Source organism: Bos taurus, chromosome 26, assembly GCF_002263795.3.
Source record: "Bos taurus isolate L1 Dominette 01449 registration number 42190680 breed Hereford chromosome 26, ARS-UCD2.0, whole genome shotgun sequence".
Lineage (NCBI taxonomy): Eukaryota > Metazoa > Chordata > Mammalia > Artiodactyla > Bovidae > Bos > Bos taurus.
The window spans coordinates 30,484,378-30,714,207 of NC_037353.1; the positions used below are offsets into that span (position 1 = coordinate 30,484,378).

General features: G+C 39.6%; 1 protein-coding gene and 1 pseudogene across 18 annotated transcripts; one reads left to right on the forward strand and one right to left on the reverse strand.

Annotated features, from left to right (window-relative positions):
- Positions 1 to 49,903: 49,903 nt before the first annotated feature.
- On the reverse strand, positions 49,904 to 50,573 carry LOC786157 (protein BEX2-like; annotated as a pseudogene).
- Positions 50,574 to 95,261: 44,688 nt separating this feature from the next.
- Positions 95,262 to 227,562, forward strand: ADD3 (adducin 3). Of its 18 annotated transcripts, XM_059881791.1 has the most exons (17): positions 97,272 to 97,580; positions 97,882 to 97,997; positions 180,081 to 180,128; positions 196,650 to 196,873; positions 210,180 to 210,318; positions 212,313 to 212,464; positions 213,450 to 213,530; positions 214,365 to 214,514; positions 214,982 to 215,125; positions 215,238 to 215,336; positions 216,458 to 216,640; positions 217,198 to 217,455; positions 218,782 to 218,901; positions 219,340 to 219,426; positions 222,763 to 222,886; positions 224,561 to 224,656; positions 225,281 to 227,562. In XM_059881791.1, the coding sequence occupies exons 4-17, from the start codon at positions 196,679 to 196,681 to the stop codon at positions 225,571 to 225,573; spliced, it is 2,121 nt and encodes a 706-aa protein (XP_059737774.1). In that variant the 5' UTR covers positions 97,272 to 97,580; positions 97,882 to 97,997; positions 180,081 to 180,128; positions 196,650 to 196,678; the 3' UTR covers positions 225,574 to 227,562. The 18 variants fall into 18 exon arrangements, with proteins under 18 accessions (XP_010818325.1, XP_010818328.1, XP_024841291.1 ...); XM_010820023.3 differs by lacking the exons at positions 97,272 to 97,580; positions 97,882 to 97,997 and adding an exon at positions 95,262 to 95,409; XM_059881789.1 differs by lacking the exon at positions 180,081 to 180,128 and having other exon boundaries at positions 97,880 to 97,997.
- Positions 227,563 to 229,830: the final 2,268 nt, after the last annotated feature.

Sequence of the window (229,830 nt, forward strand, 5' to 3'; positions counted from 1 at the left end):
AAGACTGTCATCCTCATCTTACTGTTGAGGAGACAGATTTGCAGAGGTTAAGTCACTTGCCCAAAGTCCACAAGCTGGTAAGTGGTTGGACTGAGATGTACATTCAGGCGACAGGATGGATTCCTCGCCCTCAGACGCTGAATCATCACTAGGTTATATGGAAGGAACCCTAGAGGTCACCTCATACAATCTCATAGTCCTCATACAATCTCTTAGTCTCACATCATGTATGGATGTGAGAGTTGGACCAGAAAGAAAGCTGAACGCCAAAGAATTGATGCTTTTGAACTGTGGTGTTGGAGAAGACTTCTGAAAGTCCCTTGGACTGCAAGGAGATCAAACCAGTCAATCCTAAAGGAAATAAGTCCTGAATATTCATCGGAAGGACTGATGCTGAAGCTGAAGCTCCAATACTTTGGTCACATGTTGTGAAGAACTGACTCATTAGAAAAGACCTTGATGCAGGAGGAGAAGGGAAATGATTGAAGGCAGGAGGAGAAGGGGACGACACAGGATGAGATGGTTGAATGGCATCACCAACTCGATGGACACGAGTCTGAGCAAGCTCCAAGAGTTGGTGATGGACAGGGAAGCCTGGTGTGCTGCCGTCCATGGGGTCACAAAGAGTTGGACACAAGTAAATGACTGAACTAACTGACTAGGGTTCACCTCATACAGTCTTTTAGTCCATACAGTGGAAAGCAGGAAGCAACTGGATTCATCATTCCAACTCAGACTGGATGGATTTTAAATGTAACCAGAAACATTGTAGTCGCTCAGTTGTGTCCAGTCCTTTTCGACCTTATGGACTATAGTACACCAGACTCCTCTGTCCATGAAATTCTCCAGGCAAGAATACTGAAGTGGGTTGCCATTCCATCAGGGGATCTTTCTGACCCAGGGACTGAGACTGAGTCTCCTGCATTGCAGGCAGATTCTTTACTATCTAAGCCACCAAAGAAAGACCCTGATGCTGGGAGAGATCTAAGGCAAAAGGAGAAGAGGGCAGTAGAGTATGAGTTGGTTAGATAGCATCACTGCATCAGTGGAAGTGAATTTGAGCAAAGTCTGGGAGACAGTGAAGGACAGGGAAGCCTAGCATTCTGCAGTCCTTGAGGTTGCAAAGAGTCTGACACGACTTAATGACCAAACAACAACAACAAAGAAACATTTTATGGATATATGTTATGGCTTGAATTGTGTCCTACCAAAATTCATATGTTGAAGCCTCAACCCCAAAACCTCAAAAGGTGACATTATTTGGAAGTAGAGCAGTGTAGATATAGTTAGTTAGAATGAGATTGTACTCAGGTAGAGTGGATCCCTAATCAAAATTACTGATGTCCTTATAAGAGAGAATTTGAACACAGAGAAAATGCCATGTGAAGATGAGAACAGAAATCAGAGCAATGCCTCTATAAGTCAAAGAACTCCAAAGACTGCCAGCAAGCCACCAGAAGCTAGGAGAGAGGCTTGGAACAGATTTTCCATCATGGTTCTCAGAAGGAACCAATACTGAGTGCGCCTTGGTCTTGGACTTCCAGCCTCCAGAGCTATGAGTTAATAAATTTCTGTTTGAGCCACCCGGTCTGTGGTATTTTGTTACGAAAGCCCTAGGAAACAATACAAAGTGAGTTCTAAACGTTTCAAGTATATGAACTGTGGAACTGTTATTTTGGCCACACAGCACTCACCCATTATCTTTCTGGTAACCGTTCTTGCATTTCCCCCTGAGGATCCATCTTTGCTTCCATCCTTCCCTCTCTTACTCTCAGTCCAAGTTATTTGGTGAAACACTTGGATTCCAGGACAAGCCACAGGGACAGGCTCAGAAACAGGACCAATGCAACAAAATTTCCGAGGCAATTGCTGGAAGAGAGCCTTGTTCTCCTTTGCCAGGCAAGAACCCAAAAGCACCTACTCTGGAGCTGCTGGCTCTCCATGCAACATGTGAATGGCACTAAAGCAGCAGAAGGCAGAGCACAGAGAGAGAAAGAGAAGCAGAAACCTCATAATATCATTTGTGCCCTGTATCCTGAAAGCCTGAAACCAGATCTCCCTCTGGACTTTTTAGATCTCAGCCAGAAAGTTTCCTTTTGTGTTTAGGTCAGTTTGACATGAATTATCTGTCACTTGCAATCAAAGAGCCCTCACTGAATCACTTAAGTAAGTTATGTTCCTTCTGTACAACTGGATTTTATGTATGAAATGGGTATAATTGTATTAATATTGACAATTGTGAATTAAGATATTGGGCTTCCGAGGTGACACTAACAATTAAAAAAAAAAAAAAAGCCTACCAATGCAGGAGACATAAGAGATGCAGGTTCAATCCCTGGGTCGGAAGGGGTCCCATGCCCCTAGAGGAGGACATGGCAGCCCACTCCAGTATTCTTGCCTGGAGAATCCCATGGATAGAGGCGCCTGCTGGGCTACAGTCCATAGGGTCACACAAAGAGTCGGACATGACTCAAGTGACTTAGCATGCACACCTATTTAATACTGATATAGATTTATTTTTTACAATAAAAAGTAATCGGGGACTTCCCTGATGGTTCAATGGTTGGTACTCATGCTTCCACTGCCAGGGGTTAAGGGTTCGGTCCCTGGTCAGGGACCTAGCATCCCACATGCTGTGCAGTATGGCCAAAATTTTTTTAAATAAATAAATAATCAAGAATAAAAAGAAAGCAATTCACAGAATATTAATAATGCTTACCTCAAAGTGGCAGAATTTGTGATGATCTTAATTTTTCTTTGCTTCTTTGGTTCTTCTGAGATTTTTTTAATCTAAAAGAAATTCGAAGTATCAATACTGATCAATTCTCTGATCCTTTCACCTTTGAAGAGAGAAGGTAAAAGAAGGGAAGTTGTTCCATCCCTCAAATATGAGCATCACAAGTTATAGTAGTCCTTCAATGTTCAACTTGATAACTGGTTGATGGCCTGACCATTGATTGGGGAGGTGGGACATCCCTGTTGGTAAACCCCCAAATGAGAGGACTGAAAAGATAGAGATTCCTGTAGGCTATTAAACAAAATTACAACTTCAGTGGATGATTTTAACCTTTTCAAACATTTCAATTTGTTCTAATAAAATTGATAGTTATAGGAACAGTGATGAGTGAGGCTCTCATAAATTGTTTTAATATGGTCTTATTTTCTGTAAAGTTAACTAAAAGATAGGCCTGTGGTTACACCCTAGAAAGGAATCAGAGAAGAAAAGCCAACTTTCAGGATCGTAGAGCCTGCCAAAACAATGTACTGTAAATTAAGGGTGGGAGAATGCATTTGGCTCAGATCAGAATCCACTCACCCTTTGTATTCAATGAAAACTGAACTCAGACCTTTGATATCTGAGTTCCATTTACTCTTGGCAAAGCTCTGTTTTCTGGTTTAAAAAAAAAAAACCTCAAGAGGCCCAGAAGATTTCTTGGACATCAAAAGTTTCTTGCACAAACAACATATTGATGAGCTAAGTGTAAATGAATCAGAAACATACTGAGTAAGTGACTCTAAAATACACACACCCTCCCATGCTATACAAAAAAAAAGAGACTCGGGGAAGTGCAATGTTTGTCTCTTCCCTTAAGGAGGATTCCTTTTAACCGTATTTTATCCCTTTCTCAAGAAGTCTTGGGGGGACCTTTGTAAGATGCAACAAAAGAAAGAGTATATTTCGCTGCTCCTGACATTGACTTCTCACATTCCCTTCCTGGCTGTGCCTTGCAAGAGGGGCTCTGGATAGAAGGGCTTCCCTGGTAGCTCAGCTAGTAAAGAATCCACCTGCCCTGCAGTAGGCCCCAGTTCGATTCTGAGTCAGGAAGATCCCCTGGAGAAGGGAAAGGCTACCCACTCCAGTATTCTTGGACTTCCCTGGTGGCTCAGTCGGTAAAGAATCCTCCTGCAATGTGGGAGACCTAGGTTCTATCCCTGGGTTGGGAAGGTCCCCTGGAGAAGGGAAAGGCTACCCACTCCAGTATTCTGGACTGGAGAATTCCATGGACTATATAGTCCATGGGGTCACAAAGACAGGACACGACTGAGCGACTTGCACCTTCACTTTCACTTTTAGCATGGCCTAATGGTCAAAAATCAAAAGACAAACTCCGGTCCTGGCTCTGCCTCTAAAAAGGCACATGACTTTAGAACTGGTAGAGCAACTTCTTCCTTGGTTTCCTAAAAATTAGATGGGACCAGCCCCTTCCAGACCTGTTGTTCATTTGATCAAGTCCTAGTAAGAGAACCTGAAGTTGGCAGCCTTGCAGATATGTTTTATTGTGGCCCTCACTGTATTCTTTTTTAGTACAGCTTTATGGGTGTATAATCCACATACCATACAATTCACCTATTTAAAATATGCAATCCAGAGGCATTTTAGTATATTCACAGAGCTGTGCAGCCATCACCACTATCAATTTTAGAACATTTTCATCACACCGACAAGAAATCTACACCCTTTAGCATCACTCCCCAATTCCCTTCATCCTCCCCATTCTAGGCAACCACTAAGCCACTTTCTGTCTCTATAGTTTTGCCTCTTCTGGACATGTATGAATGGGATCATAATATATGTGTTTTTTTTGTCATTGGCCTCTTTAGCTTAGCATAATGTTTTTAGGGTTTATCTATGGTGTCATATGTATCAGTACTTGATTCCTTTTTATTGCCAAATAATATTCCCTATAATGTTTACCTATATTTTAACTGATGAACATGTGGGTTGTTTCCACTTTGGGGATATGGTAAATAATACTTCTATGAACTTCTAGGATAAATATGACTTCTATGAAGTCATGTTTAAGTTTTTGTGTGAACATGTGTTTTCATTTCTCATGATTATACACCTATGTGTGGAAACATTGAGTCATATTATCACTCTGTGTTTAACCATTTGGGGAACTGCAGAAATACTTTCCAAAGTGGCTACACATTCTGCATTCCCAACATCAGTGTATGAGGAATTCAGTTTCTCCATATCCCCACCAATATGCGTTATTATTTTTCTTATTGATTCTGGCCATCTAACTGGATGCGAAATCGTACCTCACTGTTTTGACTTGCATTTCCCCGGTAGCTGATGATGTTGAGCTTATTTTCATGTGCTTTTTGGTCATTTGTATTTTTTCATTGGAGAAATATCTGTTCAGATGTTTTGCCCATTTTTAAATTGGATTATTTCTTTCATTATTGAGTTGTAAGCATTTTTTATATTTCTAGATGTAATTCCAGCATCAGATATATGACTTAGAAATATCAATTTTTTTCTCCCATTCTGTGGGTCATTGCATCCTTTATTCTAGTTAGATAGCAACATTTCAAAAGGAGACATTCTCTCTTTAAACACACACACACACACATACACACACACATCTTGGAAATTCCCCGGTGATTCAGTGGTTAGGACTCCAAGCTTTCACTGCCAGGGGCCTGGGACCAGAGATCTAAGATCCCACAGGTCACATGGCATAGCCAAAAGAGAAAAAAAAGGGTTGGAAGAAAAGATGTGAGTTCATTAAATAAACAAATAAAAATGTAAAAGTTACGTCTTCATCTTCTTTTTGAAGATCAGAAGCTTGGTTTGGCAATACTCGTCCTTTCTCCTATGTAGCCGCAACCAGCCAGAGAAGGGGCTACTCCCTTGGGATAGGGTGACGTGATCTTGTCTATTTCACCTGCTAGGCCCCTGTATACATCTTAGTTTGTAATTCCTTCTCTTAGAGAATTTGACAAAGCATGAGCTGAATTTACACTCCACTGAAATAACCCTTGCAATTAATCAAGCACTTCCTGCTAGGCGTCCCTGGTGGCTCAGAATGGTGAAGAGTTATTTACCAACGCAGGAGACCCAGGCTCGATCCCTGGGTTGGGAAGAGCCCCTGGAGAAGAGAATGGCTACCCAAGCCAGTATTCTTGCCTGGAGAATTCCATGGACAGAGGAGCCTGGCGAGCTACAGTCTATGGGGTCGCAGAGAATCAGACACAACTGAGTGACTAACACACATACTTCTTGCTAGAATGTTTCTCACCTTTGGCACTTAAACACCAACTCCCCCAAACATAGCACAATTCAGCAAATTCCCCCACTCTTCCTGTTTTGTGATTTGGATTTTGTAAGGCGTGGGGCTTGGCGAGGGCTCCAGAGTTTTGGCAGCCCTATTGGTACTGATGTCATGAGTGTCCCTTGCCATAATGCATCCTCATCACTAACTCAAACCAGCCAAACTCAAACAAATGTAGTTGAAAAATAAAGTAACAGGCTGCCTGAGCTTCAAAACACTGCATAAAAATACCAGAAAAACAATTTTGTGCTTAAAACCATTGCCAAGAGTGGAAAATCACAATTTCTGATTGCTAACCATCCTTTTCCCTAATCATAATTTGCCTGTCAAAAAAAAAAAACAAAAAAACAGTCCTCTCTTAAAATAAAATGAAATCTCTAAAAAGATATATTAGTAATTTAACCTGGTCATAGAACATTCTTTTCCCCTGTTTCTCATTAATTTCTGTTCAACACTGTACTCATCCATTCCTTCATTTAAATATTTTTATTCTTACTCTTTTTTTTAAATTAATTTTTGTCTGTGCTGAGTCTTCATTGCTGCACATGGTCTTGCAGCGACCATGGGTATTCTCCAGTTGTGGTGCATGGGCTTCTCACTGGGGCTGGTTGCAGAGAATGGGCTCTCGAGCACAGAATCAGTGATTGTGGCACACAGGCTTAGGTGCTCCACAGCATGTAGGATCTTCCCAGACCAGGGACTGAACCCATGTCCCCTGCATTGGCAGGTGGATTCTTAACCACTGGACCACCAGAGAAGTCCTCTTACTCTACTTGTTTAAAAACAGCTTTATTGAGATATAATTCACATACCAAACAAATCACCCTTTAAAGTGGACAAGTAAGTAGTTTTCAGTATATTCACAGAGCTGTGCAACCATCAACACTGTCTAATTTCAGAACATTTTCATCACCCCAAAAAGAAAATTCTTACCTTTCATCATCACTCCTCATTTCTCCCATTTTTTCCTCTGCCTTCGGCAACCACTAATCTGTTTTCTGTCTCAGTAGAGTTGTCTTTTCTGAACACATCATATAAATGAGATCATACAATACGGCGTCTTTTGTGTCTGGCTTGTTTCATTTAGCCTAATGCTTTCAAGATTCACCCATGTTGTAGCATGTATTAGTGCCTCATTCCCTTTTATTGCAGAATAATATTTCATTGTATTCCCTGGTGGCTCAGATGGTAAAGTGTCTGCCTGCAATGTGGGAGACCCGGGTTCGATCCCTGGGTCTGGAAGATCCCCTGGAGGAGGAAATGGCAATCCACTCCCATACTCTTGCCTGGAAAATTCCATGGACAGAGGAGCCTGGTGGACTACAGTCCATGGGGTTGCAAAGAGTTGGACATGACTGAGTGACTTCACTTTCTTTCTTTCTTTCTTTATGGGTATTGGGAGATACAAGGAATTCATACAAACCAGTAGCAATAATAATAATAATCCAATTTAAAAATGGGCAAAGTACCTGAATAGAGATTTTCCCAAAGAAGACTTACAAATAGCCAACAGGTATATGAAAAAGTATTCAATATGACTAATCATCAGGAAAATACAAAACAAAACCACAAGGAACTATCATCTCACACCTCTTATGATGTCTATGATTTCAAAAAATTAAAAATATAACAAATGTTGGCAAGGATGTAGAGAAAAGGAAGCACTTCTACCCAGTTGGTAGGAATGTAAATTGGTACAGCCATTTGGAAAATAGTGTGGAGTTTCCTCTAAAAATTAAAAATAGAGTTACCATGTGATCCAGTGATCTCACTTCTGGGTATACTGCCAAAAATAAAATAAAATCACAATCTCAAAAGAAAAATCTGCACTCCCATGTTTATTATAGCATTGTGCACGATTGCCAAGATATGGAAAAAATCTAAGTGTCCATCAATGAATGAATGGATCAAGAAAATGTGGTATATATACAAAATGGAATATCATCCAGTCTTCAAATAAAGGAAAGACTCTCATTTGAGATATGGATGAGTCTAAAGGACATTATATGATGTGAAATAAACCAGACACAGGAAAAACTAATATCACACAATCTCACTAATGTATGAAATATTAAAGTCAATTTCTTAGTAACAGAGTAGAACAGTTATTACCAGGGGCTGATGGATAGGAAAAAGAGGATATATTGATCAAAGGGTTATCTTAGTTATAAGATAAATGAGTTCTAGAGGCCTAAGGTACAGCATGGTGAATAGAGCTAATAATAATGTAGTATACAGTTGAAATTCACTGAAAAGGTAGATCTCAAGTGTTTTTACCATCAAAAATATAGCCATGGGAGGTGATAGACCCATTAATTTGATTATTGTAATCATTTCACAATGTATACGTATATCAAAACATCACATTGTACATCTAAATATATATAATTTTTACTAGTCAAAAATTAATTAATTTGATTTTTAATCAATATTTGAGTTGTTTTCACTTTGGGACTATCATGAATAACGCTGCTATGAACATTCATGTATAAGTTGTTTTGAGTAGATACAAGTTTTCCTTTATCTTGGATATATACTTAGAACTAGACTGCTGGGTCAGCTGGGTCATATGGTAACTCTACGGTTAATATTTTGAGGCACTGTTTCTTAAAGTGGCTGCACCGTTTTATATGCCCACCAGTGATGAATACGGTTGCAATTCCTTCACATCCTTGTCTGTCCTTGAAGAAGGAATTCATAGGGCCTGGACTCCATCTTAGGCCTGTTCATGCTGATCATGCTCAGCCACCTTTCCAATGGACTCTGAACTCTGTGTTTAGTGCCTATGAAAACAAACAGAAGGATAAGACGCCCTCCAGACTGGGGAACCTTGAAGATCATATCTAGGTTACTCATCACCCAAGAGAAAACATACACTAATCACCTTTTCCTCCAGACATGCCATAAATTTTTCTGTATCTATCAGAGTATAACCTTGGGTTTATTGATTATTGGCTAATTGTTTGACTGTTTGAGCACATAGCACGTGAATGATGGGGTTATTGGGATTCCTTGGTTTATGTAAGTCTCAAGGAATTTGGAGTGGTGGGTTCAGACACGTACACATGGGGTATAAAAGATTTTCACAAATGCTGGTTGGGGTCCTTGGCTAAGAGGAGACTCTGCCTTGGGCCCGCCGGTGTAATAAACTGCACTCCACTATCTGCATTGTCCTTCTGAGTGAGTTTGTTTCCCGGGACGCGTGGCTACAACATCCTTACTATTCTTTCATATATGTATATATAAATACACATTAATGTTTATTTGGCTGCATCGGGTCCTAGTTGAGGCACGCGGGGCCTTCGTTGCAGCAGGCAGGCTTAGTAGTTGTGACATGCAGGCTCTCTAGTTGTGGCACATGGGCTTGGTTGCCCCACAACATACAGGATCTTAGTTCCCCAAATAGGGCTGGAATCCACATCCTGTCCATTGCAAGGCAGATTTTTAACCACTGGACCACCAGGGAAGTCCCTGTTCTTACTGTTCTTGATTGAAATGTTTGCCCTCCTTCTCCATTAACTCTCCCCAAATATCACTGAAATTCCAAATGGTTTTTGCCACTATGGAAGTGAAGAGGCACTTCATTTTAGAGAACCCAGTCACTTTAGCCTCTCTTTTCAGGGAAGTCATTGGAAAAATTATACTTCAAAGGTCCCCATTACTCTAGTAAATCAGATGTGTAGGTACCAGAGTCTGTAAGTACCTAGTCTAGATATTTTAGATACAAACAAAGGAAAGTAATTCAATTATGTAAATTAAAGCTATAGATTTATGAAATTTAGGAACTGGAAGGAACGCTAGCAGTCCCTCAACCAGCGATTTCATTTTTATCAATGAGAGTGCTCAACCCAGGAGATTCATGTGAGCAAGGCCACACAGCTGGTTTCTTGCAGAATAAGCCTGGATCCCAGCACTGCTGGTTCTCTACTGTCACTCACTGATCTGAGCAAACCCAGCTCAGCAAACATCAGGACAGTTATAATTTCAAGAGCAAGGACTGCATCCATACACACACCAAGCAAAGAGAAGAATGAGATGATTCTCTGGATAATTCCTACCACAAAACTGACTCAAGTCAAAACCTAAACCAAAGATTGTGAATTGGGTACCCGAGAACTGAGCCTAACTCATAGGTTTTTTTAGCTTAGGCCACGTGGTATTTGGGGCTCGCACAGAGTCGGACACGACTGAAGCGACTTAGCAGCAGTAGCAGCAGGTGGCACTGATGGTAAAGAACCCACTTGTCAATGCAGGAGACATAAGAGACATCGATTTGATTTCTGGGCCAGGAAGATCTCCTCCTGGAGAAGGGCATGGCAACCCACTCCAGTATTCTTGCCTGGAGAATCCCATGGACAGAGAAGCCTAGTGAGCTACAGTTCATGGGATCGCACACATTCAGACACAACTGAAGTAACTTAGCACACACACACATGGTATTTTAAGGTTTTTTAAAAATAGTTGCCAACTCATAAAAATGAGATTTCACCTCCCTGCCCCCCAAATCTATTAATATTGGGTCTGTGGTTCCTGCAACAAACAGGCTGGAGTTGAGCAGGACCACTCAGTGCCCATCCCAGTGGGCTCCATTCATCATGCAGCCTGCCTTGTTCCTGAAAGTACTTGAACTGAGGGCTCTTAGTCCAAGTAACTGAGACCTATGTGAGGCCTCGGTGCTTTTGCTGTCTGCAGGAGTTCTCCCACTCTGCATGGGACCCTGGTTAAAGAGAAAAGATGCACACCAGACAGCCAGCCAAATACTGGTGGGCAGCTGAGATCTTTGCAGGACTTTTCAGGGGAGCCGACAATCAAAACGGGAACACCAGAGTGCTGGGAGAAGCAGAGTCGGGGGTGGGGGGGCTTCGGGGCCTCCTTTTTGCCTCAGTTCATAAAATAAGCAGCAGATGCTGCAAGGCCGCCACAGATTTCAAAGAGAAATGGAGATGGTATGTAGCCTCAGAGCAAGAGAAACTCTTGGGAACAGCAGGCCATCTCGTGAGCTGGGGCCCTTCACCACCCCCCACCCCCTAGGTTTGAGGCGCTGGGCTTTGCTCATTTCCAGAAAGTGCCATCTAGTTTGCTCTGCAATGCAGCACTCTCCTCTCTTCTAATCAATTGCTAACTGGTGACCCAGGGAAAAGAATACGCAGGACCCTAAAGGCGATTCCGAAGACTAAACAAAAGAACGCTCTGGGCTCCAGACAAGCACTTTGCACTGTGTCTGGAGCCCGGAAAGAACACAAGCAGTGTTGGTACTGTTATTACTGGTGAACTCCCACAGTGCATTTTAAAAAACTGATATCGATACATCTTCGTAAAATCACAACTGCCAAAACCTGAGAAGACCATCCCTGCTTTACAGGGAAAGCAGTTTCCTCCTCCCTCAGAAGAGGCGGTGGCCCCGATTCGTGTGTGGTCCCTCAGTCTAGGGTTCCATCAATGCCCCTATTGTGTACAGCGAGGCGCACCTGTAGACTCCAGGGTCGACTTGCCCGCGGGGTGGGCCCCACTGTTATGCTAAAGACTCACCTTTCCTGGCAGTTTTGGCTCACCACTTAATAGTCAGAACTTAAGAGGCCCCTGGGTGAGGCTCAGAGACAAATGAGCCAGGAACACATGTGGGAGAGCATGATTTACATCCTTCCCCTCTTCACTGGGGTAGCCCAAGTGTGTGAGCAGTGGGATGGACAGCTCGGGTGGGAGTTCAGCACAGCTGTGAAAACAGCCCGTCCCCCTGGCGGCCCCCAGCTCTCTGGCACAAAGAAGCCATGGAGTGGCTTCAGGAAGTAGGAGCATAGGAGGAACTGCTCGTCAACAGAGAGAGGAAAACAAAGTATTCAATCATATGACCTCATCACCAACCAGGTCTTTCTTCCTTTCTTTGAAGTTAGGTGGAATTGGAATCATGTGGGTGTTAAGTAATAAAAAATAAATGTAATAGATTGAAACTGTCTAAAGATCTTGTTGTGCTGTTACCGAGTCCAAGCTCGCTCTGCTCACTGCACAACAGGCCAATGAATCGAGAAACAAGGTGTTGGGGCTAGGGAGAGACTTTAATTGGGGAGCCGGCAGACTGAGAAAGTGGCAGGCTAGTGCCTCAAAATAGCCATCTTCTTGGGGTCTGGATGCCAGGTTCTTTTATAGGTCAGAGAGAAAGAAGCAATGAGGAACTAAAGTCAAAAGGCAGAATAAAGAGGGAGATGCGGTGGGGAAGTAAAGCGAAAGAGTCTTGAGTCTTGCAAAACATCTCAAGGGAAAGGAAAGCCTTCAGAAGGGGTGTGCAATCTCTTTAATCTCTTCTATTCACAGGTGGCAGGGACAAACTATATCTCCATGAGCTGAACAAAGGCACTTTATTTACAGTTAAGCAGAGGGGCAGGGTCCTCCTGGCAAGCCATTGAGTATGATTATAATAATAAAAGCAAGTCAAACAGTTTCCAACTTGAAGTCAAAATTGGCTTCCTCCCTGCAACAGTGTGACATGATCACCTGTCTACTGCAAACAGGATTTGAAAGTCTAAAAACCTTAAGCTGCTGCTGTCCTGGGCAAGGCTCTGTCCAACGCTCCACCTCACTCTGGGCTCCAGCCTCCCCATCAAGTTCCTCAGTGGGACCTTCCCTTATGCCTCAGGACCTTTGCACATGGTGAATGCTCTAAAAGGCTGTAAGTTCCCTGGAGCAGCAGCTGTGTATGTGTGTGTGTGTGTGTGTGTTTGGGGGTAACAGAGGGTGGGGGACTGGCATGGCACTTAAGGAAAAGGAGATCCAACTGATTTCTCAGAGAAGCAGAGGAAGAACTGGAAGGAGAAAGTGTCTTTGGAGACCTGCTTCTGTCAATTGCTGAACTGTGTGACCTCAGCTCTATAATATGGAAGATCGGATGTCCTTCAAGCCCTGCCCTGCTCTAGCATTTGGTGACTCTAATATCAAGTGAAGAATGGCCAAGATATTCCTCTCCTAAGTCTGCACAGCCTACAGACAGACAGACATATGTTCACCAAGAGGCACATACAAATGCAGCACTGTTTATTGTAGCCCCAAATCAGGAACTGCCCGCATGTCCATAGACAGTAAAGTGGATAAATTGTGGTATATCCATACAAGCGATGGAATAAAGCCATGAGAAAGAGCAAACTACTGCTCATGCACAACATGGATGATTCTCACAAACAGGACCCAAATATCTAAAAGGTATTGTTTGAATCTGCCTTTATAAAGTTCGATAACAGAAAAAACTTTTTTGTAACATTAGAAGTCAGGTTAGTAGTTACCCTAGCAAGAGAGCAATGGGGACAAAATGTGGCTTCCAGGGAATGGATGATGTTATTTCTTGATCTAGATTTTTGTTCACGGATGTGTTGACTTTGTGAAAATTTACAGAGATGCACTATTACAACTCACACAATTGCCTATAAGCAAATTAGTGAAAATTTTACTTAAAGGCACTTTCAGAATAAAATCCAAAAGACTGTCTTTAAGATCTTAGGGTAAGGACAGTTTCTAAAATAAAACACAAAGAACACAAGTCTTTAAGGAAAAATGATTAATCAATTACACAAACATTATCTAAAGAGGGAAACAGAAACAACAGCAATGAACATGCGGACAGCTTCAGTCTAAGGAATAACATCATGAATGGGTAGCATTTATTTTGTCATAAACTATGCCACACCTTTTGCAAACATTATCCTTTGAATATCCATTATACATATAATTACCCTATGAGGTCACTGCTATTATCACCCCTATTTTGCAGATGCTTAAACTGAGGCTTGGGGCTTCCCTGATAGCTGGTAAAGAATCTGCCTGCAATGCAGGAGACTTGGGTTTCATTCCTGGGTTGGGAACACCTCCTGGAGAAGGGATAGGCTATCCACTACAGTATTCTTGGGCTTCCCTGGTGGCTCAGCTGATAAAGAATCTGCCTGCAATGCGGGAGACCTGGGTTCAATTCCTGGATTGGGAAGATGCCCTGGAGAAGGGAACAGCTACTCACTCCAGTATTCTGGCCTGGAGAATTCCATGGACTGTATAGTCCGTGGACTCGGAAAGAATTGGACACAACTGAGCCACTTTCACTTCAAACTGAGGCTTGGAACTAAATTATGTGGCTACTGAGCCAGTACTTGAATTCAGGTGGGCCTGACCTCTAGGCTTACCCCACTCCCTACTCTGCCAATGAGGTTTAGGGGTCAGCTCATCAGACATCCAGGTTGTAGAGAGAGGGAGGTCACAGGTCCAGATTCCCATCCTAGTCCATTCTCAGCAGTCGTTTTGAAAAGAGCAGATGACTAGAGTTATGATGCCAAGATGCCCCTCCCCTGAGATTAGCAGCTAGGGTCCAGTCAGAACCCTCTCCCCCTGAGGGGGTAGAGTGAGTGTGAAGGATGGCATCTGGGGCTGAGAACTGAGAGGAGGTGGATGGCCTTGTCCCTTCCATTCTCACACTGGGAATCTGTGCTGATGGCTTCTGCAGTTCCTCAAGAGGAATTCTGTGTTCCAGCTCATTCTCTCCCCCCAGGTGCCTTCCCAAACTCTCAGGTTCACTCCAACCTCTGAGCACAGTCTCACAGTTTCTCCCACTTGGAAGACCTTCCCCTTCTCTTCTACTTAATTCTGCTGTCTGTCCCAGCCCAGCCCAAGCCATACCTTTCGAGTGAAGTTGGTCTCTATTAATAAAGGCCAGCCTTACCAAATAGAACTTTCTGGAGAGGAAAAATATTCATTTTGCTCAGTCCAATATGATGGTCACTAGCCACATGTGGTTACGGAGTACCTAATCTAGCTCTTACAGAGTAGTACTTACCGAGTACCTACCCACTTAATGAGTAGTAACTCCAGAGAAGCAACCTGTATGTATTCCTAATACTTTGCTCACTTGCATTTGAGTTTAGAATAAGCCCCAAGTGAAACAGTGGACCAGATGGACGGGTCATAGTGGAGGGTTCTGACAAAACATGATCCACTAGAGAAGCGAATGGCCAACCTCTTCAGTATTCTTGCCTTGAGAACACCATGAATAGTACTCTGGCTGGTATGACTTAAAAACTGAGCTAATTTTATTTAGTTTTACTTTACATGTAAATAGCCACATGTGACTAGTGGCTGCCTTGACTTAGGGTTCCCCATGTAACTCAGCAGGTAAAGAATCTGCCTGCAATACAGGAGACCCCAGTTCAATTCCTGAGTTGGGAAGATCCCCTGGAGAAGGGAACAGCTACCCACTCCAGTATTCTGGCTTGGAGAATTCCATGGACTGTATAGTCGATGGGGTTGCAAAGAATCAGACATGACTGAACGACTCTCACTTTCACTTCTTTATTCCTCAAAGAACAGAATACAATGTTGATTGGTTCTCTGAAGATTTTATTTGCCTAAGTCTTGCCATTAGCATAAAGAGGGAATTAAAAGTAGAAAAAAAATCTACTTTAACTGCCCTACTATGCCATGCGGTTGCAAAGAGTCGGACACAACAGAGTGACTAACATTCATGCTCAAGCTAAGCAAGATCAGATTGGTCTCTTGCTAAAATAAGTTGTTGTCAGAACAGGCAGAGGCAGAATGCAAGGCCGGAGCACTTGGAACCCAGAGTAGCTGATGCTGCACTACAGGGGGAGGTGCAGGGTGGGGGCCATTCCAGGGAAGAAGCTAATAGCTCCCCTGACACAAGAGCAGCGCCCAGTGTCCAGATGAGGGCCGCTTTGGTGCCGGCCAAGGACTTCAACTCCTCTGAGGCCTCCTGCGTTTCCTGGAATCCGCTTCTTGCACCTCAGAAGTGGCTCGCGCTTCCAGGAACTGCCCAGGTCTGAGGCCAAGTGCAGAGATGATTGCAATGCAACGGGACGGCAGGCCCTTCGAAGAGCCTGGTAGCGGACTGTGTGCAGGAGCCCCTCTGGTTGCTAATTAAAGGTGTCAAGTATGGCATTCCGTGAACTCCCCTTCCTTTCTCCAAGTCTCAGAAACACCCTGGGGAAATTTTCTCTCTGACTCTCTGAAGTGCTGACTGACCAGCATGTCCCAGTCCCCGTAGCTTGAACTTAGGCTCTGCCCACCTGCCTAGGGTGTCTTCCTGGGGACAAGCAGGAAGGAAGGGGGTCACAGGGGCATCAATAGCAAGAGCTAGAAAGGAGAAGGGCCTGTGAGTCCCATGAGACTGGAGGATGGAAGACACAGGGGCTAATGCCTATTGAAGAGTATTTGTCAGGTGCTGTGTCCCGAGGCCCAGGTGCTCCCAAGCTCAAACAGGAACTTTGAAACAGGTGTAGGTTGAGTAGCAAGATGGAGCTAGAAATGAAAGGGAGAGGACTGGGGAAGCTTGGACATCCTGGCAAGTAGTTTCCACATCAATCTGGGAGGTCTTTGTATGGAGTTGGAGGAGCCTCAGGACTTCCTTTGGTGGCTTCCCTGGTGGCTCAGAGGGTAAAGAATCCACCTGTAATGCAGAAGATGTGGGGTCGATCCCTGGGTCGGGAAGACTCCCTGGGAAGGAAGTGGCAACCCACTCCAGTATTCTTGCCTGGAGGATCCCATGGACAGAGGAGTCTGGTGGGCTGCAGTCCACAGGGTTGCAAAGAGTCAGACAAGACTGAGCAACGAACACTTTCACTTTTACTTCAGTACTTCCTTTAAGTGGAGGTGGAGAGGAGTACAGATACCTTCTACCACCTAGGATGCCCAAGCTACCACTTGAAGATGCCCTTGGGCTGTTTCAGGTGGAGAGGAAGAGCAGGAAGTTACCTGGGTTCCTAGACGCATTAGAGATCACCCTGGGGCACCATCAGCCCTTACCTAGTCTAGGAGAAGGAAGGATTTGGGATCTGCCATCTGTAGAAGACCCCAGCCCCACCTCCTATGCCCACACATGCCCTCCTGTCCAGAGAGAGGAACATCAAAAGGTTAAACAGCCTGAGACAAAAAGCACTAACCTGTGTAAGACCCTGTCAGGAAAAAGGTAGTCTTCTCTGAGTTTTGCCCTCACTCCCTTTGACCTTCTGAGACAGGTTTACAGGGTGAGGAGCCCTGTCACTGCCTTGTCCCCTCACTTGCCCCTCTCTCCTCGCTGGCTCTCTTCCACCCTCTGCAGACCTCCCGGCTGCCAACCTGAACAGACACTGTGGAGGCCTCATCTAACTCGGCTTCTGAGATGATTCCTGCCTCCTTCATGCACTGCTCTCCTCCAGCCCTTCTTGAGACAGTGCTCTTCTCACTTTCTCCAGCCCCTTGGGTCCCCTTTCCTTTTCCCACTTCTATAGGTATCAGGGTTCCTTCTCACTCACCCTGTACCACCCTAGACGTTGGTGCTGAACCTGCTTGCCTCCATGGTCATGTCCTTAACCACCTTATCTAAATCTCTAGCCCAGACCTGATTTTCTGATTTTGTTATTATTTGGTTGCTAAGTTGTATCCGACTCTTTTGTGATCCCATGTACTGTAGCCAGCCAAGCTCCTCTGTCCATGGGATTTCCCAGGTAGGAATACTGGAGAGGATTGCCATTTCCTTCTCCAGAGGATCTTCCCAACCCAGAGATCGAACCTGCATCTCCTGCATTGCAGACTAATTCTTTACCACTGAGCAACCAGGGAAACTCCGATTTTGCGGGTACTGGGTCCTTATTAACTCTCTACTCGACAATATTGCCCAAATATTCTGCAGGTACTTAAAACTCATATGCTCCAGATTAAAATTATTCTCTCCTCTCTCCTTGAAAATTGATTCTCCTGTTGTGTTTACAAATGTTCAATACCTTTCTATTCATTAACAAAAAGCCAGCCCGTAATGAGATGCATTTTATTCCCCTTACTTCTGTTGACAGTACATGGAGTTCCATTCAGGCAAGAACCCTGCCCACGCTCACCCCCAACCCAGCCCATGTTATCTTTCCCAGTGTCTGGGGAAGAGCAAGTCAGGCATGGACCTTGCTTACCAGCATATCCCATCCTCCTGGTCACAGGGTTTGGTTTAGGAATAGGCAGTACATGTCCCAATTTGAAATAATGAAATATGAGGAGGTTCTCTGGGGAAAAAAAAAATGCCTCACCCTTACAAATTCCTTGGACGACTGGTTTTCTTCTGATAGAAGTAAATAAGGAAACATGTAGCTCTCAGAACATTCTGGCAGCTATCCTTAGGGTGAAGCAGACAGCCTGGAAGTCTGAGAAGAAACTGGGTCTTTGGTGAAGTTCTGAATCAAGCTTCACCTAAAGGCCACCTTAGCACTGAGCTTAACAATAATTTTTTAAGACTGTTGGAGCTGGATTTTCTTTTCCTTGCAACCAAAAGCACCCTAAGCAATACAGCTAGTAATAAGTCCTCAATAATGACCTGTTGAATTGAACTGATCCCTCACAGCATATTAATTATGCATTGGCCTCCAGGCAGTATAATGCCCTGATGCTGTTAAACTACACGCATCTCATTAAAAGAGCATTTCAATGACACCAAGTGCTTGTTTAGAGATTTCCAGAAATAGGAGGCCTTGAGAAGTACCTCAATCATAACTCTGGGCGTAGCTAGTCATGTTGCCTACACATAAACCTGGTTTTCTCTCTCTGTTTCAATTTCCTGGCCTCTAAAGTCAGGTGATAAAACGCACTTCCTTCTATGGCTCCTGGGTATGAAATAGTTGGGAAATCAGAGGCATTAAATTTTGTGAGATCTTCTTCCCACAGAAGTACAGGTGCTATCTATATACAGGAGACCTTAGCCATCTTCTCACCTTTGGAGGGACAATTTATTTCTTGGAAATGTGAGAAGAGCCTTTAGGTTGGCTCCTTATGTTGAGAAAACCTTTAATGAGGTGTCAAAATCACACGTAAAACTTCAACTCTTTATGCTTGAAACAAACTTGTTAAAATACAAGAAAATCTGGAAAATGAGAGGGTTGAACTAGATCAGAGGTTTTCAATCACACTATTCTAACACACTGGTAAATCGCAAACAATTCATATTGTATGTTGTAATTTCTTACAACATGATATCATGTTACCGTAGTGAACCTCTATTGGTTTTGCCCACCCAGTTCAGTTCTCATTTCTAACAACAGCCCCTCAATTTTCCTTTAGGAAATACCATACATCCACTCTTAGTCTACATGGTTCAGCAAGACTAACCCCACCTCCATCCCCCATCCTGCCACAGCAGAGAAAGAGGGAGGCAATATAGTCCCAGCCAATCAGCACATCCCACTGGCCAGAGCCCAGTGGGTGATTCAGGGGCAGCGGAAAGTGCTTCCAAGTCAACCCAAAGAGTCTTAATCCTAGGATTTGTGATAGGACTACAGAACTGAGAACATAAAGCTCTCTTTTCACAGAGGGTGCTAAGCTTTGAGAATACAAACCTAAGGCTGCCAGCAGCCATTTATCACTCATGAAGAGATTCTGTCTGAAAATGTCCATACAAACTAAAGTAGAACCTAGAGATGGATAAATAGTCTAAGCCCTGATTAAACCGCTGTGTCTCTGAATGCAGCAGAAGCCTCTGTGCCTGCTTATTCTTTTTCTTTTTTTTTTAATATCTGTTTATTTATTTGGCTGCTCTCGGTCTTAGTTGCAACATGCAGACTCTTTAGTTGCCGTATGTGGAATCTAGTTCCTGGACCAGGGATGGAACCCAGATCCTCTGCATTTGGGAACAGGGAGTCTTAGCCACTGGAATACCAGGGAAGTTCCCTTGCATATTCTTATATGATACAGGTCATTGCATTTGCTCTTTTGCTTAAGTCAGTTTGGGTTAGGGTTCTTTTACTTACAGCAATCACGAGTTTGCATCTATGGAAAAATAAATGGAAAAAAAATAAATTGAGTGAAATCAAGGTTACTCTCATAATAACATCTCTCTTGCTTACATTCTGATATGCTCTCCTGAATGAGAGAGAATGAGGTGGAGAAAGAGCCAACACAGACAAAGGCATTTGACCTATGATTTAGGTATCACTTGAAGTGAGAGAGCAAAAATCTGAATCTACAAAAGAAATGTGTCCTGTTCACGACCACCATTCATCTGTGGGTCTTCACAAGAGAAAGGTTGAAAAACCCTCATTGTTTTATTTCTAAAGTTCTTTCGAGTGTGTAAATGACTTTTATCATGACAGCATATTTCTGTCTGTAAGAGATATTTCAGATTTGGTTCTAGACCACGGCAATAAAGTGAATGTCACAATAAACAGAGTCACGGATTTTTTGGTTTCCTGAATAGAAATATTATAGTTGTAGTATATTATAGTTTGTTAAGTGTGCAATACCATTGTCTAAAAAATGCACATACCTTAATTTAAAACTATCCTACTGCTAAAAAAAAAAGTACTAACCATCATCTGACAACACAGGGGTCGCCACAAATCTTGTTTGTAAAAAAAACGCAGCATCTGTGAAGCATAATAAACTGAAGCACAAGAAAATGAGATAAACCTGCAGAGCTTTTAGGAGTTTTCCAAAGTACTTCCCCATTCAGATCATGGGCACATTTGCACTTATCCAACTACAAGAACCCAACAGCGATTATGGTACCACTTTACAGATGGGAAAACTGAACCTGAGAGAGGCAAAGTGACTTGCCTGGACCCAGAGCAGGAGAAACTAAGGTTTGCTGGTCCCAACCACCTCCTTTTCCTTTTCCTCCTCCTGTGAGGGCAAAATGAGGTCATAAATAGGAAAGCACTTGGAAAGAAGGAAACTCTATCGATGCCAGATGTATTATTATAAAGCCAAACCTAAGTACAGAATGACCTTGTTATCACCCCTACAGTGGGGATGCTTACAGATCAGGCCTGCTTAATCTCCTGGTACCCTGGGGAGAGCATCTGGGGCTTTCTCCAACAGGGTTAAGTCTTGCATGTTTCTGACATTATTTTCTGCAGTGGGAACCCATCAGGAAGAAAAGAGTGACATCCCCTTTGTTCCTTAAAAACGTCGTCTCCAAATTATGCCCAAGTCAGGCCAATCCAAACGTCAGAGGGTTATAACATCAGGATTCAAAATTTATAGACACTGTGGACATGCATGACGGTTTGTTTGGGGAAATGGATTCTTCATGTGCAAGATATATGGCACCAGATAAAACATCCTGACAAGATTACACACTTGGGGGAAGTGAAGGGTGCACGAGCATATGATTTTGCAAGTACATTGTTATGACATTTAAAAAATTCCAGAGTGAAGGCTGAGCAGATCCAGAGGTTAATGCAATGCGGGAACATGCAGCTGTGCGGGACCATGAAGAATCTTTCATTTTGAATCACAATGTGCATTTTTCATTTTCTTCTCTCTCAAATCATGGAGTTCGGTGTATTTTAAGCAAATTTGATTGGAGTATATTTAAAAGTGCACAATGTGAAAGTAACAATAAAGACTCATTTTTTGAAAATACCCTAAAATTTAAAATCTGTTCAAAATTGCAAAATTTTTAACTCAAGAGCCCGGTGAATTGGAAATTCTGCTTATTCTCTTGCCAGCTGGCCATCATGATGGCTACCATCCTCTGCCAGGAAGAGTCTTGCATCATGAGACTTGTTTTTCACTTACATGAGGTCTTAAAAAGTACAACCCGCATATAAAATGCAACTTCCTAATACTCAGATGCACTAAATGTTTTTAGAGAGCTTATTACGTATAGGCATTTAACACATCTGTTATTTTAAACTTCACAACAGCCTAAGAAGTAAATAATATCGCCTCACTTTACAGAGAAGAAAATGGAGGCTTAGAGGATTCTAGTAACTTGCCTAAGTTTACACCAACAGGAAGAGGCAAAGCCAGAACTCACAGGCAGGGCATCTAACTCCTCCTACCACAGTCACCTCAACCCAGAAGGGACACAGAACATTCATGTGTGCGTCCACTGAACTCTAGCCTTGCACCAGGCACTGGGCTAGGCGTTAGGTCAATGGATGCAGGGTGATGCCAGGACCAAGATTTCAGAGGGGCAGGCAGGGGTGCAAGATGTGGGGAGCAAAGTTCCAGGCTGAGTCCAGCAGGTTTCAGTATCTGGAGATTCACATGGCAGTAAGACCTGAGGGGTAGTGGTGGGAGGCTGTTCCTCCTACCAACTGACTCAACCTTCTCTTATTGAGTTCAAGAAGGTTTAGTCGTGAAGTCGTGTCTGACTCTTGTGACCCCGTGGACTGTAACCCACCAGCCTCCTCTGTCCATGGGATTTCCCAGGCAAGAATACTGAAGTGGGTTGCCATTTCCTTCTCCAGGGGATCTTCCTGACTCAGGTATTAAACTTGTATCTCCTGCATTGCAGGCAGATTCTTTACTGACTGAGCCACCAGGGAAGCCCTGAGAACTCAATAAGAGAGAACATCTGATTTGTTTACTTCATCACTGTCAATCCTCTTGTGCAAAACTTTTGTATTGATGCTTTTGAACTGTGGTGTTGGAGAAGACTCTTGAGAGTCCCTTGGACTGCAAGGAGATCCAACCAGTCCATTCTAAAGGAGATCAGCCCTGGGTGTTCTTTGGAAGGAATGATGCTGAAGCTGAAACTCCAGTACTTTGGCCACCTCATGTGAAGAGTTGGCTCATTGGAAAAGATTCTGATGCTGGGAGGGATTGGGGGCAGGAGGAGAAGGGGACAACAGAGGATGAGGTGGCTGGATGGCATCACCCACTCCATGGACATGAGTTTGAGTGAACTCCGGGAGTTGGTGATGGACAGGGAGGCCTGGCGTCCTGTGATTCATGGGGTCGAAAAGAGTCGGACACGACTGAGCGAATGAACTGAACTGAACCTTATAGACTGTGGGCTGGGAACCCTTCACTGACAAACGTAAGTTGGTGCCAATACATCAGAGTAGGAGGAAAACCACACTGCTTGGGGCAAAAGGAAAGATTTCTTGGTTTTTCTCCTAGAATGGAGGTAGTTGAGCAATGATGTCTTAGGAGCAAGCTGGTAGGCCCCTGTCTGGAATGCCAACCTAAAAACAGCAGTGAAACCTCATTATAAAATCGACCCTGCAAATATGAAAGGAAAGGGAAATTTGAGATTACCAAAACTTCTCTCAGATACAGAAAGGTAAGTTTATGACAGATACTCTGATAAGCCATGTGGGTTGGGAAGAGCCACCAGGAACATGATTGTATAAAAACAGAAAACTGGTTTTAAAACAACCTTTTAGGAGGATGGGTCAAGTTACACACAATATGTTTATTTTACTCAGTGAGCTATGCATCTTTGGGACCAGAGTGGAATTGATCAGGATGATGAGGCAGAGGCTGAGTGTGCTACTCCTCCTTTGCTCTGCCCTCTTGCACCCAGGCAAGTCATTGCCTCCCCTCCACATACCCATTTGAAAAGGCATCCAATTCTTTTTATTTTATTATTGGAGTCTAATTGCTTTACAATGTTGTGTTAGTTTCTGCTATACAATGAAGTGAATCAGCTATATGTATACACATATTCCCTCCCTCTAAAACCTGCCTCCAACCCTCCCATCCCACACTTCTAGGTCATCACAGAGCATCGAGTTAAGCTCCCTGTGCTACCCAGCAGCTTCTCACTAGCTATCTATTTTACACATGGTAGTGTATATATCAGAGAAGGCAATGGCACCCCACTCCAGTACACTTGCCTGGAAAATCCCATGGACGGAGGAGCCTGGTGGGCTGCAGTCCATGGGGTCGCGAAGAGTTGGACACGACTGAGCGACTTCACTTTCACTTTTCACTTTCATGCATTGGAGAAGGAAATGGCACCCCACTCCAGTGTTCTTGCCTGGAGAATCCCAGGGACGGGGGAGCCTGGTGGCTGCCGTCTATGGGGTTCACACAGATTCGGACACGACCAAAGCAACTTAGCAGCAGCAGTGTATACATGTCAATACTACTCTCCCAATTTGTCTCACCCTCCTCCTCCCACTCTGTGTCCACATGTCCATTTTCTACTTCTGCAAATTCCTGCCCTGCAAATAAGTTAATCTATATCATTTTTCTAGATTCCACATATATGTGTTAATATACAACATTTGTTTTTCTCTTTCTGACTTACTTCACTTTGTATGACAGACTCTAGGTCAATCCACACTACTACAAATGATCCCATTTTGTTCCTTTTTCATGGCTGAGTAATATTCCACTGTGTGTGTGTATGTACGTGTGTGTGTGTGTATATACATATATATATAGGGTATGTGTGTGTGTGTGTATACATCTTCATTATTCATTCATCTGTCTATGGATATTTAGGTTGCTTCATGTCCTGGCTATTGTTAACAGTGCTACAATGAACATTGGGGTGCATATGGAAAAGACATTCAATTATCAGTCTTCCCAGGGTGCCAAATTGTTAATCTGTCCATTGCATCCAAGAGCTTCTGTCTGGCTCTTGGTATAAAAAAGGGGAAAGAGAAAGAGGGAGGGGGAAGAGTGAAAACTAAAGAGGAAAGTTCAGGCTAGGTGAACTGAAGGGCTAGTGAGGCTCACCAGGGGTGGGTGGTTTAAGAATGGTGATACCTACTGTTTCATTGAAGGTTTACACTTTGTGGTTGTAAGCTCTTCCTCCATTTTTCCTCACCATTTTCTCTGTAAAGTTTCTCATGCTCATAAAGAATTTGTGTGAATGAGTGGTGTGTGTGATGTATATGTGTAAGTCAGAAAAGGGTTAAGTTTCATGTCTGATTACTGTGGAACAGAACAAAGACCATTTGAGCTGTGGAGCTTCACAAGGAAAGGAATCCATAAAAACAGCAGTTTCACTGGGAATTTAGAGCTATCTTGGGAAAGTCTTTGGATATTGATAGAACAAGAAACTGAGGGTCCATTCCAGTCTCACCTAGAACTCAAGGAGAAGAGAAGCTTCAGCTAATATCTGAGTTACATACAGAAGTGCAACGAAAGCCCATCTTCAGAGAGAAAAAGGGTTGAGCAGACACAGAGACCATTTTGCTTCTTGTATTAATTAAGTAAGCTAAGCTGGAGTGACAAATACACAACATTTTATGATTGCTCAAAAACAATAGGAATTTATTTTTTTGCTTACTCAACAGTCTGAAGACAGCTCGTTTCCATGTGATGATTAAGAAACCCAGGCTCTTTCTAGCTTGTGGTTTCACTATTCTCCAGGGTCTAGGAGCTCATCATTATCTATATCCAGGCAACAGTAAAGGAACGAAGCAAGGATGGGACATATGACCTTCTTGGCCTTGAAATGGCTTACATCACTTCCACTCCCTTTCTTTTGGCTGAACTCACTCATGTAACTGTTCTACTACATATGTAGCCCAGGAAGTATGGTTGAGCTGTGCATTCAAGAAGAAATGGATTTTTAGTAGATAGCTTCAATCTATCATGGTCCACCCTTCCAGACACTAACTATCCACTTGCACCCTTCTTTCCACATAAAGAGCCTGCACTTGTGCCCTCCTCAAGAAAGACAACCAAAGCTCCATGTAGTCACTACATTCACCTCAAAGTATGGGATTCCCAACGAGGCAATGTTTTCTCAATCATGTCTGTGGGTGGCTCCTCATATGCCCATGATATACTAACTATCAATAAAAGACAAGTTATCTGGCCTGTAACACACATCCACTATAACATGATGGAATAGGACTTGATAACCTTGGCAAGACCCCAGTTCAGAAAAAGGAACGCTAGGAAAAACAGAGTCCTTGGTTAACAGCATGATGGAACCCTGCTAGGTGGATGGTATGGAGACCCTTTGGTAAGAAGGAATAAATTTCCTGCTTAGTCCTTTAATCTGCTCTTTGGGATGAATTCACTCTCTATTTTTCTCTAGGGCCCCTTTCTCCATCCTCTCAATATCCTTCCTTGCTCACTATGCTTTTGGGCCACTTCTGAAGTGCCCTCTTTGAAGACTCCACAGCGTTCATAGTCCACTTTCTACTCATGCAAATTTAGGACAAAAGGGTAAGATTTGACCAATCAAAGATTATTTCATACAGGTTTGTGACTCTTTTAGTAATACAATCCCCTCAAAAATTTTAGTCAGTTTGTCATTAATTTGCTTCTAGTAAATTCCAAAGGCCCCAAGTTCTTTCCTGAATGTGGTTCTGAGTCTCTGTAGATTTCTCCCAACTTAGGGACAGATACAGTAAGGCCATCTGAAAACCTAACTCAAGTGGAAAGGCTTGAGTAGAAACCCTTAATCTGATCTTAACTGCAGAGACTGAACTGCTATATTTAACTGAGAATTCTTAATGGGCTTTTGTCCTTTTTCCAAGTCTGGGGTTTTAATTTTTTCTTCTAATCTTATTTCTTATTGTTTGAGATCCAGAATCAAGAGGCGTTTCAGACTTGGAGGCCTTCTTCGGTCCTTTCTATTTCTGCTTATAAACTAGTCAAGTATTGCCAGGGCTCATATTTTTCTAGTAGTAACTTGTTTTAAGTAGCAAGGAACTCAACTCTAACATACACTAACATTCTGTATCTTTCTAATGGCTTCCCCTAGAGATACAGGTTCATATTGATCTGTATTCCAAATGACTGCTGGCAACAGTTGAATATTCTGCCACTGCATTACATGGGTCATCATTTTTGCAGCTCACTCTATATTCTTGTATCTCACTGCACGACTGCTAAATGAGTGCCACATAATGTAAGTGTTTCTTACTTAGCAGTCCTTTTCGAACACCAGTTTCTGCATTACTTAAGGTAGGTAAGCTCTGTCTGCTAAGGTGCTTCAGTAGTATCCGACTCTTTGCGACCCTATGGACTGTAGCCTGCCAGGTTTCTCTGTCTATGGGATTCTCCAGGCAAGAATACTCGAGTGGTTGTCATTTTCTTCTCCAGGGGTTCTTCCCAAACCCCTGTCTCTTACATCTCCTGCATTGACAGGCAGGTTCTTTACCACTAGCGCCTCCTGGGAAGCCCAAAGGTAAAATGATTTGAGCAAAATTGAAATTGATTTCCCACTCGCCTAATAGTCTAAGGCAGGTGTTCGTGGCCATTGAATGTCTCCCCTCCACACAGTGATTCAGGAATCGGACTCCTTTATCTTGTGGTTCTGCCACTTCTGGAACTTTCTCGTCCTCTGTGTCCAATCCCAGAGTGAGACAGGCTGGGACTCCAATATCCTCTACCAGCGTGCTCTGCACCTGGACAAATGTTTCCTTGAGCAATAAGATATAAATAAACTTTAAGAGACTAAAAATAACTGCATGCATGTGCAGTTGGGGAAATCACGAGCAATAAAATATAAAAAGACCACCACAGGCAAACTTCCATTTTTGAGATGCTGGGAGCAAAAGCAGGGTGCTGTCCATGATTGCTACACACAGAGCCACCAAGAGGTGGACAGACCACCTAAGTCACTACCCTGCCCATCCCACAGATACACCCTGTTACCCCATTTAAGGACCCAAGTTTCTCCTCTTACGAAGCAGGCAAGGGGACCTGTTTCTTGGTTTTGCTCCCTTCAGCTGCAGCATGAACCCCAACAAAGCCTTGCCTGATCTCTATGACAGTGGGGGAGGGGTGGGGGTCCAATTGAGAGAGCAACATTAAAACATACACACTGCTTAGTCACTCAGTCGCTCAGTTGTGTCAGACCCCATGAACTGTAGCCCACCAGGCTCTTCTGTCCATGGGATTCTCCAGGCAAGAATAGTGGAGTAGGTTGCCATCTCCTTCTCCAGGGGATCTTCCCATCCCAGGAGTTGAACCTACATCTCTTGTGTCTCCTGCATTGTCAAGTGAATTCTTTACCACTTCGCCACCTGGGGAGCCCATGAAGGGGTATGCTGCTGCTACTAAGTCGCTTCAGTCATGTCAGACTCTGTGCGACTCCATAGACGACAGCCCACCAGGCTCCCCTGTCCCTGGGATTCTCCAGGCAAGAACACCGGAGTGGGTTGCCATTTCCTTCTTCAATGCATGAAAGTGAAAAGTGAAAGTGAAGTCGCTCAGTCGTGTCCAACTCTCAGCGACCCCATGGACTGCAGCCTACCAGGCTCCTCCGCCCATGGGATTTTCCAGGCAAGAGTACTGGAGTGGGTTGCCATTGCCTTCTCTGATGAAGGGTATACTTGCTTTTAAAAGTTTTGACCCAGAAGTGGTCCACATAACTTCCACTTGTGTTGCTTTGGCTAGAATTCAGTCATGTGGCCACACCCAATTATAAGGGAGGCTAAAAGGTCTTGTAGGTCTTCATAGAACCATTCAAGTTCAGCTTCTTCAGCGTTACTGGTTGGGGCATAGACTTGGATTACTGTGATATTGACTGGTTTGCCTTGGAAACGAACAGAGATCATTCTGTTATTTTTGAGATTGCATCCAAGTACTGCATTTCAGACTCTTTTGTTGACCATGATGGCTACTCCATTTCTTCTGAGGGATTCCTGCCCGCAGTAGTAGATATAATGGTCATCTGAGTTAATTCACCCATTCCAGTCCATTTCAGTTCTCTGATTCCTAGAATGTCGACATTCACTCTTGCCATCTCTTGTTTGACCACTTCCAATCTGCCTTGATTCATGGACCTGACATTCCAGGTTCCTATGCAATATTGCTCTTACAGCATCAGACTTTGCTTCTATCACCAGTCACATCCACAGCTGGGTATTGTTTTTGCTTTGGCTCCATCCCTTCATTCTTTCTGGAGTTATTTCTCCACTGATCTCCAGTAGCATATTGGGCACCTACTGACCTGGGGAGTTCCTCTTTCAGTATCCTATCATTTTGCCTTTTCATACTGTTCATGGGGTTCTCAAGGCAAGAATACTGAAGTGGTTTGCCATTCCTTTCTCCAGTGGACCACATTCTGTCAGATCTCTCCACCATGACCCGCCCATCTTGGGTTGCCCCACGGGCATGGCTTAGTTTCATTGAGTTAGACAAGGCTGTGGTCTTAGTGTGATTAGATTGACTAGTTTTCTGTGAGTATGGTTTCAGTGTGTTTGCCCTCTGATGCCCTCTTGCAACACCTACCATCTTACTTGGGTTTCTCTTACCTTGGGTTTGGGGTATCTCTTCACGGCTGCTCCAGCAAAGCGCAGCCATTGCTCCTTACCTTGGACAAGGAGTATCCCTTCCTGACCTTCAACGTGGGATAGTTCCTCTAGGCCCTTCTGCGCCCGCGCAGCCACGGCTCCTTGGACGTGGGGTTGGTCCTCTCGGCCGCTGCCCCTGGCCTTGGGCACGGCTTGCTTCTTCCGCCCGCCGCCCCTGGCCTCGGGCTTAGGGGCGTGACGTAGCTCCTTTCAGCCACCGCCCCTGACCTTGGATGCAGGGTAACACCTCTGGTCGCCGCCCCTGACCTCAGACGCGGGGTAGCTCCTCTCCGCCGTTCCTGCGCTGTCACAGTCTGGTACTCTCGGCCACTGCCCCTGACCTTGGACGTGGGGTAACTCCTCTTGGCCACCGCCCTTCGGGCAAGGGGTCCTCCCAGCTTCTGCTTGGATGTGGGGTGGCTCCTCTCGGCCTCATGCCGGTCGCAGCACAAGACCTTTTAGAACTAACACCCAAAAAAGATGTCCTTTTCATTATAGGGGACTGGAATGCAAAAGTAGGAAGTCAAGAAGTAACAGGCAAATTTGGCCTTGGAATACGGAATGAAGCAGGGCAAAGACTAATAGAGTTTTGCCAAGAAAATGCACTGGTCATAACAAACACCCTCTTCCAACAACACAAGAGAAGACTCTATACATGGACATCACCAGATGGTCAACACTGAAATCAGATTGATTATATTCTTTGCAGCCAAAGATGGAGAAGCTCTATATAGTCAGCAAAAACAAGACCAGGAGCTGACTGTGGCTCAGACCATGAACTCCTTATTGCCAAATTCAGACTTAAATTGAAGAAAGTAGGGAAAACCACTAGACCATTCAGGTATGACCTAAATCAAATCCCTTATGATTATACAGTGGAAGTGAGAAATAGATTTAAGGGCCTAGATCTGATAGATAGAGTGCCTGATGAACTATGAAATGAGGTTTGTGACATTGTACCAGAGACAGGGATCAAGACCATCCCCATGGAAAAGAAATGCAAAAAAGCAAAATGGCTGTCTAGGGAGGCCTTACAAATAGCTGTGAAAAGAAGAGAAGTGAAAAGCAAAGGAGAAAAGGAAAGATATAAACATCTGAATGCAGAGTTTCAAAGAATAGCAAGAAGAGATAAGAAAGCCTTCTTCAGCGAACAATGCAAAGAAATAGAGGAAAACAACAGAATGGGAAAGACTAGAGATCTCTTCAAGAAAATCAGAGATACCAAAGGAACATTTCATGCAAAGATGGGCTCGATAAAGGACAGAAATGATATGGACCTAACAGAAGCAGAAGATATTAAGAAGAGATGGCAAGAATACACAGAAGAACTGTACAAAAAAGATCTTCACGACCCAGATAATCATGATGGTGTGATCACTCACCTAGAGCCGGACATCCTGGAATGTGAAGTCAAGTGGGCCTTAGAAAGCATCAGTATGAACAAAGCTAGTGGAGGTGATAGAATTCCAGTTGAGCTATTCCAAATCCTGAAAGATGATGCTGTGAAAGTGCTGCACTCAATATGCCAGCAAATTTGGAAGACTCAGCAGTGGCCACAGGACTGGAAAAGGTCAGTTTTCATTCCAATCCCAAAGAAAGGCAATGCCAAAGAATGCTCAAACTACCACACAATTGCACTCATCTCACACGCTAGTAAAGTAATGCTCAAAATTCTCCAAGCCAGGCTTCAGCAATATGTGAACTGTGAACTTCCTGATGTTCAAGCTGGTTTTAGAAAAGGCAGAGGAACCAGAGATCAAATTGCCAACATACTCTGGATCATGGAAAAAGCAAGAGAGTTCCAGAAAAACATCTATTTCTGCTTTATTGACTATGCCAAAGCCTTTGACTGTGTGGATCACAATAAACTGTGGAAAATTCTGAAAGAGATGGGAATACCAAAACACCTGATCTGCCTCTTGAGAAATTTGTATGCAGGTCAGGAAACAACAGTTAGAACTGGACATGGAACAACACACTGGTTCCAAATAGGAAAAAGAGTATGTCAAGGCTGTATATTGTCACCCTGCTTATTTAACTTCTATGCAGAGTACATCATGAGAAACGCTGGACTGGAAGAAACACAAGCTGGAATCAAGATTGCCGGGAGAAATATCAATAACCTCAGATATGCAGATGACACCACCCTTATGGCAGAAAGTGAAGAGGAACTCAAAAGCCTCTTGATGAAAGTGAAAGTGGAGAGTGAAAAAGTTGGCTTAAAGCTCAACATTCAGAAAACGAAGATCATGGCATCTGGTCCCATCACTTCATGGGAAATAGATGGGGAAACAGTGGAAACAGTGTCAGACTTTATTTTTCTGGGCTCCAAAATCACTGCAGATGGTGACTGCAGCCATGAAATTAAAAGACACTCCTTGGAAGGAAAGTTATGAACAACCTAGATAGTATATTCAAAAGTAGAGACATTACTTTGCCAACAAAGGTTCGTCTAGTCAAGGCTATGGTTTTTCCTGTGGTCATGTATGGATGTAAGAGTTGGACTGTGAAGAAGGCTGAGTGCCGAAGAATTGATGGTTTTGAACTGTGGTGTTGGAGAAGATTCTTGAGAGTCCCTTGGACTGCAAGGAGATCCAACCAGTCCATTCTGAAGGAGATCAGCCCAGGGATTTCTTCGGAAGGAATGATGCTAAAGCTGAAACCCCAGTACTTTGGCCACCTCATGAGAAGAGTTGACTCATTGGAAAAGACTCTGATGCTGGGAGGGATTAGGGGCAGGAGGAGAAGGGGACGACAGGGGATGAGATGGCTGGATGGCATCACTGACTCGATGGACGTGAGTCTGGGTGAACTCCAGGAGTTGGTGATGGACAGGGAGGCCTGGCGTGCTGCAATTCATGGGGTTGCAAAGAGTCGGACATGACTGAGCGACTGATCTGATCTGATCTGAAGAGATTAGCCCCTGGCTGCGCAGCTATTTTTCCAGTACCAACTTTGCAGGTATCTGCAAACTATAGACCACAGACCAAATCCAGTTCACTGCATGTTTTTCAATAAAGTTTTATTGGAACACAGTTATACTCATCATTTACATATTATCTATTGCTGCTTTTACACTCTAAAAGAAGAATTGAATAGCTGCAACAAAAGCTGTGTGGCCCACAATGCCTAAAATATTTCCCATCTGTCACCTTTAAAGAAACGTCTTGCTGACCCCTGACCTAATACTAAAGAGGCTAGAACTATTGCAGCCACCTTGCCACCACAAGGGGGAGTCTGGAACTGCTGGGGCCCACCACCTGACCACTGAAAATGAAGCCAATCAAACAGAAGGCAGAACCTAGAGATGGAGAGAAACCAAGTCTTGCTGACCTCATTCAAGCCATGAAGCCAGCCACCCCAGAAGCCAAGCTAGCCTTGGGCTTTTTAGTTACTTGATCCAATTCATGTCCTGCTTCATTTAAACCAATTTGAACTGAGTTTCTATCTCAACAGAAAGGGCCCTATCTCATAAACTTTTCCACTCCAGAGTGGCAGTCCATGGGGAAGAGAGTGATCCTTCCCTTACAACTAAGAACAGTGATGAAACTTCAGTCTGACTTAGCACACCGATGGATCAGACTTGAACTGTGGGCAACAATTACATGTTATAACCACCAAGTGACACATCCCTAATTTAAACCCTGAAAACTGTTGAGACACCGGTTGCTGGAGCTTCCTTTGAATATTTCATGTCTCTGTCTGAGTTGATCAAATTTCTCAAAACAGGTGAAGTGAAAGTCAAGGGTTCAGTGAGGCAGTTGCTTAGTGATACCTCAGCCCTAGGAGACCTTGGATAAAACCTGGCCAAGAAACAAAGCAGAGATTTTTCTTAGTCCAGCCTGTCTTGTAAAGGCCCAGTGTCATCTACACAATGAAACATAATAAGCAGCCTCTCTTCCAGGCTGAGCCCTCAGAGCTCTCTGCAGGTGTACTGGCAGAGCATGGAGGGGTTGGCAAAGAGCAGGTGGCTTTGATCCCCCTGCTGCCTCCTCAGAAATTGTGCATTACAGAGTGAGATGGGGGTATTATATAACACTAACTTGGCCTAATTCCACCAGAGTCCAAAGGAATGCAAAATATATAATGTCTAAAGGACACAGCATACTGGGAGACCATATAGAGGGCCCTTCAGACTCCGACAGACAGGCAATGCATTGAAGTCAGAATCTGCCCTAGACTTCCTGCGAGGTGCCGCTTAAGAAGGCAAACACTTGTTGTATGATAAGAGTCTTCTAGAGCAGAGTCAACAACAGCAAAGCCTGTGTTTCTAGTAATTCTTGGCCTTGGCCAAGCAATCTCCCTTCATGGATCTCTAAGAGCTTTGCAAACATTTACTGTCAAATAACTTTACACACTTGCATGCAACTATGCTTACTTTTTAAAATCTCTCTTATGAGTAAACAAAAACTAATTGTACACACTCCCTTTTAATTAACAAATATGTCCTTCTAGAGCCACATATTTCCTATGAAATGAATAAGAAATACACCCCCCCAGGAGATGGAAATGAGTTGGGCTGCATTTTAACCCTTTGTTAAAGTATGGGGGCATTGTGGAAAGAATGCGGCTTCTGAGCTTCTGTATGTAGGTCAAGAACACCATAAGCCACTGAAGCACAATAAGGCAGAAGCCCTGGAGACTGTGAGCATCGGCACAATGGTGCATGTACCAAGCTGATTTCAGTCATACCTGTTCAGGTCTCTCGGGGTCAATCTTTGAGGTCTCAGAGTTGGAGGCAGATCAGAAGAAGTTTTATTGAAGGAAATAAACAGTAACTGTGCCAAAAGAAAGTTAAAATCTTGGTCATCTAGGAGAAAGACACAAGGATGGAACTAGAAATGTAGAGGTGAGAGGTGAAGCAAGTTCCTGTGTAGAAAAACAAGCTCAAAACTGAGACGGTCACATAGGAAGGTCAGGTGCAAGATGAGTCAGCACAAATGGTCCAGTAGGAAATAATTCATATCAAGAGAAAGAGGAGATAGAGAGGTTTATTTTCAGAAATTGATTCATGCATTTGTAGGGGCTGGCAACTCCAAAATCTATAGAGAGAGCCAGAAGGCTGGAAATTCAAGTAAGAGCCAGTGTTGCAGGCTTGAGTACTAAATATGTGTGGCTGGTCAATAAAGTTTCAATTCAGGCAAAATTTCTCTATCATAGTCTTGAGACAGAATTCCTTCTTATCCAAGAAACCTGAGTTTTTGCTCTTAAAGTCTTCAACTGATTAGATGAGACCCACCCATATTATAAAGGGTATTCGCTTATTTGCCATGCCCTCCCCCAGGGAATCTTCCCAACCCAGGGACTGAATCCGTGTTTCTTACATCTCCTACACTGGCAAATGGGTTCTTTACCACTAGCGCCACCTGGGAAGCCTTACTTAAAGCGAACTGATTGTAAATGTTAAACACATCTATCTTGACAGCAATATCTAGACTAGTGTTTGACCAAACAACTGGACAGCATAGCCTAGTCAGCTGATACATAAAATAAACTTCCATGTGTTGTTTAGAGGTACCCAGCAGAAGGATTTCCCTGGTGGCCCAGTGGCTAAGACTCCTCGCTCCTATGCAGGGGGCCTGGGTTCAATCCTTGGTCAGGGAGCTAGATCCCACGTGCTGCAACTAAGAGATCGCATGCCACAACTAAAAAGATCCTGTGTACCACAATTAAGACCCAGCACAGCCAAATAAACAAATAAAAATACTTCTAAAAAATAATAATTAAAAAATAAAGGCTTCCAGCAGAACCAAGTTCCTTACATCAAAAAGATTCAGGGGTAGGAGAGACACTATAGGTGAGAAATCTAAGAGCCAGAGAATGGTGAAGAGTGACCTTGGGCCCAAAATAGAGGCTTGGATTGATGTTCTTAAAGCCCAGTCATTGCTTTTTCTCAAACTCTGGAGCGAAGCATCCTAAGTGAGCCCCGGTGCCAACTCCCACACAGTTTCTTTTTTCTGATCAAACTCGGTTGGGTGTAAAAACAGACATGTGCCTTTAAATGAATGCCAGCTAGATCACATTCTAATCATCCAAGTATCTATTTCTTCAATAACTTCAGGAGGAAGTTAGGGATCGCAGAAGGCTAAGGACAACAACAAAATGCAAGAGTTTCCAAGAGTCTGGAAAACATATGTGGACTTGGAGTCTTGCCCTTATGGGTTTTAATTTTGAGTCAACTACATCTAAGCAGTATTTACTTTGGGAATTCTCATTTGCACTCATGTTCATCTATTTGCAAAAGTGAGTTTCTTCAACATGGGCCTGGCTTATCAAGATAGAGTTGTTCACTTTTCCATTTGTTAGGGCTAAAAGGGAAAAGTCAGCTTATTTCTGACTTTTGTGAATGAAATAACAGTGCTTGCTGTGTAGAGCCATCTGGCCCAGGCAGAGCATGGATTGTTTGCATCAAATCCTGCCTGGCAACCCTCAGAGGTCAGAACCCTCCTGTGACTGGGGTGCCTCCAGGAAGGGCTTAGAGCAACACAAATTTGGCAAAAAATAACCCACAAGAGCATCATGAATACAAAAACTCTCCCCACAACAGAACAATTACCAGACAAGCCAAGTACTTGTCTGTGGGAACCAGGGTGTACTGGAAGAAACAAAGACCAAGGCAGAGAGAAGTGATCTGTTACCATTCTCCTAATTTGGCCCGCTTCTATTTCTCTGAAATCACAGTCTGCAGTGTGTGGGCGTTACCATGCTGTTTTTTACCGTAGTAGAAATGACAACCATGAAAAACTGTCTACCCTGTGTTTGAGAAAATATCTATCAATTAGAGTGGTGTATATTGAGTGTGTGTGTGTGCATGCACACTCAATCTTTCAGCCGTATCTGACTCTTTGCGACCCCATGGACTGCAGGCCACCAGGCTCCTCTGTCCATGGAATTTCTCAGGCAAGAATACTGGAGTGAGTTGCCATTTCATACTCCAGGGGATCTTCCCAATCCAGGGATCGAACCCGCGACTCTTTCGTCTGCTACATTGGCAGGCGGATTCCTTACCACTGAGCCACCTGGGAAGCCTGTGTATCGAATATAATAATAGCTAATTCAGTGCTTCTTATGTACCAAGGAATGGTCTTAGCATTTTAAGTGAACCAGAATTTTAAGTGATTCAGCATTATCACTGAATCCTCACAACAATCCCACGAGGTAGGTACCATTATTATTTTTATCTTTTAAGTGGGAAGATGAAACAGAGAAAGGTTAAGTGAGAAAGATTAAATTTCCTAAACAAGTGCCACAGTTCATCAATTCAAAGACAAATTTTTGTCATATTTTAACATCACTGAAATTAAGGTATGCCCTACGATTGACGGCATATTAGCATTGTGTCATAATTTAGTTGGCAGCTCTTTTTCTTAGTGATGCTTAAAATAATGGTGTGCCCCCTGGAGAAGGGAAAAGCTACCCACTCCAATATTCTGGCCTGGAGAATTCCGTGGACTGTATAGTCCATGGGGTTGCAAAAAGTCAGACACGACTGAGTGACCTTCACTTTCACTTTTACAGTCAATGGCATCTTAAATGTAATAAGATGTGCAAGGTGAGAGAGCCAGCATATAGTCCAAGCAGTTTGGTTCTGACATCTGTGTTGTCAGGCCGTACAGTAAGAGATTCCTACTGCCCAGAGGGGGAGGGGGAAAATACGCTTTGATTTCAACTGGGAGTTCTGAAAGTGCTCTGAGAAGGATTTCTAAGAAGATCACATCATTTCCCTAGTTATTCAATTGGTCATTAAAAAGCTAAACCTTACTTAAATGGTTTTAAAATAGGGGGAAAAAAGCCAAAGTAGTCTAAGCCAATTTCTCAGTCTTTTTTATTTCGTTTAATCCTCAGCACTTTTTGATAAACGCAAACCTCATATCGGTTCCCTCCCTCTGACACCCCCTAGGAATTCTGATATGCTGACCCTGCCGTCACCCCACTCAGAGTAAGAGTCTGTGGCCTGAAGATTACCCCAAAATGTTCTTGCTCTGTGTACAATTATGCATGGGATTTGACCCACCTTTCTACTTCCCTGTCTTCTTGAGCAGAGTAATATTCACACAGGACTAAACTTAAATTTTTAAAGAGTGAGGCTGAGTCAAGGGTGTGAGGGAAAGTTAAGTTTATATGAGTTTGTGTGTGGGTTGTTTAAATTTTTTGTTTGCTTTTTGTTTTGTTTTATATTTTGGTGGTTGGGGAGGAAGTCCCTATTTTAAACAAAAGAAGAATATCTGCAACGTAAACCAATTTATTGTTCCCAGTTTTTCTATCAACAACACATTGATTTTGTTGCCCCGGAAACTAGAGGGAGTTTCTGGAGAATTAATTACCTCATTCCAAACCAAGGGCTCACTAAACACACTCTTTTCAGCTCTGTTTTCGTAGGAAACAAAGCCCATTCCTTGTAGCTCACCTGAGTCTCTCTTGAGTCTGAAACCTGAGCCTCTAACTCATTCCTGGGATTTTGCACTTCCTGCTGCAAACCATATGTTAGGTTATGACAGGAAAATGCTATACTTACAGTTTAGGGCCCGGCAGTGGAGGGGGAGGGGAAGAGAAAGGATGAGGTCACAAATCCCTGTAGGGAGGCAATCACAGCTCTAACCCAAAGCTCCTAGAAAAACATGTTCCAATAAATTAGATATATTGTTTTCATAGCCCTTCAACTTCAACATTCAGCTTTTTGTGGTTGGAAGTGTCTTTCCCTCTGCTCCTCATCACAAGTAGGATCTTTCTAGACATTTGTAAAACCTGGGGGTTAAAACCCACCCTGGCCTGTAATCAGCCTGGATTTTGGTCCTGCACCTGGAAAGTTATTTTAATTAGATGCATTTTTATTCCTCACCTTCCTTTGGTGGCGGCACCATATACTGAGGATCTGAGAGGAGGCGGGGTCTCTGGAGTCACTAAGCCAGATGGAGGCTTTTTAGGGGGCTTCCATGGTGCCAAGAACCCCCCTCAGATTCTAGAAAAAGATACCTAAGGGATCTGGATCACAGCGCCATGGAAGAATTTGCCCTCCCAAGCACACAAGGATAGGGGTGAAGACATACGGACATGCCGCATCATCAAAAGGAAGACTTGAATATCCGGGAGTAATCTAGTTACCAATCTGAGCCAAAGACATCATTCACTGGGAGTGAGAACATAGTCGTTGTCCTGGAAGTGAAGGGCGAGAGATGGCAGGTTTGTTTCCTTTAAAATGACTGGCAGAGAACTGACTCATATCCAGGTGGTAGAGGAGAGAGGGAACAGGACTGGAAATCTGGCAGACGTAAATCTGCAACCTGGCTCTGCCACTTGCTAGCTGGGTGACCTGGAGTAAGATACCTGAGCTCTCTGAACCTCTGTTTCTTCTTCCATAAAGTGAGGATTACAATAGAAAATAGCATTCCTATGAGAATTAAACTGTGCCTTGTATTCCACAGGCATGCCTGCTCAGTCGTGTCTGACTCTTTGCAACCCCATGGACTGTAGCCTGCCAGGCTCCTCTGTCCTTGGGATTTTCACAGTAAGAATCTGGAGTGGGTTGCCACTTTCTTCCTTCAGGGGATCTTACCAACTCAGGGATCAAAACTGCATCTCCTGTATTGCAAGCAGGTTCTTCACCCCTGAGCCAGTGGGTCGTATTCCACAGGCACTGACTAAATGCTCTGCCCTATGCAATGCATCATGGGATCTATATGCCAAGGTCCTCACTCTCTGCGGGAGGGAACTAAGCTGGCACCTTTGCTTGTGAGGGAGCATCTTTCCAAGATAGCAGTTATGCTCTCCCCACCCCTCCACCCTCCCCGCCCCCAGCAAAACTCAGATCGCTCCTGCTCTTCAGCACATCTCAACTTCTTTTCTCTGGGGCTTAGTGGGGCTCCAAGGTTAGACCTTGCTCATTCCACTTCTTCTACTAACAAGAGACCAGGAAGGTGGATACCTCTGGCCTCACAGAAACTCTTCTTTTTGAACCAGTCTGGATCAGTATCATGGACAGCTTCCCAAAACAACTTAAAAGGACCACTCCCTTTCTTTCAATTCTATTCTGTGAATTTATTTCCAGACAGAGGATGAGATGGTTGGATGGCATCACTGACTCAGTGGACATGAGTTTGAGCAAGCTCTGGGAGATGATAAAGACAGGGAAGCCTGGAGCGCTGCAGTTCATGGGGTCACAAAGAGTCGGACATGACTCAGCGACTGAACAACAAGAAAGGCACATTTTAGAAGCCACTTGGTCTATTGCTGCTTCCATTAATCCTTTCTTTGGCCTTTAAGTCTTTTAAAATGCCCGTCCTGCCTTATTTGGGAGCCCCACCTCCTCTGTGAAGCCCTCTCTGGTTGCCCAATACCGAATCTGCCCTCCTTTCTCAGGACTCCTGCAACACTACTAATCAGCACCATATGTCTGGGCAGGGAGCACGCCTCCTCCTCTGTAGTGCCGTGGTCATCTCTCTTGATTGCTGTTTCAGTCCCTCGACAAAGGCTGCCAGATAAAATACAGGATGCCCAGTTAAATTTGAATTTCAGAGAAGCAACAAATAGCTTCCCAGTATACGTGTGCTCCATGTATTGCATCTCATATTTTTATTTGCCCCATCTGGCAACAATAAGGTCAGTCTCTTATGCTTCCGCATCTACCACTGCACTCAGCATCATAGTAAGACTGTTCTGGGCTAGACAATACATAATTGCTGGTAACAAAAACAACAATCATAATATCCAACATTTATTGAGTAACCAGCCGCTGTATTGGCCAGACACTGCAGTAATTGATTTTACTTTGCCTATGTTAAGGAGAGGGCACATGGACACAAACATGTTGTTGACACACAAAGTAGAGTATGGTGTCTTTAAGGCAAAACAGCTTAAAGAGGAGGGGAGGTCCTCTGAGCCCTGTGACCCGGCCCTGTACTTACTGTCCCTGTGCCCTTGGCTGTTTACTCACTCTCTCATTATTCCCCTCATCTCTAAAGGGTGGGCTTTCTTTTTTTTTTTTCTTCCTTTCTGGAGTTGTCTAGTTGAGATAATACACTAAAAGTAAGTGCTATACTCTAAGGATGAAGCACAATGCCGGGCACATAGTAAGTTCTCAGAAACGGTCAAAGACACCCTGGGGGTGCAGATGGTGTCACTCTTGTTGGAGTTTAGAGAAGGAAGCTCTTTGGCCTGAGTGATCAATAGAACCCTCAAGGATAGGTAAATCTGACAAAATCCTGTGATTCTCAGGACAGCAGGAAAATGGGAGGCAATTTTAAGAAATGTCAAATAGACATGCGTCAGTTTGCATGGGATAGATTAGAATTTTTCTTTACTATCCAAAGTGCTCTGTTAAACCTGAAGTCCTTATAGCTAAAAATTCTGCTATCCTTGACTAGAGCAATTTATAGGCCTAAGGATGCAAGTTGGATATTCAGTTATATGAAGGATTTTTTTTAAAAGAAGAACCACTAGATAACGGTTCTACACTTGATTTCTAAGCTTATCACAATGTGATAATATTCACCAAGGCACTGAGATATTTATTAACTGTAAATCTATCAACTGGCAATAGAGTTGTAGTCTTTGGTAATGAAGCTTGAGAACACTCTCTAAAATGCCCTTTTGGCCCCCTCTTTTCTACAGGAAAACTAGGGTACCAAAACACAGGCCCAGCACTTGGGACCTTTGCAAGATCTGGGCTTCCGCTAAGGTTTCTACTCAGGACGGGGGCTGTGGGAATGAAACCAGAGAGGGTGCCAGATGGCAGAGTGTGGGAAGTCTCAGGCTGGAAAGGGATGGCCAAGATAAACAAGCGACTGGAGGTCTGAAAAATGAATGGATAAACATCCAGACCAAAGTCAACAGTGCTGGGGAATCCAACCCGGTCTCCGCAGCCAGCGGGGTTTGGACACATGAATTCAGCCTCAAGTCCTTGAAAGAACTTTTGTGCATCTGATTCTTAAGCATCCTTGCCTTGGGGTGTTGGGGGTGAGGGACAATTACACAGTTCCTGTAGCAGTGCGGGAATTGTTAGATTTTCATCAGCATGACCTTCTGTAATATTTCTGCTTAAAAATCAATAGATGAATGGATACTGGTTGATATTAAAGAGATAATGTTAATTTTGATACTATAATAATGACATTGTTTATGTTTTTAGAAGAAACTTTATCTTTTAGGACTACATACTGAACATTTACAGATGAATGATATGATGTGAATTTGCTTCAAAATAATCTGGGAGCAGAGGCTGGGGACTGGTCATAAACTTAGAGATCATTATAATAGTCTCTCTACCTTAAAATTTTCCATAATACAAAGGTTTAAATCAAAGTTATCACAGATACATTTATTTTATATTGCAAAAAAAATACAAACTAGGATCTAATAGAATATATGTTTTTTTTTTTTTTCTTAATCATAAAGGACATTGATCTCAGGTATACACAGAACAAAACGAAATGGCACACTGGCAAAATTAAGCCATTTAGAGCTACAGATTAAGCATCTTATATCTCATTATATTTCATGGCAGAATGCCTACGTTTTCCTGTAAATTCACAGATTAAATGTTTATATTACCGTTGGTTTTCTCACTTTCTGGGATAATTGGATGGTGCAGACCTAATTTGAGGGAACGAAAAATTCAAGGAGTAGGATTTATGGTGTGGACCTAAGAGATGCTTCCAACCAGCAGTTATTCCTTGGTCGACTGGTTGTCCTGCTTGCCATTCAGAGGGGTCTTGACAGAGACTAGGACAAAAGAGGAAACAACTGCATGAAAGTAAGAAGTCTAACACGCCGACCAAAAAGTCCCTGCTGGAATTCTTCTCTGACGCAACTCATTTCCTCCCAGCCTTCTGGTATGATGGGTTATTTTTTTGTGTGTTGTTTATTTGGTTTGTCTTTTCAATCTCTGATAAATTAGAATTATAGTCAGTCTATGATGTGTGTTATGGAAAAAAACAAAAAGGCAAACTGTTTAGAATCCTTGTTTAAAGTGGAATAGCAGATTCAACTTTGGAAAGTAATACACGATCATTTCCTGACCAGCAAAAGACCCCAAATCCTGTGTGACCAGAGTCAGTATTGATGCAACGGCAGTGTCTGTAGTTCATTTGCTGTCGTTGGGGGCTGAGTAGACGTGCTCTGCTGCTCCTCTAAAGTGTAATTGGCACAGTCATTGACTGTATAATCTTACTTAGTTTGTGAATGTTGTTAGGAAACCAGCACATGTCATATCGCATTGTTTTTAATGCGGTGAAGAGTCAGGTGATCCTGCACAGCTTGCACTGTGCGGGAAGGCCATGTGCAGGCCTGCCTGCTCTGCTCGCCGAGTCCAAATCAATTATGCTCTAATCAGGTCTGTTTCCGGAACTGGTCAGATGGAGGTTCAGAATGAAAAGGAAAAATTGCTATTTCTCTCCAGATCCTGTTTGCATCAATGGACTCCATCTGAGACACATCCTGTTTGACCTCTGGTATAGCAGGGGAGGGGAATTGTTCTGTTTGACGTTTGACTGTCACAGATAGCAGGGCCTCCACTTTTTTGGCTTTTTTCTTTTTTCCAGGAAAAGTTTGAATTGTACTAAAACTCAGTCATCATCCTGAGTTCAGTGTGGACACGTAGTCTGAACTATTCATGCTCCTCAAATAGCAATCCATCACAATCCCCAGGATGCTTGTTTAAAGTTCAGATGTCTAGACCTACTTCAAGACACAGTCTCTAAGAAGATGCTAGTCTAACAAACTACCCAGTTGATTCTGAAGTGTAGTCAAGTTCAAGAATTTGCAACAAGATGAGAACTGCTTAAATCCAGCTTCCTCATCTCAGACCACTGACTCCAGCAAGGCTCAATTTCCCTATTTTTGCTCTAACGTGGGGGAAATTGTTTTGAATTTGGGGTACCCAGAAGGGAACACCATAAGAGATGTCTTCACTTGTGGGTCAGTTCAGTTCAGTCCAGTCACTCAGTTGTGTCCAACTCTTTGTGACCCAATGGACTGTAGCACGCCAGGCTTCCCTGTCCAACTCCCAGAGCCTACTCAAACTCATGTCCATCATGTAGGTGATGCCATCCAACCATCTCATCCTCTGTCATCCCCTTCTCCTTCTCCTTGCCTTCAGTCTTTCCCAGCATCAGGGTCTTTTCTAGTGAGTCAGCTCTTGCACTAGGTGGCCAAAGTATTGCAGCTTCAGCTTCAACATCAGTCCTTCCAATGAATATTCAGGACTTATTTCCTTTAGGATTGACTGGTTGGATCTCCTTGCAGTCCAAGGGACTCTCAAGAGTCTTCTCCAACACCACAGTTCAAAAGTACCAATTCTTTGGCACTCAGCTTTCTTTATAGTCCAACTCTCACATCCATACATGACTACAAACCATAGCTTTGACTAGATGGACTTTTGTTGGCAAAGTAACGTCTCTGCTTTTTAATATGCTATCTAGGTTTTTCATAGCTTTTCTTCCAAGGAGCAAGCGTCTTTTAATTTCATGGCTGCACTCACCATCTGCAATGATTTTGGAGCCCCAAAAAATAAAGTCTGACACTATTTCCACTGTTTCCCCATCTATTTCCCGTGAAGTGATGGGACCAGATGCCATGATCTTCATTTTCTGAATGTTGAGTTTTAAGCCAACTTTTTCACTCTCCTTTTTCTTCATCAAGAGGCTCTTTAGTTCCTCTTAACTTTCTGCCATAAGGGTGGTGTCATCTGCATATCTGAGGTTATTGATATTTCTCCCAGCAATCTTGATTCCAGCTTGTGCTTCTTCCAGCCCAGCGTTTCTCATGATGTATTCTGCATAGAAGTTAAATAAGCAGGGTGACAATATACAGCCTTGACGTACTCGTTTCCCGATTTGGAACCAGTCTGTTGTTCCATGTCCAGTTCTAACTGTTGCTTCTTGACCTGCATACAGATTTCTCAGGAGGCAGGTCAGGTGGTCTGGTATTCCCATCTGTTTCAGAATTTTCCACAGTTTGTTGTGGTCCACATAGTCAAAGGATTTGGCGTAGTCAATAAATCAGAAGTAGGTATTTTTCAGGAAGATTTAAAGACAACAACTCCATACATGATGTGTACAGAGTGATCAGTGAGAAACAGAGTCAGTTAGAAGGCTACTGTCAGATCCCAACCAAGTTTTCCCCAAGACATATCAAAAAGAGAAAAATAGGGCTTCCCTGGTGTCTCAGTGGTAGAGGATCAGCCTGCCAATGCAGGAGGCACAGGTTCAGTCCCTGATCCAGGAAATCCCACATGCCAAGGAGCAACAAAGCTGGTGTTTTTGTTTTGTTGCAAAGCAGCAAGGCCATAACTATTGAGCCAGTGCTTTAGAGCCCAGGAGTTGCAACTACCGAGCCTGCGTGCTACATCTACTGAAGCCCAAGTGCTCTAGAGCCCACGTTCCACAAAAAGAGAGGCCACCCACCACAATGAGCAGCCTGGACACCGCAACTAGGGAAAATTCTGCACAGCCGCAAAGACCCAGCACAGCCAAAATTAAATAAATAAAATTAGTTTTTAAAACAGAGAAAAATAAGGATAAAGTTAAATTTATTCAAATTATTCTGTGATTGTGTTAGCCACATCTTTCTGAAGATGTTAAAATACCTGTCTTAGTCTATTTTGGGCTACTCTAACAAAATACTACAGACTGGGTAGCTTATAAACAACAGAAATGTATTGTTCACAGTTCTGGAGGCTGGCAAGTGTAAGATCAAGGTTGTAAGATCATGGTTGGTTTCTGCTGAGAGCTCCCTTCCTAATTCATAGTCTGCACCTTCTTGCTAAGTCCTTACATGGTGAAAGGAGCTAGGGAACCTCTTTTATAAAGCCCTGGTCTGGGAACTCCTTTGGTGATCCAGTGGCTAAGACTCCATGCTCCCAATGCAGGGGCCCTGGGCTCAATCCGAGGTTGGGGAACTAGTTGCTACACGATGCAACTAGAAGATTCCACATGTCACACCTAAAACCTGGTGCAGCCAAATAAATAAATATATAATTTTTAAAATAAAAAGCCTTAGTGCCATTCATGAGGGTTCTACTCTGATGACCTAAGCACCTCCCAAGGTCCTACTTCCTAATACCATCACCTTTAAGGGTTAAGATCTCAAAATACAAATTTTGGAGGGACACAAACATTCAGACCATAGAAATATATTTTCTTTTAGAGATTTATTTTGCATTTATTTACTTATTTTTGGAATAGTTAATGCGTGATGCCCCATGAACAAAATTCAAAATGTACAAAAACTTCTAATATTGATTATGTAGGCCATTTCCCTCCTACCCCAAAGTTCCAGTACCCAAACCCAGAAGCAGCCACCATTACTGATTTCTTATTCTTCAAGAAATGCTGTATGCATACACTAGCAGATACATTTATAGAAACTCACTTTTAATTAGCAGGCAGCATACTGCATCTTGCTTTTTTTTTCACTTAATAACATTGTAGAGATATATCCATAGCAGTACAGTTGACAAGATGTTTTTAAATTAAATGACAGTGATGATATATTGTGATTGAGTATTTCTTAAATGTCCTAAAGAGTACACACACATATACACACATGGCAGACCCAAAGAAGCTAAAAATTTTTTTCTAGGCCACAAAATCTGAAAGCTGAAACCATTAATTGGCATGATAATAAATATGTAATATATAGCACTCATATAATAATTATGGTATTATAATACTTTATAATAAAACATTTTATAGTAATGGTTTATTAAACTATTTACTAAATAATAATAATAAACATTTCAGAATCAAACAGTTCTAGGCGTAAGTCTTACTTCTGTCATTTTCTAGTTCTAAGAACTTAAATTACCAATGTCTCTGAGCCAGTTTCCTTATTTTAGCAAAACTGAGAGTGAGGTGGGAAATAAAACCTCCTTCCTGAATTAATTGTGAGGATTAAACAAATAATAAATAGAAAGTGTCTGCAACCTTGAACTGAGGATTCTTGATGTATGGGACACGGCTATCAAGAATCGGCAACAGACAAATATTACAGAGGTTACGTAAGTAAAAGCTGAAAATGTGCATTGACTTTGGCAGTTATTAAAATAAGATCAATGAAGATTCAGGCAGGGCTCAGCGGAGTGTTGAGGACCAGAAAACAGAGTTAGCGAGAGGGGAGCGGCAGCTGGTGGTGAGAGCAAGAGGTTGGCGGTGAGTGAGTGCGTTGTTGCTAAAGCTGGATGCTGTGTGGTTCAGGAGCAGGCAGGGTCCTGGTCAAAGAAACCCTGTCTGACAAATAAAAAGAAAATTCAACTCTCTTGGTCCTTTATCTGCACTTTATGGACACTTAGAAAGGAAAAATAGTATAGAGTGGTAGTTCTTTCCTTTTTCTCCCCCACCCAAATCATATTTGTAAATGGGAAGAAGTGGAAAGTGGGTCTCTTCTGCAACTCCCCTGGAAAGAGAAAAAAATTGGATGGGTGCTATTGAAATAAGTTTTAAGAAGTGACTTATATCATCTTGAAAAATGAGACACTGTAAGCTTTTTTTTCAAACAATAATGACAGGAGTGATACATCACGTTCTCCTGGGTTTTGTTGTTGTTGTTGTTTTGCTTTTTTGTTTGTTTGGATTTTTTTTTAAGGAGAATTTCCAACATATATTAAAGTAGAAAGGCAACATAATGAACCCTGTGATGATCTTCAACAATTATCAACTCTTGGAATTTCCCTAACATAGTCCTCTCACTCCTGCCCAGGAGTTTTATATTTTCTAAAAATTGAAAATTACCTCTGAAGGCTTGATGAGATTCAGGTTTGATTTTTTTTAAGATGATTTCATAGTGTTTGTTTTAATCAGAAGGGACTTAAAGTGTAGTTTTTTTTCTTTTTTTCTGCTGTTAGCAGCTATTGCTGTTCAATGTCAAGTCTCTTAATGTTTTTGGTTTTTCCATCTGTTCTGCTTACTGTCAATTTGGAAAGCTGTTTCTTCTGGGCCAGGTTGAGTCACAAGTTGAAGTCTCCCAGCTTTGGATCACTAACAATTTTCAGAGACCCATTACCTCAAAGTTACCTTTCCAGAATGATTTTTTTCTGGTTTTATCGAGATATAATTGACATACAGCATCGTGCGCATTTAAGATACAACTCAATTATTTGGTTTATGTATTATGAGGGCTTCCCTCATAGCTCAGTCGGTAAAGAATCCGCCTGCAATATAGGAGACCCCAGGTCGATTCCTGGGTTGGGAAGATCCTCTAGAGAAGGGAAAGGCTACCCACTCCAGTATTCTGGCCTGGAGAATTCCATGGACTGTATAGTCCATGGGGTCACAAAGAGTCGGACAAGACTGAACAACTTTCACTTTCACATATTATGAAATGATCACCACAATAAATGTAGTTAACACCCATCACCTAGCATAGTTATAGTTCTTTTTCTTGTGATGAGAATTTTTAAGATCTACTCTCTTAGCAATTTGCAAGAATCTAATACAATATTGTTAACTGCAATCGCCACGCTGTACATTACATTCCCAGAGCTTGTTTACCTTATAATTGGAGATTTGTACCTTTTGACCACATTCATTCATCTCCCCCACCAGCCCTCCCTGCCTCTGGTAACCACCAATCTGTTCTATTTTTTTCTGAGTTTAGTTTTCTTTATATTCTACATGTAAGTGGAATTACAGTATTTTGTCTTTCTTTCTTTGATTTATCTCACTGAGAATAATGCCCTAAGTGTCCATCCATGTTGTTCACGGATGACAGAATTTCCTTCTTTTTTATGACCAAATAATGTGTATATAGTAACATTACATATATGTTTTATATAGTACATACATATCTAAATTTCTATGTGTGTGATATATATATTACATATTTATATATCTCACATTTTCTTATTTGTTCATCAGCTGATGAACACAGGTTGTTTCTCTGTCTTGGCTACTGTAAATAATTCTGCAATGAACATGGGAGTGCAGATATCTTTTCTAGATAGTGATTTCTTTTCTGTCCGATATATACCCAGAAGTCAAATTACTGGGTCAAATGATAGTTCTGTTTTTAATTTTTTGAGGAACTTCCATACGGTTTTCCACAGTGGCTGTACCCACTTACCTTCCATCAACAGTGCACAAGGGTCCCCTTATCTCCACATTCTCACCAACATTTGTTGTCCCTTCCCTTTGAGGACAGCCATTCTGACAGATGTGAAGCGATAGCTCCTTGTGGTTTTGATTTGCATTTCCCTGATGATTTGTGATGTTGAGCAACTTTTCATGTACTTGTTGGACATTTGTGCATCTTCAGAAAAATATCTAGCTCCTCAGCCCATTTTTAAGTTAGGCTTTTTTTTTTTTTTGCTAGTGAGGTACTTTATATATTCTGTATACTAACCCCTTATCAGATATATTCTTTGCAAATGTTTTTCTCCCATTTTATAAGTTGTCTTTTCATTTTGTTGATGGTTTCCTTTATTGTGCAGAAGCTTTTTTAATTTAAAGTAGCTCCACTTGTTTATTTTTGCTTTTTCTTTTGGTGTCAAAAAAAAAAAAATTGCCAAAATCAATGTCAAGTAGCTTACCACCTATGTTTTCTTCTAAGAGTTTTATGGTTTCAGCTTATACCCAAGACTTTAATCCATTTAAGACTGGTCCTTAATTTGTATTTTTCTAAACACCAAGAATGGAAAAATAGTGTAGATGGTATTTCTTTAAGCCCCAGTTCTTTCTTAAGGGGCTTAAAGACTGTTACTGTGTTTCGTTCACTAAAACTGCCCCACTCTGCAGTCTTCTTCAAAAACCTTTTCTTGCTGGTTAATATGCCTCTTCCTACTCTTCCCCTTTCTTTCTGATTCTGTATCTAGAAAGACCAAAGAACCATTCATCTGGCAATGACAGCATCCTTCTCAATGATTCACAATTACACAATCCTCTGTGGCTGTCAAGATAGGGGAAAGGGTGGGAACTCTGCTGTGTAATAATTTTCGTTTCTTCATAAATGAATGAGTGATGGATGAAATTGGGCCAAACTCCAGCGGGGTGCACAGACCCATGAAATGTGTCAAGGGATGTACCTGAGCAAAATAGTGAGATGCTGTGAGAAGAATGTGTGCCGTGACAGCGTGCTGCATTTAACATGAATTAATTGATCACAGGCATCTTGCTGGAGCAGTGGGAGTGATACCTGGGGATAAAGACAATTCTATGGCTTCTCCAATAGCTGTGTTAAGCAAGCCAGTTCTTCCTGCTGCATACAGAGCTGGCATTCTTGACCCAGGACCATGTGTTATACTGTAGCAGGCTAACTTTTTCCATTTCTGAGTAAACCATCTATGTTCAAAGCCTGACTGAAAAGTGTGAGAAGAACTCTGGGCATCTGGCCCAGCATCTCAAGGTGAGCACATGATGGGCAAAGAAGAGAGGAACCAAGGAGAAAGGGCCTATTGCTTGGATCTGTGAGCAACCCAAGCTCCTTGAGATAGATGCCTCACTCAGCCTCTTCTCCCAGTCCCTCCTCTGGGAAAATCAGAGCCCAGTTTAACAAAGCAGAAAGGTGGACAACTTTACTGTGTGTTAAATTTGGTTACTTTCAAAATGATACTCTGGTTTGCTTAAAAGTGCAGTGCAAGTAATTGGGTTCGTTTCACCAACTCAAATAAAAGATAAGTGTCCATGTGAATAAGTGATAGCTTTCCTTTACACAGAGAAATTCAAACTAAGACAGGCAAAAAGGTGGAGTGGTGGAGCTGCTGAGAGCCTAGGCTTCAGGATTAGACAGAAGACAGAACTTGTTACATGCCGACTCCATCCTTTTTTTTTTTTTTTTTTTTTGCTTTTTTAAACTGTTTTATTAACTTCACAATATATAATGAACATTTCTCCATGCAACAGTTAAAACCTTCCTGCTGATAGAAACTTACAGATTGGGTCAAAAACACAACATTCAATTAGAAGCTGGTAATAGGAAATGGGCAAGAAACAAGCTTAACACCAAAACCTTTACAACAAAGGTAAGTCAAGAACATCTAAGTTTAGGAAGTAAGAGTCTCCTAACTTCAGGGAAAACATCAGGATTCAAGGCATAAGGCAAAAGTCATCATGATGCTCATGGTAAGCGGGGTCAGTGCTAACTGCCCGCAGACTATGACTCAACTGCTTTTCCCTCAGCTTTTCCATCAGCTGCCTCACCTCCTCCCCAATCCTTTCCATATTCTCTTCTCTCATCCTTGCCTGTGGCTCGCCAAGTCTCTGAGACACGTCCCATCTATAATGCAGGATGGGCTGCCTAACACGGAACCGCCTAGGATTTCCTCTAGGTACATAATATTCACTAGCACCCGAAAGGAGGGCCATAGGTTCTCTTTTATTAGCATCTTGATCCTTTCCATCTTTCTTTTTCATTCTTCTGGTTGGCATCTTCCATGTTTCGATGTTTTACTGCTTGTTCCTCTTTGGACGCCATTGCTCCTGGGCCTATCCTTGCTGTCTCCTGCTCCTCCCGATTGTTGCTGCACGTGTGCCGCTGCAACACTTCCGCTCGCAGACCTGCTCCCCTCGCGCCTGCCATTCTTGGGGGCCGCCCCGGCCCGCACTCCCCTCAGTGCCAGGCGGAGCAGGTACCAAGAAGCAAGCAGGTGACCGTCGGGTCTGACTCCATCCATTTTTGACACACACACTTTGTGTGTCTTTGGACAAGTTTCTAGAAAATTAAGATAACCGACCATACCTACTTCACAGCATTTTGTGAAAACATAGGAGGGGCACTTTGCAATATGCCAACTGTTATATGGGTTCAATAAACAGTTTCTCTTGTTGCTACTAGGAATTCTTGGGGAATCAGACTTCATGAATGTACAATATTTCTTTAAATGAACTTTAAAATCCTGTAATAATTTTATATTTATAGAAAAGTTACAAAGATAGTCTAGAGAATTCTAAAGCACACTTCACCCAGATTTTTCTGTGTTAACATTTTAATGTTGTATGTGTGCCAACACTGGCACATTACTATTTACTATTACTATTAGCATATTGGATGTGAGAGTTGGACTATAAAGAAAGCTGAGCACAGACGAATTGACGCTTTTGAACTGTAGCATTGGAGAAGACTCTTGAGAGTCCCTTGGACTGCAAGGAGATCCAACCAGTCCATCCTAAAGGAGATCAGTCCTGGGTGTTCATTGGAAGGACTGATGTTGAAGCTGAAACTCCAATACTTTGGCCACTTGATGCGAAGAGCTGACTCATTTGAAAAGACCCTGATGCTGGGAAAGATTGAGGGCAGGAGGAGAAGGGGACGACAGAGGATGAGATGGTTGGATGGCATCACTGACTCAATGGACATGGGTTTGGGTGGACTTTGGGAGTTGGTGATGGACAGGGAGGACTGGGATGCTGCGGTTCATGGGGTTGCAAAGAGCCGGACACGACCGAGCAACTGAACTGAACTGAACTGATCTATTACTATTAAACTAGACACTTTATTCAGATTTCACAGTTTTTCTATCCCAAGATATAATCTAGAATATCACATGGCATTTATAAGAATGTTTTTAATTGGCACAATAATCAACATAATTAATCAACTAGTGACTCCATGGTCAATACCTAAATGTGGTTTTCTAAAACACTTGAGAAGTTCAATAAGTGGTGCTAGGAAAAGTGGATAGCTATTTGTAAAAGAATGAAGTGAGAACAATTTCTCACACTATACCCAAAAATAAACTCAAAGTGGATTAAAGACCTAAATGTAAGTCTGAAAACCATGGAGCTCCTAGAAGAAAACATAGGCTGAATGCTCTTTGACACAAATCGTAGCAATACTTTTTCGGATTTGTCTTCTAAAGCAAAGGAAATAAAAGTAAAAATAAACAAATGTGGCCTAATCAGACTTAAAAGCTTTTGCACAGCAAAGGAAATCATTGACAAAACAAAAAGACAACCTATTGAATGAGAGAAAATATTTGCTAATGATATGGCAGATGAGAGGTTAAAATCCCAAAAAAATAAACAGTTCAACATCAAAAAAACAAACAAGACTTGATTAAAAAGTCTTGGAAATCATTTATTCTCTTCAGTAGCATTTTTGCAAACTTATTGACCTATTATTGACAAAGTAAATCCTTTCACATAGTAAAATAATCAAATGCAGGTTAGCATCTGCCCAAATTATTACAGTATCCAATTTATTCAAGTTTGAACTTAGTGAGATTTTACTGTGTACATAATCATGGCCAGCAAAGTGTCTGGCACTTAGTAGGTGCTCAAAAAGTGTCTGTTGTTAAGCTACATATAAAAAGGACCTCAGATCTCCTGACAGCTTGATTTGTTTATGGACAGTTAGGTGTATTTTGCCTTGAGCTGTGCCTTGTTTTGAATAATCTCTTAGAGCATGACCTTACCTCTGTGCATAGAACCTGTTTGTTCAAGACTGTACATGATCTGAGCAAACAAGAATTACTGTTCGGCAAACCATTAACTTCTTCAGCATCTCTCACTCAGCAAGAATTGTCCCTTGAGGGGATCAGTGCTGGTGTAGAAAGTATGTGTTTTACTTTTATCTGTGAAGAAAAAAGTATTCATGTGTGTGAATTCAATTTCTTGGAGGTTGGTTGTGGCAGTTGCTATTTTTTATAAACAGTATTAACCAGAGATGATGAGAATCAACAGGATGGCTCTGGCAAGGAGGACAAAGATAAAGATGTCCAGCCAGCTGTGAGCTTCCAGATGTGACCAGGTGGGTCTGCTGTAACCACACAGGGACCTCAGAGGTAAGTGATTAGAAGATAGGTGTGACGAGGGCATGGCTTCCTCCACCAGTGTCAACAGATGCAGCATTGCACCCAACTTGTTCATCTAATCATTCTTTTATTCAGCTTAAAATACCTATCAAATGACAACAATAACCAATTACTAGATTTCTGCTACTGAAAGTGTGGCCTCTGGAAGATCCATTTACTCAAGGACTTGTTAGAGATGCAGAATTTCAAGGTCCACCCCAGTTCTCTGAATAAGAATCTGCCTTTTAACAAGATCTGTGAGTGATTCCCATGTGAGAAGCACCGGACCAAATGACAGAATGAAGAGCCAGGATCTTGTCAAGAGACAAATGATGTATTTATTGGAAGGTCTATTAATAAAATCTCAGTCGGAAGACTTAAATAGATATTTCTCCAAAGAAGACATACAGATGGCCAGCAGACACAAGAAAAGATGCTCAATATTGCTAATTATCAGAGAGAAATGCAAATCCAAACTGCAATTAGCTATCACCTCACACAAGTCAGTATGGAGATCATGAAAAAGTCTGCAAATAAATGCTGGGGAGGGTGTGGAGAAAAAGGAACCCTCCTGCACTCTTAGTGGGAGTGTAAATTGGTGCTGCCACTATGCAGAACAATATGGAGTTTCCTTAAAGAAATTAAAATATAGTTACCATCTGATCCTGCAATCCCACTCCTGGGCATACATCTGGAGAAAACTGTAATTTGAAAAGACTCACACACCCAGATGTTCACTGAAACACTATTTGCAATACCCAAGACATGGAAGCAACCTAAGTGTTCATTGACAGATGAACGGCTAAAGAAGATGAGGTATATTTATTCATGGAATATTCAGTTCAGTTCAGTCGCTCAGTCGTGTCTGACTCTTTGCGACCCCATGAATTGCAGCATGCCGAGATGGCACCCCACTCCAGTACTCTTGCCTGGAAAATCCCATGGATGGAGGAGCCTGGTAGGCTGCAGTCCGTGGGGTCGCTAAGAGTCGGAAACTACTGAGCGACTTCACTTTCACTTCTCACTTTCATGCATTGGAGAAGGAAATGGCAACCCACTCCAGTGTTCTTGCCTGGAGAATCCCAGGGACGGGGGAGCCTGGTGGGCTGCCGTCTATGGGGTCGCACAGAGTTGGACACAACTGAGGAGATTTAGCAGCAGCAGCAGGCCTCCCTGTCCGTCACCAACTCCCAGAGTTCACTCAGACTCACGTCCCTCGAGTCAGTGATGCCATCCAGCCATCTCATCCTCTGTCGTCCCCTTCTCCTCCTGCCCCCAATCCCTCCCAGCATCAGAGTCTTTTCCAATGAGTCAACTCTTCGCATGAGGTGGCCAAAGTACTGGGGTTTCAGCTTTAGCATCATTCCTTCCAAAGAAATCCCAGGGCTGATCTCCTTTAGGATGGACTGGTTGGATCTCCTTGCAATCCATGGGACTCTCAAGAGCCTTCTCCAACACCACAATTCAAAAGCATCAATTCTTCGGCGCTCAGCCTTCTTCACAGTTCAACTCTCACATCCATACATGACCACTGGAAAAACCATAGCCTTGACTAGACAGACCTTTGTTGGCAAAGTAATGTCTCTGCTTTTGAATATGCTATCTAGGTTGTTCATAACTTTCCTTCTAAGGAGTAAACGTCTTTTAATTTCATGGCTGCAATCACCATCTGCAGTGATTTTGGAGCCCCCAAAAATAAAGTCTGACACTGTTTCCACTGTTTCCCCATCTATTTCCCATGAAGTGATGGGACCAGATGCCATGATCTTCGTTTTCTGAATGTTGAGCTCTAAGCCAACTTTTTCACTCTCCTCTTTCATTTTCATCAAGAGGCTTTTTAGTTCCTCTTCACTTTCTGCCATAAGGGTGGTGTCATCTGCATATCTGAGGTTATTGATATTTCTCCCGGCAATCTTGATTCCAGCTTGTGCTTCTTCCAGCCTAGCGTTTCTCATGATGTACTCTGCATAGAAGTTAAATAAGCAGGGTGACAATATACAGCCTTGACGTACTCCTTTTCCTATTTGGAACCAGTCTGTTGTTCCATGTCCAGCTCTAACTGTTTCTTCCTGACCTGCTGAGCCATAAAAAGAATGAAATAATGCCATTTGCAGCAACAAGGATAAACCTAGAGATTATCATGTTAAGTGAAGTAAATCAGACAGAGAAAGGCAGATATCATGTATCACTTATACATGGAATCTAAAAAGAATGATATAAATGAACTTCTTTACAAAACAAACTCAGACTCACAGACTTAGAAAACAAACTTATTGTTACCAGCAGGGAAGGGTGGAGGGAAGGGATAGTTAGGGAGTTTGGGACTGACATGTACACACTGCTATATATAAAATAAGTAAACAACAAGGACCTACTGTATAGCACAAGGAACTATACTCAATATCCTGTAATGACCTATAATGGAAAAGAATCTGAAAAGAATATATATACATATACATATGTGTATATATATGTGTACATATAACTGAATTACTTTGCTGTATACTTGAAACTAACACATCATTGTAAATGAACTATACCTCAATTTTAAAAACATTTTTTTTAAAAAGTCACATGCTCTGGGCAGAGAACACAGGAGGAAAAGGTAGAAAGTGTCTGGTGGGGCCAAGAAACACACCATATTTAATGTTAAACACACCGTGTTTTTCCAGTAGTCACGTATGGATGTGAGAGTTGTACTATAAAGAAAGCTGAGCGCAGAATTGATGCTTTTGAACTGTGGTGTTGGAGAAGACTCTTGAGAGTCCCTTGGACTGCAAGGAGATCCAACCAGTCCATCCTAAAGTAGTTCAGTCCTGAGTGTTCATTGGAAGGACTGATGTTGAAGCTGAAACTTCGATACTTTGGCCACCTGATGCAAAGAGCTGACTCATTTGAAAAGACTCTGATGCTGGGAAAGATTGAGGGCAGGAGGAGAAGGGGACTACAGAGGATGAGATGGTTGGATGGCATCACCGACTCAATGGACATGGGTTTGGGTGGACTCCAGGAGTTGGTGATGGACAGGAAGGCCTGGTGTGCTGCGGTCCATGGGGTCGCAAAGAGTCGGACACGACTAAGCGACTGAACTGAACTGAACATCATGTTTAAACACACCAACACACCATGAAATACAACTTCTGTTCTCAATGAGTTTGGTCTGTAGAATGCCTATGGGTTGGGGGTGATGATAGTCCCTATTGTTACAACTTAAAATTGTTTTCAAAGTGACCTTGAATTTTATATTCTGTTATAGGATTCTCCTATTAATAGATCAATCTTTACCAAGCTAACCATATTTCTGAGTAACTATTATGTACTGTGCGTGCTTAGTCACTCAGTCGTGTCTGACTCTTTATGACCTCATAGATTATAGCCCACCAGGCTCCCCTGTCCATGGGGATTTTCCAGGAAAGAATACTGGAGAGAGTTGCCATGCTCTCCTCCAAGGGATCTTCCCTACCCAAGGATCGAATCCAGGTCTCCCACATTGCAGGCAGATCCTTTACCATCTGAGCCACCAGGGAAGCCCAAAGGCACCCAGCTAGAAACTAAGAAAGACATAGAAGTGTTAGATTTGTTCTGCCTTCAAGGAGTTTGTGAGTTTAGATAATCGATGCTTCTTACATAAGATCTTGCAAAGGGGCTCAATCAGCCAGAATGCAATGAAGCAGTACACAAAGCTGAGACTCAAACCACAATGCCAGTTTTGAGCCTCAGTCCTGACACTTACAAGCCAGGGGGCTGTGGACACACTGCTTAAATTCTGTTTTTCCGCTCCTTATTCTGTGAGGTTGGGATGATAAAAATAGTTATCCGCCTAACAAGACTTTCTAAGGGGACAGCTTCCTACAAAGCTTTCTGGCTTAGAGGAAAATAAAATGTAAATATGAAAATAGGAGTACTTTTAAGAAACTGAAGTTGGTTCGTACTCAAAACTTATCGAAAGAGCTCTGAACACATATAGGGGTGCAGCTACTCTGGCTATTGAATGTTCTGTGCAGCTGTGCAGATGGAGTCCCTTACATACTAAGGGCAGAAGTCAGCTCTTGAGATTTTGTTTAGTTACCTCTTTGTCAAAATTTCCAAAACTGTAGTCTCCTTATGTTAGAGCCAGCACTGGTTTTTCTTTGCTTTTTGATGAACTTTTGACCTAAATTGCTTTTCCAATCTCCAGTCATTTAGTGGAAGACCAGTAGTGACTGGTTAAATACACAAGTACCCCCCTGCACACACACACACACACACTCATATATTACATTTCAGGCCAAATTGAATTACAGAAGGAACCAATTTGAAAAGTTATTGAATTAAAACCCTACAAGAGAGAGATGGATTTTATGTTAGTGGTTGGCATGACAACTTAATATGCTGGAGAGTAATATGTGCTGAGTTCACATCGTTGGAGACTCTGACAAGTTCAAGGCCAGGATTGTGCCTCTAAATCTTGTTGCCACGGTAATACAGCATACGGCCAGAGTCCACTGAAATGAATACCTCTGACAGCTCATGCCAGCAAGAGCTATCTGATTAAAAGGGATCTTTTCATTAAAAAAAAGAAAGAAAGAAAGAAAGAAAGAAACAGTATTTCAACAAGATCAGGAGCAAAATGCAAAGGCAGGACATTGAAATTTGGGCAACAGAAAATCTAAAAGGAAAGCAGCCGGTGGATGCCAAGAAGTAACTAATAAAGATCTGTTTTACTTACAAGGGGTTGGTGATGTGTGAAGGTCTGCATGCAGGGAGTCCAGCCTGCAGGGCCATTTTGTAAGTGAAATGATACTGCCCCAGTTTGATTCCCTGGCTCAAGCTCAGGAGAATGATTTCATTTGACTGGTGGTTACCCCTTTCCCATGGCAGATTTTAATTTGACAGATTTTCTTCTCTGATAATACATGGAAGAAAATGGTTTCTGAGCAACTTTATAGGTCACATATATGTCCCAAGATGAAAAGCCAGCCCATAAAAACCTCATCCCAGAGTTGAGGTCACCAAAATGCCACTGCCTTTAGCCACTAGAATCACCTTTCAGATATTCTCCTGATTCATGTCCCAGGGACTTGTTAACAGGATAACAGTTTTAGGATCATGATCTTAGAGGCTCCTCATTTCCTCATTTTACATGCCATTTATCTTGGATTAGTCCATGACGAAGCTGTGGTTCTTGGAGTTTCTTAAGCTCTTAGAGTGGAGAAGAAGAAAGAATCCTCAAGTTCATGATCATATTTCCCATAGGGATTTGACCCAGTCTCCGTGGGAGCCAGCTCTCTTTTACACTGTCCAGGGATGTAATGGGGATAATCAGTAAATGGGGACACACAGGTAAGAATGTAAAAGATACAATCTAATAGGAATTCAGAATCCTAGATCGTCAGTTCTAATTTAAAGATCAGGGTCTTCCCTGGTGGTCCGGGGGTTAAGACTTCACCTCGCAATGCAAAGAATAGGAGTTTAATCCCCGGTCAGAGACCTAAGAACCCACATGCCTTATGCCCAAAACACCAAAAAAGAAAACTGAAGCAATATTGTAACAAATTCAGTAAAGACTTTAAAAAATGGTCCACATCAAAACAATAATGAAGTCCAGATCAGAGAGTATCATTTCATAAGCAAATGAAAATTTACTATGTCTATTCCTCCCTGTGCAAATAGCCTCTACAGTATGAACTGTAGTGGAGAGAATATTGACCTTAAAATTACTGACCAAAATCCAACTCCTACCTCTGCAAATAATTTGCTGAGTAACCTTGGCAAAGTATTTAACTTTGGTCTGTTTCTTAAGACATAAAACAAGGTAGATTATCCCAGCCATCACCTGTAAGAGTAATTTGGAATGTATAGCCAAACTACAGAAAGAAGCTTTTAGAAATTCAGATTCCCTAGCCCCTCCCCCCAATCTCTACTGAGTCAAAATTTGTAGTTTTCAAGAGCTCTACACGTGAGTCTGATTTGCATCTATGTTTAAGAATCACCAAAGGGGGCTTCCCTGGTGGTTCAGTCGTAGAGAATCTGCTTACCCAGGAGACATGGGTTCGATCCTTGGTCTAGGAAGATCCCACACGCCACAGAGCAACTAAGTCCCTGCACCACACGACTGAGCCGGTGCTCTAGACTCTAGAGCTACAACTAGTAAGCCCACACTCTAGAGTCCGTGGTCCACAAGATGAGAAGCCACTGCAATGAGAAGCCCATGCGCCATAACTAGAGAGTAGCTAGCCCTCACTCACCACAAGTAGGGAAAAGCTTGTGCAGTAGTGAAGACCCAGCACAGCCATAAACAAATACATGAATAAAATTATTTCTAAAAAAATGAATCACCAAAATTATGTATAACTGGTAAATATGAACAAGCTAATATATTAGCTGTCTTAAGCTTCTTAATCAGTCAAAGAAAGGTACTGCTAATATTAGCTTTTTCTTTTTCCAGCTTACGTGTTTAATATTGAAAACAGAGTAAAGAAATCAGGAATGCTGGAAAGTTGGCAAGCATAAGGTGGTTATAGTTTCTCTACCATTTAAAATATTTGGAGATGTCCAAGCTTGAAATGAAAAGCTCTTTGAAGTAACTCTCTTTGTTCACAGTTTGCAATATTCCCCTCAGTCTTTATTGATCTGGACAGAATGATACTTGATGTTTATCTAATGCTTACTGGCACTGTTCTGAGTGCCTTCTAAGTGTTAGCTTGTTTGATCTTACCCCCTCTTACACACATGATGTGGAGAGATTAAGTAAGTTGTCTGAGACCTCATGGATAAAAATAGGTAGAGGTGGGCTTTGAACTCAGGAACCCTGCTCCAGAGCCCCATTCTTAATCACAGTGCTATTCAACCACTTTGTAGATTAAATATTTTCAAAGTAAAATGTTAAACTTTCTTAAGTAAAAGCAAAAGCCTAAAAATAAAAGTTTTCTAGGCTTTAGATCATCATTTCTTAACGTATGGTTCTTAGACTTCTTACATTTGAATCATCCGAGGTACTTTTTTAAAATGCAGTTTTTGAGCATGTGGAGTAAAGGGAAACCTAGTATGCTGTTGGTGGGAATGTAAATCGGGGCAGTCACTATGGAAAACAATAAGGAGGTTCTTCAAAAAACTAAAAATGGAATACCATATGATTCATCAATTCTGCTCCTGGGTGTATCTCTGAAGAAAACAAAAACACTAATTTGAGAAGATGAGTACACCTCAGTGCTCATCTAAGATAAGAGAGCAACCCAAGTGTCCATAGACAGATGAATAAATAAAGAAAATGTGAAACACACACACACACACACACACACACACACTGGAATATTACTGAACCATAAAAAAGAATGAAATTCTACCATTTGCAACAACATGGATGGACTTAAAGGGTATTATGCTTAGTGAAATAAATTCCACAGAAAAAGACAAATACTCTGAGCTATCACTTACATGTGGAATCTAAAAAATAAAACGAATGAATATAACAAAACAGAAACAGACTCACAGATACGGAGAACAAACTAGTTTTTACCAGTGGGAGGAGGACCAGGGTAGGTCTCCCTAATTGCTGCTGCTGCTACTAAGCTGCGTCAGTCGTGTCCGACTCTGTGCAACCCCATAGATGGCAGCCCACCAGGCTCCCCCGTCCCTGGGATTCTCCAGGCAAGAACACTGGAGTGGGTTGCCATTTCCTTCTCCAGTGCATGAAAGTGAAAAGTGAAAGTGAAGTCGCTCAGTCATATCTGATTCTTCGCGACCCCATGGACTGTAGCCCACCAGGCTCTTCCGTCCATGGGATTCTCCAAGCAAGAGTACTAGAGTGGGTTGCCATTGCCTTCTCTGTGTAGGGGGTTAAGAGATAAAAACTACTTTGTATAAAATAAATAAGCAGCAAGGATATATTGTACAGTACAGGGAAATATAGCCATTATTTCATAATAACTTTAAATGGAGTATAAGCTATAAAACTATTGAATCACTGTGTTGCACACCTGAAACTTATATTCAATTTTTAAAATGCATTTTCCAGGGACTACTCTGAGACCTACTGCACTGGAACCTCAGGTATGGGTAGGTGCTGGGAACTGTTTTTTGTTTTTTTTTTCATTCAGTCGCGTCTGACTCTTTGCGACCCTATAGACTGTATAGTCCATGGAATTCTCCAGGCCAGAATACTGGAGTGGGTAGCCTTTCCCTTCTCCAGGGGATCTTCCCAACCCAGGGATCCAACGGAGGTCTCCCTAATTGCAGGCGGATTCTTTACCAGCTGAGCCACAAGGGAAGCCCGGGAACTGTTATTTAGAAAATATCCTCCTTAGTCGATTATTACCTCTTTTTTTTTGAGCTTCATTGAAGTGTAATTGACAAGTAAAAAACTGGATATATTTAGGTTGTACAATGTGATTTTTAAGAAGTATACATCATGATGACTTAATGTAAATGTATACACTGTGAAATGATTACTATAATTGAACTAATTAACACATCCATCACCTCACATAGTTACTTTAATGTGTGGGTATGATGAGAACATACAAGAATTAGGTCTTAGCAAGGTAGGGGATAATTGAGCCAAGAAAAGTTTAAGAACAGTGGCCTGGATTAACATTTGTGGATCACCATTGTTGGGGATAAGGGTGGGTAGAACATTTGGGAGTCACTGAATCAAAGCTGTTTGCTTTAGAATCAGATGTTCGGCGCTGCCTGGGGTGGAACATTCTAGTCTTGTGACTAATGGATGGTCTGCACAAGGCACGGCTTCTGGCTGTTATCTGCCAAGGAGCGAAGCCAGCAAAATGACAGTGTGAATTTGCCTGCAGGGTCTAGATCTCCTTTCCCCTCAATGGGTTCCCACTTGTTGGTAACAGAGTTAGCACGGGCCTGGAACTTTGCAGTTTTCCTTTTCAATATCTAAATGCCAGGGAGGCTCTGTGTCACGGCACACTCCTTCTCAGGCACAATGGCAGAGTCAGGGAGCGGACTGCTTGGAATGCAGTCTGGCCCCACTGGGGCTTTGAAATGGATTGGAACTTGCAGACTCATAAGAGTTCATCCTGGTGTCTTTTACAGATGGGCAAAGAAAAGGAAGCCAAGAGTTTGTTAACCCAGAAGGGTTGAGGATTTGTAGATTGGAAGAAGTCCATGGTGATTCTTTTAGGAATTGAAAAATTTTTATGTGAGGCTTATTGAGGTATAGTTTATATTATATTGAGGCATAATTTAATTTATGCAGTAAAGTTCACCTTTTTTGAGTGTATGGTTTGATGAGTTCTGGAAGCTAAGCTCAGTGTCATACCACCAATGCCAGTTCTTAGTTTAGACTAACACAGTCAGGTGTGTGCTAAATTGCTTCAGTTGTGTCTGACTTTTTGTGACCCTATGGACTGTAGCCCACCAGGCTCCTCTGTCCATAAGATTTCCCAGGCAAGAATAGTGGAGTGGGTTGCCAGGCCCTCTAGGGGATCCTCCTGACGCAGGGATTGAACCCGAGTCCCATTGTCTCTTGCATTGCAGGTGGGCTCTTTACCACTAGTGCCACCTGGGAAGCCGGGAGTAGGTACTGACTGAACATGCTATATGCATGTTAGACCCTGAAAAATGAGGTAGTTTATGCTTACAGCCTCTGATAAAAAATAATCATCACACTGGAAGTTCCAACAACACCTAAAGAAGAAGGAGCTTCCTCTGTGGCCCTGGAAACCAATGGGAAGGAAGAGAACGTCATTCAACAGTGTTGGAGTGACTCAGAAGAGCATTTTTTTGCACCTTGAAAGCCCCAAAGTGATATTACCACACTGAGACACATGAGGGCGCTCTAACAAGCCAGCATTACAAACACTTTTTTTTTTTTCATTCTAACAAAGGTTGTTTGTTTTTTAATTTATTGGAATGCTTTGTTGAAAAACCCTGGTGAATTCCCACTCCCACCCTTGGTCTCGTTGGCCACTCTTGGATGAGAGAAAAGAATTTGGCATCAAGTGAATCTGTCTTTGACTAAGTCCTCCGCGGTTTATTGTACCCAACCACAGCTTCATGGTGAGGCTCCAGTCAGCTTCCCTATTTAAACTCACGTGGAGAGGCTTCCAAACAAACCCGAGATTAGAATACCTTGTAAATCACAAAGAGACCTGAGATTAGCCCTAAAATTCTTTTTTAAATTGTTGTTTTCAGGCCTTCCTGGAACAGAGCACACAAGTGTTAAAAAATAATTGCTGGGCCACATTTTACAAAGACTTGTGAGGCGTTTCTTTCATCTAGTCAACAATTTGGCTGGTTCCTTGTCAGCAGAACCATGGTGATCCATTTAGAGGAAAGTTCTCTTTACAGCAAAGCAGCAGGGAGACAGGACAGGGTTACTGGTTTTGGCGTCCAAGTGGCTGTTCAAAACAAAAACCAAAAAAAAAGGTTCTGGATACATTTAAAATTTTTTGAAAATCAATGACTCATTTGTTACAGAAGAACCAAGTACAAAATAAAAGACACTTCATAAAAATTGCATTAGAATGCTCTGATGGGACTCTAATGAATTTAATGCTAGGGTGCACGATTTCCTTGAAAGGTCTGGGAATTCTTAGGGATCACTCTCTTAGGGAAAGTGTTAGATTCTATCATTTGCAAAAATGTCTCTGCAAAGACTTTCTACAATTAACAGAATAAAACGCTGACTTGAAGAAAGAAGTCTTTTACTTAGTCAAACCTATCCAATAAAAAATATAATTGTTTCAAGCAGAAAGTTATCTCTGGCTGTTATGTCCAAATTATGTAATAGCATGGCCTTAAAACTAGGAAAAAGAAAAGAGAGGACTCTAAAGACAGGGTGTGGCCCTGGCCTGGATTCATGGATGCTTGGCACCAGTCAGGAGGACCACCCCAGGGTACTCTGTCTCCACACAGAAGTAAAATCCTGAACCACTCAGCCAGACCTGGACACCTTCACATAGTCCCACTGTAGACGTTCTCAATCACCTTGTTCAAAAGTCATTCTCTCATTCTATCTTCACCTTAAACCTTGGATCCGAAGTTCATCATCATCATCACCATCATCAATATTTGTAGTTTCTCCCCTCTCAATTATGATCTGAACCCTCCATCCTGCCATCTTCAGACAAATGTGGAAAGAATCTTCTTAATCAACCAAGCCCTTACCCTCTTCCTCCCCTGCAACTCTTCCAGGAATGTCCTTCCCTCTCACCAGGGCTCACAAACAAAATACAGCCAATGCCAATAATCTCTCTAGGCCCATCACCTATCAGAGTTGTGTTAAGAATGCCAGGAATGTCAAGTGGCCATCACATTAGCTAACCATCAATTTGGGATGGATTTATCTTCAAGGTGACGTACACTCCATTTTATTATAAATCCCTAGACTGTTCATTCTGGAGAAGGTAATGGCACCCTACTCCAGTACTCTTGCCTGGAAAATCCCATGGATGGAGGAGCCTGGTGGGCTGCGGTCCATGGGGTCGCGAAGAGTTGGACACGACTGAGCGACTTCACTTTCACTTTTCACTTTCATGCATTGGAGAAGGAAATGGCAACCCATTCCAGTGTTCTTGCCTGGAGAATCCCAGGGACGGGGAAGCCTGGTGGGCTGCCGTCTATGGGATCGCACAGAGTCGGACATGACTGAAGCGACATAGTAGCAGCAGCAGCAGCACACTGTTCATTCAGGGCAGAAATGTGAGTTCAAGAGCTATTCTGTATGTCAACAATCATCTTCTTACAAGTGAGATGCATGAAGAATACAATGTGAGAGGAAAGGTATTCTGTTTATGGAGAGGAAATGCTATCATTTAGCATTTCAGTTATGTCCCCAGCAAGCAATAGAGTTAAGGGCCAAGCTGACAATTATAACTCCAAGTTTCTCAAGAAATGGAATGGAGGAAAAGGAAATCCAAAGAGACAGTGACCTGAGTTGGTGACCAAGTTCTGCAAAAGATGAATGAAGACAAGCAAAGTGCCTCAAAACAGATCTGTTAACATTTTCTTTGAAGAATGGGAGGGGGAGTTTCCCACATGCAGTTCAAAATAACTTAGAGACAAGTTGTATTTTAAACAAGTTTTCTTGATTAAATGATGTAGTGTTTAGGGGTGTAGATTCTGGATCTGTCTAGCTGGGCTGAAATTCTTCCCTGCCCCTTAAACTCCAGAATCCTTGGTGTCCCCACATGTAAGATGGGGATAACACCATTGTCCATCCCGTAGCATGGCCATTAGAATTACATATTAATACAATAGTCTGTCTATACCACCAAACCCAGTGCTAGAAATGGGATATGAGATGAAGGAGAAGAAAATAGAGTGAGATTAAACAGAGAAGGGCCTTGTCCAGACTAACAATCGAAACACTAACGCTGTCCAGACTAACCATCAAAGACGAGTTGACCCTTGAGTATGGTCAGATCAACTCTGTGCACCTGAGGTCCCAGGAAAGCAATAAGGTGAAGGAGCTTTAGCTTTGATGTCGTGCTTGTCCATTCCTCACCTTTCGGCTTATTTCTTCATTTTCCACTGTATCTGATTAAGCGAATTTGCTTAATAGCCAAGTTCCAGAGAAAGTAAGTGGCAAACAAAAAGAAGCTGAAGCAATTATAAATATGCATAGAATTAAATCCACAAACTAAAGGGATTTTAGAGGCTCTTTAGGTCAACCCTCAAAGGCTGGAGAGGTTAAGTGGTCTGCTCAACTCACAGGGCTGTCAAGGTATAACCAAGTCAGTACTAGACGCTGAAGGCATCTCCCTAGCACATCAGACTGCAAGAGAGATGGAGATAATAATAATAATGTTACCTTATTTCATATCGTCTGTCCAACAAAAAAATGAAAGAGGAGCTTTTATACAGGCATCTTTTGAAGTTCAACCCACAATAGGCCTTACACTCTAAATGGGTCACTCCCCATCACCATGGTGATTCTTCCAAGTTTTCCTGGAATCATCAGCTGTTTTCTAATGAGAGCGCTCCCTAGAACTTGCAGCTCTACCAAACAGATAAATATTTCCCAGCAGAAAATACTTAGATCCTTAAGCAACTTAGTCAGCAATTGCTTTCCCTTCTCATCTCAGGGAAACAGTCTGGAGCATACTCTTACATTTGCTGTGGGATCAGAGATCTTTTAAAAAATCTTCTAGATTTTACTGATGGCAAGGCTACTTCCCTGGATGTTGTGTGGTTTATATGTTGAAAAACAGCCACCCTCTTGCCTTCTATATTTTGAATCAAGCAGTAAGTATAGAACAATTTAAAAGCCTTGTATAAGTATGGCTGCTCCTCAAAAAAGAATTACATGTGATTCAGCAATTTCATTTCTGGCTACATCTCCAAAAGAGTTGAAAGCAGAGTTTTGAAGAGATATTTGTAAACTCATATTTGTTCATGGTAGTATTTTTCACAATAGTCAAAAGCTGGAAGTAACCTAAATGTCTACCAATGGATGAATGGATAAATAAAATGTGATTTACATATATATGTATACGCACACACACACACACACACACACAATGGAATATTAGTCAGCCTTAAAAAAGAAGGAAATTCTGACACGGATTACAACATGGATAACTTTTAAAGATGCTATACTAAGTAAAATAAGCCAGGCACAAAATGACGAATATTGTATGAGTTCACTTACATGAGTATCTAGAGTAGTCAGATTCATAAAGACAAAAAGTAGCATGGTGGTTGCCAGGGCCTTGGGGAACTGGAAAATGGGAAGCTGTTGTTTAATGGAGAGTACAGAGTTTCAGTTTTGCAAGGTAAAAAAGTTCTGGAGGCTGGTTGCAAACAATGAGGGTACTGAACAGTGCTGAACTGTACACTTTAAAGTGATTAGGATGGCTATTGTTAGGTGTATTTTACATAGTTCATTTTTTAATTTGAAAAATTAAGAAAGAAGAGAGGAGACTGAGAGAGAGAGAGAGAAATGGTAAGTGTCTAAGTCCTTAACAAACTGTACACAGTTTGTTACAAGCAGACATACAGTTATTATAGTCTCGTTATCAGTCAGTCATTTCAGTTGTTCAGTCATGTCTGGCTCTTTGCCATCCCATGGACTGCAGCACGCCAGGCTTCCCTGTCCATCACCAACTCCTAGAGCTTGCTCAAACTCATGTCCATCGAGTCAGTGATGCCATCTAACCATCTCATCCTCTGTTGCCCCCTTCTCCTCCTGCCTTCAATCTTTCCCAGCATCAGGGTCTTTTCCAGTGAGTCAGTTCTTTGCATCAGGTGGCCAAAGTATTGGAGTTTTAACTTCCGCATCAGTCCTTCCAATGAACATTCAGGACTGATTTCCTTCAGGATTGACTGGTTTGATCTCCTTGCAGTCCAAGGGACTCTCAAAAGTCTTCTCTTACACCACAGTTCAAAATGTGAACACAGTTCAAAATGTGACCATAGTCTCATTATACTGCAGTGTAATTGTGAGGTTCACTGGTAAAATCTGAGAGCACTGAGGCAGGAAAAAGCATCGCTTTAAAACAGAGTTAGTCAACAACAAATGAAAGAAATCCAAGATCAAGTATTTACCTATTGTTCCTCTGAATTTCTCAAGCTTCCACTCAGCTCATAGTGATCTTCAATCAGCTATCGATAATTGTTTTTCCGGTTTTGTCAATATTCCCAGAGTTCCCTTGCATAAAATGTGATTTTGACCAAAACGTAAAAACTAGTATGTTGATTATTTCACAGGAAAAATTTGGTTTATCTCTAAAACAGAGAAATCCAAAATCTTAAAGTTCAAATCTTTGTACATGACACAGATCATAAAACGTTAATATCTGTGTGTGTCAGCTACAAACTGACACTTACCAAGAGCATCGCCAACGACTGAACAACAAAAGCATTTGCCATCTGCCTCTGCGGAGATTGAACCCCATGCTGCTATAGCTGTTGGCCTTCAACAACTTCTGAGGGAGTTCAGGGTAGAGTGAGGTACTCTGTGCTCCAGGGAATCTGGTGGGACAGGTCTTTAGATAGTTGGGTGTTCCTAGGAACAGATTTTATGATCTCAATCCTTGCATCTCCTCATATCTAGAGAAGCTCTAAATCCCTTTATGGTGACATCAGATCTTCCTGACTAACAAAAATCTTTTGTAAAATGAGTGCTTCATGGCATTGGACTCCCCCTTTACCAAAACCTTATATATTGACTTTCCCCCACTGCCACTTTAGAGCAGTCTCTCAGAGCTATCTGAGATGCTCCCCGCCGGGCTGTAGTCCTCATTTTGCTCCAAATAAAACTTAACGCACAACTCTCAAGTTGTATCTTTTTTTAGTCAACATCTGCTTTCATGGGTTGAATTGTGTTTCCTCCCTCCTGGCTGAAACATGTATCTGTTGAAGCCCTAACTAACTCCCAAGACCTCAGATGTGACCTTATTTAGGAATAGGGCCCTTACAGATGCAATTAGTTAAGCTGAGTTCACACTAGAGTAAGATGGGTCCCCAATTCAATATGGCTCGTGTTTCTATAAAAAGAGGAAATTTGGACACAGGCACACACCCGAAGAGAATATCGTGTGAACATGAAGGCAGAGATCTACCGGCCAAAGAATACCAAAGATTGCCAGAAGCTAGGGAAGAAGCATAGAATAGCCTCTTCCGCCAAGCCCCAAGAAGGAACTAACCCTACTGACACCTTGATTTTGGACTAGTAGTTCCCAGAACCATGACACACTAGATTTCTATTGATTGAGTCAATAAAATGTAAAACAACAAAAGCCTTGGCATGAGCTTCCCTAATGCTACCATTTCCCCTTTCCTTGATTCTTTTCTTTTTTTTTCTTGATTCTTTTGCCCTTTAGCTCCTTCTGCTTTTTTTCAACTCCCTTTCCAACAGCTTCCCTGTCCCTGAAACTTTTACTTATCCATGCGTCATGATATATTAAAAAGACTTTATTTTTATTTAATTTAGTAACTTGTTTTCTTTTATTATGAAAGTAATACACAGTCATGTCTTAAAATTTACTTTCACATAGTTTGTAAAGAAAATAAAGTGAAAAAAAAAAAAAGGAGAGACCTCTCTCTTCATTCCCACCTGAGCAGAATATCACAGAACCTCCTCAGAGGTAATCTCTGTTGAGGTAATCTCTGTTGGTGACTCTCTCCAGAATTTTTGGTGCCTATATACGCAAAAGGTGAAAGGTGAAGTCGCTCAGTCGTGTCTGACTCTTTGCAACCCCGTGGACTGTATGTAGCCTACCAGGCTTCTCCATCCATGGGATTCTCCAGGCAAGAATATTGGAGTGGGTTACCATTTCCTTCTCCAGGGGATCTTCCCGACCCAAGGATCAAACCTGGGTCTCCCGCATTGGAGGCAGACGCTTTAACCTCTGAGCCACCAAGGAAGCCCGCCTATATACGCAAGCATATATGATTTGTGCATTTGTTTTTTTTAAAAGGTAAAATGTAATCAAATAATATAGGCTGTTCTACACTTGCTTTTCTTTAACTACTGATATATCCTGGAAAGTTTTCCATAGCAGTATACACAGTTACGCTTCTTATGGTCCTTAAGTGATTCAACCAAATGACTAGTAAAGGATTGTTGGCTCAGAGGTTAAAGCATTTGCCTGCAATGCAGGAGACTTGGGTTCCAACCCTGGGTCAGGAAGATCCCCTGGAGAAAGAAATGGCAAACCAATCCAGTATTCTTGCCTGGAAAATCCCATGGACGGAGGAGCCTGGTGGGCTACAGTCCACGGGGTCGCAAAGAGTTGAACATGACTTCACTTTCACTTAGATAATTTTCAGTATAGTGTTATTGTAATCAACATTGAAATAAACATTCTTGTATTTTTATATTTAACCACTAATTTCAGAATATCTACAGGATTAAGAATTCTAAATCCAATTTACAATGTAGAGGAGGGCAGGTGTTCACCATACCACCAAGCAGTTCTTTGGCACTAATCAAGTTCCCTACAATTCGACTCAATTCTGATACCTTCTGCCTAGGCACAGCATCAAATTCTACAGGTTAAAGGGCTCAGTCCTCTACTTCAGACACCAGTCACAATTCCAAATGCTTCTGACCTATGCTTCTGACTGACCACTGTAGATTCAAAGTTACAATGACTCCCTCCTTGGGTTCAATTTATTTGCTAGAGCGGCCTCACAGAACTTAGAGAAACATTTTACTTACTAGAATGTGAAGTGAAAGTCAGTCAGTCGTGTCCGACTCTTTGCAACCCGAGGGACTATACAGTCTATGCAATTCTCCAGGCCAGGATACTGCAGTGGGTAGCCTTTCCCTTCTCCAGGGGATCTTCCCAACCCAGGAATCAAACCGAGGTCTCCTGCATTGCAGGTGGATTCTTTACCAACTGAGCTGTCAGGGAAGCCCACTTACTAGAATACTGGTTTATTATAAAAGGATACAGATCACTAACAGCCAGACTGAAGAGGTGCATAGGGCAAGGTCTGGGGAAAGAGCGCAGAGCTTCTATGCGCTCTGAAATCTCCAGATAGCTACATGTTCACCAGGCAGGAAGCCCTCTGAACCCCATCCTTCTTGAGCTTTTAGGGAGGCTTCTTTACAGAGGCATGAAGATCACTGTTGGCTAGTGATTAAGCCCAAGGCAGGGAGAGGAAAGGGGCTGTGACTCACAGGCCTCTGATCACATGGTCTGCTTCACTGGCACCCAGACTGCATTTGTAGGTGTGGTACAGGAGTCACCTCATTAACATAACAAGAGACATCTTTATTTCTCCCATCACTCAGACAATTCCAAGAGCTCCAGGAGCTATGTGCCAGAAATGGGATGTAGACCAAATATATGTTTCTTATTATACATCACAGTATCAGGAGGATAAATTCCTCTAGAAGTAGAATTACTGGGTCAAAGGGTATATGCGTTTTATACTTCCATAAATGTTCTCCATAGACTTTAGCATCAGACAAAGCTGGGATTGAATCTGTGCTCTGTCATAGCTGTATTACTTCAAACAAGTTACCCTATTCATTCTCAACCTCAATTTCCTTGGCTATAAAGTGGATATAATGTATAGTCTATCTCAGAGTAGTTCATAGGTGAAACAATATGTGTAATTCATAAAGTTAGCAGTTAGTTCACACATGCTTATCCCATTTTCTCTCTTTTATTGTCTCTCTCCTAATTCCTCCTCAGATTTTTGCAAAGATCCCATTTCATTTAACATCCACAAACAGAACATCTGATATATGCAAGATCTGACAAATGTTAAAGTTTGTTTGTTTGTTTTAAGGCACAGTCCTTTTTGGAGCTTATGATAGTATATAGGAGAAAAACATCTCTCAGCTCCTGGTGTGTGGTACGCTCTTACTTAATATTGTTGGAATGAATGAGTAAAGGAAGGAATGTTGTTGAATGAGTAGCAACACCCAGTCTGGAAAAGAGCTCAGTGGAGGTCCTAGCATCGTAGCATGGAGCTGGGAGTGAAGGAGATGAGGGTTTGTGGTTTTTTTTTTTTGCTGCTGAGATGAGACTTGTTAAAACTTCTCCTCTAAATTTCATGTACTGAATGGAAAGGGGAACACTGGGGTTGAATGTGAAAGCATTTTGGCTAAAAAATTATTTAAAGTCTGGTGTTTTATTTTGATACTTCACATAAAATTTATATTCTACTCCATAACATGTTGTTTACTTTTATATACGTGGCGTCCTTCTCCTCAACCCTGGGGACACTCCAGCAAGATGTACCATATTTATCAGGTGACTCAAGTTCCTCCTGACAAGTTGTCAGGGTTATGCATTCCTGAGTTTGAGAAGCATGACCAGTAAGACAGAGGCTCTCACTGCATGCTTTGCCAACTATCTCTCCATCTCTTCACCCTACACACCCATCTCACACCCTCAGCCGTCTCATTTCTGCCAACATTGTGCTGAAATTCTCCCCTATTTCTATTGTCTCTCCAATCTTGATTTTATTTTTCTAACTAATCTATATTTTATACTGAAGCTCCATGGCTCAACAGAAATTTAAGAAAAATAGCTCAACTGCAAAACTCCTCCAATATCATTTGAGGTCACTAACATCTCAAGGGACAGTCTTCATTTATCCACATTGTTTTGGCTTTTGGTCTGTCTCATTCCTGTCATCTATGACAATAGAGTCTTAGAGGGATGTAGCTTGTTTCATTTAAGTCTTGACAAGCACACAAACTAATGTCGTAGTCAATTAATGTTGATCTGATTCTGAGCACTCTCCTCTGTGTTTGAAGGACACTGTATGGAACATATGTTTTGAATTGCTTCTCCGGAGCCCAGGGTGACTATGATCTGTCTGCCTCTTGTCCTTTCCCACTGCCTGAGCTCTGGGTCAAGCCCTCATCATCTCTCACTTAGATTATTGCTCTAGATCCCTGCATGGGACTTGTCTCTTATCTTATCCACCCTCCTCCAAGTTGCTAAAGTGATTTTTCTAAAATAGAAGTCAGGTCAAGCCATTCCCCTGCTTAAACTTAGGTGGCAATGATCCATGACTACATACAATGATGTTACATTTCACTTACTAACATGAGTAAAAGAGCCAGACACAAACAGTACATATGTTAAATAAAGCACAAAACCCAGTGAAACCAATCTATGGTGTTAGAAGTCACACTGATGGCCAACAGGTATGTGAAAAGGTATTCAACATCACCAATCTTGAGAGAATGCAAATCAAAAGCACGAGATGTCACCTCATACCTGTTAGGATGGCTATTACAAAAAAAAAACAAAACCCCTAAGATAACAAGTGTTAGTGAGAATGTGGAGATAAGGGAACCTTAATACACTGTTGGTGGAAATGTAAATTGGTGCAGCCACTATGGAAAACGGTATGGCAATTCCTCACAAAGTTAAAAATAAAACTATTGCATGGTACTGCAATCTCACTTTGGGTATTTGTCCAAAAAAAAAAAAAATTTGAAATCAGGATTTCAAAGAGTTCCTGAGCTTCCATGTTCATTGTAGAATTATTCTCAATAACCAAGATAAGGAAATAGCCTGTTCACCTGTCAACAGATGAATGATAAAGAAACTGTGATATATACATATAATCAAACATTATCCAGCCTTAAAAAAAAAGTAAATGTTGCCTTTTGTGACAACATGAACAGACCTGGAGAACATTAGTTAAACAAAACAGGCCAGACACAGAAAGACAAATACTACACAACTTCACTTATATGTGGAAGCTAAAATAGTGAAGCTCATAGAAGCATAGAGTAGAATGGTGGTTGCCAAGGAAGGGTGAAATGAGGATATAATAATCAAAGGGCACAAAGTTTCAGTTCTGCAAAGTTAAATAAGTTCTACAGATCCACTATGGGGCTTCCCAGGTGGCTCAGTGGTAAAGAATCTGCCTACCAAGCAGGAGACACAAGAGATGCAGGTTTGATCCCTGGGTCAGGAAGATGCCCTGTAGAAGGAAATGGCAACCCACTCCAGTATTCTTGCCAGGAAAATCCCATGGACAGAGGAACTTGGTGGGCTATATAGTCCATGGAGTTGCAAAGAGTTGGACACAACTGAGCAACTAAACCACCACCAGAAATCTACTACATAATGTAGTTCCTAGAGTTAACAACGCTGTTTTGTACGCTTAAAATTTGCTAAGGGAGTGTGCCATGTTAAATTTTCTCACGACACACACACACAAAGATAATTATAAAAAAGGAAGTGGGAGGAAACTTTGGGAGGCAATGGATATGTTTATGGCTTTGATAGTGGTGTATACTTATATCTCCAAACTCATCGAGTCACATTCATTAAATATTTTAGCTTTTTCTATGTCAATCATGTCTCAATAAAGTTGGGAATCATTGTTGGGACTAGGAGGGATCACAAAGAGGCTTTTGGGATGTTGTTAATGTCCTATCTCATGATCTGGGTGCTAGTAAAACAAATGTGATCACTTTGTGAAAATATATCAAGCTGCACACTTATATTTTAGGCACCTTTCTTTATGTCTTTTCTGTCAATACAAAGCAAAAAGAAATAGCCAGCATTGGTTGCTTCCCCTTAGCATGATCCACAGTCTGTCGTGTATCTCCCACTTTCCCCTCCCCCACCATTCCCAATTATCTTCCCCAGGATCCAGCCACACCAGATGACTCAATGTTCTCCAAACATCATGCTTCCTATTTTTTTTCCTGATGCTGCTCTCTTTGACAGGAAGTCCTTTAGTTGAAAGTCAACTTATCCTTTGAGGCTCCACTAAAATATCACCCACTCCATGAGACTCCTTCCTGAGCACTCTTGGCAAAATTAATGGTTCCCTTCTCTGTGCTTTCGCAGTACTTTGTGGTTCCTTTCCCACAGTTGCAGTGACCATCCTTTCCATATAAAAATATTGGATTCTTGGTCCAAAAAGTATGAATTATAGATCCATAGAATACCAGGATCACGAAAGATCTGGAACATCCAGGGTGTGTATGAAACCTCGTATTACAGTAATTTCTCTAAATTTGTGTCTCCACCTAGACCAGAGATTCTTAATTTTTTTCTGTGTTGTGAATTCCTTTGGTAGCCTGGTGAAGTGTATGGTAGCCTGGTGAAGTCTATGGACCCCTCCTTTTATTTTATCTTTTACTTTCTAAAAGATTTTTTGATTTGGACCATTTTTAAAGTGCTTATTGAATTTGCTACAATATTACTTCTGTTTTATGTTTTGGTGTTTTGGACCCAAGGCATGTGGGATCTTAGCTCCCCACAAGGAATTGAACCCAAACCTCCTGCATTGGAAGGCAAAGTCTTACCCACTGGACCACCAGGGAAATCCCTGAACATCTCTTTTTCAAGCAAATGTTTATCAAAGTACAACAACTATAAATAAGTGTATAACGTGAACACACTGACATTGCTAACATCTGGACCAATAAATTATCCTAAAACCCCACACACCAGCCCAACTATCACCCCACAAAAGGATAAACACTATCTTTGATGTCTAACTCCAGATATTAGTTAGCCTGTTTTTCAGCTTCGTATAAATTGAGTCATACGGTATGTTCCATTTTATGTCAGATTCCTTTTCCTCAAATCACGTTTATGAAATTCACCCATGTTGCTGAATGTAGCGATTGTGTATTCAGTCCTACTGCTGAGTGGTATCTCATCATATGAATATACTGCCACGGGTTTATTCATTCTTCTATTGATGAAGATGTAGTTTGTTCTCAGTTTTCTGAATAGTGCTTTTATGGACATCCTCAAACATTTACCATATACTCATATATGGTAGATGTATGTTATATACTCATTTCAAAACACTGTTTTAAAATGCATAAGATAAAATACATAGGACCACAAAATAAAGAAACTAATATATAGCTATCAAGTTACCAAATTTGAGATATAGTTATGTATATGCTTCTTTATTAACACAATTCCCAGAGCCAGCAGTGAGTCTAATAACTATTATAATTTTGAAGCAATGATGTGTGTATATAAAATTTCATTTCGATATTTGACAAAACTAACACAATATTGTAAAGTTTAAAAATAAAATAAAATTAAAAAAAAATTTCAAAATCTCTGCAAAATTACAATGTGTTATGAAAATGTCCATGATTTCTGTGGATGACAAGGTCACATACATTGTGACTACGTCTGTAATTTATTGTATAAATTTACAGTTATTGTTTAGTGGCTAAGTCGTGTTCTACTCTTTTGCGACCCCATGAAGTATAAAGCCTGCTGCTGCTGCTGCTGCTAAGTCGCTTCAGTCGTGTCCAACTCTGTGCGACCCCATAGACTGCAGCCCACCAGGCACCTCCGTCCCTGGGATTCTCCAGGCAAGAACACTGGAGTGGGTTGCCATTTCCTTTTCCAATGCATGAAAGTGAAAAGTGAAAGTGAAGTCACTCAGTCATGTCTGACTCCATGGACTGCAGCCTACCAGGCTCCTCCATCCATGGGAATCTCCAGGCAAGAGTACTGGAGTGGGGTGCCATTGCCTTCTCCGATAAAGCCTGCTAGGCTCCTCTATAAAGAAAGCTGAGTGCCAAAGAATTGATGAGCTGGGTGTTGGAGAAGACTCTTGAGAGTCCCTTGGACTGCAAGGAGATCAAACCAGTCAATCCTAAAGGAAATTAGTCCTGAATATTCACTGGAAAGACTGATGCTGAAGCTGAAACTCCAATTCTTTGGCCACCTGATGCAAAGAACTGACTCATTGGAAAAGACCCTGATGCTGGGAAAGATTGAAGGCAGGAGGAGAAGGGGACGACAGAGGATGAGATGGTTGGATGGCCTCATGGACTTGATGGACGTGAGTTTGAGCAAGCTCTGGGAGTTGGTGTTGGACAGGGAAGCCTGGTGTGCTGCAGTCCATGGGGTCGCAAAGAGCCGGACACGACTGAGAGACTGAACTGAACTGAGGCTCCTCTGTCCATGGGATTTCCTAGGCAAGAATACTGAAGTAGATTGCCATTTCCTTCTCCAGGGGATCTTCCTGACCCAGGGATGCAACCTGCATTTCCTGTATTGGCAGGCAGATTCTTTATCACTGAGCCACCATGGAAGCCCAAATTCATAATTAAAAGGATGTTAAAGTTCAGTTGGAAGTAAGTTAAAAATAAATATGGATTGTTGTTGTTTTTTTTTCCTATCCAAGTTCATGAAACCCCTGAATTCACCTCTGATCTAAATTTAACCCTCTTAAAAGCAAGGATCAAATCCTAACCATATTAAAAATTCAAATTCTGAAACAAAATTTGGCATACCATATGTACTCAATAAATAAATAAATAAATATATATATATATGTTTTAATGACAAACTCATGAATGATAGTTGTAAACTTTGATTATGCATATGATATGTACCAGGTATTGTGTGTGAGTACTCAGTTGCTTCGGTCTTTTCCTATGGACTGCAGCCTGCCAGGCGCCTCTGTCCATGAGATTTTCCAGGCAAGAATACCAGAGTGGGTTGCCAGGATACAGGGGATCTTCCTGACCCAGGCATCTAACCCGAATCTCCTGCATTGCAGGAAGATTCATTACCCACTGAGCCACCTGGGAAGCCCCACCAGGTACTGTGTTAGGCTCTTTAAATGTTCTTCTAAAAATCCTCACAGCAACTTTTTGATAACTGCCCTTATTTTATAGATCAGGAATGGAGGCTTAGATAGTTATGTCATCTGCCAAGATTCTACAACCAGTGTCAGGCCAGGAATTCAAACCCAAGAATTTATGACTCCAAAGCCACCAGCTGACTGCTAACTACTATGGTTTACTGCTGACAATGAAGAAATATATGAATAAGTGAATGAACAAACTGATAAACGTAACCAATCACACCCTCTAGTTCTCTAACTCTGACAACTAGTGGTGTAATTTCAAGATGCAACCAACTGGAATTAGTGATGCAGTCTGGTTATTGAAGAATATTTTTTGTGTGGAAGGCAATTTGGTTCATTGGTGAAAAAAATCAACCCAAGTGCTCATTAACATTGTTCTTTAATCAACTGAACTGTCATCTGGAAAATAGTAGATGTTTCCAATGCTGACCTTTAGAAAGCAAGTTTCTGGGCCGCAGAGCTTTATTCATAGTGACCAGCGCTTAACCCCAAGTACACTCATCAGGTTGTGGAAAGCTATCTGATAACCAAATCTCATTTCCTTTCAAGAAAAGCACTCACACTTTAGTTAAATTTTTTGTGTTACCTGAAGTCCAAAGGAAGCAGTGGAGAGGTATGAAGAAACCTTGGGATGTCAGGGGTTCCAGACTCCTCCTTTGTCTCCAGGGCTTAGGAGAGTGTATTTTGAGAGAAATAAACAAGATAGGTTTTCAATTCTGAGACTTTTTTCATCTTTCATCAAAGGGAAACAGATTAACTTTATCAATTTCCCTTGAAAACATGGTTTTCTGAGTGATGACTCCTAAAACTTAGGAAAAGGTAACTAAAAGCTTAAATATATGTTTCTGAATTTAGCTATTCTCATGTCATCGTTTTTTCAAAATGATGCGAATAGTATGTACACATGTAAAAGCACTGAATATATAAACATTTATAATCAAAAATTAAAGTCTCTCATCCTCCTAGTCCCACCCCTCAAAAGTAACTACAAGTGCTAATATTAACAGTTTCATGTATATATTCCAAACTTTTTTCTAAAATATGTAACCTGTGGGGTTTTCCTGGTGGCTCAGCTGGTAAAGAATCTGCCTGGAATGTGGGAGACCTGGGTTCAACCCCTGGGTTGGGAAGATGCCCTGGAGAAGGGAACGGCTACCCACTCCAGTATTTTGGCCTGGAGAATTCCCTGGACTGTACAATCCATGGGGTTGCAAAGAGTCAGACAAGACTGATCGACTTTCATTTACCCTTCCCTGGTAGCTCAGCTGGTATAAAATCCACCCTAAATGCAGGAGACCCCGGTTCAATTCCTGGGTCAGGAAGATCCCCTGGAGAAGGAATAGGCTACCCACTCCAGTATTCTTGGTCTTCCCTGGTGGCTCAGACAGTAAAGAATCTGCCTGCAATGCTGGAGACCTGGTTTTGATCCCTGGGTTGGGAAGATCCCCTAGAGGAGGGCCTGGCAACCCACTCCAGTATTCTTGCCTGGAGAATCCCCATGGACAGATGAGCCTAGTGGGCTATAGTCCATGAGATCACGAAGAGTTGGACACAACTGAGCCACCAAGCAGCCATAACTATTTACACATGCAAATATGAATTCATTCACATACATATGTATGTATATATACAAATATGACTTTACTCTCAGTCCATTATTCTACAGCCTACTTTTTCCCTCAACAATATATCATGGGCATCATGCCAGATTAGTATATCAAGGTCAATATCATGCTTCTTCAATGCTACAGAGTGTTGTTTTACAGATCCATTATAACTGGTTTTACTGTTCTCCTGTTTAAAGATTTAGATTGTTGTTTCTTCTGTTTGTTATTGGAAACCACGTGGCAGTGGACATCCTTATAACTATCTCATTAAAATGCTTGTACAGGATTTCTGTAGGGTAGTGTCTTTTAGGGCTTCCCAGGTGGGGAACCTACCTGACAATGCAGAAGACATAAGAAATGTGGGTTCAGTCCCTGGGAGGGGAAGATCCCCTGGAGAAGGGCATGGAAACCCACTCCAGTATTCTTGCCTGGAGAATCCCACGGACATAGGGGCCTGGCATGTTACAATTCATAGGGTCTCAAAGAGTCAGACACAACTGAAGCAACTTAACACAACACACATAGTATATTTTAAGTGGATTTACTTGGTCAAAGAGTCATATGTTTTAATTTTTGACAGTTAAATGGCCAAATTCAAGAGGAGACACTTTGAAGCTTCTGTTCTGAAGGAAACTTTCTAGAAGTTTTGATTGACTGTGGGATCCACGACTCTGGGTAATTCACTCCTAAATTCACAGAAGTCCTTTCACCTCAGGAAAGTGACCATGTTCTCTGTTTTGCCACAATCTCTCCTTCTGGTGCACATTTTAGCAACTATGCTTTATTTCAGAAGCAAATGATTCCTTTACAGCTTGAAACTCAAAAGCTTGTTATGTTTCAAAGTAAAGATTAAATGCTACCTCTACTGTGGATTTTTTTTTCCTAATTGGTCAGCATACATGCACATACAATTTTAATTTCATTAAGGCCACATTCAAGCTCCTTCCTCCTTTTCTAATCGTACATAGAAGAGAAGATTTATTGAGAAGGGAAATGCACTGAAACATATAGGAAGTGCTTGCTTTTTTATGACTGGAACAAGGGGGAAAGCTAAGAAAATTTCAGAGCAAACCATTGTAACAAGGGCATGAAACCATGCCACAAACTCTTCAGGCTTCAGTGAATATTGATTTTATTATATTCTAAGAAAATAATCCTTTTAACAGCCTTTTTAAAAAGCACTCTCAATGTGAAGGCATTTTACATAAATTATTTCTAATTCCCCCAACAAACTTGTAGGGTAGGTTGCAATTTCTCCATTAGACTGGAGTTCCTCATAAAATAAGATAACTTTGGTTAAGATTTCACAGCTAGGTAAATGCTCGATATGGGGTCCAGGCTCAGGCTCACCTGATTCTCTTTCCACAGCACTGTATTATCTCTGTAGCCATCAAACTTGCCAATTCACAACTTCAAAGAAAAGAACCACCACCAGTGAATGGAAGTCCTGATGTAACTCCTGACTTCCACAGAACTTAGCTCAGTATAAGGAGAATAAAGAGGTTACAAGTGCCCTTTCATGGGAAGTTGGGTGATTGGTTTTCTGTCAAAAATACTGTAGAAAAAATTCTTATAGTGGATCAGAGGCTGGATCAAATGACCTCTGAGTCCCTTTCGAAGTCTGCAAATGTATAATTTGACTCCCACACCCATTTTAAGAGAAGGAAACAGAAGCTGAGACTCCTTAAACTAGTGTAGAACCCAAGCAACATGCTGATCCTTCTACTGACCTTTCCATTGAACACAGCTACTTCCATGATTGTGGCCTTTTGAGCACTTTTTCTACATAATTTTGAACCCCTTTGCAGACATACTTTGCTTTATTGCACTTTCCTGATACTGAGGTTTTCCACCCGCACCCCCCCCCCAACAAATTGAAGTCTGTGGCAATCATGCATCAAGCATGCCTATTGGTGCCGTTTTTCCAACAGCATTTGTTCACTTCAAGTCTCAGTGACACATTTTGGTAAGTCTTCCAATATTTCAAGTTTTCTCAGTATTATTATATTTGTTACGGTGATCTGGGGTCAGTGACCTTTGATGTTACTTTTGCAAAAAGATTACTATTGAGGCTCAGATAATGGTTGGCATTTTTTTAGCAATATGGTAATTTTAAATTAAGGTATGTACTCTTTTTTTTTTTAAGACATAATGCTATTGCATACTTAATAGATGGAGGTATAAGGTAAACACACTTTTATAGGTATTGGGAAACCAAAAAATTTGTGCAACTTGCTTTACTGTGGTATTTGCTTTACCTTGGTGGTCGGGAACAGAATTCACAATATCTCTGAGGTATGTCTGCACTCCTTTATTTGTGCCTTTGATATTCCACAACAAATACAAGATTAGAGGCAAGGAGTCATGCCTTTGTTTTCTGCTCCCATCACTTCCTTTTTTCCCCTCCTATCTCTTCAAAGAGCAAAGGCACAAAGGGCAGGACCATTTGTGGTCACCCTACATTCTCTCTCTTTTTGAATGCCTTGGATTGCTAATCCAGTAATAAAGTGCTAATGTTGTACATAAAGAAAGTAATAACATGAGAGAAGAGGGGCTGGCATACTCCCAGAAAAAAACAAAAGCCACGCCCAATTAGAGGTACATCCTGCTAAAATTCTGGTACTCCTTTAAAAAATTGAATCAATTTTTTAATTGATCCAGGATTGGATCAATTCATTTAAAGGAAAAAAAAAAAAAGAATCTGAGAGAAACTACCCACCTTCTGGGCTTAAGCATGCTGTGTCATGGTCAGACTGCAGGGAGACGGGCTCAGGAAATTACGTTGTATCTGCAGAGCCTCTGAATGTCTGAGAATAAGCTGTTTCGTGTTCTTCACTCTGTACCCAGGTTGCCTGGAGATGTATGCCCCAGTCTGGTCTCTCAATTATCTCTCTGGTAAAGAAGTAAAACTCACACATCAGAGAAAGGACCCCTTTCTGTGAGAGCTCACCACCCATCCCCCCATCCCAAATCAGCTCTAAGAACTTAGAAACCTAGGGAATTTGAAATCTGAAGATTTTGCCCATGCATTGGAGACTTGACTTAGTTTAGAGCTTTAAATTTATACTATTTTACTTAATGTAAAATCTGAGTTAATTTCTGTCCAGGCTGCTGGAAAGGCTTCAGTTCAGTTCAGTCACTCAGTGGTGTCCGACTCTTTGTGACCCCATAGACTGCAACACGCCAGGCTTCCCTGTCCATCACCAACTCCCACGGCTTATTCAAACTCATGTCCATCAAGTCAGTGATGCCATCCAACCATCTCATCCTCTATCGTCCCCTTCTCCTCCTGCCTTCAATCTTTCCCAGCATAAGGGTCTTTTCCATGGAGTCAGATCTTCGCATCAGATAGCCAAAGGATTGCAGTTTCAGCTTCAGCATCAGTCCTTCCAATGAATATTCAGGACTGATTTCCTTTAGGATTGACTGGTTGAATCTTCTTGCAGTCCAAGAGACTCTCAAGAGTCTTCTCCAACACCACAGTTCAAAACCATCAATTTTTCGACGCTCAGCTTTCTTTATAGTCCAACTCTCACATCCATACATGACTACTGGAAAAACCATAATGTTAACTAGACGGACCTTTGTTGGCAAACTAATGTCTCTGCTTTTTAAGAAGCTATCTAGGTTGCCATAACTTTTCTTCCAAAGCGCAAGCGTCTTTTAATTTCATGGCTGCAGTCACCATCTGCAGCCAATTTGGAGCCCAAAAAAATAAAGTATGTCACTGTTTCCATTGTTTCCCCATCTATTTGTCATGAAGTGATGGGACCGGATGTCATGATCTTAGTTTTCTGAATGTTAAGTTATAAGTCAACATTTTCATTTTCCTCTTTCACTTGGAAAGGCTCACCATTCAGTTAATTAACATCCAACCAAATTGGCATCTGGAAAGTCTATTTATTTTGGTTACTTGGTTCAGGTAGTTCTCAAAATGTAGTTTTAAACATTCAAAATGAGGGCTAGAAGGGCCTCGAGTACAGGCAGAAGGAGAAACCAGGTGCTGTTTCACTAATTGGCCAAGTAGTGTTGGAAGGTGGTGAGAGATGGGATTGAGAAAACAGATTTTGGGGTCCTTTCATTGTCTGGATTTCAAACCCAACCTCTGCCATTTACCAACTCTGTGATCATAGGCAAATTACTTAATTTTTCAGTTCCCTTGTTTCTAAACAGGAAAATAATAGAATAATATCTCGTGGGATTGTTGTAAAGATTAAATAGATATCTATATTATAAAGCACTTTGAATCATACCTGGAATATAGTAAGTGTTCAGCAATTTAAAAATTCAAAGTTCAGCAATTCAAAAATTACAAGCAAAAATGCTTGTAATACTGTTTTATGTTTTAATAATGAAAGTGGTAATCCACTTCCTCCCATTTAAGAGGAAAATGATTGTCCACGCAGACTATACAGATTTAGAGCCATATATTGTTATGGCTGCTTTTCACAAACAGCAACCAGTATTAAAATTAAAAATGCTTAAATTAACAATACTGTTCTTTACATTTGAGCTCCACTTACATTGCATATGGGCTTCCTAGGTGGCTCAAACAGTAAAGAATCTGTCTGCAAAGCTGGAGACCCAGGTATGATCCCTGGGTCAGGAAGATCCCTTGGAGAAGGGAATGGCAACCTACTCCAGTATTCCTGCCTGGGCAATCCTATGGATAGAGGAGCGTGGCAGGCTACATAGTTCATGGTGTCTCAAAGAGTCAGACACTATACATGACCGAGCAACACTATACTGCGTATAGTCTGCAAGTGATTAGATTTCATTTGTATTAGCCCTGTAAACTATAATGTGTTTTTAAAAAACTTTTTTAACTTTTTATTTTATATTGGAGTGTAACCAGTTAACAATGTTGTGATATTTTCAGGTGCACAGCAGAACTCAGCCATATATATACATGTATCCATTTTCCCACAAACCCCCCTCCCATCCAGGCTGCCCCATAACATTAAGCAGAGTTCCCTCTGCTATACAGTATGTCCTTGTTGGTTATCTATTTTATCTTATCCTTCCTGGGTGTGGTTCACACTCAGCATGTGCTTGGCTTTGTTCAGCATCCTATCTGTTGTGGCTTAATCTCAACAGTCAGTAAAAATGAGATTGTGAGAAACTTTGTTCCAAAAGATTTGCTTACAATACAAAAGTTACTCATTTTTTCAGCGTCTTAAAGAGTTATAGGTCTTTTTTTAAATGTGGGGAGGGGAGAGGTCAACAAATGACTGGGATTTAACCCAAATGATTAAAAGGACAGGATGTTCTTTTTTCCCCCTAGAGGGCCACAGAAGGAAATGAGAACTAAATTTAATATCATGAGTTCTCATGTTCATAAATTGATGTCTTAGGTTTATGTGTCCCAGTAATTGTGCCCTGCTTTGGAAAGAATTGCTCTGAAAGTTTAGTTTGAAGACAGAAATTCAGGAGCTGGTAGAGCTGAGTAGAAACCATGAAATAAAAATGTTGAGAGTTTCCAGCAAGGTATTTATCTCATGTGTAAATTCAGGGAAAATTTGTAAAGTGGAGTTAATGAGTCATGTCCCTGCCATCATTTTCTTTCTTACCTCAGTGGTAGAAGTGATGTCAAGCCACAGAGAGCTTTCACTCTCATCTGCTTGTTCAGACTCTGCTATCAGACATTTAGATTTTGGTGAAAACTTGGGTCAATGTGTTATTGTTTTCAGGAAGGATTTGGTTTGAAGGCTTTACCTTGAATTATAGATCTCAAGGTTTTTAATTGCCGTGTCATGAGTTATATTGCAAGCAACTGAGACCAGTCTAATTAACTTAGACAAAAGGAATTTATTGGAAGAATAAGCTCACGGCTCATAAAATTGAAGGAAAGCTGAAGAATCAGGTCTTGGGAAGGACAGGAGCCAAGTCAAGCAAGATCTTTGCAGCAGTATCTAATCACACTCTCCTCAGGGACCTCCTTCAAGATGAACTCTGATCTCCTTAAGTTTTTGTGTCATTCTACTCAATATTTAAATGCGAGGGAAAGAACATCTGGTTGGTCCAGCTTGAGGCCAATTCCTTGCTCAGGGAAAGGAAAGGGTGCCAAGACTGCAGCAATGGGGTGAAACAAGATTCCACAGAGGACTGAGACATTCTTAGAAAAGGGAACAGATGCTGTGCAGGCAAAAACATACATTTACTATAATCACCAAGTAAAGGCATTTCACAAGCCCGTAAATGGGTGTGGGACATGCCTTTTGGAGACGTGGTGGAAGAGGATTGTCCCCACATTCAGGTCACCATCTTTCTTCACATGAAGGACCCTCCAATGAGACCATTTCCTGGTCTCCAATGAGAGCATATAAGCCAAGTGAGGTAAGAGTGACTCCATGATTCTTTCAATGGTTTTCTCTCAAAAACCTTTAAAGTTTAACTTCACTTGAGAAAACTATTGAATTCTTAAAGCCATACTTTTCAGTCTTTTGCAATGGTGCTGAAATGTGGTTTCTAAGGTAAATATTTGAATGAATGCTAATATATCTCAACCACTGGTTTAGACTGTAGATCTCTGCCCATCTATGCTGCTGCTAAGTTGCTGCAGTCGTGTCCGACTCTGTGCGACCCCATAGACGGCAGCCCACCAGGCTCCCCCGTCCCTGGGATTCTCCAGGCAAGAACACTGGAGTGGGTTGCCATTTCCTTCTCCAATGCATGAAAGTGAAAAGTGGAAGTGAAGTCGCTCAGTCGCATCCGACTCTTAGCAACCCCATGGACTGCAGCCTACCAGGCTCCTCCATCCATGGGATTTTCCAGGCAAGAGTACTGGTGTGGGTTGCCATTGCCTTATCCCACTGCCCATCTATAGTCCCTGACTAAATATGCAGTTTCTTGAGTGCAATCCCAGAGTTCAGGTGGGGAGACGTTCAGGTGGGGACTAATAGTAAACTTTTTCTAAGCTTCCCAGGTAGTTTTAATGTTTGTTTGAGAACTACTGAACCAGAGTCAACAAATCTCAATAGCTGTTGAGCATCTACTCTGCATCAGTCAATGTTCTGACTCTAGAGATCCAATAAATAATGAACAAGATATAAAGTTCTTGCTCTTTGGAAGATTCTTATGAAGAAGAAGAAGAGAGCATCAGAGGATGAGATGGCTGGATGGCATCACTGATGCAATGGACATAAACCTGGGCAAACTCCGGTAGATGGTGAGGGACAGAGAGGCCTGGCGTGCTGCAGTCCATGGGGTCTCAGAGGGTCGGACACAACTGGGTGACCAAACAACAACAATGGAGAGGAAATTAATGATGAACAAACAGAAAAAATAACTGAACAGGAAAATTTTAGATCTCAAGCTTAACATGACCAAATAGAAGTGTTCACTTTTCGCCTGTCATTTTCTTTCTTCTCATGTCTCCTCTGTCTTAGATATGATGCCCTTCTCCACCCAGATTCTCAGGTCAAAGTTTTGGAGATTATTCTCGGTTGATTTCTCTCTTTCCCTCCCATCCCTTACCCGCCACATGCACTCTGGCCTCAATCCATGTCAAGTAGTAGTAGTAGAAGTAGTGTTAGTCACTCAGTGGTGTCTGACTCTTAGTGACCCCATGGACTGTAGCACACTGGGCTCCTCTGTCCATGTGATTCTCCAGGCAAGAGTACTGGAGTGGGTACCAATTCCTTGCTCCAGGTGATCTTCCTGACCCAGGGATCAAATCCAGGTCTCCTTCATTGCTGGCGGATTCTTTACCATCTAAGCCACCAGGGAAAGCCCCTCCTTAGCTTGAAACCTCCTAAAAGTCAAACTCACCCTGATCTACCAGAACTACAAGATTCAGCCGCCCTCCCCACCCAAACACTCCCGCCACCTATTGGGTGCCTTGTCCTTTGTTCTCAATCTCCTAGGCATACCAAGATTGTCCGGCTTCATAACCTTTGAACTGGTTTTCTCCCCAGCTGGGAGCTTCAGGTCATTTGGGTCTCAGCTCAAAGGTTACCTCCTCAAAGAAGCTTTCTTCATCCTTCCGAACAAGTCATTGTCAATGATCTGTTTTATTTCCTTTCTAGTCTTTAGCATCTGAAATAACCTGACTTGTCAACTTGTTTACACGTTAACATCTGTGTTTTCTCAGTACAATGAAAGCTTCCTGAGTGCAAAGATATTTGCCTGCTTTATTCATTGCTCTAACCCTAGCATCAGGTGTCTGGCACATAATACGAGTTCAATAAATGCTATTGTCTCAATGAATGAAAATAAGTGAGTGTATTAATGGAAAGTAACTGGTGGTGTGTACGTGAGTGCTAAGTTACTTCGGCTGTGTCCAACTCTATGTGACCCTATGGACCATAGCCCATCAGGACCCTCTGTCCATGGGATTCTCCAGGCAAGAATACTGGAGTGGATTGCTGTGCCCTCTTTCAGGGGAGCTTCCGGATCCCAACTGGAGGTGGGGCTACTTAAACCGGTTATCTGTAAACAAAGGCTGAGTTTTCAGAGTCACGTTTGGAGACTACATAAATTCTAACTTTGCCCCACACAAACTTTTCATTCCAGGCAGACAGGTTTACTTGCTGTTTGGCCAACATTCCTCATACTCTCCTGTCTGCTCAGTGAAGAGACCCAAGTCATGCCATCACCATGAGCATGGCCTGAGCAACGTGTTGGGTGACCTGTGTCAGGAAACTCACTACACACCTGTGCTCCTTCCACCTCCATCACCAAAGGCCCCCCTGCTCCACCCTTCCCCCGTCACAGTTCTGGCTGTTCATACTTCCTGTTTTCTCCAGCAGAAATTGATCTCTCTCTTCCCTAACTCTTTGTGGATTCTCCAAGTATACTGTTTACTTTGACTCTGGAGGTGGCACCAGCGGTAAAGAACCCGCCTGCCAATGCAGGAGACATGAGACATGGGTTTTATCCCCGAGTCTGGAAGATCTGCTGGAGGAGGGCATGACAACCCATTCCAGTATTCTTGTCTGTAGAATCCCATGGACAGAGGAGCCTGGTGGGCTACAGTCCACGGAGTTAAAAAGAGACAGACACGACTGAAGCGACTTAGAACATTTGCACGCACTGGAATACATATCAAACATGTGCCTTGGGCAAGTTATTTAAACTTTCTCAGTCTCAGTTTCCTCATTTAAAAAATATAATTCATGGTACTTATTTAGCAGGATTGATAAGATGCATATATATATATATATATATATATATATGACACCAAGCACAAAACTTGGCACATAATCACTCACTAAATGGTAGCTATAACAATTATTGGGCTTCCCTGGTGGCTCAGACAGTAAAGAATCTACCTGCTTAGCAGAAGGCCCAGGTTCAATCCCTGGGTCGGGAAGATTTCCTGGAGAAGAGAATGGCTACCCACTCCAGTATTCTTGACTGGAGAATTCCATGGATAAAGGAGCCTGGCGGGCTACAGTCCACGGGATCTCAAAGAGTCAGACCCAAATGAGCAACTTACACTACTACTACTATAACAATTATTATTTCTTCTTAGTGTTAATAAATAATAGCAATTAGACCAATAATTATTGAAAAAGAAAATAATATTATGGATAATAATTGATAATATATTATTGGTGATAATATTTATTGATTGTTTACTATTTTCTAGTAGCTTCACATTTATTATCTCATATGTGGTGATTTTACAATCTGGTTGCTTCATGCATTTGTGTTTCATTTCCCAGCTAGATGTTTAGGGCATAGGCTAGCTATGTCTTTTTTTTTTTTTAAATAATCCTCTAAGTGCCAAATTGGTGCATAGTTCATCACAAGTGCATTTGTTTGTTGCAAATGGTAAGATTACTTGTAGCTCTGAAATTTAGTGACTTGTGTTATGTCAGAATATAAGCTGATCTAGAAATTCTGGAAAATTTAAAACTTGGGCTTAGAAATGTCAGCTTCTTAAATAGTATGCTGATAAAAGGTCTGTGTGTGTGTGTGTGTGTGTGTTAAGTAGCTTCAGTCATGTCCAACTCTTTATGACACTGTGGATTGTAGCTGCCAGGCTTCTCTGTCCATGAGTTTCTTCAGGCAAGAATACTGGAGTGGGTTGCCATGCCCTCCTCCAGGGGATTTTCCCAACCCAGGGATTGAACCTTCATTTCTTATGTCTTCTGCATTGGCAGCTGGGTTCTTTACCACTAGCACCATCTGGGAAGCCCAGTGAAAGGTCTGCCTTACATCTATTTAACACTTCTGAACACCTCCTAGGTGCCATGCTCTGTTATAGGCAACTGGCAAAGGCTTCTAAGATAGGCAAAGAATGACATTCATTTGCTTGTATTTCTGGGAGGTTTATGAACTCCATTTTGCAGTTGCTTATTCCTTCCAAGAGATTGGCTCCTATTTTGGAATCTAAGCCACTTAGAGAATATACAAAACATACAGCATAATGAACAGTTAGGCTCTAGAGTCAGAATGCCTGGGTTTGAATCCTAGCTCTGCTAATTCGTTGCTCTGAGATTCTGGGCATGTTACTTATCCTCTATCAGCCTCTGTTGCTTTAACTGAAAATAATAATAATAATCCTTATATTTAAGGATTATTGTGTATATGAAATGAAGTAATGGATATAAAGTATTTAGCACTGGCACACCATCAGTACTGGAAGTATTAGCTCTCATTAAGCTACTAGCTCATATTACCCTACCAAGCATACTAAAACACTGGACAAGAAGAACCACCTGGAAACTCATTTTTGAACAAAGAGAGAAGGAATAAATATATATATATATATATGAAGTTCCATTCCGGGTCAGGCTCTAGAATAGAAACTCTGCCTGTGTTATGTCAATCCTCACAACAACATGGTCAAACAGGAATAATTTTACAGATGAGGACTAGGATCTAGAGAGATTAAAATTTTTGCCCAAGTTTACAGTGTAGAAAGAGTGGAGCCAGGGTTAGTCCTTCTCTGAATCCTTCTCACATAATAAAAAAGGAGCCACCGTTGTTTCACTCATCCTATCTCAGAGATTCTACATTGTCTTGTTTCTGTAGGGTGCTGCTGCTGCTGCTGCTAAGTCGCTTCAGTCGTGTCCGACTCTGTGCGACCCCGTAGACAGCAGCCCACCAGGCTCCCCCGTCCCTGGGATTCTCCAGGCAAGAACACTGGAGTGGGTTGCCATTTCCTTCTCCAATGCATGAAAGTGAAGTCGCTCAGTCATGTCCGACTCTTCTCGACCACATGGACTGCAGCCTACCAGGCTCCTCCTTCCATGGGATTTTCCAGGCAAGAGTACTGGAGTGGGGTGCCATCCCGCTCTCCGTTCTGTAGGGTAGTAGTACTCAAATTTGGTGTACACGGGAATCACCTGGAATGCTTGTAAAAACCCTCAATCCAGGGCCACAGCCTAAAAGATTCTCATTCAAGGATAGAGTCCAAGAACCACATTTTAGGAAACACTCTAAGTCATTCTGTTGCACATAGTTCCTGATCACATTCTAGAAATAGTGCCATAAGGATTAAAACACCAATTTTTAAAAAAACTAATTTATTTATTTTAATTGGAGGCTAATTACTTTACAACATTATAGTGGTTTTTGCCATACATTGACATGAATCAACCATGGGTGTACATGTGTCCCCCATCCTGAACCCCCCATCCACCTCCCTCCCCAACCCACCCCTCAAGGTTGTCCCAGTGCAGTGGCTTTGAGTGCCCCGTTTCATTCATCAAACTTGGATTGGTCATCTATTTCACATATGGTAATATACATGTTTCAGTGCTATTCTCTCAAATTATCCCACCCTCGCCCTCTCCCACAGAGTCCAAAAGACTATGTCTCTTTGGCTGTCTTGCATTTGCTGGGTCACTGTTACCATCTTTCTAAATTTCACATATATGCGTTAGTATACTATATTGGTGTTTTTCTTTCTGACTTACTTCACTCTATATAATAAGGCTCCAGTTTCATCTACCTCATTAGAATTGATTCAAATGTGTTCTTTTTAATAGCTGAGTAATATTCCATTGTGTATATGTACCACAGCTTTTTTATCCATTCATCTGCTGATGGACATCTAGGTTGCTTCCACATCCTAGCTATTGTAAACAGTGCTGCAATGAACATTGGGGTACACGTGTGTCTTTCAATTCTGGTTTCCTCAATAAAACACTCAGTTTTAAGATCATGTAATTCAGATATATACATTAAAGACTGGTCCCGAAATCTTAAGGCATGTGATGATAATAAACAATGTATTTTAGGTTTAACATAGCAATTGCATACTTTGTGCTAATTTTTAAAAAACTATTTATTTTTGGCTGTGCTGGGTCTTTGTTGCTGCATGGGCAGTGGCTACTCTTGGTTGCAGTACCTGGGCTTCTCATTGCAGTGGCTTCTCTTGTTGCTGAGCACTGGCTCTAGGGTGCATGGGCTTCCGTAGTTGCAGTTCCCAGGCTTGAGCACAAGTTCACTAGTTGTGGCACAAGGGCTTCGTTGCTCTGAGACATGTGTGATATTCCCAGAACAGGGATGGAACCCATATCTCCTTCATTGGAAGGCGATTCTTTACCACTGAACCACCAGGGAAGCCCATATTTTGTATTCATTTTGTGTTCTCTACACAGAAACTGGTAAGTTGATTTTTTGTGTAGGTTGATTTTTTTTTAACCTAACTATGTATGAGGCTCTTATTGGAATATCTTATTTACAGTAGTTGTTTATTAGTTTTTTGTGTATTACAGTTATTTGTTTAGCCATTGTGTGTTAGCAGTTATTTGTTTAGCCATGATGACTCCCTGGTAGCTCAGTCGGTAAAGAATCTGCCTGCAATTCAGGAGACCAGGGTTCGATCCCTGGGTCTGGAAGATCCCCTGGAGAAGGAAATGGGAACCCACTCCAGTATTCTTGCCTGGAAAATCTCATGGACAGAGGAGCCTGGCAGGTTACAGTCCATGAGGTCTCAAGGGTCAGACACAACTTAGTGACTAATCGCATGATAATCTTAAAAGACTCATCAAGTGGAGAATGAATAAATGACAATAAATACCTTTTGGGGAAAAAGGGAAGACTCTGAGGGTGATATTTTATAAACGTTACAGAGATGTATCAGGCCTGGTTACTTAAGCAGTTGTATAAGAAACTGTCAGGCATTTAACTGAGGCAATTCCTTTAAAATAAACCATATGGTCACATAGTACTATTAAAATATGTTGATACATCCTTGAGTATCACTCTGATTATGTCTCCCTGGGGAGTGGGGAACTCATTAGCATGAGTTCCATGTCAGTCCTTCCCCCTCTGTTCCCCGAATACTTTCCACACTCTCTTGGCACAAAGGGGTGATCAAAATGTATGTAGCATGGCCAAGTTTCCAAATGAATGGTTCATCTAACCCCACGGACAGAATACATGACATTAAGAAGTATGAAAAGACTGTTGTGCTTCTCTGAGTTTACTTTTCTGTCTGAGAGCTTTAAAAATGTGAATTTTGGGGGAAATGATGGTGGAGGGCTCTCTATACAAATTCTTAGCTCTTCATTTTACAGATGCTATTTCCCAGCCCAAGGGAAAAGCATCAAAGCTGAGAAGTTGTTAAACTGGGAGCAGCAGGGTGCATACGTGTGTGTGTGTGTGTGTGTGTGTGTGTGTGCACGCACATACAGGAAGAGATAAACCTGTTTGCTTTCCGAACTAGTAAAGTAGTAAAACAGGTTGTTTAGGGTAAAGTCCCTTGAACTAGATAATTGATTTTAAATACATCTGTCTATAATAACACCTTTTCTTTACAAAGTGCTTTGAAAAGTTCAAAGCATTTTTTCTTTTATTATCATTTGAATTCTATAACCACCCTATGAAGTAGGGACGGCAGGTCTTAACATCCGCCACCACCATTTAAAAGATGGTTCAACTTGAGGCACAAGCATGTCCAGAAACTTGTTTGAGGTCACATAACCAGTTGGTTTCACAACTAGAACTAGAGCACTGGAATTCTGAAATTTAATCCTCTGTTCTCTTGGCAGAGAGTGTCTTGGCTACTGCTTGATCTACCCAGAGTTCATGTAGTGATTTGTGGCTACAATTTAATTGGAGAATACAAATCAGGCATGCCTAAAAAGCTCTACAGAAAGGAGATTGTTTATCTTAGATCATGACTGTGTTAGAGAAAAAGGAGGTAGAGAATGGAGTCAGTTGTTTTAGACAATGCAAATTACAAACATACAAAAACACTTTGTAATCAGTTTCTGGATATTTTGGGGGGCTATTCATTTCATTAATTTGTGTATTCATTTTTTAGAGTATCTATTAAGTGCCTTTATATAAGAGACTATGCTCAGTACTTTGGGGAAGATACAAAGAAATGCATTTAATTTTGAGGGGTTGCTTTGAATTATACAAATAACAGCCATTTTATTCATTGTCCATTAGCACCTGATAGACGAACTGCCTTCCTTGCAGAAGAGCAAGATAAAAAGAGATGAAGAAACTGGGCAACTAATTTTCTTCAATTCTCTATGTTGTTGTTTAGTTGCTAAGTCATTTCTGACTCTTTGCAACCTCATGTAGCCCACCAGGCTCCTCAGTCCATGGGACTTCCCAGGCATGAATAGTGGAGTGGGTTGCCATTTCCTTCTCCATCTCTCCCCATGGGAGGCTTAAAAAAAAACATGTAAGTGATAAATTGTCTTGCTAAGTACACAAAATACCAAGTTTGCTCTGTCAGCTAATATAAGGTAATGCCCCCTTGAAACTAGGGAGGTATGCCAGGTTTCTTACGAGGAGCATCAGATGAGGATTTAAGGAAAAAATGCTAGACTCTAGCCCCAAAAGCAACTTCCAAAAAGCATCTCTGAAGGTCAGAACTAAATTTCGACAATACTTTCCCCTCCCTGGCTCCAAAATGAACTTTTCCTCTTCACAGGCATTCTTGAGGATCTAGACAAAAGGGAACTGAGGCACCAAAGGATGCAAGAAAAGAAGTGCAGGGACCTATCATTTGGGTGGAAGATGAATCAGAGTTTGCAAATAATTGTTGTGAATTTCCTTAGAGGTCACTTAAAAAAAAATTCCCTGGGGACAAATTTCTTTACTTTCCAGCATAAACACCTCCAAGCCTGAAGGCAATATTTGTGTTAATATTCACACACATTACGAGCACTTGTTTGATATGTCTTTATACTACATGAACACAAAATGAGTGAAAGACTTTGTTGTTGTTGTGACAGGTCTTGCTCAGGCCCCAGGGTGGGTCTGTGAAACAGTGTATGTTCATACATATTGTTTATTTGCTGTGTGTGTGAAGGCTCTTCCCTGGTGGTTCAGATGGTAAAGAATCTGCCTGTAGTGTAAGAGACCCAGGTTTGATCCCTGGGTCAGGAAGATCCCCTGGAGAATTCTTGACTGGAGAATTCCATGGACAGAGGATCCTCATGGGATATAGTCCATGGGGTCGTGTATGTGAAGAGTAGAGACTGAGTTAACTTCCCTGAGCCCCCATTTTGCTTCTCTGGGTTTCCATTTTCTCCACTTGTGAAATTACAGAGTTGGAGTCGGTGAGCTCTAAACTCAGTTCCAACTCTACCATCTGATGATGTACCAGTTCTTTTTAACGATGTTCCAATTGCTATTAAACATATATTTTGTATTCCAGTCAGTCAGTATTTTTAGCAATATTGTAGGATTCTGCTGCAGGAAAATTGGTCATAATTGGGTACACAATCATAAGTCAGATAAAATTAAGTTTTTTCACTTTACAAAAACAATATGGTGATTTGCAAAATAGTTTTGGAATAGTTGTAAATAATAAGCTCTGCTTATACATTTAAAATAAAGACATTTTTAATCTAAGTTTTCAGGAGAAGCAGAGTGTGGAGTGAAATACACATGCATCAAATAACAAAAATATAAACGTTTAATTGTCATAAAAATCATAGTATTTTGGGATGCTAAAGGAAAATTTCAATGCAACATCCTTATTCTAAAAAATAGGGGACTATGGAACAAAAAAGTTTACTTACCTGCTCAAGATCACTGGTAGTTAACAAAAGCTGTGTAAAATCATCAATCACAGAATATTTTTCATATTTTTCTCTATTCATATTTTGGGACCACACCTCCTCATTTACCACTGAAGAAAAAAAATCTCAGATGTTCAGTGCTTAAATTGAGGAATATTATTTGAGATAAAAATTAAAGTTATAAAGCAGACTCATTCTCCTCCTGTGTGGACACACCACATTCTAATAGTGTAAATAGTAAATTTGGACGCATTTAAAGTAATCTACCTATGAGTTCCTTAATTTTGCTGAACTTTGAATTGCCACTGAAATAGCATAATAGCCAGCTATTATTTTCTTACATTAGTTTAGATTTTTATTGTTTTTTCTATAAATAATATTATAATTTTTATAAGTACAGATTGATCTGTCAATAGTATATTTTCTTTTCTTTTTTTAATTGAAGTACAATTGATTTACAATATTTTCTAATACTGATATTCACTGAAATAGCAGATATGCGTGCATTAGTAAGACTTGACTCTTGTTCCCAATTGTGTGTTTTATTTTTCTTTTCATGTTCTTGTATTAAATATGAAATAACCTCCCTTTGTAGAGTTATCAGTTTAAAGCGATGATTCGAAATTAATTATTAACACAAAGTACTAGTCAGTTTCAAGGCACATCACTTTATTTTTGCCATGGACCCCAGAGCTTGAAGTTAGCAGGGCTCTTTAAAACCAATGCTTCTAGCATTTCATTGACTCACACTAAATCGGTCCCTCGATCACCCAGTTAATTTTAACCTTGACCTCCCACAGCTGTACTGCCATACTCAGTCCAAAAAAACTCCCTGCTTCCACCCTTTCAGCCTCTCATGAAGCAATAGTGGAGAGGAAAAACACTACCCATTCCTTTAAGAAAGATTCCGCCTCCTCTCTCATAAGCAAGCGCCTAATGGTAATTGTGGAGTCTCTACCAGAGTCACACACTTTACTACTCGGCGTTGGGAGAAGCCGCCGCTGCCGCCGGTCTGAGGCTGCAGTGGGTTTCTGTGCAGCACTGCAGAATCCACACCTAGAAGACGCACACGTCTACTGCCCTGGACACAAGAAAGCCTTGCATCCTAAGCGGGTAAGCAAATCTTTTATCCATTTTGTCCAGAAACTGTGGGAAATGGAGTGATCACGGGAAGGATTGCTCATCAGACATGCTTAAAATGGATTATGTTAATTTGTCTTCCTTTGGGGCGGGGGGAGGTCTAGATCTGTGACAGGCGAACGTCCTGTGCAGTGGAGACTATTGTCTGATATGTACCCCTAACACACTTTTGGGGGGCTATTCATAAACAGGCTAACCTTGATGCGTGCCAAGCTTTTTTTCATTTCTTGCTTTCTAAATGCAAAAAAACATCCAGCCACTCCCAATATCTCTCTCAAATACTGCAGATATTTTAAAATGCCAAATAAAATGACAGGCCAAGCGTTTTCTAAATATTTTCTCCCCAAAGCCAGGAAGCCTTCCCCACCGCCCTTTAGGGGTATTTAAAAACCATGAGGCATGGTCAGATTTTGAGCATATGGGAGATGGTGGTAGACTAAAATTTCTATAGCTTTGGTCCAGTGGAGAGAGAAAGCGAGGATAAATGAATCACAGTTTTTGCCAAGACAAGATTCATTTTCCACACTTCATATGTGGGAAGAGGAAACTACATTTTAATTAGCACATTTTTAGGGAAGAGGGAGGGGATGAAGATGAGGGGGATGGCACGAAGTATTTGAGGGGGAAGAGAAGAGTCTGCAGAGGAGGAAGGAAATGAAGTGGCCTGTCGCCAGTGCCTTGGAAACGAAGGGAGATAAGGGTGGGGAATGAAGTTTGCTGTTGTGTGTTAGGGTGGGGTTGACCCAAGAGACCGTGAATAACCAGAATGTCGCTCAGAGGGTGGGCTTGGGAGTGGATTTGTGCCCGTTCAGGACACGTATGCGGGAGGGGTGCAAGCCGTGGGTGGTAGAGAAAGGTGTGCGTTGCTGGGAGGTCTATTTCTAGGGTAAGTCTTGTCTGGGCGGCGGGGGGTGGGTGGCCCAGTGTCACCTGTGGATGGATCCACATCCCTGCAAAGTTTACCCGGCCCCGAATTCATTTTCAAGGCTGGCAGTGTCTTGACTTTTCACCTCCAAGAGATGAGCTCTCATAAGGTCTCAAGGCCAGGGGCCAAATTCGGGGTGAAGACCCTTGAGGCGTACAAGTGGAGCTGATAAAAGAGAGCCCCTGTCCCTCTGTGGAGGTGAGTAGGGGGAAAGAGGCGCCCCCATAAGCAACTATGCTGAGAACACCCAGGCCCCTCCAGTGAGGGGCGTGCGGAGGTTGAACCTTAGCAGTGGCCTCCCGCTGAAGACCCAACAGCCAGTGTAGGCGGCCGAGGTTGACTCTGAAAGCTGTGGCTCAACCTTAGGAGTGTGGCCGGCGGTGGGGGGAGGGGGGCGCCTTGCTCAGATTTGGGCGGGCGGCATTTCCAAGGCGCCCTTCCTATCCCTTGTGGTCGAGCTTCCGTCGGGGTCTTTTACTCCTCCGACCCTCCCGCAAGGCACGCAACGGATCGAAGATGTAGAGCTGGAGGAGGACGCTGAAAGAGACGCCAGACAACTGCCCCGCACCAGGCCCTCCCAGAGGCCAGGCCTGTAGGGCCCCGCGGCCGCGGCTTTAGAGACTGGGTACGGGCGGGAGAGGAGGGGGCCGTAGGGGGCGGTACCAAGGCTCTGGAGGGGCCCGAGGGGCCGCGTTGGGGGCGGGGCCTTGAGGAGGCGGGGTCAGGAACATCCTGTGATTCCGAGGGGCGGGGCCAGGACGCTCGGGGACCCGAGGGGTGGGACCAGGGGCGTTCGGGGGACGCGAGGGGCGGGCTTGTGGGGGTGGAGCCAGAGGCGCCTGGGGGCCTAAGGGCGGGGCCTTAGGGGCGGGGCCAGGGGACGCTCGAGGGGCTCTCGGCCAGTCCCGCCAGAGCGTGAGCCGCCCTGCCGGTAACGGTCGCGGGGGCGCGGGGCGGGAGGGGAAAGAGAGGGGTTTAAATTGTATTTTTAAAAACGGAGAGCGAGAGCTAGAAGCATCGTGACCCAGGTGTCGCCGCTTCCTGCCTCTCAGGGCTCGGCGCCCAGGTCCCTCCCTCCTCACGCCCCCTCCCCTTCTGCCCTCCCCTCTGGAGCCGTGCGGCGCTTAAGAGGCGGCGGTGGAGGATCGCGCGGCCGCTGCAGTCCCGGCGGCCGCGGAGAAGGAGGGAGGGAAGCACAAAGCCGGCTGCGCGCTGCGAGGTAATCCTGAGGGGAGAGAAGGCGCGGCCTTTCCACCGCTTCTCGCGGCGGGGACGGCAGGCGCCCGCGCGGGCTGGGCTGCGGGGACCCTTCTAAGGGGGTCGCGCGGGGGTTGGATTGCGGCGACTTGCAGGGCCGAGGGGACTTTCCTATTGGCTGCCCTTGCGGCCTCAGGTGAACCCTTCTCCCTCCGGGACTGGAACGGGAGCCTCGGGCGAGGAAAGTGGACCTGAAGGGGAGGATCTCCGGGCGCCGCGGGGTGGGCCCGAGTCTTTCGGGCGTCCTCTGATTTCTCCCAGAGGACGGGGAGTTCTAAAAACCAAGAACTGGCCGAAGCTTCGGGATCCGAGGGACCTTAAGCTCTGAAGGTGCGCTCCAGGAGGGTTGGGAGGTTCCCGCGCTTGGAAAAAGGTGGAGGTAAGGGAGGAAGTGTTGGTTTGTTTTCCTCGTTAAAAAAAAAAAAAAACACTTCTGTTACCAAGTTAAGAGTATTCAATCAAACCTTTCTCCTGTAATCTGTGTCCCCATCCCCCCGACACACACCCTCCCAACCCCACCCCTACAAATGTATACATGTTAGGTTGTGCTTCCTGCCCGGGGTGACAGGCAAGAGTTGGCTGCAGGTCCGGTTAGCTGGTGTTTGGGGGCGTCCAGGCTGTTTGGAAGTATGCCATTATAGCTGAGGCAAGACCACAGAGACAGGTAGAATAAGCTAGGCCTCTAGTAAAATAGCAAGAATGGCCTCAGGTAAACTTTTTGTTGGAGAGATTTAATTGCAAGTAGGTGCCCGTTTAAAATGGGACGTGAGTAAAACCACTAATTTCTTTGGCACATGTGCTGTTGTAATTGACCTGCTGGAGTGGTGTGGAGAGAGAAGGAATTTAAATCAACCAAGAGGCTTTGAGTGGGAATTTATATGCAAGTTTGGTGAGGGAGTTGATAAGATTTGGGGGGTAGGAATCAGCTCCATTTGAAAGGTGCATGAACTTTTTATGTTATGACACTAGATTTAGTAGTATGAAATGGTTGCTTTTCTTGGAATGGAGTGCATCAGCACCATGCTGGGTTCATCCTACTTTGGGCTTTGGAGGACTTCTAATTAGATTGTTAAAGGGAGTAAAATAAGAATACCTCATAATTTGTCATTTTTAAATAAGATGCTTGAGTATTTTGTAAAAAAAAAAAAAAGTAATTAAGATACAGGACCCATTCATTTATAGGGTTAAGTTACTTTTGGAGCGAATGTATAAAGTTTGTATATCTAAAAGTCTCCACTGCATTGTAATTGCACTGTAACTCATTTTCCTCTGCTTAAATCGAGCAGATTACCTTTGCAGAGGGAAGACCAGGGGGAAAAAAGGCCACTTTTGCTATATTTAAGTGTTCCTTTTTCCAAAGAGTTCAGTCTCTGCTCTTAAAACTCTTAAGTGACTGAAAAATGTTGGCAATAGTTGCTTTTAAAGAAAAAAAATTGGTATGTCTATTTTGAATGTTAAACATAATTTGAGCTCTTGAGATAGTTGGTTATGAGGCATTCAGTAAGTTGCAGCTTTTTTACATATATGTTATAAGGAAATGTTTGTTGGTAGACATATGACACAGGTGATCATAAGACATCTAGGAACTATTTTGCATGATAGATTGTATTTTCAGAATATGTTTTACATTCTGAAAATGAATGAGAAAATGATATTGCACACTTTGCTATTTCTAACCCCCTTTTCAGTAATGTTACACCGGTATGAATGCAGGTTCTGCTCAGTGACGTTTAAAGTGTGGATGTGGTCTTTGTAAAACCAGAATGTCTTTTGAGACTAAGAGGACATAGCATCAGCCCACCTCCTACACACCATCCTCAAACCCAAATACAGGGTAGGGCCCAACCTCTGAGATTATGAGCCCTCCTGAAATAGGTCTCTTGTGCCTGAGTGTTTTTGTTACACTTAAGCCTGTGCAGGTTGTTAGCTATTTAATCTCTGCCATCTCAAAGTAGTTGGTTAGCAGTACTGGGCAGCACTTTTGTGTGTCATCAGAGTACAAGAAATTTTATTTCTATTCGAGAAAGAAATCATATAAAATCATAAAAACCCAACTCTGAACAAATTGGGTTTGTAAAATGTTGGGAATAATACTATCAGAACCATATGAGTTTTTATGTGTAAAGTGCTTAGAATATAGTTTGGTCCTCAGTCTTTTATGTGTTTATCAGCATCACTATAAAGTTACTTTTTTTGAAGATGGTTATATCATGTGACCCAGCAAGTGAAGACTCAGCAAATATTTGTAACAGCCAATATTATTTGCTCTACCTCTGTGCCAGGCACAGACTTTTATATGATTAATCCTCATAACAACCCAATGCCTAAACAGACATAAAGGTTTAAGTATTTTGTATAGCTCGTAGGCACAGACTGGCTGGTTCTGAACCCAGAGCTTGATTTGAAAGTAAGTCCGCATAGCCAGTAACCCCTGCTGCTATGAAACTTGGGGTAATACCTGCAAATGAATGAAGTATCTTCACAGGGTCTCCAAGACTGCAGCTGTGCATATGCCTTGTTTAGCAACATCCTCCTGTATTCATATCACGAAGATGCGTTTAAATCTGAACGGCAGTAACCAATCTGCATAAAGTAGAATCACCTTTTGACTTTGGAAGAGGATTCTCTTTTCACATGACATACGTGTAGCTCAAATGCTAGATTGTGGGCTGTACCATGTTATCTTTTTAATTACTGAAGATTCAAGTCTTTTTTTGTTGTTCTTTAAGCTTGCCAGATGTGTAGGGCCCCAGCTGGTCCAACAGGCTCTTTGTTGATTCTAGTTCTGCACTAAGTCTTGATCTTCTGATTATCAACACTGCATCAACCTGAGGTGAATATTAACTTCAGTTTGTTCAAAATTCCACCTGATTTACCTTTTACAGTTAGCTATAAGTGGCTTTTACTTTGTCACTCCCTTTCCTCAAGGACCTCTGTGTTGATGCTTCACCAGTGTCATTGATAGGTCAAGCCAGTTAATTATAACCTAAATTGGTAGCTGTTTGAAGTAATGTTTAGGATTACTATTGTAGAGATCAAATATATCCTTTGTTGGCAATTTAGTGAAAGGTAATATTAGGGAGCAGTGTTTAAAAACAGCATCCGTTGAATTAAGAAAGCTCAAACTGTATTGAAGACACAGGTTACTAATATGTTTCTCACACTAAATACTCATTTTTCTGATATTAAAATTCAGTGCTGTTTCAGATTCCTTTGGAAACATTAAACATGTAGAATTTGAATAAAATACATTTAAGATGTTTAATCAAGAGTACTTTCTTTTAAACATAAACACCCTATTTGAAATTAATTGAGCAGTCGTAGACTGTGGCTAGTCATTGAGATTCAAAATGGGTGCCCTAATACTTTATTTCATGTCTTCTGTTAATGCTTTATCATTTGATCTTGGGGTATGTGCCCTAGTATTTCTAGATGAGATTGTTATGAGGTATTTCAGGTCTTACTAGTGACTGAATTCTTTTGGCCAAAAGCCAAGACAGTTTCAAATTTTTACTGCAGTGGGTTGTGTATACTAAGAATCCTCTCTAAATCATACAGGTTAGCAGTGTTTCATTGACTATGGCTTGAAAGAAAAAGTTTGTTATCCCTTGTATATCCCTTATGTCTAATAAGTTAGATGAATTTGATTAGTTTTTTTTTCTTTCTAGCAGTAGCTAGTTATGGACACACATGTGTAACCATACTACTTGGAGGATGCTCTTCCTTTCAGGTGAATTACAAAATGATTCACCTGGCATTCATGTAGTGATTATTTGAATATCAACTGCATGCATAGAACAGTTTTAATTGAAATTAACTGAAAGTTTAAAATGTTAGAGAAAAAGACGTGTGTGTGTTTTTTGTTTCATAATGTTGATCTCTTATATGTGGACTAATCACAAAATCAAGCTCAAAAGTAAGTTAATTACACAATTGAAAACATACTTGAACGTTAAAGTGCCATTTAACTTACTGTCAAGTCTTAGATGATAGCATAGATAATGAGAATCAGAATCTTTTGTTTTCTTTAAATTATTTTCTTTTTGTGTATCTTTGAAAAGCTGCATCAATAGTAGCTTTCAGGTTTCTAGGACATGACTTACTACACTGAAGGAGCAATTTAAAAGAGTATCCTAGAAACTTTGAAGAATAAATGTGGTTTTCATAATTGTCTAGCATAACTTAAAAAGTAGTTGCATGATCACCAAAAAGTATAAAAATGGATGAAACTCATCCTTGATGTCTAAAGGCTTTTTGTTTTTGTAAATTTCCTTCTTAGGGAGATTGTATAGACTGGTTTTTAACTATGCCAGAGCTGAATTATTATTATAAAATATGTTTGCTAAGTCGCTTCAGTCGTGTCCAACTCTGAGTGACCCTATGGACTGCAGCCTGCCAGGCTCCTTTGTCCATTTCCTTCTCCAATAAAATGTGTTTAGTCTTTGACAAATAGTTATATCTTTATAATGAGGTGAGATATAAGTTGATTTTACCTAATGTCAGGCTGATCTGTCTCACCATCGTATATACTTTACAATTACTTGTTTTAAAAGTTGGTTTTAGTTAAAGCTTAATTGGAAATGGGTTAGGGTTAACCCTAACTCCCTGATATAAAATGAACTTTGAAACCTCTTGTTTTAAATTGCCTGAAACTGGACCTGAGGATATTGGTATATAGCAGTACATTAACTAGCATTTAAGACTGCTACTGACTCAAACAAGGCTAGAGTTTGAAGATTGGGTTATGAAGCTCACTTTTTCTGCCATAGACATACTGACCTCCATAAGATAAAAAACTTCCCACAACCAGCCCGCCAGGGGTTGAAACACTTTTTAGAAACATAAGGGCAGTAATAACAACTTACATTCTTAAAACCAGTGTTTTGAAGAAGAACACTGTATATATTAATAAAACAATTTTCAAAATTTAATGCTCACAACGTTCATTAAGGGAAGTAATATGAAAACTTAACTCTAAGTAACATACATGGAATTCTTACTTTATTCTTTTTGCTAATTCTCATACCTCTTTGAATTTGTTCTTGTAATTTTTCACTCCCCCATCCCCCATCAAAGAAGGGCTTACTTCAGATGGAAGAGGAAGGGACGGTGCAGGTGTGAGTTCAGGAGCCTGTTTAATTCAGCTCCCAGGGCTATTGTTGGTTGCTTGCTAGGGGAGCTGGAATTTCAACAATGTAGAAAGCAGTCAGGTTGGAGCAGTGCTGAGCTTTATCAGTATCTTGGGGACTTAGTCTGTGCCTTTAATTTGTCACCGTCAGCAATGTTTCTGTGAAGTTCTTCCACAGTGGCTTAGCTCATCCAGTGTGAGAACAGCATTTCCTTTCTCTTTTCCATACAATATTCTTGTCCTGTCATCTTTTGATCCGCTGGAATGACTCCATGCTATAGCAAAGAGATAGGTTTCCTCAGTATCCTCGTGGAGAAGGTAATTAGGCTTATTTGGTACATCTAAAGAAGTATATTTTGGGATCAAGGCCTCCCCAGGGATCCCTTTTTTAATCCTTCAGAAATTAAGAGCCAGCAACTGTTAGCTGCATTGTTACCTCTAATCTCATTTGTCTTATTAGTACATAAGGAAAAGATTCTGTAAGGTCAGCCTTTTATTATCTGAGGAAGTGTTTGGGGAAGGGTGATGATGGTCAGAGCTCAAGTGGAGTTGTGAATGGGCTTAGGTGCATAGGGTGAAAGTGGACAGGGCAAAGAGATGGTTACTGAAATTGGTATGTTTTTCCCATTTCTTATCCCCACTCTCAGTGCTTTTGTTTTTTTCCTTTTTAAAATTTAAAAACTGTGTTCCTTTTACCTTACCTTTCTCCTTTGACTTTTTTTTGCCAGGACTGAGTTTTAGCTCAACTAGAAAAGGTGGAATTTTTAAGGTGATTGCTGAAAAGTTTGGCTTTCACCTGGAGGTTGCACTAAAAAGAAATTTCCTTCTATTTCTGTCCACAACTGTATGCTTTTTATTTTAAAAAGTCTCTGAAACAGAAGTGTGGGAAACCTTGCTTATCATTAATAACTGGGAACTATTATGTGTTAAAGTAAAAGACAGTTTAATGAATCAGAAATATGTATTTGTTTTTTGGAAAACTAGGTGTACAGTAATTTTGTATTAGGATGTTTGATTCTTTTTAAGTGGGTATCAAAAATTATATGAATTTTTTCAACCAAAAATGTTGAAAGTAATATGAAAGTAATACGTCTTTCATTAGTCTTAGTGAATGTTGATAATGACAAAATCATAGTTTTCCAAACACTGTGCTACCTTGAATACCTTAATGAGATTTGATAGACAAGATCTGATCAGTAGCCACTGAAAGGCCATTACCTCTGTATTAGGGAAGGAACATTTTATGCCTGAATAAAAAAGTATACAAAAGGCTCTGAGAAGCCGATTACTTGGTAATCACTTGTTAGGTGATTTTATTAATATTGTGTTTGATGTTTTATAATCTGCATTTCCCTGGGCTCTTTAAAAGTGTCTGGTTGGACCATCAACTTTTGATGAATGAGTTTCTGGAGGGAGCTTTGAAGAAAGAATCTCTGCTTTGTATCACACCTGAATGTCATAGAACATGCTTCTTGGCGCTTGTGTGATTTGGGCTCAAAGGGAAGAGTGCCATCTACTGAAGGGATGGCCAGCATCGAGTTGAGCAACCCCAAGTTTTTGTTGCAGAACTTTCAACTGGCTCCTGGAGAAACCAGACTCGGCTTCATCAAAGAATTTGACAGAATCTTAACAGTAAGCGGAATTGTTGCTTGCTTAATTTTAATTATGCTTGCCAGCAGGAGGCCTGAACACATGATGAACTAATTCACTGCCTGTTGAAATGCATGGGGAAAGAAGAAACTTGAAAAAGTTGCTGAGACGTCTTCTTAAAAAATAGTCTAGCAACGGTTAAATGATTGTTAAATTAAAAATGGTAAAGAATTGTTTTAGTGAGGCATGTTTCTTTAGTAGCACTGGTTCTTGATGGCTCCTGCAGACAATAAAGCTGTTGTTTAAAATTTGGGCTTCAAATCTTCAGTCATTTGTTTAACTGGAGGTAAGGGTTTTAGAAGTATTTGAATAATTTGGTTAGTTTTTCTCTCTTGCCTTTCTCTTTGTCTCTGGTTCTAAGGCAGATTCCTGCTTGAGTGAATTCAGTGTTTCGAAGTGGATTTTGTTGCCGTTTTAGCTTACTCAGGTGGCCTCCTGTTTTTTTTTTTTGTCGTGTGTTCCCTCACTTCCAGAAACTGCTTATGGTCATAGCCAAGGGTAGAACTGGAGGTAGTAGAACCAGGTATAGGTCAGGGGTGGAGGTTTATGATACCTGGGACAGACCTGTCAGAGCCAGACAAGAGGGAATTGGAAGGAAGCTTTGAAATTGTTATGATAAGAAGGATATCTTTGTTATGTATCTATTATATATAATTACTTAATCAGTAACCACTTTTCTCAGCCCTTAAAACCTGCCAAGGATCCTGTTAAGCACTTTACGTAAATTATCTGAAGTTTAGTTAAGTAACTCGCCCAAGATCATACAGTTAATAAGTGACAGAGCCAAGACTTGAGCTCAGAGCTAATTCCTTTAAACGCTCTGCTCACCTGCTGTTTATTTAAGCTCATTCTTATTGGTAACTGCACAAAAGACTAGAACTGAGATCACAATGATATTTCTTCCTTTGCTGGAAAATACTGGTGGTTTTTGCTTGTTTGTTTGAAGAAGGTGGTAAAATGGGTAAATAGGATTGAGATTTCAGTAGAATCAGGAAATATGTGAGAGACGGACTGGCAAATATTTGACTTGTCTATAATGTTCAGTTTTTGGTTCCTTTTGCTGTAATATTAAAACCACAAGAAAAGTTCATTATTGAAGCATTGAAGTGAATTGTTTCACGTTGCTAAAAATCTGCTTCTTGGAAAGAAAGATTGAGTTAATGAAGGATTTTATGTTCGATTTGGGAGAGGGAGTGGGATGGGGATAGGTAGGGATTTGTTCGTCTTTCTGTATTTTCGGTTCAGTCACTCAGTTGTGTCTGACTCTTTGCGACCCCATGGACTGTAGCATGCCAGGCTTCCCTGTCCATCACCAACTCCCGGAGCTTGCTCAAACTCATGTCCATTGAGTCACAGATGCCATCCAACCATCTCATCCTCTGTCGTCCCCTTCTCCTGCCTTCAGTCTTTCCCAGCATCAGGGTCTTTTCAAATGAGTCAGTTCTTTGCATCACGTGGCCAAAGTATTGCAGTTTCAGCTTCAGCATCAGTCCTTCTGTGTTTTGCTTGCTCCTAAATAGTTTTATTGGAGAAGAAAATGGCAACCCACTCCAGTGTTCTTGTCTGGAGAACCCCAGGGACGGGGGAGCCTGGTGGGCTGCCGTCTATGGGGTCACACAGAGTCGGACACGACTGAAGCGACTTAGCAGTAAATAGTTTTAGGTTGTAGTACTTTTTGATATGGCAATAATATTGCATGTCCACAGCACAGTGAAGTTCAATCATGTGCAGTCTGAGGTCCTGGGGTAACCTCAACTTCTTGTGCACATCAGGTAAGCTCTGTAGACCAGATAAGTACCATCTTACATACCATTGTGTAGTTAGACTTTTGAATGCATGTATTCTCTGTTAAAAGATATTTAACACCTGACTAATATTGAGTATGTTTTTGGTACACAAAATATATTTTAACTTTAAAATATGTTTTGACCTTAAAAGACATCCTTATTACTTTAAAAGCATGGGAATCATTATTTTGGTGTAATACAAAGCTTCTGAAATTACAGTTCAGTGATGGTTGTGCTGTGTATTCTAAAACCCAATTGCTCTTTTAAAATTTCTGACTCTTTCCCTTCATATGTAGAAAGATTACCCTTTATTGTCTGGAAAATCCCCTTAGGAATATCAATTATGTAACTCTTAGAGATTCTGACTCTTTATCCAGTCAAGCATAAGAAAAAAGCCAGCAACAACTAAGATGACTATACAAAAGATGTTACTTGCCAGTGTGTGATGAATGCTACAGGTACAGATAACAAATGCTATAGGTCATCTGATCAAGAAAAAAGCACCAATGGATAAAACAGTCAGAAAAAGGTCCCCAGGAAAGAAGAATAAAGGTGGTCCTTTAAAGGCATGGTAGAGTTTCACTAGATGCAGACCATGGAAAGGGTTTTGGCAAGAAATTTTTGACCACGAAGAGAGTAATCCTTTGGGACTTCCCTGGTGGTCCAGTGGCTAAGACTCCATGATCCTAAAGCAAGGAGCCTAGGTTTGATTCCTAGTCAGGGAACTGGATCCCAGATGCCATAACTAAGATCCTGCGTGCGGCAACTAAGACCCGGTGCAGCCAAATAAATAAATATTACAAAAATAGTAATCCTTTTTCCTGTAGCACGCTGGAGATAGTTTATAATCATGGTTCACAATCTCGTCTCACTGTAAGGCACTTGAAGGCTATCACATACTCTATCGGAAACAGTGCCAAGGACACACTGCCGAGGAAGCGTGTGAGAATATTGCAGGGCGAGGAGGAGAGGGTGGCAGGCGTGGTGAATATCAGGTACCTTTTACAAATTGTTCCCTCTGGATCTCACGTGAAAATGATTGATTCATAGAAACATCTTTATACTGCTATTTGAAGCCGGTAATGCTTGGGAAAGTTGGTACTTGCAAAAAGACTTTAGAAGTCCTCATCATTCCCAACACTGGACAATGAAAGCCTCCTTTGGGGAGAAGGTATATATTTTTCTTAAATCTAAATTCATCCATCATTTAGTTTGTTTGCTGAATACTGGAGTATGGTTTTGCTGATGGCTCTGTTGTAAGTTTTGAATCTAACATGTGGATAGATGGAGTTGTTGATATTATGAGATTTAATAATTTTGACTTAATTTTTGTGACTATCTTGTTTTGGATACTAGAGAATTTGTTCCAATTGTCTCAATTCTCTTAGATTTGGTAACATTTATCACTTACTATTTGAAAAATACTTAGTATAATTAACTATTCAAGTTATTTTGGGCAAGTCACCGTTTCTTTTTCACTGTAGTTTTTTAAATAAAATATGTGAGGGGTTGAGATCATTTTAAGATCCATTTTAGTTTGAAGAGGCTGTGATTGTAGTTCTTAGAAAGGTGAGTTTAGCAATTAGTGGTTTTAGTTGAAAGGTGGCTAAGAAACATATGATTGTACTGTGTGAAGATCCTGGGACTAGGTCTGATAGAAGGCTAAGACAACCCCTTGTCTCTTTGTGTATGTGGTAGCTGAGAAAAGGACATCATCATTTTGGGAACTTGTCCATTCCCAGAGTTTCTTTCAGTTCTTCAGAAGCTAAGGGCCCTTGGCAATGGACAGTGGATAGATCCTCTTTGAAAACAATGAAATAGGCAAGGATAGTAACTTTTCCTAATGCCAATTAGGCTTTACGAAACACTGAACTTTCGTTTCAACTAGAAACGTTGACCTTTTTTTTTTTTTTTTTTTTTTTTTAAGAAATGTACTTTGTTTCCCCATCACAACTTTATTATGTTTTGGTATATTAGTTCCTCATAAATATTTCTCTGACCTCTCTAGCTTTTCTGAGCACCTTTATGCTTCCTTTTGCTTGTTCATTTATGCATTCAACAAATATTTATTGAGCATTTACTATGTGCTAGACCCACCCCACTCCAGTACTCTTGCCTGGAAAATCGCATGGACAGAGGAGCCTGGGAGGCTGCAGTCCATGGGGTAGCTGAGTGTCGGACACAACTGAGCGACTTCACTTTCACTTTTTACTTTGATGCATTGGAGGAGGAAATGGCAACCCACTCCAGTGTTCTTGCCTGGAGAATCCCAGAGACGGGGGAGCCTGGTGGGGTTCTGTCTATGGGGTCGCACAGAGTCGGACACAACTTAAGTGACTTAGCAGCAGCAGCAGCCCCTCTTCTAAGTGCTGGGAATACAGCAGTGAGCAAAACAGATAAACTCTTCTTGCCCTAAAGGAGTTTATATTCTTGGGGGTAAAGAAAAATAAATAAGTAAAATATATATTGTGTTGATATAAATATTTTAGAGAAATATAGAAGGGGGAAGGGAGATAAAGGAAGTGTTTGGGGGCAATGACAAATCTAAGTGACCAGGTGAAGTCCTTACTAAGAAGCTGACATGTATGCAAAGACCTAAAGAAGGTAAGGGAGTGGGTACAATTGGTACTCTGTCTGTGGGTTCTGCAACTGCAGAATCAACCACAGACCAAAAATATTTGGGAAAAACAATTTCAGAAAGTTCCAAAAAACAAAACTTTAATTTTCTGTTTGCCAGGGCTTCCCTCCCTGGTGGCACAGATGGTAAAGAATCTCAGATGGCAATGCAGGAGACCTGGGTTCAATCCCTGGGTTGGGAAAGTCCCCTGGAGAAGGAAATGGCAACCCACTCCAGTCTTATTGCCTGGAGAATCCCATGGACAGAGGAGCCTTGTTCAGGGGGTTGCAAAGAGTCAGACAGGACGAGTGAGTAACACTTTCACTTTCAGAGCCTATTTACATATAATTTACATAGTATTTGTAACTATTTACATAGCATCTACATTGAATTAGGTATTATAAGTAATCCAGAGATGATTTAAAGTGTATAGGAGGATGTGCTGGGCTATATGCAAATATTAGGCCATTTTATATAAAGGACTTGAGCATCCACAGATTTTGGTATCACCAGGATCCTGGAACAAATCCCCCTTGAGTACCAAGAGGACTGTGTATACCAAGGGGAAGGTCATGGCAGACAGGGAATGCCAAGCAAATGCCTTGAGGCTCAAGGGTGTCTGGAATGGATGAAACAAAATGGGGCATGAATGTTGGGAAGCCACTGATGACTGTTAGAAGTGGGACATAATCTGACATACATTTTACAAGGATTATTTTGGTTGTGTTTTGACACTTGATCATAGTGGTACAATAATCTTGGTGAGAAATTGCTCTGGTAGAGGTGGTGAGATTTGAGTGGATTCTGAATGTAGTATTTAGACAATAGAACCAATAGGATTTACTGACTGGTATGTGGAGTATACGTGAGAGAAAGAAGTCAAACTTGACACCAAGGTTTGGGATGTAGGCAAAAGTTTGCAGGAGGAATAATTTTGGCCAGGAGGGATAATTTGGGGAAGTAGAAAAGAGTAGAAATTTAGTTTGAGACATAGTAAGTTTGAAATGTCTATGAGAGATGTTGGAGTAGAAGATTCTGTGAGTGGAGATCAGTGCATAGTTATTGACTGTATAAAAGTGGGAGTTATTTTCCTCTGTCATTTAAAATATTTGTATATTTAATCCCTTTGATGACTAGACTTTGCTGTAGTAAGGGTGTGATGTGTTGTTATACATCTTTATTCTTTGAAGGGGTTTAATCTGTTGAGCTATTTCAAATCCTGAAAGATGATGCTGTGAAAGTGCTGCACTCAATATGCCAGCAAATTTGGAAAACTCAGCAGTGGCCACAGGACTGGAAAAGGTCAGTTTTCATCCTAATCGCAAAGAAAGGCAATGCCAAAGAATGCTCAAACTACCACACAATTGCACTCATCTCACAAGCTAGTAAAGTAATGGTCAAAATTCTCCAGACCAGGCTTCAGCAATACATGAACCGTGAACTTCCAGATGTTCAAGCTGGTTTTAGAAAAGGCAGAGGAACCAGAGATCATATTGCCAACATCCGCTGGATCATGGAAAAAGCAAGAGAGTTCCAGAAAAACATCTATTTCTGCTTTATTGACTATACCAAAGCCTTTGACTGTGTGGAAATTCTGAAAGAGTTTTTTTTTTTTTTTTTTTCCACAATAAACTGTGGAAAATTCTGAAAGAGATGGGAATACCAGACCACCTGACCTGCCTCCTGAGAAATCTGTACGCAGGTCAGGAGGCAACAGTTAGAACTGGACATGGAACAATGGACTGGTTCCAAATAGGAAAAGGAGTATGTCAAGGCTGTATATTGTCACCCTGCTTATTTAACTTGTATGCAGAGTACATCATGAGAAACGCTAGGCTGGAAGAAGTACAAGCTGGAATCAAGATTGCAGGGAGAAGTATCAATAACCTCAGATATGCAGATGACACCACCCTTATGGCAGAAAGTGAAGAGGAACTAAAGAGCCTCTTGATGAAGAAAGAGGAGAGTGAAAAAGTTGGCTTAAAGCTCAACATTCAGAAAATGAATATCATGGCATCCAGTCCCATCACTTCATGGCAAAAAGATGGGGAAACGGTGGAAACAGTGTCAGACTTTATTTTTGGGGGCTCCAAAATCACTGCAGATGGTGATTGCAGCCATGAAATTAAAAAATGATTCCACCTTGGAAGGAAAGTTATGACCAACCTAGATAGCATATTCAAAAGCAGAGACATTACTTTGCCAACAAAGGTCCGTCTAGTCAAGGCTATGGTTTTTCCAGTACTCAGGTATGGATGTGAGAGTTGGACTGTGAAGAAAGCTGAGCACCGAAGAATTGAAGCTTTTGAACTGTGGTGTTGGAGAAGACCCTTGAGAGTCCCTTGGACTGCAAGGAGATCCAACCATTCCATCCTAAAGGAGAATAGTCCTGGATGTTCATTGGAAGGACTGATGCTAAAGCTGAAACTCCAGTACTTTGGCCACCTCATGTGAAGAGTTGACTCATTGGAAAAGACCCTGATGCTGGGAGGGATTGGGGGCAGGAGGAGAAGGGGATGACAGAGGATGAGATGGCTGGGTGGCATCACTGACTCGATGGACATGAGTTTGAGTGAACTCCAGGAGTTGGTGATGGACAGGGAGGCCTGGCGTGCTGCAATTCATGGGGTCACAAAGAGTCGGACACAACTGAGCGACTGAACTGAACTGAATCTCTTGTAAAACCTTGGATTTGCTCTAACCTCTAAGGACCCTGAATCCCAAAGGAAATCTTTTCCTCTAGGGTAGAACAACTTACTTATAAAAAATATGTGAAAATAAAAACCGTTGTTACTGCCCTTAAAAATATGTATGTGAATGTAATGAATAGCTTGTTCCTCCAAAAGTTACTATGGTTTAATGGTTAAAAATAGTAACATATAGGTTCCATTATGACCCATCGGTTCTATTCCTACATTATATACTTAATTGAAAACACATGTTCCCACAAAAACTTGTACACTGATGTTCATGGCAGCGTTACTCATAATAGCCAAGAAATGGAAACAGCCTAAATGTTTGGCAGCTGATTAATGGCTAAATAAACATGGTATATCCGCACAAAGGAATATTATTTGGTCATAAAAGGGAATAAAATCTTTCTACTACATGGGTGAACCTTGAAAATGTTATGCTAAGTGAAAGAATCCAGACACAAAAATGCCACATATTGTATAGTTCCAGTTGGTGTGGAATGCGCAAAATAGGCATATCCATGGTGACTGAAAGCAAATTGATTAGTGGTTGCCAGGGGATGGGGATAAGGGAAATAGGGAATATTTGCTTAATGGTACTGGGTTTCCCTTTGGGGTGATGAAGAAGTTCTAGAACAGATAGTGTTGATGATTGCACAACATTGTGAATATGCTAAAAACCACTGAATCGTGCAGTTTGAAAAATAGTGAATTTTATGGTGTGTGAGGGGCTTCCCAGGTGGCTCAGTAGTAAAGAATTCCCTGGCCAATGCAGAAGACTCAAGAGACCCATGTTCTATTCCTCGGTCGGGAAGATCCCCTGGAGGAGAAAATGGCAACCTACTCCAGTATTTTTCCCTGGAGAATTCCATGGGCAGAGAAGCCTGGCAGACTATAGTCCATGAGATTGCAAAGAGTTGGACACAACTTACAGACCGCACAACAACAACAGATTGTCCCTTTTGCAGTAATAATTTATATTATGGTGTGTGAATTGTATCTCAATTTCTGAAGAAAGATACCAGGAAAAAAGTGTGTGTGCGCATTCATATGTACACAAGAATAACTGAGAAAAACTTACATAGATCTTACTTCCAAAATCAAACTAGTTTCCCCAGTTGATGAAGCAGGAATTAGCATGCTAAACTTGGTTTAGCTTGGTTTGCTTAAAGAGGCAGAGTGAAGATACTTAGATCATTCAGGTAGAAATCAGGAAGCAGTTTGTGATCCTGTCTTTGGCAAGTCATGGATGAATCTAAATGTTTTTAAATGCCCAGTTTCATGGAGATGACCTAGATAAGCAAAAGAAGGCTCTGTAATAATCAGTTTTGTGGGCTTCAGAAAGCAGGAACTCATTTATAAATAACTTTATTAGGTCTTAAGTCCGTAAGATGGCTTATTTTTTTCTCCATACCTATAATTAAAAAGTATGGCGAACTCAATTCCCAGTAATTTTTTTAGCCAACCCAAGATGATATTTACCTTCTTAAAAATATTACCATCAGAGTTGCCTGTTGAGGAAGTACATGAAGGGATTGTCTTCTTTAACTTTCATGTACCACCCACCCTAATGTTTTTTTTAAATTAAGATTACCATAAGATTCACCCCCTAATTTTATTAGAATACATATACACATATGTATTTTCATGACCTTTCCTGGTGGCTCAGCGGTAATCTGCCTGCCAATGCAGGAGACTCAGGTTCGATTCCTGGGATGGGGTCTCCCTGGAGAAGGAAATGATAACTCATTCCAGTGTTCTTGCCTGGGAAATACCCATGGACAGAGGAGCCTGGCAGACTACAACCGTGTCTCAAAAGAGTCACACACGAATGACTTAGTTCTAAACAAAAGCAACAATACATGTATTCATATATTCCTCTATTAGAATAATATTTTTGGTGGCTTGATATGTTTTCAGCATATTAAGAAAGCATATGTGAACCAGACAAGAGCTATAGTGGGGAAAATAGATCCTTATGTAACTGACTCCAACACTAGCCTGAGAGCAATGCTATCGCAACATTTATAGGAAGTGCAGATGGGCACAGAAAAGGGAAATGTTTATCCCACTGGAGAGTAATAATTCACAGAGGAGATGACATTTGACTTGAGCTTTAGAAGATCTCTTAAATGTTGAAGACGAGACTAAGTTACTGACTGGAATAATAGGCTATGCCACGGGCATGTGGGTCTGTGGATGGATGTGGTGGAAGAGAAAACAGGAAAGATAAGGTTGAGAGCACTAGGTCATGAAGGCCTTGGGTGCTATTTTAAGAAATTTAGGTTTTATTCTGTGGCACTTATTTTAGCTAATGAGAGGCATAATCAGATGTGTCTGAGATTTGGTGTTGTGAAGAACGGAGTGATAAAGAGTGTTGGCAGAGAGACAAGTTAGAAGGCATTTAGAGATAAACAGATGAACTAAGGCAGTGGCTTTGAGATAGAAAGGGAGGAATGGGACATCTTGGACACAGAAATCCATACAACTTGCTGAACAATGAGGATGTTGAGGGAACATTTAATCACCAGGTGTAGACATTTAAATGTTGTATTTTACTCCATTTCTGATACTCTGATTTATGACAGAGGGAAAATACACCTGTTAAACTAGAATTTAGGTAGATTCAGCAAGGCTTGAATGTATCTTTTCCTTACTATACACAAAAGACTTTAGAAATGTGACTGTTTCATAATCTTCTTTAATTTTTAGTGCATGTCAGTGATTAGTCAATTTTCCAGTCTTTGGCGATGTTTTCATTTGTGCATTTGGAAATGGTTGAATAATCATCATTTTGGCAAAAGGACAGTATTTTTGTTTCCAAATGCAACTGCCTTCCTGTGCTGTGCTTTTTGTTTCATTTTATACTTCTGTGTGCCATTGTGCCATCTTGAATTTCCCCCTGATTTCATTTAGTGATTTATCTTGTAACCTATAAAATAACACATGATAAACACCTGTAAGAAACAATTAGAAATGTCTAAATCAGCTTGCAAAATCATTTATTTTTTCTGTGTAAATGTAGTGGCAAATCCAATCCAGTAAGTTTTTTTACATTTTTGCTTAGTGAAACAATTAAGATTTGGCTCCTCTGATGTTTTTCATTGCTTATTTACAGGCACAACTGACCATTCTCTTTGTAGTTCCCTTTAATAAAACATGTGCAAAGAGCGTGTTATATTAGGACACAGTGATTTTATAAATGGGTAGAAGAAAATACCAAATTTGACAGAACTGACTACTGAGTTAGTGTAGTGTATGACTTGCTTTCGTGCTTAAAAATTCTAAGTGTTAAATGTTTAAAATAATTTATTCAAAAGCAACTCAATAAAATTAAAAACACTTTATGGACATCCAATACAATGAAAGTTTAAAAATCAGAAACGTAAAGGCACTCTCGCTGATTTTTTTTTTTAAAGCAAGAAATATTTTGTTAATTTGATTCTAAGGTAAACTTACTGTTTGAGTCACATTTTTATAAAATCAATTTCATTTTAAAATATTTGAAATTAACTTTTGAGTATGAAATATGAGATCATGAAGCAAGATCCAAAAGGCGCAAAAGAGTATACAGTGAAAAGTAAGTTGTCACCCCATCCCTGAACTACTGTACTCTCTCTCTTCCTTGTATATTATTCTAGAGATATTTTTGACTGTTTATTTTTAAATTCCTGAATCAAGACTTTGCCTGCCTATACCTGGTAGATAAATTGCTCTATAATATTGCTGCATAAAATACAATTTTAGGCTTAAAACAATCTGAGGAAATAGCCAGCCCTCTTCTTTTCCTTGGTGTGTTTTCGAGATTCATTGTCTCTTAATTAAAGAGTGTGCTTTCCTAGCTTACCCTCCCCTTCAGACAAAGCTATGGAAAGTGGTCATTGTCATCATCTTTCACTCATATTTTACGCTAGGCAATGACGGGTAACTTTTATGAAAGCAAAGCAAATTCCAGCTGAGAAGTGCTCTCATGGAAAACGTCCTCAAGTAGGGAGGGGAAAAAATGGTCAGCCTTTCCCATCGTGTGCATCTGCCCTGTTAGGCCAGCTGGACTGGACTGCTTCGAAAGCTTGACTTTTAATTTTTTAGTACTTGGCATTATTTTGTTGATTCTGCCTTTGGCTACCCACCAAGTCATAAGATTTTCCTCCCAAGCCTTGGGATTACCTGACTCAAAACTTTTTGATACTAGACTTGGTTTCTTTTCTTCTTTGCGTGGTATTTAATAGAACATCATTCCTATGCAGATACTGTAAGTAATAGTCTCATATTTGTGTATATGTGGAGGGGTCCTTTAAAAAAAGTTTTCCAATGTATTTTTTCATTTCTGTACTGGTTATCTTTTATTGGTCATTGTTGCAAATTAGGATATTCAGCAGTGATCATGTTCCTCAGGGAGGAGTGTTGGGCAGAGGTCATGGTCAGGGAAGCAGAGTGTGTCCCCTGCACTGGGCCCTCTCCAGTGGTACTCGCTTAGCTGCTCATGTTTGAGTTCCTTCTAAGAAAGGCAGTAGTTGAAAAGTTTGTAAGCTGCCAGCATGGTAGAAACCCCAGCAGTGCTTCCTTTCTTCACGTAGACATACTTGTCATACCACTAGTAACCTCTTTGAAACACTCCAGCAGTGCCTTTAGGGGCAAAATCCTACCTCATATCCAGATTGGCAGCTCCCCTGTTTTAACATCCATGAGTTTCTTCTTCACTGATGTGAGTGATGCCATCTTGGAGTCCCGGGTATCTGCTGTCTTCCAGTACTTTTTATTGTGGTAAAATACACAATATAAAATTTACCATTTTTAAGTGTACAGTTCAGTGGTATTAAATACATTCATAATGTTGGGTAATCATCACCAACATCCATTTCCAGAGCTCTTTTCGTCATGTAACTCTGAAATCTGATACCCATTCAACAATAACTTCCCATTCCCCTCCTATCTTCCTGGATCAAAAAAATTATTTTAAGATCAAAATTTTGGGTGATACAAAGATCTATTATTCCTATTCCTAATCAAGATTGTAATTTGAAATCCCTATACAGGTCTGTATTATGCAGCAAAGATTATGATTGACATTCAGGGCCCTGGAAGATTGAGACAAGGGTTACAGAACCTGTGGCCTTTGATACACATTTCAAAGTGAAGAATTATATAGCCTCATTATAATTAAAAGAGACCTCACCCCTCAGCTGTGCAAATTATATGTTAGTGGATGGGAGAGGGAGGTTGTTAATTATGGGAGAGGCAGAGATCAGCAAACTGGTGCTAGCCAACCTCTGCCCCCATGACCTAATAAAAAGGAAGTTTCCCAGTAATAGATACAGAGACTCCACAGGTTTGCACATTTCACTGGATGCTAAAATTCTGCCTTTGTTGAATCATTCAGACCTTCTATTATGAGTCAAAAGTGTGAATTCTCTGTTCGCTTTAACATTTGGAGAAGCAGAGCTCAGTAGACTGAGGAGGAGGATGAAATCTAGACCCATAGAATTTTGGAAACCTTCGCTTCATTTTTATGGATCAATGACCTTGTTTGATTAAGTGAAGTGACATCTTCAAAATGGCTGATCTAGACTCAAAACTGTTATCTCTGACTCTCGGGCCAGTGCTTTTTCTACTTTATTACATTCTCAGCCATGTTAACCCATTCATGCAATTCTGGGGTGAGGGAGTTCACCAGAATTTCACTTAGCCTTAGGATGGGAGACCTTTGTCTCTTAGGGATTTGAAGCTGCTTTTCAAGAAAGAGTTGGTACCTGTCTTTGTTTGTTTTAATCTCTTAATGAATTGGGGAGTATTTTGTAAAGCTTTTTTCTAAAAATCTGGACTTTGTCATGAACTTTCTTGTTATCTTAACAAAAAGCTTTGCTGACCTTCTGTATATTGTTCCCGTTTAAGCATGCTCCCCACTGAAACAAGTCATGTACGTGGTAAATGTTTCTGACATGTTTAGGAACATTATATTGAAAATTCAAACTGGATGTATTTGGCTGCCTTGACTTTTTTTTTCTTTTGGAAAAGAACATGTTTAAATGAGAAACAGTTCCATCCTCCAATGAAAAGGAAAAGTTTTAGGTCATTCGTTTGAGTAAAATAGATTATAGAACTTCTGGCCTCAATTTTCTATTATTTTCATCTAAGTGGCACATAAGGCATAGTGCCTTACATAAGGCACAGTGAAGGAAGAAATGGGACATATTAGAAATGTTGATGTAATAGTATAATTTTCTGATTAAACTCTTTATCAAATAAGGTTTTTAGTCACCATTTGTTGCATCATACAAGGACTTTGAATGGATTCTGTCAGATTTTTTTTTCCAGTGTTTTGCTGCGACAGTTGATTTCATGACAACAGTTTCAGGAGGCATTAAGATAACCAAGTCTATGTGTGAAAATAGCTAGTGGGAAGCTGCTGTATAACACAGGGAGTCCAGCCTGGCACCTAGATGGGTTGGGAGGGAAGGGATACACACACACACACACTTATGGCTGATTTGTGTTGTTTTATGGCAGAAACCAACACAACATTGTAAAGCAGTTATCCTCCAATTAAAAATTTAAAAAGATAACTGGCTTTTTTTTTCAAAATACTTCGTATGGTCTTCTATAGTACATCCTTCTGAGGAACTGAAAAAATTCATTCTTATGGTGGGGGAAATAAATAAATAAAATAGAAGTGCTTTTGATTTTACTGTGAGTGTGAAAGATGTATTTTGGTCTATTTTAAAATCAATTTTAAGGAATAGATACAAAATCAAAGTACTTGGACATGAATCTGAGCAAACTCTGGGAGACAGTGAAGGCCAGGGGAGCCTGCAGTTCTCAGGGTCTCAAAGAGTCAGGCACAACTTAGCAACTGAACAACAGCAACAAAATACTTACTGGAGAACTTTGAGTTCAGTATTTTATTAAGTTGATTTAAACCACTTGGGGGCTAGCAGTGTTTCATGGTAATTACAGGCCTAGGAATTCCTTGGTAGTCCAGTGGTTAAGACTCCACACTTCCATTGCAGGCACAGGTTCCATCCCTGGTCAGGGGACTAGTATCCTACATGCCACACAGCCAAAATACCCCAAACCTTCATAGATCAATTATTATGAAAACCATGTCATATCTCTTTTAATTATGATTTTTTTTAAAAAAAGCTTCTATTGGTGCTTTCCCCTGAGATTTTGGTATATAGAAGATAAAATGCCTTTTCAATAGAAACTTCAATTACCTGAAATTCCTTGGATCCTTTAATGGGAAATAACCAAATGATTAAGCATACAAAAGGGTGTCAGGGATGTATTGGAAGCAGTGACTTGTAGGTGGGTGTATTTTCACTCCTGTATCTTGTGTGATCTACTGTACTTAGAATGATCATTCAGAGGGAAGACCGTAATATTTGCACAGGTCTTAAGCAATAAAGACAAATATGTTCACAGATATATATGAAACCATAAGTTGGAATGATGGCTTTTTAGATTTTGGAGGAGCATGGATGAGAAGGCTACATGTTTGGCTTCTTACTATAAGACTTGACAATTATTTACCATTTATGATCAGAATAATTAATTATATAGGTTTCCCCAAAGTGTTTTGATAGCCTACTACTTTTTAAGAGTTTAAGAGTTTGGGCCTTCTGTTCAAGAATGGCTTTTGTACAAAGTTTGATTTGAAGCCTCATATGGAGGCCCTAGGCTAATGCTGTTTCCTTCCTCAAAATACAAGTGTAGTTTAAAATTTTCTACTATCCATGTTGAAAAAACTACAAAGAAACGTGTGAATTTTATTGAACACAGTTTAAAAATATTTTTCAACATGTAATCAGTATTCATGAATTATTTTCATTGAAGTATTGATTCAGTGAAAAATTAATGAAATATTTTGCCTTTTTTTAATATACCAAGTCTTTGAAATCCTGTGTATATTTTACACTGTAGTACCTCTCAGTTCACAGTAGCCACATTTCAGGTACTCGTGGTCACACGTGGCTGTTGGCTACCAAATTGGACAACATAGCCCTAGAACATCTTTCTCTTTTGTCCCATATCAGTGGGGCAGATTCTTCCACTAGAAATTTATTCCAGGGGGGCTAAAGTTTTGCCATCTATCTGTGTGTTTGATCTTCTGTAACAAGAAGTTCTCAATCATATTTGGTTTGATCATTTTTTGCCTTTATAATGTGATAACCAAAACCTAGTATTGCTAAAGAACTGTCAGTGTAACTGAATGAGAACTTTAGAGGGCAAGTTCAGTTGGTTGTGGGCAAGTGAAGAGAGCTGGGATCCAAAAGGAAGGGTCAGCACTGGGTACCACAAATTGAACAGAATCCTGCTGTCCTTGAGCAAGTTATTTCACTTCTCTGAGCCTTTTTGCTTTATTCATATGTGAAATCAGGATAAAAATACCCATCTCTTGAGTTGCAATGAAGATTAAACAAGGTAACACATGTGAAGTGTGTACCTATGTTGCTCAATAAATTTGTGGTAAATAATTGTTGCTTGCTTACGTCTTCCACTCCACTCCCAAATCCTGCTTGTGAGAGGAATAAGAAAGAGGAGGTATACCTAAAATAAATGTTGTAATATAGTCAAGAAACCTATTCATTTACTAAACTGACTAGGATTCAGTGTTTGTCCAGAACAAACTAGTCCCTAAGCATTGTGATTGAGATTTTAATTTAGGACCATTATCTGGAAGGTTCACAAAGTAATAATGTGAAATAGTTCATCCTCCGCATTGTTGAAATGAATAGTATCAATTTTATTTCAGTAATCAGTACAAATAGCACCTGCTGCTGCTGCTACTGCTGCTGCTAAGTCGCTTCAGTCGTGTCCGACTCTGTGCGACCCTATAGACGGCAGCCCACCAGGCTCTGCCGTCCCTGGGATTCTCCAGGCAAGGAGTGAGTTGCCATTTCCTTCTCCAGTGCATGAAAGTGAAAAGTGAAAGTGAAGTCGCTCAGTCGTGTCCGACCCTTAGCGACCCCATGGACTGCAGCCCACCAGGCTCCTCCGTCCATGGGGTTTTCCCGGGAAGAGTACTGGAGTGGGGTGCCATTGCCTTCTCCAATTTAAGAGAAAAATCTCAATTATTAAAATACCTCTTTTTATCTTTTTCTAGATATGATAGAAATGCATCATTATCCGTTTCTTTAAAAGTTTTATCACAAGGGTTATTGCAACTTGGAATTTAAATACGTTTGCATCTACGGAAGGCTAGTCTTCAGAGTACTAGTATACTGATGATTTAAACTTGTGTAGTACCTGGAATTAAGGAAATCTCTTCTAAATGAAAGGAAAGCTGTCACTTGGTGACTAAGCTTTATGTTACAATGCAAGTGACCTATTGTTCTTGCTCAGACATTACCATCAATTTGTATTTTTAGATAGAAAGGAGACTTGCTGTGTCATTAGCCGGGTAGCATGTTCTGAATCTATTTGGAAGGAGGGAAGTTTCAATTATACGTGTATTTCTGATTTTCTATGCGTTTTGAGAAATTTATTTATAAATTTGAAACACCATTGAAATGTGGGAAAGCGTGGAGTGTTTTGAATAGATGATTAGATTAGATGTGAACTTTTCAAAGCTTTGTATGCACCCAATGTGTAGGCCACATTGCTGGTAATGTTCTTGGAAATTGGTCACATCTAAAGAGTCGGTTCTTTGCCAATAGCATCTGGTTGCATTTTACGTACTTTGAAAGTACTTTTTGAATTGTAAAAGAGCAAACCACATGACATATTTTCTTACCTGATTGAAAGTTGTTTACAGTTACAGATGAACTTTAACAAACAAAGGCATAATTGTCCAAATGCATGGATTCCTAACACTGATACCTGAGATTCTTATAGTTACCAGCTTTTCAAATTGTCCAGACTTCTACATTATTCTAGTGACCCTGTACAGAGGTCGTCTTATTGAAAGTTCTTTCAAGTTTATGGAATTTTGAAGGTACTGACCTGATTGAAATACACTGTGCTGATTGGCGATCAAGAAATGGTGTTAAGTGACGTGATTGGCATTCCTCTATCCATTGCTTACAGCTCCCTACAGGTGTTACTTGTTACATATATAGATCTTTGTCATACCTAATTGTGTGAGCTTTTGATGTAATAAGAGTAATCTAGGGCTCAGCCACTTAGAAAAGATTTGTGAGATGTATTAAGTGGCCTAAATCTAGGCTAATTTGTGAACTGGGCAAAATATGTCCTTGGTTTCCTTAAGATCCCCTTCTCAGAACCCCTTTTTTGCTTTCTTACTCTTAACTTTCCAGGTGCTAACTTGTCTCAGATAATCTCTGTTGAAGTGTTAGCTGATTAGTTCACCGCTTTTCCAGAGATGTTTACATTTTAAAAGTGAGGTTTTTAATAACAAGGCTTTCAAGGTCCCTAGTGGGATAGTGGGGCTTCCCAGGCTGTGCTAATGGTGAAGAACCTGCCTGCCAGTAAAGGAGACATAAGAGGTGGGGGTTCAGTCCCTGGGTCAGGAAGGTCCCCTGGAGGAGGGCATGGCAGCCCACTCCAGTATTCTTGCCTGAAGAATCCCATGGACAGAGGAGCCTGGAAGGTTAGAGTCCATAGGATCGCAAAGAGTTGGTCATGACTCAGGTTACCTAGCATGCATGCACACAGTGGGATGGTGAATAATGAGTTTTAAAAGGGTAGAGTCTTCGGACTGGGCCCAGGCTTGGGATCAGGATTATAGAGCCCCACTGCCCAGTAACTCAGGCACTAGCTGTGTATAGCTACTGACTGCTTGAAATGTAACGAAGACTTAATTGAGATGTAGTGTTAAGTGGGAAATACATGCTAGATTTCTGAGACTTTGCACAAGAAAAAGACCGTAAAGGAACTCAATTTTTAATATTTATTACATGTTGAAATGATGATATTTTGATATATTGAATTAAAATATATTGTTAAAATTAAGTTCACCTGTTTCTTTTTACATTTTTAATGTGACTGCTGGAAAATATAAAAGCAGTTGTGGCTCACATTTTATTTCTGTTGGACAATGCTGTTGTAAGAGTTTACATTGTGTTCTTACTGTTGGGAGCTTGCAGAGATTCAGGGAAATGCCCCTCAGGACGCCTCAGCTATAGCTCTTCCGGCTGACTTGGCTGGGGCGCTTCCTTTTATGTGCTCTTCTAAGAGCCATTGCCCACAAGCAGCCACTCTTCTCCCCGCTTCTTCTGTAACTCTCCCAGTGAGAGAGTTACTCTGCCCACCACTGCAAATGATTGCTGGTTCCTGACCAGCTTCCTGAAGCTCAGTTCAGTTCAGTCGCTCAGTTGTGTCCGACTCTTTGTGACCCCATGGACTGCAGCACGCCAAGCCTTCCTGTCTATCACCAACTCCTGGAGTTTACTCAAATTCATGTTCATTGAGTCGGATGCCATCTAACCATCTCATCCTCTATCATCCCCTTCTCCTCCTGCCTTCAGTCTTTCCCAGCATCAGGGTCTTTTCCAATGAGTCAGTTCTTCGCATTAGGTGGCCAAAGGATTGGAGTTTCAGCTTCAGCTTCAGTCCTTCCAATGAATATTCAGGACTGATTTCCTTTAGGAAATTTCTTGAAGCTAGATGACTAAAAAGATAGATTTATAAGTACCATATATTGGGTACCTGCCGTGTGTCAGATAGTGTGCTAGGTACTTTATATAAAGTCTTGAATCCTCCCATCAGTTCTTCAAGATCGATATTACAAATGCCAAAAGAGATCCATGTATATTGTTCTTTGCCCTGGGTTAGCTAGTGGCAGCTATGTGGCAAAATCAAGATTCTGTCCCAAATCTCTCTAATCCCAGAGCCATTGTTCTTTCTCCTTCATTATGCTCTACTCATGTTTTCCATTAACTGTGTGTGTGTACTTTAGTCTGAAAAAGAATGTTCAATATGAAGGGGTCTCTGGCCAAATAGTGTTGACTGATCTTTGGTTTCCTTTGTCTTGGTGAATGACCTCAGTGCTCCTCACTCCAGGTTGCCTTCCTTCCCTGTCTAGTACCTAGCAGTAGCCCAGACTTTAATGGAGAGACTTAAGTTATTGACAGTGTGTGGAGCAGGATAGATAATCTTGAGGCCTCCTGGGAAAGAGCATCGCTTCCACCTTGAAAATCAATCAATAAAGAATGTTTCAGATGCCTTCAGGAAGAGACACAAGAGAAAAACTTCTCTGAATTCCAGGGCTATCAAATCTTAGGCTTCAGAGACTGGCCATATAAGGAAGGGTTTTTGTTTTTAACAAAGTTTTTTTTTTTTTTTAAATGGGTTGAAATGAAATAATGGGATAGAATAAGCGTATTGAGCTGGATGAGTCTTGTATAACCCTAGGTCATCTCTTGATGGCTGTGTCCTTGACATTATTGCATGAAGAATGAGAACAAGAGAGAAATAGTCCATGTGTTGGCCTGTTTGTCTATACATTGGAGTAGATGTAGTCATAATCCATGAATGCTCTGGAAGGCTGGATGTGGCATTTACTCTGCTGCCTTCACTTGGCTCAAGCAAGTGGTAGTGACTTTGAAAAAAAAATAAGGGGAGAAAAGGAAGATCAAAGAGGTTCAAGGAGTGAAACTAGACTGGAGGTGGGCCACAGGGAGGTTTGGGCAAGTTCAAAATGCAAAGCCCTTTTATTCATGTATACACATATATATTTATAATACTAGAAGCCATGTAAATATAAAATACTGTTATTTCAGGGAAGAAACTGTGATATACTAGAAAGAAAACTGAATTTCTAACTAGGTGATGTGGATTCAAGTCCCCCAGCTCTACCATCCCTACCCCTGTAACCCTAGGAAACTACAGAATCTGAGATAATCATTGTCTTTCTCCCTCTCTGACTTTGCCTTCATGTTTTAATAAGATCCTGATGAGTTTGAAAACACTTTAGATAGGCTCATGTGCTGTATTCACGTTGTTAGTGTTTTTATACTGTTGTTTACTCTGCATCTGAAGTGTTACTTACCTGAAACACCATTGATAGGAAAAAATGTGTACCCGAGAACTCTAACACGATTAAGGGAAGTTAGAGTTAAATGGCCAGCAAGTCAGACTAATTTGGCTCTCATCCCTAGGCTTTATAAAAAGGACAGTGGCAGCCTTGTGGGTGAAGGGAATGTAGACCTAATTGCTTATTTAATTCAATCATTCATCCTTTTAACCCCTTTTAAAACTTGACTTTTGTAGGTCGATTATATAATGCCTGAGTGTGCAAGCACACACAATGTTCTCTTTAAGTGAAAAGCCCGATTCAATGACTTTAAAAAAAAAAAAAGATTTTGATATATTCATAGTAATAAACCTGGTTTGCATTTCTCTGAGGCTCATGGTCTTCAGCTTCCGATCACGTTAGTAAAGGGTTGCTGTAACTACCAGATGGCAGTCTTTCTTAATCCAGTCTTAGACACCAACAGACTTACACAGAATGAATGTAAGCAGAATTCAAGCACAGAATTGGAAGTATTATTTAAACTGCTCATCTTGCAAATTTAGCATAAAGAGGATAATATATTAGCATAAAGAGGATATCTATTGAATATATTCATGTTACCATGCAGTTTTTTGGTTCTCAGGGCAATCCCGGAATGCATCTTTAATTTGTATTCCATGTAAAATGCTGGGTACAGGGATATTTTGCCAAATGCCAGTTTGAACTTTACTTGAGATCCATCCAGCTGGCAGATCAGTTGTGCTAATCAGATGAGCCCATTTCTGGGGAATGGAATTTCATAGCGGGAGCAGTGTTCTTGAAGTATAGTTACTTTAAAAATAAGTAAATTTTTAATTTTAAAAGTCTCATGTGCTCTATTGAAATGTATGTAGTATAAACATTGTAATATATGTAGTGCAAATACTTCATGCATTTTTATAAATAATAAATAGCAGGAACAATAAGTTCATTGTATTGTACTCATTTGTTTTTCATTTCTATTTTGAGTTCTTAGGATCATATCTTGTTTCCCCCTTAATCTCTATGAACAGGAAAGATACTGAAGTGCAGATGGGTTAACCCTAGAAACTGTGGGCAGCTAACTTTCTGCCTAGTGTAGAATAAGCTCTACACTAATACTCTGCTTAAAAGGTGAACTGGTAGAGAGGCTTAGTCAAAGATCACTTGGTGTAAATGAAAAGGAATTCAAACACCGTAGATGGGGATTAGACTTGAAGAACTAATACGGATCCTTTTAAACTCCAAAGTTACCCTGCGTGTAAGTGTTAATATACACTTTCATGATCATGTTAGAAACCTCATGTCACAGAGTAGCATTTCCCACAGCATATTCTATAGATCGTTAGTTCTAAAAGATTTCCCAGGAAAAATAGTCCAAATATGTTTGGGAAACTGTTTTCTGCACTCTCTTAAAGGCTCATAATGCATATTAGCGTAAGCAAAGACTGAGAAGTATTGCTAAGTACTGGGATTACCTTTTTTTAAAAAGTCTGTATTGCAAATTGAATATGTCACATAGACCAGGGAAAGCAGTCTCTGTAGTAAAATGTATTAATATCCCAGGGGACTCTTGTTTTACAGACAATACTGGGGGAAAATAATGCCTTAAATTATATATTAGCAGATCTCAGAGCTTGTTTTTGTGATTATTCCCCTTTTTAAAAACTATATTTGGCAGTTACTGATATCTTAGCCTAGGGGAGACATGGTTGTGCTTAAAACTTGTTTTAAAATGATCTTACAGGACAACTTTACATAGAAATTTTGTAATTTTACATAGAAATGTTCATTTCTATGAGGTATGTCTTTACATTGATGTTGACATTATCTTTTGGGGGCATTTGGATGTTTTTTATAAATATAATTTTTATTATACTTTAAAATTTACATATACTTTTGGTAGGCCAGATAATTTAACATGCTATTTTCCAATTATATATTTTTTCAAGAATAAAAGAAAATATAATTGTCTTAAATTCAACTATTAGGTAAAGAGATGTTTTAGTAGCAATTAAAGTAGTCTCTGGGCTTTACTGGTAACTCAGTGGTAAAGAATCCACCTGCAGTGCAGGAGATGTGGGTTTGATCCCTGGGTCAGAAAGATCCCTTGGAGAAGGAAATGGCAACCCACTCGAGTATCCTTGCCTGGGAAGTCCCATGGACAGAGGAGCCTAGCAGGCTACAGTCCATGGGGCTGCAAAGAGTCGGACACAACTTAGTGACTAAACAACAGACCAGACTGTAATTGTTTTTATTTGAACTGGGAGGAGAACCAAAGATTTCAGTAACCCAAGATACTGCCATGTAATTAGTTCTATGAAATGAAGCTTTGAGACTGTCAATCTAGACAATGACACTCTAAGAATAAACAAATAACGTACTGTTTCAAAGCCTACTATTTCTATTCTCTAACCAGAATATACATCAGGGATTTTAAGCATTTTTTGCTTTTCATGAATTTCTTAAATGACATCTGAGAATTTTTTAAAATGTTACAGCTAAATGTGGATCTTGAATCATCCCCAGGTTGGAAAACTGGAAAGTTGTTTCATATCATGAGTAATAGAAAATACTAAATATATTCAAACTTCCCAGTGTGAGCTAGTGCATACATTAAATTAAACCAAAAAAGCTTAGGCAGTCATGTTTCAGGTTTTGGAATATGTAATGTATAAATATAACCTACTACAAGAAAAGAAATAGCTCTTACCATTAACCACCAAACCAAACCATGAGACAGTATTTTATTTTCAGTTGTATTTGGAAGACCATGTATTTGTTAGCTTTGGCTTGCCATTTGCTGAATAACTAAAAATGGCATTTATGACTAGACCATCAAACCCCAAATGGAATTGAGGGAGAGATTCTTTTACTGAAATATAAAAAAAGAAATTTCCCTTTAGTATTATGTTAGTACAAGATCTTTAAACTAGCTCTCTTGTGGAACATAAGGTAATTAGTTGTCTTATCCACAGTTTCCTTTCATCCATAAGATACTGCTTGGTGAGAAAGACAAAAGATTAGAGTGATAACTCACTCCACCAGAAAGGAACTGCTCAGCAACAGAAACGGTATCGAAAAATTTCAAGCCAAACTAGACAAGCTGACTAAAAGAGAGACTCACTTGTGGAACTAACCATCCTAGCTACCTGGGCAGGGACTCACTCTCTTACCATCAGTGACACTGTAAAGCCTTTTTGACTAGTGGTTCTCAGATGTTAGCCTGCATTGGAAGCAGCTGGTGGGCTTGTTAAACCACAGCTTGCTGGGCCACACCCCCACACTTTCTGATTCCGCAGTTTGGAGTAACACCCAACAATTTGCACTTCTAACACATTTTCAGGTGATGCTGCTGTTCTGAGACCAGATTTGAGAACCACTGTTATTTTTTTCTAGACTAGGGAATCTTTTTGAATCTTTCTTTTCCTTTCATTCCTTTTCATCCCTCAGGCCACCCACTGTCCCCATCAAAAGCCAACCATCTTCTGTTATGGAACTATTCCAGAAGCCTTCTTTTCTTATTAGCTTTTACTACATTGGTTCCCTTCATTTTTTAAAACTGTCAACAGTGAGACAGGTTTATACAGTGGAGTCAGTTTATAATTGTACAGTATTTTTACCAGTCTTGGAATTCTTTATACTTTCTCCAAGCTCTGATATTTCTCACGTAAACATCCCCTTTCATAATTTAGAAAATACATCTTTTAAAGTTGTCTTGTTTAGGGTGTTTTTTGTTTTTGTTTTTTTTTTTTAGGTATTGAATGTGTTTATTACCTGGATTGTGGTGCTGGTAAAATGAGTATATGCATACATCCAGACTCACTTAATTCATTATGTGCAGTTTTTAAATAACAATTATACCTCAATAAAACTGGGAGAAAAATAAGTCAGATATCAAAAATGGAGTCAGACCCTTTATTTCAGGGGAAGGTTTAAACTCCTGTGTCCTTTCTTAACTCAAAGGCAGCTCTGGCTGCTCCTCAGTGTAGACTCCACCAGAAAGTCTTTAGGCAGAAGTCATGTAAGTAGCCTTCCTGAGTCATGTATATGCAGCATCAACAGAGTTCTTTGTGGCTTAAGATGCTTTACCCCCACTTGAGAAAAAGCGAAAAAGTTAGTTGTTGAGAGGTAGGTCGGAGCTTCTAGGTCTCTGAGGTTGACACAGAGGTGGATGCTGCTCAGCCTCCAGGGTTAGGCCATGCTTGGAAGCATGACTGTGTGCAACAAAAAGCTAATTCCATCAAGCTGTGGTAATGACTTGTTAGGGAGTTGCCACTGAGTGTGTCCAAGGAGATTGATGTTTGCTCCATTGCTAGGGAAGGACTCTCTGTAGCACCACACTGGGGCCTTAGCTTCCACTGCCATGCCCAGGCACAGCCTTGTCATTCTTACCTTCTACCATGGACTTCACAAGATTCACGAGCAGCTTCAGATCACCTGTGTGGCTTCAACTCATTACTCCTTGTCCTTTCCAGAGAAACCTATATTTCTTTTTTTGTTATGGTGTATGACATAATTTGACATCTGTATATACTATGAATTGATCACCACCACAAGTCTAGTTACCGTTTATTTCAACTTTTAAATAGATGATTCCTGCTCTCTGGGGTACTGTCATATATGTGATCTTCTCAATTCATGCTGGCATTTTAGGGCAGGAGGATACTGTGTCATAGCAGGGTGTGCAGATTACTGCCTAGCAGTCAAAAGTGGTGTCACGACTAGCCTGCTGGAGTTAGAAGTTAGGCGAAGAAAATCAGACTATCTGTCTTCAAGGAACTGTTCTTTTGTTATCTCAGTCCCTTCCTGGCCTGTGGTTAATCAGACTAGTGCTGTCTTCCTTTCCAGAAATAGCCAGGTACTGAGTTCTGAGAATGAGCAGGTGGGTTTCTGGAGGATGGACAGTTATAGGAGCACTGGGTACATCATAATAAAAAAGTGAGAAAATGCTACTTGTGACTAACTGTTCATAAACGTTAGAGGTCATCTAGTCCACCTTTCTCATTTGGCACAGTAAAAATGGAACTTTTCCCAGACTTTCCCAAAGTCACAGAGCCAGCCATTTACAGGTCACTTGACCACTGGTTCCGTCTTGCCTCAGGGCTCTTGGCTATTCTTTGACACTGGCACGAAGGGAAATTTTGTGGCACAGTGGGTTAGTAACTAGCCACATGGTTCAACTTCTTAAAAATTAATGGCACACATATTTATTTTTGAAATTGTAATGTTTTTGGTGACTTAAAAATCTATATAAATCCAAAGAAATTACTGCCATTTCATGGCATATATTGTGTGCATGTGTGTGTTTCATTTTTTAAAAATGTTTGTTTCTGACTGTAAGAATAATATAAGCCCATTATAAAATGTTTAGGAAATATAGATACAAGTTAGTAAATAAAAACCAAGAATAAATCATCCCCCAGAGAGAGCCTAATACATTACAGTCCCTTTGGTACTTTGTTGTTGTTCAGTCGCTCAGTCATGTCCGACTCTTTGGGACCCCATGGACTGCAGCACGCCAGGCTTCCCTGTCCTTAACCATCTCCCAGAGCTTGCTTCAACTCATGTCCATTGAGTCAGTGATGCCATCCAACCATCTCATCCTCTGTCACCTGTCACTCCCTTCTCCCCCTGCCTTCAGTCTTTCCCAGCATCAGGTTTTTCTACTGAGTTGGCTCTTCGCATTAGGTGGCCAAAGTATTGGAGCTTCAGAATTCAGTGACTTAATGTAGCAGTTTATGTGACCTTCAGTGTAAATGGGAGAGGGGTGGTTTTGAGATCCAGGCCCATCCAAATAATGCTTCCTTCCCCCAGGTCTTCAGATCCTGCACTAGATCTTGAATCTTTTGCAACTGGCAATTATAATACAGTGCAGGACTACACAAGAGTGTGAATACCAGGAGGTTGGACTCACAGGGGGCCATCTTAGAGGCTGCCTACAACAAATACCAATGGTGTTTTAGGTAAATCATTAGGGAAGTTAATGTTTCCACAGATTTCCAACCTTTATCTTATAAGGAGATGTTAGACATTGCCAGCAATGCTTGTTTGAGTGAGGTTTGGATGAGAATACACTCAGTGGAAAAAAAGTGATGTAGCTTTTATTCTCTACCTGGTGAAGATAGATCATGTAAAACATTTGCCAAGATTGAGAGGTGATTAATGGGCCAAGTTACCTGAAACATAATTGAACAAATTCACACTGGCAGGATTATATAGCACACATCCAAAACTAATTAATACATGTACTAATTGATACATGTGTACAGTAAAACAAATAACCCCACTCAAAAAAATGGGCAGAAGACTTAAATAGACATTTCTCCAAAGAAGGCATACAGATGGCCAACGGGCACATGAAAAGATGCTCCACATTGCTAATTATTAGAAAAATGCAAATCAAAACTACAACGAGGTATCACCTCATATCAGCTAGAATTGCCATCATCAACAGGTCTTCAAATAATAACTGCTGGAGAGAGTGTGGAGAAAAAGAAACCCTTTTGCACCATTGGTGGGAATGTAAATTGGTCTAGCCACTATGAAAAGAGTGTGGAGGTTCCTTGAAAAAACTGAAAATAGAGTTAACCATATAATCCAACAATCCCACTCCTGGATATATACCCACACAAAACTGAATTCAAAAAGGTACATGGACCCCTTTGTTCACAGCAGCAGTGTTTACAATAGCCAAGACACGGAAACAACCTAAATGTCCATCAACAGATGAATGGACACAGAAGATGTGAGATAGATAGATAGATGTATATGTATATCTGGTTGTAAAGATGGCGCAGTGGTAAAGAATCTGCCTGCCAGTGCAGGAGACTCGGGTTCGATTTCTGAGTTAGAAAGAGCCCCTAGAGTACGAAATGGCAACCCACTCCAGTATTCCTTCTTAGAAAATTCCATGGACAGAGAACCCTGGTGGGCTGCAGTCCATGGGGTCTCAAAGAGTCAGACAACTGAGCATGAACACATACTTTATAGTAATTTTTTAAATGGTTATCCACAGTTAGTAGTTATTGCAGATTTAAGTACTCTTTATTTCATTGCAGTAGTAATTTATAGTAAAGATTTTATCATGGTGAAATTTCCATGTGAGGGAATTTAGACTTCATTCTTTGGAAAATGGGGGAGCCATTGAAGAACTTATGGGAAAAGGAGTGATGGGGTCAGATTGGTTTAAAAAATCTCATTTTGGCAACAATATTAAAAGTAGATTGAAGGATGAAAGATTGAAGGCAGAGAGATTGTTGTAGTATTCCAGGAGAGAGAGAATAAGCGTCTGAAATGAATTAGTAGTCTCAGGGATAAAGAGGAAGAGAGAGGAAGAGTCCTGAGAGGAAAAATGGTAAAATCAGGAGTTGGTTATTAACCCTGATGTAGGAGGTAAAGGTCCAGTTAAAGAAACTCCTGGGTTTCTGGCATAGAGAAAGAAAGCTGTGACAAAGATCTCATCTATTTCTATAGAAGGATGTGTGGGAAATATGAGTTTGATTTTTCAGCATGTGAAAGTTGAGAGACTTGGACAGCAGTAGGAGATATCAAGTGAGCAACTGAACATTTTGTATAAAGCACAAGGAGTTTGACAGGACTGGAAATACAGATTTGTGAATGGGAGAGGAGGATGATAGTTGAGGTTGTGGGAGGCAGATGAGGTTGTCCAAGGTGAACGTGCAGAGTGAAAGAAGTATGCCAAAGGTGAAACTTTGTCAGATACCAAGGTATAAAACAATTCTTTTTATAGTTAGAATCCAGACCCAAAAGATACCATTGTAGGGATCCATTCTAATCCCAGCCCTGCTTGAGATTACATAGATAGAAGTACCAGAACTCCTGTGACTTTGAAGAAATCACTTCAAATCTCTGAGCCTGTTTCTTCATCATTAAAATAAAGAGGTTGTTTCAGATCAGTGGTTCTCGAGGTTTTTTTTTCTGCAGGGTTATGTGTAATGTTCATAGGCATAGCACATTTCCACTTGTGTGCTCAGAATTATGGGCAAATTCATTGCTCTGATTCTGTCATACAAGAAATGGCAAGTAAATGAGTTATGTTAATATAAAGATACTTTAGGTCTGTTCCATTATGTATTTCAAGAAGCAAATATTTTGCAAACTTGAGTATTTAAATCAGCAAGAAGCTACTTACAATAGATAACCTCACAGTTGATAGGCATGTGCCAAAGAAACCAAACTTAAAACTCGCAATCTAGTTAGGTCACTTCCTAAACTCTTTTGGGGTCACAGGCCATTTTGAGAATCTGGTGAAAGCTATGGACTCTCCCCAGAAGAGAATACATATAATTTTTGTATTTGATTTGAGGGAATCCAAATTAATTTTTCTGAAGTTATTCATTCCAGGAAGCTCTTGGAATCCATGAGTCCTGCATTAAATTCCTTATCTTAGAAAAATCTTCTCCTGGAAGATTTTATGATTTTATATGTTGTAAAAGGAGTCCTCATTCTTCAAAAATATACTTAGTGATTAGATAATTATAGGTAAGGAATTCTGTAGTTGTTCTCAAATAATGTTGTGTCTTAAAGGCATTATTTATATCAGAGCTTGTCATAATTAGAAAACAGTTACTTATCTGGGGGCAAACTAGAAACCATATAACATTAAAAATAAGGTGATTTAAGACACAACTTTATTGAAATGTGCAGTGTGCTTAGTTGCTCAGTCGTGTCTGACTCTGCGACTCCATGAACTATAGCCCACCAGGCTTCTCTGTCCATGGGAATTCTCCAGGCAAGAATACTGGAGTGGGTTGCAGTGCCCTCCTCCAGCGGATCCTCCCAACCCAGAGATCGAACGCAGGTCTCCCGCATTGCAGGCGAATTCTTTACTGTCTCAGCCACCAAGGAAGCCCATTTTATACTAACATTCTATATTGTCTTCTCAGGAAGAGGGCAGTGAGGGCAGTGGTGGGGAAGACAGCCAGGAGGTTAGAGAGAGCCCAGGCCTTCAGGAGGTTTGACGAGTACACAAGTGTTTTGCTATTTATGACAACATGTTTGTCAAATTCAGTCTTGCCCAAGTGGTCTGGAAATGTTTAGGAGTATATGATAGGTGAACTAGAAAAAAATATTCTTTAAACAAAATAATCCTATAAGAATAATCCTATGTGAGAAATAATCCTACAGATATTTTTACCAAAAAGCCTCATACTTTTAAAAGAGAAAAAATAATTTATTTCAATTAATGCTATTTTTAATCAGGGAATATTCTGGAATTACATATAATATGGATTTTAGTTTAGCTTTAGCATATTTAGTTTAGTTTAGCTTTAGCTTTATTATATGATACTAATAATCTTACTCATAGCTGATTGTACTTTTTTCCATCAAGTTTTTCACATCTTAAACTCAGGGACCAAATCTAATTATCCTGGTAATTACAAATAAGTACTTCTTCAACAGTTTCCATCATCCAGTTATTTCATAAGAAGGTTTCCACTAATGGTGAAACAATTTGATTTTGTTCTTTGTCTAAAAATAAATACCTACCAAAGAAAATTTAAATTAATTTTGATCTAAATTAATATTTAAAACTTTGAGAAAAAGTAGAATGCATGTTTTTTCACTTCAGAATTTTAATGGGTTACCTTTTATTTTGTTTTTCATGAATCATTATGTATTTCAGCTTTTTGGCAAATTGCATGCACTGCGCCAGTAATGATTAATCCTGGTTCAGTGGTCAAGAATGTTGATTTAAAAAACTTATTTCCAGGCTGTGGAACAGCCTAGGGAGGACACAGTGATTTTGTTTGCATTTCAATTGTGCTGGAGACCTTGGTCTGTATGGTTGTTAGGCCAGTCCAGTTTTTAGTCAGTCTGCTTGCTCTTTACAGGTGAACATCTCTTTCTGCTCTGGTAGTAACTGTAACTTTACTTGAGGTTGTCTTAGTCCTTAAAGCCATATGAATTTTTTTCCTGAAATAAACTTTAAGCACTAATAAGATTAATATATTCATCAAGTTTTTTGGTATTTTAAAATCATATAATAGAAACTTTTCAAATCCAGGCATGTATATTTTTGAAAGAAGTAGAATTTATTTTCAGGTGTATCCGAATAATGTTTTCAGAGAAACTCTTAACATTATCATGTAAAGAAATTGACTCCCACCTTAGTATTTGCTAACAATTCTATTTTTAAAGTATAGCTAGTCTTTCCTTGGTGCTTCCCTAATAGTTCAGTTGGTAAAGAATCTGCCTGCAATGAAGGAGACCCTGGTTTGATTCCTGGGTCGGGAAGATCCCCTGGAGAAGGGAAAGGCTACCCACTCCAGTATTTTGGCCTGGAGAATTCCATGGGTGGTTCTTATGACTTTCTACCTTTACTATATAAGTTCTATTTAGATATTTCTAGATATTTTACTTACCCATTTGCTGTTACTCCATTTTTATGGTTGAATTACTCAGTCCAATTTTTAATTCTTATGTTTCAACAAAGGATGACTAGTTTGGGAAGAATAACATGGTGAGAAGAATCTATCTTTCTTTGAGGGGAAAAAAATATCACTATTGGAAGCCACATTTTTCCACTGAATAAGTTCTCTCAAGACAGACTGGGAATTTTTAAAAGCTACATTAATCCCTTGAAACTAAGATGTTATTTTCAAATTACTTCATGGGGTTCTAAATTCTTCATTTGATAAATATTTTAATCCTTGCTGTTACTAAACAAGATAAAGGATGCAAAGATAAACCAGAAATAGATCCTTTCCTTAAGGAATATCAGATTGCTTCGAGAGAACATGCTGTATACTTGTATGTATAAAGTGGTGAAGAGGTACACATCAATGACTGTGGTAGTTCAAAGGAAGGATTGATTTTTTTGTGTTTAGAAAGAGAATCAGAGATGATATTCTTTTGAATCTTTTATAAGAAAATTCGCTAAATACTTAGTAGAAAAAGAAAATTTACGGTTGCATTAATTAGACTTCATAGGTATGAGTATATCCTATGGGAGACATTATGTGAGAATTTAATCACTGTATTATTGTGTCTTCTGGCCTATTAGGTAGGTCACTGGCTCCTTGACAGTAAGAATCGTGTATTTTTATGTTTTTATTTCTGGAACTTCATATATATAGTGCTTGATGAAGCATTATAAAGTACTGGTTTGAAAATATTGGCTTAAAATTGGAAAAGAGAAAAAAACAAATACTGTCATAATGCAAAACAATTTGTTCCTTTTTTTTGTTTGTTTTATGTTCTGAGATCCAGTATGATTCTAATATTTACAATATGCCTTCAGGTTTATCCATGTGTGACAAATTCTAAGATTAAGTATTTGTCTTCTTAAAGACAGTGGAATTTTGGGTGTTTACCCAAAGACAAAACATGAATTCAAAATATATATACAGCCCTGTGTTCATTGAAGTTCATTATTTATAGGAGCCAGTATAGATGCAGCCTAATGAGTGACTGAAGTATACCCATCAATAGATGAATAGATAAAGAGGATGTGATTGATAAATTGATATATATATCATTATGTATAACATAACTAAATTATTATATAACATTATATATGTTTATATATTATATCTTATATATTTTTGTTCAGTTGCTCAGTCCTGTCTGACTCTTTGCAACCCCATGAACTACAGCACTCCAGGCTTTCCTGTCCTTCACTATCTCCCAGAGTTTGCTCAAACTCAGGTCCATTGAGTCGATGATTCCATCCAACCATCTCATCCTCTGTCACCCCCTTCTCCTCCTGCCTTCAGTCTTTCCTAGCATCAAGGTCTTTTTCAATGAGTTTACATTACATATAATATTCATGCATTATATATGTAATATATAATGTTTATATAATGGAATATTACTCAGCCATATAAAAGGATGATCTTACCTTTGTAACAATATGAATGGACCTGGAGGATATTATCCTAAGTGAAAGAAGTTAGAGAAAGACAAATGCCAATGATTTCACTTATATTTGGAGTCTAAAAAAAACAATGAGCAAAACAGAAACAGTCATTGATACAGGAATAGAGTCTTATAGCAGGAGCAGTGTTCTTGAAGTATAGTTATTTTAAAAATAAGTTAATTTTTACTTTTAACACATTATTGACCAGGGGATTTTTGTAGAAACTTAACACCAGTAGCATTAATACGTCTCCAGTCAATAATGTGTTTAAATCCTCAGGGGAGCTCATGGTGTAAATCTCAGTCTGAGAGCAGGAGATGAGATGTCCCAGCTCAAACAGTAAGGCAGAATGGCTTAAAAATGAGTTCCTCCTTCCTCCACCTTTTGTTCTGTTCAGGCCAAAGAATTGATGCTTTTGAACTGTGGTGTTGTAGAAGACTCTTGAGAGTCCCTTGGACTGCAAAGAGATCCAAGAAGTCAATCCTAAAGGAGATCAGTGCTGAATATTCACTGGAGGGACTGATGCTGAAGCTGAAACTCCAGTACTTTGGCCACCTGATGTGAAGAACTGACTCATCGGAAAAGACCTTGATGCTGGGAAAGAGTGAAGGCAGGAAAAGGGGATGACAGAGGATGAGATGGTTGGATGGCATCACCTATTCGATGGACATGAGTTTGAGCAGGCTATGGGAGTTGGTGATGAACAGGGAAGCCTGGCATGCTGCAGTCCATGGGGCTCGTGAAGAGTTGGACACAGCTGAGCGACTGAACTGAACTGAGGCCTTCAAAGGATTAGATGATGCCCATCCATATGGACATCCCTTGGGGAGGGCAGTCTATAAACCCACTGATTGAAACACTATCTTATCCAGAAACACCCTCACAGACAAACCCAGAAATAACGTTTAATCTGGACATCTGTGGCCAGTCAAGCTGATACATGAAATTAACTATCACGGGCACTAAGACCCTTTCAGCAACAGGGTTGCTAGAGAAGTTGAAGAGAGGAATTTCCTTACAGCTTAAAGAAACTGATGTTCAACTGTCATGCAGAAACAACCATACTATGAGGATAGTATATTCTGTTAATAAATAGTAATGAGACCTTCAAGAATCTATTCTGAGGTGGTCAAAATACTTGGTCTAGCACAAGGGAATAACTGCAAACACAATAGGAAAGATAGAACTTTTACTTTTGTTAGTGAGCAAATACAACTTCCCAGTAGTACAGTAAATACAATCCAGATGGCTGAGAGCGTAAGATCATAGCAGAAGGGGGGAAGTATGCTCAACAATTTACTATTAGTCATCTTTCTACATTTTCACATTTATTCAATAGTAATAAAAAGGATGCTGTTAGATTCACTCTAAAGTAGGTGAATGTAAATAATGCCAGTTTCTGTTTGGACTTAATGTGAAAATTTCTTTTTTGTGGCAGATGATAATGGAGTATGAAAGCTTTTCACTTCTCAGCGAGCATTGCTCAATATATTATCTTTTGGGTTATTGTTAGAAGCTAACTGGATTCTATGAGGTCACTGTTGGGTGTTTAGATATATCTTAAGTCAGCATTTCTAGTAATACTCATGCTGAATAATAGAATAGCATATGTACAATAGAATCAAGTGGATATGCTCTGATACCCAATACTATTCTTCTGTGAACTTAAAAGTAGCAAGGTTTATTTCACAGAATGTACTTGAGTTATTTTTTTTTTTAGCTTGATTTTTATTTTTTAACTTAAAAACAGTAAATGGAACCTTCACTGGTAATTAGTAGTCTAATCTTGCAGGGAAGTTAGTAGAACCGCTGATTCCTTTTCCTTGATCATTAATATTTTCACTGAGTAAAGAAATGAGTAAGAGTCTCCTGGGACAGAAATCGTAAATGAAAATTTAATTATAATGTATATACTGATTGACATGATGTCAAGCTGGAAAAAAATACCAGAAACAAACAGGAGAAAGCTGTAGTGATAAAACATTCAGACAGATATATTAACAATATTTGATTGAACTGTTGAAGTTCTTGCCTAAGTGTTCTGAATTATTTTGGTGATGTGTGGATATAGAATATAGTGGTAAATCAGCATCTTTATGTAGACTACTCAGCTAATTATCACTCTTACCCTTAATTTCAGAAATACTACATGTGGTACTTCCTGAACATTACTTTGCTTTAAAATATGCATATTTTGGGCTGAGTGCTGAGTAGAGTGCTCCATATTGGGCAGAGTTAATAAAAAATCTGGTTTGCTCCTAAGTGAAGGAAGTGGGCTTCCTTGGTGGCTCAGCTGGTAAAGAATCCACCTGTAGTGTGGGAGACCTAGGTTCGATCCCTGGGTTGGGAAGATCCCCTGAAGAAGGGAGCGGCTACCCACTCCAGTATTCTGGCCTAGAGAATTCCATGGGCTACACTACAGTCCATGGGGTTGCAAAGTCAGACAGGACTGAGCGACTTTCACTTTCATGCTTTCAGGTGTGCATGTGTGGATGAGTGGATAAACTTGCTGTGACATATAAATACAATGGAATATTATTCAGCCTTTTAAAGGAAGAAAATTCTGACATATGCTACAACGTGGATGAATCTTTGGGACATTATGCTAAGTGAAATAAGCCAGTTAAAAAAGGCAAATACTTGATGGCTCCACTTATGTGAGAATCTAAGATTTTAACTACTTGAAGTGACAGAAAATACAATGGTGGTTCACCAGGGGATGGGGAGGGGAAATAAGTTATTTCTTAATAGGGTCAGTCCTGGGTGTTCATCGGAAGGACTGATGTTGAAGCTGAAACTCCCAATACTTTGGCCACCTGATGCGAAGAGCTGACTCATTTGAAAAGACCCTGATGCTGGGAAAGATTGAGGGCAGGAGGAGAAGGGGACGACGGAGGGTGAGATGGTTGGATGGCATCATTGACTCCATGGGTTTGGGTGGACTCCGGGAGTTGGTGATGGACAGGGAGGCCTGGGATGCTGCGGTTCATGGGGTGGCAAAGAGTTGGACACGACTGAGCGACTGAAATGAATAGGGTTGGAGTTTCGGTTTTATAAGACAAAAGGGCTATGGGGGTGGACGGTGGCGATGGTTGTGTGGCATTATGAATATATTGAATACCAGTAAACTCTACACTTCAGCATGGTTAGGATGGTGAATTCTATGTTGTGTGTACTTTATCACAATAGAGTTGATAATTTTCACATATTAATTATTGAGGTGATGGAATTATCTAAAGTTCAAGTCTTTATAAATGCTTACAATGTTAATAACTTATTATTTTTACTTGATTTTTCATGTCTGAGAAAACCCTAATGAAAAAAACTGATATGCTGAAAGTTTGTTTCTAAAGTATACCTAAGAATAAAGACACAGGTGTCAGAAGACTTGGATTCCAGTCCTAATCCTGCCATTATTAACTCTGTGTCCTTGATAGGTTTTTATCTGTTTAATGAAAGTATAATTTTTCAGAGTTGCTTTAAGCATAAAATGAAACAATAGTTATGCAAGTGTATTGTAAACTAGAAGGCACTATGCACATAGAAGGGGCTATGTAATCTTTTGTAATCTTTTTGCAATCTGGACTTTCTTTGCACAGTATGTTTTATTAGATGACATAAAAGCCCATCATGCCAATTTTCTTGATGGAATTAGACAGTAATGGTAAAATGGAACACTTATTGTAAATTCAGGCTAACCACTATGAAATCTTTTGGCCTAGTTAAACATGCAGACTATTATAGTGCCTGTGGTAGCATATGAGCTTATGACCTGAAGGCTGTTGAATTACAAACAGATTTTTATAAATCAGCAAAGACATTAATCCAAAATCACATCACAATCCCAAGTGTTCTTAATGAAATAACTAGCTGCATAACTGTTACCCTCCTTCATCGCCGAGGCTTAGACTTGAAGGGGAAACCTTAATCCCTGAGCTGACATAATTCAGAACGGTTCTGATGAGCCTCAAATATATAATTTGTTTCATGAATAAATTGCATATCAGAGTGACTTCCATTTTTGCATTTGCAAAATGTCCCTAGATTGAATGGTATGTCTAATAGTCAGCTGGTTCCTTTAATGATCAATTTCAGGAACAAACTTATATATACTTGTGTGTGTGTGTGCGTATGTATATTTATGGGCTTCCCTAGTGGCTTAGGTGGTAAAGAATATGCCTGCAATGTGGGAGACTGGGTTCAATCCCTGGGTTGGGAAGACCCCTAGAGAAGAGAATGGCTACCCACTTCAGTATTCTTGCCTGGAGAATTCCATGGACAGAGGAGCCTGGTGGGCTACAGTTTACCAAGTCTCAGAGTTGGACACAACTGAGTAACTAACACTTTTTTATGTGCTTATATATACTTATACTTTAATATTTATAAAAAGCAAGAGAGTGCAAGTAAGAACTACTAAGGATTTAAAAAGTTAGTCTTGACCTCTTTTTATATTGAGAATTAAAACTAATTTGAAGATTACAGCTCAGCTGAAGTTGAGGGTTTCCCCCTTCACAAACAGTAGTAGATATAATTTTTAGAAATAGGGGAATACCTTTCCTTATGCTTTGGAAAGAAATGGAATTTTTTTGTTAAATAACTCCAGATTTGGGATAGAAAGTGAAAAATGAACTTCATGGTTTAGGGTGCCAAGAGTTAACAGAGGCAGTGGGAAATGGACAAATCAGATTTTTCATCTAGTCAACACTGAATAGATTCACGGAAGTATTGAACTTAAAACCACTGGCATAGATTTAAGATATAAGATCCTTATCTCCAATCCCTCCCAAGTGTACTTGATGAAGTTACTTTATAGCCGATCTTCCTCAGAGGTACCCTCATCATATATCTAGAACAAATGGAGAACTCGTGATGGGTTTTCTTCAGCTTCCAAAGGGACTGTTTGGACAGTGGCTATACTAGTGGGAAGATGGAATTATAATTAGATTACTTTGCTTCTTTCCAGAGCCATGTCTTTATTAGAAAGTTGTTTAGATTCCTGTGGTCAGTGTTATAAGGAAACACTAGGTTATTAACAGTTTCCAATGGTTTCCTCAAGAGTTCCTTTGGTTGCAAAATCTTTTGATGCCTTTGTTGATAAGAGGTGGGGTAAGGGTAGTTACTCAGTGACACAGATTCTTAAGAAATCTGTGATACTTGCATGTTCTTTTCTCATAGCCCCAGTTCTCCCCTTCACTACCCCGTCCTGCTCAACACTTTTCTAACTGCTTATTATGTGACAACTAACTTTATATTGAACATTTTACATGTGTCCAAAAACAATTGCCAGTAATTTTTCCTAATAGTTTGCTCTGGAAACTTTTTCCTTTGAAAAGATGTGGGACTTAACCAAGAGTGACTTTGTTTTTAGCCACAAGATCTATTTATCTCTCTATTCATAGATGAGAGAAAGATGTTTTCAACTTGGAATACATTCTTTGTAACATGGGGTGATAAACATGTCAAAAGATATTAAATGGATCGTTTGGTATAATGAATGGTTCTTCCATCTTAGAAATGGTGATTTTGTGGTGTCTGTGAATGATGTTACTTTTCCAATATGTTACTTTAAAATCATGGACTATTACCAAGTGCATTCTTGGGACATACTAATGGGACATGCTTAAAGCATTTAGAATATTTACTTCAAAGAGAAAAGATATATACTAAAAACTGATTAGAGTGGATATTACAACACACGGTATAAATACTGAGAAATGCTTGTGACTCACATGTGAGATGAAAATAATCAGGAGGGGATCAGTGATTTGCCTGAAGGATTTGGCTGTAAAATCTAATGGGAAGGCGGCTTTTGGATACAGTGAACTAGAAAAGCACAAAGATTTATAAAATAGGTAATGACTTTCAGTTAAAAGATGTAACTTTTGTGATATCATGAAGCATATTCTCTAAAAAGTTCTGTGCAGATGGAATTTTATAAATCAGTTTTTAATTTTTTTAAATCAGCTTTTGATTTTTAATGAGATAGTTAAGTACAAGGAATGACCTTTCATGGGGAAAAACTTAATTCAATTTTGCTGTTAGTAGTTAAATTGCTTTTTAAATAAACATATAAAAATATGAAAATTAAAGGGACTATATTTTGCTTTATAAAGGACTTTAATTTTTGTCTGTCTTTTCTGCCCTTTAATTTTGTAACATTGTTAATAATGTCTATTTTGGATTTGGGCAGTTCCTAATGATTTTACATGTATTCTTCTCACTGAGAACCAAAACATCTTGATTTTGGGTTATTTTACTTTTCCCCTGAACATATATTTGCATTAATGGTGCGTAACCCCTTCCTGCTAATTTGAACCCCGGTGTGCCTTTTTGATCCTAAGATTTAAAAAAACAGTCCAGGAACTTCCCTGGTGGTCCAGTGGCTAGGACTCCACACTCCCAGTGCAGGGGGATAGGCAGGTTCGTTCCCAGTCAGGGAACTAAGTAGATACCACATGCCAGAACTAAAGATCCTGTGTGTCACAGCTAAGATCGACACAGCCAAATAAATAAAAGGAAATAATTTAAAAAAATAAAAATTAAGGAAAATAAATAATCCAATTAGCAGAATTTTTAAACAATACATTTTATGCTACGATTATTGCATTACAGAGGCACCCCTATATGCTTCCTGTGTGTCAGCATGTCCAGGACGACTGTTCTGTCCCCAGTCATCCCAGGTGTCCTAGCAGTAGGCAGAAATAGCAAGTTCGATAGCCGCCCCCTGCAGGGTTATATCTTGACTAGGGTAAGGGGTGGAAGAGTTACTGATGTAGATAGAAAGGAGATTTCACCTTCTCACTAAGAAAATTGTCTTGTACTCTAAATAAACCTCCTTAACTTTGGGTTGGTAGGATTGGGAGAAGAACATGGAAGAATCTATTTCTAGGCATCCTTTATTTTTATCTTCATTTCTTCAGAGACTCAAAGTTGAGAACTAATGCACTAGTTCACTAGTACACAAATATGACTGTTCTTTGAAGTTATCTAAGAAGCTTAAAAAAATACTGATGTTTGGGTCTCACCCCCAAGATTCTGATTTAAATGGGATGGGATGCATTTAAATGGGTATTGGGATTTTTTAAAACTCATGTAATTCTGTTTTGCGGTAAAGTTTTAAAATCACGGCTGCGATTGAGTACAACACAGCTAGATGAAGCGATTTTTAAAATGCGTCCTTTACAGTTGTGGGTAGTATAACTTCATGGAAGGCAGGAAGCTTGTGCTCCACTGTGTATCAAATAGGTAAACAAGTATTGGGTGCACAATAGGCACTCAGAGAATATTTTTTTGTTGAATGAAAGAATATGCTTCCTAAGAATTAGTATGATTTATTTAAAGAATAAACCATTCAAACACCAATTCTTTGAATTCTGAACTATAAGAACTACTGATAAGTTGGTGATGAAACATGGATCCTTTGTGTGTGTGTGTGTGTGTGTGTGTAGAAAAAAACAAACGAAGTTAATTTTTTTTAAATATAAAAATTCCTGCATGAATATAAAGTGCAAATATGTTCTTATTCCACTTAAGCGTATTTGCACTTGAGATAAACCCATTGGGGCAAAATGGTTATTCCACTAAGGCTAACTCCTATCATAGGAAATATTTCCTTGACTTAGTTGTTTTCTCCTTTATCTCTTGAAAAAGATTTTTTTCTGCTTACTGTTTTCATGTATTTTGCTTTTCCTGTGTGTGTGCATGCGTGTGGGTTTGTTTTAATAAAGGCAATGCTCTGTCTCCTTTCTTCAGGAAACACCTTTTTTTCTGTGTGATACAGTCTTTTTTTTTTCATTTCCACTTTCATGTGAACTAAGAAGTCATCCTTTTCCTGTGAAAAGGAAATTTCCCAGCTGTTCATAAATTGTGGAGCCTGCTGTGGCAGAGAGCAAAATCTCAGAAAGAGTTCCTTCTCTCCATTCCACATGTTCTTTTATTACTTTTTCCATACAGCTGACCTTTGCATATCTAATGTGTACCATCTAATTGACAACATGTTGACTTCCTGTTTGAGAGAGAGTTCTGTTTTTGTGTGTCAGATCCTGTGGCAACATTGGTGTGCTCTCCTCTGATTGATTTAAAAGGTAAGCTGAGAACATCAAGCGAGTAAAAGGAGTATTCTTTTGAAAGTAATTCTATAATGTTTTCTTGGTTAAGATGCTCACCACTTCCTCCCTTCTCTAGACACACCCATTTGAGCATATCACTATTTCCTTTATTTTGAGCCTCTCTTATTTATATGGGTTCCCTCATAGCTCAGTCTGTAAAGAATCTGCCTGCAATGCAGGAGACCTGGGTTCATTTCCTGGGTTGAGAGGGTCCCCTGGAGAAGGAAATGGCAGCCCACTCCAGTACTCTTGCCTGGAGAATCTCATGGACAAAGGAGCAAGAATCCCATGGATTTGCAAGAAAAGGACATGACTTAGTGACTAAACCACCATTTTATTTATATACATAAAACTACCATTTGGAATATGATCTCCTGTTGATTCACCTGAGCACCTCTAATCAGCATCCAAATACCCAGCTAACTGACTTTTTCAGTAACAAACCCATCCTGAAGTGGAGCTATAGGAAGAATCTGCTGTATTTCTGTTAAATTATCATTGGTCCCAGATATACCATTGCTTTTGCTCAAGCTGCTGCTAGTGCCTAGAACATTTTCTCTCACTGCTTCTTTGCTTGACTAATAACTTATTCTTTTAAATTATAGTTTATAAATCTAATATATACAATTTATAAGTCTCATGTACATTGTATACATTATAATCACGTTAGCTCCATTATGAAATGCTCCCTTTCCACTTTTGTTGCGCTGGGCCTGGGTGAGGTAGTCTTGTTTGTGAGCTCACATAGTGTCTTCCTGCAAAGGATATAAAAGGAAATTCTATTTTTTAAAAATTCTATTTTGGTGCCATGGAAACAACTTTCAGAAATGGGAAACTAAAGATCATTCATACAAGTATGAATTTCTTAAGAGCTGAGACTGGGTTTGTCTTTCTTACTACAACCTCTTTCCTCAGAAAAGTACAACCAACGTAGATTTTTTTTTTTTTGGAGATGTCATGATTAAAGGTTATTCTTTGTGAACTCTCAAAGCGCTTGTCATCCATAGACCACTGACACTTCATCAAGGCTATTTGAATGGGTGTGTTCAGCACAGGCCTGGTCAAAGGGTGAGTGTGTACTGAATATGTGAAGGGAAAGGAATAGAATTGAGGCTTAGAAACATTTGTAGGTTTTAGATTGCTACTTCCTGTTGGACTAAGGAGACTCCTGTAACTTTGCTGTTAGCTAAGGAGATGGTCCCATAAGCTTGACAGATCACAGCTGTATCCTGTACTTTGTGTGAAAATGTATTTGCTTTCCCTGCTGTTCGTTTTTCTAATTTCGTAATACATCAAAGTTTATTCCAGTGTTTTATGGAGCAAGGGGTTGGATATATGCCCAGATTACAATGTGAACAATAGTTAAATACTAGGTTAGAGGCAGAGTGAATTAAATATGGGATATGTGTGCTGCAAAAACTGAATGACAAGGAGAAACCCCCTCCCTGAATACATTTTTAAAAGATGGTCCCAGGAACATAAACCACTCAATTCCTTTACAAAGAACTAAATACTTGCTCTGTATTGTAACCATTCTACCACATTATTCTCTCTCAAAGCTTTAGAACAACCTCAGGACGTTAGTTCTTTCATCTTACCATCTTTGTTTGCCACTGGAACAATACTAATTACCCAGAGCTCTTTGCTTCTTTGGGATTTCATTTTCTAATGTCTGTTACACTGCTTTCATCAGCGCCAGTTCATTTCTTCACGTGAGACAGATAGCTTGGAAACGTTTTTTAGTATCTCATCTCAGTTGGGATGGAATGTTTCATTGATGATTCAGCGGAATGACAATAAACAATTCCATAGGAGAGAGGATTCCAATTTGAGCATTCTTTCCTGAATGGCAACTTTAACGTTTATGGTAAGAGTGGAAAGAGTACTGGCCTGAAGTCAAGAGATAAGTACTCTGTGCAACCTTAGGTAGCAGCCTTAGGGAACAGAATTCTCACAGTTGAAAAGAGAAAATGGGACTAGATGAGCTTAAACATCCTTTCAGCTGTACTTGACATTCTGGGAGCATGAGTTTCTGCTTGAACAAGATTCAGTTGTCTCGCTCGTTACATTAATGGCTGTTTCTCCAAACACCCACTCTGTAATGTGAAAGATGAAAAGAAAGTAAGCCAGTTGAACTTTCTGATTTAGAAGGATGAAGCCACAGTGCTCCAGATGGTGAGACTCATCCAGCAGAGCCACAGACTACAGCCAAAGTAGCCACAGGTAACGCTGATGGCCTCCTGGCAGTGCAGGTAGTGGACTGATGGTGGGGCTAATGGATTGACTTGCTCACTGACACTCACTTTTATTGGTACAGCACAGTCTAGAAACATTGTCTCTTTTTTTCTTTTACTGCTAGTGGTCTTGGGGAAGTCTCAGTGACAAAATTGACTGGAGTTAAGTCTTCCTTGGGAGAAGGCAATGGCACCCCACTCCAGTACTCTTGCCTGGAAAATCCCATGGATGGAGGAGCCTGGTAAGGCTGCAGTCCATGGGGTCGCTGAGGGTCGGACATGACTGAGAGACTTCACTTTCACTTTCCACTTTCGTGCATTGGAGAAGGAAATGGCAACCCACTCCAGTGTTCTTGCCTGGAGAATCCCAGGGACGGGGGAGCCTGGTAGGCTGCAGTCCATGGGGTTGCACAGAGTCGGACACGACTGAAGTGACTTAGCAGCAGCAGCAGCAAGTCTTCCTTTGGGAACACAGAATGAGAGCATCTTCAAGTATTTTTGTAACAAGTGAAGCAAATGGGTGCTACACTTCACACAGAGTAAACTTCCTGTAGTGTGCTGTGATGCACAGATGAAATCCAGGTACTTGTAGAGGAATAGGAATATCCATTTGTGTGGAAATCTACCGTAAAAAAATGGACTGGCTAATGAAAGACTATTTGCTTTTAAAAATATTTCTATATATTTATTTTAATGAGGTATAATTGACATAACAACAGTATGTGTGTTTTATTGAAGTATAATAGATATACAACAGTACGTTAGTTTTAGGTATACAACATACTGACTGAATATTTGTATATGCTTTTTCTTACAGCAGAGAGGAGGCTTTTCTCTTTTAAATTGTTGTAATTTTTTTCAGGTAAACTTTTAAATATAAGTTTAACATAATGCATAGGAAAGTGCACAAATCATAAGGTATGGCTTGGTGAATATACACAACATGAACACCCTGTGTACCTCACCTCAATCAAGAAATGGAGCACGAGGAGCACAGTGCAGTGTCTCCTCAGGCATCTCCTCCTACTACTGGCTTCTGAGTTTTGTGTAAATGGAATCATTCAATATCTACTGGCTTCTTTTGCTCAACATTTTCCCCCCAAGTTGTTGCATGTAAAGGTAGTTTGTTTTCATTGTGTGTATTCCATTTTATGAATACCCAATAATCTACCCATTTTGTTGATGGACATTCAGATTTTGTTTCCAGTTTTTGATGTTCATATGTATGCATTTCTGTTGAATGTGTTCTTGGGAGAGGAATGGCTGGATTCCAGGGCTGGTATGTGTCCGGCTTTTGTACATAATGCCAAAAAATCTTCCAACATATTTATACTAAATGCACAAGGACTTGTAGTGTTCCAGATGCTCCACACCTTTGCCAGTACTTGATATTCACAGTTTTTTGTGTTTATTTTTTACATCTTAATCTTATTGGTAGATAGCCATATCCCATTATGGTTTTAATTTGTATTTCCTTGATGGCTAATGGTGTGAACAATTTTTATGTATTTATTGGTCATTTAGATAGTCTCTTTTGTGAAGTACCTGTTCAGATCTCTTACCAGTGGGCAGAATTAGGTTGTCTTGTTTTATTTTTATTGATTTTAGTGGTTTTGAGAATATTCTAGACAAAGATAATAGCTCTGTCTCTCTCCCCTTCTGACCAATATAAAGATCTTAAAACAGCTTAACTTTCCTTCTCATTCCCATCGTATGTGATGGCATTTCAGTTCTACCTTGTTTTTAACCCCCCTACACTTGTTATTGCAATCGTTTTATATAGCATTGTAGAAACTACTCATTTACCAATTTCTTTGCTTACTGCTTCTTCCATCTCAGCTCTTCCTTCCAGTTTTCTTTCTGAAATTAATCCTTTGAAAGTTCCTTTAAGTTCATAGAACATTTTAGTGAGACTGTTTTATTTTACTTCCTCTTGATAGTTTTGTTCAATGTATAGTTCTAGACTGACAGTTCGGAGAAGGCAATGGCACCCCACTCCAGTACTCTTGCCTGGAAAATCCCATGGATGGAGGAGCCTGGTGGGCTGCCGTCTATGGTGTCGCGCAGAGTCGGACACAACTGAAGCGACTTAGCAGCAGCAGACTGACAGTTATCTTCTCTCAGCACTTTGGAAATATTTTGGTGTCATACAACTATTTTTTCTTTCAAGTCCACTGCAGATTTAATTGTCAGTCCTTTACAGGTGATTTGTCTCTGGGCATTTCTGGAAAACTTCTAGATGTGATCTCCTCAAACATTACCTCTTCCCTATTCCATTTCCTCTTTACGAATTCCAGTATGTTGAACTTCTTTATTGTCTGTGTCTCTCAGCCTCTCTTTTACATATATATACACACACACACACACACACACATATATATTCTGTCTTTCTGTGCTTCAGTCTGACTAGTTTTTCCAAATCTGTATTCCAGCTTATTCTCTTTCCACTTGGGTCTTTCTAATATCTTGTTTCTTTCTCATACTTTTAATTTCTGTCTTTAAGGATTTTGAGTGTGGTTTTGACTCATGTTATAGTCTGTGTCTCAGTATTCCATTGTCTGCAGTTCTGGGGGTGGAGGATGTATCAAATTCTACTCTGTTGTTTTCTGCTGACTTGTTTAATGTGGTTTGTTTACTCATGTGCTTTGTAATTTTGAACTTGGCAGGATTTTATCTGTGGGAATCCTTAGGTATCCTGTTTTGAGAGTAACGTTCTCCAAGCCTATGTTTCTTTTCTGCCAGGTATCTGGTGGGGATGGGGTAGGGGCTACCAACCTAAGATCACTTTAGGTTACTCTCTTGGAGTAAGGTTTTGTGGACCACTCTGGTGCCTGGAAAATCCCATGGACGGAGGAGCCTGGTGGGCTGCAGTCCATGGGGTCGCAAAAAGTCAGACATAACTGAGCGACTTCACTTTCACTTTTCACTTCCATGCATTGGAGAAGGAAATGGCAACCCACTCCAGTGTTCTTGCCTGGAGAATCCCAGGGACGGGGGAGCCTGGTGGGCTGCCATCTATGAGGCCGCACAGAGTTGGACACTACTGAAGCGACTTAGCCGCAGCAGCTGGTGTGTAAATTCAGATCCCGAGTTCTTGGGGGGATAGACCTCCAGTACTCTTGCCTGAAGAATCCCATGGACGGAGGAGCCTGGTAGGCTATAGTCCATGGGGTGGCTAAGAGCTGGACACGACTGAGCAACTTCACTTTGACTTTTCACTTGCATGCATTGGAGAAGGAAATGGCAACCCACCCCAGTATTCTTGCCTGGAGAATCCCAGGGACAGAGGAACCTGGTGGGCTGCCGTCTGTGGGGTTGCACAGATTCGGACATGACTGACACGGCTTAGTGGCAGCAGCAGACCTATTGTTACAGATTCTCAGGAGAGATTTTTCTCTTGCCACTCAGTGCTCTGGAAAAGACAGATAAGACTGTGTGTGTGTGTGTGTGTGTGTGTGTTTTAAATTCTCTCTGTTTGTGGACATATGTTTTCTTTTTCTTGGTCTGCCTTTTAACTGAGGGTATTACCTTTGGGGTTTCTGGCTTTTTGAGATGGGAAGTGGTAGAGAGGTCTAATAACAACTCCCTACTTTCTGGAAGGAACTCTATCTACCTCTAAGTTGTGACTTAGAAGATCTGATTTCTAATTGAGCAATTTTTTCTTCACAACATTGAGCTCATTTTCAGAAGATCAGGCAACTTCTATTTTTTACTTTTGATCCTATTCAACCCTCGTAAATTGATTGGAAATTCTTTCATAAGTTTTAAGCTGTTTATACTGCTTTGTATTTGTAATTAAATGTTCAGTTTTGTTTTGTTTTAATTATTGAAATAAGAGTTATTTCCATGAGTGTTTCTTCATAGTAGTATGATCTATATAATGACTTTGTTTTGAGAAAGGTTTGCTCCTTGGAGCACATTTTTGTTGTAAAACTGATGAAGATGAAAGTCCTCAAATTGTTCTCACTGTACTGAAAACACTGGCTTCCGTCCACTGATGGCTTAGGATTTATCTGGTATATCCTCTGCGTCATGGCAAAGACAAATGGTTGACTACACAGTATCCTTTTTCTAGTTCCTGTAGTAAGGTAGCCATTAATGCCTACAAGAATGAACAGATGTAATTAATGTGGTAAATCATCTACAGAAAGCTTGAAATATCTCTTATCAGGGGGGCATTGTTTCACCTTTCATTTTTGAGAGTGTAGCAAATGTAAAAATAACTATTAACCTTGAAGTTGAAGCAGCTGATTTGCTTTGGGTAGAAGGCCTAACCAAAATCCTTGCTGTAATTTCTAGCCACATGATTGAAAAATATAGTGGTAAATGTGTGTTACCTAATTGCTTCCCACTTCCAGTTATTTTTTTGACTTAACAGGAGCTCCAAAGGTACTAGTTTGGGCCTTCTTTCCCCTCTCCTTCTCCCCTTTTTATTTAAAACATCATATCATTTATTACATTGGAGCAGCGGGAATCAGTTTAAAGGACTTGAGAGCTGTGTTAGATAAATGACTTGGCAACTTGGAAATAGCCCAGTGGAGTCACAATCCTGCTTATCTTGGAGTAACTTTTTAAAACTCAACCATTGAGGATTGTTTCTATAAACTGCCAAATTGAAAGTTGAAGTGAAAAAAAAAAAAACTACACTGATCCAAAACCCCCCAGATTCTTGTCAGTATGCTTTGTCAGGATCTTGTTTGAAAGATGATGTAGTCCACAGGGTAAAAAACTGTATCATGACAATCAATAAATATTGCAGCTCTGTATTTACATGGACTTTAGAGTTTTTCCTCAAAGGTCTCAATTTTTCATTTTCATATATAAGGTATTTACTTCTTTTTTTTGTTTGTTAGTTTTAAAAATGATAGTGTTGTTATTATATCCTAACATCTTCTATAAAATTGCCAACATTCGCTGGATTATAGAGAAAGCAAGGAAAATTCAGAAAATCATCCATTTCTGTTTCATCCACTCCACTAAAGCCTTTGACTATGTGGATCATGACAAACTGTGGAAAGCTCTTAGAGAGATGGGAATACCAGACCATCTCACCTGTCTCCTGAGAAACCTGTATGCAGGCCAGGAAGCAACAGTTAGCACCCTGTATGGAACAACTGATTGGTTCAAGATCGAGAAAGGAGTATGACAGGGCTGTCTGCTATCACCCTGTTTGTTTAACCTAAATGCTCAGCACATCATGAGAGATGCGAGCTGGATGAGTCACAAGCCGGAATCAAGATAGGCGGGAGAGACACCAACAACCTCAGATATGCAGATGATACCATTCTAATGGCAGAAAGCCAAGAGGAACTAAGCCTCTTGAGTGTGAAGGAGAGTGAAAGAGCCGGCTTAAGACTAAATATTAAAAAAACTAAGTTCATGGCATCCAGCTCCAGGACTGCATGGCAAATAGAAGGGAAAAAGGTGGAAGTAGTGACATTTTCTCTTCTTGGGCTCCAAAATCACTGCAGATGGTGACTGCAACCATGAAATCAGAAGACGATTGCTTCCTAGCAGGAAAGTGATGACAAACCTAGACAGTATGTTGAAAAGCAGAGACATTACTCTCCCGACAAAGGTCTGTATAGTCAAGGCTATGGTTTTCCCAGTGGTCACATACAGCTGTGAGAGCTGGACCGTAAAGAAGGCAGAATGCCAAAGAATTGATGTCTTTGAACTGTGGTGCTGGAGAAGATCCTTGAAAGCCCCTTGGATAGCAAGGAGATCAAACCAGTCAATCTTCAGGGAGATCAACCCTGATATTCACTGGAAGGACTGATGCTGAAGCTGAAACTCCAGTGTTTTGGTCATCTGATGTGAACAGATGATTCATTGGAAAAGTCCCTGATTTTGGAAACGATTGAGGGCAGGAGGAGGACAGGGCATCAGAGGATGAGATGGCTGGATGGCATCACTGATGCAGTGAACATGAACTTGGGCAACGTCTGGGAGATGGTGAGGGACAGAGAGGCCTGGAGTGCTGCAGTCCATGGGGTTGCGAAGAATTGGACATGACTGGGCAATTGAACAACACTTTCTGTATTAGAAAAACACCCCTTCTTTTTCCTGCTGCCATTTGTAGGATTGCTCAATCTTTTAGTTAAACAAAACCAAAATTGTTCACTTCTCAGTGTTCCACCCCCTTGAAATAAGCCACATAGCTCTCTGTGGGTGTGCCGGCCTCAGACTGCTGCTACAGTCACTTGATCTTCCTTATCTGGTGTCACTCTTGGCTCCTTAGTTGTCTCTTCATCTACTACCTTAGCTCCTCCTTTTTCCTCTTTTACCCAGTTTTTTCTGCTGCTCTAGTCACCTCCCTTCTCAGAGGCTCAAAAGCTGTTCTTAGGAGGATTTTTTTGGTTTTGTTTTTCCTTTTCTCAAAATATTCTAAGGAAGTTACTTATATACCATCCAAAGATACATGTTTCATTGACAAATTTCTACACTAGGGTTAAATCTCTCAGTTTGAACTTTTTTGCAAGAGGTTTTGTTTTGTTTTTGCTTTTTTGTCAGTGCTTAGATATTACAGGTGTGAATTCATGAATATAAAGTGCATAAAGCTTGCTTTATGTAAAATATATGCTCTAAAAAATTGGCTATGTCCTAATATAATGGGGTTCCCAGGTAGCTCAGTGGTAAAGAATCCACCTGCCAATGCAGGATTCGATCCTGGATCAGGAAGATCCCCTGGAGGAGGAAATGGCAACTCACTCCAGTATTCTTGCCTGGGAAATCCCCGGGACAGAGAAGCCTGCAGGCTCCATGTGGTTGAGAAGGAGTCCGAGATGACTCAGTGACTAAGCAACAACACTAGTTGTAACTTGGTCAAAACGGGAGATCTGTTCTCAGCAATTTAACATGGTATTCTTTTCACCTTTCATTGGATTAGCCAAATTTGCCAATTCATAAAAATAATCTTTGTCATATGTATAAGCATCTTTCTGGGTCAGTGAGTTTGAGCATTTAGGTGCCTTTCAAACGCAATGTTTGTGATCAGTTATGGCATTCTGTTTTTTTTTTCTTGTACGTGTTATTAACTCCGTCATGTCCAACTCTTTTCTGCCTCACGAACTGCAGCCCACCAGGCTTCTGTGTTCATGGGATTTTCCAGGCAAGAATACTGGAGTGGGTTGCCATTTCCTTCTCCAGGGGAATCTTCCCATCCCAAGGGTTGAACCCAGGTCTCCTGCATTGCAGGCAGATTCTTTACTGTCTGAGCCATAAAGTCTACCATACTTGTACTAGATAACCATTAAGGCTTTGAGCCCGTAGGGTGTGGTATATCTGGGCCAGGTTGACCAAATTACTGTTTACTGACCTTTGTATTAACCTAGAGCATTCTTAAGTCTCCTTTCATGGTGATACAGTGGCAGATTGCAGTTTGACTGGCTCCAAGATAATTTCTCTTAATTATTCCTAAGTCTTTGGTTAATGCAGTGTAAGAACAAGCATTGTTCCAAGAAAGGATATAAATGGCTTTTGAGTTTCTTTTCTTAGCATGCAAGTCAAAAGATCAGGGTGAAAGCAAAAGCACATGACACAAAAGTGTGTGGTTTGCTAGTAGATTATAGGGTTCCTCTGGCTTAAATTATACAAACCACTGTAAGCTGTTAACTAGTGACAATTTTTGTCTCTTTTTTCTATTAGTCTCTATTTTCTGTTAGTTTTCTATTAGTTCTATTAATTTTATTTAGAATAAAACCATGTGATAAATTATAGGTTTATTAGGTATGTTGCTTTACGTATCTTTCTGCTCCCCCCACCCCCAATACCTACTTATCCTTTTAAGATCCAACTCCAATGTAACTTCTCAAGAACTTTTCAAATTGGCTCCTTTCTCTGGGTTTGTAATGCATCTCTAATAACAGAGTGTACTGTATAATTTTTAAAAGAAACTGTCTCCTTTCTTCCTCCCCCAACCCACTAAGTTGCTAGTATGTTAGATTCAAAGGTGATATCTCATTCATTTCTTCATTTTCCAATTGTACTGCCTCCTTAGATGTATGACATAATAGGTGTTGAATGAGTTGTTAAAAGAATGAATGAATTTAAGCAGAAAAGTAGAAAAATTAGTTGATATTAGTTGATGAATTGACTGACCAACTTAGAATTTAAAGATAATTTTTTGAAATATAAATTCAGAGCAGATTAAAAATCAGTGCAGCTATAGATTTGACAGAACAAGTTGATATTCTCCAACTTTAATAATATTTAGGGGCAGAAAGTATGATGCAGTAAACTGAAATGCCTCTAAATGCAAAGAAGAAATGTGTTTACGGGCTACTTTTGTTTCTGTGTTTGTTTTAATTTTATTTAAACCCCTTATGCTGTCTCTTTGGCTGAGGAAACATCTACCAACCACAGGAGATACTTTCCTGAAGTCACGCGGAACTGGAGGGATTGAGGAATGGAAGTGAAGATAGGGAGAAAATTCCTAAACCTGTCTCCTGCCCTGTCTTGGATACAACTTATGATGGTATTTGGTGACTCAAAGCTGTTTTAGTTTTAAAGGATGGGGTGTGGTTCTTGCCATGGGTAGGCAGCACGTGTTCTAGAGCTTGATCTTGGAGAAGTAAGATTGTTAGTCCTCTAAGTGCTGTGATTTGTTAGCTTGGCACTCGCCTAGCTAATTAGCACTCTTTGAAGGTAAATACTTGAATTTGGGGAAGATAATTTTTTTTTAAATTGGTATGGCTTTTTTCCACTGGGTAAATTATTTGAAATATGACACATTTTTCCAACTAAATAGATTTTTAATTCTGTTTTGGACTTTCCTCCCAAGCAAAAATTATTTGTGAATGCAGGTTTCTTAATACCACATGAATATCATGAATATTATTCTTCACTTTTTTTATGTAGGGTTTTTTTTTTTCATGCGGGCTTCTCATAATTTGTTCTTGTTCATTTGCTAAGTTGTGTCCCATTCTTTGTGACCTCATGGACTACAGCACTCCAGACTTCTCTGTCCTTCACTCTTTCCCAGAGTTTGCTCAAACTCAGTAGTCAGTGATGCCATCCAACCATCTAATCCTGTCGCCCCTTCTCCTCTTGCCCTCAATCTTTCCCAAGGTCTTTTCCAATGAGTTAAGTCTTCGCCAAATTATTGGAGCTTCAACTTCAGCATCAGTCCTTCCAATGAATATTCAGAGATGATATCCTTTAGAATTAATTGGTTTCATCTCCTTGCAGTCCAAGGAATTCTCAAGAGTCTTCCCCAGCACCACAATTTGAAACCATCAATTCTGCAGCACTCAGCCTTCTTTATGGTCCAACTCACATATCCAAACGTTGACTACTGGAAAAACCATAGCTTTGACTAGACAGACCTTTGTCAGAAAAGTGGTATCTCTGTCTAGGTTTGTCATAGTTTTTCTTCCAAAGAGCAAGTGTCTTTTAATTTCATGGCTGCAGTCACCGTCCGCAGTGATTTTGGAGCCCAAGAAAAGAAAATCTGTCACTGTTTCCAGTTTTCCCCCATCTATTTGCCATGAAGTGATGGGACCAGATGCCATGATCTTAGTTTTTTAAGTGTTGAGTTTTAAGCCCTCTTTTTCACTCTCCTCTTTTCACCCTCATCAAGAGGCTCTTTAGTTCCTCTTTGCTTTCTGCTGTTAGAGTGGTATTATCTGCATACCTGAGGTTATTGTTATTTCTCCCAGCAATCTTGATTCCAACTTGTGCTTCATCCAGCCCAGCATTTCACATGATATATTCTGCATGTAAGTTAAATAAGCAAGGTGACAATATACGGCCTTGATGTACTCCTTTCCCAATTTGAAACCAGCCCATTGTTCCATGTCTGGTACTGACTGTTGTTCTTGTCCTGCATACAGGTTTCTCAGGAGCCAGACAATGTGGTCTGACATTCTGTCTCTTTAAGAGTTTTATAGTTTGTTGTGATCCACACAGTCAAAGGCTTTCGTGTAGTCAGTGAAGTGGAAGTAAATGTTTTTCTCGAATTCCCTTATTTTTTCTGTGATCCAACGGATGTTGGCAGTTTTAACTTTGGTTCCTCTGCCATTTCTGAATCCAGCTTGTACATCTGAAAGTTCTTGGTGCACATACTGCTGAAACCTAGCTTGTAGGATTTTGAGCATAACCTTGCTAGCATGTGAAATGAGTGCTATTGTGCGGTAATTTGAAAATTATTTGGCATTGCCTTTCTTTGAGATTGGAATGAAAACTGACCTTTTCCAGTCCTGTAGCCACTGCTGAGTTCTCCAAATTTGCTGGCATTTGTACTTTAACAGCATCATTTTTTAGGATTTGAAATAGCTCAACTGGAATTCCATCACCTCCACTAGCTTTGTTTGTAGTAATGGGCCCACTTGACTTCACACTCCAGAATGTGTGGCTCTGAGTGAGTGACACATACCCATCTTTGCATAAAATGTTCCTTGGTATCTCCAGTTTTCTTGAAGAGATCTCTAGTCTTTCCTATTCTATTGTTTTCCTCTGTTTCTTTGTATTGTTCACTTAAGAAGGCTTTCTTATCTCTCTTTGCTATTCACTAGAACTCTGCATTCAAATAGTTATATCTTTGCCTTTCACTTCTCTTTTCTCAGCGATCGATTTGTAAGACTCCCTCAAAAGCCACTTTGTCTTCTTGCATTCATTTTTCTTGGAAATGGTTTTGGTCACCACCTCCTGTACAGTGTTATGAACCACGGTCCATAGTTCTTCAGGCACTCTGTCTACCAGGTCTATTCCCTTGAATCTACTCGTCTTTTAAGAGATGGTTAATAAAATGCATTGTTTTGGGAAGTATTATGCCATGATTGAGTCAAAGTCACTTTTTTTCCCCCGACTTGTAGTTTGACAGCCTTCAGATAACAATACAAACTCATAAGTTTGATTATTTTTTGTTTTTAATTGGGATAATGCCTAATCTTTAGACCTACTATTTCACTGAATTTCAGCTTCAGCTCTGTTAGACTTGACTCATCAATCTTTTAATCCAGAAAAAAGCTATTTTGAATATTAACCAAATCTCACTTATCTTCAATCTTTTTATAATATGACTTTTCTATAATAGCTTCCTCTTTAAATCCTGTATTACTTCTTTTAACAAATAACCATCTATCAGGTATTAAACAGGTGAAGGACATTATTCCTTTACCATTCATATTTTTTTAATTTGCCTGTGTTAGGTCCTGAGGCAACCTGCCTTGCTGTTTCTCACAGCACATGTGAGAACTGTGTCAGTGACCAGACAGTTGTGGGTCAGTGTAATGAGTGCTGTATTGGAGGTGAGCCACAGGGACTTGTGGCTTTAAACTTCAGGCTGGAGGCTTTCCTTCATAAATCCATCTTTGAAAGGGAGCCAAAACTAGGGTATTCCTAAAGGAGAAATTATGGAGTGTAGTCAGAATTGCCCACAGATAAGAGTTCATGTCACCAACTTCAGGAGGCCATCACCATCTTCTTTTCCAAAAAATTGGAGTTTAGCTGATGTACAAAGTTGTGTTAGTTTCATGTGTACAGCAGAGTAAGTCAGTTATACATACGTTTATATCTATTCTTTTTCAGATTCTTTTCCCTTAGATTATTATAAAATACTGAGTATAGTTCCCTGTGCTGCAGTAGGTCCTTGTTGTTTACCTGTTTTATATATTGTAGTATGTATGTTTTAATCCCAAACTCCTAGTTCATATTTGTTGAGCGTAATATATGTTGAACTATCCCCCAGATTTAAACCCTCAAGCTGTTCTAATATTATAAGGAACCTGTCTTATTATAAGGAAAAAGTCAGTACCCTTTTCCTGACTCAGAGCATTGTAAATTCTCAGGAGGAGGTAGGATGTTGAGTCAAAGTGAATAAACAGTTTTGATCCTTGGTACCCGAACACCATGGTCACCATTTTAATCAAGGTTATCTATGCTGTATTATCACTTCTGAGAACAATTAGTTTGGGGAAGACAGGCCATGCGGAGAGTAAGAGCTCCTCTTCAGCACTCCCACACATTCCAGGGCCATCTCTGACTTACGTTTCATAACTCTGGGTGGCGGACTGTTCTGTGAAGATAACTCCTGCATAGAACTCACACACCTCTTACTGCCTCAGCTTTGTTTTGTTTTTTGTCTAGGCCTTTTTTCTCCCTTTGACTTTTGCTCCTTCTGTTGAATCTCTTGTACTGTTTGGTTGCCCCTCAACATCTGGGTTTTCTTTATTGCAGAGCCTCCCCATGCTGTGTATAAAACTGTCTTATATGAAAATGACTTGTAATGAAAAATCACCACTCTGCTTTTTATCTCCATTGCCACTGATTGTATGACTTTATTTGCTTAACCTCCTTGAGTCTCAATATTCTCATCTGTAGAAGGAGCCTGATAGGGTTGTTGTGGGTGGTACATGAGATAAGTATATAAAGCACACAACAGCCTGAATTATTCTAGTGGCACTTTAGCTGCTTGGTGGCAATCACTTTTCTTAAAACACAGAAGTTTACACACGCTTGGCTTTTAATCTTTTTGAAAAAAAAAATTTTTTTTTTAATCTTTTTGAAATTTTGTGCCATTTCATATGCCCTGTGATTATCTCCCGGCCCCCACCCCCCATTTTTCTGGCGCTTTGCTTTCCTTTTTTGCTGAGTGTTCAGCCGTAGTTGTTTTGCTTCTTTGATCATACCAAGTACCCATTTACCCAGGCATGTCCATTCAGCAGATACTCATGGATGGTTTCAGTGTGCCAAGCTCTGTGCTAGGTTTTGAGATAGAGAGGTGCTCTCATTCAAGGAGGGGAAAACACAGGGAAGCAGCCAGCTGGTAGGGGGAGTTCTGTAATGCTATTACTTTAAGCATTATGGAAACCCAAACCCACGTGAAGGAATTTTAAATTTGTTTGATAAGATCAGAAAAGTAGGTTAGCTTTTAGCTGGACCTCATTTGGTAAAAGAAATTTCATTTCAGACAAAAGGAGCTGTTATATACAAAGACGGGTAAAAATGTAAGGTACATATAGTCACTAGGAAGTCAAAAGAAAAGGAAGAGCCTTTCTTTCAGATGTGAAAAACTGCTTGCGGCAGTGCTTACGTTATTTTCTTTGCATATATATGCAAAATGAGAGCAAATGTAGGGGTTGGGTAGCACACGCACTTAGAGACAATATGTGGAAAGTGCATGTTGTTGAACTGAACTTCGTTCTGTCAATTTTCCCTCCATTTGCTGTGTTTCTTCCCTTTAATCATTTACTGTATGTCAGGCACTTTACCACAGGTGTCTCTCGTAATCCATACAACTTTATGAACTAAGATTTTCCTCATTTAACAGATGAGAAAACTGAGACTCAAAGATGTTTAAAAAAACTGAAACTAAAAAATTTGTTTAAGATGTATAGCCTTTAAGTGGTTGAACTCTTCCTCCGAACCCGTGTTATCTCCAAAGTTTCTGTTCTCTTCACCCTTAAAATGTGGAGCTGCAGCCAAAGAGCCTTAGACTAGGTCCACCCAGTAAACTGCTGAGCAGTTGGATGACGGGTACAGGCAGCCAAACTTTCTAAGTTTTATTTCCTTCACCCAAGAAATTGAGTGATTGGAGCAGATGAATCTACACTTCCTTTTAACCTTATGATTTCTTCTTAGGCTCCTTCCATCTCTTTGGTTCATATCTGATCATTTTGTTCAGCCAAGTATAAGTTACGTGATATAGTAGAGATAAGTTCTGATCTCCAGGTTGCAAAGACATGGCTACTTGGAGTTGTTTAAAATCACTTTTTTTTAAAAATTCTATATTTATTCACAAGTTCTGTGAACTTTGCTATCATCTAGCTTTTTTTTTTTTTTTTTGGAGAAGGCAATGGCACCCCACTCCAGTACTCTTGCCTGAAAAATCCCATGGACGGAGGAGCCTGGAAGGCTGCAGTCCATGGGGTTGCTGAGGGTTGGACAGGACTGAGCGACTTCACTTTGACTTTTCACTTTCATGCATTGGAGAAGGAAATGGCAACCCACTCCAGTGTTCTTGCCTGGAGAACCCCAGGGATGGGGGAGCCTGGTGGGCTGCCGTCCTTTGGGTCGCACAGAGTCGGACACGACTGAAGCGACTTAGCAGCAGTAGCAGCAGCAGCAGCTTTTTTAAAAAATATTATTATTATTATTATTTTACTTTACAATATTGTATTGGTTTTTGCCATACATCAACATGCATCTGCCACGGGTGTATACGTGTTCCCCATCCTGAACCCCCGTCCCACCTCTCTCCCCATACCATCCCTCTGGGTCATCCCAGTGCACCAGCCCCAAGCTTCCTGTATCCTGCATCAAACCTGGACTGGCAATTCGTTTCTTATATGATATTATACATGTTTTAATGCCATTCTCCCAAATCGTCCCCCCTCCCTCTCCCACAGAGTCCAAAAGACTGTTCTATACACCTGTGTCTCTTTTGCTGTCTCGCATACAGGGTTGTCGGTACCATCTTTTTAAATTCCATATATATGCATTAGTATACTGTATTGGTGTTTTTCTTTCTGGCTTACTTCACTCTGTATAATAGGCTCCAGTTTCATCCACCTCATTAGAACTGATTCAAAAAATCACTTTTGAAATAAAAACAGTGATTGCCTCTGGGAATGTGGGAGAAGGAGATTGCCTAGGAAAAGACATGACAGAGGTTTTCTGGGATAAAGAAAATGTTCTATATCTAGATAGGAGTTGGGGTTATACAGGTGTACACTTACATGTTTCTGCAGCTTCATTGTATGTACATTTTGTACCAAAAGAAAAAAAGTTATAAGCAAATACTGAACTCTAGCTAATGATATGCCTGCTGAAGTATTTGAATTAAGTATACAGTTCAGTTCAGTTGCTCAGTTGTTTCCAACTCTTTGCGACCCGATGGACTGCGGCACACCAGGCTTCCCTGTCCATCACCAACTCCCAGAGTTTACTCAAACTCATGTCCGTTGAGTCGGTGATGCCATCCAGCCATCTCATTCTCGGTAGTCCCCTTCTCCTCCCACCTTTAATCTTTCCCAGCATCAGGGTCTTTTCAAATGAGTCAGTTCTTCTCATCAAGTGGCCAAAGAATTGGAGTTTCAGCTTCAACATCAGTCCTTCCAATGAATATTCAGGACTGACTTCCTTTAGGATGGGCTGGTTGGATCTCTTTGCAGTCCAGGGGATTCTCAAGAGTCTTCCAACACCACAGTTCAAAAGCATCAATTCTTTGACACTCAGCTTTCTTTATAGTCCAACTCTCACATCCATACATGACTACTGGAAAAACATAGCCTTGACTAGACGGACCTTTGTTGGCAAAGTAATGTCTCTGCCTTTGAAGAAGCTGTCTAGGTTGGTCAGGCTTCCCTGGTAGCTCAGAGGGTAACTTTTCTTCCAAGGAGCAAGCATAATTTAATTTCATGGCTGCAGTCACCATCTGCAGTGATTTTGGAGCCCCAGAAAATAAAGTCTGTCACTGTTTCCACTGTTTCCCCATCTATTTGCCATGAAGTGATGGGACTGGATGCCGTTATCTTAGTTTTCTGAATGTTGAGTTTTAAGCCAACTTTTTCACTCTCCCCTGTCTTTGACTTTCATCAAGAGGCTCTTCTGTTCTTCTTTGCTTTTTGCCATAAGGGTAGTGTCATCTGCATATCTGAGGTTATATTGATATTTCTCCTGGCAATCTTGATTTCAATTTATGCTTCATCTGTACACTTTAATTTGTACAGAAAGTGTACAATTGCCTGTAATTTACTTTAAAATGCATGAAAGAAAAAAAAAATAAAATGCATGAAAGGTAAGCTGTATTAATGGATGGAAAGAGAAATGGGTAGTTGAAGACATACATGATAAAGTATGAAAGTGAAGTTGCTCAGTCGTGTCCAACTCTTTGCGACGCCATGGACTGTAGCCTACCTGGATCCTCTGTCCATGGGATTTTCCAGGCAATAGTACTGGAGTGGATTGCCAGTACTCCAGGGGATCTTGCCAACCCAGGGATTGAACCCCAGTCTCCCATGCTGTAGACAGACGCTTTACCGTCTGAGCCACCAGGGAAGTGATAAAGTATAGTACAGTGTTAACAATAGAATCTAGCTAGTGCATGTATGGCGCTCACTGTAAAATTCTTTCTAATTTGCTATCTATGTAAAAGTTTTAAGAATAAAATAAATACATATATGTTAGTATTAAATACAATAAATTCTTGAGGAGAAAAATCACTTTAAAAATGAGCTGACAAAATTTCATATCTCCAGCCTCCTCGTTTGAATGGTCTTTGTTAGTACCACCCAAGGCTCTAGTTAGACTGTCATGAGTTTAAGTGACCTGATTTAAACAACTCAGGGAGATCTTTGCTTTCCTTAGCCAATCTTGTAGGTGGGGCAGGTTCCTTCCCTTAGACATTTCAAACTAGTCTAAGTGTCCCTCAGAGCTTAAGCTTGCCAAGCAAAGCTCATCTCTGTGGCTGTTTTGAGTCAGTAATAGTTATACCCTATTTCTAGAAGCTAGTATCACCAGCAGCCAAAGGTTAAACTTTTCTTCTCCTCCCCTTTCCTACCCCAGATATAGTCTCGATCAGATGAGGTTTGTTAAGGAAAAAAAGTTCTTTGGTTTTGTGCTTTGTTTTCAGTCTACCACTTGTTTGAGATGCCTTATATTTCTTTCACAAATCACACTTCATGCTTTCACAGCACTTTAGTTGGAGACAACTTCTCATTGTGCTGGTTTGAGTTCTGGCACTTCAGAGCATCTTCATTCTGAAGATTATTTGGAGCAGAGAGCTTTTCTTCTCTTCGTTGGTTAAGCCTTAGCTCCCCCCTGTGTGTTCAGTCACTCAGTTGTGTCCAACTCTTTGTGACCCCATGGACTGTAGCTGGCCAGGCTCCTCTGCCCGTGGGATTTCCCAGATAAGAATACCACAGTGGGTTGCCATTTCCTACTCCAGGGGGTTTTCCAGACCCGGGATCCAACCCACATCTCCTGTGTCTCCTGCATTGGCAGGTAGATTCTTTACCACTATGCCACCTGGGAAGCCCTAGCCCCTACTGGTACCCAAATTGAGTATACCATCCAAGTTGTGTTTGAAAATACTGGCATTAGGAGTGTATGAACTCTTGTGCAGCAAAAGAAGAGAGGAGAGGTGCTTGGAACAATGAATTCAATCATGGGATACCTGGTTTATTTTTTTTAAATACAGTTAAATAGGTAAAATATGTTTTGAATTATTTTGTTCTTTTCTATAACTGATGACAGTAATTAATCACAAGTCATTTTACATACTGAAAACACAAGTTATTGACATGCTGTATGTTTGAAAATAGAGTATAACAAAATGACATTTTACAAAATTTAAGTGAAACAGACATTTGACATAAAATTGGAGTTGGAGGGCAATGGAGAGAGGGGGATAGAATACTTCTTGAGTTTCACATGAGTCTCTGGCACTCAATAGAGAGTATTTTTATTTAAAACCCACAAAACTGATGGGCAGAGGAAAGGAGAAATTTGATTACTTGAGAGTTATCCTAGAAATTGGATCTGTAAATTTACATGAATCCCTGAAACGGGCAGGTGTATGTGAGTGCCAAATAATGTCTGAACTAACCCAGAAAAATTCACTTTTCTGCATGACTGTGTGAAAGCATTGGTTCCCAACAACTTTCACGTTTATAAGGATTTTTTTTTTAAGGACTCACTACACATTGGGCAAGCAGCTCTGTAGTCCAAAAAGTACTGGCTGGATTTAACGTACTGGGGGCATGTGGATTCTGAAAAATGTCGCACCTTGTCTATGCCAGTAAATCAGAGTGTCTATTCTTGATACTGAATCTGATGTCATTGGCAAATTTTCCTCCTTATTGGTAGGGTGATACTCAGAAGGGAGAAATTTTTTCCCTGTATTTTGCTCTCTCTCTGAGGTGTTCTTACGATTTCCTTTTCTTTTCTTTCTTTTTTTTTTTTTTAAAGCTATGAAATAATACTGGCAAGTCCCAAGAAAACTAGCTCTGGATTTCATTTTGTCTCTTCAGCTCTGTGTGATCTTGCGCACATTCCTGACATGTTACAAACAGCTTGTGTCTCTGCATGTGCAGTATCCATTTTCAGTGGTGAAAGCCCCAAAAGGAAACAGACTGATTCTTCCATGCACAAACAGCTGGGCAGTTGTGGATGGAATTAATTGCTGATATGTATTGGCTGTGTTTTTCTTCTCTTGTCATTTCCTTTGCAGCTGTGAAAGTGAAATTTGACTTGAAAACAGACATTTCCAACAGTGCAAATCCAAAAAAGTATCAAGATGGCACTCTTCTAATAGAATATCTAACCGCTACCTTTAAGTTGCTCAGTTTAGGGGTTAGATGGGGAAGAGCAAGGGATGGCAGCAGGTGATTCATAATTATATATATGGATGAAAAAATAATTATATCCGGCAGTTGGACTATGAAAGGAAGATTTTAGAATGGATTGACTTATCATATGGGAAGAGTGACCTTATAATCCAGCAGAAGGTTAGATCAGTCAGCACCTACCTCCTGAAAGAGGGTGTTCTAGGCCATCTCTCAAAATATTGAAATTTCAGTACTCCAGACTGATTTGTTGTTCCAGTGTGAGGGAGTAGCAATTGGAGAGGGTAATGTGACAACATTAAAAATATTTTCCCAGTCTTCTCCCAAAGCTTTTTCCGTTGTTTGTTTTAAATGCTGTATAAATGATTATATAGCTTATTTTTTACATGCTGAGGTATTTTATTGAGAAACCTATTTTTTTTATTTTATTGGTTATAGGAGTTCAGTTAATAATAACTGGTTGTGTCTCTGAATGTGCATACAGAAAGTAGTATTGATTAAAGTCATTTTGAACAATAATCATGTTTAATAACAGTTTCAATGACTGAAATTTTAAGCTCTGTTAAAGGTTTTTAGACAGTATATATGCATCCTATTGAATATCTTATTTGGAAATAAATCAGAAAAAATTAAAGCATGTAGTTATTTGAAAAAGTGAGTGATTGAAACTTTTTTAAAAGCCCAGTGTGCATATTAATGATTTTCATCAAAATAATTTCCCCTTTTATGCATTTATTTCAATATCATATCAAAGCATAAATCAAATCCCTTGTTTTTGAAGGCAACTCTTGCTAATTAGTTGATAAGAAAATGCTTTTTTTTTGTTTCTGCATTGCCAGGAGAACTGGAGCATTAGTAGAAAAGGATAGGTAATGCTTGAACGTCTTCATGTCCCCTGTCTTAGCCAAATAGGCCAAAGTCAAGTTCTAGAGCAGTATTGCTGACACCTTGAGATATGCAGAAGCTGCTGTTGCTAAACTTAGAAGTTGGCATGGTTGGACTTCCTTTATAGTAATCCACTTCCACCTAACGTTCTGTTGGCTGAGCTGCATGATCTACCTTGCATTTTATCTTTACTTTCTTCACGAAAAAGCAGTGTCTGTATTTCATTTTGTGGCAGGAAAGCTGATCTACAAACCTGAAAATTTCCCCCGTTTCTTTGAAGACAGTTAACCAATTAATTTTGACTCTGAGGCACTGCAGAGTGTTGTGGCAGCACTAACGTGCAGTTTGCCCTCGCTGAAGTCGGTCTGGGTGTGTTGTTTCCCCTAGAGTGTGGGCTCCACCCTTGCTCTAACCGCACGGTGTGGATATCTCACTGTTTAAAACAAAGTTCATTTTTAGGGCAGCGTTGCATCAGAGTTGCCACACAAAACCCGGCTTAAGAAAATTACAGCAGCTTCCATTCTTTTTAATAAGTAAGTACAAAATTGTCCATTGTAATCCTGAGAGCTCACAGCTTTAGGGGGAAGCAGAGATAAGATAGATGGTTAATTTTGTGCCAGTTGCTACCAACGTGCAATATTCTTCTTGGGGAGGAGCCTGTGGCTTTATCAATCAACTAAATTTTTCCCTGTTAGTTCACTTGTCTGCTTTTTGGCCCTCTTGAACAGTTTACTGAACTGTTCTTAATTGTTTGGGGGGATGACATTGACTATTTAAGGAAAATACTGATAGTCTCTCATGTGCTAATTGTTAAGAGTAAAATGCTTAAAGTCGTGTTTTACACTGAATATATTGGACTCATTAATAGCATAATCTGGCAATACTGTATTTCAAGACATCATAGCGTGAACTTTGTGTGTAAGAGTGGGTTCATTGAATTAAAAAAAGGCAGCATCTAAAGAGCCTTTATTTCTGTCATAATGATGCTTTGTCCTCCTGCTATTGGGTGTTTGTCAGAAGAGTTGGAGAAGGCTGAAGCCCAAAGTTCTGCTCCATGCCTTGTCTATGCCTCTGTGTTCTTTCTAGCGTTTGTGACGTGAACGGTAAGTTGAACTATAGGAGGTTTATTGTTATTCAGTGAGGGCCACATTCAGCAATAATTCTTTGCAAATGGGGGCTAACTTTTCTTTTTCTCACACTGGAGTTCTGTTTGGAGTTGGGTTTTAAATGCCTGTGAGTATGTAATTCTGCACTGCCCTACGAGGGCACAATCGAAGAGAGGCTGTGCTGTGTGATGTCTCCACTGTTGTCTTCCTCTCCTGCAGGTTCAATGTGTCCCCTTGTGGGGCAGACGCACCCATTTGATAAAGCAAGTTGAATCATATGCCTAAGTTGAAATCTAAAGCTGTGTGCTGAAAACAGATTTTCTGTAAAGCTTGCAGGGGTGACATTGTGTCATCCTTTTTGGACTTGGATTTCCTAGCATTTCTTGCTTCAGCTTCCTCTTGGTTGAATTACTACTCTTTAGTAGTAGTAATGTGTTTAGCTATTTTCTAACATCACAAGGATACAAGAATAAAGTAAAAGCATGGTATCATAGAAAGAAACACTAGCCTGGAAACCAAGAGGCTTTTACTTTGGACACTAGTTTATCTGTGAAATTAGGAATTTGCGTTAGCTCTCTAAGACCTTTTCCAGCTTAGAATACTCTCATTCTCTGGGTAAAAGAACCATGCCTATTCCAGAGATGCTAAAGGGAATGCACTAGATTTGAGAAAAAAAAATGTTTAGATGTTAATCCAGAAACATTCTTACAAATGACGTTAGAACTGAAGCTTTGCTTTAAATAAACTGTATGTTCAGAAATTTGGGGAATTTGCTATTTAGTATCTGAGGAGTAGAATTAGATATATAAATCATCCCCTCAACAAGAAAGTAAATTTTCAAGCTGTAACTTGGTGAATCTCTTGCCACAGGTGTTGTGTAGAAATTTTATTAAATGTTGCCCTGATTCATGGGGTCGCAGAGTCGGACACGACTGAGCAACTGAACTGGACTGAACTGATACTCAATGTGGGCTTCCCTGGTGGCTCAGGTGGTAAAGAATCCGCCTGCTATGCGGAAGACCTGGGTTCAGTCCCTGGGTTGGGAAGATCCCTTGGAGGAGGGCATGGCAACCCACTCCAGTATTCTCGCCTGGAGAATCCCACGGACAGAGGAGCCTGGCGGGCTGCAGTCCATGGGGTTGCACAGAGCTGGGCTGCAGTGACTAGGCGGCAGCAGCAGCATGCTCAATGGACAGTTATTAGTTCTATAGCCTTGGGTAAGTGGCTTTCAATCTTTTAAAAATATATATATTTTGCATCATGACCCAATACATGAACAACATACATACCACTTAATCTCCAAAATAAATTTTTCTTAGCACAAAAAACACAGTGCTGTGTTTTCTATTCTGATTCATTAAGAAAAAAGTGTGTTTCAATCCACTGAGCTAGATGACCTCTGCTGTCCCTTTGAACTCTAGGAGAATATAGTTACTCCTGGACTTTTATCCTTGCTCCAGAGCAAAACTTGGCAACTAGTTTCCTGTTAAATATTGAAGTTAAAAGCTTTTCTAGATAGATTTTATTTAGAACAGTTATAGAAAGTCAGTAGGTGATATCTCATACTCTGTCTTATTTTTTTCTTCTAATTATTATGTAATGTAGAGAAAATGGTTTTTTTTCCCCCTTAGTCCTGTTATATAGCTGCCATCAAATCCCTTCCTCTTTACCTCCAGTGTGCTGTACAAATTTTATTTATGCCCACTGTATTAGTGAAAACTAACATACCATGACATGAAAAGGGTTAGAAAGTCTTTTCCAGAGAAATAAATTGTGTGTCTTGTAGATTAGATACAGAGTATCAAATTAGCCTTGATAGACCCTATCTTTGTTTTCCTCAGAGTTTTCCCAGGGCTCAGTATAAGTTACCTTCTAAAAAGTATTAGTTTTGTACCTTAAAAAATGTACATGGAAAAAGGTGAGACCATATAAAGGACATATGACAGAATGTCTCTTTGGCACCCTAATGTTTGAGCCCTGTGCCCCGGTGGGTATTTTCTTCTCTATTTTTTCCAGAAAATTTCTATGAATATGAGTGGATATATTTTTAAAAAATCCAAATAAAATTATATTACACATAAACCATTGTGTATCTACCTCATTCTTTTTAATGGGTGTGTCTCAGTGGATGGATGGATGTACCATCATTTATTTAAGCATTCATCTTTTGATAGACACCTGGATTATTTCCATGTCTCCCTTATCAGATATACTTATCAGTCTTCTCTCCTGCCTCCATTTTGGGACAGAACCTAGAACCTAGGTGCTTTTGGAAAGGGGTGAGAGTGCTGTGTGGAAATGGAAAAACCCCTCACTTTTGTTCCTCTCGGTAGAACACCAAAGTAGGCCCCACTGTCCCAACTATCATGAATGCCTAAAACTGCCCTGGGAGTCATTTTTCAGCAGATTAATGAAATGACATTGTGTTCAAAGTCTGGTAACTAGAGTGTGAGATTGTAAGTAGGTCACTTAACCCCCTTGATCTTCAGTTTTACCATCTATAAAATGACAGATTGAAATAGATGAGTCTTAATGTCCCTTCCAATTGTAATAGTTACATAGTATTTTTTAATATTGGCTTAAGCTCTAGAACCCAAATTGTATGAAGTTTCTGTTATTTAAATTAAAAACATCTTTTGTGTATATTGTGTGGTCTGTAATTTGTTTGACCTGCCATATGGTCTAAGCTATTTGAAAGTTTAAGAATGTTAAAAAAGAGAAGTTGAATAACATACTGTATTTTACATAAACTCTCCTTTTCTAAAAAAAGAAAAATCACTTTCAGAAGTATAAAACCCTTTCCAGAAGTAAAAGCAAATCTTTTTATCAAGCTTTTGAATACTTGAGGAGAAGATTCTGAGTGAGGTGATGTTTGTTTTTAAAATGGATCTTTGTAATTTTCAATGAATCCAGCCATTCAGAGTTAATCCTAAGGGCTTTGAAACTTGGCTTCAGTCCGCTTGTTTAAATTGTTTTCACATTCTAGCCCTCTAATCCATCTCCTTGTTTCATTGAATGCTAAAATTGATGTTGCTTGACATAGCTCAAGTTTTCTGATTTGGTGCTGAGGAAGCAGCCTTAGAGGTGAACTGTGCACTCCCATCCTGCCAGCAGAGTTATCAAGTTACACAGCGAAGTTACAGAGTAACAGAAGCAGGAGTTTTTGCTGTATCACATGTAGGATGTTTCAGTTCAGTCCAGTCCAGTCGCTCAGTCGTGTCCAATTCTTTGCGACCCCATGAATCGTAGCACGCCGGGCCTCCCTGTCCATCACCAACTCCCGGAGTTCACCCAAACTCCGGGTGCATCGAGTCGGCGATGCCATCCAGCCATCTCATCCTCTGTTGTCCCCTTCTCCTCCTGTCCCCAATCCCTCCCAGCATCAGGGTCTTTTCCAGTGAGTCAGCTCTTCACATAGGATGTTTAGCATTGCCTATTTCACAATTCTTATAATTCTGTCAAATGAAAGCTATCCTGAAAGCAGAATGGAATAAGAATATCTTCATTTGATTTATATCATTACAACAGGGAGATAAGAAGACATTTTCTTGGCATGAAAGTAGAGGAGTCTGTGTGTGTGTGTGTGTGTGTGTGTGCGCGCGCGTGCTGGTGACCCTAGCTTCTTAGCAAAAAGCTTGACATACCTTGAATAAGTGTGCTTCCCTGAAACCTGAGAGATTGTTATCCAAATAATGCTAGTGTTGCATGTTAGTTTTCATGTCAATTGTTTGACATAGTTCAGTTTATCAAAATGTATTGAGGACCTTCTAGGAGCCAAGAACTGCATTAAATAGTGGGAATGCCAGGTGACAGACAGGCTCACCAGAATCTACTAAAATGACAACTGTTATTTCTTCCATTGTTGCAGTTTTCCAGTATCCACTGGTAAGTAGAACTGGGCAGAGAAAGTTCTTCAAGTTTGAGAAAATAAATGAAAACAAAGTATATTTCCGGTATTTAATAAGGGGTATTAATATCTTCTTAGGGTAGTGTCAGTTACTCTTCTGAGTGTGGGTCTGCTGGTGACATCAGTGTCCCACTAATCAAATTCTAAATGAAACACATTTGTGATACGTAATTGAGCCCTCATTTTTGCCTATTGTTGCACTTATTGTACCTTGTATTTTATAATGGCTTAAACAATTGCTTGTATGAAACTAGAAACTGGTCACACCATGTCTTGATGACATATCGCAATATCCTTGTCAAGTTACTTCATCCATTGTGGCATTTACAACTAAGGAAATTCTCCAGAGTTTAGAAATATACAGGATACTTCTGCCTACAGGATGTTGAACAAACTTTGTCTGAAACATTTGAAACCATTGTAGAAAAATAGTCCCAGGATAGCAAAATCAGTCAAGTGGATTGTCGTTTGAGCTGAAGCAGAAAGCTTTTTAAACAAGAGAGAAATAGTCTAATCATTACTCTGGTCTGTTATGTATGCAATCCCAGAAGGGACTGCTTTTTCTACTTTGGAGCCCAGCTTTTGGCCAGGGTCCTGTGACACTCAGTGGGAATTCACTTCCTATCAGGAAACGCTGTTTTTCAATGTATTATCTTGTTGAGACAACCACAGTGGACAATAGGCTATTAATGTATTAGAACAACAAGTGTCATAACTAAGCCAATATTTGCTTTGTTTTGAATGTTACCCTACAAAAAAAAACTTTGGCCAGGCTTCAGAATATGTTTGACCATCAGTAACTGCTGGACATTTTTCATACTCTCAAAAACGTAGCTGAATAATTTATTCTTCTCTCTCTGTTGATAGGAAGTGAGTAGAGTAAACCTGCAAAAGTTCATCTCCATTATTAAAGCACTTTTTTCTTCTTTGTTCTTTTTAACTGTCATGGCTTTTGTACCCAGCAGTTGGTGCTGCTGCTGCTGCTGCTGCTGCTAAGTCGCTTCAGTCGTGTCCGACTCTGTGCGACCCCATAGACGGCAGCCCAACAGGCTCCCCCGTCCCTGGGATTCTCCAGTATTCTTGCTTGTATTTATCTCTCATTTGGCATTTGTCATAAACTGGCTTGTACTGTCAGTCTCTTTCCATGTAGTTGATAGAGAATTTTGATTCTCGATAGTTAAACTAAAAAAGTCTTCAAGGGCAGGACCTAGATCTGTGCTTTATATCTCTTTATACTCAATCTAACAGCTGGATTAGTGGATAAGTAGTTTTTTTGGTTATATTAAGATGATATTTTGTAGCATTATTTGTATCTGGCCTCAGAACACAGTGGTTAAGTATAGATTTTTTAAAATTGCTCTTTTTATACCTTCACAGTTTTTTGTGATTACTTTTCAGTCTGCTACAGACGTTTCACACGTCTCATTACCTCAGCCATCTTGGGTGCCTGGCCATTGGGATCAAACTGTGATTAGCCCAGTTTTCAAGAGTTGTTCTAGATTCTCTGCCCTAGTTTACTGGGGAATGGGATAAGTCAGTAGCCCTACTCACCTCACTCAGTTTAATAAACCCTTATTGAGTAAATATAAGTGGATAGTGAAGAAAGGGAAAATGTTGGCCCAGTTACTGGAGCAAACAGACATAAACAATTCAGAGGCAACACAGACTATGATTAAGTGCTTTGGGGAGGGGGAATGGGGAGGCTAACTCTGATGGAGGAGACTGGGGAACCATCATGGAAGGAGTTGGTTTTCTAATAGACCGCAAGGTGTAGATTAAGATTCCGCTGGATGGAGATGAGCAGGGAAAACTTTCCAAGTGTGTGAGAAATAAGGTGATCAGAGCATCAGTTAGGGAAACGGCTTTGTTTGGGAGAGCCATCATTTTCCTCTAAATCGGTGAGAGATCCTAAAACTTTTTCCATCCTGTTTTCAGACCCTGAATTTTAGAAACCCCTAGTCTGATTCTGAATAATTTCTTTTTTATAGATGGGAATCCAGGATGCTTTAAAAAAAAAAAAAAAACACTTTAGGGAATAACTAAGAAAATGGTTATGTTTGGAAAATTATGGTAGGTAACTTTGTGTTAACTCAGATGTAACAGTGAACCCAAAGGATTGTAGTATCCGTATTACCTTTTAGATGTTTAAAATAATACTTTACAACTTTATAGAATACCCTCCCCTGACAGTAGAGATCAAAAGTAGACACAAAGCATTTACCAAACTCTGGAGAGCTACTTAAGTTACCAAGCTCCATGAAGATTGCTTTTTATTTGACAATAAAGTCTTGATGCAGGCTTTAAATCCAGCTAAATAGGCTGTATAGAACTAAACTGTGAGTCTAGTCTTTGTGAGCATCAGAAAAACAAGAATCCTACTCCAAGCTTGAGTGTAAAATATAGCAAGCAATTTAAGTGGACCCTTCAGGCATGTATGAGTGGGCACAAAAAGCTGAGTCATAAAATACATTCTCCCTAGTGAATTACCTTGAAAGTTTAAAAAAGAAGTGTTCTCATTATCTAAAAAAGGTATAAATGACTCTAAATTCTTACGAAAGCACACACCAAGAAAGTCTGTTTTGTGTGTTTTTAACCCTGGATACATACCTGCTGCTGCTGCTGCTGCTAAGTCGCTTCAGTCATGTCCGACCTTTAGCAACCCCATGGACTGCAGCCCACTAGGCTCTTCCATCGCTGGGATTTTCCAGGCAAGGCTACTGGAGTGGGGTGCCACTGCCTTCTCCGGGATACATACCTACAAACCCCTTAAACTCAAGAAACTGATGCTTGAGGCACTAGGTGATTTTTCTTTTTCATGAAAGTTAACATTTAATGTACAGTAGCTTTTAAAATTAGTTTATTGCCAAAACCTTTAGTTAAAATATTTTTTTAAATGTTGTTCATATTTAATCTTCTCTTACATTGAGAGATCGTGTGATCAGCATTCTTTATAGCATATGCTGCTCTAGATAAGGAGAAAAATCTTGAGTCAGATAAATTGAGGGACTGGGGCAAGTCACAGTCTCTCCTGGGACCTGTCTCTTCCTATGGAGACATGAGAGGGTAGTACTTTGTAATAATACTCTTAACACCTTTAAATTCTAGAGATGCTCTTCCTCTTTTGGTTGTAATTAGATAATATTAGGGAAGGCAGTATTTATTTCTTGGAGGAGTTGTCATTTAGATTTATAAATGCTGGTTGTTTCTCTGTTATCCTTACAAAGGTATTTTTCAGCCTCTTGTTTTTAATAAGCTTGCCTCCATAAATTAGAGATGTTGTTTTAATGTTTTCTCTTTTCCACTGAATTTGACATTAGATTTTTTAGATCTTCTTTAACATTTTTTTTTAACTTTTTATTAAGACTCTGTTTCTAGCTGTGGATTAGAGGTTTCGGTGGTAGTCTCTTTCTCTTCCCATCATCTTCAGTCTTCTCAATGTTCATGTCTGAAAAGAATCTCAGTCTCTTTTCTCTTCTATGAATTGTCATAAAATACCAAAATGTGTGCACACACATTTTCAGGATTCTTACTCATACTGACTAGGCTTACTTCTCAAGGCTAAATCTTATTTTATACCAGGTCAGAATCTAGACCTCTTTAAATGAATTGACAAGCCTATATGGCAGTAAATCGGAGAAGGCAATGGCACCCCACTCCAGTACTCTTGCCTAGAAAATACAATGGACGGAGGAGCCTGGTAGGCTGCAGTCCATGGGGTCGCTAGAGTTGGACACGACTGAGCGACTTCACTTTCACACATGGGAGAAGGAAATGGCAACCCACTCAAGTGTTCTTGCCTGGAGAATCCCAGGAACAGCAGGGCCTGGTGGGCTGCCGTCTATGGGGTCGCACAGAGTCGGACACAACTAAAGCGACGTAGCAGCAGCAGCAGCAGCATGGCAGTAAATGTCTAACACAGTTCTAGATGAAATAATGAAGCATATGTAATCTAGACATTAGGATCCAAAGGACTCCCCTCACCTCTTTCTAAAGCTCACAGTTACAGTTTTAGATTATACTTTGCAGAAGATAAAATTTAGTTAATTGAGGGATTTTGCTTATTTATTATTGACTTGATAATCAAATTCCTGAGAGTCACACTCTGTACTTCATGCTTTTACACTCCGGTAAACTTGATTGTAAGAAAATACAATCTATGAAAACATATATCTTATCAAGTGGTTCACACTAGAGGTGGGGACTTGGATTTGGAGCTGAGTAGATAGAGGAGGAGTTGGAAACATTTACCAAAGGAGCTTAACTAGGTATAAATTTGAAATGACTCAAAATCTGAAAACCTTGCAGTTGAGTGATGGGGACAGGTATAGTAAAAGGTCAAGATGCAACATAGTGTAGGTTCTGGAGCCCATATGCTTGAGTTTATATCATAGCTACATGCTCACTGGTGTGTGACCTTGGACATGTAACTTTAATATGCTATTTCTTTGTTTGTAAACTGAGTGTGGTAATAGCATCTACCTGCCTAAGGTTATTACGAGGATTAAATGAGTTAAAATATGCCATCTTCTTAAAACAATGTTAGGTAATACAAGATGCTCAGGAAGTGTTGACTACTGGCCATTACCCCTCACCTCCTCATAAAAACATTCAAAAATTGTGTTTTTAAAACTTCTGGTGTAATTTGTTTAATGGGAAAATGCAAAAGCTAAATTACTAAGAAGGATGGTGTTAGTAACAGAGTTGGAATGGCTGAATGCCATTCAGATTTGGAATCCAGGCAAGACCCTTGAGGACAGGACAGATTCCTCGAAACAGGCAGTAGGAAAAAGCCCAGGTGTAAGATTATTAGTGTAAGGGAGGTTGGACAGTAGGTTTCAAACCCTGGCCTGTAGGCAGAGCATAGGAACAGGGTGATTTGGAAAGGGTGGCCATTGGTAGAAGTCTGGATGGGAATTAAAACCGGGGAAGTCTGCATGGCATCAGCAGTCCCCTGCTAAAAGTCAAGATTTGTGCTATTAGGTTACCTCAGGGAACAGTAGAACTGATAGAAGGATCTAAGACTAAAATCTGGGAAAGAGGGTCTTTAGAAATACTTAAAATACTTTTGAAAGTATTTTGGAGTTACCTGATAGAAAAGCAAGAAAGAGATTCCCTGGTGGTTCAAACGGTAAAGGATCTGCCTGCAATGCAGGTAAACCCAGGTTCAGTCCCTGGGTCAGGAAGATCCCCTGGAGAAGAGAATGGCAACCCACTCCAGTATTCTTGCCTGGAGAATTCCATGGACAGAGGAGCCTGGCGGGCTACAGTCTATGGGGTGGCAAAGAGTTGGACCCAACTGAACAACTAACACTTTCACTTTTGAGTGAGTGGAATGGCTAAGAGAGAACAGAGTTTGATTATTAATAATCCGATAAAAGTATTGCTAAAGTGAAAGTCAAACATCAGAGTGAGAGCAGCAGCAGCAGGTCTAACCTGATGCTGAGCTGCTAAACTAGTTTCTTAAGGTTTCTTGTAATCCTGTGGGCCCCCAGAGCTTGGCATGATGCTGAATCTACAGGTTAGGGTTTAGGGTCTAGTCAAGGCTATGGTTTTTCTAGTGGTCATGTATGGATGTGAGAGTTGGACTGTGAAGAAAGCTGAGCGCCAAAGAATTGATGCTTTTGAACTGTGGTGTTGGAGAAGACTCTTGAGAGTCCCTTGGACTGCAAGGAGATCCAACCAGTCCATTCTGAAGGTGATCAGCCCTGGGATTTCTTTGGAAGGAATGATACTGAGGCTGAAACTCCAGTGTTTTGGCCACCTCGTGGTTGACTCATTGGAAAAGACTCTGATGCTGGAAGGGATTGGGGGCAGGAGGAGAAGAGGACGACAGAGGATGAGATGGCTGGATGGCATCACTGACTCGATGGACGTGAGTCTGAGTGAACTCCGGGAGTTGGTGATGGACCAGGGAGGCCTGGCGTGCTGCGATTCATGGGGTCACAAAGAGTCGGACATGACTGAGCAACTGAACTGAACTGAATATGGGGAAAAGGGCAGAAATGCAGCTTGTATGTACACATGACAGGAAACCTGATGAAAGTGAGTGAATGCCTTTTTAAATTCACTCTTGCTTAATGAAAAGACATTCCATCAGACTGAAATGTTTTATAACTTGATAACTGCCTTAACTGTTTCAGCTGTGATGGAACCAGTAGAGCCCACTGCATCTTTCACTTGTGGTTGATGTTCATTGTGAATCTTCATGGAGTTTTACAAAGAAATTTCTGTTCAGAATCTGACATAACAGGAACATTCTTATCTTTTTGCTTCAGATTTTCTCGGGAATGGTGTTTCTCTGTCTAACATTGTGATAGTTTGTGAAAATCATGCCATCGTGGAAGACATTTATGTTGCATTGCCCTTATATCAAATGTCATTTGGCTTGCTGTTTTGATTTCTGTCATTCCTAAAGAGCTGACTTTGATTTTGCAAACGTGTGCTGTCCTCCCCCACTGTTGTGATGGTAAAATGCCTCCTAAAATAGGTGTTATTAGGATGGAAATTCCATTGGAACAGTATGTATGTTAGTTTCCTAGGGCTACCATAACAAAGTACCACAAAATGAGTGGCTGAAAACAACAGAAATTTATTCTCATACGGTTCTTGAGCCCAGAAGTCCAAAATTAGGGTGTCAGCAGGATTGGTTTCTTGTGGTGGCTCTGAGGGAAAATCCGTTTTGTGTCTGTCTTCTAGCCTGTGGTAGTTGCTGGCAGTCTTTGGTGCTCCTAGGCTTGTGGCTGCATCACTTCAGTCTGTGCCTCCATCATCACGTGGCTTTTTCCCTTGTGTGTCTTTGTGTCTACATCTCAGTTTTTTCTTATAAAGACACTAATCTTTATGACCTCATTTTAATTTGATTACAAATTAAAACCTTATTTTCAAATAAAGTCACAGTCTTAGGTAATGATATGAATTTTAGGGGATACTATTCAACCCAGTACAGTATGTAGTAGAAATTTTTAGATTTAAAGCATAATTCATTTGAAAATAATAGTTCCACAGAAATAGATTTAAAAAATTAAAAAAAAATTTTGTGGTTGATAAACATCTCTTTTCATGGACTTCCATTTAAAACCATTATCGGAGTTCTGAATGACAGGTTATGACCAGTATTTTTGGAAATGATTTTCAAGTACTCTTACCTGTGTGTGCCTGTGTGTGCTCAGTTGCTCCAGTCATGTCTGACTCTTTGCGACCTCCTGGACAGCAGCCCACCAGGCTCCCCTGTCCATGGGATTTCCCAGGCAAGAATACTTCTGTGGATTTCCTCCAGGGGAATCTTCTTGACCCAGGGATTGAACCCGATCGAACCGAATGCATCTCCTGCATTGGCAGGTGGGTTCCTTACCACTGAGCCACCTGGGAAGCCCCATTATTACCTGTGCTTAATAAATTACATTTTCATGACTCAGTCTTCGACTTTCCATAGAAAGAAAACAGATGAGGTTGTGATGATCTTGAAATCCTACTTAACCATCCAAAATCTGGTGGGAGGAACTTCTTCAAATCAGATTTCTTTGCAGGAGCTATGTATTGAGTTACCTACAGCTTTTGGATTGACTTTTTACAGCTGTATTTTATAATTTATAATCATAAAATTCATAAATCCTTAGTTGAGATACCTGAAATAGTAGAACAAAATGAATTCTTGGAACTAACTCATACTTTGGGTTCTTTAACATTTTCTGTATATTTTCCTTTCAATTTTTAAAATAAGAAACCTTGCCTCATATTTTCTGTGTCAGCCTTCCTCCTGTCTCCACTGGTCACAGTGATGACATTAGGAATGGACATTAGAAGCACCATCTACAATAACAACTCAGTTTTCTAGACCAGCCTTTTGGGTGAATGTTTTATTTTGCAAATTCAACTTGTTTTTAATACTGTAATGAACTTTTGTAGGACCGTTTGCATCTCTTCAGAATGAGGAACTAGAATTTCTTGAGTTCAGAATTTTTTAAAAAATAGGTATATGTAAGGTTGGAATTTGAAGGAGTTAAGTTTTATATATAACTTGTATTCTGATACTCACTTTGGAAAAATTTTCCTGAGGTTTCAGAGGAGATATGCAGAAATAGGTAAGAGTGAATTTTCCTCAAACATTCCTCTCAAGAAAATGTCAAAAGTGGCAACTTTAAATTTTTCAAGCTCAGTGCTGCACGAATAAATTTTTTTTTTTTAAGCTTTTTTCCAGGACTAAATAGTAAAGAGCCAAAGATTTAAGGTATCTCCAGAAACTGAGAGCAGTGCCTCTTTCTTTAAAAATCATAATCTCCAGTGATTCCACTTTTTAAAACCTCTCATTTATCATGAGCTGTCAGGTTTTGGATAGTTTCCTGGATCTCAATTTAAAAATTTTCACTGATACCAGGGGACTTAATAACAGAAACTAAATGTCTTAGAGGCACATTTGAGTAATCAATCCACTAGTCTCTGTCAGCTTTCTCTTAGGGGGGAAAAAAAAATCCACCTTATGGTTTTTTCCTAACCATTTCCAAATACACTTCATGTTGAAGACAAATGATGACTGAAGGGACAGATACAGAACGTTCATCATATTTTGTAGAAAGGAGGGTATAGGCACCGAGGCCATGTGTTTTTGAATTCTGTAAGATACTTAAGAGAGTTCCTCTCTCTCTGGTTGTTTTACTCATCATTTTACAGGAATATATATATATATATTTATATTTAAAATCAGTTTTATATTTGCTTTTTCAAATGATTCATGTTGGGAGCAATTTGAGCTAAGCCTAAAAAGTGATTTAAGTTTAGGCTTCAGGAAATTACACTTCTTCTGAACTTTTAGTTCATGTCTTCAAGTTTGTAACTCTGTCCCTTGCATGCCCATTAGAACTGGTCAATTTGACCTATTTATAATGAGTTTTTTTTTTTTTCCAGTTTACTGATGAACATTTTTTCCAGTCCTAGCAATGTCTAGGAGAAGGCAATGGCACCCCACTCCAGTACTCTTGCCTGGAAAAGCCCATGGACTGAGGAGCCTGGTAGGCTGCAGTCCATGGGGTCGCTGAGGGTCGGACACGACTGAGCAACTTCACTTTCACTTTGCACTTTCATGCATTGGAGGAGGAAATGGCAACCCACTCCAGTGTTCTTGCCTGGAGAATCCCAGGGATGGCAGGGCCTGGTGGGCTGCCGTCTATGGGGTCGCACAGAGTCGGACACGACTGAAGCGACTTAGCAGTAGCAATGTCTAAGCAAGTGACTTTCTCTCTTTTCCACAGCCCCTACTCTTCAAATACAGAAGACCAGCTCACTGTTCCTTTAAACAGGTAATGTTGATCAATGAAATATTCTTCATCAACTGTTAATACCTTAGTGAGAAAGAAATTAGATTCATTTTGTTTGTCCAACAGTGAATGTCTTTAGTCTTTGAATCACCCTGCTCAGTGTAACCCAGCAAGGACCTACTTGAACAACATGTATTATGATTATATAGAACTACTCTGTGTTCCAGTTATTCAAGCACAGGATATATTTTTCATGTTTGAGAAAATAGTTTATCTTAGTTAGAAGTATTACATTTATTTATAAAACAGTTTGAAGCCAAAATACTCCCATAGCTGTGCTCTCCAACTGATACGTTCCTTTTGTCGGTTTTTTTAATGTATGCTGAGCCAGCTGTCAGTTTCCATTAAGTACAAGACCCTTAGAAACATGAAGCGTTGTTGTTACTGTTATTAGTTTGTTTTATTATTGTTGGCATTGTTTTCCTTGACTTTAAGATAGATTTTTTTAAATTGATGTATAGTTGATTTACAATATTAATTTCAGGTGTGCAACATAGTGATTCCCTATTTTTACAGATTATACTCCATTAAAAGTTATTATAAGATATGACTATAATTTCCTGTGCTATACAATATAATTGTACAAAAATACAATTTTTACAATTTACAATTTTAAAATTTTGCAATTTACAAGAAGTTAAACAAAATCCCTTGTTGTTTATCTGTTTTATACATAGTAGATGGTTACCTCTTAACTCCAGTCCCCTGATCTGCTCCCTCCTCCTCTCCCACCTTTGGTAACCACTGGTTTGTTTCTACATGTGTGAGTCTGTTTCTGTTTTGCATGTACTTTTTTTCTTTAGATTGCACATATAAGTGATGTCGTACAGTAGCTGTCTTTCTCTGACTTATTTCACTAAGGTTAATATTCTCCAGATCCATCCATATTGCTGCACATGGTAGAATTTAATTTTTTTCCCTCATGACTGAGTAATATTTCATTGTATATCTATGCACCACATCTTCTTTATTCATTTGTCTGGCACTTGGGTTGCTTCTGAATCTTGTGTGTATAAATAGTGCTGCTTTGGACATTGGGGTGCATGTATCTTTTCAATCAGTGTTTTTGTTTTTCTGGATATATACCCGGAATTGGAATTGCTGGGTCATATGGTATTCTATTTTAGTTTTTTGAGTTAAGTTGAATTTTTAACTCAGGCCCAAATCAATAGTATCTTTTCCTGATCAACTGTAGATTCATTGTTTCCTAGACTTTTGTGTTGAAGCTTAGAGTTTATAGTTTTATTTTAAAGGTGTACTCAACAGAAGTAAGGTTTCCCAGGTGGTTCACTGATGAAGAATCCGCCTGCCAATGCAGGAGACACCAGTTCAGTCCCTGAGTCAGGAAGATCCCCTGGAGAAGGGAATGGAAACCCACACCAGTATTCTTGCCTGGAAAACCCCGTGGACAGAGGAGCCTAGCAGGCTATAGTTCATGGAGTCTCAAAGGAGTTGGACACAACTTAGTGACTAAAAAACAGCAATAGGAGTCATTTCAGAAGAACAGAAAAAGGATTCAGAAATTTAAGAATGATTTGGATCAGTTTTAGGATTTTGGCAATAGGCCACAGAGAATTAAATTTATACCAGTTTTTGGTAGCCATACAAGACTTTTTCACTTTACTACTTTGAGAATATTTATCATTTCTGTTTTGGAGCTGAGTATTGTAATTCTAGAATATATTTTCAGGTGCCCAGTAAAGAAAAACAATAATTAAGTTTGTAGTAGCTGTATGTACTTCTAGGAAATGAGATGTTCCATCTTTTTGGTCCATTCTTTCACACCTAATTAAGATCTATAACTGTGAGTTAATTCCTTGTTTGGTAGTCCAAAGCAAATTGCTAAATCTCAGGGTTGTTTTTTTTTTTTTTAATCTATACAGTGGAATTACTGCCAACATAATTTTTTTCTGAGGATGGATTTGCTTCATTATACATCAGATGAGATGGTTAGATGGCATCACTGACTCAATGGACATGAGTTTAAGTAAATTCCGGGAGTTGGTAATGGACAGGGAGAAGCCTGGCGTGCTGCACTCCATGGGATCGCAAAGAGTTGGACACGACTGAGCAACTGATTTGAACACAGTTCAATTCACTGAACACTGAACACAGTTAAAGGCCCTCAAGTTTTTTTCAAGTGATGCTAAATTAACTTTAGAGATACAAATGTAAACCTGAACATAATTGTTAACCCAGGGCACAGTCAATGTCATTCTGATAATTCTAATTACGACATAACAGTTATCTGTTAGGTAACAATTACAACTTCCAAAAGAGTAATCATTGCCCAGGTGGTGGTATTCTCATATGGACTTGAGCCAGTTTAAGGACCCTTACCCCACATGTGTTAATTAGTTCCTCTTTGTTTGAAAATCAAAATTGTATGGAATGTTCTGTGATATTTTATGATACTACTCATCTTTGCCTATCTTATTAAACTTCTTGGTCTGCCCATCTCCTAATACTCCTTGTTCTTATGTATCTTATTTATCTGGGTTGCTGAGTACTGATAGAAAAGAAGGCCAACTAATGAGGAAGCAATATTGTGTTGCATAAAGAGCTAGGAGAACTTAGATCACCCTGATGGTGTTAGGTGTATAATCTTGGGCATGTCTCTGAATGAAGACCTCTTTCATTAGTTATCTAATCTAGAAAACTAGAGATTTGGACTGGCTGTTCTCTTAATTTTTGCTTCAAAGCCTGTAAAGAATTAAAATGAAAAAGAGCCTTAATTTACTAGTAATACGTTAGTAGATACTTCTTTTTTTCCCGAGTTAAATTTTTTTTTTAATTTTATTTTATTTTTAAACTTTACATAATTTAATTTTTAAAAGTCTAGTTATTTTTAAAGAAAATGTGTTAGGTCATTTCAGTCATGCAAAGCACCACTATACAGCTACCTCATTTGTGCATCTACTTTTCTGTGCATGCTAGACAGACAATCATAACATTAAGTCCATTTATAAGCACTAGGATTTTTAGGCTTTCTTTATAGCCTGTTCCTCTCAGTCAGTAGTATTTATAAAATACTTGTGTATGGTGGGCCTTGTTTTTTTCTTATATTTCATTTGAGGCATAAATTTTGACCATGGGGCTCTCTGTGATTGATATGGTATTACTAATGTTAATATAATTTTATAGCAGTATCTCATACTTGAGCATTGTAGCTTTAGAAAAATTGCTCAACACTTCTGCGTGTAGTTTCCTCTTATCAGTAAAATGTGTTCATTGATTCTAGTCTGAAATACTCCAAGAGAACTCTCAGAATCAGTAGCCATTATAGCGATAAGATCACAATGCTTCATGGGCTAATTAAATCTTCTTCCATTTGGGCATTTAGAAAGTGCCATCTATTACTCAGTGCCACTCAATAGCTTTTTTTTTTTTTTTTTTTCTTGGCTTTTATCTACTTCTAGTTCAGTTTTCCATATCTATCAATTTCCATGTCATTTGTATATAAAATTTTGGCTAGCAGTTGAAAGTAATTCATGTATTTTACAGTGTAAGATGAATAAAAACTTCACTGGTGGATCTGATGTGGCTTGTCATAGTTTATGCAGAGTCTAAGTTGTTTTCTAGAACTATAAATATGTTCACAATTTTATAGTAACTTTCATCAAGAAAAACTAAATAAACCAGCATTTGTTATTGTTGTTGTTAACCAAATATGCTGCTTTGAAGTCTTGGCATATATTTGATTGTTGTTTTAAATATGAAACAATGGGCCTGGTACTTGAAAAGTACACCCATCTTTTTGCTTATGTTCTGGAGAAAGCTGTTAAAAGTACCAAGAATTTCAAGTTTGGAAAGACTTTTTATAAGTAATAACTTTTCATAGGATTGTTTTTACCGTTCCCAGCCTAGAAGTAACACAAACCAGATTGATTTGGAAGGAGTTGTGATATAGTAAAATAATTCAATTCAGCCGCTGCTGTGGAGTACTCTGTCCTTGTGGGGACTACAAACATAAGCAGAGAGATCTCAAAAAGTGAAGTGGAAGTAGCTGTGAGTCAAGAAAAAATGAAGGGAAAAAAACCCCTGTTATTAAATAACACGGACAATACTTTCTAAGTATTCAAATGCAGGAAAATTTAGTTATTCCTCAAAGCACTAGTATCTCATTGCTATAATCTGCCATAAATATTATTGTTAAAAAAAAAATCAAAGAATCACTTCTTATTCCCTTCCATCTCTCTAGCACATATTCTTCCCCCGATCTCCCTCCCTCCTCTCTCTCACACACACTTTTCCTTTCTATTTCTTATCCGACCATGACTTAAGAGTGCCTAGGGCAGTGTTTTTCAAACTGTAGATTACAACTTAATAGTAGATCATGAATAAATTTGACCAACATTTTTCTAAAGGAAGAGATTAAGATAGAAAATATCAGAATATACCACATATCCGGGAGTTGGTGATGGACAGGGAGGCATGGCGTGCTGCAATTCATGGGGTCGCAGAGTCCCGACACGACTGAGCGACTGGACTGAACTGAACTGAAGGGAAAGTATTAGTATCATGTCCTGAATTTGTTTCAGTTATACATCTCATGTATTTGTATGTGATTACAATATAAAATATATTTCTTATTGTAGATCGCCATTTTTTAAAAGTTCAAAAGCCATCATTCCAAAATGTTTCATCTAATTATGACTTGAACCTAATGTTCTTTAAACATACATACTAGTTACTGCATAAATATTTGGATGAGATTTTTAAAGCTAGAACTTTGTTTATATTTGATATATTGTTTCTAATCTGCATATCCAGAGGAAAACCCATAGTGTTTTATAATATTACCTTTTTAAAATCTGTTTTCTGCCTCATTTTCAATTCGAAGAACATTGTTGAAAGACTATTTTTCCCATCAGTGGAGTTCAAACTGGTTTGTGCTGTCATATTGTTCTGAAGTGGTAGAAAACATGACTGTGTAATAGGATTGGTTACTTTTAAAGAAAAGGAGTCCTAGAACTGAGTTGTTTTAAATATCACCCAGAAGCAGAAACCTTTATGCTTAGAATTAGTTGTTCAGAGTTAAGAGAAACTAGAATCTACTACTTACTTCCCTTTAAACATGCTTCCTTAGGGCTCCATATTGGTGAAGATGCTGACTCTCTTCTAAGCCATGGCAATTCTGGTATTTCTTCTGGGACCTGAGTAAAATCTTTTCAACCCCTCAGTGCCACTGAATAGTGGCTTGAATTAGCATTTGAAAAGAAACTACTAGTTACCCCTGCCTGAATCTGACTTGTGATTAAGACCCTGGGCGTTAATCTTCTCTAATCAACAAACAGACATCCTGGAATGCGAAGTCAAGTGGGCCCTAGGAAGCATCACATAGAACAAATCTAGTGGAGGTGATGGAATTCCAGTTGAGCTATTTCAAATCCTAAAAGATGATGCTGTGAAAGTGCTGCACTCAATATGCCAGCAAATTTGGAAAACTTCCCAGTGGCCACAGGACTGGAAAAGGTCAGTTTTCATTCCAGTCCCAAAGAAAGGCAATGCTCAAACTACTGCACAGTTGCACTCATCTCACACGCTAGCAAAGTAATGCTCAAAATTCTCCAAGCCAGGCTTCACCAATATATGAACCGTGAACTTCAGATGTTCAAGCTGTATTTAGAAAAGGCAGAGGAACCAGAGATCAAGTTGCCAACATCCATTGGATCATCAAAAAATCAAGAGAATTTCAAAAAAACATCTACTTCTGTTTTATTGACTATGCCAAAGCCTTTGACTGTGTGGATCACAACAAACTGTGGAAAATTCTGAAAGAGATGGGAATACCATACCACCTGACCTGCCTCCTGAGAAATCTGTATGCAGGTCAAGAAACAACAGTTAAAACTGGACATGGAACAACAGACTGGTTCCAAATCGGGAAAAGAATATGTCAAGGCTGCATATTGTCACCCTGCTTATTTAACTTATATGCAGAGTACACCGTGAGAAGACCTCGACTGGATGAAGCATAAGCTGGAATCAAGATTGCCAGGAGAAATAACCTCAGATATGCAGATGACACCACCCTCATGGCAGAAAGCGAAGAGCTAAAGAGACTTTTGATGAAAGTGAAAGAGGAGAGTGAAAAAGTTGGCTTAAAACTCAACATTCAGAAAACTAAGATCATGACATCTGGTCCCATCACTTCATGGGAAATAGATGGGGAAACAGTAAAACAGGGACAGACTATATTTTGGAGCTCCAGAATCACCACAGATGGTGATTGCAGCCATGAAATTAAAAGATGCTTGCTCCTTGGAAGAAAAGTTATAACCAGCCTAGACAGCTTCTTAAAAAGCAGAGACATCACTTTGCCAACAAAGGTCCATCTAGTCAAGGCTATGGCTTTTCCAGTAGTCATTTACAGATGTGAGAGTTGGACTATAAAGAAAGCTGAGCACCGAAGAATTGATGCTTTTGAACTGTGGTGTTGGAGAAGCCTCTTGAGAGTCCCTTGGACTGCAAGGAGATATAACCAGCTCATCCTAAAGAAATCAGTCCTGAATATTCATTGGAAGGACTGATGTTGAAGCTGAAACTCCAGTACTTTGGCCACCTGATGCGAAAAACCAACTCATCTGAAAAGACCCTGATGCTGGGAAAGATTGAAAGTGGGAGGAGAAGGGGACTACCGAGGATGAGATGGTTGGATGGCATTACCGACTCAATGGACTTGAGTTTGAGTAAACTCCAGGAGTTGGTGATGGACAGGGAAGCCTGGCGTGCTGCAGTCCATGGGATTGCAAAGAGTCAGACACAATTGAGCGACTGAACTGAATCAACAAAGTAAATTTAAATCCCTGATCTACCACTTGCTAGCTCTTGGACCTGAAACAAGCTACTTCTCAGTGACTTTATGTCTCATAGAAAGCAATAATATTAAATTGATCCGACCACAGCAAGATTTTTTACATTTCCTTAACAGAACCAACAGTTGAGTTAGTATTTCCACTCGCTATGTCCCCTGGTTTATAAAGACTAGTAGTGAAATCTGAACAGTATCCATTAAATGCTTTTTACAATATTTTATTTTCTGCTGGGGGCTTCATATTCTGACTGACCTTAATTTGAGTAAATTACTATGTAACCAGATGATAAATTTCAAAGTTACTCTAATCATCATGAGAAGTATTTTTCAGTGACCAGTTGATGCTAATGGAATGTATGTGTTTTTATTCATATTCAGTTTAGTTGTATTGACAGAACTGCTTTTAAAATACATTCTGGTACAGAAAATATCCAAAAAATGACTACAATGTAAGGTTTATTCTGCTGTAGAGTTGATCACATTTTTATGTGAAATAGAAACTAGCAATTTGACTTTTTCCATCATTATGGAATGGCCTTTTTAAACTTAAATTTTCAAAGTTTGAGATAATCATAGATTCGCATGCAATTATAAGAATTAATACAGAGACCCTGTGTACCCTTCATCTTGAAGTAGTATTAATCGCTCAGTCATGTCCAACTCTTTGTGACGCCATGGACCGTAGCCCTTCAGGCTCCTCTGCCCATGGAATTCTCCAGGCAGGAATACTGCAGTGGGTAGACATTCCCTTTTCCAGGGGATCTTCCTGACCCAGGGATTGAATACAGGATTTACTGCATTGCAGGCAGATTCTTTACCTTCTGAGCCAATGGGGAAGCCCCACCCTTCATTTACTTTCCCTCAGTGGTGACATCTTATAAAACCATAGTGTAATATCACAGTCAGGATATTGACATTGTGGTAATCCATTCGTCTTATTCAGATTTTCAGTTTTGCTTGTAAGTCACTTGTATGTATGTTTGTGAGTTTAGTTCTGTGCAGTTTTATCTCATGTGTATGTTCATGTATCCACCACCGTAGTCAGGACAGAAAAGAGTTCCATCACCACAAGGATCTCTCCTTTTATAACCCTGCATGCCTTCCTTCCTCCTGTGTACTCCTCTCTCCCTCCACAGCCACGAATCTATCCCCCACTCCTATAACTTTGTCATTCAAAGAACATGGTATAAATGAAATCATGCTGTATGTAATCTTTTGGAATTGGCTTTTTTTTTTTTAACTCAATTGTGATTCACTAGAGATTTATTCAAGCTAATATGTGTGTCAGTAATTCATTCCGTTTTATTATGTGTATAATATTTTCTAGTATGGATATACCACAGTTCGTTTCATCATTCATGTGTCAAAGGATATCTAGATTGTTTCTAGTCTTTGATTGTTACAACAAAAACTACTGTGAACATTTGTATACAGACTGTGACATTGTGTGAACTTATGTTCTCCTTTTTTTTTTTTTTTGATTAAATGACCAGGAGATCAATTGTTGAATCATTTCATAGTTGCATGTTTTGTTTTTTAAAATACCAAACGTTTGCTGAAATTGCTTACCATTTTATGTTCCCACTATCAAGGTGCAAGGGATCCAGTTTCTCTGTACCCTCTCCAGCATTTAAGATTATCATTATTTTTTGTTTGTTTTAGCCTTTCTGGGACCAGGACCTGTGTAGTTGATTTTAATTTGTGTTTCCCTAATAACTACTGGCTTTTCAGGTGGCTCAGTGGTAAAGAATCTGCCTGCCAAAGTAGGAGACATGGGTTCAGTCCGTGAGTCTGGAAGGTCCCCTGGAGAAGGAAATGGCAACCCACTCCAGTATTAATTGCCTGAGAAATCCCACAACAGAAGAGCCTGGCAGGCTGCAGTCCATGGGGTCGCAGAAGAGTTGGGCACCTCTGAGCACACATTTCTCACTCAGTCCTGTATGTGGTCTACTATCAGTAATAACTAATGATGTTAAACATCTTTTCATGTGCTTTTCTACCATGTATCCTTTTCAGTGAAATGGCTGTTCCTGTCTTTTTGCCCATTTTCTAATTGAATTGTTTGATTTCTTTTTACTTCTGAGTTTTGAGAGTTTGTTATATATTATACATTCTAGTCCTCTGTCAGATGTGTGGTTTGCAAATATTTTGTCATGGCATATAGCTTGTCTTTTCATCTTAACGGTGTCTTTTGCAGATAAATATTTAAAATTGAGGGGAAGCTCAATTTGTCAGTTTTTCTCTTATGGATCATGTTTTGGTGTCAAATCTGTGAACACTGCCTGGGCCTAGATCCTGAAGATTTTTTTCCTAAATGATTTGTAGTTTCTGTTTTGAGTTAATTTTTTATCATGGTAAAATATGTATAACATAAAATTTGCCATTCAAAGTATATAATTCAGTGGCACTAAGTACATTCATAATACTGTACAGCCATCCCCACCATCTAGATCCAGAACTTTTTCATCATCTCAAACAGAAACCCAGTACCCATTAAGCAGTCACTCCCCATTTCTCCCCCGACTCCCACCCCTTCCAGTCATCAGTCTACTTTCCGTACCATGAATTTGCCCATTCTGTATGTTTCATATAAGTGAAATTGTAAAACATGTGGCCTTTTGTGTCTGGCTTCTTTCACTTAGCTAATGTTTTTGAGGTTCATTCATATTGTAGATGTATCAATACTTCATTTCTTTTATGGATAAATATTCCATATATGGCTACACTACAGTTATTGTTTATACATTCATCAGTTGATGAACATTTGGAGTGTTTTCACCTTTTGGCTATTGTGAGTAATACAGCTTTGAACATTTCATGCACAGGTTTTTATTTGAATACCTGTCTTCAGTTCTTTTGGGTAGATTCTTAGAAGTGAGTTAATTTTTTAATAAGGTATAAGACATAGGTTGCTCCTTGGAAGAAAAGCTATGACAAACCTAGACAGCATATTCAAAAGCAGAAACATAAAAAAAAAAAAAAAAAAAGCAGAGACATCACTTTGCCAACAAAGGTCCGGACAGTCAAAGCTATGGTTTTTCTAGTAGTCATGCATGGATGTGAGAGTTGGACCATAAAGAAGGCTGAGCACCAAAGAATTGATGCTTTCAAACTGTGGTGCTGGAGAAGACTGTTGAGAGTCCCTTGGACAGTAAGGAGATCAAACCAGTTAATCCTAAAGGAAATCAACCCTGAATATTCATTGGAAGGACTGGTCCTGAAGCTGAAGCTCCAATACTTTGATCACCTCACTCCTAACGAGCAAGGAGCTGACTCATTAGAAAAGATCCTGATGCTGGGAAAGACTGAGGGCAAAAGGAGAAGAGGGTGACAGAAGATGAGATGGTTGAGTGACATCACTGACTGAATGGACATGAGTTTCAACAAACTCAGGGAGATAGTGAAGGACAGAGAAGCCTGGCGTGCTGCAGTTCATGGAGGTGCAAAGAAGTCAGACAAGACTGAGCAACTGAACAACAGCAAGACTCACGTTGAGGTTTTCTTTTTCTTTTTCTTCCTTTGCCTATGGATGTACAGTTTCTTCACTATTTTTTGAAAAGGCTGTCTTGCAAGGGCCATTTTAAACAATTATTTTAAAGCTTTCGGAGAATCCTTATCCCTAGAGTTTCTGTATATACACTTAATTTTGAAGAAATTCTGTATATACACTTAATTTTGAAGAAAAGCTAAAGAATTTGTAATGTGAACCTGTAAGGATAGTTTGGTGGTTTTACTGGGGTTTTCTTTATATTTGTGAAAGTTTAGGCTTGAATATTTCTGTTACAGACAAAGCGATTGTATTTTCTATGAAAGAAACATATAGGTGATGAGGGAAAGATAAAACAAGTAAGCCATAAAGGGTTTTATCCCATGGATGACAGGAAACCATTCAAGGTTCTAAGAAAGATAGACATAATCAGATCAAATTAAAAGATGGACTTTAAGAAAGATAACTGGGTAGAATGGAATATAGGCTCTAGTCAGGCAAGACTGACATAAAGGTGTGGAAAAGTGTTCACACCCAATTTGAGTGGACTCACCTGTGTTTTCTGTGACATGTCTGACTCAGTAACTTGAAAAACAAATGGAGAAAAATCAGCTTCAGATTCATAAAACTGGGGACATTTTACATATGCTGCTTATAAATTGTTAGGGTTTTTTTGGTTGGTTTTTTTTTTGAATTTTTTTAAGCTCAAGGACCTAAAATCTTACTCCTAAAACTGGCTTGAGGAGAAAACTTTTATTTAAAGAAGACAACTTAACTGCTGTCTTTAAAGGTCTATTATTATTGCTATTTTAGACTACTTTATTCCTCAGCTCCCAGAAAAGAATATTTTAACATGGGGTTACATGGGCTTGATTTCCTAGTCTTAGTAAAACCATTGAACTTTGTTACAAAATACTATGAGAAAACTTCTGGGTCAACTTTTCAGTGAAGGAGAATAGAGTATATGCATTAAGAGGTAATGATTACTAATGGCTTTGGGTGGACTCTGGGAGTTGGTGACGAACAGGGAGACCTGGCATGCTGCGGTTCATGGGGTCGCAAAGAGTCGGAGCAACTGAACTGAACTGACTTCTTTCAAGTTTTCACTTTGGAACCCTTTTTTTTTTTCCACTTCATACTGTGTACAAAGTGCTGAGAAGCGGTAGGAATCACTTCTTTGCTTGCTTTATTAGTCTGTAAGTTTGCATTGTAAGTTTGCATTGCTTTCTAAGCAAGCATGAAATTCACCTGTTTCTTCAAGTCATGTAACTTTTTATTATAAAAATAATCGATGTTAAATGGTTTAATTTACCTGCAGGAATGATTTTTAACCAAATCTTTAAACAATTGCTTCTGTAAGTTGCCCTGTTTATTCCATTGCTAACTTTATTCCCTGACACGTTGCTGTTTGCCTGGGCTTACCCTCCTTAATGTGAGAAAATGTTATGTTCTCTAGGAAGGTTCCCCTTATTCTGGCTGGAATCCTTTTCACTGGGTTATAGAAACCTGTGAACTACTCTCAGAGGGTTTGATTCAACGGTCCACCAATACCTCTGGCATAAGGCCTGGAACATAGAAGATGCTCAGTAGATACTTGAAGGAAAGAAAGACCTGACATGTACTTCCCTATAGCAGGTTGTTTAACTGTGGCCTGTTTATCATTATTTCAGACTAATTTAGGAGTTCTCTCTAAGCATAGAAATCACTTAATTTTATATTAATATGAGCAAAATTTATTAGGTTGAGTAAAAATTATTTAGTCTTTAACATTGGTATCATAATCTTCCAGAAAGGTATTTGGTGACATGTGTCCTGTGGGTAACTATATAATTGAAATATAATTGACAGTACGTTGTATATATTTAAGGTGTACAGTGTGATGATTTGATACATGTATAGTGAAATACTTGCCGTAATATGGTAAGCTAACAGCAGTCATATCTCACATACTTACTTTGTTGTTGTTGTTATGGTGAAAACATTAAAGTTGTACTTTAATAGCAGTTTTCAAATATATGGTATTGTTAACTAGTCATCCTACTGTACCTTAGATCCCTGGAACTTATAACTGAATGTTGTACTTTGTTTTTATGTGCAACTGAGTGTTGTACTTTGACCCGTACGTCCCCATTTCCCCCACCCCTCAGCCCCTGGCAACTGCCATTCTACTCTCTGTAAGTCTGATGTTTTTAGATTCTTCATGTAAGTGAGATCATATCATATTTGTCTTTATCTGACTTATTTCACTTAGCATAAGGCCATAAAGGCCCATCCATGTTGTTGCAGGTGGCAGATTTGCCTTCTTTTTATAGCTGAATAATTTCATTGTATGTGTGTGCGCGTCACATTTTCTCTGTCCATCCATCTCTCTGGATGGACACTAAGGTTGTTTCCATGTCTTGGCTGTTGTATATGATGCTGAAAGCTTCTCTCTCTCTTTTTTTTTTTTTTCTGAATTCTGTTTATTTCAGATCATCTTGTGGATCCTAGGTTTTTTCCAGGCTTGAAATAGCAGTTCTGTCCATAGTCTGTAAAATTGCAGATAATCAGTTGTTGCTTATGATTGGCTTAAAAATCTGTGTAAAGCTTTTACTGTTGAGCATCTAGATATAGAAGAGCACCTGAATGACAAACTACTGCCCTTATTCCTTATTTCTATATCCTTCTTGTTAATTCCCAATCCTTACTCCAAGTACATGAAACTTTGAAACTTCTTTTATCAAAAAGCTGTGGTAAATAATGAACTTTTTAAAAAAAATTTATTTTGTTGAAGTGTAGTTGATTTACAGTGTGTGTTAATTTCTACTGTTCAAAGTGATTCAGTTATACATGTATGTACATTCTTTTTCATATTCTTTCTCATTATGGTTCCTCATAGGATACTGTATATAGTTCCCTGTGCTATATACAGTAGGATCTTATTGTTTGTCCATTCCGCATATAATAGTTTGTACCTGTTAATCCCAAAGTCCTAATCCATCACTCCCCCTCCTCTCTCCCCCTTGACAACCACAAGTCTCTGAGCTTTTGGAGTTTTAAAAAGATCACAGTGTTTTGAGTCATTTCTAATCTTATTTCCCCTTTTTGGTGTCATTTCCTTAATTTTGACAGATTCTGTATATTCTCAGTTGCCTAATATTTAGGACAGAATGTAGACTTAAAGTCTCAAAATTTTAGCCCTCTTGTGTTTTATGATATGTTTCATTGTAAAGTGAACTAGGAGATGGAAACTGTGGCTTTGAATATTGTCTGACATAAACAGTGGGATTTTTGGCAGTATATTTAATCCATGGAATCTCTAGATTATTAATCTCTATCTCATTGTGTAGTTACAAAGATGGAATAAGATAGAAAGATGTAAGAGCATAGTATAAATGATATAAAGTGTTAACACATATATAATATGTTCTTTTATTACTAGAATGAGTGGTGAGATGTATTTTCCTTTTTACCTCACTCATTTAAAAATGCATTAATCAGAAGTTCTTTAAACTCTTAAGCTTTTACTTACCAGTGTTCTTATTATCAGTTTCTTAAGCCAGTGCTGGGACAACAAAATAAATCTACTACCACATTTCCTTGCTTTTTGCTGTGTTTTTAGTAAAATTAGTTTATAAGCATCAGCAAATTCAGTTAGACATAGGCTTATTATCTAACTCTGTTCCTCCATTAGGCTAAGTAGTGCTCTAGGGGTTGAGGAATAGGTTAAAATCCAACTAAAGGCAACATTTATGGGATTTCTTTTTTAAAAATGGCTTATTCATAGTCAGTGACCTAGTGTGGTAAACTAGAGAATTGATTTCTTTGTTAACTGATGTCGCATATATTGAGTACCTACTTAGTCTGTACTTGGCCAAGGCAGCATGACATTTACTAATATATGTGAGTTTGTTTGTTTCTCTAAAAACTTTCTTCTTGGAGTTTTTATCTGCTAGCTATAAACTATTTTAAGGAGTTCAAATGGCCTTGTTACAAACAGCTTCTAAGAAAACTAGGTTCCAGAGATTGGTTAGACCTTTAGATTGCTGATAACTCAAATGGGTATGAAAAAGTTTTTTTGGAATAGGTGCTCTGTGCACCACATTTTTGGATAAAAGCAAGATGATGAAAAATACTATAGGTTAATGTCAATCTGATAACAGTGTAGCGAAAGCTAATTTTTGGAAGAGTATAATATGGCCAGGGTCATTCCATTAGTAGTGAATGTTATATTAAAAAGAAAAAAAAAAACACCTTTTTTTTCCTGGGGAGAACACATATAATGAACAGATATCCATTCTTTAGTCTTTTCTTCCAATTTTTAAATTAATGAATTAGGATGTGGAAGATTCAATTATAAAAAAGCTTATTTTTTACATTTCTTTCACTGATATTAAGAAATTGCTTTCTAGTAATCAGATCAGAATTTCATTAAAGCCATATGATGTAAAGTGTTTTAACCATATTTCATGAATTTGAAGGGTTGAATACTAAAACAATTCAGGTAGCTTGTAGAATGTTGTACATGGGATTGATGTTTTCAAGTAAGAGAAATCAGTTTTAGCATGTTTTGCAAAAATTTATTTTTAACAAAATAAGTTTACATTTCCGGGACCAGAATTTAATGCAAGAGTTTTTAATGTCTTACAGTGAATTTCCTTGGGCTAAGTTGGGTCAGGGCAGCTTTAGAAATGAATTCTGTCAGAGAAGACTGTTATTAGAGATAAGTACAGAAACCTCACTAGCTGTTAATTGTGTTCAGGAGATGAGATCAGGTATCTTTGGTCTTTATCAGGGATTCAGATCCCTAAGAAAAAGGTAGCCCTTGCCTTTTCCCTTCTGGATCTATCTAGGAACTGTTCTGCACTTAACTTCCTTTATTATGAAGTGATTCTTCTTACAGGCAAATAATCAGTTAAATAAATACCATTTGTAGTGAGGATGTATTTTTCTGTTACCCAATCATTTATATTGAACAGATTGCATTTGTTACCACCTGCAGAGAAAACTGTGCTACACAAAACTGTCTTTACAATTTCTTTTTTAAAATTGTTTCCTTTTCTTCTTCCTTGTTGCACATTTTTGCACTTTCTATATTCAGTTCAAAAGAACAACTGGGTAAAGGGATACACTAATCAGTGGTGTCCTTTTCTCATGGTTTAGCCTGTGCTGCATCACATCTAAAAGTGAGAGGAAGCATTCCTTTAGCGTGCAGTGACTGTTCCTCTCTGCTAGGTCAGTAATGTTCTAAGTGTGGTCCAGGATCTGGTGCCAGTCTGCAGACAGAATATGATAGTAAGCATTTAGAAACATTTTGTAGTTTGACATTGCCATGACATCGGAGTGCATTTTTTATATTTTACAAAAATACTAGTCCACGGCAAATTGGAGAAAGTTCTTCACCACAGACAATTTGAGAAGCACCAGGTTAGATGGCTTCCTCAACTTCTAATACAAGCCATCACAGCCTGGGGCTGGGGGATGGATGTTGAATGACTGTCCTGTTAGTCTATCTACTGTTGATTGATTACATGCTCAATTGTAGCAAAGCCCAAATGAATCGTTTCCCTGGCATAAAACCAAGGATTATCCTGTCAGTAATAATTAAATGAATCAGCTGTCCCTGTGGTTTCTGAATAGCTTTTTATTGTTTCTCACTGGATTTAAAGTACTATCTGTTGAAGTTACAGAGTCTGGCAGCCTTAATAATTCCTGCATTTTCCCTGGAATTTACTGAATCATTTGAAAAACTTATAGCTGTTTCTCTCTCATATGTTAATAAGCTACATTCACTATAAAATATAGTGGTTGTTAAATGTGGCCCGAGTTTGGTCTAACATAAAAGCATGAATAAGAGAGAAAAGAGAATCTCCACTAACAGTAATCACTAATGAGGAAATTTTGCTGTCTTAAATGTGACATTTTACTTTTGGATATTTTGATTGTTGCTTCTTTAAAAAAATCTATTTGGCAGTTGATGACATTATTGTAATTGAACCACAGGTTTCTACTAGCTCTGAAAATTTCAATCTACAATTTAGCATTATAATCTATTTTTACCCTAATAAAAAAAAGTGTCCTAATATTTTTTGAAAAGCTACTTTTTAAAGAAAATGGCCACTGTTACAGGGTAACAGTTCTGCATGACCAATGTAAAATTCAAATTTAATAATGAATTTATTATTAATATGAGTGTCCTACTTTGTGTTTATTAATGCAGATAACAGGGAGACTCGGCAGACGTGAAGCATGAGTTCAGATGCTAGCCAAGGCGTGGTCACTACTCCTCCTCCTCCCAGCATGCCTCACAAAGAGAGGTATTTTGACCGCATCAATGAAAATGACCCAGAATACATAAGGGAGAGGAACATGTCTCCTGATCTGCGACAAGACTTCAATATGATGGAGCAGAGGAAACGAGTTACTCAGATCTTGCAAAGTCCGGTGAGTCAAAATGATTCAGAAGCATTAGTTTTTTTTACTCTTTGGAAACCATGATACAGTGAGGTAGGAGATATCTGCTTTTGGGTAGAAGAGTGGTGTAGGAACAGGGACTAGTTGTCCCCAATTTTTCAGAGGCAAAATAAACACCTAGTATATAAATTTAATTTGCAACACTTTATGGATAAACTAGCATCATCTTGGTGATAACTTTTCTTGTGTGATTTCTGAGTGTAATGTTTCATTACAGGGAAACAAAAGATGCTACTAAATTCAAGGATTCTCATTTCAGACTGAGTATCTGTGAAGAAAAGAAAGGCATGAGTAAAGAGTTAGGAACCAAGAAATGAGTTAGATACACCCCGTCCACATATTTTCTTCCTTTGGGTATCTTGACAATCATAGGAAGACTTCAGGTTTATGAAAATATCTGTCATTTGGCAGCTTAATATTCCATGCACCTAATGTAGGTGCACATATGTGCATGCACACCTAACTAACTAGATTAAACGTAGATTCTAACCTTAACTCAAGCTGAAAATTCTGTCTGCACAGTCATATCCAGACTTTGTAAATCACGTTCAAATGATATAAGTTTCCTACATACCTTCAGTGAAATTGTAAAGGTCACATGTAAGTATTGGAAAATGACTGAACAACTTGATTTAACACGCAGATTGAATTCGTAACTATATGTATAGGGAAGATCATGGGCCCCGTAAGCTAGAGTTCATCATACATAGACACACGATGCCCAGGATAGGGTTGTGTTAGATTTCCAACTTAGGTACTAAAATAAGCACCAAGACATAGAACTGCCTGAGGTGGCCCTGGTAAATCATTTTTGTTGTGCCCTTGTGGATTTAATCACAGAGATTGAGTCCAAAGCCAAAGGGGAATTCCATTCCTGACTAATTCTCCTGTATCAGTGGCCTAGATAAAAGCAAATAGAAGTTATAAAAGCAGTGCAGGCTTTCAGGAATTTAAGTATAGCTTAAATATAAAGCTATCCTTTAAATAAACCCTTAAAGAAATCTTTTCCCGATGGAAAGGAGATTAACCAGAAAATTTATCATGAGAGAGTAAATGTTCAGTGCCTTATTTTATGCAAACAAGTTTCTGTGTTTATAAATACTTGAAGGGCAAACTCCACTTTGAAGAACTAACTAATTAGCCAAAGAATTACGGTAATATATAGGATAAAGTAACTGAAAGAATGAAATGAAGTTCAGATTTTGTTCAAGATTAAATACCAAGATTTCTTTGGTTAATGCTCCAAAGAGAATCATTCAATTCTAAGTAAAGCTTTAAAGGAAAAAGTACCAAACTACATTTTTATGTCAGCGTTTTTTAAAAATAATTTTTCCATTAAACTAAGGCAACATAACTGAGATTACCTAACTTTTTTTTTTTTAACTTGTGTATTGCCACTATAAGATTGGCTTAAAAATACGAATTTTACTTATGCCTTGGGGAACTTAATGAAAGAATGGTAAAGGGCAGGTATATAGATTGTCATTTCCATGTTTATATAGCAAGAGTGATAATTTTCAGCCCAGAAGGAAACAAAAGAATTTTAATTCTTTTTGTACAAAAGAAGATTTAAAAGAATTGTGGATAGGTCATTTTTTCCCTAGTTCTTTGCTAGTGAATTTAAAATCTTGTTTGTGAAAGACTTGGAAAAGTATATGTATTTTGTCTTTCTGCCATGTTTTAGGACATGGCTTTCAAATTTCTTTTAATACAACAAACTTTTCACCAAAGGAAATGATACATGGTGGCCTGTGTTACTAAAAAACAAAACTTAGCAGCTTAAAACAACAAGCTTTTATTATCTCATCATTTCTGTGAGTCAGGAATTCAGGAGCAGCTTAGCTGAGTGGATCTAGCTTAAGGTCTCTCATGAGGTATCTGTCAGGGCTGCTGCATCTGAAGGCTTGACTAGAGTGGAGGTTTCCACTCTTTTAAGATGGGTCACTCACCTGGCTGTTGGCAAAAGGCTGCAGTTTTTTGCCACATGGACCTTAAGCAGAGGCTGTTTGAGTGCTCTCCCCATGAGGAAGTATCTCAGAGCAAAGAGGAGCCTGCAGTACCTTTTATGACCTGATCTCAGACATTTCACACAATACTTCTGCCATATTTGTTAGTTAAGAAGTGAGTCGCTAAGTTTAGCTCATACTTGAGAGGAACGAAGCTTCACCTTTGGAGGGGAGGATTGTCCACTCTGTGATCACAATTTATTTTAAAAGCACCACAGTCTGCCATAATTTATCTACCTTCCTCCCACATGCAAAATGCACTCACCATCTCCTACTACCCCTGCAAAAATTTCATCCCATTACAACATTAGCCTGAATCCAAAATATTGACTTCTAAATCCAGTCCAGGTATAGGTGATCTATCTCAAGTGAAATTCCTTAAATATAGTGCCTCTCAATCTATAGACCTGAGAACTGTCCTCACACACATTCAGTGGTGGGACACACCCGAAGCTAACTGCTGTGGACATTCTTGTTCAAAAAAGGGAGAAAATTGAGGGTACAGAGGAGTCACTGCTTCGTAGTAATTCTAAAATCCATCTGGGCCAATGTTTGAAAGTTCCCTTGATAAGAACTCAGTCCTTCTTCTACTTAGTAGAAATGAGTCTCCCTGGCTCTTGGCTCTGCCCTCTGGGTTTTTGGTTCCATTCTCTGAATTACTCTTCCTTTTCCTTAAAAAGTAGCCTGTGTTTGCAGCTGTGTATTTTTCTCACCCTGCTTTCTTCTTGTAGAGGTTTTGGAGTTCAAAGACCTCTTTTCTTTTTGTACTCTCTTTGTTTCTTTAAGTCCAAGATTATAATGTTTCTGTGAATATAATTTTCTTAAAAACTGTATGTGTCTCGTGTGAATATTGAGGTTCATTCTGTTAGACAAAACCCATAACCAATGAAGATCAAAATCAAAGGTATTACTAGTACATGTTTGTAAGAAACAAATTTGTAAGCTTTCTATTTAAAATGCTGAGTTCAATATGACAAACCCACAGCAAACATTATCCTCAATGGTGAAAAATTGAAAGCATTTCCTCTAAAGTCAGGAACAAGACAAGGGTGCCCACTTTCACCATTACTATTCAACACAGTTTTGGAAGTTTTGGCCACAGCAATCAGAGCAGAAAAAGAAATAAAAGGAATCCAAATTGGAAAAGAAGAAGTAAAACTCTCACTATTTGCAGATGACATGATCCTCTACATAGAAAACCCTAAAGACTCCACCAGAAAATTACTAGAGCTAATCAATGACTACAGTAAAGTTGCAGGATATAAAATCAACACACAGAAATCCCTTGCATTCCTATACACTAATAATGAGAAAACAGAAAGAGAAATTAAGGAAACAATTCCATTCACCATTGCAACGGAAAGAATAAAATACTTAGGAATATATCTACCTAAAGAAACTAAAGACCTATATATAGAAAACTATAAAACACTGGTGAAAGAAATCAAAGAGGACACTAACAGATGGAGAAATGTACCATGTTCATGGGTTGGAAGAATCAATATAGTGAAAATGAGTATACTACCCAAAGCAATATATAGATTCAGTGCAATCCCTATCAAGCTACCAACAGTATTCTTCACAGAGCTAGAACAAATAATTTCACAATTTGTATGGAAATACAAAAAACCTCGAATAGCCAAAGCAATCTTGAGAAAGAAGAATGGAACTGGAGGAATCAACCTACCTGACTTCAGGCTCTACTACAAAGCCACAGTTATCAAGACAGTATGGTACTGGCACAAAGACAGAAATATAGATCAATGGAACAAAATAGAAAGCCCAGAGATAAATCCACGCACATATGGACACCATATCTTTGACAAAGGAGGCAAAAATATACAATGGATTAAAGACAATCTCTTTAACAAGTGGTGCTGGGAAATCTGGTCAACCACTTGTAAAAGAATGAAACTAGAACACTTTCTAACACCATACACAAAAATAAACTCAAAATGGATTAAAGATCTCAACATAAGACCAGAAACTATAAAACTCCTAGAGGAAAACATAGGCAAAACACTCTCTGACATACATCACAGCAGGATCCTCTATGACCCACCTCCCAGAATATTGGAAATAAAAGCAAAAATAAACAAATGGGACCCAATTAACCTTAAAAGCTTCTGCACATCAAAGGAAACTATTAGCAAGGTGATAAGACAGCCTTCAGAATGGGAGAAAATAATAGCAAATGAAGCAACGGACAAACAACTAATCTCAAAAATATACAAGCAACTCCTACAGCTCAACTCCAGAAAAATAAATGACCCAATCAAAAAATGGGCCAAAGAACTAAATAGACATTTCTCCAAAGAAGACATACAGATGGCTAACAAACACATGAAAAGATGCTCAACATCACTCATTATCAGAGAAATGCAAATCAAAACCACTATGAGGTACCATTTCACACCAGTCAGAATGGCTGCGATCCAAAAGTCTACAAATAATAAATGCTGGAGAGGGTGTGGAGAAAAGGGAACCCTCTTACACTGTTGGTGGGAATGCAAACTAGTACAGCCACTATGGAGAACAGTGTGGAGATTCCTTAAAAAACTGGAAATAGAACTGCCTTATGATCCAGCAATCCCACTGCTGGGCATACACACTGAGGAAACCAGAAGGGAAAGAGACACGTGTACCCCAATGTTCGTCGCAGCACTGTTTATAATAGCCAGGACATGGAAGCAACCTAGATGCCCATCAGCAGATGAATGGATAAGAAAGCTGTGGTACATATACACAATGGAGTATCACTCAGCCATTAAAAAGAATACATTTGAATCAGTTCTAATGAGGTGGATGAAACTGGAGCCTGTTATACAGAGTGAAGTAAGCCAGAAGGAAAAACACCAATACAGTATACTAACGCATATATATGGAATTTAGAAAGATGGTAACAATAACCCGGTGTACGAGACAGCAAAAGAGACACTGATGTATAGAACAGTCTTATGGACTCTGTGGGAGAGGGAGAGGGTGGGAAGATTTGGGAGAATGGCATTGAAACATGTAAAATATTATGTATGAAACGAGATGCCAGTCCAGGTCGATGCACGATACTGGATGCTTGGGGCTGGTGCACTGGGATGACCCAGAGGGATGGTGTGGGGAGGGAGGAGGGTTCAGGATGGGGAGCACGTGTGTATCTGTGGCAGATTCATTTTGATATTTGGCAAAACTAATACAATTATGTAAAGTTTAAAAATAAAATAAAATTTAAAAAAAATAAATGTCATGTTTTCAAAGGAAAAAAAAATGCTGAGTTCATTTGGGAAGAAAGTAAATCAGGAAAGAAACTAATAAAAACAAAGTATAATACTTTTTTTTTAATAACTGCTTACTGTGTACCAGGCAACTATTAAGTATCGAATCCTATTTAATCCTCAAAACAACTCAAAGAAGTATTACTGTCCCCTAGTTTCCACATGAATAAACTGAAACTTAGAGCCATTAAATAACTTGCAGAAGTTTTTATACCCTTAGTTAAATAGAGGGGTCTGAATTTAAACTTGAAACTCACTCCCTTTCCTGCTAGGCTTAAAGCATTCAATTACTATGAAAGAGTTCCACCCGTGTTTTATTCTTCTTCAAATTCTCTTGCTCAAGAGGAGTTTCAAATCATAAGACATTTCGGTGTCTGTAAATTTGGATGACAAACATATTGCCTTATTGCCTTGAGCTGGGAAAGTAGGAGAAGAGAAATTTGTCTCATCTCAACTCCAAATACTATTTCTTTCTAGAAATTTCATGGCCTTTTGATATGATTTTTTTAATTTTAATAAAGTATTTGTCTTAGAAATTAAGTGCTGGTGAATAAACTTATTTAGAGATTTTGTTAATGCACTCGAGAGAATCTACAAGTTTTCTTTGTCCAATATACTCCTTGTATATATGTCTTTGGAGACATATATATGATTGCCCTTGTCTTAGAATGAAATATCCAGGGCAGATGGTTAGAATTTAATGATGGGCCTCATCAAAGTTAAAGAAAGGTGTAAGTTGAAAACTTCAGAACATGGTAGATATTTAGTAAATTCTGAACACTTGGATGGATGGATATGTGAATGGCTGAATGGGTTTTGAGTCATTAAACACTTGAATGTTGCCCAATAAGTTCCTACTGAACTATACTGCTTAAATGAAAAACAGTTGGCAAGTTTCAGAAAAAGAATGGAAGTTCTTAAAGTCTTAATATCATAAAGACTTATTGAAAGAAGTGTTTAATGTTACTCTGAAAGATAGGACAACAGCAGTGTAGATGTTGGTTGGTCAGGCCCATGACACACCAGCACCTTTTTTTTTAACTTTTTATTTTGTGTTGGGATATAGCCGATTAACCTGAAGGGACTTAGCAGCAGCATAATCGATTAACAATGCTGTGATAGTTTCGAGTGTACAGCGAAGGGACTCAGCCATACGTATACATGTATCCATTCTCCCCCAGACTCCCACCCAGCCTGCCACATAACATTGAGCAGAGAATTCCATGTTCAATACAATAGATCCTTGTGACACACTAACCTTTCTTAATAACAGGGCAACGTGTAATGCTTCAAACTTATTTTAAAGATAGGAGAAACTTAAAAGTCATATTCATGTTAAAATTTCCTATCACTATAATTAAGCCCTAAAATTTTAACAGGTCACCTTAGTTAGAATAGGTCAGAATTACCATGATTTATCTGGTCACTTTGGAAGTTTCAAATGGAAATATTCTTTATTAACTTTGTTTGCAATTTTATTAAAATGCCAGCTTTAAGAAAAGATATTATTCTAACCTTTAGCTTTATATTAATTACACGTAGATACAGGAGAAAGATCATCCAGAAGAAAATTTGGTTTATGTGTTTTTTCTCCTTTCAACAGGACCAGTGGTAATCTATTTCCAAATGAATACATTTCTTAATGGAGAAATTCTAAGTAAGTTTGTTATGCTCCTAATTCCACTTGAGGAGAGATCTAATAACATAATTGCAGGGTGCCCTGAGAGCAGCAAGTCTGTAATCTGTTTTTCTTTTTGCTCCAGTTTTTCTTTCTAGTAATTATTATGAGGTACAACACCCAGCTGTGGGTATTTAAAATCCAGCTCTGAGATTTATCAGTATTCTGTTAACCTGATTTTTGTAAGTTAGACATTACTTATAGGTCAATCTGTATAATTTTTTTTAACCTTAACCAAAACTATTGCATCATCTGTTTGTTTTATAAAATAGCTTCTTTTCTGTGATTTAAAAATAAAAATTATTTCATTTATTACTACTTTCTTCTGAAAGTTCTTAAGGCAGAAGCCTTAAGATCTGATATTTCAAATTACTACTACTTTTGGCTTATAATATACATGAATATATTAGCTCAGTCAGTAAAAAAACTGCCTGCAGTGTAGGAGACCCGGGTTCAATCCCTGGGTCAGGAAAATCTGCTGGAGAAGGAAATGGCCACCCACTCCAGTATTCTTGCTAGGAGAACCCCATGGGCAGAGGAACCTAGTGGGCAACATACAGTCCACGGGGTCGCAAGAGTCAAACATGACTGAGTGACTAAACCACCACCACATGTGTATATACTCTGAGTATACTCTTACCTTACATGAATCTCAAATCTCTGAATCCTTTATGTTTTTACAAGTTTATTTTTATCCATACATTTATGAATTCAGAGTTACAGGATCACTCCCTTAACTGACAGGAGATGTACCCAATAAAACAGTATGAGAGTCAGAGAAGCCTTTAAAGTCACCCTCTAACTTAAACATTTTGTTTTTCACCTAGTGATTTTTTTTTTTTTTTTTTAACCACACTTTTTTGGACATGTGTTTGCTGAGAGAGCTATCCCAACTAATAATGTTCTGGGGACAAACCAAGTTTTCAAGTAGGATTTTGTTTGAATTGAATTAAATGACTTTCCAAAAATTTACAACTTTCTGTGAAGATTCACTTCTTAGTTTTAAAAAAAAATGAATTTCTTCCCGTAGATGATGGACAGGCCTAATTACACAGGAGGAATTTCTCATTCAAGTGACAGACTGATAAGACTGTTTTCTAGAGCTTCAGATTCCAGTGCTAATCACATGTGAAATGGATCTTTCCTATCACTAACTCAGTTAAGATGAGATCAGATTCTTTGCTTTCTTTCCTTATATCTAGGAAAATGCAAAGAAAAGAAGCTCTAACTTATCAACTATAATAATTCAGCACTGAACTAGCCACTCAGGGATTCTCTAGAAATATGAAAAACACAGTCCCAGCCATCAGATATTTAACTGTATAGTAGAGTAGGAAAAATAAATCACAGTTCTGATAAAGCCCTAAATGCAGTATAGGCAAATGTTAAAAGAATTCAAAGTGGAGTGGGAAGAGAAGAAATACGGAGATCCCTCCTAACTGTGGTGATTAGAGAGACTTCAAGGAGAATGTGGCATTTAAAATGAGTGTTGAGTATAAAGGGTAAGAATTCATCTGGTAGAGGAACAGTAGAAGCCAGCTTTTCCGTTTGATGAAATACAATGAGCAAGGATAGAAAAGTACATGTTGTGGATCAGAGTATGAGGTAGTAATGGGAGATACAGCCAAAAACTGACCTAACAGATTGTAGAGATCCTGGAGTACCAGACTGTTGTGACCTAAGTTAGAATTCAGCCCATTTTCTCATCATTTCTAGTTTTAATCTGTTTGTATCAATTTTTTGTACATGCATGTAGTGCTTTTTTTGGATCTGGGCTCACCACCACTTAATTGCACTATGACATTAGGAAACTCACTTAACTTGAGCTTCTCTTTCCTTGTTGGCAAAAATGGACCTCACATGATGATTGTGACGGTTAAATAACAAAACATACCGTGCGGTGCCTAGCACAGTTTTATGGAAGTGTATGTACATGGGTTAAATATAATACTGCTAACGTAAAGCAGTTTTATGCTTTCGTGACGACACTTTGAAAATTACAGTCATTCATTAGACTATATTTTGGCGTTTGAAAGCCTTAAAGAATCTATCACTCCGTTGACATTCTGCCTTAGCGTGTTCATGTCTTCAGGGTATAACAACCCCCAATACCTCCTCTTCTCTGTTTTTCTCCATGTAAGAAGGAAGATGGTTTATGCTGTAAAACCACATATGTGTGTGTGTCGTTTGATCTTTTAACCTGACTCTGCTAGCAGAGACCCTAGGGAATTGTTGGTTTAATCTGACTTCAGAAGCCCAGCATGTGATCTTGCTGCCCTACTTAAAAGTTTCTCATTCTGCTTTGATGGAAGAATTTCTAACTACAATAGGGCAAGTTTTGGTACTCCAAAAATCTGCTATATAATTTTTATTGCTTTATCTATCATTTTAACCTAATGCTCTAATCTAGCCTGAGAGGTTTGCTCATGCTTCTGACCACAGCACACCTGCTGCCTTAGTAGCTGTACAGACATACCTAAGAGATATTTCAGCTTCAGCTGCAGACCACCATAGTAAAACAAACATTGCAGTAAAGTGAGTCACACAGATTTTGTTTCCCAGTGCATGCAAAAATTATATTTATATTATACTACAGTCTATTAAGTGTCCAAGAGCATTGTGTCTTAAAAAAAAACAATGTACATACATTAATTTTAAAATAATGCTCTTGGATAAATGGCACTGTTAGACTTGCTCTGCACAGGGTGGCCACAAACTTCCAATTTATTTAGAAGAAAAAAGCACAGTATCTAAAAAAGCAGAATAACTGAAGTGCAGTAAAACAAGGCATACCTGTAACTGGATTCAGCGACACAGCTCGTCTCTGATACAGTTAGGCAGATATCCTATACCCAACTGAGACTTTGAGATTTGAATCACTATTCCATTTATTTATTAGCTATGCAACCACAAGCAAGTAATTGCCTGTTTCAGGACTTTATTGTGAGATTCAAATGAATCAACTGTAAAGGATTATTTTATTAATATTGAATTTTAGTAGGAACATGATTAACTATCCACCATAAAGACAAACAAAATTTTTATTTTTTAACATAATATTTTAATGAAAGCTTAATATGTTTATTGATAAAATTTTAAAGCCAGCTGAAACAGTTTTATATCATTAGTAAGTTTTATACTAACAGTTTTATGACTGAGGTAATTATCTGAACAATATTTCAAAAATATTTGCAACATTAAGAACTGAGTTATAAATGTTCATGACAAAAAATATTAAATCTTCTGGAATAAAAGAATTCATATCTGTTGAAGCACTGTCAACTATATAAAGAGGCTGGGAACATTTCATTTACTTTTAAAATTATTTTCTTCTCCTGTACTGCATAGAAGCTATTTACTAGCCTGAAAAGGGAAATTCATATATTTATCTTAATTTCAGAAGGGCTTACGCATTCCTCTATGACACCATGGATCATCTCAAAGCTTTAGGATGGTACTCACTATCTTATGGGATAAATGGAAGTTTTTTTAAAAAGGCATTTTCACTGGTGAAAAAAGCATTTGACCTGAGTCCTTGTCTCTGACATTTACTAGCTCTGTGACCTTGAACAAATGTTTCAACCTTTCTTATTTAGCTTTCTCAATACACCCAGCAGAAATTTCTCATCAGGATTGTAAATAATTGTGATTCTCTTGAGCAACTTCTTGGTTTTGTTTTTTCTCTTAAAACCATTGTAAATCAGCATACTGAGCAATTGTCTTGATTCATGTTGGCTGCTGGAAACTTTAGATAAAAATTGGCCCATCTCTAGCAAATGATACAATTTTATGTGTGCTCTTTGTATCTCAACCTCATTCCTGGCTCAGTCTAACTTCCATATGCTTATTTTCTCTTTAGCTTGATTTTTCTTACTGATCTTTATTTTTGTGTCATTTTAATCTATGGAATCTGCCTTAAATTCTTGCTGAAACAACGTAAGGTGCAGTATTCAATAAAATAAATAATGCCTTCTTCTCAGAGCTATTGTGATACACATAGTAGGTATCATTTTTTTTTTCTCACTGAATCAAAGAATGTTGGTTATAGCTTCTTTGAATTGAAGCAGGTTAAATAGAGTTTGATTTTGAAGGGAAGATAAAGTTTCAGATTGGCCCATTGCCAGATGTCTAGAAGTTTTTTGTAGTTTATATAAAGATAAATGAGTATGTCTGGAAGATTCTTTTCCTTTCAGCCTTAAACATGTTAAAACACTCATGTTAGCCATCAGTATGAAGGTGTCCATCCATCTTATATGCAGCTCACAGCCGTTTTATGTTCACAAGGTCTTAGAAATATATTAATGGAGTTTTCTGATAAGTGTAATGTGTCTTTGTCAAGGATATTTTATACGATAGTATCTCTGGTTTAAATCACATACTTAAATGAACTAGATAAAAGTCAATGGAATTAGATGGTTAGAATTTTTTTTGTAATTATGCCAAGGATTTGTGTTTAACAAGCCTTGCATTTGTAAAAGGAAAACCATGTTTAACTGGTATAAACTGCACTATGAACTCAGAATTCAAATATGGTCACTAGTATTTTTTAAATGAATCATTCAAGCAGCATCTTTCTCTTGGAATTTCTGCTTTCCCCTAAATTGTCCCAAGAACTTAAAGTAGTTTACATAGTCCAAAAAGGTTCATCGGTGATTTCCATATCCAGGCTGTGGTGTGTGGTACACATGTCTGCGTCTATGACAGAGCCACACCAGAGTCTGTTCAGCCCACCACTGACTGCCATTGCCCCTGCCTCTCCCTGCCACATGGCGGTGTCGTTGAAACCCTTGCCCAAGAGGAGATACAGGTTTACTGCTGACCCAGATGCCTCTGCAGGCCACCACGGTGCAGCGGGGAAGAAGGACCTCCTACGCTCTTGCTGCGCTAAGCTCAGTTAAGGTGTGCTTTGATGCTCTATGGTTGAGCTCCCAAGATTACAGTTATTAACACTTAGATCTTTGAACTCACATCACAGATGCCTTTCAACTGTTTTCTAAAAACAATGCAAGCATGAGTCAGGACTGGTTCTAATATGTACTACCACCTCGTAGCCTTACAACCACATTTCCCTTTCAGCAGGAGCTTCTATGCCATTATCTAAAATTTTTAAAAAGGTTCTTCCTTCTGAAAACCTCTGAGATGCATTCAGCCATCTCTAAGCAAGGCTCCACCTAAGCAGCCACTCCAGGAGATTGTATTCCCAGCCTTACAAGGAAGACTACTCACAGGGACTTGAAGGAGAGTCACTCTTCTCGGGAGAATTTCCCAGTGATCTCTGGTGTTTATACCTGCTCTCTTGGAGGAAATGATTACAAAGCAGTATATTCTGCCTTCTCCTTCTTAAGTGAAGTCGGAACAAACTGAATATACTTTCCAGCAGGGCATTCTGCTACACATGTAACTAATCTCAAATGAAGAGCAAGGTCTGGATAATTTACATTGCAAGAGCCTTCCTGTTTAAGGTGAACGAATATAGACATGAGCAAGAGAATATATGATTAATAAACTAAGTGTTGGTTGAGTGTGATAGAAATACAAAACCAGCTAATTCAACTAATGTGAAGGGTTGGGGGATTTTTCAAATGATGAATTATATTAGCAACTCAAAGCTTGCTGGAATAGAAACTGTTGTTTTAATATTCAGTATTTTTATTTGTATAAATACTATCTGCCACACTTACATCCCCCTTCCCAAAAAGAAGAAAAGCAGAGCTCCAAAACAGGAACATTTAGTACCCAGAGTTGGGAGAAAAGTTCTTTCTTTAGCACAGTGTTGCAGAGGGGAGTAATCAGCTCCCTGCTCTTTATGAGTTTGTTTTCAGAGTTTATAGAGCTAAGGAATTGCCATGGAAATCATAAAATGGAAGCCTTGATTTACTATGTCTTAGTGAAGACTTTTGCTGGGAGTTGTTATAGTCAGAGGCATGTTCCATTCAGATAAGGAGTCTATCCTAACCTGATAATGAGCTGCTGGGCAAGGAATGGGTCTCTTTACACCAGGCTCTGTGGGTGCTCTAGTTGCATATTATTAACAGAGTTGCCTTTCCCCGCGCCTTTGTATTGTGGATGTTGTAATAGCTCATCTTCTTAGAGATTAAGAACGCCTAATGGTTTTCCATCCCCTTGAAACCAAGCTTCTTGGAGCTGCTTCCAGTGTTTTAATTTTCTTATTTTGTGCTTTATATTTGTTTTTAAATAGTGTAAATGAAAGTTATTCCAGAGAGGAATGGGGGAAAGACTGATTATATCAGAGCAAGTTATGTTGGGGTCATTCTGCTCCACGTGACATGCATGTGCTCAGTGATTATTTTTGTGTATTACAGGCCTTTCGGGAAGACCTGGAATGCCTTATTCAAGAACAGATGAAGAAAGGCCACAATCCAACTGGATTACTAGCGTTACAACAGATTGCAGATTACATCATGACCAGTTCTTTTTCGGGCTTTACTTCACCTCCCCTCAGTACGTCAGTTTTGTAAAGTTTGAAAAATTGTAATTTCATCTCCACTTTGAACAGTGTACATTTCTAGCAGCATGTTCTGATCTGGTTCAGTACTTCAGTTTGTAACATCTAATACTTAAAGTAACATAGTGTTAGTGTCTCTTACTTCTTCATACCAACCAGACATTTACTAGACTTTGTAAGGATTACAAAATAGTTATAAAATGTGGTCCATGCCCCAGATAAACACATATTTGAGTTGAGACATACACTGAATGCACAAAAGATTAAAACTGCAAGATAACTGTAGAGGGAAAAAATTACAAAGCAACTTAAAAAGAAATTTTCTACTGACTTTTTCTAAGTCATCTTGCTATGAACTCAGAGTTGGAATTGATTATGGAATGAAGTGGACCAAAAGAACTTTATGAAAGAAGAGAGCTCAACCAACCAGACTTTAAAACAAAGGAGCAGTAGCAGTTAGAACTTGGTGTAAAAGAGGTGTTAGCATATTTTATCCATTCAACAGGCCTTTACGGAGAGCACCAGTTTGGTGGACTAAACACTGTAAGGATGCCAAGAGTTATAACTTGTCATAACTAAATCTCAGAGAGAGACATGCACAGAACTGACTGCTGTACCTGGGCAGGTACAGAATCCTAGACCTCAGGGACTTTTCTTTTCCTCCTCTTTCTTTCTTTGTTACTTCCTTTTTTTCTTTTTTGTTAAAGATTTACAAGTAGGAGTTCAATGAATTCAAGTACTTCCCAAATAGAGGAATAGCATGCAAAGAGACATGATGGTGGGAATGCACAAGGTGTGGGTAGAACTCAAGTGGATCAGTATCTTGGCACACACACTGGTTAAAGAATCTTTGAAAGAGTCCCAGAGTGAGTTATAAGTGCTTGACTAGAGTAGTGGAGAAGGCAATGGCACCCCACTCCAGTACTCTTGCCTGGAGAATCCCATGGACAGAGGAGCCTGGTAGGCTGCAGTCCATGGGGTCACTAAGAGTCGGACACGACTGAGTGACTTCACTTTGACTTTTCACTTTCATGCATTGGAGAAGGAAATGGCAACCCACTCCAGTATTCTTGCCTAGAGAATCCCAGGGATGGGGGAGCCTGGTGGGCTGCCATCTGTGGGGTTGCACAGGGTCGGACACGACTGAAGCGACTTAGCAGCAACAGCAGCAGCAGCAGCAGTGGTTGTGGGAATGAGAACGAAGAGAGCAGTGAGAAGGGCATTATAGCCAAGGAAGGGGAGAGAAGACTTATCAACAGGTTTGAATGTGGTGATGGCGGGGGTGGCAGATCAGTGGTGAGAGGAACAATGAGTTCCAACATCACTCACTCTTCCTGCTTGGGAGAAACTGGAAAATTGAAAAATTGAGCTAGTTGGTCCACTTTTTCTATAATACTGATTATCTGACATGTGCCATGTACCCTAACAAGAGTATGTAGGGCTAAGGGCCAAGAGGCCCACAATAGTACCACACAGGCCTGGAGAAGAAGTGTAGGAAAGAGGCAGGTAATGGTAGCCAGGGGAATGAAGACAGTAATTTAGCGATTGGGTCATTAGAGATTAAGACTAGTTTTTGTTGCTTGGTGAGGGCAGAAACTAGATTACTGTTTGATTGCATTCTTAAATATTTTTTGTTTGAATAAAAGTCAAAAGAGGTAAAGCAGCTTGTTTTAGATCTTATCAGCTGTTACCATTGGGATCATCTGTCCATATCTGCACCCCCCCCACCCCAACCCGTGGTATGAGCCTAACTCCCTAACATCACTCCCTACCAAGTACTAGATGAAACAGCAAGGCGATAGCTGATGCGTATTTTCACTCTGGGTGTACTTCCCTAGAGGAAGATAAGCTAATGCAATGTTGTGTGGGCTGCTAAGTTTCAGATCATTTGCAGGCTGGGACACTCCCAGACTCAGGCTGCTTTCTGCCAACTAATTTTCAGGTAAGGAATTATTTGACCTGAGTCTCTCTCCCCAATTTTTCCTCTTAGGTCTCGGCATGGTCACACCTATCAATGACCTTCCCGGAGCAGATACATCCTCGTATGTGAAGGGAGAAAAGCTTACTCGTTGTAAACTTGCCAGCCTGTACAGACTTGCAGACTTGTTTGGATGGGCCCACCTGGCAAATACATACATCTCAGTGAGTCCTTCAGCTTTCAATTCCTTTTTTTAAAATCCCAACTTGAAGGCAACTATGCTCTCCTCACCTTTACTCAGAAGTCCAGTTTTCAGACCTTGTTCTCTGAATGTAGCATGCTGGACCACAACCTCATCCTGATTTAAACCTTATCTTTGAGAGGCTACAGTTAACCCCAACTTTCTTCTCCATTTATTACCTGTGTTTCTTTAATTCAGACCAGTCACAGAACCTGTCTGAAAAGAAATCCTCCTGGCAGGATTTTCTCTCTGTGTATTAATTATATCTGAGAGTCAGTGATATTTTTTTTTAAAAATGCTTTAAAAAGCATTTGGGGCAGGGAGAGTAGAGGAGGCAAAGGAGATTTCCTCCTTGGTCTTTATTTTTTAAATATATTTTCCCCGTTCTTCATCATTATCTTGTTTTCCTGTTGCCACACTTGGAAACAATACAATATTTGGAAGAAAAGGTATGAAAATAATGTGTGATGAAAATGGCACAGATATGAGATACAATCTTCCTACAACTTTTCATTCCTTCCTCCAGCTGTTCCTTGGTTTCCCCTTTCTTTTCCACCTTAATTCCTTCCTAGGAAGAGATTTTTTTCTCTTTCCTTTGCCTATTTCCCCTTAATTTCCATAATGTAAGTCAAAATTATAGTCATATCTCATTGGCTTGAATAATATTGGCATTCATTTATCCTGAGATGAGCTGACCCTAAACAACCTTAGAACTCCCAAAATAACACTTTAGGTAAGTCCAGTAAATGAAGACCTGATGTCAGAATTTTTTAGCAAGTATTGAAGGCTTGAGGGAAGAAAACTTTTCAAGGCAAGTTTCATGTTGCACACCTTTAATTTCTGCTTTGTCCACCCCCCCACACACCCAGATATCTTATAGTTATTCATTATGATTATATTCTTAGTCATGTTTACACTGTGAAATATAAACACCTCATAGTAATTCTGTTTTGTTTTGTTTCTCCCAGGTAAGAATAAGTAAGGAGCAAGACCACATAATAATAATTCCCAGAGGCCTGTCTTTTTCTGAAGCCACAGCCTCCAATTTGGTACAATTTTCATTCTTATGTTACTTTTTCTGTGCTTCCTTGTACTTTTATGACAGCTTTTAGCTTTTAGTACTGGACAGAACAAGAAGAGGTATGGATGGAAAAACATTTACTAGTGAACAGGGAAGAATTTGGAAAGTTAATGTTGATTTTTTAAAGAAGAGCTTTAGGGTTCAAGAAAAACAGGGTGGTTGAAGAGCCTAATAAATGAATTGGTCTAATCATTAAACCTAGTCATGTTTTGAAGAGAATCTTTTGATTTTTTTTCTGTACTCTGTAATTTGTTTAAACATACACACAGTCTGTATGTTTTATAGGTAGATTTAAACAAAGTTCAGTTGGTGTGAGTATAGGGTGTGACATTCTGGCATTTATTTCTTCATAATTGTACTCTGGAGCATTGTCACTGGCCTCTAGAGCAGAAGGAACTTTGTTGATTCTAGTGCTATAGTGTTAATTAGCAAATGGATGTTTTCCAGGGAGTTCAGTAAACGCCAGACCTTCAGCGAAGAGCTGAAGTTACTCAGTTTCTTAAAAACTGTACTTCTCGCTAAATGCTATTTTGTTGCAGACTACATGTTGTAAATAAAATTCGGTGGGAACAAAGCCACACCCATTCTTTCACAGTAGTTTGTGGCAGCTTTTCTCCTATAGTGGCAGAGTTGAGTAGTTGCAACAGAGGTCCACAAAATCTAAAATATTTGCCTTCTGGCTTTTGACAAAAAAGTTTGCCACCCAACCCCCACTCCGACCCCACCCCCCAGTTTAGCTTGTGGAACGCTGGAAACTTAGATGCTTGTGTACCAATTAAGTATGTCTTTCTGATTTTTCCAGGTGAAAGTCAATATAATAGGAGAAGTGGTTGATCAGGGAAGTACTAATTTGAAAATTGACCATGCAGGCTTCAGTCCCCATGCCGCGATATATTCAACACGTCCTGATGTTAAGTGTGTGATACACATCCATACCCTTGCAACGGCAGCTGTAAGTCACTGAAGGGCCAAAACCAACAATGACCCTGGGAAGTGTGTTATTTCCGTGGCTTTCCTTCCATGATACTTTATAATCATTCTTTCAGACCCCACCATTTGAAGTCATTTTCAAAGTATTAATCCTCTGCATAAGAAAGCAAAAGGCCCTTTGGACTAAATGCTACTGTTCTAGGAAAAAATTGGAGACAGCATTTGCATTTTTTAATAAATCAGTTTAATAATTGTGTCATTGAGTTCTTTAGCGCAAAGCTTCTTTCCTAATATCTGGCACAGCATATAAATAGAATTTCCAAGTTCTTTTCTTCCTCTTGAAGAAGCAAAGAACTAAAACGGGAGGAGTCTGGAGTGCTGAGCACGGTGAACAGGCCAGTGCTGCCTGAGCTGACTGAAGAATCCTGTTCCTGTGAAGGTGTGATCAGTAACCAAATGTGTTATCTTGGCATGAACCCGATCAAATAGGTGTCCTCCATGAAGTGCGGGATCCTTCCAATTTCTCAAGAGTCCCTGATCCTGGGAGATGTCGCCTATTATGACTACCAAGGGTCACTTGATGATCAGGAGGAGAGAATTCAACTGCAGAAAGTTCTGGGGCCAAGTTGTAAGGTGTGTAGTAGAGTCTTTATCAAAGGAGCTATTTTTGTTGCTGTTACTGTTGATGAAAGCAGTGTGAGCTATGCCAGTTATTTAAAGTGATTGCTTTGGGATTCTATTTTAGGTGCTGGTACTCAGAAATCATGGTGTGGTAGCACTTGGAGAAACAGTCGAGGAGGCTTTTCATTACATTTTTAATGTGCAGATAGCCTGTGAGACTCAAGTAAGAAAAACGTTTACCCCTCCCCCTGCCTTTTTTTGCTTTATTATCTGTTGGGCTGGGTATTGTGTTTACTTATTTCCAGAGTTCTATCAGTTGGTGGCTTTTTGTTTTGTTTTGTCTTAAGAGAAGTTGTGCTTCACTTGAGTAAAAAGGGTCAACTGAGTATCTCTTGAATTGAAAACAGGAGGAAAGAAAATTAAAATTCATGTACAGACACATACACCAAATCTAAGGGCTTCATAAATATAATTTTCTTCATAAGCCTACTTTCCAAGATGGTATAGTCGCACATTTCTCCCTTTTCACCCTCTAGCAGTGTGGTGCTAATTGAGGAACAAAGATGACTGCCATTTATCAAAGATCGGCTGTGTTGTGGTCACTTTTATAAAAAAGGGTAAGAGCAGCACCAGAAGTTTTAGGAACTCATGCAATTTCCAGAGGTTCCACAGCCTCAGCCTCATTATTATAATGGATTAGATATTTATTAACCCCAGAAAAGCTGGGTGTATTTAACAGCCCTAATTTCCCCCCTTTTAGAAAAACCAAGCAGATTTCTCTTGAAGCAAATGGTAAGAATCTGAATTTATTGGAAAGGCTGCAAAAAGGAGGGGAAAAGGGGGGTGTACTTTTCCTACCAACTTTAACTTAACAACCAACTTTTTTTTTTTTTTTTTTTTTGCTTTAATGGTCAGTCTTCTCAAATGAGGCTATGAAAAGCTTCATTATATTGAAACAACGAGGTGACTTCTTCAGTATTCTTAAATTCACAATATGGTGTTTTTATTCCTTTAAAATTATAACTTTCAACAAAAGTTTAAACTGGACGGCCATGGGAAAACTGCAAGGAAAGAACTTTAAAATTTGGCAAGAGAATTCAGTTTCTTGAAATATGTTAAAGGGTATGGCTCTAAATGTGTTTTCCATCAGGGAGGGTCAGAGCCCTGGAAGGTATGGATAGATGGAAAAGCTCCTAAAGCTGCCTGCTTTCACAAGTTTCTTTGTTGGTATCCTGAAGACATGTTACAGATACTTGCAGAATCAAACTTGTGCCTTTTGCAAAGTGAAGTGCCCGTTCCAGTCTTTGCAGTCGTGTGCCTCTAATACTGTGCCGTGGATTACAGGTGCAGGCACTGGCAGGGGCAGGTGGGGTGGACAATCTGCTTGTGCTGGACCTTCAGAAGTACAAAGCTTCCACTCACACTGTAGCGGCATCTGGAGGAGGAGGAGTGAATATGGGTTCCCACCAAAAGTGGAAGGTTGGCGAGATTGAGTTCGAAGGGCTGATGAGGACTCTGGACAACTTGGTAGGTAAAAAATTGACCGTGAGCTTGATTTCATGTTTCCAGATTTAGGACCAGATGTCCCCTCCTCCCTGTGGTTTGGGAACATGCTCATTACTCCTCTGGGAGCAGTGTGACCCTAGGAAGGAACTTGGTGTATTTTAAGAATTGGTGAAATAGGCAACTGTCATCTTATCTTAGATTTTTACCCTCTTCCGCTAAGAGTTAGAAAGCAGATTGCCTTCAGACCCAGGAACAAAGACTTAAATGAGCACTGAGATTTGGCCTCCAGAAAACCAGTTTATATCTTGGAAAGCGTTTCTGGTCAGCAGTTTTGAAATTACCTTTGTCAGAAATAGTTGTGTGAGTGGAAATTGCTTTGTCAGCTGAAATCAATTTTAACTAGATCTTGAAATTTGCTTAACTTCAACTCTAGTGTTATGTGGCAGTTATGTGGAGTTTTGGAAGGATTTCCCCTTTTTGTTTTTCAGCGAAAGAATCATTTGTTTAAAGAATTAGCCTCTAAATGCTGCGTTTGGGACAAGTTTGATTGCTTCAAATGTGGTTTCTCCCTCCCCCAGGGATATAGAACAGGCTATGCTTACAGGCACCCTCTCATTCGAGAAAAGCCGAGGCACAAGAGTGATGTAGAGATCCCAGCCACTGTGACTGCCTTTTCCTTCGAAGATGATACAGTGCCCCTCTCACCTCTCAAATACATGGCACAGAGGCAGCAGCGTGAAAAAACCAGATGGTTGAACTCACCAAATACCTACATGAAAGTGAACGTGCCTGAGGAGTCTCGGAATGGGGAGACGAGCCCCAGGACCAAAATCACAGTATGTCCCTACTTAACATGGTTTGCCTAGTTACTGATGAATTGAATGGTCTGTGTTGAAGATATTGGGCAAGTAGAATATAATATTAATAATATGACTATAACTTATTAGATAACATTTATGCATGGCACTTTGTTCCACGTGCCAGACACGACTGAAGCGACTTAGCAGCAGCAGCAGCAGCAATGGTACCAAATTTTGTGAATTACTGCATATGCTGCCCTTAGGCAAGATCTTGTAGATAAAGAAACAGGTGATCTTAAAGTTTTCAGTGTTTTGTCTCAGATTTGGTTTAATTTTGGAGTGCTTATCATTAAATATTCTCTGCTGCTGCTAAGTCACATCAGTCGTGTCCGACACTGTGCGACCCCATAGACGGCAGCCCACCAGGCTCCCCTGTCCCTGGGGTTCTCCAGGCAAGAACACTGGAGTGGGTTGCCATTTCCTTCTCCAATGCATGAAAGTGAAAAGTCAAAGTGAAGTCACTCAGTCATGTCTGACTCCTAGCGACCCCATGGACTGCAGCCTACCAGGCTTCTCCGTCCATGGGATTTTCCAGGCAAGAGTACTGGAGTGGGGTGCCATTGCAGAATTAGTTCATCCTATCATATAAATCAGTAGTATTCAGTATGGAAATACCTAGGCATCAGTGTTCTCTAGTCAATATGATTTCTTATCTCCTAGTAAAAGAACATATGTTTCCTAGAATGAATTTTCTTGAAAGGAACTAATGGCTGGTCATCATTAATCTTGATAAATACTATCCTTCTTTGAGGGATGTGATGGATAAATGAGAATTATATAAGGCTGTTCCACCCCTATGGTGCCATTATACTATAGATTACTACCAGATTATCCCCTTTGCAAAATGCTAGTTAGGAGCTTGGCCCATTCTGTCAGCCAAAATTTAAAAATGCAATCTGAAAAACTAAATCCTAAGAGATTTCTTGAGTCCTTTTTGATGACTTGTTAGCCATCATCACATGATAAAACTTCAGTGCAGGTGGCAACTCTAAATGTGAGTTAGTGTGAGAAGCTCTAAATGCCTGAAATATTTTCACCAACATGTTTAAAATGCCAAAAGGAGAAAATTTAAATAGCTGCATAATTTAGTGTTCTTCATGGTACCGACGTTTGTTTTTAAGTGAATGCTAATTCTAACTAGTATGGGAGATAAACTAATTTACCACTAAAAACTGCTTAGTGAAATTCTTTAACATATTAGCAGTGTATGCCCCCACCCCCTTGAATCAATAAACAGTTGTCAAGAACCTACCATATTTCCTTAATACAAAGCTTCATTCTAGAAATTTTTGACTTTTTTAGTGGATGAAAGCCGAGGACTCTTCTAAAGTTAGTAGTGGAACACCTATCAAAATTGAAGATCCAAATCAGTTTGTTCCTTTAAACACCAACCCGAATGAGGTACTAGAAAAGAGAAATAAGGTAAGATGTGGTCTTCTGTGGCTGGAAGAGGCATTTTATTTTAAACATAAAACAATGTTTAAATCACTAGTAACTAAATCTGATTAATGCTAAGTTTAGAGGTTTGCATACAGAAGAATTTGCAATTTAATTCTGTATAATTTTAGCTTGTATGGAATACCTCCAGCTCTTTTCTGGTTTCTGATAAGAGGGCTGTATGGGGAAGAAGTATTAAGACATATTTCTGCTGTATTAGTGAAAAATGTAGCTCTCTAACACTGAAAGACAATAGGAAATCTCATGTCAAGAGGAGTGGAGGAGATTAATGTGAGTTGTTAGAATGGTAAAAGAGAGCTTTATGGAGGGGGAATTAAAGCAGCCCTTACCCGGGGTGGTCAAATAGTAACCCAAAGATCACCTGCAGAGTTGCCCCCAAGAACTTACTGTTTTTCAATTCAGATTCGAGAACAAAATCGATATGACTTGAAAACAGCAGGACCACAGTCTCAGTTGCTTGCTGGAATTGTTGTGGATAAGCCTCCTTCTGTAAGTCCATGAAGCAGTATGATCTTTGTTTTCCCAATAATTTCTGCTTTTTAAATATGAGTAATTGTTTTTACTAAAGTTAGTATAAACACAATTTAAATAGTCAAATAATTCACAAGACTTAAAATGTCACTTTCAATTCCCAATTTCTAGGGGCAAGGACTTTATTCTAGCATTTACTTTGGTTTCTAAAGAGCATCTTTATTCTCCTTCTTGATTTATCAGTTTTAGACTTCAGTTTTATTTCATCAAATCTACTTCATCAGCTATTAGAAGTACCATTGTTTTATATATCACTAAATGAGATACAAATGCTAACATTTATAATTGTTAAGAAACCAATGATAAGATGAATCCCGATTTCAGAGATGAGAAATTGTGAGAGAAAAGCACATCTTAGAATTAATGAAAGATAATAGTGGCTTCTTTTATGGATGATGAGGATTTAGCCTATTTACACAAGGCTTCCCATTTGCATTCTCCCAGTAAGGTTGTATCACGATGTTTTGTCTAGGTAGCTTTCAGTGTTTATATTTTTAAATGCTTACTGCTGAGCCAGGTAGTATTCCAAGATGACATTTCCTTTCTTAGACAACTTTTCTGGCCCCGGAGAAAAAGCTGCCTCCCTTATTCATTGACTTAGTATTTGGGATATATTAGGCTTAGTTCTTCCCAAACTTTTCTTAATATTATTTTCCATAGAGTCAAAAGTAACAAGTAATCTCTCAGGTCCAGCTCTTTGTCATTGTCATTAGGGTCCAGATCTTGGCTAGCTGCTCTTTAGGCCAGATATACTGGCTCATCCTGAGGTTCCTGTGCTTCTTGCTATGTGGTTCTGTTTCCTGCATTCTGTTTATGTTGGTGTGCTTTGTAGTAGATTTCTTTTTTGTTTCCATTTTTAGCATTTAGTAACCCTTTTCAATCTGCAAAGTCTTGTCCTTCAGTTCTGGGAATTTTTTAAAGTATTTCTTCAGTTAAGTAGTCTTTTCCCTTCAGTTTCTTTTTCTGTCAGGTTATATATTGTTGTTGTTCAGTCACTAAGTCATGTCCGACTCTCTGCCACCCCTTAACTGCAGCATGCCAGGCTTCCCTGTCTTTCACTGTCTCCTAGAGTTTGCTCAAATTCATGTCCATCAAGTCGGTGATGCCATCCAACCATCTCATCCTCTATCACCCCCTTTTCCTCCTGCTCTCAATCTTTTCCCCACATCAGGGTCTTTTCCAATGAGTCGGCTCCTTGCATCAGGTTGCCAAAGTATTGAAGCTTCAGCTTCAGCATCAGGCCTTCCAATGAATATTCAGGACTGATTTCCTTTAGGATTGACTGGTTTGATCTCTGTGGAGTCCAAGGGACTCTCAAGAGTCTTCTCCAACGCCACAGTTTGAACGCCTTCAAATTCTTCATCTCTCAGCGTTCTTTATGGTCCAACTCTCACATCCGTACATGACCACTGGAAAAACCATAGCTTTGACTAGATGGACCTTTGTTAGTGAAGTGATACACTGTCTAGGCTTGTCATATCTTTTCTTCCAAGGAGCAAGTGTCTTAATACCAGGGCTGCAGTCACTGTCCGTGGTGATTTTGGAATACAAGAAAATAATATCTGTCATTATTTCCACAATTTCCCCTTCTACTTGCCGTGAAGTGACGGGACCGGATGCCATGATCTTAGTTTTTTGACTGTTGAGCTTTTTCGCTCTCTTCTCTCACCCTTATCAAGAGGTTCTTCAGTTCCTCTTCACAGGATATATACTAATGTACTGTTAGTTGGATCTCTGACTAAGCCTCTGATTTTTTTCTTTCCTATTTTCTCTTTGTCTTTTATTCCTACTTTCTGGAAGATTTGCTTGACTCTATTTTCTAAGCCTTCTATTTAATTTTCTGTTTTGATTTTTTTTTAATTTTAAGACTTCTTATTCCCTGAATATTCCGTTTTTTTCCTTATAATATCTTGGTCTTGTTTTCTCTTTACAGTATTTCCTATTTTCCCCTCTTATTCTGAGGATATCAACTTTAATTTTTCTTCAGCTCCCTTTATTGTCTGTTTCTTCTGAGTTCCCTTTTTCTTCTTAATTCTGGTCTCTTCCATGTTGGAAACTTTTCTTCAAGTGTCTGGAAGTCTGTGGTAGTCCGTCTGTATTTAAGAATGAGACACTGAAAGCCAGTCGGAGCTCAGGTGTGTGCAGAGCTTGGGAACTGGTGAGCTCCTCTGCAGGATGCCTGGGTGTGGACCAGATTGTTTCTTTCAGGAGTGCCCAAGCGCTAGTGTCTGTAGTTCTTCTATCTGGGGTCATTTAATTTATCCAGAGAGTTCTCTATTCTCTTGCCAGTCTGCCTCCATCATCCTGGGAGCCCTTAACTGTGTTCTGTGTCCCCAGATCAGTCGTTCTGAAGAATAAGCCCCTGATCTTCTGCAGAGATGAGAGAGAGAGTAATGCTCATGTGTGTGGAACAGGAAAGGGGGCCTGAGAATCTATCTGTTCCTCCTTCACACTTCTAAGTTGTCCCTTTTCAGCTTTTCTTCACAGCGACTTTCTGTGGTACTTGAGCCTTAACAGACCTCTACAGCACACAAGCAGGCTTCTTTTTTGCATTCTTCTTTGCAGGGCTAAGGCTTCAATTTTCTCATCTCTGCCACCTGCTCTTCCCACCTGCTTTCCATCTTCCGACCATGTGTTACCATTTCTCATCCTGTGTTGTCTCCTCTTCCATTCTTTTGTCCTTAAAAGTTTACACCATTTTTGCTACTGTTCCTTTACTATCATTTTAGTAGGGTTTTGGGAGGAATTTTCTTTTAATGCATGGGTTCAATCTGCCAGATTTAGCTCAAAGTCTCATTAATTTCTTTCCTAAAGCAAATAGGTACAAGTTTATTTTCATAGCAGATTTTAAAAGTTTTCTTGGTACAGTTTAATTTTTCTAAGCCTTTTTTTTACAAAGGCTTTTTGACATTCTTGGTTTTTAAGATATTTCTTAGTTACATGGAAGTTTCTAGAACTTGGTTTAGTTTTCTTTTTTTTAAAGAGTTATTAAATTTGACCTATGCAGCCTTGAGGAAGCATCATTGGCAATTTTAGTCTATTGGATCAGTAGTCTATAAAGTCATTAATCTGGATATGAATATTTTAAAACATGTTACTTTATCATTTCTTATGGGTGTTGTGAGTTGAGGTGTCACATACATCATATATACATTTAAGTGGGTGTATATGAAGTTGTAGGTATATATATATGTAAATATATAAAAATAAATATACATATATGAGTATGTATGAGTAAATATACATATATGAGTATGTTACTCTTGGTAACAAGTCAGTGTTCTTCTTCGCAAGACCATGCAGTTTGAAGATGATGATCATGCCCCACCAGCTCCTCCCAACCCCTTCAGTCATCTCACAGAAGGAGAACTTGAAGAGTATAAGAGGACAGTCGAACGTAAACAGCAAGGTCTGGAAGGTCAGTTCACTTTGAAGTTAAGCCCCAGCTAACCACACTGCTCACAGAGCCCCTTGAGTTGGATGATAGAAGGCAGTCAGGATTTTTTTTTTTTAATGTTTCTTTACCATCAGTTGTTCCATGTGCTCTTTCAGTCTTTACTTGAGTGTAAGTAGGATTAAAATGTGAAGAGCTCCCACAGACCATGTATGTTAACATGTAGAGAAGGCTGTTTTCCTTAGAAAGCAATCTGATTGCTAGCAGAAAGTCTTCTACAGTAAAGTGAAATCTCCAGATGAGTAAACAATCACTAGCTAAAGTAAATGTAGATAAATTAATAAATTTAAACATTTCAGAAAATGTGGCTTTTTAAAAAATTTTGTTTTACTTTGACATACTTGTAGATTCACAGGTATGTGGCTTTAATGTTTTGTAAAATCTCTGTTGCTCCTGGATGTCTCAAGATGTCATTACTGTAATTTTCAAATCTAAAATAAAGTGGGACACTAGAATTTTTATGTGACTTTACTTAAGCACATGGGCACTCTAGTGAGGTTTCTTTTTCTGACTTCAGAACCCTAAGTAAGGGTTGCATTTAAGAACTGTTCATGAAAACACCAATTGAATACTAGCTCACTTTTACTCAAGAATAAGAGATTCTTTATAGAGAGGGTTCTCAGTCTTGGGTCTTTGGATAAGCTTGAGACAATCTATGAGCCATCTGAAAAATATCTTAAATATGATATAAAATATTTGCTTAATTTTATATTTGAGGAAGTCAGGGGTGCAGGGAGGAGGACAAGAAGTCTATGACCCCAAAAGAGGGTAAGAGCCTCTGCTTTAGAGCATCTTCAACATATAGTTGAAATTTTTACCCAAAGCAAAATAGAACCACTAGTTAAAAAATCTTTGTGCCTGTTTGATATCATGTAGAAAGAACTAATGACATCTGGATCATCCAGGAAACAGTTCTCATCAATGTGATAGTGTCTTTGTCACAAAAGGGAGTCATCCTGACTCATTAATATAATCACATTAAATGTTCTAAGTGGTATTCTTCAACTTATGTTCATTCTAACATAAGATTGGAAACTTTATTTTTGTATTTTGTAAAATGTCCCTCTTTAATCTCTTATTTTTTGAAAGCCTAAAGATGCCAGGTAACAAATATAGCACAATAGAACCATCTCCTTGTGTGTATATATATATATATATATAACTTTATAAGTAGTTTCTTCCACATTCATTGTGACCTGAATTAGCTCACTAATATTGCTCCAATAGGAATCACTAATTGGATATTGTTCAAAAATTCAGTGAGGCATTTTGCCTCATTAATGTAGCATCATTGGTGAGGCTTTCAGATTTCCATTCATTTGGCTGCTCAATGTATTTTTGGTTTTCTAACACTGTAGCAAAAGCTAAATGCTTGTATTATTTGCCTGGGCTGCCAGTAGCCATGCTTCCTTAAAGCATGTATGTCAAATTAGCAGTAGCAGCCGGAGTGTTAACACATTAACCTCCTCTTTTCCACACATAATGATTGATGTGTGGGATAACTGTGAGCATGCTCAGCTCATGGCTGAAGCGTTTATCATCCCTGTGTATGCAGGTATTTGATGTATGCACTAACCTTCCTAAAATCTTAATGCTTTTTTGTTTTGCATGGCTTTTAACTAAACTCTTATCCAACAGATGCTGAGCAGGAATTACTCTCAGATGACGCTTCATCTGTTTCACAAATTCAGTCTCAAACTCAGTCACCGCAAAATATCCCTGAAAAATTAGAAGGTATTCAATGTAATTTCCCACAGCCTCCACCCAGTTAATCTTTAGAGTCTGTCCCTCTGTCGTTTGTCTTCATATAAAGAAATTGAACACCTGATACAGTAAGTTTCTCACCATGCACTTTACTTACAGCTCCCAGTGACTTTATTTTCTTTTATTATTATGGGGTGCTACTTTTGTTCAGCATTTATACCGATTTACCTTAATCTGGATTTTGGCAACATAATAGTTCTTAAGAATTTGTGAAATTAAAATTGGTTTGTCATATGTCTTCCAATCAGAAGCATGAAATTTTTCTCAACTTTGATTGCCAGATGACTCCAGAATTAAAGAAAAATATATGTATATTGTCTTCCTCATTTATACTGACTTGATTTACAATGAAACTGTCAAGTCATCAAACTGGACTTATCTAGCCTTCATTCTTTGTTCTAACAACTTTCTTCCCTTTATACCATTTAAGAGCATTAGCTTCATGCTAATAGGCCCATAGTCTATTAAAATAATCATCTGTCTTTATTGGGATCAAAGTAATGCCTTAGTACATTGCTTAAGCATTTCAGTTTTGTAAAATAAAGCAAAGATGTTGACTATATAAAATAACAAAAAAATCCTCTCCTTTTATAGAAAACCATGAGCTATTTTCCAAGAGCTTCATCTCCATGGATGTACCTGTCCTGATAGTGAATGGCAAGGATGACGTGCATGGTGTTGAAGACGAGCTTGCTCAGCGAGTAAGCAGGTTAACCACAAGCACCACCATAGAAAGCATCGAGATAACCATCAAGTCTCCAGAAAAAATTGAAGAAGTCCTGTCACCTGAAGGCTCACCTTCAAAATCACCATCCAAGAAAAAGAAGAAATTCCGCACTCCTTCTTTTCTGAAAAAGAACAAAAAAAAGGAGAAAGTTGAAGCCTAAATAGAGTCTTTTTATAATTGTTACTACAATGTGACATTGCACATTTAAAAACCACATATAAGTTGATCATTAATATGCAGTGGTAGATCAGATTGGGGGGTCTGTAGCAAACTGGACTTTTAAGAACTGGAAAGAGTTTTACTAAAAGAAAAACATATTATGAAAACACTTTCAAAGTCATCTCTCATTTTCTATGTCCAAAAAAGGTTTTGAATTTTTAAACAATTGCTAGTTTTGATTAGCTTTGCCCTCATGAAGTATTATAATCCCCACAAACAGATATCTGTCTGAATTACTTCAGGCCTTCTACATAATATCTGTTGGAAAGAAATTACCAGTGAACAAGTGAGAGAATTTTTGTTTCTCAAAACCTGCTTCACTTGGTAATGAGATTATAGTTTTTTATCATGATTATTGACTGTAACTGTTGGGTTCCCATTGTTTCAATGGGCATTAACAGAATGCTTTAAAAGCTTCTAAGATAAGAATCTATAGCATTAGTATACACTGGCACATAATTGTTTTTTTAAAATTTAAGAAAAGATTCATTTGGAATTTTATTCATAGTATGAAATTTCCTCACCTGAAGTAACTTTGTTTGCAAAAAAAAAAAAAAAAAAGGTCATTTTAGTAAACTATAATTTTTGAAAAGTTCCTTTTTTATTAGTTTAGAAACCCCCTTATTTTTCAGTGAAGGGGATTTTATACACATAACATGGGTTATTTAGTTTAACTCTGGCAAAAACGATTTTTGTATGTTGAGGCGTTTGTATACCATTCAGTATAAAAATGTCATAAGCATATTAGCCAATCATTTAACAGTAGAGCACATTTGAGGCTGCTTGGTACTAAGTATACTTTAAATATAATTAAAGAATCCAGGGACTTAGTATCAAAAGGGGATTAGAGCATTTAAAGGCATAACAAGATTCATATTTGAACCTTATAATGTATTTTTCTCTTAGTATTGCTAATGAGTGAGAAAGCCCTCACATGGTAACCACATGGAAAGGAAGAGACTGAGAGAGGAAGTGAGCAGTGACGGGAACAGGAGAGGTGTCATGAGAAGAGTTCTAGGTTGATGCTGCATGGCCACGATAGGATTTGAAGTGTCATTTATTTACAGCATGTCCCCGATGGCTAACATTTTGTTTCTCTGCCAAAACCATTGTATTTCTTAGTTGACATTCAAGTTTTAAAAGGGTGAAATCCTTTTAACGTTACGTATTTTTAGAAGGCGGCGCAAAAAGAAAGCAGTGGGTCTAATCCCCACCCCCGACCATGAGAAAACTACCACTTCTTAATTTTTACCAATTTTTCTTATGTTTTCAGTTAACTTTCTTTCTAATGTAAATACAAATTTAAACCTAGACTTAATATAGTTTTTTTTTTTTTTTCCCCTTTCACCCAAGTAATGTCACAAATCAATGTAAAATCAATGATCCAAAATAGTCAATGGGTAAAAATAATCCAAAGTATTTCTGGAGGGTGAGTTGGTGTGTAAAAAAAAATTCCATGGATTATAGTGTGTTGCGGGGCTGGTTCTGTTTGACTGTGAGTGTTTGATGATGCAAAGTTGAAACGGAGCCTGGAAAGTTCATTCTAGATCTCACTAACTACTGGAATCAGTGTTTTAATCTTAGTGGAAAACTTCAGTTGCTTAATTCTGTGTTTGAGGATTCTTTTTTGTTCTACATCATTTATGTTGTATTACAATGTATGTAGAAACAGTAACCTGTGAACTATGCTTTTCCATAACTTTTTAAAAATATATATATCTTAAATGAATGCAATGTGCATAAGTATTTTTTAAATGCAACAGTGAACTATTTGCACCTTTTGCTAATGCCTCTATTTACTTGCTTTGGCATAAAGAATGAGCCAATGAACCTCTGTGTCCTGTGGAAAATGTATAAATGTTATCTGATATTGCTCTTAGATGTAATGCTAATTAATGTAAAATCACAAATAAACAGTATTTTAAATAGATGGACTTGGTATCATGAGCTTTCTATTCATGAGTGGTTACTTATCCTGAACTAACTACTCTGTGGACTGTTGAGTTTTGTACTGCAGTGAGATTCTGAGTAAGACTGACACTTCTGAATAAGAAATGTCCTGATACATTTATTTTCAAATTAGTTGAAAATTAACTAATAAGCTCTTCTTGTTTCAGCTCATTTTGGAGGAAATATTCCCCAAGTGACCTATTTTTCTTTCTTGATAGGATGTGACAGTCTTAAATATTTTTCTGGCATTTATAGAGATCTTTGAAGGATTTTAGATTCTGATTCTCAGTCTCAGTGCTACATGGATGTAGAATAGAAAATGTTGCAGTGTATATGTCGAGTTTATACCTTCTCTTTAAATTTTATATATGTAATAACATAACATTAAAAAGATAGTAGAATAGAAAGGTTAAAATTATACCACAATATTCAACAAAATAGTTTATTCTCTTCCAGCTCTTGTTATGTATGTACTTCCTGTGTATTGGTTATCATGGTATGGATGTAATTTTATTCAAGATTTTTTCCTACTTACTATAGCATATTCTATCTTAATGATTTTCAAACTAAATCACTCACATGACTGATGTCTTATGATTTTTTTCCACCACTTTGTCCTAAAAATAGAGTGCAAGAGGGGAAATCATGTTAATTGAGGGTTCTGGTTAATTGAAGTTTTTACTATAATTACCCATTATAAAAATGAAGGGTTTGGGCAGAGAAAAGATTCATAGTCTTGGGCATATTTAATTATTACCTTGTCTTGTAAATAGCCCTTTGGTGAAAAAATTGCTGTTTTAGAAAGATGCTCATTTGAAAATTCCCTTTCATAAAGCAACAAAGGCAATTATCTTCAGTCCTCACTTAAGAGTCCATAGAGCATGAAAGGTAGCGTTGCCTGTGCCTTTCCCTCTATTGATTAGTATTTTCATTCAGCAGGGAATAAAGAGAACAAATGGATCAAATTTTGACAGCATTGGCTTTTCTTAATATTAGGTTTTGTTTTGTTTTGACATAGGCAGAGAACACATAAAGGCAAATTGGTTATTTTTTAAATTCAAGGGTGATGTATATTTATGCATCAATATTGCAATTTCGACCAAACTAGGATTTTAAACAAGCAATCTTCTTTGTGGCCACTAGAGGGTGCAGTAGACCTAACAATCCTGTGTATTTCTAGCCCTTGAACTTTCCTTTTCTTAAAGGCTAAGCACCACCATGTTTATGGTCAAACACCCAGAACTTACAAAAGTTTGTTGCTTATCATTCTCCTCACTAGACTGTTCTCAATTTTGTTGTCTCGGCACGTCCATTTCACCAATGCACATACCACCAGCAGGGACTCTAATGCCTGTGAAGAACACACTGAAAATTGTTGAGGTGTGATCTCAGGAAGTAACCGTGGTAGACAGTAACTCGGAGGAGGAGTTTTCATGCCTGTGAGTGGCAATATAATGCCTGCTTCCAAAAAATAACTGACATTTTTTTGACTGGGGAGATAACAGATAGTATCTGTCATTTTTTTGGTGCCTTCTGTGTTATCAAAAACTATGCTAAATGCTTTTCATGTAATACCTCCTCTGGCCTTTCCAACATCCTAAGAAAGTAGATGATATTATCCTCATTTTGTAGATAAAGACTAAGGCTTGCAGACAACAAAAAGGAGGTGCTAGTGTTTCACTTTGATATACAAATTTTTACGATTCTACTGCTGTGTGTGTGCCAGGTCCTGAGTGTACGCTTCCTGGGGGAGTAGTAGCTTACTTAGTGTGAACTCTTAAGTCCACCCATCCTGAATTCATGTTTTGATATAAGACGGGCTGTAGATTTGGGATAAAACATTAACTTTTGATTTAGAAGACTTAAGTTTACCCCAAGAATTAAGAAATTGATGAATGCCTGAAAAGTGGGAACAACCTGTGGTAATTCAGTCCTTTAGGATAAAGAATCAGCTCTTGAACCTTCATCATGACACCCAGAAGACAAGATATCTATACTTTTGCATAAGATGCAAAAAAGAGTTGGGCAGAAGCTCTTTATCTTGGCTTAAAAAAATTTTTTTTCCAAAGTTGGGAGCAAGGAGAGACATTCTAAGGAAAGTTATTTTTAAAACCTGGAAAGACTGTTTAGTTATAGAAGTATTTTTAAAGATAAATAAACTGTAACAACTTAAATCTTATTTAAATGGACATACTTGGAGATGATCTTCCTTGGAGAAAAATGCTAGAATATATGCTGGAGATCAGAA

What these genes read in the sequence shown, in the direction of transcription:
- ADD3 (XM_010820023.3), top strand. Translation starts at nt 196,679, where the DNA reads ATGAGTTCAGATGCTAGCCAAGGCGTGGTCACTACTCCTCCTCCTCCC. An exon ending in TGAGGACTCTGGACAACTTG is followed by an intron (nt 216,641 to 217,197) that starts GTAGGTAAAAAA and finishes TCCCTCCCCCAG; the next exon opens with GGATATAGAACAGGCTATGC. An exon ending in TAAACAGCAAGGTCTGGAAG is followed by an intron (nt 222,887 to 224,560) that starts GTCAGTTCACTT and finishes CTTATCCAACAG; the next exon opens with ATGCTGAGCAGGAATTACTC.